This window comes from Mustela putorius, unplaced genomic scaffold (assembly GCF_011764305.1).
Source record: "Mustela putorius furo isolate JIRA1106 unplaced genomic scaffold, ASM1176430v1.1 tig00000430_pilon_pilon_pilon, whole genome shotgun sequence".
NCBI classification, from domain to species: Eukaryota; Metazoa; Chordata; class Mammalia; order Carnivora; family Mustelidae; genus Mustela; species Mustela putorius.
In genome coordinates, this window is record NW_025421377.1 from 7,915,470 (window position 1) to 8,203,827 (window position 288,358).

General features: G+C 38.4%; 3 protein-coding genes and 1 long non-coding RNA gene across 13 annotated transcripts; 2 read left to right on the forward strand and 2 right to left on the reverse strand.

Moving 5' to 3' along the window:
* Window positions 1-281: 281 nt before the first annotated feature.
* NMU (neuromedin U) lies at window positions 282-28,478 on the reverse strand. Of its 2 annotated transcripts, XM_045079934.1 has the most exons (10): window positions 28,177-28,472; window positions 22,702-22,760; window positions 15,263-15,310; window positions 11,373-11,432; window positions 10,486-10,515; window positions 10,345-10,395; window positions 8,537-8,611; window positions 4,949-5,002; window positions 3,781-3,820; window positions 282-427 (listed from the first exon to the last, which is right to left on the reverse strand). In XM_045079934.1, the coding sequence occupies exons 1-9, from the start codon at window positions 28,286-28,288 to the stop codon at window positions 3,785-3,787; spliced, it is 525 nt and encodes a 174-aa protein (XP_044935869.1). In that variant the 5' UTR covers window positions 28,289-28,472; the 3' UTR covers window positions 282-427; window positions 3,781-3,784. The 2 variants fall into 2 exon arrangements, with proteins under 2 accessions (XP_044935869.1, XP_044935870.1); XM_045079935.1 differs by lacking the exon at window positions 8,537-8,611 and having other exon boundaries at window positions 28,177-28,478.
* Window positions 28,479-29,835: 1,357 nt separating this feature from the next.
* LOC101673168 lies at window positions 29,836-167,141 on the reverse strand. 2 transcript variants are annotated; one of them, XR_001176819.2, is made up of 4 exons: window positions 166,717-167,141; window positions 166,275-166,326; window positions 134,515-134,603; window positions 29,836-30,186 (listed from the first exon to the last, which is right to left on the reverse strand). It is a non-coding gene; the product is annotated as an uncharacterized LOC101673168 (long non-coding RNA). The 2 variants fall into 2 exon arrangements; XR_006606712.1 differs by lacking the exon at window positions 29,836-30,186 and having other exon boundaries at window positions 130,033-134,603.
* Window positions 167,142-191,361: 24,220 nt separating this feature from the next.
* Window positions 191,362-207,683, forward strand: EXOC1L (exocyst complex component 1 like). The gene is made up of 3 exons (XM_004775499.3): window positions 191,362-191,482; window positions 200,810-200,940; window positions 207,417-207,683. The coding sequence occupies exons 1-3, from the start codon at window positions 191,362-191,364 to the stop codon at window positions 207,681-207,683; spliced, it is 519 nt and encodes a 172-aa protein (XP_004775556.1).
* Window positions 207,684-228,127: 20,444 nt separating this feature from the next.
* Window positions 228,128-288,081, forward strand: EXOC1 (exocyst complex component 1). Of its 8 annotated transcripts, none has more exons than XM_013047316.2 (21): window positions 228,128-228,268; window positions 231,600-231,733; window positions 237,332-237,462; window positions 240,242-240,401; window positions 243,323-243,343; window positions 244,892-245,079; window positions 247,196-247,423; window positions 247,631-247,763; window positions 248,401-248,510; window positions 249,264-249,317; window positions 256,540-256,689; window positions 263,060-263,165; window positions 264,097-264,120; window positions 268,872-269,035; window positions 269,608-269,715; window positions 270,949-271,025; window positions 271,556-271,784; window positions 278,855-279,038; window positions 281,602-281,801; window positions 285,093-285,287; window positions 286,971-288,081. In XM_013047316.2, the coding sequence occupies exons 2-21, from the start codon at window positions 231,610-231,612 to the stop codon at window positions 287,121-287,123; spliced, it is 2,739 nt and encodes a 912-aa protein (XP_012902770.1). In that variant the 5' UTR covers window positions 228,128-228,268; window positions 231,600-231,609; the 3' UTR covers window positions 287,124-288,081. The 8 variants fall into 8 exon arrangements, with proteins under 8 accessions (XP_012902770.1, XP_012902768.1, XP_012902773.1 ...); XM_013047314.2 differs by lacking the exon at window positions 264,097-264,120 and adding an exon at window positions 267,572-267,616; XM_013047319.2 differs by lacking the exon at window positions 264,097-264,120 and having other exon boundaries at window positions 286,971-288,080.
* The last annotated feature ends 277 nt before the right edge of the window (window positions 288,082-288,358 follow it).

The window sequence follows — 288,358 nt, forward strand, 5'->3', positions numbered from 1 at the left end:
AGAGCTTTATTACATAAAAACTATTTTGGGGCACCTGGGTGGCTCAGTGAGTTAAGCCTCTGCCTTCGGCTCAGGTCATGATCTCAGGGTTCTGGGATCGAGCCCTGCATTGGGCTCTCTGCTCGGCAGGAAGCCTGCTTCCCCCTCTCTCTGCTTGCCTGCTTGTGATCTCTCACTTTCTCTCTGTCAAATAAATAAATAAAACAAAATTTAAAAAAACAGACTTAAAAGAAAAACTTACTTTAGGATGCTTTTAAAATTGTTGACAAGTGAAACATTTATACTCACAACCAACTTTTATTGAGAATGTTTACAACACAGGGATTCTCACACATGGTAAGTTTAGCAAGCATTTTTTCTGAGAAGAAAACAAAATGTCAACATTTTGCATTCCCTGGTACTGCTTCTGCAAAAAATAGTTGGTATCCTGTATAAAAAGAAAAATTAAATTTAAAGTCAATTATAAGTATGTGAAGGTGTATGTATGTAATGTTAGCATATAGACATTTCTATAAATATTCAGGTCTGATAAAATTGACATAAGAGAGATAGCTCAACTATTTTTCAGTTAGTATATTTTTAGCTATCAATCTCTCTGATAGACCACTTATTCTATATGTTTGTATTTTCCAAAATTTTACAGTATTTATATATATGCATATATATTACTATATAAAAGTGGTTTTCTAAAGTTCATTGATGCCAATAAGATTTATGAATAAAATATTTCAAAAGTTTGCAGTTATTCCTCATGTTTTTATTTCCTTTGGTTTTGCAATTAAATCACTCTATTTTATGTCTAACCATTTTCTAGGTAAACATAAGTCCCCAGAACAGAGTAAAACCTCAGACAATCAGATGAGAAAAACAAAGAAAAAATGATTATTGAACTATTTTGCTATTAACAAAATAAAATGAAATCTTAAGTGAGTTAGTCCGTGTAAGCCCTAAATCTTGAAAACAATCCAAATCAAGCTATTTTCCTCAGAAGTTTTCCTAAATTAACCAAATCATGGATTGAATTCTATTTCATATTTGTGAGCACTCTACCACTTGGTTTGGTGTTACAAGCACAGACATTTTTTCCATTTAATATTAAACGTTTTTGTGTGTACTTTGTAAATGTCTCTTCATTTGTAATATTATAAAAGATAGCCTCTTTTCCATTATCCTTTTGTTCTTGGTTCCTTAAAAAAAAGAAAAGAATTAAGAATATATTTGCTCATGTTTCTGATGTGAACTGCTCGTTGCTGAAACAGAAATTAATGCCAAATATAGTCTGAAATTTTAAGTTCCTAATTAGGTTCGAGAGCACACTAAATTTTTTCTTCACATTTTCAGTATATTTGGCTCTTTCTTTTCTTATCTAACTGAATTGGCCAATGTATAAGAACCACATTAAATAAAAGGTGACGGAGTACTCTTGCTTTGCTCCTGACATTAACAGAAATTCTCCAAAGTGTTTTACTATCAAAACTGTTACTGATGGGTGCCTGGGTGGCTCAGCAGGTTAAAGCCTCTGCCTTCAGCTCTGGTCATGATCCTAGGGTCCTGGGATCGAGCCCCGCATCAGACTCTGCTCAGCAGGGAGCCTGCTTCCCCCTTTCTCTGCCTGCCTCTCTACCTACTTGTGATCTCTGTCTGGCATATAAATAAATAAAATCTTTAAAAACAAACAAACAAAAAACCTGTTACTGACTTTGAGACCATTACATAATGTTAATAAAGATTCATCTCTTTCTATAAGATATTCTCTTGGGTGGTTCAGTGGGTTAAAACCACTGCCTTCTGCTCAGGTCATGATCTCAGGGTCCTGGGATCGAGCCCCGAATCGGGCTCTCTGCTTAGCGGGGAGCTTGCTTCCCCCACCCCCACCCCCAGCCTACCTTTCTGCCTACTTGTGATCTCTGTCAAATAAATAAATAAAATCTTAAAAAAAAAAAAGATATTTCTCTTAAAACATCAGACATTGATGTGGAATTCTGAAATTATTAAATAATTTTTCTTCTAATGGTGAAAATGTTTTAATAGACCTCCTAATGTTGAACCATCCTGAGTTGTTGGAACAAACTTCACTTTTATGGAGTTACATAATTTAAAAAATTGTTTAAATACAGCCAAATACTAATAATAATATGAATTACTAATATTTCTTTAACATTTTTACGTTGATATTTATAAATAGGATTGACTTCCAGTTTTCCTTTTTTGATATTATTTTTATAAGGTTTTGATATTAGTATTTTCTGGCTTCGTAAAAAATATTTTGAGATTTTCTTCCATCTCTGAGTTGTAAAAATTCAAAATCTATTGGTCTAGTATTTTGGAGGGGGAAGTTTTTAGATGTTTTCAACTTTTTTTCCATGCCTATTAGTCTGTTCAGAGGTATTCTTTTTTTCTTTCTTCTGACATCAGTTTTGGTAGTACTTACTTTATTAGACAATCCTCCATTTTAGTTAGGTTTTCAAACTGATAGTCATAGAGATTTGTAAAGTACTGTTTTGTGATTTTCATTTATTCTATATCTGTTTCAATTTCCTTACTTTCATTTGTATATTTGTACATTTATGGTTTCTCTTTTTTTTTTCTTGATTAGGTTATTAGGTCTTTTTTTTTTCTTGATTACGTTATTACATTAGGCTAATTATTTTATTTTATTTTATTTTATTTTTTGCAAATAATTAGATTTTGCTTTACCAATTTTTCTTTGTAACTATTTTGTAATTTTTTAATTTCATTTTTCATTTTATAATTTTCTTCTTTTTGCTGTCTTGAGGTTCACCCTGGTTTGTTTTTTGTTTTTTGTTTTTTGTTTTTTTAACTAAAACCTTAATTCACTCATTCTTTCTTGCTTGATAGCATTTAAAGCATTAATTTTTCACTGAATATGCCTTTGGCAGAGTCCCGTAGGTTTTAACATGCAGTGTTTTTATTATCTCTTTGTTTTCTGGATATTGTATAATTTTGGTATTATCTTCATTAGTTAGAAATAATTCATTTTGATATTTGTTTCTATGAAAAAATACGAAGAATTTTAACGTTCTTAAGCTAACTATGTACTTAAGGGTTGAGATAGTGTTATGAAAAAATATATGCAAAAGTATGTTAAGTACAGAATCTACATTAAGACTACATGAAGTTAACAAAATATACTTTTATTTGTGTGGTATAATTTTATCAATCTGAATTTAGGTCTAATGTCAAAATTCACAACCTAGTAAGATATTAGTATTAACATGTTTATTAAATATGTAGGACCACCCATATATCTACTCTATCTCCAGCTCTGATGTGGAAATTCTGTGAGTTCTGAGGTAGAAGTCATGTTCTCCTGTCTTTCCACATTTTCTTAGTTCTCTAGAAGTGGTAAATCACAACTTTTCTAAAGAATCTTTGAATACAGTTCACTTGGAAGACAGAAATGCATTCAGCCTGTAGGTTCTGGCCCATTATTGTGGACACTGATTACTACAATAAGAACACAATCCTTGACATATTACCTGCACAATAAATAATGATAAGGTCAATGCCTACAAAACCCAACAGGACTACTGTGACATAGTCCAAGGAACACACAACATGAGCAAAACAAATCTGGTCCTAAAATACTGACATTTTCCATCATATAAAGCCCCCACTGCCCCTATAACAATAGTATATATATAGAATATTAATGCACCCATGCAATCAAGTAATAGAAATATACTGAGCATGGTTTAACTTATGAATATCTGAAAATGACAGAAATTTTCAAACTGGGTTGAATTGGGAAGTACATACCATTTTAAATGTAACCTTCTGATCTTCTTCCATTGCGTGGCTAGAAAAGAATAAATAAAAAATAAATCAGTGTAACTAAGGAGTGAAGTTAACTTTCATACAAATCAACCTAATGATTTCTATGGGAATTATTATATCTTCTTTTATCTAGTTTTGCTCTCCCTTCCACCCATTCTCCAAACTGTTGTTAAAATTAGTTTCCAAAATGCAAATCTTACTTTATGGCTCTTCCTAGCCCAACACTAAAGTTGAAATTCCTTAGTTAACTATTTCACTGGCTAACTCCTGTTGATTCTTCAAATTCAGCTCTTTTTTTTTAAAAATTTATTTTATTATTTTATTTTATTTTATTTTGTTTTATTTATTTATTTTTTTTTTTCAAATTCAGCTCTTAAAGCCTTCTCTGTACCTCCTCCACTCTCCGGCCTGGGTTAAACACCTTTCTTCCAGAAACCAACTGCCTGGATTGAAGGTGTGCATTTAACATAGTATTTTGTGTTTATCAATTTCCTGTATTAGGCTGTAAACTCTTACAGCATAAGAATGGAATCCTATCTGTATGCTTCTAATTTTTGCAACATTGCCCAGCACCCAGTAGAAATTTTTTAAAAATTGCTAAATGAATGAATAAAAAAATCTCTGATAATGTAGTAAGGATACAAACATTTTAGAAAGTAAAGCTGCTTAGAAAAAAACTCACATTTCTTACACAATTTGGACAAGCAAAATATTAAATACAATTACAAAGCTTTGTTGATTTATAGCCTCTAGTATAGTTGATTCTTTCACTTTTAAAAACTTGTGAAAATAGTCATAACTGTTCTAGTCTCCTGAATCAAATATTCAGTAAATGATTCCTTGGAACTTAAGGAGTAATGCATCTTTCAGACACTCACTCACTGCACATGAAATTTGATAGAAATAAACTGCTTAATATCTGAATGTCACTTGGGGTGTTTACAAACATGAGCAGATTAGAGAAAAGATCAGGGCTACCATAATATTAAAACAATATGGTGGGGGAAGAAGTGAATCTCAGACTAGAGCACCTGATGTCAAATATCTATAAATAAAAACTTAATGTGAAGTGCATAGTCAGGGTATTTTTTTTTTTTTCAATTTAAATGTTGAGTGATTTTTAAAAAAAAAAAATATGGTATTTACATACCCTGAACAAAAACTGTCTTCGAACTTGGCTTGCAATAGGACCTTGGAATTCTTCCTGGAAGAGAAAAGGAGGGCATTACTAACAGTAAAACTAACAGTAAAAATAAGTGCAAATTCTTAGTGAAGCTCCAAGTTATTTTCAACTACCATAATTAAACGAGGAAGGAATCAAGGACTTGAGTATAAAATTCCTATCAATAAATAATCTTTGAATGTATACCCAAGGAACTTTCACTTAGCAATATCACCAGAATGTTTTATTTTAAAATAATTTCCTAGGGGCAGCTGGCTGAGTCAGTCGGTAGAGCATGCAACTCCTGATCTCAGGGTCATGAATTTGAGCCCCATGTTGGATGTAGAGCTCACCTGAAAATTGTTTTAAATAAAATAATAAAATAATTTCCTTATCAATGTAACAGCTTCTAGGAAGTTTTGTCAGTTGTATGTGTATTCATCAATAAGTAGAATGAGAGATGAAAGTTCATAGATAATTAACTATATTTAAAACCTCCTCTCGGCATTTCGTTAAACAAAATAGTTTCCTTAAAATACATATTGTATGTGCTAACACATGATCAGGGAAAAATATAAACTAGAATTGTGTCAGACCTAAAATACACTATGTTTCTATAGGAATTGAAATTGAAATTGAAATTGAAGGACAACTTTGGTAAACGATATTTATTCAAGGAGACTTGAATAAATTAGATTTATTTATTTATTAGTAGATTATTTATTTATTAGTAGATTTTATTAGATTAGATTTTCCCAGTATAATCATATTCACAGAAATGATAAGGAAAAAAAAACAAGTAAGAACACACCAATTTTTCATAATGGGTGTTATTTTGAAGTTGCTTCTTTTCTTAAAGCATTTCATTTTAAACAATGGAAAAGATTTAACGTTTTTTGGTTTCTATAAAATTGGTTCTCATAGCTTCCTATTTCAACAACTACTTCTTATAGCAGTATCAGGATGGCAATCACTATGAAATATGTCATCAAGTCCTTTTGAAATTATTCTATAAGTTTAATCAAATTTTAAATTCTAAGAAATGGCTCTGACATCTATTAAAATTCTGAAATCCCAAATTAATTTGGGGTGCCTGGTTGGCTCAGTCGGAAGAGCATGTGACTTGATCTCAAAGTTATGAGTTCGAGCCCCACATTGGGTGTAGAGATTACGTAAATAAATAAAAAATTTGAAAAAAAAAAAAAACCTTTGAAATCCTTGCTTTACAAGAAATGTATTTTAAATTCTCAATATTTTGTACCTAATTCTCATCCTGACTACAAACTCGCCCAAATTACTTAATATTTTTAAATGCACACATAGAAACTATATATTTATATGCTTGTATAAGAAAAGTTATGTATGGGGGCTCCTGGGTGGCTCAGCGAGTTAAGCCGCTGCCTTTGGCTCAGGTCATGAACTCGGAGTCCTGGGATCGAGCCTCACATCGGGCTCTCTGCTCAGCGGGGAGCCTGCTTCCTCCTCTCTCTCTGCCTGCCTCTCTGCCTGCTTGTGATCTCTCTCAAATAAATAAATAAAATCTTAAAAAAAAAAAAAAAGAAAGAAAAGTTACGTATGTTACATTAAACAGAAAAGAAAAAGACAAGGAAAATGTAACTTAAATAGTGTCAAATTTTAAAACTTTCGAGCCCAAACATACAGGTCTGTTTAGTCTTACTAGAGAAAGAATTTAGGAAGTAGAGATAACTAAGATGTCAGGATGGATGTGAGGATGTCTAGCAAAGAACTAAGTTTAAGAAAAGTATTTGGATGCCCCATATCTGAAAACTCATTTTCCTTAAGAACACAAAACATTTCACTATCAAAAATCTATTTTAAAATTAGGAAACTTAGGCCCAGCAAAGCTAACACTCTACTTTAAATTTTTTTTTTTTTTTTTTTTTTTTATTCATGACTTACATTCTTTTCTTTCATCGGTTCCTATGAAACTTGGCTTGTTGCAAAATACTTTTAGGAGTTATTTGTCCAACAGGTCATACTGCTAAGTCAGAGGTTACATATTCAGCTAGTTTTCTGGAAATACAATTTTGCTCAAGGTGGAACATTCAGACAAAGTACCAAATGGCCACAATACTGAGTGTTTAGATCTGGTAAATAATGACAGCAAAGTGATATAAAAACTAGTCATTTGTTGGTGTGTTTTAAGAAACTGCATCTTTAAATTGAAATCTTAAACTATTCATCAGTCAAGCAAAGTCTTCAGAAAGTAAAAGTTAATTCAAAAAAGCATATATTTCTTCTAGGAAGTTTGTTTGACAACAAATTTGATTTTTTTTTTTTTAAGAGGCTATTACAGTTCCTCTTACCTTTCTTATTCAAGTTGGTAGCAGATATTGTCTTCCCTGACGGAAGCTTAGTTTAAGAATGTGAAGAATTTAGGAAGGAAATAGTGAACATAAAAATAAATTTTGATGAATTTATTTGCCTAGACTGTATGCATTTTTAAAGGTATTTGAAGACCGTTTGTTGGTAGTATTTTAAGAATAAAATGAACATGGTACTTAAATTAAGGGAAAATCTAACAATAAAGTAATAGAAGTATGTGGGGGCGCCTAGCTGGCTAAGTCAGTGGAGAGTGCAACTATTGATTTCAGGGTTGTAAGTTCAAGCCCTATGTTGGGTGTAGAGATCACTTAAAATCATTTAAAGAAATAAAAGAAGAATTCCAAGATTAGACAATAAAGAGAGCATAGTGAAAAAAATATTTGCCTAGACAAGAAGTCAAAAAACTCTGCTGTAATCTCTAATCTCACTTACTAGCATGATCTTGGGAAACACCTTTATTCTGAGTTGTTTCCCTTTTAATAAACTGGGGATAACAATACTTGCATAAGTACTAACAGAATTGCCAAAAGAATAAATGAAGATAACATAAGACCTAAAACTAAAATGCATTATGACAATGTAAGGCATTACTCAAAAGTAATATCTAGAAACTTTCATCAATGAAAGAATTAAAAATTCTTTTAAAATGACAATAAAAACTCCACAATCTCTAGTTAAAACATATTAAAACTCAGTTGTATTCCTCTTAAACACAGATACTAGATTGAGGCTATATTTCTGTTAACTATGAAAATTAAAGATGCCTGCATTTAGTTTCTGATCTATTTCCTTCACAAGCCTTACTCTTCCCAACATTTTAGTATTTGGGTAGAAAGCTTCCCATCCTAGCCAACAGCCAACCTGTACACTGAGGGGTGGCGAAAGGTCCTTCACCTTCCCTCCTGTTCCAACCTAAGTACTAGGCACGCTGTTGTGTCCTTTCCTTGAACCAAGAAAAGTTTCCTCACTGGAAGGGTCATGGCCCTTGGAAGGGCATGTAACCCTAGCTTCCCTCATTGCCCTCAGCTTGAATCCAAGGGGAAGTCCTAAGTGGGGCAGGAACGATTCTCCTCCTCCTGAGTGAAAACACTTCCTCACTCATATCTTCCAATATAAGTGAAAACATTTATATGGGGCTCGTCCTGAGAGAGTGTCTTCTACATCACCACAACTGGGAATTCAGGGCCCCACGGAGAGTGACGAAGCAAGCATGCAGTTTGTGTTACGTACGTCCAGTCTGAACCTCTTCATTCTTCTCTCATGCAGTTGAGGAACAAGCTGCAGTAGCGGATGGACGACAGACGACTGAGAGACACGAACACACACACGTGATGAGCACGAAAGCTTCTCAGCATTGGGCATAAAGACGGTTTCCTATTTGTTTGGTTTTGGTTTTGGTTTTGCTTTTACCCCACTCTACTTGCTCCAGACAAAAAAGAACAAGAAAGATGTTATGTGATGTAGCTCTTTGAGAACACTTCAAAGAATGTGGAGAATAAGCCAAGAGACTGAATGAAATGTGGTAGGGTCTGTGCTAGGATCCTTGTCATCAGGCTGGAGAAATGCTTTCCTTGGGGCCTCAGCTCCGTCATCAGCTGCTGGCAAGTAAATCACCTGCCAGCATCTCTGAGATGCTTCCAGACTTATGCAAAATGGTTTGGACCGATGGAACCAACTCTGTGAGGATCAGTTTTCTTCTATGAAAATGTTTTGTCTGGAAGATTATCGTATACGTACATCTGGGATCTTCCTTCACAAAGGTTATTTTGTATTTAAAACTGAACATATGGAACAAGACAACAGGGGACACAAAAAGTGACAAAGGTGTCATTGATCGTGAAAAATGGGACTAAAATACATTTTCTCAAAATGTAAAGATGTCAAGCAGAAGGAAATGAAAGTATTATTTGAGACATGGGATTCTCCGATACAGTTTCATTTTAAAGACATGGCTTGGATTGAACCTTCTCACAAATATTAAATTCATTTGTCAAATGGATTACTTTAAGCCCTATCTAACAGTGAGTGATTTGTTAACCTATTGATTTCAGGGTTGTAAGTTCAAGCCCTATGATGGGTGTAGAGATCACTTAAAATCATTTAAAGAAATAAAAGAAGAATTCCAAGATTAGACAATAAAGAGAGCATAGTGAAAAAAATATTTGCCTAGACAAGAAGTTGTTAACCAGTTCAAACTACCATTCAACTCCTCATACATAAGAATATTCAATATGACAAACATTTGAAACTGAGTTTATTATATTGCTACCTTTTCAGACGTACACTTATGTTTAAAATTCACTGTGTTCCTCATTCCCTAAATTGGGGCATGGGAGTGAATCACAAGCATAAAAGGAATATTATGGTTGAATAATTACTAAGCATTTAGATTGAAACACCAGGATAGCATTTTAAAAATTCATCTGTATAAAAAGAAAAACTACCACTAAAACCACACAATTTGGGAGTGAACTGAATTCATGTTACTGGTATCTGGCTAATCTTAGTAAATTCTCACATTAAAAGCCTAATTACAAATAAGGAGAGCTGAGGAATAGTACTGGATATTTCTAATTATATTTAATGACGTTCTTGGCAATCATCATTTAAAGTCATTCTTAAAATGATTTTGGTTAAATCTTGTTTTTCCTTGTACTAATTAATTTCTAAAACAATATGTTCTACTTAATCATTTGTGCCCCTTTTTTGCATCTAGAATATAAATTTCATAAAAGGAGGGATTTCTTTTTTAATTTTCTAATTTTATTGCTACATTTATAGTACCTAGACTTGTGCTTGGCACAGAATAGATACCCAGTAAACAACTGTTGAGTGAATGAATAAACTTAACGTACATGTAGTTAGTAAGATATAAAATAAATGAAATGTGTAATGAAGATTGAATTCCATTTGTTTATTCACATATAAACTCGTAAAGGGAAAAACACGAATTTTGATCTAGCTCTATTAGATAAACTGCAAAAACAGATTTAAAAAAATACTAGCAATTACTAATAAGAAGTAATTCTACAACTTACCACAACATTTGAATTACCCAGCTTCCGTGTCTTTGAATAATGAAATAAGAACTGTTGAAAAAAAAAAGTGAGATTTACTATAAATGGTTACCGACTTCTTTTATTATTTTTTAGTGTATATATTTACAGAAATCACCTTACCCTTTTGGTATTATCTTTTTCATCTGTTTCCTATTGAAAAAAGAGAGCAATAAATATCATCTTATATATAACGTATTATAAGATTATAATATATAAAATATATTATTATATTATGCAGTATATTATAATCATATACTATACGTAGTATAAAGTTTATAACATAAAATCATTTTTAATCTTTAAAAATATGTGACACATATGTTATATATAAAATACAAGCCTGAAACTGGTTAAGCATATATTGCTCTTAAATAAATGGGAAAGGGCACCTGGGTGGCTCAGTGAGTTTAAAGCCTCTGCCTTCCGCTCAAGTCATGATCTCAGGGTCCTGGGATCGAGCCCCGCATTTGGGCTCTCTGCTCAGCATGGAGCTTGCTTCCCTTCTTCTCTCTCTCTGCCTGCCTCTCTGCCTACTTGTGATCTCTGTCTGTCAAATAAACAAATAAAATCTTTAAAAATAAATGGGAAATTAATTAAATATTGTTTATATTAGATGACTGTAAACTCCCTTATTATTGTCGCTAAATTCCCCCAGTTCAGAAGCTGAACTATTTCTTTTTTTTTTTTAAAGATTTTATTTATTTATTTGACAGACAGAGATCATAGTAGGCAGAGAGGCAGGCAGAGAGAGAGGGGGAAGCAGGCTCCCCGCTGAGCAGAGAGCCCGATGTGGGGCTCCATCCCAGGACCCTGAGATCATGACCTGAGCTTAACCCACTGAGCCACCCAGGTGCCCTGAACTATTTGTATCTTATCCAAAACCAACTTAGGCTCTTCTAGCTCTTCACGAACTGCTCCCGAAATTGGGCATACTTTCTTCCAGAAGGAATTCCAAGGTATCACTGAACAATTTTTTGCCTATAAATAAAACACTATTTCAACCTTACCTGGGGCTTTGGTAGAGTCCCCATAATTGTGATGCAAAGCTCCTCCAATGCATTGGATGCCTAAAGAAAACAAGAAGATACACAGGCCAGGCTTTTGCTTTCGCATCATTTACTTAGAAGAGCGAGCTGTGGAATGTTAGGAGCGCAAGGATATTGCAAATACCCAGAAGAGAATCCTTCGTGTCCCACTAAAACTCTGTAGGAATCCCTTGGTTTCTCTCATGACAAACACTTGGCTCCTAAAAGCAAAACCTTCCTTGCAACCAGCAGGGGAGAATGTTGTGTGCTGGGCAAAGGCGTGGATGAGGGCTTCCACCGTGGTCCAGATACATAGTTCTCAGCACTTGCTAAGACCCCATGAAATTCTATGACCGAGAGAACCGAGAACAGGGCCAAAAGAGGGATTATTCTTCCCGGCTTGTAGCAGAATCTCAATGTACATGCCAAAGCTGTGAGCCTCGCCGAATTACTCATTATTGGCTCATTTAAAAATCCTACAATGGCTCCCGAACAATGGGAGGGGAGGAAGCCACGCATGGTGCCCCTAATCTAAGTTACCACCCTTCCAGGCTGCTGACTGCACACCCCGGGATCAGGTTTGTCGAAGCATCTGAGCCCAGAAGTAGGGCAGGGCTCCCTGCGGTTAGGTGCCGGCTGGGTGTGGTGAGGAGTAACACAAATGGACAAGCAGGGGCGAAACCTGCTTTGCACAGGATTCAGCACACTAGCACCACGAACAATCGATTACTTAATAAACGCAGAGCAGAAGGACGGAGGAGCTGGAACTGTGCTGGGGGCGCGGGGAGCTGTAGAATTAGTCGTTGAAAACGTGGGCTGCGGAGCTGAGCTGCCTCAAATTCTAGAGCCGTGCAATCCCAGCTTTGTTCCTCAGGGGTGGCCCCCTGGGCTGGTTATCTAAGCTCTCTGAACTTCACGGTCTTCAGCCACCAGTCTGGGATGACAACATCCCTGCGGAGAGTTCTTGGAAGGATTAGGTAGAGGCGGAGCTCTCAGCACGGTGCCAGGTACGTGGCAATTAGCTAGCAGTAAGAGCAGTAAAGAATGTGTGGCCTGTAAAGCTGGATTTACAACAGCAGTTACTCTTCCTTGGGAAGACACGCCATAAAGGATTGTTCCGGGCCAGCGATGGTCTAGCCCTTGCAACAACAGCGCATGGTGACCGCATGGCTTGTAGCGAGGGATCCAGGCGGAGCCCCAATCGGCTTCTGGGAGCATCCTCCCTAGTGCTTCAGAGGTCTGCTTTGCTCTCTTCCATTTGTTTGCCTGCCAGGCACGTTGTGGGGATATTTAGGAATAATATGAAATGGATCCTATTTTCATAGTGCTTCAGCAAATTGCAAAACACTTACATACACCTAATTCGCATTCTGTCCTTAAAACGTGGGCGTGAGAAGGACAGGGAGGTTCTAGGAGACGGTCACATTCTCAGAACCACACTTGGCCAGCAGTTAGTCCTGGGTAACCTGGGGGCTTGGCCCTCTGGCCTGCAGACCTTGCTGTGTGGCCTTGGCATTGGTGGTTAAGCCTACACCTGGGGTGGGGGTGGGGGGTCAGATGAGAGAGAGTAACACTGATACACTCCTTCCCACTTTTTCCCTTTGGGGTTCGGTACATAGGTCACCCCATAAAAATCTGGAAACAAATTCCTGAAACCTCCGTTTATGACCCATGTAGAAATGCTGTAAAATACAAAACAATAAAAAGAAAATATCTAGTGATGTCATGTGTCTCTTAACACACAGAAGAATAAATTCAGTGTCTCCTAAGAACAACGTAGAAGCCAGACGAGGCTTGGCAACAGGACCGAAGTTTGATGGAAAAGGTTTCAAAACATGTTGCATTTTCTCCACCCACTCTTCTCATGAAGCCATGATTCTCTGAGCTACAACTATTCTTTAAGGATTTTTCTCATACTGTTTTTAATATTTTATTTGTGGACTTCAAAGATCCTTTCTTTCCTCTTTGGTAAAAATGTTTTGAATGTGAATGCTTTGTATGAATGTTCAGATAATCACACAAACGGTAAAATTATAGTTAATGTGAAAAGTAATGATGTTTTAAAAAGTTGTATCAGTAGGGTGCCTGCATGGCTCAGTGGGTTAAGCCTCTTCCTTCGGCTTAGGTCATGATCTCGGGGTCCTGGGATCAAGTCCCACATTGGGCTCTCTGCTCAGCAGGGAACCTGCTTCCCCCTCTCTCTCTGCCTGCCTCTCTGCCTACTTGTGATCTCTCTCTGTCAAATAAATAAATAAAATCTTTTATAAAAAAAGTTAAAAAAAAATAAAAAATAAAAGTTGGGGGTGCCTGGGTGGCTCAGTGGGTTAAGCCCTGCCTTCGGCTCAGGTTGTGATCTCAGGGTCCTGGGATCAAGCCCCACGTTGGGCTCTCTGCTCAGCAGGGAGCCTGCTTCCCTCTCTCTCTCTCTCTGCCTCTCTGCCAATTTGTGATCTCTGTCTGTAAAATAAATAAATAAATAAATCTTTAAAAAAATAAATAAATAAAAGTTGTATCAGTCAACGTAAATGATTCCATAGTAAATTTACCAAAGCTCTCCTCAAAAGGTGCAGTCTCCAAATCCAGCAAAAGCTTCGTCTGGCTTCATGGGGTCTAAATGAGTGTTTTAAATTCATCCATTTAGTACTGAAGAAATAAGACGACTCCAAGGGTGTTCCTGACTTTTAAATGCATGCTTCTGCATTATACACTGATTAACATCCATCCTTTGTTATAAGCTGTTAGTGCTTTTCCAGCACCTTGAAATATTATTCATAAATGTCATCTATTGTGATCCTTTTCCATCTAATGCCATGAGCTCCCCTGCAGACTGGGGGATGGGTCAAGGCAGGAGGGGTACAGCACTGCACGAGGCTGCTTCTCCACCTCGGCCATGATGACATTCTGGAAGGATGACGTGACCTTGGCATAGCACGGCACCTTAGCCAGACCACAGAGGGTTTTCACAGTTAGTAGTTCGGCCGCAAGCACGCCACTGATTGGTCTGAAAGAGGCTGAGGCCTCCTCTCCGGCCAGGAAACTAGTGATCCTGAGGAACAAAGGCAGCACACTGAGGCTAACTCTGCTGCACCCACACTAGGGAGCAGAGCAGCGGACAGAAGGCAGTGCACCTCATCGAGATGGTGTGGAGAGGGCACGCTTACTGTCAACGCCTCGTGCTTCCACGTACACGAGCTACACAAACACTCCTCACTTCCCCACCATCTCTGAACTCTTGCCTGCAGAAGAGGCGGGAGTTCGCTGACCGTTGACTGGGAAGAGGGAACTGGGCATGCTCCCTTCAGCCCTTTCCTCCTCGGGAGCCACTCTCTGGCTGGTGTTCTTGTTGGGTCTCTGCCCTGCACCTGGAAACCTGACTGGCCCGGAGGCCTCACATCACCCTCCAAGTCCAGTTTCAAGTCTGGGAGTAGTTTTAGGCAACACACTTGGTATCAGATCTAAGGCCACTTTCATAAAGCGACTTCACTGTTACAGTGACACTTCGACCTCTGTATGTCTGACTCCATGTTTCTCTCTCTGTGGGTTTCACACTCAGTTGAGGGAGAGGATATTGGCCTCCAAATGCAACAACAGATACATTATTTTTAACCTAACGCAGAATTTGAATTTGAAATTAGCATTTTCATTTCCAAAATATGTGCGTATTATCTGTAAATCTATTTCTCTTAGAGAGAAAGGCCCCGGGGTGACCTCACTACATAAACTCACAGAACTGATTCTTACCTGCTGATGATGTAAGGATTTCTAAAGTGTTGACATATTTTAATGAGTCCATAAAGTAATGACAGGTCCAGAGGGAGAAATGGAGTGACACCTACTTACGTTGCTACAAAAACACCTCCAATGGGAATTACCTGAGGCTGAGAATCAAGGGACAGCCAGGCGGAACAGGCATCATCTATCTGTGGAAAAGAAAAATGCCAGTTACAGCTTGGAAATAGAAAGAATGGCCTCCAAATTAAGAAGCACCCTGTTATCCTGTGGTTCTTTATTATGTAAATCCGATCGCATAACATGATAAGGGGCGCCTGGGTGGCTCAGTGGGTTAAAGCCTCTGCCTTCTGCTTGGGTTGTGGTCCCAGGGTCCTGGCTCTCTGCTTCACGGGGAGCCTGCTTCCTCCTCTCTCTCTGCCTGCCTCTCTGCCTACTTGTGATCTCTCTCTCTGTCAAATAAATAAAAAATAAAAAATCTTTTTAAAAATTAATTAACATGACAATAGCATAAGTGCTAAATGATACATAAGACATAGAAAAAACTCTACACAACAGCTACCAGTTCTCTAGCAAGGAGCCAGCATTAGGAAAGGGTTGGAGTTTGGTGGTTTACTACGGAATCAGTAAAGATTTTGCCAGTCTTCACTTTTGTAAGTTTTCCTCCAGTTCGGGCTGTCTTCCGTCTACTTAGACGTAACCGCTGACCAAAGACTTTCCCAGATTTAATACATCTATATGAGCTTTTCCAACCTGAATTCTCAGATGTTCAGCAAGTTTGGAGGACTGGCTAAAGTTTTCCCTACATTCATGACATTTATAAGGTTTCTCTCCAAAACGGATACTCTTGTGTATTCTAAGTTCTGAGCTTTCAGGAAAGACCTTCGCACATTTACTACATTTATAATAGTTCTCCGGAAAGTGAGTCCTCAGACGTATATCAGCATTTGAGCCTTGCTTAAACTTTTCCTCAAACCCACTGTATTGATCTATTCTCTCTGCGTTATAAAGGCTCTGGTAGTTAAAAATTTTTTTAAATTTAAATTCAATTAATTAACATATACTATATTATTTCAGAGGTAGAGCTCAATGATCCATCAGTTGCATACAACGCCCAGTGCTCCTCACTCAAGTGCCCTCCTTAATGTTCCTTAATGTCCATCCTCCAGCTGTCCCATGCCCCACCCACCTCCCCTCCAGCAACCCTCAGTTTGTTTCCTAGGGTTAAGAGTCTCTTATGGTTCGTCTCCCTCTCTGATTCACCTTATTTTATTTTTCCTTCCCTTCCCCTATGGGCTGTGGTAGTTTTTTATGTTTGACTTCTCTGTAAAGCCTCAGTTTGCTACACAAGTGAAGTTCTTCCTCGTGATTGATACTCTGATAGCTGTTGAGCACTGATGGATGGTTAAGCATCACCCCACATTTATTAAGTTTATAGATTTCTGAATTCTTGGCTGTTGAGTAAGTCTTGAGTGTCAGTTAAAGAATGTGGCAAGCCTTTAAACAATGCTAAGCCCTGAGTCATTACCAGAGAATTTATACTGGAGTGAAATTTTACAAATACAAAGAATCTGGAAGCCCTTTGATCAGTGGTGAAACCTCATTCAGTATCATGGAATTAGAGAGAAGCTTTATTAGTGTAAAGGATGTGGTAAAATCTTTAAGGACTTCTCAACCCTTATTCACAACACAAAGTTCAAACTGACGAGAAACCTTGCAAACAGAAAGATTTGTGGCAAGCCTCTCACTGGAACTCACGACTTACCATCATAGATCTCACACAGGAGAGAAACCTTAACATGTAAAGAAAGTGGCAAAGCCTTTAACTGAAATTCAGTCATTACTCAGTGTCCCCAAAGTCACACTAGACTCAAACTCTAGAAATGTAATGAAAGAGGAAAGACCTTTGTTTTTTAAAAAAAAAAATACACCTTAGAAAACACGAGGGAGGGGGCGCCTGGGTGGCTCAGTGGGTTCAAGCCTCTGCCTTTGGCTCAGGTCATGATCTCAGGGTCCTGGGATCAAGCCCCACATCAGGCTCTCTGCTCAGCAGGGAGCCTGCTTCCCCCCTCCCTCAGCCTGCCTCTCTGCCTACTTGTGATCTCTGTCTGTCAAATCGATAAATAAAATCTTTAAAAACAAAACAAGAAAAGAAAAAAAAAAAGAAAAGGAAACACGAGGGAGTGCCTAAAGGAAAATCACTTTACAGATAGAAAAAATTTAGGGAAGTATTTCATGGAACAACAAATGTCAGTAAATGTCACAGTTAAGAGTAGAAGTTAAGTCAATCACTCTTTTCAGACATTACTTTAAGTCAGAATATTTATTATAGGGAATATGAGTTAAATGTATAGATAACATATTTGCTAGTCTGCTTCAAAAGGTAAAGAGGATGGATTTTTGGACAAGCATAATTAATGACAACATGTTTTTTCATACTGATCCTATTTGGCATTTGTAACTAGCAAATTTTTTTTTTAAAGATTTTATTTATTTGACAGAGAGAAATCACAAGTAGATGGAGAGGCAGGCAGAGAGAGAGAGAGAGAGAGAGGGAAGCAGGCTCCCCGCTGAGCAGAGAGCCCGATGCGGGACTCGATCCCAGGACCCTGAGATCATGATCTGAGCTGAAGGCAGCGGCTTAACCCACTGAGCCACCCAGGCGCCCCTGTAACTAGCAAATTTTAATGTATTTCTACTGTCCAATCACTTTATGAAATACCTGTACTTCTAGTGGGTGTATGAAATCACGTGGATGATTGTGCCTGAAGCAAAGATAACATGACAGCCTTCTTCATTCAGTGGGATTTGTGCATTTTCCTTTGAAGATTAACAACAATATAATACACACCATATGATGAAAATCTAAATGGAGATACTGTTAGTGGCTGACTGATAACACTGATGTACGTTACCATGAAATAGAGGTTCGGGGAATCACCTGTGTTTTGTAGTACTAAGGAACATTTTGAATTCTATAAATAAAACGTGATATCAAATCATCTTTATGAAAAAGGAGGTGGCAATATGACAACATACCATTGTATTTTTGTCATGGCTGTAGTTAAAAGTGGGGATTGTTAGCTGCTGTGGTTGAAATAAAGAAATCTTTACAGATTAAAAAAATTAGGTTTAGTGAACTACAGTTGACAGCTGTTTTCAGTCTTTATCCTAAAGAGAAAAATTGTAAGACTTTAAACTGTAGTATAAGAGATTTATATTAATCATTAAAGAACTGTGCTGCGAAGTTTAGCACTAAAGCTGGATGTCTGGAGTAGTTTATGGCATTTATTTCTTTGGTGGCCTTTTAAACTGGGACTGGAAAAAATGGTACTGATTTCTTGTCTGTTTGGGATAATATAACTGGAGTCCTGTTTATGGCATAACGTCTCGGAATTCTTTGTTGATCAGGTTAATTTTGTTTCTATTCTTATACTATACAGAAGAGGGGATAATCATACTCTTCGGCCATAATTCCTCATGCTCCTATTGCTTCCAAGATGAACATGTACTCTAACATATGATTCTCTAATCTAGAGAATAAGGAAGGTATACAATATTATAGAAGACCAAAGTCTTTTTTTTTTTTTTTAAGATTTATTTATTTATTTATTTGACAGAGAGAGATCACAAGCAGGCAGAGAGGCAGGCAGAGAGAGAGAGAGGAGGAAGCAGGCTCCCTGCTTGAGCAGAGAGCCCAATGCGGGGCTCGATCCCAGGACCCTAACATCATGACCTGAATCGAAGGCAGAGGCTTTAACCCACTGAGCCACCCAGGCGCCCCGAAGACCAGTCTTAATGTCTCTTTCCTTTTTATCCTTACAGAGCCTGTCATGTTCCCCATATATCACAAATATTTAGGGAATTTTAAAAAAGATTTGATTGATTGATTGATTTGACAGAGAGAGACACAGTGAGAGGGAACACAAGCAGGGGAAGTGGGAGAGGGGCAGGCTTTCTGCCGAGCAGAGAGCCCGACCTGCACGTGGGGCTCTCTCGCAGGACCCTGCGATCATGACCTGAGCCGAAGGCAGACACTTAACACCTGAGGCACCCAGTAGTCCCGGGAAATTTTTTTTTTTAATTCCTCTCATCCCTTCTGCCCACCCACCTGCCCCGCTTCCATGCCGTGCAAATCCAGAGTCACAACTATAAAGACACACACACATACACACACAGGCTATGGCATATCCAACGTGTCCGGAATAAGTGCTCTATAAATATTCCTTAAGTAGCATTGAACTTGTAGAAAGAAAATAAAGTCAATTGAGAGGGGAAAGGCAAAAAGATACCTTTCTAAAGCCTTGAATTATGACCAGTGCTTTAATATATCACCCTTAAATGTTACTTAGCTTGCGTCAGCAGGGTAGGAGGAACTGATCCTTCTTGCAAGGTTTTTGTGGTACTGAGGTATCTGAAGATACCATGCTCAAAGGCCAAGTTGTCCACCTGCAGACCAGGCTGCCTGCCGAGGTGAGGTGGCCTTGTCCCAGAACAGCGGACCCTTGAACCTAAGGGCTAACTAATCAGTGCATCAGTGTTGTTTGGAGAAAAATATCAGAATAAGAAAAAATGCCAATTAATCAAATTAGGAGATAATTCAGTCTTTGTTCTTTTTTCTTTGAAAGGCACAGCAACACTGCTCACCCACTTTCCGTTTGGATAAGCACTCATTCATTTTACTCGGCTTCAGGCCCTAATGGGTTTAAGAGCCACTAATTGCTTTTGAGAACTCTGTAGAGTCTGTTGATGAATTTGTTTGAAAATGGTTAGGTCTCTGTACAAGGTTTGAAAAGGACGTGTTTCTAGGATCTGGATAGCTCAGTAATTTTTAAAACCTCCAGCGGAAAAGCACATCTTTTAGTGTCTTAATTTCTTTAAATATCTTTTCCTGTAAAAGAATTTATAGTGTTTTACAATTCTAGTTTTTTTCCCAGCTTTATCATCTAAAATTTAACTTCAAAAATTTTCCACAGAAATATGATTTCCAGCTAAAATAAATGTTTCTGAATTATACATAATCTCTGTTATCTAAATTATCCTTCTTGTTTACATACCTCTGGCATGTATTTTGATATATCAAGGCAGAGAACCTTATAACAGACTTTATGAGCTTTTTTGCTATTAGAGATTGTGTAGTAGTTGGCACTTACTACCCATTTTATGGTCATGATCAAGAGGTCCTGAGATCAAGTCCTGAGTGCAAGTCAGGCTCTGCACTCAGTGCGGAGACACAACCAACATCTTTCAAAAGCTCTTACTTTCTAAATGTAGTCCTTGTGAAAGAAATCTTTACTTTTAATGTAATTCAATCCATCATCTTTTTGGCCTCATGATTTATATTTGCAATTTTGTTTTAGAAGTCATTCCCTGCTCCTAGCTCAAGAAGATATTGTCCTAATAAAAAAGATAGATTCTATTAATTTTTATAATTTACCCTTTATATTTAGATCTTTAATCCACTTGGAGCCCCCTTAGTTTTGTTTTTTTTTTTTTAAGATTTTATTTATTTATTTGACAGACAGAGATCACAAGTAGGCAGAGAGGCAGGCAGAGAGCGAGGAGGAAGCAGGATCCCTGCTGAGCAGAGAGCCCGATGTGGGACTCGATCCCAGGACCCTGAGATCATGACCTGAGCCGAAGGCAGCGGCTTAACCCACTGAGCCACCCAGGCGCCCCCCTTAGTTTTTTTAATTGAAGAATAATTGGCATACATTGTATTAATTTCAGGGGCGCAACATAGTGATTTGTTATTTTATACATTACAAAATGGTTGTGGAGTGTTAGTTTTATTTCTCTCCATACAGCGAGCCAGTTTCTGACCTTCACTTGCCAAGCAATCTGTGGTTTTCCCTCTGATTTTTAATGGTACTTTTATTGTAAGTTGTGCATTTCTGCCTTAGTTAGGGTTTTCCTAGAAACAGACCTTGAGGTAGTGATGTGGATATGAGTAGGTTATTAGGGAGATGATCCCAGAAGCACTAGTGGAATAGCGAAGAAGATAAACAGGGAAGAGAAGGAATTCCTTAAAGTATATGTTATCGAGTGCATTACCACCATGCCTAACTGGGATCAGCCTGTCTGGGGAACTCTAGGAGCCAATGCAGAGCACATCTGTTATCCCAACTGAGAGAAGAGGCAGCTGAGGTATTTATCTACCAACTCCTTGGGTCAGTAATTGAGGGGTATTCTTAGTGGTGGGAGCATTTACTCTCAGGCATTTCTAGTCCAACTACACCCCACATGGGGCTTGAACTCACAACCCTGAGATTAAGAGTTGCGTGCTCTACTGACTGAGCCAGCCAGGCACCCCCAAACTTTGACTTAGAATGTTTTTATGTCATTTAATTGTAACAATTTTGTAATTTCCTCTTTAGCCTGGGATTATTTACCAAAATGTTACTTATTTTCCAAACAGATGGGATACTGAAGTTACACTTGTGTTGTTAATTTCTAATTTTATTGCATTATGATTGGAAAACATTTAAAATAGTTCCTTTTTAACTTGCAGAAATTTTCTTTGTGCCCTAACACATGGCATCTTTTTGTTTAATGTTCCAGTTATGCCCAAAAAGAAGGTATATACTATTTAGTGTAGGTTTTAAAAAATATTTAGAATAGGTTAAACTTATTAATTGTATGGTTATATCTTTGTTCTATCTATTGATGTCATTTGTTTTAACATCGGTTTTGAACAGGTGTATTAAAATCTCTAACTACAAATGTTCACTGATCTATTCTCCCCTGAAGCTCTATTAGATATTAAGTAAATTTTGAGTTTTAAAAAATACATATTAATAATGGCTGTATCTTTTACTTGCTGTTCTTTTATCAGCATAAGACACTGAGTATAATTTAAGATCTGCACATACTGAGATATTGAGCATAACTTACTAAAATCATAAAATAAGGTCCCTCTTTGCTAAGATGATTTGTTTATCTGGATTTTATTTTATCGGATGTTAAGACTGATACACCAATTCTTTTGCAATTCATATTTGCTTGGTATGTCTTTTTCCATACTTTTTGCTTGGCCTTTTTTTCTTTTTTAAGTGTGACCTTTTTTTTTTTTAAGATTTTATTTATTTATTTGACAGAGAGAGAGGTCACAAGTCGGCAGAGAGGCAAGCAGAGAGAGGAGGAAGCCAGGTTCCCCGCTGAGCAGAGAGCTTGATGCGGGGCTCGATCCCAGGACCCTGACATCATAACCTGAGCCAAAGGCAGAAGCTTTAACCCACCAAGCCACCCAGGTGCCCTTAAGTGTGACTTTCATAGACAACATACTGTTGGATCTCTAAAAAAATTCCAATCTGCGAATTTCTGTCCTTAGGTGATATTTTTGGCACATTCACATTATTGTAATTATTAGTAGGGCTAATTTCTGCCATCTTACTTTACCATTTACTGTAATTGTTTTGTTTCTATTCATCTTTCCTTCTTTCATTTCAAAAGAATAATAATTCTGAATATTATATCAGAATATTAGTAAAATCATAGTTGTCCCCAAACGCAATTATCTTAGTTCATTTGTTAATTTCAAAGAAGGTAAAGTTTCCACTAATGTATAGGGACAATGCTTTACCTCATTCCACAGCTGTCGTTCTTGTTCAGGCTGTAATCCTTGAGATAATACTGGAGCACCTGAAAATAAAGTTACATTTACATGGTTTTTTAATGGTATTTCTTCTAAAGTTAAACATTTATATATAATTCAGTTTTGGATGCCATTTTTCATTTTCACTGTACATCATTACCCTCCTATTTCAACAAGATATTTCAGCATTTGACTTAGTATAAGGATACATAATTATTAAATAAAACTTAATAGCATTTCAAAGACATTAAGAGTGGATTTCTTTTTTTCTACACATCTATGAACATGCATAGCAGCATTATCCTAAGAGCCCCAGAGTGGAAGCAATCCAAATGTCTGTTATCTGAAAAGAGATAAACAAAACGTGATGAGTGCACATGTGGAATACTACTTGGGCAATAAAAAGGAATGAAGTATTAATATATGCTGCATCAAAGAGGAATAGCAGACATATTATGCTAAATCAAATAAGCCAGATGCAAAAAAACCCAAATATTGTATGATTCTATTACATGGAATGTCCAGAACAGGCACATCCGTATTAACAGAAGGACTGGTAGTTTCCTGGAGCTGGGGGTAGGAATAGAGACTGACTGCACATGGACATAACAGATTTTGGGGGAGTGTCATGGAAAATTGTATTATTGTCATAACTGGACAGTTCTAGAAGTCTACTTAAAACCCACTGAGCTGGGCACCTGAGTGGCTCAGTTGGTTAGGTGTCTGACTCGGTTTCTGCTCAGGTCATGATCAAGGGGTCCTGGGATCAAGCCCCATGTCGGGCTCTGCACTCAGTGTGGAGACTGCTGAGACTGAGCCCCACATCAGGCTCCCTGCTCAGCAGGAAGACTGCTTCTCCCTCTCCCACTCTCCTGCTTGTGTTCCCTCTCTTGCTGTGTTCTCTCTGTCAAATAAATAAAATCTCTAAAAAAAACATTTTTTTAAGTTTAAAAAAAAGAAAGAAATGGAGGATGCCTCTTTATTCAACAGAACTAAGCAGCTCCAAGGAACATTTTGGGTCTAAGCTTCTCTTTAACGAGTCTGAATCCTTCCTAAAGGAGGATATGAACGTTCTCAGGAAAACAGTCTAAAAGGCCATTGGTTTTTTTCCTCACAACTTGGACATGCGGCTTGTCTACAGTTACTAAGACTTGAATACTAAGGAGATGAGAGGAAGAGGGTGGGGGGTGAGAGCAGGAGTCAACTTTAAAGAACCAAACCAGAACCAAGTACTGATGCAAAGGGAAAACGCAAAGATTTCCAGTTCTTTGGATTCAGTCTTTACCGGCATTTCCTTCTGATTTCTCCACTCACTCTACTGCTGTTTGTTTGACAGGGTGTTCCCGTGCAAAGAATACAATTTCATGTTCTGTCCATCTCCCTCTTACCCCCACACTACCTCACCAACAACCCTGGCTCGCCTCCTTCCATGCCTCCAAGGCTGCCCCGGGGCCACACAGAAATTGCCATTTTATCTAACTTAGTCCCAAGCTCTTATGTAATCAAAAAGAGATACTTTGTGGCTTTTACACAACACATGTAAACGCAGTCTCAATGTAAAGTTAGAGGAGCCAACATTTAAAAAATGCTTTCAACTTTAGAAACCCACTAACATTCTAGTACCAAACCCAAACCTTAGGGGGAATTATTTTTCTCCTTTGTGTATCTGTTAACCAAAGGAGGTGTGATTTTCTCCCCCAAGATACCCTAGATATGGGCTTTATATTGTCAAATAAGAGTACTAGATTCTTCCTCCAATATAGTCAGAGACATTGCCCTTATCTTCGAGATGAAAACTGCACCAATTTTGATGAGTTCTGACGTATTTATACTTACTTACTATCTAGTAAAGTGAAACCTTTAGTCTTATGTTGCACAGTCTAACTAATGCAAACAACATGGATAGACAACTTTTGTATCTGTCAATACACCTCTGTAAGAGAAAGAAACCTTGACCTTTTTATTGGGGTATAACTGACATACATTATATTAGTTCACAATATAATGATCCTAAATTTGTATATATTGTGAGATGATCACCACAATAAGTCTAGTTAACATCATACATAATTGATCACATACATAGTTACAGATTTTTTCTTGCGATGAGAACTCTTAAGATTTACTCTCAGCAGCTTTCAAATAGACCATATAGTGCCCATGCTGTACATCACATGCCCGTGGCGGATCTATTTCATAGCTGGAAGTTTGTGCCTTTTGACTCCGTTTACCCATTTCACACACCTGCACCTCCCCACCTCTGTGAACCAGCCATCTATTCTCTGTATTCACATATTTTGCTTGATTTTTAAAAAAGATTTTATTTATTCATTTGACAGAGATCACAAGCAGGCAGAGAGAAGCGGGGGGGGGGGGGAAGCAGGCTCCCTGCTGAGCAGACCCTAATGCGGGCTGGATCCCAGGATCCTGAGATCATGACCTGAGCCAAAGGCAGAGGCTTAACCCACTGAGAGCCACCCAGGTGCCCCTTGCTTGATTTTGTTTTGTTGGGGTTTTGTTAGATTCCACATATAAGTCAGATCATTTAGTATTTGTCTTCCTTCGAAAAACAGATTTGATTATTCTAAAAGTGGTGTTAATTTTTTCTCATTGCTTGAACTTAATGGGGATAGGGTTTGAAAGGGAGAAACTTAAGAATTACTCAATAAGTAGGGGTCTGAGTAGGAAAAAGCAGTTTTGGGGTTTTTTAAAGATTTTATTTATTTGTCAGAGGGAGAGAAGGAGGGAGCACGAGCAGGGGCAGAGGCAGAGGAAGAAGCAGGCTCCCCGCTGAGCAAAGAGCTTGCCGCAAGACTGGATCCCAAGGAGTCTGAGATCACGACCTGAGCCGAAGGCAGACACAACCAACGGAGCCATCCTGGCATCCAGAAAACAAAAACAAAAACAAAAACAAAACACTTCTTAATTTAGTCTTGGGTATTTAGATCACTTGCTGTCACAAACCAAATCAAGGTCTGTTGCAGTTATCCAAAATGTGCCCATCCTGGCATCCAGAAAACAAAAACAAAAACAAAAACAAAACACTTCTTAATTTAGTCTTGGGTATTTAGATCACTTGCTGTCACAAACCAAATCAAGGTCTGTTGCAGTTATCCAAAATGTGCCCTCTTTTAGGAAATTTCCTTCTTTATTTTAATAACGTTCTCTGAAGCATAAACTGTTTCCATCCACCAAATCTGTGGCCGGTTCTTCATCTTGCATTGCTGTTGCAGGCTCTGCTGACTCGTTTTGCCAAGCTGCTCCACTTAACTGACATTGTCTTAGTTTCCTCTGGCTCTGTGACGTTTGTTTCACTGTTCTTTAGATACATGCAGTTGCATCCTGCATTGTGATTAATCTTGGTAGATTATCTCCCAAGTTCGGTTATACATGGTGGGCTTCCCCTCCAGGGCCATTTTTAGGAACTCGGGACTAGGGGAGATCACACTTTATGTCTCCCCTCTCCCCTTTCCCTCACATCTTTAGAGAGATAAGATTAGGTTTTTTAAAATATCAAGAGCAGGTCTAAAGGGGGAAAAGATACAAAATGGTAGTCTAGGGGGTCTCTGTGCAGTGAGAAAGGCATCTTATCCCTTTGCTTGAGAAATACTAGGGATATTGATGAGATGATTGACCAGCCAGCAGAAACAGTCTTTTCTGAAATAAAACCCGAGACTTGTCCTTTTTAGAAAGCAGCTTTCCGCAGTTTATGCTTGATCACCAGTGCCCTGAAAATTCCCCCTCTTCCCAAAAAGCAGTTATCCCGGGCTGATGCAAATATCACGGTAAACATACAACATGTAACATGCATGGCAAGTACACCTGCTTCACAGAAAAAAAAAGACACTTTGAAAACTAAAATTATCAAAAAACTATAATTATCTGTCTCCTTAATAAGATAGATAAAGGCTACCGTCCTAATTCTACTAGTAACAAATTTAAAACAGAAAAATATTAATATTACTTTGCATAAGTTAGGCAGTATTATTGCTGGCTCTCTGATGAAGAAGGTTGAAGTCTAGCTTCTGACTGCTTAGATCCCACAGCCAAATGGCCCCATTTTCCTTGCCCCCTTCTCCAATGCCCCCAGGAAAGGGGGAAAAACCCCCAATGAAAGGACTGCCATAAAAATAAACCCACTGGAAAAGAAGACTTGCTTCAGTCTCTTCTACCTCTAATTGAGGGCTGGCCTGCAGTCTCTGAAAGGTCCGGGGAGCTATGGTTTCAAGTCGCCAGTGCTCGGGACAATGATGAGATGGTCTGCCTACCTTTGCCTCACTGACAAGAGAGCAGAGGGAACCTCAGAGACGCTGCTGTGGAGTTAGAAAATTCGTGATCTTAGCAAGACAGTGGATGGCCCTGGGGGGGACTCTGGGTTCGCGGTGGGAGGGAAAGGATGGACCCCTCAAGGTACCTGGAAAAATAACCTTTAGGGAATAGGGACGTGATCTCGCTGTTGGCAGGTGCTGGGCTCCGCTCTGCCTTGTCTGCAAGCTTCAGACATCCCTCCCTGACCTCGCCTTTGCTTTTCCCACTTCTTTTCTCTAGGTCAAGAACAGGAAGTCCCTGTTTTATCAAGTCACATTTGCCTTCACTGGCTTTAGCTGTAAGCACGGACTGAAAGCCAGGCTTACCCACTTGCCTCTCCAATTCTATGTTAAAAAAAAAAAAGTCTCCAGGGCACCTGGGTTGCTCAGTCCCTTAAGCTGTTGCCTTGGCTCAGATCGTGATCTTAGGGTCTTGGGCTCCCTGCTTCAGAGAGAGTCTGTTTCTCCCTCCTCCTACCCCTCCTCCTGCTTGTACTCTCTGTCAAATAAATAAAATCTTAAAAAAAAAAAAAGTCTCCATTCTTTTTTTCCTGATCTGGTGCGTCAAAACCCAAACAGCACAGAGAACGGCCCTAGAAGGGGGCGCGTCCGGGTTATGTGGATGGAACAGGAGCTCATTCACTAAAGATGGGCCCTCTCCAAGTTGACCTGGCACCAGCAGGTGAAGTATCAAACTCTCGTTTTACTTTAGCCATCAGTCCCTCCAGTAATTGCAGTGAAAGGGAACGCATTTTAATTTTCACTATGTTAATTTATGTCAGTTTTCACCTGCCACGGGCCAGGGACGACCCGAGTGCCAGGGAGCCCCGCAAGTTTCCGCCAACCCTAGGCCACCGGGGGCCTGGGGATTTCGGCCCTGCAGGGACAGCGCTCTGGCCGGGCCACTCGCACCTGCTCCGCTCGCAGCTCTCTCGGACAGCGACGCGCGCGGGTCATCAAAGGCGAGAAGCTGGGGAGCCCCACAGCAGGAGGGGAAGGAGAGAACCAGAAACCAACGGAAGAGCCGAGAAAGGGAGGGAAGAGGGCGCGGCAGGTGGCGGGGGGGGGGGGGGGGTGGGGGAGAGAAGGTTCGAGAAGCGGCCGGCGTGGGGCGGGAGGATGGAGGGAGCCCGGCAGGCGCGCGGGGCCCGCTTACCTAGGCAGGTGCCCACGCAGCAGGCGAGCAGCGGCAGCAGCAGCAGGGGCCGGGACGCGGCGGCCACCTGTCCCGGGGCGGCCGCGGGGCGGCGGCTGGCTGCTCGCGGCATCTGGGCGCTGGAGGGATGCTCGGGGGCTCGGACTCTGCGCTGCCCGGGCCAGCACTCCACGCGGGAGCCTGGCAGTGCCTCTGTGTCTTCGGCGCGCAGCTCGCGGGGCTCCGCGGCCAAGCTGACCTCCCCGCGCGCCGCCAACTTTTAAATCTCGCGGACACGTGGGCTGGGACGGCGCCGGCCCCACGCGCGTCACCTCGCGGCCCACCGCCCCCGGCCTCCGTCGCGTCACGAGCGACCCGCTGGCCGCCCCCGACCCCCCACCCGCAGCGGGATCCGCCCCCGGTCACAGTTCTGACTCAGGGCACCGCGCATTCTCTCTCTGCGAGCCCTCTGGGCTCTGGGGTGAGCGTGGAAATAAAACCGTGCACGTCTGTTAGCTTCTTGGCGAGGGTTGGACTGGGAGCCAAGAAGGATGGCAAACCAGGAGGCCCGAAGAGGCTGGGATCGGGGTTTTTAAGGTTGGTGGTGGCGACGCTCTCTCAGTTCTCACGTCTGGCCGGGACGCCCCTTATTCAGCCCCTGGGAAAAGCCTTCTGTGCCCCCCAACGACTGTGCGCGCCTCCGCCTCTGTAGAAGCACTTCTGTCCTGCTCACTCGTTCCTCCCCAGCCCCCAGCACCAGCGCGGTGCCTATCCGAGCTGCCATAGTGGTGGTGTTGGTGTGCCCCAAATTGCTGCAAGGTCTGAGATCATTTAGGGAAATGCACTTACTTGGTGAAGCAGATCTAGAAGAAAGGATTGCTAAGATTTGACCACACATACATTTCTAATAGGTCTGGAAGGTCTGTGACTGTCCTGTGGATTTCCAAGCCCAAGGTTACTCTTTTTTCTGTGCGTTTCCGTCACTCCCTACCCGTTGCCTTCTGATTTCTAGGGCGATGGCAGCTTGGCTATCCCCTCCATACTTCCCTTTACTTCCTAGGTGGAAATGTCCAGGAAGCAGCCTCTCCCAGAAATACTGGCTGATATTGTTTTAATTTCCTTCTACAGAAGGAGGGAAGACTGATCTCATTTGACCTCCTTTCAAAAGGAACCCAGGAAAAGATGGAAAGGACAATTAACGTTTCTTGGGACATCTTCCTATGCTATTTAATATAACAACTCATGGCATCTCTGGGATATAAAAGTATTATGATTTTCATCTGATGATGCTTGGAGATGTTAAACTGCCCGAGGATATCAGCTTGTGAGGCAAGACCCTCTGTGAAGACGTTCCTTCTCTAAGTTGGGGATTTTAATGCATTAGACGTGCACTGTGCCATCCACTATAGGCAAAGCATGCCCTTAAGGACTACAACATTAAGTAACAGGAAGAACTTCCCTAAAGTAAATTAGAACTTGGTGAAGGACCCCAAATTCATACTCAAATAGCTGTCTTACAAGGCAGGTTGGGATAGTCAGAAATGGAGGCAGGTGTGTAATCCTGACAGGTAATGTGAAAAAAAAAATTCACTACTTTTTTTTTTAAGATTTTATTTATTTTATTATTGACAGACAGAGATCACAATCAGGCAGAGAGGCAGGCAGAGAGAGGAAGGGAAGCAGGCTCTCTGCTCAGCAGAAAGCCCGATGTGGGGCTCGATCCCAGGACCCTAGGATCATGACCCAAGCTGAAGGCAGGGGCTTTAATCCACTGAGCCACCCAGGCGCCCTTCACTACCTTTTTTAAGTTCTCTGAATTCAGGTAGCACATGAACAAGGCTGGATTAGAGTCATGGTTCAGAATCAAGGATGGATGAGAGCAGATTCGAGTCAAGATTGCTCATGCTTTGATTTATTCCCAAAGTAGTAAAAAGGTAGTGCAAAGGCTGCCAGCGGATGGAGATGGCTCTGATTCCCCAGGCTTCCTTGGGTTTCCTGGAAGGGCACAAGAGGATAGCTGGCCTCAGTAGCCTATGGGGAGAGAGATGTCAGTGAGAACAGAGAAGTCTGAAAATAGTGCCCTCAATGTTTTTTTTATACCCCCTGGCAGGACAATGAAAGAAAAAACTTAGGTATTACAAGTATTTTCTGCGTGAACGTGGAGGCTCTGAATGTCCTTGTACATGTCCCTCGGTGCACATGTGCAAGAGTTTTCAGAGGCATATACTTAAAAGTAGAGGTATCGTGGGAGAAAATCTGGTTAAACTCTACTTGAAATTGTTTTCCAGTGTGTTATACCAATTTGTACTCCCCCAGCACTGCATGAAATTTCCTTGCAAAAAGCTTTACCAGTCTGGTGAGTGTGGCATCTCATTATGGATTTAATTTACAGTTTCCAGCATTAATGAGGGTGAGTGTCTTTCCACACATGTATCGGCCATCATTGCTTTCTCTTCAGTGAAATACCCATTTGTTTCTTGTCCCCATTGGGTTGTTAGCATTTTTTGGGTTTTTGTTGTGTTTTGCCTCTTTAAAAAAATTTCTCATTATAGGAATGCTTTCTGGAATTTTTTATTTTTAAGATTTTATTTATTCATTTGACAGAGAGAGAGATCACAAGTAGGCAGAGAGGCAGGCAGAGAGAAAGGGGGAAGCGGCTCCTTGCTGAGCAGAGAACTCAATACAGGGCTCCATCCCAGAACCCTGAGACCATGACCTGAGCCGAAGGCAGAAGCTTTAACCCACTGCACCACCCAGGAGCCCCCGGAAATTTTGTTGGTTAAATGTTTGGCAAATATTTTCTCCTTATTTATGGCTTATCCTCTACCTCTCTCTATATGAGTTATTTTTGAAAAAATGCTTAAGACAAGAAGTGGTCATACCGTTACTTGACTTGAATGATACGAGAAGACAGATGAGAGAATGAAGATAGACACTTTATTTATCCAGGAGCAAAGATTGGGGATTCCACAATTGACTCAATGAAATGAAGCTGGTGCCACAGGACCCCTCTGTCCAAAGAAGTTAGATCCCAGAATCTCTGCAGGGGACACTTAACAATTCAGTTGCAAACGTTCCAATCTCTATCTAGAAGTTCACATTATTTAAACTGAGCTTATACATCAGTTTGTACCATCAAGGGTAGAATGGCATCTAAAGTACTCCCACTTACTCTGTTTAAGTCAGAAAGTTTGATTCTGGGTACCATGCTGATTCCTCTCACCCATTATCTCTTGCATTCTTGATTGCAAATGGGCAACTGAAATTTGCTTTCTGCCCTAAACCTAGAAGAATGAAGGCTCACTTTGATCAAAGTGACTTGCTGGCCTGTGATAGGGATGTCCAGAAGAGTTGTCACGGAGGGCGTTAGGGAAGGACTGAATGTCAGACAATGAAAGAGTCAGCAATAGAGACAAATCCAGTCAAGTAGTAGTTGGCATTAGGAAGTCTAGTAATAGGGAAAGAGACCCAGCTTTAGGAATTGAGAATTGGGGCAAGATCTAGAAGCTTTAGAAGCTCTAGGCAAGATAGTCATGCAATTCTTTTTTTTTTTTTAAAGATTTTATTTATTTATTTGACAGAGAGAAATTACAAGTACACTGAGAGGCAGGCAGAGAGAGAGAGAGAAAGAAGCAGGCTCCCTGCTGAGCAGAGAGCCCGATGCGGGACTTGATCCCAGGACCCTGAGATCATGACCTGAGCTGAAGGCAGCAGCTTAACCCACTGAGCCACCCAGGCGCCCCTAGTCATGCAATTCTTTAAATATTAATTAAGCACCTTCTAGGCTCCCTTGTAGAAGCTTGGGATATAGCAATGACCAAGCCATTTAAAGTCTGTGCCTTTGTGGAGTTGACAGATTTTCAAGGAGATAAAGATAATAATATGACAAAACAAAACAATTTCAGATAGTAGTAAATACTATAAAGAAATTAAAACAAAGTAATACATTAATAGAAGGTGACTGGGAGTTAAGCAAAAGATACTTGAAACAGGTTTATCTCACCTTGCCTCTCTGAGGAGATGCTATGTGATGCCTTAAAGATAAGAAGAAACCAGGGGAAGAATTGTCAAAGAAGAGCCCAGGTGAAGATACCATCAGGTGCAAAGGCCCTGAGGCAGAAACAAGCCAGAAAGGTTAAAGAAGCAGAGTCATTGGCATGGAATAAGTGGGGTGTCAGAAGCTGAGGTCAGAGAAGTAGACAGGGTCAGATCCTGATCATTGAAGCCTCTTGGAGGACATGGGAAGGAGTTTGAATTTTTCTCTAAGTAAAAGAGCTTTCGGAGGATTTTGAATAATGGAGGTGATAAGATTTATATTTGAAAAAGATTACCCTGGCTTCAATGGTGAGCGGGTTCTTGAGGACCCAAGTAGATGTAGGCAGAGTGACCAGGTGGCAGGACACTGCAGAAGTCTATACGAGAGCCATAAAAGGGGATAAAGGACTAATACTTGCTACAACCCGGATGAACCTTGAAAATGTTTTGCTAAGTCAAAGCAGCCAGTCACAAAAGGCCACGTGTTGTATGAGGCAGCTCCACAGAAGCAGAAAACAAACGACTGGTTTCCAGGGGCTGGGGAGAGACAGAAATTGGTGGCTAATAAGTAAGGGGGTTTCCTTTTAGGGTGATGAAAATTTTCTGGAATTGGACAATGGTGGTGGCTGCACAGTGTTGTAAATACGAAAAACCATTGAATTCCATACATGAAGAGGGTACATTTTATGGTATGTGAATTATACCTCAGTTTTCAAAGAAGAAAGAAATCCAGATCAGATACAATGATGGTGACCTGTTGGACTAGATGGTGGCAGTCTTTGCTAAAAATTTAGCACAGGAAAATTTTATCTGTTTTTGGCATGAAATATCCGAAATTTGTTATTTAATTCCTGGGTAATCTTTATTTTAAAAAGATTTTTATTTATTTATTTGATAGAGAGATGTAGAGAGAGCACAAATAGACAGAGGAGCAGGTAGAGGGAGAAGGAGAAGCATGCTCCTCGCTGAGCAGGGAGCCTGATGCGGGGCTCGGTCCCAGGACCCTGGGATCATGACTTGAACCGAAGGCAGACGCTTAACCGACTGAGCCACCCAGGCACCCCTAATTCCTGGATGTTCTTGGCAACTATGAGATCCTCCTCTCCCACTTTTTGAAGACATTCACTTAAGCCATGTTTGCACCAATGCTATGCTATAGTCACTAGCTTTGATTTTTTTTTTTTTCAGGTCAGGAAATACTTCATTTACACCCAGATGGAGAACCTTTGTTTTATGGTCACTTTGATATAACCGTTAACTATGAATATTGTCATTATCTAAAACATGGAAAGTAGATTCTATTTGTGAAATAATAACAACTTGAATATTTTATAGGATGTTCGTTCGTTCACTCATTCGTTCATTCATTCAGTGAGCATTTATTAAATCAGTGTCAGCTATAAGAGTTATAGACTCACAAAATGCTGAAAAGTCTGTCTTGTTTTGTCTTCTCTAAGACCACTTATCTAAGACCACCTATCATCCATCTTCTTTACTTCCTGTTACTTGCTGCCTGTACTCATGTAGGACGAACCTTTGTCTATGAATTTTCCCAGCACAGTCTAGGGAAGGTTAACATGCAGACTGAAAGCAGCACAGGTTTATCTCCAAGTCTTTAGAGATAAATTCCTTTCGAGAAAAGTAATAAGAGAATTTTTTTAAAGGCAAAAGTCAATAACTTTTTGCAGTCACATCAATGCCCACAGGGCTAGATTTTTCACATGATAGATGTTCTGAGGGCAAAGCCATTACAGAAAAGCAGCACTGTTACTGCTAATTTGAAACATGATGATAAAAAAAAATTCAATCAGTTGATGGCAGAATCTCTTCGTTGTTCCTTAAATTGCAATTAAAATATTAATACATACTAATGAAAGATTTATTAGATTTTCTTGACATATTTATGAATCACATCAGGGCAAAGCTGGCAGAAAAACAAACACTTCCAGACATATGAGGTTTTATAAAAACAGAATCTACAATTAAATGATAGCTATAAAAATAAAAGGGCAGATAAAGTAAATTTTATTATTTCTATATAGTAAACTGTAAAACCAGTTTTTAATCACCAGATGGTTTTCAATCTATTTAAAAATGAATTAAAACATTATAATGTTTTCTAAAGATGTCTGGTACTTTATGAAAAAATACATAATTTCCTTACATAGACATGTACAAATAAAAAATCTTATTGCATTTGGTCAAAGGTAATTGAAAGAAAGAGAAGAAAATGGTATAAGTTGATAATTTTGATGTTAAAATAATCAAAAGAGACCTGGAGTAAGTTTCTGAATATAAAAATTAGTGACATTTCAGTTAGTCTCATAAAAGGAGTAATCACTACTCATTTTATCTCTAGTGTCTCAAATACTTTTAGCTCTGATTTTTTAAGTGGACTATGCAGATACATAATGCTGCAAGTTGTATATATATGTATGTCATACTGCTCTAAGTTAAATACTAGTTGATATTATTTTAAGAAATTTCTGAAAAGAATAAAATTAGCCGATGCTGTCTCTTTGTTCATTTGTAATCAGATCCCTTTCTTTCAAAAATGAACCACAGGTTCTTTCTCTATGTTTTCATCCATTAGTATATTTTCAGATATAAGCTCCTTTCAGTCTTACTGAGTTTCAACCCTAATTGAAGAGTTTTTAAACAGCTTAGGGGAAAAAGCAGAAATAGACAAGATAATAGGTTTACTTCTTAGAGAAAATTGAAAAATAAAGTGAAGACAATGATTGCTTTAACGGAGTAGGTTTCCAAGCAGGTCACCCTGGTATTCTCTGTCATCGATATGTTTGATGTCTGTTGGTTCAACTGCCAACAGTTGATCTGTAGCAATTGTCATTGGTCAATCAAAATCAACCTGAACTTCTTTTTCTCACCCTTCTATCTCCTTGTACTTTCATTCTCTTAAAAATATATCAAGGAATTGCCTCCAACTCCTGTCCTATCTACCACATCATAATTCTATACTGGACAAAGCACTGGAGACAGATATAATGCTGCCTAATTGACAATGCCTTCCTTCTCTGATCATTTGATAATAAATAGCACTCTTCTACTTCTCAGCCCTTCCTACCTCCTTTACACAGCTTGACTTTTCCTCCTTAGCACTTACTACCACACGACCACCTGGTAAACCTTACTAGATAACTCTGTCAATATAGTTGCTGTTTTGTTTATGATCTGCCTCCCTTTATGGAAAAGACATCTCCAAGTCGGGATTTTAATCTTTATCAGTTAAAAGACACATATTTTGGGGCATCTGGGTGGCTCAGTTGGTTAAGCATCCAACTTTTGATTTCCGTTCAGGTCTGGATCTCAGGGTCATGAGTTTGAGCTCCATGTGGGGTGTGGAGACTATTTGAAAAAAAAAAAAGCAGACTTATTTTATATTCATTTCCATATTATTCTATTGTCTCTTGTTCTTGTTCTTGGTGTTGTTAAGAGTTCTTGGCACATGGTGGGCACTAAAGTTATATATATATACACACACACACACACACATATATATACAACATACATATGTATGTATATATATATGAATAAGGGAATAATATAATTTGTAAAATTTTTATTTATAATATTATATAATCTTTAAGCATATATCTCACTCTGTAAATGATTATACACCCTTAAATCATAGGGGAATAATGAAGAGATCCTTCACTGTGTAAAGCATTGCTTAGAATCTTCAGGGTTCTGTTTCCTATTTTCTTCTACTCAGTTTGGGAGACTTTAGAACCCAGAATTTTTTTTAAGTCAATAAACATATGGTAGAAAATAAAAATAAATGTAGAAATCTTGTTTGGCACTGGGACGATCTCTCCAGAAGAGCAGGAATTCTTGGAGGCAGTAAGACCTCAGGACTGAGAACCAGAGCAGTAAAGCTGGACTACCTGGCTTTGAGTCATGGCCACACCACCACCAGCTGGAAGACCTGGGATGATAACTGACCTTTGAAAGGTCCAGCTTTGGGTGCCTGGGTGGCTCAGTGGGTTAAGCCGCTGCCTTCGGCTCGGGTCATGATCTCAGGGTCCTGGGATCGAGTCCCGCATCGGGCTCTCTGCTCGGCGGGGAGCCTGCTTCTCTCTCTCTCTCTCTCTCTGCCTGCCTCTCCATCTGCTTGTGGTATCTCTCTGTCAAATAAATAAATAAAATCTTAAAAAAAAAAGAAAGGTCCAGCTTTTATGATTCATAAGAGTGTATAATTTTTTGCCCGCATGACATACCTTCCTTTGGAAGACCAGCACTTCCCTCCTTTGTAAGACTCATACAAGTCAAGGGACAATCCCTGGACTGGCACAGGGGCTATGGCAAAGGCTTTCTTTTTCTCTGGGAGTCTGACATATACAGATCATGGAAGCTACAGGGAGAGGGGCTCTCTTAGAACAATACCAAGTCGTGATGAGAAATGAAGAGAGAAAACAAGAAAGAAGAGATCGAAATTGTTGTATGTGCTGACATTCAGTCATGCCTGAAGAAAGGTTCATCCTTTGGCTTTCAGAATGAGGCAAGTCAAAATTTTCCATCTTTCTTTTAAGTTGGGTGTCTAAAAATTTCAATAGTGACTGGCACAAAATAAGTGCACCATAAGTTTTACTGCATTGGTGATGGTAAGCAAGTGGAGGAGAAAGAGATGCCTTCAAATAGAACGGAGGGTTTTGAAAACTTCTGAGGTTTTTCTCCATTTAAAAAAAAGTTCACCATGAAGGGTGGTTTACCATCCAGACTTCTCACAATAAACACAGGACTCAAGCCCCCATAATGTTTTTAAACTTCCTATTTTGAAATAACTACAGATTCACAAGAAGTTTTTGTTACAAAAAAGTATACGGACAGGTCCTATGTGTTCTTTATTTAGTTTTCCCCAAAGGCAACATCTTGCATAACTATAGGACAATATTAAAATCAGGAAAGTGGGGCGCCTGGGTGGCTCAGTCCTTAAGTGCCTGCCTTTAGTTCAAGTCATGATCCCAGAGTCCTGGGATCGAGCCCTGTGTTGGGCTCCCCGCCCAGCGGGAAGCCTCCTTCTCCCTTTCCCACTCTCATTTTCTCTCTCTGTGTCAAATAAATCTATTTAAGAAAAAAAAAAAAACCTAAATAAATAAATAATAAAATAAAATCAGGAGGGGCACCTGGGTGGCTCAGTGGTTTAAGCCTCTGTCTTCGGCTCAGGTCATGATCTCAGGGTCCTGAGATAGAGCCCAACATCGGGCTCTCTGCTCAGCAGAGAACCTGCTTCCCCACCCCCCACCCCCGCCTGCCTTTCTGCCTACTTGTGATCTCTCTGTCAAATAAATAAATAAGATATTTTTTAAAATAAAATAAAATCAGGAAAGTGACATTAATACAGTCCTTAGGACTTATTCAGATACTCTCTTTTGTGTGTGTGTGTGTAGTTCTATACAATTTTATCAAATGCATTAATTCTTTTTTCTTTTTAAGATTTTATTTATTTATTTGACAGAGAGAGAGACAGTGAGAGAGGGAAGACAAGCAGGGGGAGTGGGAGAGGGAGAAGCAGTCTTCCTGAGGAGTAGGGAGCCTGATGCAGAGCTCAGTCTCAAGACCCTGGGATTATAACCTGAGCAAAAGGCAGACACATAATGACTGAGCCATCCAGGAGCCCCCAGATGCATAAATTCTTATAACCACCACCAGAATCAAGACACAACAATTCCATCACCACAAAGTTCCCCATGCTACCCCTGTATAGTCACACCCAGCCCCCACACCCTCATTCTAAATCCTAGCAACCATCTGTTCTTCCTTTATATTATTATTTTAAACATGTTATATAAGTGGAATCATATTATATGCTACCTTTGGAGAATGGCTTTTTAAAAACTCAATAATTCCCTTCGGATCCTTCCAAGTTGTATCCTTAGTATGTTCCTTGTATTATATTCTGTTTAGCCATTCAACCACTGAAGGGTAGCCAGGTTTTGGTTATTATAAACAAAGCTGCTATGAACATTTATGTACAAGTATTTGTGTTGACATAACTTTTCACTTCTCTGAGATAAATGCCCAAGAATGCAGTTGCTGGGTCATATGGTAAGAGCTTATTTAATTTTTGTAAGAGATTGACAAACTATTTTCTAGAATAGCTGTATCATATTACTTTCCCATCAGCAGTGGGTGATACAATTTCTCTGTATCCTTTCTAGCATTTGTTGTTATCATTATGTTTTATTTTAGCTATGCTGATGGTGTATAATGATATCTTCTTGTGGTTTAAATGTGCACTTCCCTAAGAGATATTGATGTTGGGCATTTTTCATTTGCCATCTGTATGTTCTCGTCAATGAAATGTATGTTCATGTTTCTTGCTCCTTTTTTTTGTTGTTGTTATTGGGTTTTAAGTGTTCTTTATACACTCTAGATACAGGGTCTTATGTTGAATACATGATTCACAAATATTTTCTTTCAGTCTGTAGCTTGCTTTTCATCATCTTCACAAGATCTTTTACAGAGGAAAAGTTACAATTTTTTAAAAAAAATTTATTTTAAGTAAACTCCATGCCATACACGGGGCTCAAACTCACAACCCTTAGATCAAGAGTTGCATGTTCTACTGACTATGCCAGCCAGCTGCCCCACAAAGGTTTTAATTTTGATGAGGTCCAGTTTATCCCATTTTCCCCTTTATGGATCATGCTTTTGGTGTCACATCTGTCACATTCTAGGTTCCGAATGTTTTCACTATGCTTTTTTCCCTAAAAGTTTTATAGTGTTATGTTTTATATTTAAGTCTGTGATTAATTTTAAATTAAATTTTACATAAGGTTTAAGTCAAGGTTTTGTCCAATTGGATGGAGAGATGTCCAATTGCTCCTGCACCATCTTTTGAAAAGGCTTTCATAACCTTTTATTTTTTAATAGATTTTATTTATCTGTTTGAGATAGAGAGAGTCAGAGAGCACATGAGCTTGGGAGTAGGCAGAGGGAAAGGGAGAAGCAGACTGAGAGAGAGCCCAAGAAAGCCCAACCCCGGGCTTAATCCCAGGACTCTGGGATCATGATCTGAGCCAAAAGTAGATGCTTAATGGACTGAGCCTCCCATGCACCCAGCTCTTGTAAACTCTTGAAAACATTAGGTTACTTTCTAATGTGTTTTCATCCTTTTGGTATTTTCAAAGCTATTTAGAAAGTAGGATAGCCACTTTTATTCAAAAGTCACTTCTGGATAATCTTGTTTGTGTTGATTTGATTTTACTGTAGTTTCTGAAAGTCATTTTTGTTGACATATCAATTGTATCTCATTACATTTCAGGAAAAGGAACAGCAGCACTCTCCCCCCTCATCCTCTCTCCTCCTGCCCCACAAAAGCATACTTAGAAAAGGTATGACCTTTTCCAAACCCAGAAAAATTGCTGCTTGTAAAAGTAATACCCGAACCTCAAGGTTCCCATCATTTAACATTGTTTCTTCTTCCTCCGCAAAACCTGGCATTTACATGGAAGTTAATGAGATTGCAGAAACATCAATGCTTCAAGTGCTACATGGAAACTATTTTCAAAAAACCCATGTATGCAGCAAGTCAGCTGACAATAGGAGATCAAAACATATGCTGGGACATGACTTCATTTATAAGAAAACATACTCAGTTGAGAATCTGAAAATGTCAAAAGAAAGACCTGTACATTCATTCCTTCTGCTAACTGGAAAACTACTGGAAAGTGAATATGGGCCTGTGTATAGAAAATTTCAGTATCTTTTCCCCTGAAACCAACACAAAGACCTTTGCAGTCCTCGGGAAAATTTCAGCAGGTTTGCATATACCCTAGAGAAAGAAATCAATCCATCCAAAGACAGGTGACTGTACATAATGCTGCTGCACACATATATATCCTTTTGCTAATTACCTCTTCGATATGACCATGATAGAGTAGTATCAGATAGTACGCTTGGGGCTTTGAAATTCAATATGGTTGCATTCCTAGGATTTATGGCTACAAATCTGACCATTTCTTCAGGAACATATGCCTGTGGAAGGATAATAATAATTATTATTAATATATATAAATGTAATTTATATATATAGTATTATTATAGATACTGTATTATATATATAATTTCACAGAGGAAGAGATAGTTGCATAAAAAGATAAAAAGAAATAAACCAAAAGAGTAATTATGGTTGTTTTTATTTTCTCTCATTTTCATATATTGTACAATGGGGTTAAATTACTTTTTCTAATTAGAAATACACGTACATATTATAAGATCATCAAGCTACATACCCTGAGCACTTTGGTTTTTTGGTTTTGGGGTTTTTAAAAGATTTTATTTATTTGACAGAGAAAGAGAAAGAGAGCTCACGTGCAGGAGGAGTGGCCGGCAGAGGGAGGGAGGAGAAGCAGGCTCCCCTCTGAGCAGAGAGCCCAACCTGTGGGGCTCCATCTCAGGGTCCTGGAATCATGACCCAAGGGGGAAGGCAGACACTTAGCCACTGAGCCACCCAGACACCCTTGCACTGAACACTTTGAATTTTCTTATATATAATTTCCCCAAAAGGTACTAAAAATAGAGTAAGTGAAATGTATGTGCAAAACACACTACCAATAAATCAACTTTGTTGTATTTCTTTTTCTTTTTAAGATATATCTTGAAGTAATTTCTATACCCAATGTGGGGCTTGAACTTACAACCCTGAGATCAAGAGTCTCATACTCCTGCCAGGCACCCCTTGTTATTTTTCTTGAGGCAAAAAAAACAAAAACCAAAACAAAAACAAACCAGACTTGAGAGGCACACCAATTAAAGGCAATGTGTGGAATTTGTTTAATACTAATTTAAACAAATCACATATATATAAATAAACAATTAGGGGATTTGAAACTAGATATTTGGTAGTATTAAGGAATTGTTGTTATACTTCTAATGCACATATAATTTACATGCAACAGAACATACAGATCTTAAGCGCTCAGTATGTCAAGCTTTAACAGTTATATCCCCTTTAATAATTTGGTATCTACCACCCAAAACAAGATGTAGATGTAGAACATTCTCATGACCCCAGAAAGTTCTCTTCTGTTCCTTTCTAGTTAATAGTCACCCACTCTTACCTCAGGGCAACCAATTTCTGGCTCCTAACACCACTGACTAATCTTGCCTATTAAACTTCATATATAACGGGACGCCTGGGTGGCTCAGTTGGTTAAGCAGCTGCCTTCGGCTCAGGTCATGATCCCAGTGTCCTGGGATCGAGTCCCACATCGGGCTCCTTGCTCCGCAGGGAGCCTGCTTCTCCCTCTGACTCTTCCTTCCACTCTGTCTGCCTGTGCTCGCCCTCGCTCGCTCTCTCTCTGACAAATAAATAAATAAAATCTTTAAAAAAAAAAATAAACTTCATATATAAGGAATCATACATGAATATACTCTTCTCCCTCTGGCTTTTTTTTTTTAACAAAACATTAGATTCACCCATTCTGAGTGTACAGTTGAATGACTTTTAGTAAATTTACCCAGATGAGCAATTATATAATCTAGTTTTAGAATATTTTCATCATCTCAGTAAGATCCTTCATGTTCATTTTCGAGTAATGCCCAAACCCACACCCAAGCCAGGCAACTCCTAATTTATTTTCTCTCTTCACACATTTGCCCTTTCTGGAAAATCCGTATAAATTGTGTCCTATAATATGCAGCCCTTTGTATATGGCTACCTTCACTTAGCACACTATCTTTGAATCTCATTAATATTATAGTATAGATCTGTACCTCATTCCCTTTTATTGACTAAATAATATTCCATTGTGTGGATATACTTAATTTTGTTCACCCATTCATTTTTTTCAATCCATTCATTTGTTGATGAGCATTTTGGGTTGTTTCCGTTTTTTGACTAGCATGAAAAATGCTGCTATGAATACTCATTGGTAAGCCTTTGTTTTCACATATGTTTTCATTTATCTTGGGTAGAAAAGTAGAAGATGAATTATTGGCTCATATGCTAAAATTATGTTCAATTTTTTAAGAAACAGTCAAACTGTTTTCCAAAGTAGTTACATAATTTTACATTCGCACCAGCAACTTATGAGTGTTTTAGTTCCTTCATATCCTTGCCAACATTTGTTATTGTCTTTTTGATTACAGCCATTCTAGTGGGCACTTTGATTATCCCAGAAGAATGGAAAACTACTTAAAGACACTGTAACCAAATTGTATTAAATCATTAGCATTATTTTCAATCTCTTCAAGAGAATAAATAACTTGCCCAGATAATAGGTGAATAAATGAGAAAGAAACATTATCTTTGGATATAGACTTCTAATGTATTATTTTTGTTCTCATTTATTAGAAACTAGTTTTTATATTTATTAGTGATACCACAACTGCCAACTATCAGCATTCTCATCTATAATGGTTGCCATTTTTAAAAACCACAGTAAGGACCCTCCAGAAAGGACATCATCTAGATCCAGTCACACAAGATAACTGATCATTTTTATTAGATCAGAGGACAGTCCAGAGAAAATAGTTCATTCTAAGTGTCATCTCTCAGCGTTATTAACATTCTCTTGGGAAGAGAGAAGGGTCCCCTTGCCTGTCAGGAGCTTTAATAGCAGACTTTCATTTCCAGGCACACATAGTACTCATTTAAAACTTACAAAGATATCAAGTGGATAATGTCTCTTTTCTTCCCAAGGCTTGATTGATTATTTAATTCTGTGACTTTCTACTTTGTGAAGATAGGATTTCGGGAGAGTCATTTTAATTCCCTAAGTCTGAAATAGAATTGAAGTGTTGCTTTTTTCATTATTAATTTCAAAATCTTGAAATTCATTTGACTCATTTTTTAAAAATCTTATCTACAAAAAATGACACACTCCAGGCATCCTGGATTATTTAATTTTATCCTGTACAACTCTAGATTTATGATTTGTACTTAAGCTCAGCTGAATTGTAAGTGATTGTGGTAAATGTAAATGGCTCTAGACGGTCCCCAAATCCTGTGTCTCCTTAAATGAAGGATTCTTAAACATCACAAAAGCACCTGAAATTATATACCGGTCATGCGTTATATTAAAAATAACAACATCCACGAAAGGTCTATTTCCAGAAGCTTTTTTTGGTTTATGAATAAGCTTCCTGCAGATTTAAGTATCTAAATTTCCCTTGATTTGGTAATCATGATCTAAAAATTATTTACTATTTTTCCCTCAATCTCTTGGGGGAACTTTTAAGTTCATAGTATTGAATTACTACATGTAAATGACTGTTCTTTTCAAAACTTTCCATACTTTTTTTTTTTTTTTTTAAGTAAAGACCCTCAAAAGCACTTTCTTTTCATGGTACCAAAAGTTCCAGCTGGGACACCTCGGTGGCTCAGTTGGGTAAACTTGTGACTCTTGGTTTCAGCTCGGGTCATGATCTCAGGGTCATGAAATCGAGCCCCACGTCGGGCTGTGTGTGTGGAGCCTGCTTAAGATTCTCTCTCCCTACCCCTCCATTCACATGTACTTTCTCTCTCAAAATAAAATGAAATAAGACATTTTTTAAAAGTCCTAGTTAAGTCTCACATTTTATTTTCATATTTGGACATTTCTCATGGATGTGTCATGCCCAAGGCAAGATTCAGCTACATATAAAGAATAAAGCATGTCTCCACTTACATGATTAAGAGATGCTGTATGTGAAATTGCAAAATAAACCAACAATAGTAATTTTTGTTCCAACTGCTTTTTTGAATATTCATTTTTTATAAGCTCTATTTTGACTGTCTCACTACTTGCAAGTGACAAAAGATTAGCTAGAGGATAAGCAATGGGTTCACTAAAAAATAGACCGACTTTTGTTAGGGAATTATCTAGTGAGATTCACAAGTTTGTAATTTTATAAGATCTCCAGATAGATCCTGTGGAATGCTGAGGGTTCACAGAGTTACTATGAACATTTTATAGATGAGAAAACTGAAGTTCAGGGAAATTAAGTGATTTTCTCAAGTCTGATTCAAACCAGGTCTGTCTAACAACAACAACAAAAAAAACCTGTTTCCTTTCCGCCATATGTGAGGCTTTAAGCACTGACACTGAGCAAACATTCTGGTCATAGGTGATATTTGCCATTTTTAATTCAAGTTTGAGCTATACAATGAAAATAATGGAAGAGTCCACAAACTCATAACTGCAATTTTAAAATCCAAAAAGCCCCAAGCTAGGTTTCATAACTCATTTGGCAGTGAAACCTAACATAAGCTAAATTAATTTGGTAGCAAAACTTGGCCTGAAATGTAAAGACTACTCATAGCCATTTATTTATATCATTTATATCATTTAGTGTGAATTTTCAACATTTTGTAGCATAAATATTTATTTGTTCATTACAAGATTCTTTCCAAGACCAAATGACAGTTGTTTTGTAATATACTGTAAATATATGGTATTACTTTTCAAAAGTCTAAAAAATTTTGAACTGACACACATCTAGCTCCATGGGTTTTAGACAAGGAATTATAGACCTTAACAATGAATAATAATAATAATAATAGCAACAACAACGATAGTAAAGTTCTATAGTTTTATCTAACCTTATGGGTTGTCTTTTTTTTAAGATTTTATTTATTTTTTAAGGAATCTCTACATCCATCATGGAACTCACACTTACAATCCTGAGATCAAAAGTCTCTTGCTCTACTGACTGAGCCAGCCAAGTATCCCTCACCTTATGCTTTTTACAAAATGATTATATATACATATATATGTATGTATATGTATGATTATATATACATACATATTATATATAATTGTTATATATATCAGATTACATATATACAGTTACACATAGCATTTGTCGTCATAATGCAAATATTTTCTATTTAAAAAAATTTTTTAAGATTTCATTTATTTATTTGTCAGAGAGAGAGAGGCACAAGCAGAGGGAGTGGCAGGCAGAGCAGGCAAAGGGAGAAGCAGGCTCCCCGCTGAGCAGGGAGCCTGATGTGGGGCTGGATCCCAGGACCCTGAGACTATGACCTGAGCTGAAGGCAGAGGCTTAACCCACTGAGCCACCCAGGTGTCCCCTTCCTAACTTCTTTAAATAGGTTTGCCCTGTTTACCTATTCAGAAAGAAGGAAAGCATGACTAAACTCTTGACTTCATGATGTCTTTTGGATAAATGTATATCTGACATCAAACTGAGTTTTAACTTCTTAAATAGGAAATTAGTTCAAACAGAAATAGAGAATGCTATTTTGTATATATGGGTGCCTGTGTCTGTGTTTCTTCTTTCTGAGCTTTTCTTAAATCTAGGCCTCTCTGGTGATTTGATTTAAATAGGGATGGCATTAAATTTTTATTTTGTTGTCTTAATACAATCAGACTACTGTAATAAATTAAGGGCCTTAGTGACCAGTATTATGATTCCAGCAGATACTAAGAAAATGACAGGTCATAATTCTCATATAAGTATAAAAAGTGTTTCTTTGTCTCATAGATTATGGATGATCAGTTGTACATATTTAATCAAGGTATTTCTTTACTCTCTAGAAAATTTTAAATTTAAATCAAGTTTTCAAATATTAGCTATTTTCTAGATCAGTAGTTTTTCAATCTCCTTTTTCCGCCTCAGAACACATTGAGGATACAGCATATTCCCTTCTGTAACAGCAACTCATAAAATAAATTATTATTTATATAACCAGCCACCATTCTCGTGCATGGGGTCCAGCAGAACCAGACAGTGTATCACTTTGAGTTTTAACAACCATCCAACACATTTCATATATTTCCTTTTCGATGGTCCAGATGCATACTTCCTACCGCTTGCACTTTGCTGGCCGAGGTTGCAGGCCCAGAGGGAAGGGAATTTAGAATGGACAACGGAAGAAGTAGGGCATAAATATCAGCTGTAGCCTTGAGACCATTTGCAGCAGTAGTCACTGTGGTTTGTTCCATTAACCTTCCTAACTGAATCTTTTTTTTTTTAAGATTTTATTTATTCATTTAACAGACAGAGTCACAAGTAGGCAGAGAGGCAGGCAGAGAGAGAAGGAAGCAGACTCCCTGCTGAGCAGAGAGCCCGATGTGGGGCTCGATCCCAGGACCCTGAGATCATGACCCAAGCTGAAGGCAGAGGCTTAACCCACTGAGCCACCCAGGCCCCCCTAACTGAATCTTTTATAAAGATTGTGGCCAACCACTGTCTTTTATAAAGATCGTGGCCAACCACTATCTGAGGCTTCTGGACTGGACTTAATACAGGGAAACAACTGGATCTTGTGGCACAAGGGGTGGACTGAAATAAACAGCTCTTATGCTTCCTGTGCTTTCTGCCATCGTTTACTCCAGCCATTGCCATGGCAACCAGCTTAGCACAGCTCTGACAACACCCTGCCTAGGCTTTGCTAACGCCCTCCTGCTTTCTGTTCTGGAGACTTTTTGATGCCTCAGGGTGACACGGACTCAGGAGTTTACAATCTAAGTGATCAAAATTTAAAGGAGCCAATATCCTTCTGAAAAGAAAATCACTGATGGGGTGCAGGGTGGATAAATATTCCCACCATGTTTTAGGAAGACAGTTCTGGGAGGTATTTCATAGCTCCTCGGAATGTCCCAGGAACAAGCCATAGACAATTACAGTGATGATCAACACAATAATATATACTTTATTTCCTTCTTTCTATTCTGTTTTCTGGATCATCTCCCAAATAAACTTTCTCATGGGCAGATCCAGGATTAGTCTTGCCTATTCTGTGTTCTGTCAATGGTTCCTAAGACCACACTCAGGCTTGGTGATTTGCAAAAAAGGCTCAACAGAACTCAGAAGAACTGTTAGCCCATGGTTACAGTTATTACAGTGAGAGGCTAGAGAGTAAAATCAGCAAATGAGAAAGGTGCATGGGACAAAGTCCAGGAGAAACCAGACACAAGTTTTCAGGTGTTTCCTCCTAATGGAGCTACATGGGGATGAACTTCATTCTCTATGCAATGATATAGGACAACACAGGTGAAGTGTTGCCAGCTAGAGAAATTCACTCAGGCCTTAGCATCCAGGATTATTACTGGAAATCCAACATGTAGGCATGCAGTGCTCACATGACAAACCGTAACTACTCAGACTGCAGCTCCCCAGAGGTCAAACTGATACAACCTCGTCCAGGGCCTCAAGCATACAAAAACATGCTTAAGAGGCCAGGATATTCTAAAGGCTCAGAGATTATCACCCAGGAGTTAACCCAGGGCCATTCCTATAAAAACAGGCTTTCTTTGAAATGTGCAGAGTGTGAGCAAGCCAGACCTGCTGAGTTAACCCTTACTGCACACATTTTATTTCCCTCACTAGCGCACTAGAGCATAAGGTCCTCAAAGAAAAAAATCATACATCTATTTATGTAGATAGATATTGATATATATGCATATGTATATACTGTTCCCCCAAGTGAGTACAAACTTTGATCAGAGCAAATTAGCATTCCTGAATTCCTGGATCTAGTTTTCTCCCAAGAACATGTTTTAGTCTAAGATTTTAAAAATCATTCTGGGGCTGCTGTGTTAAAATTGTTTGACCTCCATGTTGACTACATGCAATATTATTCACCTCCACCAAAAGCACAAGGGTTCCCACTCTTGTTGATCCCCTACTCCCAAGTCTGAATCAGGGTCAACGGCAAGTTTATTTTATTAGATCACAATGCCAAGGGAGAATTTCATTTTTAATGCAGAGGGATGAAAGTCTAACCTTTCCCGGAATCATATCTTTTTGACTCTTTCTTTTTGGCTCTCTTCTACCCATGAACCACAAACCAGTTAAATTAGAACATCTGGAGGTGGGGACAAGGATCCCATGACTGTAATGTGCAGTTGGGACTGAGAACTACTAATGCAGAGAGTCAAGACTTGGGTGGGGGCTCAGGCAGTCAGGTGCAGAAGAATCCTTTTGACTTACTTAGATGCAAGCAGTTACAGCCTGGTTCTCACTCAAAATTGGGTCAGTAGTATAGGCTTCACCTGGGTGTTTGTTAGAAATGCAGCATCTCAGGCCCAAACAGCTATCTCAGGCCCTACTCAAAATCTACATTTAAAAAAAAAAAAAATTATTTATTTTTTAAATTTGCTTTCAGTGTTCCAGAATTCATTGTGTATGCACCACACCCAGTGTTTCACGCAATACGTGCCCTCCATAATACCCACCACCAGTCTCACCCAACCTCTCACCCCCTGCCCCTCCAGAACCCTCAGATTGTTTTTCAGAGTCCATAGTCTCTCACGGTTTGTCTCCCACTCCAATTTCCCCCAACTTCTCATCTCCATCTCTCCATGTCCTCCATGTTATTTCTTATGCTCCACAAATAAGTGAAACCATATGAAAATTGACTCTCTCTGCTTGACTTATTTCACTCAGCATAATCTCTTCCAGTCCCGTCCATGTTGCTACAAAAGTTGGGTATTCGTATTCATCCTTTCTGTATCCATACTGTATATGGACCACATCTTCCTTATCCATTCATCCATTGAAGGGCATCTTGGTTCTTTCCACAGTTTGGCGATTGTGGCCATTGCTGCTATGAACACTGGGGTACAGATGGCCCTTCTTTTCACTACATCTGTATCTTTGGGGTAAATACCCAGTAGTACAATTGCAGGGTCCACCGGCATTTTTCAAAGAGCTGGAGCAAACAATTCTAAAATTTGTATGGAATCAGAAGAGACCCCAAATTGCTAAGGAAATGTTGAAAAAGAAAAACAAAACTGGGGGCATCATGTTACCTGATTTCAAGCTTTACTACAAAGCTGTGATCACCAAGACAGCATGGTACTGGCACAAAAACAACCACATAGACCAGTGCACCGGAGTAGAGAGCCCAGATATGGACCCTCAACTATGGTCAAATAATCTTTAACAAAGCAGGAAAAAAATATACAGTGGAAAAAAGACAGTCTCTCAATAAATGGTGCTGGGAAAATTGGACAGAATCTACATTTTAACAAGACATTTGGATGACTTATTTGTATATTTTCATAAGCAGTGACCTAGGCAATAGAATTTCTCCTTGTACTCTAGGGCTCCATGTTAGGATTAGTGACCAAATATCTGGCTGTTAATTGTTCCTTGGCATGGCACATTTCTTTCTTATAGATGATTGGTGAGGGATGAAATCAGGTTCTTGTTATTCCATTTCACTCAGTCTATCATCTTTACTTAAGTTATTTGCAATGGGTAAAGAGAGGAATGAAAAGGTGCCAGAATTGATTCCATCAACAACATCAATTTATATAACAGTGGCCTTTCACTATACTCAAGAAGTTTGTTTTCTTACAAAGTAGAGATAATAAGGTTTCAGGGAATTGGCTGAAAAATCTTCTGTGACTTTTAATGAATGGAATTTAGGAAAAGAGAGGTCAGTAATCAATATCCTATGGTCATTACACTTGGGCACTAAGCTATTAAATGGTAGTCTCGTGCCAGACCTAGACCGTCCTAAAGGAGTTTCAGACAAATCTGCTTATCTCAGGTTCTCCCAGCTGACCATTCTTGTCTCTGGACCATTCATCTGGCAGCCGCCTTAAAGTGGGACATGAGGTTTTAAGATAATGGCTCACAAAACTCAGACCTCAATAATGATGATAATGAATCTTTTTTTTAAACACTATGTGCTAAGCACTGTTCTTTTTTTTTTTTTAAGATTTTATTTATTTATTTGACAGACAGAGATCACAAGTAGGCAGAGAGGCAGGCAGAGAGAGAGGAGGAAGCAGGCTTCCTGCAGAGCAGAGAGCCTGAAGCGGGACTCGATCCCAGGACCCTGAGATCAAGACCTGAGCCAAAATCAGAGGCTCAACCCACCAAGCCACCCAGGCACCCTGCTAAGCACTGTTCCAAGAGATGTTTTGTTTTGTTTTAATGGGCTCCATGCCCAGCATAGCCCAATGCAGGGCTTGAACTACACACCCTGAGATCAAGAGTCAGACACTAAACCAACTGAGCCACCCAGGTGGCCCCATAAGAGTTTTAAAAGAATTAACTTATTTAATCCTCACAACTGTTTGAGATACTGTTATTATTCCTTTTATTATTATATTATATTATATTATTATATTTTATTATTTATTATTACAGGTGGGAAAAGTGAGGTACAGAGAGGTTATATGAATGGTAAAGGCAGGATTCAAGCCAAGGTGGTCCGATATCTTCTACATGAAAGAGTAGACCTCACTACATAGAGAATCAATATGGGAAAGGAAAAGAGACCATCTGACTCACTCTCTCTTGTCCATCTGGGGAGCATTCATAAGTTCTACAATGAGATAGGAGAAAAAAATACTCTTTAGAATATATTTTACCTCCCAATGCAATGCCTTTAAAACTTTCATGCGAATACAAATGAGTCAAAGATCTTGTTAAAATGCAGATTTGGACTTGAGATCTAGAGTAGAGTCCAAGATTCTGAATTTCTAACAAGCTCCCAGGTAATACCGATGCTACTAGTCCAGAATACACACTTTGAGTAGCAAGGCCATAGGGTGCATAAATATTTTTTTAATGCGTAAACTCAGGCTCACCTCTTGTTAAATAGATTTTGTAAGAAGCATTTCACTCCAGAGGCCTGTGAGGCTGCTCCTATCTAATTGTTCATAGGATTTAGAAATGCTCTCCAGATGGGCAGAAGGAGAGTCGGATGGTTCCTGAAGCTGTGTGTTGACAATTGGAATCTTTTTTATGCTTGTAATTTAGTATCACTGATATGTTTAGGATGGAGGTATTCCAAAGTATGTTTCTTACCTCACTGATGATAATAGTTGCTAATATTTCCTTAGTTGGTACCTAACCTACTTAATGTTTCAGATTTTATGTAAAATAATATAAACATATCAACCAAATGGGTAGTAAAGAACAGTGATTTAATTTAATTTCACTGTAGACACAAGTAAATTTTATTTTCCCTGTTATAAGGAAAATAAATAATAACAATAACAATATTTTATAACATTATTTTTAAAAAACACTGAAGTTTGGATTTAAAAAGTAGGACTACAGCATGTAGACTAAATACCATTTATTGCCTACATAGCACTAGAAAGCTCACGCTGCAAAGTAATATCCTTTTTAAATTTAAAAGTTAGTGAACATCAAAGGTATTTTTGTAATCTGATGTTTTATTAAAAAAAAAAAAAGAGGGGTGCCTGGTGGCTCAGTTGGTTAAGCATCTGACTCTTGATTTCCACTCAGGTCATGATCTCAGGGTCATGTGACTGAGCCCCTAGCTGGGCTCTGTGCTGCGTGTGGAGCCTGCTTAAGATTCTCTCTTCCCCACCACCCTTCCAACCCCTACCCTGGCTTGTGCACTCTCTCTCTCTAAAAAAGAAAAAAAAAAGTGAACAGGTTTCACACCAGCATATATAATATGATGTCAATAATACACACACAAGGGGCGCCTGGGCGGCTCGGGGGTTGAGCCGCTGCCTTCGGCTCAGGTCGTGATCTCAGGGTCCTGGGATCGAGTCCCACGTCGGGCTCTCTGCTCGGCGGGGAGCCTGCTTCCTTCTCTCTCTCTGCCTGCCTCTCTGACTACTTGTGATCTCTGTCAAATAAATAAATAAAATCTTTAAAAAAAATAATACACACACAAGAAAGGGACAAGGATACTGAGATTATCAATAGTTATATATGGACAGAAAGTTTACGGATTATGGATTTCTATAATGTAATTTGTAGAAACTTTTTTCTACAAGGAACATATAATCAAGGAAAAATATTACATTTAATTTTAAAGAAAATAATGTGATCTAAAATCTTTTTGATTTTAGTAAGTGAAGAAAAATATGTATATTTTGGCCAGTAAGACCGACTTAGTTAACATAGCAAATCAGTACTAGAGGTTTTTTTCCCCAACAATAACTCATTGGTCATCAAACTAAAGGTTTTTAAATTGTTCTTAACAAACTCATAGCACCTCAAAATTATTTTCAAATTCCACAGTTAATTCTGTGCTGCCATATTTTGCTTTTATTATGAAGCTGAAAATTCTCCAACACCTTAAAATTCCCTCAGGAGGGAGGGAATGTAAACACAAACCATTAGCTGATTAACTTCTTTACTCTCCAATAGAGAGGTGTGAACATGAGATAGAAAACACTTATGTCCTAACATAAGTTAGGACAACTGGGTAGCTCAATCAGTTAAGCGTCTGTCTTCAGCTCAGGTCAAGATCTCAGGGTTCTGGGATCAAGCCCTGTGTTGGTCTCCCTGCTCAGCCAGCATTCTGCTTCTCTCTCTGCGTGCCACACCCCCTGTTTTGTGCTCTCTCAGTTTCTCTCAAATAAATGAACAAATAGAATTTTTAAATAAAAAGAGAGAAAATACTTATGATCAATTTTCTTACTTGTGAGAGTAAGGATTTTGAAGTCAATATAAAATAAATACTTGTTACATACTTATGGAAATAAGCATTGGCCCTTTCTCTGTGGGTGAAACATTTATTTTTTTAAATTATAACATTTAGTCCACTTATTTAATGTAATTACTGAATATTTGTGGGGGCGGTGTTTGGGGTGTTTTTGGAATTTACACTCTTTTTTCCCCCAAATCTTTATTTAAATTCTAGTTAGTTAACATATAATGTAATATTGGTTTCAGGAGTAGAATTTATGTGATTCATCACTTGCATAGAACACCCAATGTTTGTCATAACAAGTGCCATCCATAATACCCAAATGGGTCCTAAACATTTAAAATTGATTAAATGAAGATTCCACTTTGTTCCAACTTTTTTTTTTCTTTTTAGAACTGGGAAGAGCCTACATTGATTTGAAAAGGTGGTCATGGGTTCTTGATCTCTTTTCAATATTTGAATATTCCTAGTAAAAACTGCTTAGGTCAAAGTCCATTTGTAGAGACAGAATTCACTCTAGCTAGATTAAGTGGAACAAGACATATTACAGGGTACTTAATGGTTCATGGAATTGTTGGGAGGGCTGAAATAATAGACTTCAGTATCATCCTGGGTCATCTCCTAAGGTACCTCACAAGAACCGGGTTGTCAAGGCAGCTGCTGCCCCTGACACAATCAGGGACCTGCCTGTTGAATTGGGCAGCCTGATCCATGCTTCTGTAGTACAGCAGACACCATCCAGTGGGTACCAGAACACCTTGCCTCACTCCCTACTTATCTCCATTACAATTCAAGTCTCCTGGAAAGTGCATCTGCATGGCAGAATCCAACTCACATCCAAATCCTCAGATGCAAGGAACTCTTAGAAATGTAGTTCATAACTCTGAGCCTCTTCAGGGCAGGAAGATATACCAAAACGATGTCAGAATGGATGGTGAGTTAGCCAACTGGGTTCCATTACAGAATTCATACAGTCACCTGCGATTGGGTTATATGTAGTAATGAGACATCAAAAGTATTTACTTTTGGCTGTAATTGCATCATTTCTGTCTCCTTCATTTTAGATTTCTTTCCTTTGATCCGTTAGGCATTCATTTCAACTTCACTTTCTTTATTTCTAAATTCTTGGGGATCCTTTATTATAATTCTCATGAACCAACAATTATTATTTCTCAGTCAAAGCAGTTTGTTTGATAGGCAAAATCTTTCAAAACATGGAATCTATGTGGAGGAAGGAATATACATAATAAAAGTTTTCCTTGATCTAAATTAAGGAACCATTGGTATAAACACATCCAATAAAATAAATAAATGACCCAACTGATGGTAAATAGTTTTCTCCCATTGTTTTATTTTTTATTTTTTTTTTAAGATTTTATTTATTTATCAGAGAGAGAGAGGGGGAGAGAGCGAGCACAGGCAGACAGAATGGCAGGCAGAGGCAGAGGGAGAAGCAGGATCCCCGCTGAGCAAGGAGCCCGATGCGGGACTCGATCCCAGGACGCTGGGATCATGACCTGAGCCGAAGGCAGCTGCTCAACCAACTGAGCCACCCAGGCGTCCCCTCCCATTGTTTTAAATAAGCCAGGAAATGGCCCATTAGTTCCTTGTGAACATGAAATTTCTTTTTGTTTTTTTAAGAGAGAGAAAGAGTTGTGGGAGAGGGGCAAAGGAAAAGGGAGAGAACCTTAAGCAGGCTCCACACTGAAGCAGAGCCCAGTGTAGGGCTCACTGTGGGGCTCAGTCTCACGATCTGGAGATCATGAGCTGACCCTAAATCAAGAATAAGTTGCTTAATCTACTGAGCCATCCAGGCACCCCATGAACCTGAAACTTCTTAAGATTCAAGTTCATCATGTTAATTGAGAAAGTTGAGTTCCACCTCTTCCGCCTGCCTCAAGGTGGAAGATTTTAGTGAAAAGGACAAAATTACAAGGGATACATACAAGCAAGCAACATGGTCATGCAATGCTTTTCCAAGAAAGTTAAAATTAGTTCAACTTGTAAATATATAAAAACTAAATCACAATACAGTGCACCTCTCTTTTTGAAAACTTCATTTGTTTCTAGAAATTTGAAAGTCAAGTTCTAGTCCAAAATTATCATGGGTACCTAGGGCCTACATTCATAACTCTCAAATTTCATAAATGTTTGGGTAAGAAGCTTAGTATCTTGTCACTCCATAGTCTCCATGGTCTCTCATGATGTCATGCCTGATTCATCTGGGACATTTAGAACTATAACTGAAGCTTCAGGAATAAGGTTCTTCCAGAAGGAAACTCTCTGCAGCCCTCTTCACAATCAAAGCCAAGTGAATCTTCTCTGTGGGCTGGGCCACTTAGTATTTGCTCACCAGAGGTTCTACAGACATCTCTATAGACAAAAGAGCAGAAATCAAACACAGACAGACTTCTCCGGGTCTTGATCCTGAAACTGACTTCCAATTTCATGCTTCTTTTATCTCCTGGATTCCAAGACGTAGAACACTGCTCAGGCGCCTTGGCTGTTGAAAAAGTTATTCTAATTCCTTCAGCACCTCCACTCATGGACAGCTCTCTAAAGACTGTTCTGGGAGGTATGACACTTTTCCAGTGGACAAAAGTTCTTAGAACTGTGTAAGACAAGTAAGGCTATGTAACATTGTACTGTATCTTTCTCCCACCCCTTCTTCAAGTGGGACATGTGCCTACCAGGGACACTGTTCAGTAATGTCTGTACTCACGTGTAGGGGAACTTGGCAAAGCTATGGATTCCACTTAATATGAGCTTTTCTGAGAGCAGAGGGGCACATAGTAATAACAGCAGCATTTATTAATCACCTGCTACCTGCTATGTACCAGGAACTGTCCTAAGAGTTTTACACAAGTAAACTTATTTACGTAACTACTCTTTCAGAGAGCCACATACAATATTGTCATTGAAATAATATCACCATTGTATAGTATAGGAATCTGAAGGAAGTATAACTTAATAATTTTATATGTAAAGTACCTAGAACTATGCCAAGCACACAGTAGGATCAGCAAGGTTAGTTATTTTTATCACACAATTCACAAGTGGCAGGGCTGAGATTCAAACAAAAGCACTCTGCGTGTTTAACTACTTACCTTCTACTGTCCTATCTATGTAAACAGAGCACCAAGAATAGTCTTAAGCCCCACAGATACTCCATAGATATCTGGAAGTAGATTTTATAATCCAAAGATCTGATCATACATAGCGCTCCTTTGTTTCATAACCTTTGCTATCTCACTATCACTTTCAGAAAGAGGCTGACTCCCTCCGCATGACATTGGAGGCCTCTCACCATCTCATCTCACTCAGCTACTCCCCAAATACCCGGTGCTCGAGCCCACTGTTCCCTTCACCATGGCAGCTCTCCCAGCTTGTTCAAATCTCTCCCTCTCCCTTTCTGTTCATGCTATTCCTTTTGAAATGCTCTTTTCCAACTTTCCTACCCAATGTCACCCCACCAATAAAACTTTCTCTGAAACCCCTCCTCCAGTCACAATCCTATCCTGCTGAAATGCTGATTCCTTTCTATTCTCCCACAGGAGGTTTCTCATGCCTCCCTTATAGCACTAGCTACACTGTGTTAAAGTCTCATAGTTTATAGGTCAACCTCACCTAGTGGGTTGGGTGCTCTTTGAGGGAGGACCACAAGCAATAAATGTTTGAAGAGTATGCATAAAACAGTTATTATTATATACTGGACATTATGTCCTTTATATTTCATCAGGTGTGACTTGCAAATATTAATTTGATTGGTCCTATAGCTAGGGAGTTTCTTTTTCTCCATTATATCTCAGGGCCCAGAGACAACAATTCAAGTCAAAGTATTTATATGTAAAGTGCAGGAAGCACTGGTAAAGGATCAGGAAGTGAGAAAGGGAAAGGAAGGAAGCAATAAAGAGTATGTTATCAAGCTACCTATCATTGTGGGCAACTGGAGCTTGGTGCTGCTAGGAATGTGGGGAAACGGTGTAATATACACCTCAAAGTTGTCCATTTTAGAAGGAAGGGTTATGTTGAATATTTGTACATCATGTCCTATCAGTCCTCGTTTGAGGGAGCTCAGCTATTTTAATTCTCCATTCTTTGCTTTTAACCTGCCTCTTTGTATCTGGGCAGAGCCCTCAAAGAGGTAGAGATACCAGCAGCTCGAAAGTAGGTTAGGGCATGCTGAAGTAGCAGAAGGAGGAATCTGGGCAAGACACTGGCAAACTGACAGCATGTGTAACAATGCCACTCTAAAATTCCCCAGGGTTGTGCAGGGGGAGCACGAGATAGAATTTTAGAAGGTTTAAAGTCATTCTCACTTGATAGTAAAGTTTCTTAACTCCTAGAACAGAACACAAATTCCCTGTCTATGAAGCTAGAGAACATAGGTGTTTAGAAGCCTGAAAGTCATATGAGACTGAACCAGTGGATAGATTCTAATATAAATTGGAACAGGTAATATGTTTGCATTATAGATGAGGCTATAGCTTCAAGGAATATGTGAATATCCAATATAAATCAAGAAATTTTTTTAAAAGGTTTTAGTTAAAGAACACGAATTGCAATGGAGAGCACAGCCTTTACTCATAGATATAAGCCAAATAAATATAAAGACATTTAAAGATCAAGTTAGTAAAGGAGTTAGCAGATAGGATCTGGGAGAGTTCACTCCAAAGGAAAAAAAATATTAAGAACTTGAATAGCCATCTGACACAACTGTGCTTGTGGCTTAAATATCTCTTCTGGGTTTTGATAGGGGAGTTTTATGGAGAACAAACTAATATAGGAGCAAAATATAAATGGCTGGAATCTGTAATATAGCTTAGGGAGAATAGTAGTGTTATTCTATTTCTTTCATGTTCCCCAGCAGTATTCTTACAGGTATTTTACTAAGCAAAATGAAAGTTTTAATAACAACTTCTTGCATGGAGCTGTCTGATTTACTCCATTCAGAGCATACCGTGTCTGTGCAGGCCATACAGTGTAGGCAGGTAGAGAGGGTAAAAACTGAGTTGATTGAGAAACTCAGTACATAAAAGGCAGCCAAATTAAAAAACAAAAAGGATTCTAGCCCCCACACAGAAAATGTGTGAAATAAATATCTCATAATAAAGAATGTTGCAGCAAGAGAGAGTAGTCTCCATGAAAATATGAAAATGCGAGCCAGAACAACTAGGGTTGGTAGTATCCTTCTATCTAACTTTGTCCAGGGGAACAAACAGTGACCCCGAGAAAAGCAAATATGTTTACTAAAGGCAGTACCCTACTCTGAGTCAGAAATGACTCGTTTAGCTTTCTGATATATCTGGCCATACTATCAACCTTCCTTTGTTCTGACTCTGTGCTCACAAAGCAACCAACTGATTTGTATCCACACAGGCTTGAAGATATCTTGTAACCAGGAAGAGCTTCCTGGAGGACAGATGTGAACGTTTTGTTGTGAAGAACAGCTCCCAGCATAAAATGATAATTTGGTAAGCATTGTGGTTAGTCTAAGATCACTTGAGTCAGCTAGCTTTTTTGGTAGGCTGGGAAAGTGAAATTCCTGGGTCACAAAGCTAAGAACCAGACTTGGAAGGCTGTTGATTTCACCAAGGTAGGGCTGATCTTAGGAGATCTTGCCTCACAAATTGGAAAGCCGGCCGATCAGCTCCTACCCCAGATGACCTCTGTACCTTCAAACTGGACAATATTACCCACATTAGCAGTAAGTGTGGAAAAGCATATACAAAAGAAAACTTTCTGAAAAGACAGAGGCAAAGGGGGCCAGTATAGTATGAAGAGCCCACACTTTGGAGAGAGGATACCAGGATACTCTGTACCTCTACCTTCACTGTAGAATGATAATAGTTACAGTATCTGTTCCTGCCAGAGCACCAGAATTTATACAGACAAATAAACATTGTCTTTCAAGGTCATCCTAAGAATCTATATATTCTTTCCACACAAAAAAGTTACTATTCAAAATATTTTTTGGTGGGGGAGCACATGGGTGGTTCAGTTGGTTAAGAATCTGACTTTTGATTTCAAGTCTAGTCTTGATCTCAGGGTTTTGAGTTCCAGCCCCGGAACAGGCTTCACATTAGGCATGGAGACTACTTAAAAACAAAAACAAACAAAAACAAAAACAAAAAGAATTTTTGGAACTTTTCTTTGGAAATTTCCCTCAGAATCATTTTTCAGGCCACAAAACAAAATCTGTCTCACTTTCCAGGATTCTGCCTCAGTTTGCAACAATAAATAACCATTCCCTGTCTAGTCACCCACTTTGGCCATTTTACTATGCTATAAATGACAACTCTGTACAGTTTATAACTGCAAAATGAATCTTCCCAACTCATTGCTCCTTTTCCACTGCCCATGAACATGGCTAGATTCTCTGAACTTCATTGCACCTATCTCTAGCTCTATTATTTCTACACTGCCACAAACCCTAGAAAGACTAGCTTGCATTTCTGCTTCTTTATTCCTCCTTAACTACTATCTGCAACCTAACTTTCAATACTTCTACTAGATTCTTTTGTCAAAGTTCACCAATGGCCTTCTAAGAACTAAACCCAACAGCTGCTTCTCACACTTCATTTTGCATCTCTAGAGCATTTGATCCAATGACCAGCCCCACCTTTCTTGGTTTCTCTATCATTTCCTCTGATTCTCCTCCTGTTTCTCTGATTATACCTTAATTTGTTCTGATTCCTTTTCCCTGAATGCATGCTTTCTCAGAGTTCTGTTTTGGGTTCTCTTCTCACTCTATACTCTTTTCCTGGGAATGTTCAGTCATTCCATGGCTTAACATAGTTGCCTCTTGAATCAATCTCTATAGCCCTAATTCCCCTGGGTTTGAGAGTCTACAGCTTGCAGGACATCTAAATGTAGCTGTCCTTAGATATTTCAAATGCCATGTGTCAAAACTTAAACCTATTGTCTCATCTCTCTACCCAGACCTTGGCCAGGATTATTGGCTAGAACATCTACATGTGGCCTCTCTATGTGATGACTCTTCTTCACAGCTTGGTGACTTGGTTCCAAGAGAGAATGTCCAAAGAGGACCAGGTGGAAGCTGTATGCCTTTTATGACCTAGGTTCAAAAGTCAGATAATGTCACCTCTGGTATTCACAGGCCCACCGAATTTCTAAGGGAAGGGAACACAGGGCCTACCTATGGATGGGAGAAACTTTACCATCACATTCTAAGAAGAGCACTGAGTATGAGCGGTCTTGTCACAGCCATCTCAAAAAATGCAATTTGCCATATTACCTTTCTTCTCCCCTATAGTGCTATATAGCTCTCAGAGATATTTACTTGGCAGGGTTTTGAGGAGTTACTCACATAAAATACATTTATGTGGCTCAGGCCATCTTCATCTCTCATCTGGATATTGTTCTGTATGCTTTTGCTTTTTCATTTCTAAGCCACCCTTCTTAACATTCTCAACCCAAAGTTCTTCCTAAAATTAAATCATCATCATAATTATAGCTAACTTTTATTGAACACTTAGTGAATGCCAGACACTATGTTCAACCCCATATAAGCATTAACTCATATAAATTTTAGAGCAATGCTAAAAGCTAGGTCTTATCATTACTTCATTCCACAAATAAGGAAAATAAGACCTTGAAAGTTAAAATAACTTGCCTAAAGGGTCTACACCTAAATCACGAGGAGCTAGGGTTGGTACCAGAAAATCTAACTTCAGGGCATAAAATCTTAGCACCTATACTGGCTTCCCCAATTCCAAATATGTAATTTCTTGGGGCACCTGCCTCACTCATTTGGTGGAATGTGAGACTCTTGGTCTCTGATTTGTGAGTTCAAACCCCACACTGGGTGTAGAGATTACTTAAAAATTAAAAAAAAAAATCTTTTGAAAAGTCTCCTCTAGATCCATATTCCTTTCATTAACATTTTTTTATGTTGGTCTTTCCCCTCCCAGCCTTGTCATTCACCTTAGCTCTTTTTAATCTCTTTACTTTACAATCTGGTCACGCTTGACTTTTTCCTATTCCTCAGATATTCAGCTGAATGCCCTTTGATTTTGCTCATCCTTATACCTCTTCCCAAAAAACTATTATCCTATTTTTATGGCTTTTCAAGACGATAATAAGCCTCACCCCTACTATAAAGACTTCATTCATCCCCCAATGTTAACACTCTGCCTTGCACAAAGCAGGTGCTCAGTGGAAGTTGTTAGGCTGAAGAGTATTATATACATGCCTCTATATAGGAAAAAATTTTTTGCAAATAACCTAAAAAATACACACACACACACACACACACACACACACATATATACATTTATTTATTTATTTATTTATTTATTTATTTATTTATTGGACTTTTACTATCAGAAACTAGAGAATAGCAATACTTGGCACCAGAGCTGGGATCTGGATCTGATTCTTCTGTGGAAGGGCTCAATATCCTCTCCATTGGATCATTCAGATGTTGTGAACATTTCATAGAAGCAAATAAACATAAATACAGTAAGTTAGATGTTTCGATAAATTATAATGTTTTATATCATATAAAGTACAAGGGAATAAAGGGAATGATTATTTTTGCTTTAGTGGGATCGCTTCAGGAGAGCAAAATAAAACAAATTTCAGCAGAGGAAGAAGCAGGAGAGACAGTAGAATAGTGGGAATGTGCACAGGATGTCCAGGTAAATGACAGTGAGAAATACAGGGAAGGATTGATGTAGGCAAGTCTAGAAAATGAGTTCAGGAAAATTTTAAAGCATTTTTTTTAACTGTGTTAAGATGTACAGACTTCATTCAGAGGGCAATGAGAAGCCATCAAGAATTTCAAGTGGATAGATGTCATGGTAAGATCTGCATTTTAGAGAGATTACTCTAATGTAGTGTGGGAGGTTGAATGGGAGAAGAATGAGCCAGGAGATAGGAACCGCTATGATGATTCAGGTAGTGGGTGTGGAAAAGAGATGGATGTGAGAGACAGTCTAACAGAACCTAAAATTCTGCCTTATTAACTGCAGAGATTATGGTGACAAATGCAAGAGAAAAGGAATAGCATGCAGGAGTGCATGCATATTGACCCATCCAGGTACTTGGTTTGTTACTTACTCTTTAAGCATAACACCTTGAGAAACTGCAGGTTATGAATTTTATCTAAATTGCTCATGTTTTACGATTACTCATTATTTTAGAGTAGTTCAGAATTTGTAATGATGGTAATTGGTGGGTAATATTTAACTTGGCCCCATCTTAGAAAAGAAAGGAAGGAAGGAAGGGAAGGAGATACATTTGCTAAGTAGAATAGTTCTATAAATCAGACTATAAGAAAAATTTCTTCTAAAAACAGCAGTTTTGAGCCTTTAAAAACCCACGTAAATACAAATATGACACCGTTCACCGTTCACAAGGAGCCACAATGCTATGATCCACCTGTGTTTCTCATCCAAATATCTCTTCTCTGATTGTCAAAGAGCAACTGGGAATAATCTTAGAGTTATTAAAAAAACTATGGGGCTGGAGGGAAAGAAAAAGAAGGAGCCGCAATAAGCAGTGACAGAGTGAGGAGGTGCCAACTCCTTACTGCAGTCTGCAAAACCTTAAGCTCTTTCTCCCTCACTATCTGGATCTTTAAAATTTGCTTTGTCGTCTATCCAGAAATTCTGTCAATTTGCAGTTCCTTTGGGCTCACAAACATCTGTTAAAAAATCCAAATACTGCAGGGATCGTTAAAGTCAGGTTAGTCATCCTTGGATTACTGTGAAGGGTGGGCATTTGGCTTAGATCCTTTAACAGGGCAGAAGTAGAACACAGTAGGACTGGTGAGGAGATGCATTAGAAAAAGGAGTAAAAGCAAAAAAGGTTGGAACTTTGTACTTTATTGCTCAGATAAGAGAAAGAAACATCCTTCCTTCTTTCTTCACTTCTGCATCCCAATATTGTTCCTAGAACCAAAATTAGGATGAGGCCTGTTAGTATAAATCTGGGCACATTATAACTCAAGTATGCTGCCAGAATCAAGAATTAGGGATTTCGTCTTAAATGTCACTTCTTAGACCCTTTATTTGGGGTCTCAGAAGGAGAAGAATGAGAGAAATGTGTAGAAAAAATATTTGAAGAAATAATAGCTGAAAACTTTCCTAACCTGGAACAGAAAACAGACATCTAGGTTCAGAAAGCAAGGAAATGATGAACACAAAGAGGTCCACATCAAAACACATAATAATTAAAATGCTGAAGATAAGGGGTGCCTGGGAGGCTCCGTTGGGTAAGCAACTGACTCTTGGTTTTGGCTCAGGTCATGAGCTCATGGGTCGTGGAACTGATCCCTACAACAGGTTCTGCACTCAGTGGGGAGTCTGAAGGTTTTTTCCCCTCTGCTCCTCCCCCCATGTACATCCATATATACTCTCTCTCAAATAAATACAACTTTAAAAAAAGTAAAAAAATTAGATGTTGAAAATTAAAGGTAAGGAGAGACTCTTAAAAGCAGTACAAGAGAAACAACTACTTATGTACAGGGAAAATCCATAAGGCTATCAGCTGATTTTTCAGCAGAAACTTTGCAAGCTAGAAGAAAGGGGCACGATATATTCAAAGTGCTGAAAGGAAAAAGTCTACAACCAGGAATACCCTACCCAACAAGGGTATCTCTCCTTCAGAATTGAAGGAGAGATAAAGTTTCCCAGAAAAATAAAAGTTAAAGGAACACATCACCACTAAACTAACCTTATGATATTAAAGGGACATTTTCAAGCAGAAAAGAAAAGGTTATAATTAGAAGAAAACTATGAAAGGAAAAAAATGTTATAAGTAAAAGTGAGCATATGCAGTAAAGGTAGTAGATCACTTATAATGCTAGTGTGAAGGTTAAAAGACAAAAGTGGTAAAATCAATCAGACCTCAGAAAATTAGTCGAGACTCACAGAATAAAAAGATGCAAAATATGACAACATGCATATAAAACATGGAGGCAGTAAAAAAGGAAGTTCATTTAGAAAGTGTCGAAACTTAAGTGACCACCAACTTAATATAGGCTGTTAAATGCTTAGAATGTTATTAACCACAAATCAAATATTAGATGGACCAAAAAAAAAAAAAAAAAAAAGAAGTGGGGGGGACAGAGAGAGAGAGAAAGGAATCCAAGCACAAAACTAAACAAAATCATCAGTCACTAGGAAAGAAAGCAAGAGAAAAAGAAAGGAATAGAGAATAAAATGGCAATAAATATATACCTATCAATAATTACCTTAAATGTAAATGGTCTCCAATGCTCCAGTGAAAAGCTATTGGGTAATGGAATGGTTAAAAAGAACAAGACCCATCTATATGTTGTCTACAACAATTCATTTTAGATCTAAAGGCATATACAGATTAAAAGTAAAGGGACAAAAAAACATTTACTATGTAAATGGAAGTGAAAAAAAGGCTGGAGTAGCAATACTTACATCAGACAAAATAAACTTTAAGACAAAGACTATAATAGGAGATAAAGAGGGCATCACATGATAAAAGGATCAATCCAACAGGAAGATGAAACAGTTATAAATATCTATGCACACAACATAGGAGCACCTAAATATAGAAACCAAATATTAAAAGACATAAAGAGAGAAACTGACAGTAATACAGTAATTGTTGGGGAATTTAACACTCCACTTACATCAATGGACTGATCCCCTAGAGAGATAATGAATAAGGGAACAGTGGTTTTAAATGACACATTGGACCAGATGGACTTAACAGGTATATACAGAATATTTCACCCAAACCCAACAGAATACACATTCATTTCAATGTATATGGCACATTTTCCCAGGATAGTTCATATGCTAGGCCACAAAATAAATCTTGATAAATTTGAGAAGACTGAAATCATATCAAGCATCTTTTCTGACCACAACAGTATGAAAGTAGAAATTAACTACAAAAAAGAAAAAAATGGGAAAAAACACAAACACGTAGAGGCTAAACAACATGCTACTACATACCACTGGGTCAAGAAATCAGAGAATACATGGAAGCTAAAGAAAATGAAAACACAACACTCTAAAAGTTCTAGACACAGCAAAAGCTGTTCTATAATGGAAGTTTTTAGCAATATAGGCCTACCTCAAGAAGCAATAAAAATCACAAATAAACAATCAAACCCTATATTTAAAGAAGCTAGAAAAAGAAGAAAAAACAAAATCCCAAACCAACAGAATGAAGGAAATAAGAAAAATAAGAGCCGAAATAAATGAAATAGAGACTAAAAATATAAAAGAAAAAAATTCAATGAAACAAAGAGCTGCTTCTTTGTAAAGAAAAACAAAGTTGATAAACCTTTAATAAGAATCATCAAGAAAAAATGAGAAGACTCATATAAATAATATTAGAAATGAAAGAAAAGTAAAATGTGACACTACAGAAATGCAAAGGGTTGTATACTACTCCAAAAAATTGCATGCTAGAAAACTGTTGAAAACCTAGAAGAAATGAATAAACTTCTAGAAACATACGATCTTTCAAAACTGAATCAAGAAGAAATAGCAAATCTGAACAGACTGACTACTACTAATAAAGTTGAATGGGTAGTCAAAAACTCCTTAAAACAAAAGTCTAGATCAGATGGATTCACAGATGAATTCTACCAAATATTTAAAGAAGAGTTAATATACAATGTAGCATATATCTAGTTCTAAGCAGTTTCAGATTAGTTATAGTCTAACCAATAAAATAATCACACAGAAATGGCAAATATATGAACTGCCTATTGACCTTAATATCAGGTGGATATTATGGATTTGGTATAAGATACTATGGATTTGGTATAAGATAAATCACGTGTCCCCAACATCATTATCACTAGCATTTAACAAGTCTATCAAGTTTGCCAGGAACTGTTGACTATCTCCTTTAAACATCATTATCACTCTGTGAAGAAGTTTTCTTGCAACCCCTTATCACAGATGCAATAAGCAAGACTTAAGGATTGTAACAGATGCTTGTGAAGGACCATGCTCCATGTTCTAGTATGCTTAATTTCAGAGCATCTTGGATGTATAGTTACATGCATGTGGCAAGGTCCCGTATCAATTCTGGACCTCAGCAACTTTCTGCTTTGCTGTCTCGGGAGTTTCTTTGAAGCTTTGGGAAACTGCTCACCCACACAGCAATCTAGAAGTGGGAAGGGGTTGAGACAAGAACTTGGGGTCTACTCTCAACCAGTGGGGTTAAGAATCAGTAGGTAAATGCACCAGTATCCCCATGCTGTGATGAGACAGTTCTCACACAGGTCTTCAGAAAGTCCCCAGCAAAAGTGAGTCTCCTTTGTCCACAACAGCAACCAAGCCATTAATACACCTTTCATTGACTTTTCTTCCTTCCAAATCTCAATTTTCTTACCTTTGCTTCCTGGGCTCACTTCTGAAGTAAATTATGTTCACCTGAGTGCTTGTTTCAGGCTCTGCTCTCAGGAGAACCCAAAATAAGGCAAGATGATTAAGTAATTTGCCCTAAAACAAACAGCAATTTGTAGGGCCAGGAATGGAAGCCACATAGTCTGTTTCTGATATCTATGGTCTTAGAGTCATTCCCATTATGCATTAATATCATGTCTATAACAGGCACCTGGATGGCTCAGTTGGTTGAGCCACTGCCTTTGGCTCAGATCATGATCCCAGAGTCCCGGGATCGAGTCCTGCATCTGGCTCCCAGTTCTGTGGGAAGTCTGCTTCTCCTTCTGACTTTCTCCCCTCTCATGCTCTCTCTCACTCTCTCTTTCTCAAATAAATAAATAAAATCTTAAAAAAATATTGTGTCTTTAAAACCAAGTAAAGAGAGAAAAAAAGGAAGGTGGATATCAAACACATTCTCCGTTCTCTTAAAAAAAAATCAAATATGGCTTTGCCATTCCACATTAAACATCGTCTCAAAGAACAGCATACTGTGTACTTGGCCCCTGACCTGGGGAAGCTGGGATCTAATGCCCACAAGCCCTGTGTTACAGACACCAGTGAACAACATGAAGAGGCAATTTACTAGGAGCACTGAGTCTATGATAAAAGTGTGATATTTACATCTATATCAGGGTCATAAATAAGAACCCATGCAGACTGGAAGATAATATATAATTGGAGTGGCCAAAGGATTAGAGGAAAATTTTAGACAATATTTCCAAGCCTGTGTTCTGGTTCTGACTCCATTACTAAATATACTGTGTGGTTTGGGACACATTATTGAACTCTTCTGACCTGGTTTCCTCATTTGTTAAATGATTACAGTATTTCTTACCCTGTCTATTGCACAGGGCTGCTGGCAAGCCCAAGTGAGATACTTTCCTGAGACTTCTTTGAATCACATAAAGCAGCTGGCAAATTTAAACTACTATTACTAACAATTTGACATACCAGCATCACCAGTGTGTATGCTTGGTTCTGCATTTGCTGCATGACAAGCACCATGGACAAACTATTCAGAGGATGTGTCATAGGTGCCACGTATGACCTTCTAAGACATTAGTTACAATAGAGTGATTTATTTATTTTTTTTATTTTTTTTAGATTTTTTTTATTTATTTGAGGGAGAATGAGTGAGAGAGAGAGCATGAGAGAGGAGAAGGTCAGAGGGAGAAGCAGACTCCCCAAGGAGCTGGGAGCCTGATGTGGGACTCGATCCTGGAAGTCAGGATCATGACCTGAGCTGAAGGCAGTTGCTCAACCAACTGAGCCACCCAGGCGCCCCTGATTTTGAGCCTCCCAAAGAAATGGCATTTCACTAACAGAAGCTTCCATATTAGTGTAATATGGCATTGAGAATAATGCTATGGAAATGTTTCAGCATACTGCATTATTTTCTTGAATGTATTCCAGGGTCAACATCACTTAGTCAGAGTTAGCAAATTGGTTAAAGACAGGAGTAACTCCTCCAGACCACTGGGTACCAATTAGTGCTAATTTTGGCTGTAGTGAAGAATGGGCTGGAACCAACTTAAAGACATTTAATGGGATAAATGCCATGTCTTGTTTTTAGAGGCAGGGAATTTTAGAAAATGAACATTGCTTATCCTCTCATTGTTTGGGAGAGCCCAATAAATAGCACTATATCTGAACCAACTGAGAAACAGGACAATGCATAAGGCAGCTGGGGACAGAACTATTATTATATTACAGTTGAATTGATAATGAACTAACTGGCTTAAATCTGCAGGCAAGTGGGCCTCTCAGCACAGAACCCCACTGGACTGTGGAGGCCTCACTGGGGACTTTGACTCCTTGTAAAACTTTCAGCACAGGGGAGCAGGCCAGGGCATATCCTTTCTGTGGGCTGGCTTGCTCCCAAAGAAAGAGGACAGAGAAAGGCATGAGCTATGGATGTCCATGTTCTCCTTCCCAAATCACCTATCATATTAAGTCACTCATCTGGAGAGACTGAGTGAGAAGGATGGAGACAGTCCAAAATTCGTTCAGGAATGGGGTTTGTACCAGAGAACAATACATCAGGATTGGGGAAAGAAATTCTCATCTGTGTAAAACACAGAGGCCTGGAGAGAATATATGACCTCTGCAGGATTATACAACAAGTTGATGGCAGTGTCAAGGCTGAACCTCAGAATTATTGTATTTATCTGTACCAAAAAGAAAATGGAGCAAAAACAGAATGAGAGAGACCCTCTAATTTATTAGTTTTGCACCTTAAAAGGCTGAGGGTTGGAGTTGCTTGGTAAACTACAAACTTAATATGAAACGGTTGGTGGCACATGTGTCTCTGGAATAATGTCCTGATCACAGAAACTAACATATCTGTTACTCTCCAAAACCTTCTAGAAGATTGTACTCAATTCCATGAGCTACATTTCATTAGGAAGATTGGTAATACAGAAAATACAGAAGAATGTGATCAGGATAAGATGACACTGAAACAGAACTTCAGTTTGAAAATGCATCACTGAACTCAAAATGGATGAAAGTCCTCAATGTGAGAAAAGAATCCATCAAAATCCTAGAGGAGAACATAGGCAGTAACCTTTTTGACATCAGCCACAGCAACTTCTTTCAAGACATGTCTCCAAAGACATGGGGAACAAGAGTAAAAATGAACTTTTGGGACTTCATCAAGATAGAAAGCTTCTGCACAGTGAAAGAAACATTCAACAAAACTAAGAAGCAACCCACAGAGAAGATATTTGCAAATGACACTTCAGACAAAGGGCTGGTATCCAAGATCTGTAAAGAAATTCTCAAACTCAACACCCGAAAAATAAATAATCCAGTCAAAAAATGGGCAGATGAACAGACACATGTCCAAAGAAGACATACAAATAGCTAACAAACACATGAAAAAAAAATGCTCAACATCACTAGCCACCAGGGAAATTCAAATCAAAACCACAATGAGATACCACCTTATACCAGTTAGACTGGCAAAATTAACAAGGCAGGAAACAACAAATATTGGCAAGGATGTGGAGAAAGGGGAAACTTTTTATACTGTTGGTGGGAATACAAGCTGGTACAAAGTGGCTACTTTGGAAAACAGCATGGAGTTTCCTCAAAAAGTTGAAAATAGAGCTATCCTATGACCCAACAAGTGCATTACTAGATATTTACCCCGAAGATATAGATGTAGTGAAAATAAGGGGCACACATACCCAAATGTTCATAGTGGCAATGTCCACAATAGCCAAGGAAATGAGATGTCCTTCAACAGATGAATGGATGAAGAAGATGCGGCTCATATATACAACAAAGATAGAAAGCTTCTGCACAGTGAAAGAAACATTCAACAAAACTAAGGAGCAACCCACAGAGAAGATATTTGCAAATGACACTACAGACAAACGGCTTGTATCCAAGATCTATAAAGAACTTCTCAAACTCAACACCCAAAAAATAAATAATCCAGTCAAAAAATGGGATATACAATGGAGTATTATTATATTATTTATATTATTATTTTGTATTTAATATATTATTAAATACATAAAATATATATTATATATATATTATTTTATTATATATATTATTTATACAACAGAATATTATTCAGCCTTCAGAAAGGATGAATACCAACCATTTGCATCAATATGGATGGAACTGGAGGGGATTATGTTAAGTGAAATAAGTCAAGCAGAGAAAGACAATTATCATATGGTTTCACTCATAGGTGAAACATAAGGAATAGCACAGAGGACCATAGGGGAAGGGAGGGAAAACTGAATGGGAAGAACTCAGAGAGGGAGACAAATCATAAGAGACTATGGACTCGGGGAACCAAACTGAGGGTTTCAGCACAGAGGTGGGAGGGATGGGCTAACCGGATGATGGACAGTAAGGAGGGCACGGGTTGTGATGAGCACTGGGTGTTGTATGCAACTAATGAATCATTGAACACTGCCCCCAAAACTAAGGAGGGCGCGTGGGTGGTTCAGTTGGTTAAGTGACTCACTCAAGTCCCTCATCAGGCTCCCAGCTCAGCAGGGAGTCTGCTTCTCCCTCTGACCCTCTCCCTCTCATGCTCACTCTCTCCTCCGTTCTCTCTCCCTCAAATAAATAAAATCCTAAAAAAAAAACAAACAAACAAAAAAACCCTAATGATGTACTATATGTTGGCTTACTGAAAATAATTAAAAAAAAAAAAAAAAAAAAGAGGCATCACTGAGAAAAGGGAGTGGATTTGTTTCTTTAGGGCTCCAGAAGAGACACAAAAGAAAGACCAGTGAGGCAAGGTCATACGGAGGCAGTTTGAAGTCAGTGGAGGGAGGAACTTTATAAGACACACACACACACACACACTCTCTCTCTCTCTCTCTCTCTCTCTCTCTCTCTCTTAGCAACGAGTGGGACGCCAACTTGATCATGTCACCCCCCTTGTAAAAACTACTGGATGGCTTCCCAGTGCTCTTAGAATGAAGTCCAAGTTCCTTAGGAGAGTTTCCAAGGCCCTTTGTGACAGGCCCTCCTGTTGGTGCCCAGCCCCAGCTTATCCCTCTTCCCCCCTTACTCAGCTGGCTGGAGTCCCACTGACCTTCTTTCAGTCCTGCTGCACAAGGTCCTCCCCATGTCCCAGCCTTGAACATTCTGGTTCTTCTGCCTGGGTGGTCTTCCTTCTTTTCTATACCAAACTGACCGCCATTCACCCTTCAGGGCTCAGTCCTCCCATCTTCATGGAATCCTTCCTGATCTCCTGGAGGAGGCCACTTTGCCCTCTGTGCTCCCCATCCTAGCATTTATCTTTACTTTTCTTGCTTGATTTTTAAATAAATGTTTGTCTTGTATGCCTGGGTGGTTCAATCAGTTAAGTGTCTGCCTTTGGCTCAGGTCATGATCCCAGGGTCCTGGGATCAAGTCCGACATGGGGCTCAGCGGGGAATCTGGTTCTCCTTCCTCTGTCACTCCCCACTGCTTGTGCTCTTTCTCCCTCAAATAAATAAATAAAACCTTTAAAAAAAAAATGTTTGTCTTCCCTACTCATCCGTGAATTCCATGAGGGCAAGAAGCATATTTTCACCATCAATATTCCAGAGCCCAACACAGTGTCCAGCACAGATTTACTTAACATAGTCTATTGAGAGAGGAGGGAGTAGCAGTGGGAAGGAAGGAGAAAGGAAGAGACTCCCTGGAAATGAGAGGCTCAAGCAGAGGGAAATAGTTGAAGATATTCCTACACTGAGAGAGAAGATGGACCCAGAAAAAGCTATTCAGCAAATATTTACTAGGCACACACGGTGTTCCAGATGCTACATGCAGATGATACAGTACTAAATCAATCCTGACTTGGATGTAAAGGAAACTTTAGATTCTAAGAGCTGGTGATGAAATGAAGCAAATCCATTTAGTACAGTAAGATGGAAAAAAGCCAAGAAAAAATGAAAATGTATGGCATTCTGCACCAGGACTCCATCCTAAATTACAGTCATATCTAATTTCATTAACTACATATGATTGACTTTGAATATTGGAATTACTTATTCCCAGGAAGCCGTAGCTATAATTAACAGAGAACAGAGAGAGATAATTAAGTTAATATCTTGTGGAAAACAACTGTGAGAATGAAAATAAAGAACCATCCCAGGGATTAAAAACTAATCTTTCTTAGTAATCACTGAGTACACATTTCAAACCCAACGGAGTCCTTCCAAAGAGTTCAAATATGTAAGGACATATTTGAACATATTCAAATATGTAAGGACACTTCAAACCCATGGAGTCCTTCCAAAGAGTTCAAATATGTAAGAACAGAGATGAGAAAAATTTAAATTTCCCCTTTCCAGGATGTTGCCAGCAGTGAAACTTTTTATTTAGAACCTATTTCTTTTTATAAGGCCACTTTCATGTTCTTCTGATAAAAGAATGAAGTCAGACTTTCAGCTCCTTCTGTGAGCAGGGGTAGGCAGAGTAGATCAGGAATGTCGAGGGTAGAGCTAGTTCTGGGCTTAGAAAAGAAAAATTGAACACTTTGATGATATTTTTTGGTGCAATTTTCTATTTTATCCTTCACTTGCTGGCCTATTCAGTTGCTTGGGATCCTTGTGGAATTTTATGAAACACATTCCTGCTCTTATTTACCCTGGAACAAGCTACCCAGAGATGGCCTTGTGAGGAGTAGCTTGAAGGAAACCAGTGCCACAATTCATGTCCTCTGCTCTTGGGACAGAAAATGAGCAGCCAGTGCTTTCTCTGTCCACAATGTCTTAACACCGACAGCATATACTCTTGTCCTCTTCTTGTGCATCAGCAAGAGTTTGGTGCCTGGGGATTGTCTTGTTGTAGTTTAAGATAAGGAATACCAGACCAGACTAGTCTTCATAACCACAGTAAGTAAATACATTGAGAGAGACTGAAGATTGAGACTGAGGAGATGATTAATGGAGCAAGATTTTGGAGAAGGGAGGGAAGGGTGGAACACGTGTGTGTTCATTGAACAGTCATTTCCAGACCAAATTCAAGAGGTTCACTAAAAATACTGAGGGATCTCTAACTTGGAAACTATTCAAGTTTATAACTTCTCTCTTGTTTGTGTTTGTTTCTTTTTATCAAAGTAATAAAGTAAAATAATATTCAAGAAAATTTTGCTGTTTGATCTCAGAATACAGCCACCATAACACAAATTTAAACTATACCAGCTTCATTGCATGGACGATGTTTGAGTTCCCACTGATTAGGTCCTAATTCGATTAGTAGATGTAAGAATCACATTTATAATCTTACAAATGCCTATGTAATGAAATAAACCTGGCATAGCACATGATTTATTATTCAGGCATAGCCTATGGGTAAAATGCCTGGACATAATTTGTGCCAAAGCTCAATACTAAAATCCTGTGGAAAAGTGGCTGTCAAATTAATGGTGCAGGTATATGAAGCCAACTTCTGTGGCCGTCAGAAACCCAAGATTCATTGTCTCATTTTACTATTTTCAAACCAATTAAATGACCCAACTCTGAGAAAATGTGACATTTATTAGGCATTTGACAGTGGTTAATTTGATTTTTGTGTCTTTGTCTTTGTGCCTTTTCCCCTAACTTTGTATTATGGAGAATTTCAAACATACACAAGAAAGAAGATAACATAATGCAATTTTATATAACCATCATCCAGCTCCAAAATCTTGTTTCACCTACATCCCTACCCATTCCTCCTGCAAATTATTGTGAAGAAAAATTCCAGTAGCAATTTATTTCATCTGTGTCAAGGTACTATAATTTTAACTCCTATTACCGGTGCTTACCTCCTGGGATTAAATTATTTATCAGTCATCAAAGATATGCAATAAGAACAATAGCAACAACTTTCTCAGTAAATAATTTGTGAATAAAAAGGAATGAATGAAAGGCTAATATTTGTTGGGTGCTTACTGTGTGCCAGGCCCTGGGCTGAGTGCCTTGTGTGCACCAGCTCACTTTACCCTTATAATAACCCTAACCCATAAATGTTTTATCCTCACATTTCAGATGAGAAAAACAAACGTAAGGAGATGAAGGGACTTCCCCTGAGAAAGATACAAATTAAATGAAAATGAAATAAAATTAAATAATATTTTGAATAATTAATAAAAGCAAAGCATGAAGGACACTTGATATTTTACTTGGCTTTAAAATGTAGGCCTTTGAGAATAAAAGTAAATGTGGCAAAACATAAAAATTGGTAAATCTGGGTGAAGATATATGGGGGCTCATTATACTATGATTGCAACTTAGTATTTTTAATTATTTCCAAATAAAAAGTTAAAAATTTGAGGCCATTTTTTTCTTAACTACCAAATTCACGGAAGACCTCAACAGACATTTTGCATAATGGGCAAGATTTTTCTTATATGGGGTCCCTCTGAAATGAGAACTTAAGTCAGACTTAGGTTTATGTCAGTGTTCAGGGGGGTCTTTTTGGGGGGGGCAGAGTGATCTTAGGAAGCAGAAGGGAAGGAATGAGGAGGGTGACATGGAAATAGACAAAGACAACCCAGCAATGCATTACCTATTGATCTCTCAGTCCCGCTGGAACCTGTGGTAGCCAGCCTCCAAGGTGGCCCCCAATGATACCTACCTCTTTGTACTCATCCCTGCGTGTGTCTTCACAGACTCTACCAGGGTTGGTCTGAGTAACCAATAGCAAACACTGGAAGTGATGGCATGTCACTTCTGTGATTAGGTCATATAAAAGACTGGCCCTCCTTCTTTCGGACCACTTGCTCTGGGGGAAGCCACGTGGTGAGGAGCCCCAGGAATAGGTCCATATGACTAAGTGAAGCCTTCTGGCAAAGCCACACGAGTGTGTTGGAAGTGAATCCTTCAGATCCATGCCTCCCATGACTGCAGCCTTGATTGCAGCCTTGTGAAAGACTGAGCCAGCGAAGCTGCTCCCTGATTCCTGACCTACAGAAACTATGAAACAAGAAATGTTTGTTATTTTAAATCAAGTTTAAGGTAGTGTGTCACACAGCAACAGGAAGCTAATACAGGACTCTTTGAGGAATGCCTCAAAAATCTTCCACCAACGATAGGGAGGCTAGGGCATTTATAAGCAAAATCCCAATCCCAGAGTGGATATTGGAGGTGGGATGCTGTCAACATGCCAGAGCTCAGAGCTGAAATCAGAGGGAGGCTACAGTATGTGGGGTGTGGCACCAATAAGCATCCACTGAAGTGTCTTATGATGGCAACATTTTTCACTTTGCCAGAACAAGGTGCGGGTCTCATATAACAGGAAGCTCTCCTTAGGAAATTTTCGTCTTTACTTACTATGTTAGTCTTCCAAATTTTGCAAAGTTCACCTTATAGAAACATTAATGTAGGCAAAACTGGAATTTTTAAAGATTTTTTTCTGATTAAAAAAGTTATCTGTTATTAAAATATTTTTGAAAATATAAAAATACTCAAAGAATAAAACTTAACAAACACCAAAAAAAGATGATTATTATTAAAATGTTGTGCCACTTACTATGCTGTAAAAATGCATATACATCTTTATTGAAAACATATTTGTCATAGTTTTATAGATTGCTTTTATCACTAACAAATATGTTGAGAACGATTTCCAATGTGACGTGATACCACTTTACTAATGAAATCTTAAGTACACAATTCAGTGGAAAAACAACAATATATCTTACCAAGTTTCAATTATGTTTTCCAGTTTGAGGAAGTTACCAGTTGGAGCTTTGAGCAAGTTAGGGTGTGGCATCATTTATTTAGGCAAACATTAAATAAACCCACCCCATGCCTTGATCCCTACTGAGGCACTCCTAAGTGCATACCAAAATGCTTTCTAATTATGTTTTTCAGTCTCTTTTAGGATTTTTCATTAAAAAGAAAAATGGGGGTGCCTGGGTGTCTCAGTGGGTTAAAGTCTCTGCCTTCGGCTCAGGTCATGATCCCAGGGGTCCTGGGATGGAGCCCCGTATTGGGCTCTCTGCTCTGCAGGGAGCCTGCTTCCTCCTCTCTCTCTGCCTGCCTCTCTGCCTACATGTGGTCTCTGTCTGTCAAATAAATAAATAAAATCTTTAAAAAAAAATAAAAAATAAAATATAAATGACCCGAGCCAGTAGGTCAGCTTCCTATCTTCATTTGCTGAGCGAAGAGCCTGGCCTTATACTCATTCCATACTTGTTTCTTGACCAGGTGCTTCCTTAATGGCCACCTCTACGGGGTAGCCACATAGCAGCTCTAAAGCAGTTCTCCCGAATTCAGCACTGGCTTTCACTAGAAACAAATTTGGGGGAATAAAAATGCATTATACTCCATTAATCTAGAAGAGAGGGAAAAATATAGGGTCGCTTAGTTGTTTGATTCGCAAAGGAAATGTATTTGAGCATCAAACATGATTTTAAAGGGTTCGTGTGCCCCTCAATCCAACGGTCTAATCAATTGACATAGATGTGGGAGTTTATTGGTCTACCCAATCTGGGAACCAGGATGGCAAGTGTAAAAGTCATTTGGGTCCATCCAGTCCTGACATCCTTCCTTACTAATATCTTAAGGGAATCAGCATAAGGACTCTCGATAAAAGGATTAGTTAAGAAAATATGAACTCTAAATGGGACAAACCATACACAATTCATATATATGATAGGTAGTTAAATGACAATTTTCAAGCAGCATAGAATGTGGGTCTGATGTTAACTGTCCTGCTAACAGAGGACATACTGCTCTACGCTTCTGTTCTGCTCCAAGTCCAAATCTTCTTTTTCTACTGGGTCAGTTTCTATGCCCCTGACTCCTGTTGTATCCTTCTATATTCTAGATGGGTCCGTATATACCAGGGATAGAACTGTGAATAAGAAACTTTCTCATAGGAGACTTCATTCTCACTTCAGTTATTCAGAATTTCTGTCTCCCTCAAGGTTCATCAGGGTTATTTGGTTTGGTTTTGCAATTTGTGTCTTTCAAAATACTATTGCCCAATACCAATGTATCAGACTCAAGAGCCTCTTAAATAGTTTCTGTAGCATGGTAGGAGTGAATTAGAATCTTCTAAGATTTTAAAAGGAGTAAAGAAAATATTCTAGGTTGGATATCCTTGCAATGCAGTCTCTTATTATTTAAGTGGCTTTTCTTCTAGAGTTTTCCCTTTGTTCCAGTATAAATTCTTCCACTGCAACTGCTTGAGAGGACAGAGGTCAACCTCATAGAGAAAAATTCTGCAGGCTAACTCTGTATGGATTCTACAGGCAAGGGTCTAGTTATGTGAGTTTCAAAACTTCCTTGAATGCTTTTACTTTACACAGTTTGAAAACTTTACCATAGTTCAGCTATTGTGGACATTGCTGCTATAAACATTCAGGTGCACATGCCCCTTCAGATCACTACATTTGTATCTTTAGGGTAAATACCAGCATAATCTTGACAGCAAAATGTAAGATGACATAAAGAGAACTTATATTTAGACCAATTATTATCTAAAGACACAGGAAGAGTCTTAATAAACTGAATCTGTAAACATTATTACATGTGTAATATTTATTATATTATATTACACCAAGCAGAGAGAGTCAATTATCATATGGTTTCACTTATTGTGGAGCATAAGGAATAACACAGAGGACATGGGGAGATGGAGAGGAGAAATGAATTGGGGGAAATTGGAGGGGGAGATGAACCATGAGAGACTGTGGACTCTGAGAAACAAACTGAGGGTTTTGGAGGGGAGGGTGTGTGGGAGGTTGGGTAAGCCTGGTGGTGGGTATTATGGAGGGCATGTATTGCATGGAGCACTGGGTGTGGTGCATAAACAATGAATTCTGGAACACTGAAAAGAAATTTTTAAAAAATTAAAATAAAAAAATAGGCCAAGTAGGTTTTATTATACAATTAAGAAACAGCTTAATAGGAAAATTTCTTAATATAATTTATCATTCTCAGAGAGTCAAATAGGTTAAGTCATGTGACTATATTGTTTATAGCAGCAATGTCCACAATAGCCAAATTATGGAAAGAACCTAGATATCCATCAACAGATGAATGGATAAAGAAGTACACACACACACACACACACACACACACACACACACAATAGAATACTATGCAGCCATCAAAACCCCAAAATCTTGCCATTTGCAATGACATGGATGGAACTAGAGGGTATTATGCCAAGCGAAATAAGTCAATCAGAGAAAGACAATTATCATATTGTCTCTCTGATAGGAGGAATTTGAGAGGCAGGATGGGGTTCATGGGGAGGAGGGAGGGGAAAATGAAACAAGATGGGACCGGGGAGGAAAACAAAAACCATAAGAGACTCTTAATTTCAGGAAACAAACTGAGGGCTGCTGGGAGCAGGAAGGCATAGGGTGGCTGGGTGATGGAAACTGGGAAGGGTATTGCTATGGTGAATGCTGTGAATTATAAACAAAAAAAAAAAAAAAAGGAAAAAAAAAAGGAAAAAAAAAAAAGGAAAACTTTTGTGGATCTCAGATCAGAAAGTAAGAAAAAAGCCCAAGACTTTTTATGATTTCAGTTAACACAGGATAAATCCTGAATATGTATATAGCATAGAAAATGACAGACAATAAAAATGTATTTATTCTTGAACCAAAAAAAAAAAAAAAAAAAAAAAAAGACAGTAAGACCAAATAAAATTCCAAGGCAAATTAACAATTTTTAATTCTATTTAAATTGCTTCAATAATTCTGAAACTAAACGTTTGATTTTCATGAGGTCATCCCCCTTTGGATTTCTACATTGCAAAATGCTGCTAAAAATTCCATCATGTCTGTGAGCTCCTATGAGCTGACCACATGGACTAAGCATATGATTTTTCTAAGAATGATTCAGAGGCTCCTTTGGAAAAAGACATGCTCCCACCAAGCACAAATGAAGATAACATGAATTGTCCACTGTTTCTGCCAAGCCCCCAAATTGTAAGAGAACCGAAGTCACTAAAATTAAAGGTATCTCATTATCAATTAAATTAAGCAAGAGATAAGGAAAGTCGAATCAGAAACACGAATTTTTTTTATTAATTCTACTGTAGCAACAAAATTGCACATGGTTTTCCAGGAGTCAAATAAAATGGAAATCTATGTTTACAGTACTCTAAAATCCACATAAAGCTGAGAATCATATGTTCACAAGAAATGAGCGAACCACCGATTAAAACCTAACATATCCAAAGCAGATAATCTATCTTTGTTAACTTTAAAAAATCCTTCAATGGCAATTGAATAATGGCAAAAACGAATGGTTATTACTTTGGGGGACAGTGGCACTTGAACTAGAACTGGTAGGTCTGAACAGTTTTTGCTCAGGAGAGCAGATGATCTAAATTAATTCCCATATACTTAGTAACCAATAAGCATGAGTCTTGCACCTACACATGATTCTCATTCCTTAACATATGAGATACATTTTTACACATTCCTCTTAAGTTAAGGAACCCAGAATAAGACCATTCATTGGTGAACATCTGCTTAACACTGAACTTCCACTTCCACACAGGAAAGTAAACATCTGAAATAAGTAGGAACCCGAAAATCAATTTGAGGAGCCAGCCCCCAGAAGGTAAGTGTCCCTAATGTCTCTGAAGGAAATGTTTGTGGAGGGAAAAATACAAACTTTTGAAGTGCGAGTATATGTCACTATACAAGAAACAGTTTGGTTAGTCTAATGAAGCTATTATTAATTAAAACATCCTGGCCTTCTTTCATAATTTCAAATTATTAAAAAATATTTTTTCTGATAAAATATAGGTTTGGCCAAAAAGAAATTTTTTAATAATTCTCTTCCACAAGAAACACTGAATTTTTCTGAAACTATATCTGAATTTGTTCAGTGATGTTTTACACTCCCAGTGTCTGTGATGGAGGAACCTTGTTCTTTTTTAAGTTTAAACACATCATCCCAGCTTGTTTCTGTATTCTTAGTTTTTGCCTCTTCATTGGAAAATACTGGTATCATTACAAGAGTAAGAGTTTTAGAATCAGATAGATCTCACTTTGAGTCCTGCAACTTACCTACGGAACCCTGAGCCAAATCCTCAACTTCATGGAGCCCAGTTTTTTTTTTTTTTTTTAATTTGTAAAATGGGGATAATAATTAACTTACAGGGTCATAGTAAGGATCAAAATGAGAAAACATACATGAAACCTTTCATGGCTTCAAATGTCCTCGTGTCTTAGTTATTCAACAAATGGGAGATTTTCCATTTGTATGAGGTAACACAGACAACCTCGATCTAAAAATTAACAGTTGTTTAGATAATGAGGGAACATGTAAATGTTCATTTGAAAATTACTGTTTTAATTACACATATGCAAACTAAAAATTAAATACAGCATATATTAGACTTCTAATAACAGGGTCTGAGAAGACTGTAACTTAATTTTAAGCCTCATTCCTCCAGAGCTTATCGAAAATGGAGTTAGTACAAAAGTTGGAATGTGAGGCCAAGTAAGTTTTGTTTCTGATTCTCTGCCAGAGCCCCATCCAGAAAGACAGAGCATGGCGACAACATACAAAGGCCATAATTTATAATCTTCCTTCATGGGTCACCACCTGACATTCTAGGAAAAGACATTTCTTCTTTTGAAGCATATAGTGAATGATAATCCATAAAAGTTACTGAAAAGTATTTTATAAATATATATGCCTGATGAAAATGACCAGCAATCGGGAAATATTTATTTAGCATGTGTGAGAGACTGTAGGAAAGATGAATGAGGTGTGATCTTTGCTTTGAGGAAACTTCCTTCTGATTTGGAAGACGAGACTTGCTCTTCAAATTGATCTCACTGCATTCTGAAAAGTACAAAGATCTATTTTTTTAAAGATTTTATGTATTGGGGCGCCTGGGTGGCCCGGTGGGTTGAGCCTCTGCCTTCGGCTCAGGTCATGATCTCAGGGTCCTGAGATTGAGCTCCGCATGGGGATCTCTGCTTGGTGGGGAGGCTGCTCCCGTCTCTCTCTCTGCCTGCCTCTCTGCCTACTTGGGATCTCTCTCTCTTTCTCTCTCTGTCAAATAAATAAAAATAATTAAAGAAAAGATTTTATTTATTTATGCATTTGACACAGAGAAAGAGACAGCAAGAGAGGGAATACAAGCAGAGGGGCTAGGAGAGGGAGAAGCGGGCTTCCTGCTGAGCAGGGAGCCCAATGCGGGTCTTGATCCTAGGAATCTGGGCTCATGACCTGAGTTGAAGGCAGACACTTAATGACTGAGCCACCCAGGTACCCTGATCTATTTTTTTTTTAAATAAATTAAATTCGTGTAAGGAGGGTTTGACATTTTTGCATGCCTAATATGTGCAAGGCAATGGGCATATACTATCTCATTAATCTTCACATCAGTGCTATGAAGCAGATCTCATTCTTCTCATTTTGAAGTAAGGAAACTAAAGCATACAAACAAGATGACTTGGATAAGGTCATATACCATGAAGTGTCTCAAGAAGCCAAGACAGGTCAATGACTCTGTGTCCAATGTCTATGCTATTTTCATTACCACTGGGATAGAAAACAGGAAAAAAGAATTTGTGAGATCACTTTGAAAGAAAAAATAATTTGCAAATGTTTGTAGTTCCTTGGATATGAATGGTACCATTGTCAGGACTTTATTAACAAAACCATATAGTGCCTTTACTGAATTTTAATGGGATCTTTTGTAAATGAGACAAAGTAGGAGCATCAGGAAACAGAGATCTGGTTAAATGTGGTGAAAGAATCAGATTAGTTTATGCACCTATTTAAAAAGACTCAATAATGGGAATAAATGTATTACTCTTCTTTTATACAATGTTTTTAATGTTGGCATTTTATATTTTGAAGTCCACATGGTGGGGAGGAAGCATTATGCTAGAAGACATAGATTTGATTTGCAGTTCCCAAATTATTGTGGTATGATCTTGGGAAGCTCCTTAATAATTTTTAATCTTATATGAGTATTATTACCTTCCTACTTCACAGACCCAGCCACTTACCCACCCATCCATCCATTAATTCAATTATTCAATATATATTTATTGAACATTTACTAAGTCACTGGAGACAATTCAGAGTTAAACTACACTCAGCCTCTTCCTTCAAGAAACCCCCAGTCTTGAAAGAGAGACTGATGGGAGTATAAAGGAATGTAGTGAAATGTGGTAGGTCCTGTAAAGAAAACCTATTGGGCCACACTGGACAGAAAAGAGAGGTCCCTTCTACTTGGTAAGAGATGGACTGGAGAGACATCTTACTGGCCCCCTGAGGTAGGACAGGCATCAGGAAAGAGGTGACACTTGAGCTGAGTCTTGATAGAGTTCAAGTGATTTTTCCCAGCGAATCTAGGGTGTAATGTGGGGAAGCGTGTTTCAGCCACAGGGAACCACATAAAGAGATACTCAAAGATATGATATAGTGTGGTAGTCAGCAAACTACATGAAGTTTGACTTAGCTGAAATGTAAGGTGGGGGGATGACACAACTAGAGATGGGACTAGAGAGGATGATGTGCCATGCTGAGAATGTTTATTTTTATTCTGTGGGTATCAGGAAATATATATATATATATATATATTTATTTATTTATTTATTTATTTATTTATTTTTTAATTTATTTATTTATTTATTTATTTGACGGAGAGAGATTACAAGTAGGCAGAGAGGCAGGCAGAGAGAGAGAGGAGGAAGCAGGCTCCCTGCTGAGCAGAGAGCCCGATGCGGGACTCGATCCCAGGACCTTGAGATCATGACCTGAGCCGAAGGCAGCGGCTTAACCCACTGAGCCACCCAGGCGCCTCGGTATTAGGAAATCTTTAGAAGTCTCCAAATGAGAGTGAAATGGTCAGATTTGCATTTGAGAAAGACTATGGCAATAAAGAATTAGTATGAACATATTGTAAGAAAACATATGAAGACCCATTGTAAACTGCAGGTCACTATATAAATCACTATATAAATATTAGACCTTATTCTTAGTTCAGTAAAAGTCATAATTTGCTGTATTATACGCCATGTGTGATTGATGAAACATGACTTCTATGTAACTATGTGTTTATTTAAATAGATAAACCTATGAAACAAAGTATTTTTAGTTAATCAGAAGTGAATTCATAATAAATAACTAAGGAAACTTCCAAAAATTCTACCTTGTTCTAGAACAGTTATCTCAACAAAATATGTTACTGGTGAAGGCCCCTAAAAAGACTAAATCAAAATATTGATGATCTTTGAAAATAACTAATGTTGGTGAGGATATGGAGAAATTGGAACCCTTGGGGTGCTTCAGTGGCTCAGTCAGTTGAGTGTCCGACTCTTGATTTCAGCTCAGGTCATGATATCAGGGTCCTAGGATGGAGTTCCACATCAGGTTCTGCACTCAGCAAGGAGTTTGCTTGGGATTCTCTCTCTCCCTCTAATTCTACCTTCCCCTTGCTTGTCATGCTCTCTCTCTCCCTCTACAATTAATGAATAAATCTAAAAAAAAAAAAAAAAGAAATTGCAACCCTTGAACAATGTTGGTACGAATGTAAAATGGTGCAACCATTATAGTAAACATTATGGTAGTTCCTCAGAAAATTAAAAATCTAGCATTGCTAAAGATCTAGCAATTCTACTTCTGGGTATATATCCAAAAAGTTTGAAAGCAGGATCTTATAGAGACAGTTGTACACCCACATTCATAGGAACATTACTGCAATAGCCAAAAAGTAGAACCAGTCAAAGTGTCCATCAATGGATGAATACATAAATAAAGTGTGGTATATCTGTACAATGAACTAGTATTCATTTCCTTTTTTTAAGGGAAATTTTGATACATGGTACCATATGGATAGACCTTGAGGACATTGCGTTAAATGAAATAAGGCGATCACCAAAAGACAAATAGTGTATGAATTCAGTTATAGGAGGTATATAGAGAAGTCAAATTCATAAAAACAGAAAGTAGAATGGTGTTGCCAGGTGCTATGGGGAGGGAGAAATAGAGAGTTGTTTAATGGGCATAGAGTTTTAGTTTTACAAGATGAAAAAATTCTGGAGATTAGTTATACAACAATGTGAATATATTTACAACTATATACTATATAAGTGTGTGTGTATATATATATGTATACACACACACACTATATATATATACTGGAGAATTGTGAAACTTGCAGGTCCCTGGGCACCATCTTCTTCTACCAGATTCTGATTCAGCAGGTCTGAGGTGAGGCAAAGGAATTTGCCTTATAGCCATACTTTAGATGGCAGGGGTAAATTCTGATGCTTGGAATTCACAAACCATAATCTTAGATAAACTACATCCTAAATGATTAGTAAAAACAACCTATTCCACATGTAGCTTGAATGTCCAGACACAGCTGATAATAAGGCAATTTTAATAGGAAGATTCTATTTAATGTCAAAAGGAAAATCCATATCTTGCAATGTTTATCCTCTAAGCAAGGCCTCCAACAAATTGACCATAAGCAGCAGGTCACACTTGAGGTCTAAGAGGACTATGACTGTGACATGAACTTCAATGGATTCCTAGCAGGCAGCAGTGTTGCTGATCAGCTCTTTTTCTGGAAACTTCTTTACTCTCCCTAAACCCATAGAAGATCATTTTAAGAAATTTAAATTAGTCTGGGGATGTCTATTGGTGTCCTCTGAAATGGCCAAAGGAGATGAAAGAAAGGAGAACTGTCAATGTATTTCAGAGCTAGAAGCTGATGCTTAGAGGGTCTAACCTCTAAATTTACAGATGAGAAGACAAGTGGCAAAAGTAAACAAAAATATAAGCAACTCACTGAAATGACATTAGCGGATTTCCCTGGACCCTACATCAAATAATAGTCTCACACCTTTTAATTCCTTCTATAACTAAAATAAGATTTTTATTTATTTGAGAGACAGAGAGTAAGCAAGTGAGAGGGAAAGCGAGAGGAGGGGCAGTAGGAGAGGAAGAAGCAGACCTCCCACTGAGCAGGGGGCCCAGCGTGGGACTGGATCAGGACCCTGGGAACCTGACCTGACCTGAGCCAAAGGGAGATGCGTAACCAACTAAGCCACCCAGGCACCCAAAGAGATGTAAAATACCATATATTATGGCAATAAGCCTGGTGGTGAACAACAACAAAATGACTGACAAATACACTCACATTTGAAGGAAATTCACTGGTCTTTCTTTATTTAAACTCAATTATTAAGATGTATTATTAGTTTCAGAGGTAGAAGTCAGTGATTCATCAGTCTTATATAATACCCAGTGCTTATTACATCACGTGTCTTCTTTAATGTCCATCACCCAGTAACCCCATCTTCCCACTCACCCTCCCCTCCAGCAACCAGGATTTTGATGGATTCCTGTCTCACATTTAGGTCTTCATCTATTTAAAATCTATTTTTGTGTATGGTGTAAGGAAATGGTCCAGTTTCATTCTTCTGCATGTGGCTGTCCAATTTTACCAATACCATTTGTTGAAGAGACCGTCTTTTTTCCATTGGATATTTTTTCCTGCTTTGCCGAATATTAGTTGACCATAGAGTTGAGGGTCCACTTCTGGGTTCTTTATTCTGTTCCATTGATCTATGTGTCTGTTTTTGTGCCAGTGCCATACCGTCCTAATGATTACAGCTTTTCAGCAGAGCTCGAAGTCTGGGATTATGAAGACACCAGCTTTGGTTTCCTTTTTCAACATTCCTTTGGCTATTCAGGGTCTTTTCTTGCTCCATACAAATTTTAGGATTGTTTGTTCCAGCTCTTTGAAAAAAGTTGGTGGCATTTTGATAAGGATTGCATTGAATGTGCATATTGCTCTAGGTAGCATAGACATTTTAACAATATTTGTTCTTCCAATCCAGGAGCATGGAATGCTTTTCCATTTCTTTGTGTCTTCCTCAATTTCTTTCATGAGTACTTTATAGTTTTCTGAGTACAGATTCTTTGCCTCCTTGGTTAGGTTTATTCCTAGGTATCTTGTGGTTTTGGGTGCAATTGAATAGAATCGATTTCTTAAATTCTTTTTCTTCTATTTCATTGTTGGCATATAGAAATGCAACTGATTTCTGTGCGTTGATTTTTATATCTTGCCATGTTGCTGAATTCCTGTATGAGTTCCAGAAATTCTGGGGTGGAGTCTTTTGGGTTTTTCAGAGTATCACATCATCTATGAAGAGTGAGAGTTCGACTTCTCTGCTGATTCAGGTCCCTTTTATTTCTTTTCGTTGTCTGATTCCTAAGGCTAGGATTTCTAGTACTATGCTGAACAACAGTGGTGAGAGTGGACATCCCTGCCGTGTTCCTGATCTATGGGAAAAGCTCTCAGTTTTTCCCAATTGAGAATGATATTCGCTGTAGGCTTTTTGCATATGGCTTTTATGATATTGAAGTTTGTTCCCTCTATCCCTACACTGTGCAGAGTTTTAATCTAGAAAGGATGCTGTACTTTGTAAAATGCTTTTTCTGCATCTGTTGAGAGGATCATATGGTTCTTGTCATTTCTTTTATTAATGTAGTGTATGATACTGATTGATTTGTGGATGTTGAGCCACACTTGCAGCCAAAAAATAAATCCCACTTGGTCATGGTGAATAATCCTTTTAATGTACTGTTGGATCCTACTGGCTAGTATTTTGGTGAGAATTTTGGCATTCGTGTTCATCAGGGATATTGTTCTATAATTCTCCTTTTTGGTGCAGGTCTTTGTCTAGTTTGGGGATCAAAGTAATGCTGGACTCCTAGAAAGACTTTGGAAAGACTTTCCTTCTATTTCTACTATTTGAAAGAGCTTCAAAAAATTCAGTATTAATTCTTCTTTAAATGTTTGGTAGAATTCCTCTGGGATGCCATTGGGCCTTGGACTGTTGTTTGTTAGGGGATTTTTGATCACTGCTTCAATTTTCGTGCTGGTTATGGGTCTGTTCAGGTTTCCTATTTCTTCCTGTTTCAGAAGCAGACTCCCAGCAGAGCAGGGAGTCTGATGTGGGACTCAATCAAAGGACCCTGGAATCATGACCTGAGCTGAAGACAAGTTTAACCAAATGAGCCTCCCAGGTGTCCCAAGCCTCCATTTTTTTTTTCCTTAAGATTTTATTTATTTATTTATTTGACAGACAGAGACCACAAGTAAGCAGAGAGGCAGGCAGAGAGAGAGAGGAGGAAGCAGGCTCCCAGCTGAGCAGAGAACCCGATGTAGGACTCGATCCCAGACCCTGAGATCATGACCTGAGCCGAAGGCAAAGACTTTTATCCCACTGAGCCACCCAGGAGCCCCATTCTCTTTTTATTTTTCTGAGCCTCCATTTTTTATTGCATCTCATTAACAGCCTTTTTCTTTCAACTTGATTAGATTTTACTTCTTTTATTTCTCCAGAAAGGGATTCTTTAGTGTTCTATACTTTTTCCAAGCCCAGCTAGTATCTTTGTAATTATTATTCTAAATTCTAGTTTCAGCATCTTACTTATATACATAGTGATTAGGTCCCTGTTAGTCAGTACTTCCTCTTGTTCTCTTTTTTGAGATGAGTTTTTCCATCTCGTCATTCTATTTCAGAGAATAGATGAATTAGAGAACAAAGCACTAAAATGGCAACAATGACCCCAGAGAAATAGACACCAAACAAATCAGAAGAGACCTGAAACCAAAAAAAAAAAAAAAAAAAAAAAAAAAGAAGAATAAGAAAGAAAAGAAAAAAAAAGAGAGAGAAAGAGAGAGGGAGAATATAATCAGAAAGGTGAACAGAATACAGCAATACCCTAGATCCTGTGTATTTTGACCTGTTTGTTAGAAACTAGATTGCAAATTTGTAAAGAAAGAAAAACTTATATATGTTTAAAAATAAAATTAAATGCAATGAAAGGATAGAATATAACTGTAAAGATGAAAATTAAAATGACTTAAACACAACAAAAAGAAGAATATGATCAGACAAGTGAAGAAAACAGAGCCATACACTAGATTCTGAGTGTATTTTGATCTGTTTGTTAAAGGAAACAGCATCCCAAAATTATAAAGAAAAAAAAACTTATACATATACACAAAAATAACATCAAATAAAATAAAAGGATAGAATGTAACTGTAAAAATGAAAATTTAAAAAAAAATTTTAAAAAGGAGTGGCTAAAATAAGAAATTGGTTGAAAAAGGAAAGAGAAAAAAATTTAAATTGAGAGTCTAAAGAATCTTCGGGGCGGGGGGAACCATGAATTCTATATACTATTTTCCCCCAGAGCTGGAGTTTTGCAGTTATCTGTGATCGTAAACTTGGTCGTGGCCAGATGTTCTTGCTGATCTTCTGGGGGAGGGGCCTGTTGCTCTGATTCTCAAGTGTCTTTGCCCTAGGCAGAACTGCACTGCCCTTGCCAGGGGGACAGGTTAAGAAAGCTGTTCTGGATTGCTCTATGTAGCTTTTGTTCCCTGAGGGCTTTCTGTTCTGCTTTAGAGGATGAGAATGAAAACAAGGCCTCCCAATTTCTGGCTCTGAAGCTGAATGCTCGGGAGCCCCACTCCTCGGTGAGCCCTATGAGAAAAGCAGTCCACCATTCCTGTGTCCCTAGTCTCTGGCCACACTCCATGCTCACCCAGCCTCTGACCGAGTGTTTTCTGTTTCAGGCACACAACGATCCCATTTGTCATGTCCAAACCCTGCAGACTCCTGTGGCACACACCTACGTCACTCCTCCTGGGGATGGAAGGGGGATTTCACCATTTCTGTTGCTTGCTGGGCTGCTACTCAGAGAGCAGTCACCCAACTGCCCTACACTTTGCAGTATATGGCAGTCCTGAGCTGAGCCCACTTCTGGGCTTGCTGACTGCAGCTGGCTTTCCATTCCGATGCCTGATGCACTCAGGCACCCCCAGTCTCCCGTGAACCCAAAGATCCTGAGATACGTTGTCCCACGTAGGATTCCACCCTGCTTGCCATCTAAGCAGCTTTCAGGCAGGGATGCCCCTCCATAGAGCAGACTTTAAAAGTTCTAATTTTGTGCTCCACTGCTCTATCACTTTCCAGTAGCCCAGTTACAGAGACTTTCTCCACCCCCACCCCATTTGTCTTCCTATATATCGCCTGGTGTTCACTTCTCTGCATCTACTACCTTGCAAAAAGTGGTTGCTTTTCTATCTGTAGGGTTGTAGCTGTTCTTTTCTTAGATCTCTGAGTTCAGAGGTGTTCAGAATGGTTTGACACCTATGTAGCTGAAATCCTGGGACCAGACAATACTGGTTTCCTACTCTTCCACCATCTTGGACTACCCTCTCTTTCTTGATAAAGCATATCATTTGTTATTAGTTGCTCTTAGATTTTTATTTTTTTTTAAAGATTTTATTTATTTATTTGAGCGAGAGCGAGAAAGCACAAGCAGGGGGAGTGGCAGAGGGAACAAGAGAGGGGGAAGCAGGCTCCCCGCTGAGCAGGGAGCCCCACATGGAGCTTGATCCTAGGACCCTGGGATCATGATCTGAGCTGAAGGCAGACACAAACTGACTGAGCCAGGAAGGCACACCTAGTTGCTCCTAGATTTTTATACTGTATCTATCAGTGGCTTTCAATAAATAACTCATTTGTAGCAATAGGTTAATAACAGTAGGACATACAGGAAAAAAGCAGCAGCCATTTTACATAGTCAGTGAGGACCAGAAAATGAAATCTATGCCCTCTATTGCAACTAAATAAGCAGATCACAATGAAAGTGGCATAAGCATCAGCAAAATGAAAAATTAGTTGGTTCCTAGATTCCAAGCTGGGTGCTTCTTCTAAGCCACTTCATGCCCTTTCATGGAACAAGTCAAAACATAAAAAAATGCACTGACACACGCACACATGTATATAACTATTTATCTCTTTCATTCACAATCATTCATTCAATTCATTCAATAAACATTTACTGCATGTCTACCAAGTGCCAGGCCCTAGTGTGAGAAACATAGGAGCCAGCAAGACATACCAGGTGGTTGGCCTGCAAAGCTGATAACCCAGAGGGAGCAAGACAGACAACAGTAAGAAAGCAAACAGATACACGGGATAATATCAGAAATAATAAGCTCTCTGAAAGGTTTGATAAAATCATGTGAGGGACTGGGTGGGAAGAGGTCCTTTTGATGGGAGGGCCTCCCTGAAGAGGCGGTATGTGAGCCTAAGATGGGAACAAAGAAAAAGGGCCTGCCAGCGTAAGGTGTGTGGGAGGAACATCCGGGCAGAGCAAACAGCAAGTACAGTGGTCAGCCAGAAACAAGAATCAACAGGCCAGTGAGCACAGGGAATGGGCCAAGCAAGGTTGGCAAGGGAGGCAGCTGCCAGGTCAGGCTGAGCTCTAGGGATTATTCTGATGTTACATAAACAGTAAGGGTCAGAGCTTGGATCTTAAAGTTCAAGGTCTCTTTGTTCTCCCCCTTACCACTCTGCTTCAGTGAGGAGCATGGGAGGGAAAAGCCACTCACCCACATAAAACACAGGTTGACCAAGCTCTGGAAGGCATGGAAGAGATGACCATGCCCCAGCTCTCACTCTGCCTTCCTGGATATGGCTACTCCCAGTGGTTCTCTTGCTCTGATTTCTATCATTCCCATCTTGTGCAAGTCCTTAAAGTATGGGTCACGGACAAAGAAGTATTCCTCCCCTTGTTTCTCTTTAGCAAATGCTTCTGTCCTTATATGAGATGAGCAACCATTTTTAAAGGAACAATTTACTAAATGTGAAGGGGAAAATAGGTTTCTAACTATAGGTTTCTGAATACAAGACCCATCTATGCTCACTTACCTGGCCTCAGTGGACTGGCACAGATCCTCAGATATCTTATCCAGCTGCTGGAAGAAGGGAAGAAAACTTACTCAGGCCCAGGATCCTGCACTGATATAAAGCAAAGGTCTTCTACTGTTGGAGGTGAAGTGAGAAACTTGCCCCTACCAGAGTTCCCCACAAATACAGAACAAAGTGCCTTGCCATGAAAGGGCAAAAAGTCTAAGAAAGCCTTAGTCTGGAGGCCCAGGCTCACAGCATGTATCCAGTACTGAAAACAGAGCAGGAGAGAGAAAGCCCATGTCCCAGTCAAAACTGTTGCACTAAGTGACAAGCAATAGTAGTACGCCACTTTGTGGGGAGCAGGGAGATAAGAGCGTGAAGAGAAAACTTTGTGGCACAAGGGTGAAGAGCCCACTGAAGGCTGAAGTTGGAGCAAGAAAATCAAGAAAAAATCCTTTTTTCATGTCAGGCTATACACCAAGTACAATTGTCAGTGATCCTCTGATGGAGGAATTTGAAGTCTAGGTTGTCCTTAAGGTAAGCGGAGCAATAACAAACCCAGCAAAACTACTGACTAACCTGAGAGAAGAGAAAACATGTCCATTTCCAGATGTAACTACCTTTTACCTTAGTCTCTGATGTTGTTTTATGCATTTCTGACATTCAATTTAAAAAGTAAGGGATACAGAAAGCAACTAAAACCAAGTCATTGTCAAGAGGTAAAGCAGCCAACAGAGGTAGAAACAGATGTTAATACTAACAATAGAGATTTAAATAATTATGATTAATATATAAAATCCTCTAGTAGAAACAGACAGCTTAAGTGATAGATGGAGAATTTTAGAAAAGAAATGGAATATATATATATATATATATATATATATATATATATATGGCAATCAAACAAAAATTCTAGAAACATGGGGTACCTGGGTGGCTCAGTTGGTTAAACATCCAACTCTTGCTTCAGTTCAGGTCATGATCTCAGAGTTGTGATATTGAGCCCTGTGTCCAGCTCCTTCCTGAGCGTGGACCTTGCTTAAGATGCTCTCTCTCTTTCTTCCTCTACTCTTCTTCTCCTTAATCGCGCACACGCATGCTGTCACTCTGAAGAGAAAAGTAAAGAAGAGAGTAGGGGAGAGGAGAGGGAAGGGAAGGAACGGGAAGGAAAGGGATGGAATTTTGTAAATAAAGAAAAGCACAGCATCAGAGTTGAAGAATTCTCTCAACAGACTTATAGGCAACTGGATGTAACAGAGAAAGGGATCAATGAACTTGAAAATAAATCAACAGAAATTATCCCAACTGAGAGAAGATAGTTGCAAATGCCATATCAGATAAAGGGCTAGTATCTAAAAATCTATAAAGAACTTAGCAAACTCAATACCCAAAGAACATAAAATCCAATCAAGAAATGGGCAGAAGACATGAACAGACATTTCTGCAAAGAAGACATCCAAATGGCCAACAGACACATGAAAAAGTGCTCCACATCACTCCGCATCAGGGAAATACAAATTAAAACTCAGTGAGATACCACCTCACACCAATCAGAATGGCTGAAATTAACCAGTCAGGAAACAACAGGTGTTGGCGAGGATGTGGCAAAAGGGGAACCCTCCTACACTGTTGGTGGAAATGCAAGCTGGTCCAGCCACTCTGGAAAACAGTATGGAGTTTCCTCAAAAAGTTGAAAATACAGCTACTCTACGACCCAGCAGTTGCACTATTGGGTATTTACCCTAAAGATACAAATGTAGTGATTCAAAGGGGCACATGCACCCCAGTGTTTATAGCATCAGTGTCCCACCACAATGGCCAAACTATGGAAAGAGTCTAGATGTCCATCAACAGATGAAGGGATAAAGAAGATGTTGTAGATATATGCCATGGAATACTATGCATCCATCAAAAAAACCCAAAATCTTGTCATTTGCAATGACATGGATGGAACTAGATGGTATCATGCTAAGCAAAATAAGTCAATCAGAGAAAGACAGCTGTATGATCACATTGATATGAGGAAATTGAGAAACAAGACACAGGATCCTATATAGGGGAAGGGAGGGATAAATGAATAAGATGAAACCAGAGAGGGAGACAAACCATAAGAGACTCTTAAATCTCAGGAAACAAACTGAGGGTTGCTGGAGGGGAGGGTAGTGGGAGGGACAGGATGGCTGGGTGATGGACACTGGGGAGGGTATGTGCTATTGGGAGTGCTATGAATTTTCTAAGACTGATGATTTACAGACCTGTACCCCTGAAACAAATAATACATTATATGTTAATTAAAAAAAAAAAACAACAAAGTGGGAAAAAAACAAACAATAACAAAAACAGTAAAAACTCAGTAAAAAACAGTAAAAAACATCTAAGAATTTGGGGGACAATATCAAATGGTTTAATATGGATGTAATTGGAGCACTAGAAGGACAAGAAAGAGGTAACAGTTCAATAGAAATATCTGAAGAGATAATGGTTGAGAATTTTTCTGAAATTAATAACAAGAAACACATATCTAAAAAGTTCAGAAGAATTCCAAGTGAGAAAAATTGGGAAAAAAAATATATCTGATCATATTACATATTACATGTTACATATTACAGTCAAAGTACTGAAAACCAAAGGAAAAAAAATCTTGAACAAAGTATTGGGTCCCCAAAATTGGGTACCCCAATAACGGGTCCATGATTGAAGGAGTGAGACTGATACAAAGTGAAGGTCAAGCAAAGCTTTATTTCGCACCAAGCATGAGGAATCATACAGACTGGTCGGGGCTGCCCCTCCAGAGAGGACGACCCCTCCCTGCTTTCCAGACTAACTTTTATAGAGCAAAGGCCATGTGGTTGGGCTTGGCCACACACAGGTGGCCAATGAGATTGTAACACACACATAGGAACCGCCACAGTGATGCTAGGCTCAAACTGAATTACAATTTACCCTAGTAGACATTTGAACCAGCCTATCACACCTTGGTTAGGATTGGTGCCAAAAAGCTCCCAAAGGGCGGGGCCCCTACTCCTTGGTAGCTAGGAGATAGTACACGCCCCCACTGATTGAATACCTCCACCTGACCTGACCCACCCTTGTACTTGGACTTTGTTACGTGGGACTGGTTTCCAGGACTTGCTTTTAGATAAGTTCCCCTGGGGGGGGGGGGCAAGGTCAACCCAAGTTTTACAACAAAATGGCAGTTCAACCGGGGTGGGGCTGCTCTGGCTGAATAGGCCCTTACAAGAGGAAGGGAAAAAAAGCATTACATACAGAGAACAAAGATATAAAATGACAGCAAACTGTCAGAAACTATGTAAGCCAAAATACAGAAATGTTTTTAAACTACAACCCATAATTCCAGAATTTTATATCCAGTGAAATATATTCCAAAATGAATGTGAGAACTGGGACTTCTGGAATGTTCGATCAAGGAGCTCAACGGACTCTCTAGCAAATCATTCAACTACTGAAAAATAATTTTTATTTATTTAAAGTCTCTAGAAATTGTCCTAAGGGCATACAGCAAATGGAGAAATATTCATTCAAGAAAATCTACTAAATATCAGTAAAAATAGGAGTATTTGAACCATAACCTCCTTCAGTATTCCCCCAGCTGTTCATTACAGAAGCTTTATTTGTGTACAGCCAAGAAAATGGGAGTTCCATCTCCCTGCCAGCTCCCCATCCGGGATTACAGTTTCAGTCCAAGACGGGCAGGGTGCAGATGTTTCTCATCTATTCTAGGAAGCTCTATTCTAGGCAAGTCGTGCTAAGAGGATCCGGTCTCTACCGCTCCACCCAACCCTCTATTCAAAAGGCAGAAGCTCTACCCCAGACACAGAAGGCCAGATGCTCCTGGGGCTCCAATCGCCACCTCTCCAGCTCACTCAAAGGGTGAACGCTCATTGCCTGAAGGGGCAAGTTGAGAAGACCAGGGGCTGCCAACTTCTTCCCCCTCCCACCTCAGTGCATACTCCTAGAGCAGGGGTGTCCTCACATCCAAATTTGGCAGAGTGGTACAGGGGTTCTGCCCTGGAGGAAAGGCAAGCCACAATGACAAGGAGCTTTGCAGCTCAGAGAAAATGGACTTAATTGGAACTGAGAGTGAAGAACTCCATGCCTAAGGGCATTGCTGAAAAACAACACAGATCTTAGTGGAGGGCAATTAAGAAGTGGCCCGGCGCTCCTTCCTAGAGCAAAAGAGCAGAGCAGCCAGAAGTTTAATGGAGAGGATCAAGGGAAGGGACAGTCATCAAGAGGTGTCCTGGGTCAGAATCAACTCGGAGTCGGGAAGGCTGTGCAAATACAGTCGGCTGCCCCCACTCAGAGCCAGCAGGACATGGGAAACACTGAAAGCACTCCCCAAGCTGGACACAGATTCATCAACACAGGAGAGAAGACACACCGGTACAAGGGGCTTAAATCCAACCTCTGACCAAACAGAATGAACGATAAGCTGCTCTAAGGGGCAACTCGTAGGAAAACAGGCTTAAAAATAACATCACAGTCATCCCTGGCAGCCTGTGCATCCCCTGTAACAGCAAATGCAATTAGAAATAAGAGACTTAATTCTCCCTGTTGAAAACGAGGGGAGAGAGATTTTCCATTGCTTCTTTTTTCTCAGGTCATTTACTTAAGAAAACTTGTACGTACTTTCTCCTCTCTTCAAAATGTATATAAATCCCTGAAGACGAAATCAGCCTTTTTGTGCTCTGCGACCCAGTAATGTCTAGAAAGACCTGGGAGTCCTCAAGGGAGAGAACACTCCTGTCTCCTAGCTTCTGCGGGAAGGCAGGAGTCTAAATTCAGGGGGGCCTCTTCCAGGTTGCAAAACTACGTCCTGTCATTAAAAGAAGTTTGTTTTCCCCCTGGATAAAGTCAACACAGGTGGCCACTCCAATTACCAGGTACAACGAATATGTACTACGTGTGCCAAAGAGGCTGCTAGTTCCTCTTACTTGACAAGACACTGCTTATCTGGTAGACATTGTCTTCTTTCCATATTGACATATATAGAACTTAAAATAATCTCTCTTTTACATGAACATTCTCTTGTGAATATCAAAAACTATTCTTAGGCAGTGAATAGAAAATAAGTTATTTGATTTCATAATTAAAATAATCAACCAATTACAAATGATTAATTTATCTTAAAAATTAAGTTAGAGAGGAGAAGGGAGTTGGGGGAAATTGGAAGGGGAGGTGAACCATGAGAGACCATGGGCTCCAAAACAATCTGAGACGATAGTTTGGAAGAGACCAATCTCTAAATGTATTTGCACATAAATTGAGAGTTCTGAAATTATAATTCCAAGATCATGATGTAATTGGGAAGTATTCCATTGAAATTGATATTTCCATTTTAAGCAAATTTAGTCACATGGTCCATTGCTAAAATAATTATATTTGCACTACATATATAGCATGATACAAAGTATCTTAAAATTTAAAATTAAAATAAAAAAAGATTCTGAATAGCTAAAACACTGATTTTAGTTTAGTACACTTAGTTTAGCACATTTCATTTAGTACATTTAGTACAATAAAGAAATGAAGTGACTTGAGCTACGGACTCTTAATTTCAGCTCAGGTCATGATCTTGGGGTCCCGGGATTGAGCCCCATATCATGTTCTGAGTTTAGCACAGAGTCTGCTTCTCCTCCCTCTGCTCCTTTCCCTGCTCATGTGTACTCTCTCTCAGTAAATAAATAAAAAAATAAAAATTTTAAAAAATGAAAAGTAGAAATAACAATTGCAAATCAAATAAAGATATTTAGAGGTTCCAATAAAAAAAATAAAAGACCCTGCTTATCTGGAAAACACGCTCATAATTTGTTGAATCTGCTTGGTTATATGTCAGGCTGATATTTCTTTCGGTCTTTGTCATGTCTTAGTGGATTGCCTGTGATCCACGTGACTTTCTGGTTTAATGCTTATTCAATAACATAATAGTTTTCTCTCTCTACCACATCTATGGTGAGGCTTTCTGGGAGGTTTTCTGGTTGGGAGAAGACTTTGCTTTTAATTTTATTTCCCCAGCACCTCTCAGGAGCTATGAGGGAAGGAAGCTCCAAGCTACTAGCTCCTGACTGAAAAGGTACAACAACAAAATTAAACTCCCTGAACTCGAAGCCACACACCACCCCAATGGTAGAAGTTAAACCACTAAGTGGTTAAGAAGGCTTAAACATAAACTTTGATGAACTTTGTTCTTTTTCAAGATTGTTTTGGTTGTTCTGAGTCCTTGGAATCTCTCAAGGAGATTTTGAAAACGACCCTAAGAAAAGCACCTATATTAGAGGATGATCTTACAACCTCAAACCTAACAGGACATCAGCAAACACCACAGTTTACACAGTAAATTTTTAAAAAATAGTTTTAAAAACTACTTGCACTGTGGTGCCTGGGTGGCTCAGTTGGTTGGGCAGCCGCCTTTGGCTTGGGTCGTGGTCCCTGGGTCCTGGGATCAAGTCCTGCATCAGGCTCCCAGCTCCATGGGGGAGTCTGCTTCTCCCTCTGACCTTCTCCCCTCTCATGCTCTTACTTGCTCTCTCTCTCAAATAAATAAATAAAACCTACTTGCTCCGCTTATGAATGAGAAAACACTTACTCTGCCAGGAAGCTCTCTCTCTCTTCACTTCCTGTCCAAAGCTTTTCCATTCATTAAGATTCAGTTCACATTCTATCTGATCACTCCAGGTCATATTACTGCCCTTCCCTAAACAGCTACTTAGCTACCATTTATATAAAGCAACAGAGTACTTATTTACGTGTGGTTTTACTCTCAAATTGTGGCAACAAAACTCCTCAAGGGTAGAGACAATGTCAATCTTTTTTTTTTTTTTTTTTTTAATTCTTACCGGCTTTAATTTGAAACTTCAGTCTACATTTATTGAATTGAATACTACTCTTTAAAGTTTTTCTCAAACCATGAGATACATTTATACCTTAAATAAATTAAACAACAAATATATTTTCTTAATTAGACAGTTTAGCATTATGTTGGGCACAAGAGTATAAAACTGATATCTTTGTTAAATTTAATTAGGAGGTGAGGGGTTGCAACTCATATCCTGAACATCGTCCCTTGTGCCAGGCAAATGACCTTGGTGCTGTGCATGAATAATTTTATGTAATAAATGTAATAAAATGTAAATCACATGTAAATATTATTATGTATTTTGGATGTGAAAATAAATATATTATTTTTATCAGCTTATAAATGTTGGTTAAACTAATTTAACTATGTAAGAGTCCATTCCTCAGAATCCAAAATTGCTGTCTTGACTCACCCCATCACCATAAAAATCTCAAACTTAAAATATTCAATACATTTTATAATAGTGCTAAGAATATTCTCCAATAATTTATAGTGCTAGTTATTTTTAAATATGCTTATAAAAATTATTATAAGCATCTAAAAATGCTTTCATTTTATGCATTTAAATTATGCCATGGAATAAATAATATTTTACTCCAAAACAATTATTTTATCTTTCTGTGGTGTCTTTCCTTGTATCTGAGAGTTTGTTTTACTCATATTAAGTACACATGACTGTCAAAATATTTTTTCTAAAGATTTTATTTATTTATTTGAAAGACAGAGATCACAAGTAGGCAGAGAGACAGGCAGAGGGAGAGGAAGGGAAGCAGGCTCTTTGCTGAGCAGAGAGCCGGATACGGGACTCGATCCCAGAAGCCTGGGATCATGACCTAAGCCGAAGGCAGAGGCTTTAACCCACTGAGCCACCCAGGCGCCCCTGACTGTCAAAATATTTAACTGTGAATGCCAGAAATATTTTTCAGATCAGGGCAAATAGTTAGTGGAATTTTTTTTACTATTTTTCTAAAAAAAATAGTTACTGGAAAATATTCGCTAAAAATATTCATTGTGAAATGTGGTAGAATGATTTAATGTTGGAACCACAGCTTTAACTCAAATACTGTTGGCTTCAGTAAGTACATGAGTCACTAAGTGGAATAATAAAGGTATAGCACTTATCATTACTGAATTATTAAGATTTTAGGAAGATACAAATTTAAGCAAAGTAGCTTAGAGTATGCCTTATAATATTTGGCACATTGTAACAATAAGTGGAAACTTTTTTTTTTTTTTAACAGATTCAGTGATTTATGAATATCATTTCTTGATGGCAGGAAGTATCTATTCTTTTTTTTTTTTTTAAGATTTCATTTATTCACTTGACAGAGAGAGACACAACGAGAGAGGGAACACAAGCGGGGGGCGGGGGGGGGGAGAGGGAGAAGCAGGCTTCCCGCTGAGCAGGGAGCCTAATGTGGGCCTGGAACCCAGGACCCTGGCATCAGGCCCTGAGCTGAAGACAGACTTAACAACTGAGCCACCCAGGCACCCCAGAAACTTTTTTTTTTTTTTTGACAGAGAGAGAGATCAAAGGTAGGCAGAGAGGCAGGCAGAGAGAGAGGAGGAAGCAGGCTTCCCGAAGAGCAGAGAGCCTGATGCGGGGCTCGATCCCAGGACCCTGAGATCATGACCTGAGCCAAAGGCAGAGGCTTAACCCACTAAGCCACCCAGGTGCCCCCAGAAACTTTTTTTTAAAAGTCACATTACTGTATGACTGTCAACATTTTCCATGGTAAGATTTAATGAATGATGGGGATAAGTTATTTATATGTTAGTCTTTTGTAACATGCTCAAATATCATATATTTTAAATATTGAGTCACGCATCTACCTGTCACCTGGATTGCTGCCTTTATGTTCACATGGTGGTCTCCCTTTGTGAGTGCATCTCCAAGTTTCTCCTTTTTATAAGGACACCAGTCATACTGAATTAGGGGCCAGCCTAATAATCTCATTTTAACTTTTTTTTTTTATTTTAAGTTTTTATAAACATATAATATATTTTTATCCCCTGGGGTACAGGTCTGTGAATCGCCAGGGTTACACACTTCACAGCACTCACCATAGCACATACCCTCCCCAATGTCCATAATCTCATTTTAACTTTAACTCGATTACCACTGTAAAGACTATATCCAAAAGGGTCATATTCTGAGATACTGGGGATTAGGACTTCAGTGTATAAATTTGAGGGGACCACAATTCAACCAACAACACTAAGATTATTGCCATATTGAATTTCATAAATGTCTTTCACACCAAGTGTCCCTTCATGCCAAGTCTATAAAATATTTTCATTAGTAATACCTCTAATTAAAGATAAGTATCTTAATACAGTAAGTAAACAAGTGAGATTTAGCTTATCAATTCAAGGTGATAGTTATTAATCTAGTATAATTACTTTATGGGCACAAGTGGGGATAAATCCTCATACATCCTGTAGCATTGCTGAAAGAGCTGTGGGCTGGAAGTCAGGAAATACAGAGGCAGGTCCTAACTCTGACAGTCACTCACCAAGGGACAATTTACCATAGAGACTGCTACTGCTTCTCTCATGAAGTTTATCTGGTCTCTAAACTCCAGAACATTCTCTGATTCCTATTCTATCTGTATTATTCTTTCTTATCCCCACACACCAATATGAGCAACAGAGAGGTAATGACATAAGTAGACAAGCGTATTTGCAGCATCCGCGCACAGACGGATTTTTAGAAGTGGAAGACTTTTCACCTACTGCCCTCATTTAACAGACAAGGAAATGGAAGGAGGTTAAGTGGCTAGTCCCATGACACATATCCATTATTCTTAGCTTGAATACCTTCAAAGGGGCAGTGATTCTTAAATTGAATCCACAGACCCAGGAGTCCCCATGGATGAACTTTAAAGGTCTATATACCTCTTGAGAGTTTGTGTGCAAAAACTGGTGTGAATATGCATGTTTGTATTTCTTTCTTTCTTTTTTTTTTTTCTGTTGGAAGGAGTCCTTAGCCTTCACCAAATTCTCAAAAGGATCTATTTTGTTCAAATAAATCCTTAACTCCTATGCCTTCGATGCCTGGCATAAGAGACACTTGGTAAACATTAGTTGACTTATGTATATTGAATTCTTAACCAAGGAAAATTAATAACCACTGAAATAGAATAAAACAGAATATAATCATTCTCTGGAAATGATCCTCGCGGTCTCCTGATCTCATAATGCTCTACCTGTTTGGAGTCTTTCATCACCCTGCGGTTCCCAGTCCTAGATGAATTTTGCAATATGTGCTTGTCTACTAAACCAATTAAGAAAGATATTTAAATCACAATTTCATCTCCTTTAGGAAATTATCCATCTTTTTATTTAACTTCACCATTCTATTTAATTAACAAGGGTTTAATGGCAGTTAATAAATGATACATTAATTAATTTAGGAAATTACTTTGTTCTTATTTAAGTAAGTCAAATTTTTAAATGCCTGTAATTTTCATTGGTTCCATCAAGGAAGACATACTGCATTCAATTAAATCTGAGTTACCTTACTTTGCCATTAGTCCAAACACCATAGAAAATCCCCAGTGTATTCAGGACATGTGCTGGAGCAATGATCAAAACAGGACTTTGAAAAAGGCAGGGTAAAGCCTGAGGCACAACACATGTGGTATTACAAGCAGAGAGCAGCAGCACCATAGAATAGGTGCTCAGTAAATATTTGACAAATAAATGAAAGAAAGAAGTAGCTAATGTGCTAGGAGGACAGAAGACCCTCCTGAACAGGGGATCGGCCATCCATCAGTGGATGATGGAGGGTGATGTAACAGTTGAATCTCTATCAGAAAAAGTTATCAGGTTTCATGGGACATTAATGAATGGCACCAAGTTAATGATGATCCATGTGGACATCAAATACAACTATCTGTATATGGTTATTAAATATTTCTTTTTGGTAATTTATTACTCAGAATTTGTACATATGGAAGCAACCCCAAGCTTCCAGGCATGGGGCTTCAAGACAAAAGAAGTGTGATACTCTGCAAGAAGCAGGCCAGGCCGTTTGTACCACAGATGTGTATGATAAGGAATTGCATTTTTCTTAAAAACCTACAAATGTTATTTGCAATAATTTGTACTCTTCAGAAGCATTTATAAGTGATGATTCACTTTGTCAATGAAGATTAAAAGCTCTCTCTTCTTTACAAAATTAGGTCTTACTCATACTTGTTTCCCAATTCCAACAAGGAGTAGCTACTTAAGAAATGACTGGATTTCAAGCAGAGAGAACCAATTATCATATGGTTTCACTTATTTGTGGAGCATAAGGGATAACACGGAGGACACGGGGAGATGGAGAGGAGAAGGAAGTTGAGGAAAATTGGAAGGGGAGATGAACCATGAGAGACTGTGGACTCTGAAAAACAATCTGAGGGTTTTGAAAGGGAGGTGGGTGGGAGGTTGGGGGAACCAGGTGGTGGGTATTAGAGAGGGCACGGATTGCATGGAGCACTGGGTGTGGTGCATAAACAATGAAATCTGTTACACGAAAAGAAATTAAATAATAAAAAAAAGAAATGACTGGATTTATACTTATAAATTTATTTTTATTTATTTATTCACATACTTTACTCTTTATTAAATATATTTATTTACACTTTATTAAACATACCTATTTAATAAAGAGTGTTATTAAATATAATCAAGAAAGATCCTACAAAGTCTTGCTGTTTATTTTATCGAGTTTGCTAGGCTACCCTATATCACAAGGAGTGGATTTCTCATCTTAAAAACTTCCTGAAAGAGTAAATTATCTGTTTAACACCTAGGTACCACCTAAAAATTAAAGAAATTAACACAGGAATTCTAGGTACTCCCTTGGTGAGTGCCAAGACAACAAAGATCTTCCTGTCTTCATAACCCCTGGCACAAAGATTCTTGATATTTTAGAGAAAAAAGAATCAGACTTTCAGTGAGACATCAGATTTAAACCATTTATCTTATCTGAAGCTGACATTTCTTTGTGTTGGGTGTTATTTTCCTAGCAGCTGAGAATGAAGTCTTGGCAGAAACTGTGAATGCTCGAGTAAGTTATTTTTTTTGTTGCAAATTCTATTTTAAATTACTCACATTATGATTCGTTCCTTAGGTGGGAGACGAGGCACTTCTTGAGATGATGTTGTACAAGGATATTTAATAAAAAATGAAATGTCCATTTTAATTTTTTCTTTTTTATGGGATAGTGTAAAATATTTTGTGTAATTAATAAAGACAAATATAATGTGGGAGATATAAATTGCAGAATTGGTGGACTGCAATTCAGAAGCACATTCCAATATTTGTGCAACGTTATTATGCAGAAATATTCTTCCCTTTCAAACCTCTTCCAGCTATTTGCTCTTGGTGTTAGAACAGTACGGAAATTTTTCAGAGTGGAAGAACCTGTCTTAATGACCACAGGAACATATGGATATTTCTTCACAGTTAATCCAAGCAATTGCCAACAACAACAAATCTAAGAAAAAGAATATGGATAATTGAGTATGAAAGAAACCTGAAGTTCTTAAATGCATCATCTTCTATAATGACAAATAAAGATTATTTAACTTACAACTTGAAAAAGGAGTTGTACTACTGAATCACTTAAGGTCACTGGGTAATCTGTGGTCAGGTTCAACTAGTCCCCTAAATGGGGATGTTAACCCCATCTTTGAGGGGCCTCATTGCTGACCTTAGCTATTCACATCTCAAGCCAACACTTCTGTAACTAACCTGTATTAATGTTACTTTCCCTGGTAATTTGCTTATTTCCATTTATTCTACTCTATATGTGTTATATTTGCTTGCTTCATCTGATACAGTCCAACTTCCCAAGGAGTTTTCCATCTCCTTAAAATCAGAAACCATGTCCTCCAGTCTTTTAGTCTTTTTTTTAAAAACTCTCTTTATTGCATCACCCCCATCCCCCGAGACAAATTCGAAAGTTATTTAGAGGATTTAATCATTGACAGTAGCCCCCTGCCAGAGTTTTAACTGAAAAAAAGCATGCTTCCGTTGTGTATTTACACACGTGATGAGTACAAGGAAATGAGAATTTAAATTGTCAGAGATGATGGTTTTCCCATTCCTGAAAGAGAAGAGGTGGCAGAATTCAGAGGCCACTAAGAAAATTCCTGTATTCATATAAAAATTATGACTATAGTGTGCTAGGATAGAGATAAAATGACCAAGAGAGAGATAAATCTACAGAGTTTTGTATATTTTCTACCCACGAGTTAATTTTTGAGCATCTTCTGTGTATCAACATTGTAGATTTGCAGAGGTGGGAAAGTGGGGGGAACCCATAGTGCCCAGTCTCAAAAAGCAACAACAGAATCTATTTGTGGGAGAGATATTGAGGAAATACATCATTTAAAAAATGAGAGGAGACAGCTACAGGATATTATTTAGTAAATGCTGCAGTGGCATAGGCAGAATGACTTAAGTAAGATTATTTAAGTAGGGCACCTGGTTGGCTCAGTGGGTTAAAGCCTCTGCCTTTGGCTCAGGTCATGATCCCAGGGTCCTGGGATGGAGCCCCACATCAGGCTCTCTGTTCAGCAGGGAGCCTGCTTCCTTCTCTCTCTGCTTGCCTCTCTGCCTACTTGTGATCTCTGTCTGTCAAGTAAATAAATAAAAATTAAAAGATTATTGAAGTCAATGAAGTTTGACTTCAGTGTTCTGATACATACTTCCTTTCTGTGAGTGTCCGTGAGGCTCCCCGGCACCTTCCTAAGTTCTCCCTCTGACATTCACCCTCCACAGCCTCAGAGTCAACCCAAGGCCAAATAAATACAGTAATTTGATAAACTAATTTCTACTAAAGTGTCATGGGAAATCTTTTAGGATATTCTCCTAAAAAAAAAAAAAAAGAATTTTAACTTCAGCCCCGTAGAGAGACAGAATAACAATGATGCCTTGCGTTCTCATTGTGCTATTATTCAAACATCAGTGCAAAGTAGTGTGTCAGGCAGTAAGGGGCTATGAAGATGAGTAAGATGTTAACCCCATCTTTGAGGGGCCTCATTGCTGACCTTAGCTATTCACATCTCAAGCAACACTTCTATAACTAACTTGTATTAATATTAATTTCCCTGGTAATTTGCTTGCTTCTATTTATTCTACTCTAAATGTGTTGTATTTGCTCGTTTCACCTATTACAGTCCAACTTCCCAAGGAGCTTTCCATCTCCTTAAAATCAGAAACCATGTCTTCCAGTCCTTCAGTCTTTTTTTAACTCTCTTTACAGCATCTCTCCCATCCCCAAGACAGTACGTTTTAAGCTATAACTTTCTATTAACAGATCGCAAAAGCAATTTATAAGTCTCCTATCAACATCTTTCATTTTTTTTTAAGATTTTTTACTTTTAAGTAATCTTTATACCCAACATGGGGCTTGAACTCATAACCCCAAGATCAAGAACTGTTTGCGCCACTGACCAAGCCAGCCAGGCACCCGTCCTATCAACATCTTTAAATGAAATAGAATAGAACCTAAGAGAACTGAAAATTTCAGAGTGCCTCACCCAAAGTGAAGGTAAGGATCTTTGTAGAACTCTGACCCAGTGAGGGCTGTGTGTCAGTGTGAGTTAGGCTAAGTTATAACATGTAGTTCTTACTAAAGTGTGTTCAGAACACTTGGGAAACACGGTCAGATATCAAACAAATATTTGCCTGAAGTCTTTTAGAAATTTATTTGGATCCCCCTAGCAGTTGTTCCCAGGTTCCTGGGTTATTACCCTTTGGCTTTTGCTGGTGGTTTCCCTTATTGGCTCTAAGTATCACCTGATGGCCTCCCAGTTTTGACTCTGCCTGCTCTTTGGATCATAGGTAGACACCTGCACACCCTCATCCACATCAACTCAGCACACCTGGATGCCTCTTGATGCCCTCCCCCCCCCCGCCCCCGCACTATACCAGATGCAACCTTGCCCCAAGAAAAAGCCCAAAAATGATGTTGGCAAAGCTCCTGGTATACATAAATGCATACACTTGACTCTTTTGGGGGGCAGGGTCTAATATCTTCTTTCTGTGTTAAAGTAACTGACTTTACTATATACAGGGGAAAAGACTCAGGAAATTAAGTTTTTAGAGCTACCTAAGAGTAAAACTCTAATTCATGGAGGAGAACTTAAACTTATGACCTTAAATTAGCAACTTGGTCAAATTTTGAAAATAGAGCAGCAAAAAATCAGCATTTTTGAGGAAGTAAGTCTTGTTAGAGAAGAATTCTAATTACTAGTTATTATCTGAAGTTACAGTTATTATAATAAAAATACTATTTTAAAAGGCCAATTAAAATCAAAATTATACTGCAACTATACTTTTTATTATTCTTGCTTCATACATAAAGATATAAATTGAAAATTAAATTAAGTATTCTTACATTTTTTAAAAAATCCCTAATGCAAATGCTTTGCTTTCAAAATAGCCTAGAAGGGACTTTCCTCTATAATTATTTTGGTCAAAATACAGAAACTAGGTACTGATTGGGGGAAAATCTGTAGCTTTTTACATTGCTGTGGTAATAATCTACATTTTCATATCTTTGTACGGTCATAACATTCCACCCATAGTTTGCCCTGGAGCCATAAATGACTATGTTGGTGCCATCAGTTGCTCTTATGACATTTGGAAAATGATCATTATCTTATTTGCTGCCATTTAGCCAATATAGAGAAAACAACTTATAAATGTTATTTCTTTTACTAGAGGCATCTGTAACTTGATGAAAAACTGCCAAGGATTTCTTTTCCTAGAAAATCTGTATTACGTCCACACAAGCTAGAATGAAGATTCCATGGAAAAACTGAGGGATACCCTGTCTCCCCAGCATAACTACCTGAACGGTCTTACTGCCTTGACATGGAAACCACTGAGCCTTACAGAAAGCTTGGTGAAGAGCTACCAAGGTATCTATGAAGTCAGAAAGGAAGTCCTTGAATTTAAAAAAAAAAAAAAAAAAACCCACTAGCACAATTGAGAATACACTGTTGCTCATTTTCTAGCATCAACACTAGTAAGAGTGGTAAATCAGGAAGAAGTTAGGTAGGTAGGGGACTCAATGACGAATATGAAACCTCTAGTGATTGGTCTGAGGCTGATCCATGGGTGCTTCTGAGGGTTGAACTGGTCCATAAGTCACAGCCCTGCCCTGATTCAGTTCTGCATTCCAGGAGAGCAGATATCAGCATGTGGCACATGGCAAGTATCCACTAAATGGCTTCATCTTATACTCCTATCTTTGCTTTCCTTTTATTACCATTTTCTCATGTCTTTTTTTAAAGGATTTTATTTATTTATTTGACAGACAGAGATCACAAGTAGGCAGAGAGGCAGGCAGAGAGAGAGGAGGAAGGCTCCCTGCTGTGCAGAGAGCTGGATGCAGGGCTCAATCCCAGGACCCTGAGATCATGATCTGAACCAAAGGCAGAGGCTTATCACACTGAGCCACCCAGGACAGGAAGGGTTACAAATAAATACTACATAAAGAGAAGTTAAATGCTGTTAAAGATAAAAGGAAGATTGTAAATAGTGAATGCCATAAAGGACTTCTTAACCAATGTGCTATGGGTTCTCAAAGGATGCAGAAATCGCACACAGAGCAGCTAGGTAAGGTTTCATGGAAGCAGTGATTTTGACATGGTTATAAGCAATACAAAAGAGTGGACCTGGCAGAGCATATTCTGAAAGATGGAGAGAGCCAAATCTTCTAGCTCATTCAATTAATTTTACTCAATTATTTACTGATTCTAAAAGAGAAGCTTAGGATGCAGAATATGATAATATAATCTGTAGTATCAGCATAAACAACAGGGTACCAGAAAGTCTATCCTTTCTTTTGGCCATGGAGACAATACTGAAAGACTCCTGTTGAGAGAAGAAAACAAATTTATCAGAATTTAGAAAGCTACTGTAGGCTATTATTGGAATTTTTAAGCAGCTGTAATTACTATTATTCATCTTATGGTTGTCTTAGTCTATTTAGGCTGCTATGACACAATATCAGAGTGGGTGGCTTATAAACAACACAAATTATTTCTCACAGTTCTGGAGACTGCTAAGTCCAAGATCAAGATGCCAGTAGATTGGGTGTGTGGTAAGGACCCACTACTTTGTTAATATAGGCCATGTTTTTCGCTGTGTGGAACAGGGGAACTCTGATCTTTTGAGCACCTTATAAGGATACCAATTCTATCCATGAGACGCTACACTCATGACCTAATACCTCCCAAAAGCCTCTACACACCATCATTAGGGATTAGGTTTCAACATATGAATTTGGAAGGAGGGGAGAGACACAAACATTCAGTCTATAAAAAGGGTCAAGGTCAAATTGTATTACTTCCCAGTCTAACACTTGGGTTCCAACAGAACCCACTAATCATCTCCTTACATCTCATGCTCACCTCCACCTAACTTTCTGAACCTCACCTGAAAGTGAAGTCCACTTCCAAGACATCCTCTGAGGTTTCAGAAAACCAAGGCTGTCTTGTGAGAAGGATTTTCTAGGCTTCACAGCACTATTCAAGTCCTCTGAGATTTGCCTTCACCTTATGGAGACCCGGCACAGGATTATACCCACCATGACCCTGATGAACTCCAGAGGGTGAAACTTTAAGAACCTTCCCCAGGAACTTCACCAGACACTCTTACATGTAGACCCAAAGAATAAGGCCTTGAGGAAACACTGGAGTCCCTTCACTGCCGGTTTGGCCTTCTTGGTGAATTCTGGTTTCCTGAGACAATTCATTTGCCCCAGTGGCTGCCATACCGTACAAGATCCTTCTCAAGAGAGACATCATGTGCTGCTTACCCATGAGAGTATGGCCATACCTCAAAGTTCCACAGACCGTCAGACAGGTATACCACACAAGGCTAAATCTTTCATTTACATGGAAAGGATGGGAGTTTTATCACCACATTCATCTGTGGCCAGGGCGCTTGACTGATAGATTGTCTCTCAAGATCTCACCACCTCCTCTCAAGATCCCACAAGCACTAGAGCCTTGCTTTTAATGTGCAGTTCACTGGAGCCCTAATTTCCACACCTAGAACATGGCAGTCTTATTTCTTAAGGCAGCATCTTGCTTCCTGGACTTCTACCTGATACACTTTTTATACACCCCTTCTAAATCCCAAAAGCCCTGCTTCCCAGCCTTGTCCTGCCTCTTGAGTAAGAAAATTTTAATTTTTACTCCAGACTGGGTTGGACTAATGCTCTTTTCCAAAATTACTTAGTCATAAAGAGTCATCAGGTGCACTCATTAAAAATACAGAATTCCAAGCTGTCTCCTAGAAGTTCTGGTTCAGGACATCTGGGGTAGGCCCTGACAAGGTATTTTTAACAAGTACCCTAGATGATCCCTAGGAATTTGGGGCCTTTAAGTAAATACTAAATTAGAGTTTTCTGTGCCTTTGTAGACCTGGTAATTTCTGGTCTCTTTTTAGAGGGCTTATCAACATATTTGTCCCAATTAATTTCTCTGGTTCCAGCCTCAGCAAGCCTCAGCCACACCCTTCTTTCTTACATACTCTCAGCATGTCTCACCGCCAGGGTCATCCTGACCATGACACTTCTTTTACCCAGAATGACCTCCTTGGCCTATGATTCTGTTACTTGCCTAAGAACCATCCCTACCAGAGAGCTCCTACCCACACCTCCCAAACCCCTTGGATCAGTTCCCTTGGACAGTATTACAGGCCCAAAGCCCAAAGGAATTTTCCACACTTAATGGACATGGTGACTTTAATCTCTTCACCTTCCTCAGAGGGCACCAGCTCTTTATACCCATTGCCCATTTATGCCCCTTGTTGGCAACTTCTTTTCTGGACAGCCTATGATGTAAGCAGCCTCTTTATAATTCTTAGACTTCAACAAAGAACAAAAATGCTAACTCAAAAAGATATATGCAGATACGCTGGAACAGGAGGATCCTGAGCTCAGCCCACAGGCACAATGAGACACACCCACATTAGTGTAAATAAGCCCAAAGACTGGCAGATCAGACTGTGCACAGCTAAATGTAGAAAAGAGGGAACTCTGATGAGGGTAAGAAGGGCAGAGACATGGCTGGGAACCAAACTGTCTGCAGGAGGGATGCCAAGGATGCCCTTGGCAGGGGAGAGGAGCAGAAATCATACTGGGAACCACAGGCAGGGGATCCACACTGAGAAGAAGAATTCCCGTAATATTTGGCTTTGAAAACCAGAATGACCTAACTTCATGAGTTCTTACAATCTATGTGGCTTAACACCTGGAACTTAAAAAATCCGTGGGCTTGGCTCTGGGACAACCAGAGGGCAATAGGAAAGTGAGTCCCCACTCTTCAACAGATAGCACAACAAGCAGCCCTGCAGAGATACAGCATAGAAGCAGCAGATTGAAAATCACCTCGGTATATGGGAGGGGGATTTGTTTACTATCTCCGAGCATATGTTGGAGGGGCAGGGATCTTTGAGAGATTTTTCCAGAAACAAAGGAGTTGTTGGGCACCATTTCCCTCCCCTGTCCACAGCCTAGACACACAGATTTTTGTGGGAACCACAACAGCCCAAATACTCTCCACCTAGCATACCCTGACCTGTCCTTCTCTTACATTCCCATCGCCTCCAATATACCCTTGGCAAGAGTCCCTCCAAAGTAATGGCTCAAGTCTAGCAGTATGCAAGAGCTCTAACAAGGGCCAGCACCATTACAAAATTATTTCTACCTGGGGGAGAGGGAAGATAATTACCATACCAGTCTGACTGCAGCCCCAGCAGTGGGATGAGGCAGACATCTGGTCTGACTGCAGGCCCCACCCACCAATGAGAACATCTCAGGGGATAACACAGGGAGAGTGATTCAGTTCTACCACAGCTCTGACAAATGCCTGGTCTGACCCAGCTCAAGTCCAGCATGGCCCTAAACTGGCCCACTAACAACACAAGGACAAAACCCTAACCACATCAGGCAAAGACAGCAACTGCAGATGCCTGAGGCAAACATGGCTCAGCCACAATAGTAGGGTGCACAGAACGTATATAGGAGACACCTTTGAAGTACCAGGTTCTGGTGAACAGTGGATATTACACTGCAGGGCACTGAAGGAGTTCACAAGGCCAGTACTTTTAAGAACAGGAGACACAGCTGACATTTCTAAACATAGAAACAGACACACAGAGAGTTAGACAAAAAGAGAAGACAAAGGAATACATCCCAAATAAAATACCAGAATAAAATCACAACAAGAGAGCTAAATGAAATGGAGATAAGTAATATGCCTGATAGAGAATTTAAAGTAATGGTCATAAAGATACTTATTGGACTTGAGAAAAGAGTGGAGGACCTATTTTGAGACCCTCAACAAAGAAGATGTTAAAAAGAACCAGATATGAAGAATTCAATAACTGAAATTAAAAATACACTGGAGGATATGAACAGGGGACTAGAGGAAGTAGAACAGATCAGCAACCTGAGGACAGAGTAATGGAAAGCAACCAAACCAAACAGGAGAAAGTAAAAAGAATAATAAAAAATGGAAATAGATTAAGGGAAATCAATAAAACCACCAACTCTAATAACATATGCATTACAGGGATCCCAGAAGGAGAAAGAAAAGGGGGCAGAAAATGTACCTGAAGAAATAATACCTGAACTTACTGAATCTGGAAAAAGCAACAGAAATCCAGATCGAGGAAGCACAGAGATTCCTCAACAGAATCAACCCAAGGTGGTCCATAGTAACTAAATGGCAAATGGCAGTGATAAAGAGAGAATTTTAAAGGCAACAAGAGAAAATAAAACAGTTACATATAAGAGAAATACAATAAGGCTATCGGTTGATTTTTCAGTAGGAACTTTGCAGGGTGGAAGATAGTGGCATGATATATTCAAAGTGCTGAAAGAAAGAAACCTACAACCAAGAATGCTCTATCCAGCAAGGCTATCAGTCAGAAGAGAAGGAGAGAGAGTGTAACAAATAAAAGTTAAATGAATTCATGAGCATTAAACCAGCCCTACAAGAAATGTTAAAGAGGACTCTCTGAGTGGGAAGGAAAGACATAAACAGCAGTAAAGAAAGTAGGAAGCACAAAAGCAGTAAAATTAAATATATGTATGTATGTATGTATGCATGTGTCAAGGGATTCACAAAATAAAAGGGTATAAATATGATACTGTATACCCAAAATAATGTGGCAGAGAGAGGAATAAAAATTTATTATTTTTAGAATTCCAAACTTAAGTGGCCATCAACTTAATACAGACTGCTATTACGCATCAGATGTTCTATATAAACCTAATGGTAACCACAAACCTTTTGAGATGAGAACAAAAGAAAGGAACAAAGAACTGTAACAATAACCATAAAACAACTAACATTATGCAAAAAAAAAAAAAACATACCTATCAGTAATTACTCTGAATGTAAATGGACTAAGTGCTCCAATCAAAAGACAAAGGGTGATGGAATGGATAAAAAAGCAAGATCTATCTATATAGACCCAAATAAATAAAATCACAAATGAGAGAGGAAAAATAACATTACATTAAAGGATGGATCATACAAACAGAAAAGCAACAAGGAACAGTAGCTTTGAATGATACATTGGACCAAATGGATTTAAAGGATATATTTACAATATTCTATCCTAAAACAGCAGAATATACATTTCTCAAGTGCACATGGAACATTCTCTAGAATATATCACATGTTAGGCCAAAATACATGTCTTAACAAAGTCAAAAAGATCAAAGTGAAACCATGCATCTTTTCTAACCACAATGCTATGAAATTACAAATCAACTACAAGAAAAAATCTGGAAAGACCACAAATACAGGGAAGTTAAATAACATGCTACTACACAATAAATGGGTCAACTAATAAATCAGAGAAGATATCAAAAATTACATGGAGACAAATGAAAATGAAAACACAATGGTCCCAAATCTTTGGGATGCAGCAAAAGCTGTTCTTTTTTTTTTTTTTTAAACATAATAAAATATAGCCATAGTTTATTTTTAGCTTATCAAGTACATCTCATTCAAAAAGGAAAAAAAAAATAACTATGCAGATTAACATCATTAATGTTAAATTCCTTTTTATCTACTTTCTGATTCTGAGTACAAACTGTACTAATCATTTGAGTGTGATAGGGTTATGCCCCTGTATATCCCTTCTTTTGTTTATTTAATTATATTCTGGAGGAAAGGGGAGTTCTTTTTTTTTTTTTTAAAGATTTTATTTATTTATTTGACAGAGAGAGATCACAAGTAGGCAGAGAAGCAGGCAGAGAGAGAGAGGAGGAAGCAGGCTCCCCGCTGAGCAGAGAGCCCGACTCGAGACTCGATCCCAGGATCCTGAGATCATGACCTGAGCTGAAGGCAGTGGACTAACCCACTGAGCCACCCAGGCGCCCCCAGCAAAAGCTGTTCTAAGAGGGAAGTGTATCATAATACAGGCCTACCTCAAGAAGCAAAAAAAAATCTCAAATAAACTACCTAACCTTAACATCTAAGTTAGGGATAAAAGAAAAGGAACAAACAAAATCTCAAACCAGTACGAGGAATTAAATAATAAAATTAGAGCCCAAATAAATGAAATATAAATTAAAAACAAAAACAAAAACAAAAAACCCCAACAGGACAGATCAATGAAACCAGGAGCTGCTTGTTTTAAAATATTAACAAAATTGATAAAACTCTAGTAAGACTTATCAAAAAGAAAAAAGAAAGGACCCAAATAAATAAAATCACAAATGAGAGAGGAAAAATAACAGCCAACACCACAGAAATACAAACAATTTATGAGAAATTATGATGAAAAACTATATGCCAACAAATTGGACAATTCAGAAGAACTGGATAAATTCTTAGAAACTTATAAACTATCAAAACTGAAATAAGAAGAAATGGAAAACTCAACTAGCAAAGAAACTAAATAACCAGGAAAGAAACTAAGGCAATAATTTAAAATCTCTCAACAAACCAAAGTCCAGGACCAGATGGCTTCACAGGCAAATTCTACCAAACATTTAAAGAAAAGTTAATGCCTTTGGGGCGCCTGGTGGCTCAGTGGGTTAAAGCCTCTGCCTTCGGCTCAGGTCATGATCTCAGGGTCCTGGGATGGAGCCCTGCATCAGGCTCTCTGCTCAGCAGGAAGCCTGCTTCCTCCTCTCTCTATGCCTGCCTCTCTGCCTACTTGTGATCTCTGTCTGTCAAATAAATAAATAAAATCTTAAAAAAAAAAAAAAGTTAATGCCCTTTTTCTCAAACTATTCCAAAAAACAGAAGAGGAAGGAGACCCTCCAAATTCATTCTTTGAGGCCAGCATTTACCCTGATACCAAAACCAACTAAAAAATTACCAAAAAAGAGAACTATAGAACAATATCCCTGATGAACATAGATGAAAAATCCCCATCAAGACATTATTAGCAAACCAAATTCAACAATACATTTTAAGAGGCATTCATCACAATCAAGTGGGATTTATTTCTGGGATGCAACTCTGGTTCAAGATTCACAATCGATCAAGTCAATAAGAGAATAGATACAATCCATATGATTATCTCAATAGATGCAGGAAAAGCATCTGATAAAGTGCAACCCATGATAAAAACTCTCAATAAAGTGGGTTTAGAGGGAACATTCCTCAACATAATAAAGGCTTTATATTAAAAACACACAGCTAACGTCATACTCAATGGTGAAAAACTTAAGAGTTTTTCCTCCAGGGTCAGGAAGGAGACAAGATGTCTACTCTCGCCACGTTTATTCAACAGAAATTTAGCCACAGCAATTAGCCAAGAAAAAGAAATAAAAAGCATCCAATTTGGTAAGAAAGAAGCAAAATTTTCACCATTTATGGATGACATGATACTATGTATATAAAACCTTAAAGACCCAACAAAAAACTACTAGAACTGATACATGAATTCAGTAAGGTTGTAGGATAAAAACTCAATATGCAGAAATCCATTGCATTTCTGTACACTAATAATGAAGTAGCAGAAAGAGAAATTAAGAAGACATCCCATTTGTAATCGCACCAAAAAATAATAAAATAACCTAGAAATAAATTTACCAAGGAGGTGAAATCCCTGTAATCTAGAAGCCATAAAACATTAACAAAACAAATTGAAGATGACACAAACAAATAGAAAGATACTCCATACTTATGGGTTGGGAGAATATTGTTAAAATGTCCATAGTGCTCAAAGCAATCTATAGATTTAATGAAACCCTATCAAAATACCAATAGCATTTTTTGTATGGATTAAGGACCTAAATTTTGTGTGGAACCACAAAACCGAATAGCCAAAGCAAACTTGAGGGAAAAAAGTCCAAAACTGAAGGTATTACAATCCCAGATTGCAAAATATACCACAAAGCTATAGTAATGAAAACTGTAGAGTCCTGGCACAAAAACAGACATATAGATCAATAGAACAGAAGAGAGAGCCCAGAAATAAACTCACAAACATATGGTCATTTTCAACAAAGGAGGCAAGAATACGCAATGGGAAAAAGACAGTCTCTTTTACAAATGGTGTTGAGAAAATAGAATAGTTACATGCAAAAGAATGAAACTGGACTCTTTTCTTACACCATAGACAAAAATAAACTCAAAATGGATTAAGGACCTAAATATGAGAGCATAAAAAGCCTAGAAGAGAGCACAAAGAGTAATTTCTCTGACATCAGCCATAGAAACATTTTTCTGGATATATCTCTGCCAACAAGGGAAACAAAAGCAAACAAACTCTTGGGACTATATCAAAATAAAAAGTTTCTTCACAGCAAAGGAAACCACCCACAAAACTAAAAGACAGCCTACTGAATAGGAGAAGATATGTGCAAATGACATATCTGATAAGAGGTTAGCATCCAAAATATATAAAAAGCTGATACAACTCAACAACAAAATCTAATTAAAAAGAGAGAATATTATGTTCAGTGACGTAAGTCAAGAGAAAGACAAATGCCATATGATTTCACTTATATGTGGAATCTCAAAAATAGAACAAATTAACAAACAAACAGAAAGAGGTTCATAAATACTGAAAGCAAGCTGGTATTGTCAGAGGGGACATGGTTGGAGGGTGGACTAAGTAGATAAGGGGAAGAAGTGGGTGCCTGGGTGGCTCACTCAGGTGTCTGCCTTGCTCAGGTCATGATCCCAGGGTTCTGGGATGGTGTCCTGTGTTGTGCCCCTTGTTCAGTGGGGAGTCTGCTTCTCTCTCTCCTTCTGCCCCTCCCCCTGCTTGTGTGCTCTCTCTCTCTCTCACTCTCTCTCTCAAATAAATAAATAAAATCTTTTAAAAAAATACAGGGGAAGAAGTATAAATCTTCAGTTATAAAATAAATGAGTCATAGAGAGGAAAAGTACAGCATAGGGAATATAGTCAATACTACTGCAGTGATGGTGTATGGTGATGGATGTTAACTCCATTTATTGTGATAAGCATTATATAACATATAGAATTATCAAATCACTATGTTGTACACTTGAAACTACATATGTATGATATATTTGTGTCAACTATACTTCAATAATTAAAACTTCTTAAAAATAATATATAAGGGAGACATGGGTGGCACAGTCAGTGAGTGACCAACTCTTGGTTTCAGTTGGGGTCATGAGATCAGGTCCCACCTTGGCTCCAAGTTCAGCCTGGAGTTGGCTTGAGATTCTTTCTCCTTCTCCTTCTGCCCCTCCCTCTCATGCTCTCTCTGTCTCTCTCAAACGAAAAAATAAATCTTTAAAAAACCCACCAGTATATGAATATATGCTCTACCACACTGTCAAGCATTTGCCTATATTCCCAAATAATTTTTCCTAGTTGTCTAATGTATATAACATTGGTCTTTTCAGTTTAACTATATCTAGTAATTATAATAATAATCACTTACCTGTATTTATGCAATCCATTTTGTAAACACATACATTAAATATATTTAAACTTTTCTATAGAATTATTTTCTCCCTGAGAATAGATTTCATACCCTCAATTTGTTTCTTGTTTTTATTTATTCCTCACAGTACTAGAATGCACAGATAGATATACAGTGAGCAATCAGTAATTCATTACAATATTGGTTAATAAGGTAAATGAGGGATTTAAGGTATATCACAACTGAATAATAGTAAGAACTTGTGATCAACCTAAAAAACGAGAATGCTTAGAAATCATCTGTTTTAGGAATTTAATATGTCCACCGTGATATGTCAAAGGAGAAGAAAGTTTTGCATTCCTAGCTCCTTGGGTCATCCTAGACATCCAAGAGGTCCATTTATCAACCTACCTGACAAGTGGGAAAAAAAAAATAGAACAACAACAAAAAACCCCCAAATTTCCCCTCCTGCCTGAAATATCAGATGTAGAGGCTGATGAAAATCTAGAATGTGGTGTGATGTCTTCCATGTTTACATTGGCACAGATCCAATGTGGAAGTGGCTACTTGATTTAGGGTTAGTAAAGCAAAGGAAGGAAGGAAGTTCCTCTGCCCAGAATTCAGCTTCTGAGGACTCCTTTTAGAAATCATGATGGTCTTCTCTGATGTACTTCCTTTTGAACCAAGTGCATTTTGAAAAATACAAAGCTCTATCAGAAAAAGGAAGGGATGAATGTGAGTTAATGAGGAAACAGTCATCCACTAAGCACCTAGTAGTTCCCAAGCTCTGTGCTCAGTTCTTTGTGCATGCTATCTTGATTTGTCTGGACAACACCTTACACACAAGAACACTGAAGCTCTGGGAAGTGAGGCAACTTGCTCCAGGTCACCCAGTAGCAGAGTCAGGCTCCTAACCAAGTGTGGTCTGAGTGGAGAGACAAAGTTCTTTTCCCAATATCTAGTTACCAATGCAGCTCAACAAAAGTCTAGTGAGCACTTGTGTCAGGCACTGTTCCAGCATGGGAGACGTGGCGGAGAACACAAAGTCACTGCCTTTGGAAAGTTATCATCACTCAGGATATTTAAGATCATTTAAATATGTCTAGAATGTCTAGAGAGACACTGAGAAAGGAATGACAATAGTAGCCAAATTCTAAGTCAACAAGAACTCCAGCAAAAGATTTTTGTATTCGTTTTCATAAGGCTCTCTAGAACTAGGGTAATTTTTTTTTTCATTTCACAATCAATGACGGGCAGAGAAGATATGCAGACACTGATGATATCTGAAAGGATCTGACTGATACTCATAAATGTTAATTTCATGATTCATCTGCCACTACTATTAATCCACAACACCAAACTGTATTATATACCAGTAGAGACCAGGGTCCACTTTGGTAATTATTTCTTGTGGCATATTTAATAAAAGAAGTCATCTTCTCCATCCTACACAGACATTCCATGTAGTTGCAATTACAATTCTTATTCTGGCCTTCCTTTGACCCCCAAATTTCCAAAGACTTTGGAGAAGAGTTTAGACTGGCCAAAACTATAAAGAGAATTGAATTTAGCAAGTCATTTCCAAGAATCTCTAAAGTTTGTTTATATAATTAAGGAATGCAGAATCATTCTTGAATATCAAACAGAAAACGTCTGCACCCACAATTTTTTCCCCTTTAAAGATAGAATAAAAAACTACTACAGATTATTGTCTTGAGATCTGGTATCATATTGACCTAAAGATTCAGGTAAACACGAACCTTAAAACAATTCTGGAAAATCTACTTTGACTTTAGCCATACCAAAAAGATTTGCGTTGGAATGAGAAAATTAGCAATTTTGAGTGTGACCTTATATAGCCAACGTTTTGACCAAGGCCAGTGTTACAGAATATATTACCATCTTATTTCTTGTTCATTCCAGTCCCTTCCCAGGTGCCTCCTAAAAACATTGCTAAAAGTGAGCCAAACAGGGATTCAGGGGCAGCTGGAAGTACCTTTATTCACTCATAGTTTTAATTTTTTAATATAGACATGTTCTTGCCATGCAAAAAAAAAAAAAAAAAAATCAGAGGTTTGAATGTTGAGGATCTTACCCTTAATAAAATTTCAATAAAGAGAAATTTTCTTCTCTGCCCCACCATACCAGCTAGTCAAGATTCTGCCAACACCCCATCCTCCCTAGAAACATCCAGAAGTACACATAGACTAGGGACCAAATTCATAACTATAAATGGAAGTTATTGACCTGGATTTGGGTTTTGTAAGATAAGGAGATAACATTTTGCATGAGAAACAGGCAGAAAGGGAAGCACAGGGTTTTCATGTAGGAGATCGACAAAAAGTGGACAAACAGGAGGGAGAGAAGAAACTATCACCAGAAGGAAACATTATTTAGGAAATCATTATTGGGAAGTTGCTATGAATTATTGCAAACGTTCCTTTTTCCATAAAGCATTTAGTGTCACGACCCTATATGATTATTCTAAGAACTTACATGCTGGCAGAGAAAGAAAAGAAAAGAAAAAGGAAAGGAAAAGAAAGAAAAGAAGGAAGGAACCCTTCATCTATCTAATTACTTCCTTCCACTAATTTTTTAAAAATAATCTTTATCTCTGAAATAGTTTAAAGGTCATAAGAAACTGTCAAAGTAGTAGAACTCCCATGTACCCTTCAACCAACTTCCCCCAATAACATGTTTTATGGCCTTGGCACATTGTCAAAAATAGGACATTGATGTTGTACAATGTTATTAACTCAGCTATAGACCTTATTCAGATTTCACGGGTTTTATATACACTTTTTTCTTTTTTTTTCCTTTTCTTTTTCTGGTCTATGAAGTTTTATTTGAGTAACCAATATTTTGATCAAAATTTAGAATGGTTCAGCGGCACCTGGGTGGCTCAGTTGGTTAAGCATCTGCCTTCGGCTCAGGTCATGATCTCAGGGTCCTGGGATAGAGTCCCACATTGGGCTCCTTGCTTAGTGTGGAGCCTGCTTCTCCCTCTCCCTCTGCTACTCCCCCTGCTTGTGCGCACGCTCTCTCTCTCTCCATCAAATAAATCAATAAAAATCTCGGGGAAAAAAAAAGACTTAGAATGGTTCCATCACTATGGAGAAACTTCCCAGTGTGAATCCTTAATTATCACACCTTTCCTCCAGCGCTGGCCTCAGCAACCGCTGGTCTGTCCCTCCAGTAATGTTAACTTCGTCATTTGAAGGCTGGTACACAGTCATACAATACATAACCCTTTGAAATTGGCTTTTTGAGTGTGCCCTTAAGGTCCATCCTTTACACTGATTTTTTAAGTTCCCGTTAAGCAAAATTTAAAGTAACCCAACACCACCGGATGATCAAACAGGATCAGGGAGAAAAAGGCATTCAGAATAATCAATGTTTTGGGTGTTTTGTTTTGTTTTGTTTTGTTTTAGAGAGAAAATGGTTGCAGGTACGATCTGGATAACCTGCAGAGTTGCCAATGGTGTCACTCTTCAGAGGAGATAAAGAAGAAATGACTTTGGAAATGTGAAGCATCTTATTTTGGCCTCCTTTAAAGTATGACATTAGGTTCACTGGGATCATAGACCTTTTGGATTAATGCTCAGTGTTATTTTTTGTGGAGAGCAGACTGAGGTTTTGGAGATAAAATTTGCATTGAGAACCAATTTCAAAGAATCCTGACCTTGACCAAATGCCAATTACTAGAATATTTCTGGGTCTGTATTTAGGAACACTATGAAAACTAACAGATTCTCACAACCATTTCCACCATTAATAAAGTGGCACGTTCACAGAGTTTCTATTCAAATATGTTTATCACTTTTCTCAGAATTTTAAATGCTTGGATTTTAAGCATTGAATGTAAAAATCTGCATGAGGCTAAATTTTATTTAAGCTGAGTCAATTCCTCATAGCAGAAAAAGCATTTGTGCTTATTATACCAGTTTGGGGAATAAAAAATAATTCAGATAAATGGACTTTCTAAAGGGCACTTTTAAACATAAAAACAGTTTCAGAAGTATGATAGGAGGTTATATCCAGGAATTACTGGGTTGGTATTTAAATGAATGTAAATAGTGCCTTGCTAAGCTGCTATAGTAAGATAACATGTGTCCTGATGGGTTTTCCCAGCTGGCACCTTTGCGTTCCACAGGCTCCAGTAACTCATCCTGGCAGTGCATTTGGCCTTGGGCCTGAACCATCTGCTCTGAGGACATACAGTTTCTGAGGTCTTTCTATGGTCTTCTCTTGATGACCTCACTTTGTCTTTCAGACTTCCTACTACAACCTTGGCGTTGCTGCCTGGGATGCCCCGAAGTGGATTCCTGTCTCAAAAGGACCCAGGCTTTATGATGGTACAACACTTGATGATACAGCCTCAGGTGAAACTTTTGCAGATCTTTAAGCTGTCCTAGTAGAGGCCAGCCCTCTCTGTCAGGACCGACAGACCAACTTCCATGTTCAGTTTAAACTTCACCACCTTTTACCTGCACATGCCCAGGTAGCAAGGATGCTGTGCACGATGCTGCTGGGCAACACTTTTCTTAAATCATCAAGCCCAGGAGTTATAAGGAGGCCTTCACGATAGGGCCACTATTTAGGAGGTTAACCCCGCAGTAGGAATGGGCATCTCACTGGGGCTACAGGAGTGGAGGATGTATCCAGAGGGCAGGCTGTTAAGGATAATAGCCATTCTAGAAGGCAGGCAGGCCATGGAGAGGTAGAGCAAACCACATTGGATGGTTGTTCCAGCAGTACAGATGTCTAGGCCAGAAGGAACTGGAAGGGGCAAGATGGTAGAGATCGGGGCAGTAGTCACATGAGGGAAATTTGGAAACCAGTTACCAAGGCAAGAGCAAGGCTTTGAAGAGTGTAGAAGTGCCCATGTTACTGGCACTGAACAAATTTTGAACTGAACACAGGAAAAAGGTAAGAAAGGGATAGGAAAGGGCATTGAAATTGACAGCCTGCTATACTAAGGGCCTTAAGTTTGAGATTTCATTTAATCCCCACAACAACCAAAGTGGGAAACATTATTCCCATTATACAGAAGATAGAAATGAGGTTCAGTGTTTTGTATAATCATACAGGTGACATGTGTAGTAGTCTGGATTTGAACTCAGGACAGTCTGACTCCAAAAATATCGTTGCTATATTCACAATGTCATGTGTCATAATTGTTATTATTTAATGCCAAATCTTTGAGAACATAGTCCCCAGTGCATATCTCCTCTTGTCATTTATTTTTTCCTCTTTAAATTATACGGTGCCATAGAAACTTTGAAAAAAAAAAAAGTGTAAATTCACCTCCAGTGGCTATGGGAGGGGGGAGGAGAGTCAGACCTATCTGGGAACTGGTGTTTGGAGGCAGCCAAGAGGAAACCAGGGTACTGGATGAACAAGCCAGACCTCTGCTTCTGCAGGTCCCCAGGGGACAGAGGTCCAAAAGAAGACACCAAAACTTGGAGTCTGGAGTCAGGGTGTTTGGTGATTCCAGATGGAATACAGAAAATTAAACTCCTCTAATGTACATTTCTCAGCATCCTATAGCATCTACAGACACAAGGGGGACTGAATGTTCCAATATGGGGCCAACTTCCGCCCTAAGAAACTAGGAGGAGAATATGTAAACATACAGATTTGGGGGGGTACAAATATCCACTGCAATTCTCTTGATTTTCTTAAATTTATACCTTATAAAGTATAAAGACATTTTTAAGAAAAAATGAAAATAACAATTTAAATGAATCTCTAATTTTCCCCCTAAATTTTGTCTAATAAGAATATTTTATGTGGTGGGCGCCTGGGTGGCTCAGTGGGTTAAGCCTCTGTCTTCCGTTCAGGTCATGATCTCAGAGCATCAGGCTCTTGGCTCAGCAGGGAGCCTGCATCCCCCTCTCTCTCTGCCTGCCTCTCTGCCTACTTGTGATCTCTCTCTCTCTCTCTGTCAAATAAAGAAAAAAAAAAGAATATTTTACGTATTTATATAATAGAAATATTTTCAAATAAAGAGTAATTGGACATGTGTCACTTTCAGTTTTGATAAATATCAACACTAGAAGGTCAGGGCAACATCAATTTTTAACTTAAGGATGGAAGTTTATTTGGTACTTCAGAGCACCACCTGGTGGATTAACGAACAATCACAACCCAAAACAAAAGTGAATCAAAACGTCTCTGAAACAACGGGTAATGGGACATAACATGCTCATCTTTTTTTTTTCTATTTTGGCTCTCATTCCTTCTTTTCCTTGCCCTCTTTTCATTTCCTGTCCAATCTCTCCTGCTTCTTTTTACCTTCAGTTTGTCCACGGCACCCAGCTGTATTCACTGAGTCTTCAGAGTGGCTAAGAAGCTTGCTTACTTACACCTGATTTAATAAAATCGAAGACATTTCTAAAATTTAAATAGAAAGGCAAGTTTATTTGAAGTTGCAAAACTGGATTTTCTTCCAGACACTGACTCTTTCTGCCCAGGGATGGTTTGTGTTTCCCCAAGGAGGGGTTTTGTTTGATTGATTTAGACAGAAACAATCTTCTAATGAAACCCCTCTTTCATAATTTATGTGCACATAATGAGTAATGACGCATTTACAGTGTTTTAGCCTATTGCTCTGATCCAGCAGCCAATGGCTTCTGAGAAAGAGGTGGGTGTAGAGCAACCTTCTTGAAGGTCTTGGATCTCAAATGACCCATAATATGAATGAGTGGAAAAGACAGGTCAAAGACACTAAGACGTCACAAAGACTGGGGACCTCATGACTTGGCTACAGTATTATAATAATGTATAATAACGTACATTATTCAGATCCAACCAGTTCTTCTAATTTTTAAAAATAAGCCACAAAGCTTGATTTTTATGAGAGTTCTTCATGTGTTGAAATATTAGCAAATTTTCATAAAAATGCCTGTAGGCCAATGTGTAGTGGCCCACAGGCCAACCTCTGATTAAAAGTTGTAGAATGGGGTGCCTGGGTGGCTCAGTCAGTTTAGAGTCTGACCCTTGATTTCAGGTCAGGTCTTGATCTCATGGCCATGAGTTCAAGCCCCACACTGGGCTCTGCACCAGGCATGGAGCCTACTTTAAAAAAAAAAGAAGTCACAGGAATTTGTAAAATAATGCTGCAACAAACATGGGGTGCATATATCTTTTCAAATTAGTGTTTTCATTTTCTTTGATGTGGTACAAACACACACACACACACACACATATATATAAAGAGGAATATTACTTGGTCATAAAAAAGAAAGAAACCTTACCATTTGCAACCACATGGATGGGTCTAGAGAGCACAATGCTAAGTGAAATAAGTCAGTCAGAGAAGACAAATACCATATGATTTCACTCATATATGGAATTCAAGGAATAAAACAAATAAACACAGGAAAAAGACAAAAAAACAAGACTCTTAAATACAGAGCACAAACTGATGGTTTCCAGAAAGGAAGTGGACAAGGGGGAAGGGAGGCATGGGTGAAACAGGTGAAGGGGATTGAGAGTACACTTACTGCGATGAGCACTGAGTAATGTATGGAATTGCTGAATTATTTTGTACACCTGAAACTAATGTAACACTGTCTATTAACTCTGCCTGAATTTTAAAAATAAATGTTAACAAAGGTATGGGAATTTGGACGTCATTCACTGGAAGACAGAATATGAATAAGTAAGTAGTCTGCAGCTAAAATCCACCCCAGGCCCCCTACAAATCACTTCTGCCATGCCTAAGGACTTCTAACCACCTCTCAATCAGCAAGTCTATGTCATTACCCCCTGTTGCTTCATATAGTCAGATTACAGGGTCTTGGAGAATTAGGATGGCCTGGAAGTAGCCTTTCATCCCTGTGACTGTCCCCAAGTCTTGAAATAACCTAGGTTCAGACTTTGGTTCCAACTAGAAACCATTTAGCAGAGCTAGGAGAAACAGCTATGGGACTCGGGGACTTGAAATTTTCATTTCCAAACAAATTCATATGTAAGTTCTAAAATATACTTAAGTTAAAAATACCTTAACTCACATTTTGGCCATCTTCATCTCGACACGCCCTACTGGGGCAACCAGGGGCACTTTATTGCTAATGGATTTAGGAAAGATGCTGACACCATTTTCCTATTTTAAAGAAAGAAATATTAGCTTCCTTCCTCAGATTCTCTGGGAAACAGTGCAGGGTTTCTTGGGTTTTGTTTCAGCATGGATAAAACTCAAAGGACGTAGCAGTGATATTTTAATAATAAATAAATTTATTAATGAAATAAAGTTAATAATAAATTTCATGGCCAAAAGACTTGAAGAATGTCTGTCTGCTCAGGCTTTCATGACAGACGGCCATAGATTGGGTGGCTTAAACAAAAAAAATTTATTTCTTCACAGTGTCAGAGGTTGGAAGTCTAAGACCAAGGTGCCGGCTGACTCAGGTGCTGGTGAGGACTGTTCGTCCTGACTTGTTGACGGCCACCACCTCACCTGCCCTCCCGGGACTTTTCCTCCCTGCATGCATGTGGAGAGAGAGGGAGCCTAAGCAAGCTCTCCGCTGTCACTTTTTGTAGGACACTATTCCTGTTGGATCAGGGCCCCACCCTTATGATTCAGTTTAACTTTCCTTCTATGATTCCCTGTCTTCAAATACAGGCATGCTGGGGGTTAGGGCCAACACAGAAACTTGGGGGAGGGGAGACACAAGGCTTCAGTCCATAACAAAGAAGCTGTACTCTACTTCTTTACCATCTGCATAGTATCTCTTGAAACTAAAATAACTAAAGCATCGCCTTTTTAAAAATTTTAAGTCTTAGTGTTAGATTTATTTTAACCAAATTACTTTAAACCCCTTACCCTGACCTATAATTCTTTGAAGCTCTAATAAGCACACTCAGTGTTTAATTTTTACATTTACTAGTCTTTCGTAATGTCTCACCTTAGTCACTGAAACAATTATTCATTTATTGTTGAATAATTTCCAAGCTTAAACTTTCCACAGAACTCCAAGGCATCACTTACAGTGTGAACAACAGGTACGGTTTTTATCCGCATTTCCTTCAGAACCCTGAGGAGTCATCAGTGGATCACATTGCAATTCTGGATTTCACCTTTGTGCTTTGGGAAATGAGCTACCTGACTAAACAAACCTGGTTTTAAAGAATAACTTGTAGGAGTTTCAGTTATTTATAATTTTTAAAAATAGAATCCCTTTGTTTACTTTTTTGAAATAATACTGAGACATGCCCTCAGGTACTAGGCGTCGGTCAATGACCTTCTTCCTCCCACTTCCCCTCTGAAAGCCTCACAGCCATGTCTGTCCTTCCCTCCGGCTGCAGCTGGCTCAAGAGCTGCTTATTTAAGGCTGTGCTGGCCTGACCAGATTTTTTTTTTTTCTCACAAGAATTCAGAAGAGAGACACAGAAAGCCTCAGGCACTTAAGATATGGATGCTGGATTTGAACAGACTTGTCACCCAAGGGCACCACGGAGGGTGACTCAGATGAGTCATCACCGACAACGAAAGAAGCCAGCCCTCAGAAAGCAAGCAGAATGGACCAGGTGGACAGAAAGCAAGCAGAATGGACCAGGCAAACACAAGAGGCCCCTACAACCTACAAGACTTTCTCCAGGGTTCCCAGTTCTCATTCTTCTGAGCCTCCACTGTAGTTTGGCAGACTTGTAGCAGAATCAGCTCTTTACTGTTTTAAAATGCTTTTGGGCACTTGGGTGGCTCAGTCGGTTAAGCGTCGGACTCTCGGTTTCAGCTCACGTCATGATCTCAGTCAGGGTCATGAGATCGAACCCTATGTCAGGGTCTGTGCTCAGTGAGGAGGAGTCTGTTAGTCACTAACCCTCTGCTCCAACTCCTGTTCACACATACTCTCTCTCTCTAAAATAAATAAAAAGTCTTTAAAATAAAATAAAATATAGTACGTTAATAGAAAATCTGAGTCCAACAGATTAAGAGACAACTGCCACGGCAAAGCTGGTTTGCTGCTCACAGTTCCAAGAGGAGGGGGCCACATGAGGAAATACTGGGCTTGGTCGTGAAGAAGAAAGAAGGGGACGCTATGGGCAAAGCTTCTACTGTGGCTTCCATGAGAAGGAATGGGTGAAGCAGGTAAATAGGTTTAGGATTATCAGAATAATTTCAGTGGGCTGTGGGGCTCGCTAGTTAGGAAGCTGTCCCTAGTTGGCCCTGGGCTCATTAAGGCCAGTGCAAATGCCCCAGAGTGTAAGAGTCTGATAAGGGAGATGGCTGGAGTGTGGACTTTGCATCAGTTGGTTTGTACTGGAAAAACATGCCCCCAGAAAGACTCCTGAGGAAGCTGGGGAGGGAATGAGGGAGGCCAGAGGCCCAGGCAAGGTGACTAAGGCATAGTACTGGGTTATCCAGAACAAGGCATGTCCAGCATATACATGGAGGGCAGATGTTAAAGCATTAAATTTACAGAAACTAGGAACACAGTTAATACACTTGTATCAAAACATGCTCTAAAATAGGTTCAGAAACTGGTCCAAAATTGCAGGGATAATCAGAGGCAACTCCAGGAGAAAATAAGCCAAGTTCCTTGCCACACTGCCTCCATTGTGCTTTGACTACACCTGGGGCTGGCCTGGGGCCTCTGGTCTCTTTGCAGGATAACATGGGGTGTGGGACCCCAGCTCCACAGTAGCAAAAGCAAAACCCCACACAAAGAACTCTTTTAATCCTACGTGGAAGGGAAACTATCACTTTGGGGAGCAAACCCTCAAGCTAAAATAGCACTGTTCCCTTTAAACACTAACAGAATTCACATCTATCCAGAACATCAATGGCTCATTTTTCACACTCCTGATATTTGGAATTGATATGACATATCATGGTATGGTTAGACTTTGCAAAGATACACAGTGGTTTTCCTGTTTCTAAGATGCTATTAAGAATGTGATCTACATATACCACGGCAGGATCAATAGCCCTTACCTCAAGACTGATAGGTGAAGCCACTGCTGAAAATGCCTTTTCACCGTGGTCTTCCCGATGCTGACTTTCGAATATGGTGCATTTAGACACATTATGTGCCTTGTTATCTACCCTCACATTCCCATTGTCTGTGCTACACATTTTGGGACTTTACACACCTTATCAGAGCACTGATTAGACAGTACATTTTTTGTGTCTGGTCTCTCCTTTCAGATTACAAACTTCTTACTGGCAAGAGTATGACAAATGTCCTCTTCTTCTCTTTCTCTGGGCCTTTATCCCCCATATAAATGTCTGGGCTACAGGGCAGGGGGAGGGCATGAGCATGAATGAGCTATCAGAATATTACTGTAACAGAACCAAAAATTAATGAAACTTAAAAATCAATTGACCTGCTTTTAAGCTATATGGCTTTCTGCTAGTGGGTGGGTGAGGCCAGTGTGGTGATGACCAACAGGACAGAGCTGCCATGGGACGTGAGGAGGCCCACCAGGAGAGTGAAGCCTGGTCATCTGAGCCTCCACCAGAGTGCAGCTACGTCTCCGGAGAGTGACCGAAGTGTGACACAGCAAGAAGGCAGGGTGCCTGCTCCAATGAACCCTTCTGAATAATGCTAATAAATAACATGCATATGAGAGCTTCCTAGCTGATGAAACTCAAAGGGCTTTCAAGCATGTTAAACTCTTTGGTCTCCAACAGGGGCCCTGGGTGACCCTTAGATTTTTCCTGACCCAGACGTCAACATGCTCCCTGCTTCTGCCACAATCATATGTAGATCTTCGCTTCTGGTTACCCCAGTCACGACACCTTTCCCTCCCACCGTGGGTGAAATGCAGACAGTAGCAGCTTGTAGACGGCATCTCTTGGCTCCTAGGGGACGCTTCCCCAGGCTGGTTTCGCAGGTGCGACGCTGACTTCCCTGCCCACAGTGCTGGGGCGGCCCTGCCGCTTCTTAGCGGGACTCCTCACCCTCTGCTCTGGGTAGTGTGGTATGGCGGTGAAGCCCATGGGTGCCACCACCAGACGGACCTGAGCATAAATCTGGCTGTATCACTTGTCAGTCCTTTGAAAACTCTACTCCTCCATTACTTCATCTTTTAAAATAGAAATCATAGTAGTACTTACTGCCAAGAGTTATTAGCGTAAGGGTCAAATGGGTTCAGGGGTAAAGCATTTTTCATATTATCTGACCTGCGGAAAGCCCTCGATTAGGCTAGCTACTGTTATGTTAATCATGATTGTGATGATTATGTGGCACCCAAATGTGTAGGAGAGGGGATGGGGGGGGAGACCACACATACACACACACACACACACACCCCTGCTATCTGGCCTGGATCCACCAAGTGCTGCTGTAAACACTCCCCTTTCCTTCACCAGGAAGGTGGCTGCCTTCCCTAAGCCAGGAGAGTAAGGAAGCAGCATGCCTTGTTCCCCAGGCCCCAAACCCCTCTCCTTTCCTTCTTCCCTCAGAAGCACAAAGTACAACATCTTGAACTCCACCTCCATGAGGCCTTTCCATCCGTGAAACTGCACGGAAGCACCTCCGGGGCCAGCCCCCAGCCCCACCCCCTCTGTCCTTGCCCACTTTGCTCCTCAGGGTCACAGGACACCCCACAAGCGGCCTGGCAGGCACTCTAGCACCTAAACGACTGCTAAATATGTGGTCATCTGAATAAAGAAAAACAAAATTAGCTTACGAATGCTGAGACAATCGCATCAGTGAAATTCTGGGGCTCACAAAATCCAAGTCCTCTCAAGTCCCGAATTCTAAAATTCCAGTGAATTTGCTTTTTTCCTTAGAGCTCCACCTACAGCCCGTTACTCCTGTTGAGCAAATGGAGAGCAATTTAATTTGTTTTTCATCTTTTGGCAGGTTTCATGGTCTTAGAGGAAAATAAAAGTGTTTTATTGACTTGATAGTGAATCTGAAAGGCTTTCAGATCTATCCTTAAGTCAATGAATGCTCTAAGGGTATAGATCATCCAAAATGAAATTAATGGCTTAAAAAAATGAAGAAAAGGAATAGCTGTCATGTCGCTGGAATCCTCTGGAAAGCAAACTTTAATGCTAAAGCAACCAGCAAATTTATAGCACAGGGTAACATAGTGCAAACAGCTCTAGAATGGAAGGAATTTGTTGTGTTCGAGGAAGAGAAAAGTGACCCATAGGTCACTGGGTGAGGTCACTGGTGAGATGTCAGAAAATGAGTTATTAGCTCCAATGTGTGTGTATATGTGTGTGTGTGGGGGGGGTCTCTCTCTCTCTCTCTCTCTCTCACACACACACACACACACACACACGTTCATGTCCTTTCCTTTGAAATATCACTGCAATTCCTCTCGGAAGTAGATCTCCCTACCTTTGGAATCTGCCCCATAGTTGTCTTTGGTTGGTGGGATGTCAGTTGTGCTAAGTGCTTAGGTCTGTCCTCTTGTGCCACCACTGCCTGTTGGTGACTGTGCCAGGAAGAGGAAGAGAGGCCCATGGAGCAGAACGGCTGGAAGCAAGGCTGCAGCACGAAGCAGAGACAGCCCATCCATGCGGCCTGGGTCAGCCAGCCGCCAGCCGACGTGAACATGCAGAAGCCAACCAGCCGGATCAACAGAGTGGCCCTGGATGACCAGCAGATCCATTAGAAAAGAGTCGTTTTAAGCTAGATTTTTTTAGGGCGGTTTGTTCTTCAGTATCACCCTAGCAGTATCTAACCAATACTGATGGTGAAGGGCTTTGTTTGCCAGAAAAAGTGTCTGTGCTGCTCCTGGGAGAGGTGTTTAAGGAGTTGCAGTGGCATTTTCTGATTTACAATGAATGAATCCTAAAACTGCTGCAGCCATCCAGGTTAGAGAGGCTTGGACTAAAACAAGAGAATTGAAGGAAAAGAGAAGCGGATGGAATTGAGAAACTTCGTTGTTTGGAGGAGCAGAGAAATGACCAGGTAGTGGGTGGGGCTGGGGAAATGTGACCAGAAGGGAAGAGTCTATTTATCTGTTTGTTGAAGACCCGAAATGACCAGAGCACGTCTGCATGCTGCAGGGAAGGATCCAGGAGAGGCAGGGGCAGATTCCAAAGGTAGGGAGATCGACTTCCGAGAGGAATTGCAGTGATATGTCAAAGGAAAGGACATGAACGTGTGTGTGTGTGTGTGTGTGTGTGTGTGTGTGAGAGAGAGAGAGAGAGAGAGAGAGACACCCCCCCCCCACATATACACACACATTGGGGCTATTAACTCATTTTCTGACATCTCACCAGTGACCTCACCCAGTGACCTATGGGTCACTTTTCTCTTCCTCGAACACAACAAATTCCTTCCATTCTAGAGCTGTGCCAGGGCCAGCTCAGGCAGACACAGCCTTCGCTGGGAGCCTGGCCCTGTCCTAAGCAGGTCACTAAATCCTCCCTTTTAATCTGCATGACTCTGGGAAGTCGATAACCTTAACAGAAGGGTCAGCTGAAGAAGACGGATGTCCCATCATACACCTGGGAGGTGGCAGAGCCGAGACTCACGCCCAGGCAAGTCTGTCTCATGGCCCCTGTACTGAGCCGCAAAGACAAAGTACTGTGGGAGCCCTGTCCCCAAGAAGTGCGAGGGGACAGGAGCCCGGTACCAGAGGACAGACCGGTGTTTTCAATACTCTCGGGGATGCTTCATCCGCAGAGATGGAGTGAAAGGGAAACTCGAGTTACAGAGAGAGGGAAGCTCTCTGCCGGACTGGCGATGATGAAGAGGGGCTTCCTGCTTCATCTTGTGTCTTTATGAAGCAGTACACGGGGCAAGATTATCAAATGAATCTAAGTGAGGAGAAGAGTTTAGGAGAGAGGAAAGGAATTGAAATGGTCACATTAGGGAGGGAGGAAGCTAATATACTGAGGAAATAAAATACATTATGGTGCAGTAGCCAAGAATTTAAAGAGAGGCTGGCTAACACTCTTGAGTGCTTTTTCTCCACATTATTTAGCTGTTCAGGCTCAGGCTTGAGAGAGGGAGGGAGACAGAAGAGCGAGCGGATATCTGAAGGGGTGTGATTCTAGTGAGAATGGAGGTCCTAAGCTGAATATGGAGGGAACCAACAATAAAAGCAGGAACAATAATAGTTAAAGAAAAAAAAATGAGAGAAAGGTCAATGAATTAAAGGGCCACACGCCTGAGGGACTGCTGGTTGCGAGGACTAGAACAGGCAGGCAGGAAGCATGGGAGATGCTGGTCCAGAGGCGGGAACTCGAAGTCAAGATGTGGACCTAGTCCAGTTATGGATACCAGGAATGCCGAAGTGTAGACAGCAGGAGTGGTGGCTGAGGCAGAAAGAACAATCCAGGATCAAAGAAGCCAAGATGCTGGAGGCAAAAACCTCCAGAAAAGATGCCAGGGACTTGTGACAGGAGGACAGTGAGGCAGGCTGGTCAGCCATGAATGAGGAGGGTCTACAGGCTGCAGATACAGCAACACCGAGGGGTGGTGAAGTCTGAAGGCATAAAGTCCGAAGGAGCTGGGTGTTTGAAGGAAGAAGGAAGCGAGATGAACGGGGTGCGAGACGGACACTCACCCCAATCTCCAGGGCCTCTAGTGCTTGCATTATGGATAGTAATAATGACAATGATAAGAGAATATCGATAATAAGCTGCTTCCCGATTGGAGACGACTGCAGGGAGGTAATATCCGTAGCAAGGACCCAGGTTTTAGTTAGGTAAAGCAAGTGATGAGGACATTCTGAGCAGTAGCTGGGGATCTGGAGGGTTTGCTGTGACAGCCCATAAATTCCAAATGGCCTGGGGAAGAGTGTGGGAGGTTGGGGAAGAGGAAGAAATTGGGTCTGATGAGTGGAGGTAGAGAACAGTTACAGAGACCATAGGCAATATGGAAGCATGGGGATGTGGCCTTCTCGGGTATGTGAGGCACAATAGGATTAATCCTGATGAGCCCACAGGGAGGCCTGGTATCCGCATTAGGTTGAACAATATGGGGTTACAGAACCACATTCCTCTCCTGCTGACCGGGGTGGTGATGGCCCATGTTGGAAGCGAGTATGAGGCATTTTTCATGTCCAGAGTTAGGGAGGGGCTAGCAGTACAGGCACAACAGAGTGGAAAAAAAGAATTAGAAAATTAATTCACCATAGTTCTGCTTCTATTGTATAACAAAGAATAATCATTTCCCTCCTTAAATAGGACAGTGATTTAAAATATTCGTTATTAGAAAGTATTGAATTGGCCTCTTTCTTGCTATGAACTGTAAAACTGCAAAATCCCAAGCAAGTTTTGAAGTGAACTTATGGTCTTGACTACACTTGAACACTAATGACTTAGTGAATCTAGACTTAAAACACAGAAATGATTTACTTAGACGGAATAAGTATAAACAAGATCCTTCTTCAGGGTTCTTTCCTGATGTGAACATTGATGAGTATCATCAGAACAGAAAGTATTCAGACTTGAGTCTGGTAAAAAATGCACAGTGACATTGGTGGGCATTCAATTGTTACTTATAACAGATAATTATGTGACACTGTTTTATTTGTAAATATAATATTTCATAATTCTAATGTCCACAAATGAATGGCTAGTTGATGAGATTATAATACAACGATATATCATACAATATACCTGTAAAAAATGAGGTATACCTATGTATGCCAATAAAGTGAGAAAAAGCAAGATCCATTACACAACATACAGAAGGACTGTATGTATATGTACAGAGAGAGAGAAAGAATACACACGGGAAAAGGAGTTACTTATGATAGATAATTTTCTAGGAGTTATTTCTTTAGAGCAGAAATACTGAATGTTCCATTTTTCAGTTTCTTCCATCTTTATCTTTTCTATATGTGCAGTTGTAGCACAAAGGAATGGAGAATAACCAAATAAGGGTCTATCGTGGCCAGCAGAAAATCTCAAAGGTCAATCAAAAGGTACTCATGTTTCTCAGAACATGTTCCTGTTTGTCATTTAAGCTTGTCTGAACATTCACTATTGCACTGACGAGTGTTCTCCCGCAGCTCCTTACATTTCCTGTTTTTCAAGTAAAACTGCATTTGCAGCAGGGTGTCCTGGATCCAAACTAAATTGTCTGCAATCTAGTTTGCAGAACTGGTGGCCTAGAGATCTTTGTGAAAAGCAATCTGCACCGAATTAGTCATCAAAAAGATCATTCTCTGATGGAAGAAAAAGCTATTCTTTTCCAGGTTAGGAGGACACCCAGAAGAGGAAGACAAGGAGAGAAGTGGAATGGAGTGGAATGGGGTAGAGACTGCCCCCTTCATAGCACACGGCTCTGATTTCAAACTGTGATGAAGAGAAGGTCTAACCATGAACCTGAAGGGCATGGAGAGGAAGCCCTTTACATCCCACAACAGACTGAGAGACCACCCTGTAGAACCAGCCCTATGCCCAACAATGCTCCCAGGGCAGCAGAAGGAGCTCGGTGAAGAAGCAAGAGAAAAATGTGCGTGCATAAACTTCTGAACACAAGCAGACACCACCTTGGGGATGCCTGAAATAAGAAGAAAATGTTTCAGGAGGGGATAAAATGGAGGCCAAGGTTTCCCATGATTTGGGCAACAATGTTAATAGGTCTGCATTTGCAACTCAAGCCCCCTGGGAACTCCAGAATATAAATTTCTTATTTCCAGATTTCTGGTGCCATAGAAAACAATGGTCTACAGGACTACATTTGAATTTAGGTCATAACCTCTTTAGCCTATTGCTGAAGAGTGCCAAAATACTTGGTTTCTCTTTTTAAACTTAAATTACTCTGTGCCTAGATCATAAAAATTCATGGAATCTTCAATTTACCTTTGAGCTCTGATCCAATTCTTTATGACACATCTCCACTTGACACTGCAATAGAAACTTTCCTCTTTGAACATTCAATCAAACACTACTCACATAATAGTTCCTCACTTGAAGAGCAGCCCCATGAAATCAGAATCCTTCAAAAATGTGCCTAATTTTAAGTTAAATCACTGAGTATTCCTAAATAAGAACAGCAGGGTTTAAAAAAAAAAAAAAAGGTAGAGACTCCATGGCATTTGCCACATGCCTCCATTCAGGCCCCAGTACTTTTAGCAAAGCTGTCTTTAATTTAAGAATGTGCCGTAGGCTGTATTGGAAAGAACATAAATAATGTAAAGTGGAGCCTGGACAATGGCAAGCTGGCTCAACTTCTCGGAGCGTCCTTCATTAGATCCAGCTGCAAACGCTAGAAGTTATAAAAAATGTATGCAGGACTTCTTTTTAAGCATTAACACACCACTACTTTAAATGTTGGTTCTGACTGAGAAATTCCTCTCTGCAGGTGCTTTTACCCCCATAACCTCAGCAAGCTGCCAGGGCCTCAGGAGACTAAACAAATTGCTAACTTAAAAATTCATTATAGTATCTGTTCCCTTTCCAAGTCATAAAATGTACTCTATAATTTGCTCTTCTGAATCCCCTGAGACCTTGGTCTTCAAGGCCCTGTGTGCTTGTATGACGCCATCCCTTGTCCATTATTAATATACTGGATAGGCTTTTTAAAAACACATCACACCCAAAAGTCCTAAAATGGGAAGTGAAAATGTCACTAGCCAGCACATTAATTTCCCTGAAGTAAGCAATAACAAAAGTGATGACAAAGGTGATACCAACACACGAGGTTCCTGGCAGGGAAGTGTGAACAGGTCAACTCTGTAGCTTGCACATACCAACAGATGGCAGCAGACGGATGATGAGGTCCAGGGGCATGGCGTCACTATCAGGAGTCCATGAAAAAAAGAAGTTCCATTCTGTGCAGCTATGAAAAATAATATAAAATTATCAGGGATATCATGTAAGGGTAGGAAGTTTAAGTAGGCATTATTTTAAAAATATAAAGAGTAGCCATCTGAACAAAGGCCAAGATTTAGCACAGGTAAAGCAGATAGCTGCCTACCTTCTCACATTTCAAAGACTCTCATAAATTCACATAAATCCAAGATGGTTACAACTCAAAAAGGCCAAGTCAAGATGCTTCTAGAATGGACCCATGGGGAAAGACAGGAGACTAGAATCCAGAACCAGGGAAACAGACCCAGTCACAGAGCACAGCGAGATCCCTGAGGAAGTGAGGAAAGAGTGAAAAATAGCACTATGGATATTATTCCAAACTAAGCCATTGGAGTCTAGGTCATGATTGATAACCAGATTTTCTTTCTCTGGAAGCTTGGGTCTGCATTCCGTTCAAAGCACTTCCCTAAAATTTAGTCAGTAGGCAAACACAGTAGATAGACATGGATTAAACAGATGAAAAACTAGAAGGGCCTAACTGAAGAAAAACCCACGGATTATTTAAAGATAATGTTTCTTTCTTTTTTTAAATAGAGCACCCTTTGGAATGCAGTGATAGACGGAAGCAAAGAGAACAATTTGATTAGAGGGGGTACAAGAAAAGTTCAAAAATCCTAAGAGTTTGGCCAGTCATCATGATTCATTATGGATGAGATCAGAAATAAGCAAAATCACTTTAAAGAGTCAGAATGGCTAAGTTAAGAGTATGATCTGGGCGCCTGGGTGGCTCAGATGGTTAAGCATCTGCCTTCGGCTCAGGTCATGATCCCAGCGTCCTGGGATTGAGTCCCGCATTGGGCTCTCTGTTCAGCGGGTGTATGCTTCTCACTCCCCCTTTCCTCCCGCTACTTGTACTCTCTCACTCTCTCTGTCAAAGAAAGAAATAAAAATTAAAAAAAATTTTTTTAAAGAGTATGATCTGACTGTAAGTCAATGTTGGTAATACTGGCATACATGATGAAAGAATGTGTCACTCAGAACCCAGCATCTGTACAATACGACTCGTTAGCTCTAGAGGTACTCTCAGCCACAGGACTTGGATTTATACCAGGTATCCCCTTGGCCTGGATAAAAGATCCCTCAAGACTATTTACATAACATTACTTCAATTTTGTCTTCACTTAGCATCCCTCTGACTATACATTCAGTCTTTCATTCACCCCAATATGGGAAGGATTCATTAAATGATAAAAATGAATATTTTAGTGACTGAAAAGGGATATTCCCCCATTAAATTGATAAATCAACATTCAGATGTACACCATTCTCTTGGTTAACATCAGTCTATCCTCTTCTCTTGTCTTAGGAGGTGCATCATGAGGTACTGGAATAGAAACTTCTAGAACTCCAAGTCAAACATCAGACGTGGACAACAGAAATTTTACAACCTTGTAGGGCAGCTTGGCAGCCAGTTGGTTAGCACCCTCTTAAGTGGCTCCACAACCACATGTTAAAAAAAAAAAAAAGTAAGAATATATGATCCACTTCATATCCTGTGAATTTAGCACTAGTGACTCTCTGAACCAGAAATCAACTATATAAATCAATATCCAATTAAACACATTAGATTGTGTAAGAGTAGACACCATATCTGTTTTGTCTGTTGTGGGCCCTAATGCACTTCCTGACATGTATTAGGAACTCAAGAGTTATTTTTTTTTAATAAATAAAAATTTAAGAAAAGAAGGGAAATAAGGGAGTAGGGAGAAGAATTTAGGTTCTTTCCAGATTAAGCTGCTGAATGAGATGTGATGACTTTTCATAGGACTGTTATGCCAAGTGGTTTCCATCCTTTGGAACAGCTACTCATAAAAATTTCTGGATGCAGAGAGAACTATGAATGTATGTCGGTCATGTGATTGGTCTGCTCATTGTAATACAAGGCTGTGAAGACTCAAGTTGTTAACGCTTTGCTGGGAGAGGTCATTGAGAGGATGTGACCTATGAGCTGGACCACAGCAATCAGACTCCTCACCAGTCCCCTGTGCTCGGAATGTGCATTCTGCTTGCCTTTCCTGCTTCCAGAAGCTCCTCCAAGGGCATCTAGCCTTGAGACAGTGACATGGTGTTGAATATTTGTGACTGCACCCATTTAAGGCCTTTATGTAAACTTTTAAGAACTGGCAGACAGGTATGGAGATCTACTCATCTTGATACCACTCAAGACAGGTCTCGTATGTAAGTTCTCTTGCTCATTAAACCAGCCACCAGCCAATCTGGTGGGACCTACCTCTTTCTTCAGTCTTCCTGCGCTCTGTGTGTATGGGGGCTAGTTTTGGATTACACATGAGAAGCTCCCAAGAATTTTGCAAACAAACATAGTTTAATATAAAGATGAATTGAGATTTAAAAATCATTTCCTATTTATATTTACTCTCTAGCCTGAAGAAAAGAGACACCTGACTGCCCCTGAATGAACAGAAAGAGAGAAAAACAACCCATGAAAAGGTGAGTAAATGACCACCTTTTTGTTGGGCTTGTTACCTGAGGGACCAGAGCGTGATAAACCACAGCAGATAACCCAGGACGTTCACGCCTTTGTCAGGGATTCTGGACAGGCCCTCTGCACAACCGGATGCAGCTCTGTCATCTTCTCTTATGCCGTATTGAAATGTTATGAATTCCCTAACATCAAAGCTGTTTGTATGCGTTTAAAATGTCAGAGTTAAAGGTCCAAACCAAAGACCTAAGGCCTTAGGAAAAGGAGACTAAGACTTTTAAAACCTAGTGAGGACATTATGTGAGTACAATAAGCCAGACACAAAAAGACGAATACTGTATGATTCCACTCAGAGGAGATACCTGGAAGAATCAAATCCACAGAGATGGAAAATAGAATACAGGGGGCCAGGGCTGCGGGAAGGAAGGGCGGGAATGGGGAGTTAGTGTTTAATGGTACTGAGTTTCATCTGGGGATGAAGAAAAAGTTCTGGAGAAGGACAGAGGTGATGGTTGCACAACAGCACGCATGTACTTAATACCACTCAACTATACACTTAAACATCGTTAAAATGATAAATTTTATGCTATGTATATTTTACCACACACACACACACACACACACATTCAGGGAGAAATTACTCACTAGACTCTGAAGGCCCAATTTGAAGGGAGCAAAACCAGCAATCCAGACAGCAACCTCCCCTTCCCACTCGCATGGCCAGTATATTGAAATGTTCTGAGAATTAATCTTCCATTAAGACCCTTGAGTGAACATATTTAGACTGACCCTTGCCACACCACAAGTAAATGATTCTAAGTACACAAGCCTCTACTAATAATAGCCATCATTATCATTTACTGAAGGCCTGTTATGTGCCAGCGCAGATCCCTTTACACGAGCCATTTCTTAAGAAGTTAATGCAAAGACCCTTGTGTTCTGGCCCCAGCTAACATCTCCTGCTCTACTCCTCTAGTGCTCCATGTTCAATCCACACAGAATTATTTGCATTTCCCCAGAATGTATCACATTCTTTTACCCCTGCAGCTTTACACACACACACACACACACACACACACACACACACACACGCCCCTTCTTCTTGTTCTCCATGCAGTTCCCTTCTCTTTACACATGGCCAATTCTGGATCATGCTACATGCTTCAGCCTCAAGACCTTGGCCAATAACGCCCCTGATCACAGCCTGACCCAGTGTTTCTCAAACCTGGCTCCACATTAGAATCACCTGGGGGGCTGAAAAATTACTGGTCCCCAAGATACCATCCCTAGTCTGATTTAACTAGTCTATGGTGTGACCAGGGTATGGGTATTTTGTTTGTTTGTTTGTTTGTTTTTAACTCCAGGGGTTCCTAATGAATAGTCAATGCCAGGAACAACTGACCTAAACCAATTTACTTATTTTCCCCCTTATGCACCTGATGCTTCAACCAGCATCTCCTTTTGTTGTAACCAGTGGTTGGCCTGGTTCTCTCCCTTTTGAACACAAGCTCCTTGAGGGCAAGCTCAAGTTCACCACTGTATCTATAAAAGCTAGACTAGTGCCTGGAACATGGTAAGGGCTCAATAAGCACCGTGATTGCTTTCTTGAATTAATTTGCACCCACTCTGTATGACAAGTATTATTATCCTCAACTTAAAAATTAGCCCACAGAGGTTTTGAGAGGCTAAGTCACCTATCTCAAGTCCACAGGAAGTGAGTGGCAGTGCCAGGATTAGAACTCCGCTCTCTCTGATGGTGAATCTGTATTTACTACACACCACAATGCCCTCACACTTCTTGAATAAGCTGTTCCTATCCAATGAGTTGTTCCTGCTGAACAAGTTAGAAATAAAGGCAAAACTGGAAGTGTGCTGTGAGTAACTGTAAAATACAGGCAAAAAAAATCACTCAATTTGCTAAATTTGTTGGGGACAAGATTTTGCAAAATCTGGCCCTTGGATGCACTGTTCTCAAAGAAACACCTATTTCTCGGTGATTAGAACTTTTTTTTCTAGGACTCCCATCCAACAAAACCTGGAAAGGTTTTGATGTACCAAGTTCCTGCACAAACAACAAATGAAACCAAACCAGTGAAAGAAAACTGAAATTTTAATGCCCACTGAAACTTTCTTAGGCCACGACCCCAGGTACTACCGCTCAATTTGAGGTCCAACCTGCCATGCGTGGGCTCAAAATGCAAAACAAGGACTTCAAGCTTCCAGTGGTTACTCAGTCTCTGTCACAATATTTGTTTTCTCCAAATGGCGAATGCTGCTGGGACCCCTGCACTGCCTGGCTAGACCAAAGCACCCATCATGGTACCAGACGCACCGGCAAGGAATCATAAGCAGTGGCTGTTGACTTCTGAGGCTGGCTTCTGTCCTGAGATGAACTTCCACTGCTCGGGTTCCCTTACCGCTCAGAAGAGCTTGGCTGCCAAGTGCTAGGTGGCGTAGGAGTGCCAACTGCTGACTTCTCCGTGTCCGACACCACTTTTTAGTATGGCAAATTTGAGGTATATAAGATAGCAAGTCAATACTTCTACCCACAGTAAAAGTCAACCAAGAGGTAAGCAGCAGGTGTACAAATCTGTGATTAAGACAGTGAGTCAGGCCGCAAGGCTGGGTTTGTACACGTTTCTGTGCCATATTACAGGATGGGCCACTCCTCAGTCAATTTTGTCACAAATGAATAAAGAGCCCTTTTTTATGATCTTGGAAGTCAGGAAGTTTCACAACTACCTCTCCAAGCTTGTCAGTACCATGTTTGGGAACTTGATGGGAGGCCTTTGCCTTTCCTTGCATGGCTCCCTGGGATTAACAGCAGACCGGAAACCATGGCGGTTAGGAGTAGAAGTGTTGGGATCAGGTACTCTGGGTGTGAGAGCCAGTTCTACTATTATTAGTCTTGGTCTCAAGAACATCTGGTTTAACATCTTTTAGCTTTCTTAATTCAATCTATGAAGGGGGGATGAAATAGTAGCTAAGGGAGTTATTGTGAAAATTAAATGAGATACTGTACGGAAAATACTTAGTACAAATCTGGTTTATTTTTTGAAAGGTGTTCAGTAAACAGCAGAGTTTGATACTGTGAATGACAACAGTGTTGGTTCCTCTAATCTTCTCCTGCTTGGTCTTGGCTCTATTGATGACCTCTTTGGCAGCCAGTTTCCTGGAGTGTCCTAGTGCCTCATGGCCACAGCCACCTCCTCTAGATTTCCAGCTATAATATTCTAGAGTTCTGAGTGGCCAAGCAAGCTGTGTAATCAAAACAGCTCTGGAGTCAGAAGACTGTGAAGACGCTTTGCCTGAAGAGGCAGGTGAAGGCTTGGTGCATGAAATGGAACTTCTAGATTTAATCAATTAATTTATATCTTACCTCAATCCCAAATGCTGGTGAGATATTTATTTACTTATTTATATTTTGGCATTATTGATTTATACTTTATACAAAAATGTCTCACAATATAAAATAGTACACATTCTATTTAGCTAGTAATTTTCAAGTTTGAGTGTGCTTCAGTATTGCCTGGGGCGCTTACTGGAAAGTAGAGTTTTGAGCCCCACCCTCAGAAATTCTGAGTTTGTATATCCTCACATCTATACTCTGAGGAAGACTGTGTGATTATTTGGTGGGATTTTTTTAAGTGCATATAATCAATGGAGAAAACGATACAGAGTCAAAGGGAAGAGAGACTACAGATAGGGAAATAGCTGGCCGGCTATATGATTTCACCCGATCATGTCCCAGACAATCCTGAGCCAGACATGTGCAAATCTTATAAATATCCTGTTACCAAAACACAGAAGAAAAACATGATCAATTGCAAAATTCATATATGCCAATACATGCCTTCTATGCCAACCACGGTGCTAAGCATTCGATAAATACTAACTCACTTAATGGTCCTAGCACCTCCATAAATTGGTGCTTTGTTGTTGCTGTTTACACAGATGGGAAACTGAGGCTCTGAAGGTCAAATAAAGGGCAGTACTGAAACTGGAAGGCTGTTTGCCTGGGTTCATCACCCAGGCTCTTAAGTACTAAGCAGTGTTGTTTGGAGAGACAACATAACAAATAATAGCAAACCAACAGTTCAGAGGAAGCATTTCCCAACTCTGAGATTGGAGCCTTCAAAATGACAAAACAGTTTGACAAAGGAATTCATTTCCAGGTTTGGGGATGTTCAGATCAGTTAAATTTTTTTTTTTTTTTTAACTTTCAGGGTGGAGAAATATGAAGTAGAGCTGACACTTTTTTGTTTGTGTGTGCTGAGTAAGATCATTAAAACAACAAGTACCAAGTACAGTGAACATCATTTCATGAAATGACACTTCAACACACACACAAAAAAAAAGAAAGAAAAAAGAAAGGAGGAAGAGGTGGCTGGGGGGAGGGGAGAAAGAGCACCATCTAAAACAGAGGACCTTGTTATAAAAATTTGAAGAAATTCAGCTTTGTGAGAGAAACATACACCAACTTTATCTTTCTCTTTTGCTGCTAACAGCTGAAGAACAGTACAGAAAACCAGTGGAACCTGAATGAGCACAAGATGTGATCAAATCAGAAAACACAGAAGGTCTGTGGAAAGTGACCAGAGTGGGAGCCCTTAATTTATGATTTTCACACAAGATTCACACGGCGCTTGCACATATGAATGCTTCACTGCTATCTCTGAGACACGCCAAGTGACACTGTAAGGCTCTAATTTCAGTCTTGAATGAAACCAATAACTATTACTTCAAAAAGAACACAATATGCTTGAAGAAAATAAAAGATTAACACCAAGCTAACACATTTGGCGGTATCCGATTTTCCCAAGGCTAACACATTTGGCAGTATTTTTCTACTTTGGTAAAGAATTTGAGTTGCTTATAAATTTTTGCTGAGCCCTTTGTTGGATGCTTTCAGAGCCTGAAGTAAGCAGCCCCACTCTTTGAGAGAATTGTGTTTATAATACCTACTGTTCCTATATTTCCATTAGAATGCAATTATCCTTCTTGGGAAAAAATAAAGGTCACTGGGTTAATGGAGCTCACCTCTCTTTTTTAGTCCATAAATAATAAATCAAATATAATATTTAAAAAGAAAACCACATCCTGCATACCACTATATTTGTGATGCTTTTTTTTCATAGGACATTTGAGTACATGGCACTTACTATGGCCATAATTGTGGCTGTCCATCAAGTTCCCACAGTACCTGTTCAGTAAAGAAGTACACAGCATGCATCTATTAAATTGATATTCATCAATACTAAAATGTTGAAATTTCCCATGATGCTTTCAAATCAGATTACAGTACATTCCACTCTGAATTCGAGAAGCGTATCACAGAATGATTTATCTTAGCAAATATACAGAAAATCTCATGAGCTTTATCTGATAAGCATTGACAAAGGTATCCATTTAAAATATTCTAAATAAATACAGGCTGAAGCACATCTCTCTGCTCCCAGAATGGCTTACCAAGAGGACCTGTGAGGAGACAGTAGACAGTGCTTATGACCACACTAATAATAATAAATATCTCCAGGCAAGATTCTGCTGTCACCAGTTTCCCTAATGAAAAAACGAAGACTTTCTGCCAGCTAAATAGCTGAATAGGGCTCTCAGCCCAAAAGAGCCTAATCAATGCTTTCACTTCAGGCTTCCCAAGGGATCAACTAAGCAACCGCTCCAGTACCTGGCACATCAAGATTTATAAGGCAGAGTAGGAACACATGGCCTCAATAGCTTTGGAAGCCATTTGTTTTGAGTAATAATAAATTTAAAAAAAAGAAACAAAAAACTTAAGGCTACTAATGTTAGATCATTATCACCCTAAAACTAAGGCTATGTGACTCATGAGATTTATCTAAGAAATACATTTTGAATAAAAAAGAAATTATAGTACACACCTGAACCTGCTATGAGAACTGTTAAACACTTGTAAATCACATTCCCCTAAAATAATGAAAGTGAAAAACTGCTTTCCACTTGACACAGGCTTGTGCGACAAAATGCCCTTCAACTGCCAACCAGTAGAATTACACACAGCTCCCATCTCAGCAAGAATTTCAGCAGCATTGAACAGCCCCGTGAACAGGCACTTTAACTTCTAATGATAAACCTAGCACTGAACCAGCCAACTGTTTTCCTAAGCAAAACAGCCCTTAGAGTCACAATTTTTTAAAACGTTCATTTGAAGGATATGTATCTGCCTCCAGAACATAATTATTTTGGATTATAATTAACAACAATAAAAGTCTAGACCGCTGTGTAGTGAGTGTTGGTCTGCCAGGCACAGATCTGATAGTTTCATGAGGATATTCTCATTTAATCCCTGAAAATCCCTCTAGTCTGTGATGGGTGACAGTATGTATCCCACTAAATACACCAAAATATACCACTTTGGCATAAGGATTATTTGGAGCTAGGGACACTTTAAAAAAACAAAAAACAAAAAACAAAAAAACCAGCAGACCCTTAGAAAGCAAGAAAAGCATTCTAACATCCCTTTTTTCTTCCTGAAAATGGGAGATGAGAACTCCCATGTGAACGACACCCTTCCTGTATCAGGAATGAAGAAATAATCTTCAACAGGGACACAAAGCCAAGAAATTCTGTACAAACAGAACTGGTTAAAATAATTCTTATCTTCCCTTAGTCTCCCTCTGTATTTTAGTGACTTTTCCGCCATCGTGTGTCTCTGCCTAACCTTACAGAAAAGTACTTTATAGAAGTTTGCTATTTCTTTGGGTCTTCATGTCATGGTGAGGGATCCTACATCACATAAACCTTACATAAATCTGTATGCTTTTCTCCAGGTAACCTGTTGTATGTCAGTTTAATTTTCTGCCCCCAAAATAAAAAAAAAATCCTAAGAAGATAGAAAATTTTGCCTCCCCTACATCAGTGATGATTTGTTATCTAATTAAGGCTACTGGTCCATCAGCACAAAGTATTCAGATCTAACATTTAAATATAGAGACTTGATTTTTCTTAGTATTCATTCTCAATGTCGATATTTGGGGCTTTGAAATCTATTTAGGCTTCCCAAAAGGATTTTCTTAAAATATTAATCATTCTTATGGATATCATCAAATACTTCCTTACTCATTGCCAGAAATTTTATATCTGTTTTACATAAAATTGAAGTAGACTGGCTGACATTACTTAAGAGGCAGATTTGCTGAAAAATAAAAATAAATGCATCTCTTTTAGAATTACTTTAGCACTGACATTATTCTTAAAATGAGTTCTAGGAACCTGTGGAGTTACAAGTATGTACCATTTTAAGCAAATGATTAAAAAAAATAAATCTTAAACTTACAGAATTAATAAATAAAGATTGGCCTGGACTTTCCTTTTGGATAATCCATCAACTCCAGCAGGATGAATTTGTACCAACTAGAGTCTCAAAACAGAACCCCAGATCGAAGGAGTCTTTAGGCTAGAAAATTTCATGTGCTAAAATAGCAGTATAATTCATGAACATAATAATGTTGTACCCTAGCCACATCCAACAACTTACTACTAAGAAAAAACAAATCTTTTAAAAAAGGGGTGGGTGTTTCATTCTGAGGACAGCAGATTTGGAATGAAGATGCTGACCTAGACCCATGATGCCCAGTGAGGGAGGTGTTATTGTTACTGTATACAAAACTATAACTCTATCTTATGATTATTGGAAAAGATATAGTAATATTGGAACACTGGAAAACATTGGAAAAGATATAGTAATAGAGTCAATGTAGAAATATCTTAGAGAAGGAAGAGTAGCATGACTTTAAAATTAAAATCTCTCTTTGCTTGAGCTGGGACATCTATCTTCTCCTTCCCTTGGACATTGGCACTATTGGTTCTCGGGCCCTGGGTCTTGGACAGGGCCTTATGCCATCAGTTCCTCAATTCTTGGGCCTTTGGATTCCAGATGGCACTTACACCATTGGCTCCCTTGGTTCTCAGGCCTTTGCACTTGGAGTGAGTTACACCACTGGCTTTCCTGGTTCTCCAGCCTGAAAGCAGCAGATTGTGGGATTTCCTGGCCTCCACAATAGCATGAGCCAATTCCTACAATAAATCTCTTATACATCTACATTTATCCTATTAGTCCTGTTTCTCTGGAGAACACTGATGAATACAGACATTATGAGAAACATCAGTACAGATGATCTAATTTTCTTCCCTTTAGTTGAAAAACCAGTGGCTCTATTTGATCCACACACAGTTGAGGCAGCAGAGTGAAATGAACAGGACACTAAAATCAGGATTCTGCTCCCACTTCTGCCACTAACTAGCTTTGTCAACATGAGCAATCTGTTAGCTGACCTCTCAGGCTCCATCTATCACTAACAGACACTAACCCTGGGGAAGATCTCGGAGTCCACAGAGGGTCATAGTTTGGAAGAGTGCCTCCAAAGCACCTCTAGCACTAGAACGTTCAGCCAGGTACAGGTTGGCTAACTCCTTGACCAAGGTTTAGTCTACCAGGAAATTTTTGACCCACCAATGATGATTCATAAATTTAACAGTGGGGATGCCATGCAAAAATACACTTTAATTTTTATTGAAAATTATTAGAACTACATCTTTTCTTTCTCCTTTGCCCTTCTCATTGACTTTATTGCCAGTAAAATACCTTGAGTCCATCTCCCAATTGGTATGCCCATGGCCAGCTCTTTGCTCCAAGATTTGCTCTTTGATCTCCCAACTGTCCTCCAAATTGTGTTCTTTTCCCTACTAACACAGCCTGCATATCATCACACCAGTCACCTAGCTAAATGTTAATCTGATCCATCTCCCTCCTACTTAAAGACCATCAGTGAGCTCTACTGCTTGTAGAACTAAGTCCAGATTCGTTAGTATTGTTTCCAGTATCATATCTGACCTCAAATGACATTTCCAAAATCAATCCCAGCAACTGTTCTTACCTCCCAAGACCTTTACACTTAGGGATTTTTGGATTTAAGAACCCTCAAATCCAATCTGCCCTCAGCTAAAAAAAAAAAAAAAGAACAAACTGCTCTCTTGTCCTATATCCCAACCCTTTTGCATAAAATTTTTTGCAAGCATTAGGATTTCTTTAAAGATTCAAAAGGAGCTCCTTTAATCAGTATCTGTTTGGGCATGCTTTATTTTTTTCATACTACTCAGCCTCCAAAGCAACATGGTTTGTAACTCTCTCATTTAGCTGGTCAACTATTCATACAACAATCACTTGTGAATTTTGTGTGTCCCCTATTTGACAGAATATATATTAGGCTATCTGTTGGCTCTCCCCTAAGGAAATATAAGATTTGTCTAAGCATTTCAATTACTGAAATATTTTGTACTTGTCTTTAATCTTAGAATCATACTTTCAGCTTCAAATATTGAAAAAAAAATTTTTTTTAATTTCTTCTACAAAATGGCAAGTTTGGAGTCACTGATGGCAAACAAAATCTTCTTATCTTCCTCTGTAAAGAATTTTACTTTTTGTTAGGAAGCAATTATCATCCTCTTCTAGTACAGACCTTGAAGGCAGGGATCGTAGCCAACTTGTCCACGACGGTGTAGCATCAGTACCTAGAATGGCCCTTGGCTCAGAAAGTAGGCACTCAATGAATATATATCGAATGGCTTTATGAATAGGCAAAAGGAGGTGCTGCACAACCACAGAAGAGAAGATCTCCATACAAATGAATTCCTTAGATAAACCCTACTATTTCACAAAATACAAACATTTTTTAAGCCACTACTGCTAACTTCAGGATGTAAGGGAAGATTTTTGGCTTTCCAATAGACATAAATTTGGTGTTAATTTGCATTCCTTTTATCAAGGTTTTTCATAAGTACTATATTCATAAACAGTTTTGTAAATCCGCTACTTTCCCCTGTTTGTATGTATTTAGCCAATGGATGGTGATGTGCCCATCTGTAGTTTATAGAAACAATCTCTACTTGGTAGTAATGCATGGTAAACTTTAATGACCATAAGAAATCACCTGCGAGGGGCGCCTGGGTGGCTCAGTGGGTTAAGCCGCTGCCTTCGGCTCGGGTCATGGTCTCAGAGTCCTGGGATCGAGTCCCGCATCGGGCTCTCTGCTCAGCAGGGAGCCTGCTTCCCTCTCTCTCTCTCTGCCTGCCTCTCCATCTACTTGTGATTTCTCTCTGTCAAATAAATAAATAAAAATATCTTTAAAAAAAAAAAAAAAAAAGAAATCACCTGCGAGATTTGATTTTAAAAAAAGATACCCGGGGCGCCTGGGTGGCTCAGTGGGTTAAAGCCTCAGGTCAGGTCAGGATTCCAGGGCCCTGGGATGGAGCCCCGCATTGGGCTCCTTGCTCAGCAGAGAGCCTGCTTCTCTCTCTGCTCTGCCTGCTGCTCTGCCTGCTTGTGTTCTCTCTCTCTCTCTCTCTCTCTGACCAATAAATAAATAAATAAATAAATAAAACCAAAAATCTTTAAAAAAAAATGATACTCAAGATTCCTTTATAGTCTTGGGACGCCTGGGTGGCTCAGTGGGTTAAGCCGCTGCCTTCGGCTCAGGTCATGATTCCAGAGTCCTGGGCTCTCTGCTCAGCAGGGGGCCTGCTTCCCTTCCTCTCTCTCTGCCTGCCTCTCTGCCTACTGTGATTTCCCTCTGTCAAATAAATAAATAAAATCTTTAAAAAAAAAAAAGATTCCTTTATAGTCTAGAAATTCTAATGTGGTAGGTCTGGGGTACAACCTATGTTCTTAAAAGGCTCTCCAGATTATTTTGATGAGGACTACACTGCAAGAAACACTGGATTTGAGGCTAAGAGCAAACATTATTTATTTAGTTTTTTTTTATATGAGTAATGTCTGTGAATGATGGAACAGAATATGTTTTATGAAATATTAGAAAGTCTAAATAATTTCCAATTTTCAGTTAGTAATTTTATACTACCAAGATTTCTTCCTTCCTTGAAGAATACCAGTTATAAATTCTATGTTCTAAATTAGATAGGTATCATTACAAAGAATGTTAGTGAGAAGGAAGATGGCAGTATTATATATAGCAAACATCCCCAGCCCCGAGTGAACAGTGAGAAGGCCTAGCATTTGATGTGTTATGAATTAATTAAGTGATCTTAGAAAATCACTTAATCTCTATCTCTTCGTCATTTATAAAACAGGATTAACTTATACCTACATACTTCATAAAATGCTTTAGGGGAAAATATAATATATGACAGTGATTTTAATTGCTCATGAGAAAGATATTTTATAAATAAAGTATTAGGATTTTGCCCTACTTCAATAATCCTGATGCTGAGAAGCAGAGTTAAAAGCGGGAAAGCTCCCATCAGAATAACTATTCAAACTAAGTAAGCCTGCCATAGTTTCCTGGATGCTGACAGAAGATACGAGACTCTTGAGTCAGAGACAAAGGACATTATTAGTTGCAGCAAAGGGAATCATGGGAGTAGCATTATGGTTGTACCAGTGCCCAAGTCCCACAGGACAACATGAGGGGCCCAATGGAGCCTGTGTATGCAGAGCGGTGGGTCACAAGGGAGAAGTTAAGCTTAAGGAATCTGCTGCTTGTCTGACCAGCAGTAAGCAAGCCTGTAGGTCTGGGAGAAGATCAGGTGTAATAAAGAACTGTAATGTACAATCAATCCAGAGATGTGGCCCAGGTGTAAGAACAGCCAAAGCCTTGGGATTTTGGCACATACAGCAAGACACACAGGAGCACAAGAGGCACATATTTGACTGTATCCAACATACAGGGCAAAATTTTAAATAAGGTTCAAAGTTTATTTAAAGAATTATGATCCTAGTTCCAAGGGAAGAATAAGGAGGAAATTTTGCCATGTTACATTTTTCACTGTCTTTGGAAAGAAAATCACAAGCTTAAAATGTGAAGACTCCTTTCTATTCTATTGTTTATTCTAGTGTTTCTTTCTATTGTTTATGTTAACAGGTAACAACCTGAAAAACCACTACTTGAATCTGAAGACTGGAAAAATGATTAAAACTTGCTGAAGTAATTGCCCCATCACCAAAATATCCTCAAGAGAATGGTTGGTTTCTATGAACTAAGAATAGAACGGTCAACAGGACCACCATGGAATCATGAAAGTGAAGCCAAGAAGAAGTATGGCATGGAAAAGGAAAGAGAAGTTCGTGGAATGGAGAAGTAGTATATGGATGACAAGTGGTATAATAGAAAAAATCTGGTTTTCAAGACACAGTTGCCTTTAAAGTAGCACAGAAAGAGCAGGAGGATCCACATCCTGTCTTCTCCCCTTTACACTGCAAAAGGGTGGATGAGGGCCAGTCATTCTCAGCCAGGTTTTGAAATGCATCATTTGGCTGCCAGATGCCCATTATACTAATTGGATCACCAGTCTCCTCTCTATCTCATTGACACAAGGATTCCGGGGCTACCCATTTCTTTTGCAGCATTAAAATTTAAGAATACCCACCCATACAATAAACTATAAAATATTCACAGGGGCCTGTACTCTACCTTTGTATTATAAAGTAACTCCAGAATGATTCCGCAGTAGCCTGCTTGAGTGATGTGAAGGAATGCCAATACTAAATAGGATTTCTCATGCTAAAACATTTAATTTTATACTTCCGGAGCATATACTTAAAGCATTTGTAAATATTTACAGTTTTATTGAAATCATCATCTTTCTTAAGAATTTCTTTCTTTTTAAGCCTATTCATACAATTGTTCTAAGTCAACAAATACAAAAATTAGAGTATTTTTGTTAGGAATACAAAAAGAAAGATGTAATACCTTTACAATCAGAAATCAAAATGTTGGGGCGCCTGGGTGGCTCAGTGGGTTAAAGCCTCTGCCTTCCGCTCAGGTCATGATCCCAGGGTCGTGGGATCAGGCCCCACATCAGGCTTTCTGCTTGACAGAGAGCTGCTTCCCTTCCTCTCTCTCTGCCTGTCTCTCTGCCTACTTGTGATCTCTATCTATCAAATAAATAAATAAGTAATCTTTTTTTAAAAAATCAAAATGTTTATAAATGTATACATATGGCCATATATGTATATTGTCTATCGCACTCTAAGAAGAATCTATGAATCTCACAAACTAGTTATAGACACATTAATTTTGTTTTATTCTCCATTTAAAAGGGTAAATCTGAATAAATATTAATATCAATCTTCATTGAATCAAGTTGTGCTTAATGAAAGAAACTTTCCATAAAAATTTCTAAATATTCATGATTTATAAAATGAGACTTTCTGTTACTGCGACATCATTTAAATTTTTCCAAGAAATACTCACATGCACAATGGATCTTATACTAAACAGAGTTCTGGGTTGCAGACAACAGAATCCACTCTGATTGGTTCAAGAGAGAAAGGATTTACTACAGGTGTTAGATAGTTTACAGAATCTTTGAAAAGTTTAGTGAAATAGTTTCTAAGACAAACATCCAGGAACAACTTGGTCAAGATGCTGAACAGACCCCAGAACCATACTGTTCCCACCAGTAAGGAAATTGGAGCCACCATATCTTGAACAAAGAATCATGTGGTTTTTGCCAATTCCTACAGCACCAAAATGGATGTCCCATGTCCTACCTTTTCCCCTACATATATTAATTTCATGAAAATTTATCTGTTAGAATCTGTATCATGTATCTTTACCCTAAAAGAAAGGTCAGGGAAGGGGCTGCAAAAGGTAGGTTTTTACTTTGTTTTGTTTTAAAGGTTTTATTTATTTATTAACAGAGAGAGAGAACACAAGTAAGCAGAGCAGCAGGCAGAGCGAGAGAGAGAAGCAGACTCTCGTCTGAGCCAGGAGCCCGATGTGGGGCTCGATCCCAGGACCCAGAATCTTGATCTGAGCTGAAGGCAGCTGCTTAACCAACTGAGCCACTCAGGCACCCCCTTTTGTTTTGGTTTTATATTTCTCATTGAGACGATGGAATTTACATTATAGGGGACTATAAAAATGTAATCAATTTAAAATGTAGTGATATTCAAAAGATTGTGCACCACCTCAAATTGTAAATGTCAACTTCAGATTTTTATGACAAAATTTAAGGTATTTCATAAGGTTTTTCTTATCTAGATCAATAAATAGACTGTTCTAGTGGTCCAGTCATTTTTTATTATTTTGTTATTTTGCTTATAATAATCTTTGTTCTTTATCCTATTTTCAGTTTCAGTCTCCTTTAGATTAGTTTGAAAATTCATCATTACATTACAGAGTTCTAAGCACAAACCCCAAACCACTACATATTTCTTTTGGCCAATACTGAATTTGTAACATGCCTTTTGTATTTGAAGTTTTGTTAACCTCTACATACCATTAAGAGTATAAATAAGAGCATAAGGGTAGCAACCCCATTAAGGGATTGCTAAGACCTAGGTAGAACATTTTTGTGTCCCTTACTCTTGATAGACCGTTTGTCTGCCAAAGTTGGAGCTGTACTTCATTTTGCAAACTATGAAATGACCTATTCCTCTTTAGATATGGTTGAATCTTTAAAAAGAAAGAAAGAAAGAAAGAAAGAAAGAAAGAAAGAAAGAAAGAAAGAAAGAAAGAAAGAAAATAGATAAATAACAGCTTAGAGAAGGGCTAAAAAAATGATTATGAAGCTTTATATTAGCTCAGATCCCGTCAAAGTTTCTGATAACCAAAACCAGAGTAGCTTTTACATGTTCTCCAAAGTTAAGCCATTTTTTATATGGTAGATGTTGGCAGTTATAATCTCTCTTATTTGGGGGGCATCTGGTGACTCATTCTGACTCTTGATTTTGGCTTAAGTCATGATCTCAGGGTTGTGGGATTGAACCCCCATATTGGGCCTCAAGTTCAAAGTGGAGTCTAGGATTCTCTCTCTCTCTCTCTCTCCCCGGCTCCCTCCTCTAAAATAATAAATAAATAAATCTTTAAAAAAGAATCTTCCTTATCTGGGTTCATGAGAAATTGGGATGATCTTCATAGAGCAAAACCTCTCTTATAGAAGGGAAGGAGAAGGAGACATTCATGGTAAGGAGATGGTCTTCACAAACATTCATGAAGTTCCATGTACCTCTGATGAAACTGGTAAGGAACACATCAGCACCTAATTTGCTCAGCAAAGTAATCAGGACAAACCATAAGCCAGAAAAAATTAAATCTAATGGTACTTGGGAGTTTTTCATTGGAAGATATTAACAGTGAGAAATTCAAACCTACCTTTTTCCCCCTTTTCCAAAATATTGGTTTTAAAATATGCATTAATGGGGCGCCTGGGTGGCTCAGTGGGTTAGAGCCTCTGCCTTCAGCTCAAGTCTTGGTCTCAGGGTCCTGGGATCGAGCCCCACATTGGGCTTTCTGCTCAGTGGGGAGCCTGCTTCCCACCCCCCTCTGCCTGCCTCTCTGCCTACTTGTAATCTGTCAAATAAATAAATAAAATCTTCAAAAAATAAAAATAAAATATGCATTAATATTGCATCTGTCTGGGGCGCCCGGGTGGCTCAGTTGGTTAAGCAACTGCCTTCGGCTCAGGTCATGATCCCAGGGTCCTGGGATTGAGCCCCACATCAGGCTCCCTGTTCAGTGGGGAGCCTTCTTCTCCCTTACCCTCTGCTGCTCTGCCTGCTTGTCCTCTCTTGCTCTGTCAAATAAATAAATAAAAATCTTTTTTTTTTAATTGCATCTGTCTTCTATCTTTAAGAAAAAACTATAATATGACTACTAAATCTTTAAAATGTTTACATTTTTAAAAGGTCTAAAAAAAAAGATATGCTCATACCACCTCATACCATATACAAAGGTTAGCTCAAAATGGATCAATGACCTAAATATAAGACCTAAACACTATTAAACCAGAAAACATAGGGGTAAACCTTGGGTGTGGTAATAGATTATTAGATAGAACACCAAAAGCACAAGCAGCAAAAAAATAAATAAATTGGGCTTCATTAAAATTAAAATTCTTTTGTATTAAAGGACATTATCAAGAAAATGAAACAACAACACATAGAATGGGAAAAAATGTTTGCAAATCATATATCTGAGAGGGTTTAATATCCAGAATACATAAAGAATTCCTATAACTCAGTAACAAAAAAGACAAACAAGCTAATTCAAAAATAAATGATTTGAATGGGTATTTCTCCAAAGAAGATATGCAAATGACCAATAAGTACACAAAAAGATGCTTAACATTTTTAGACACTTGGGAAATGCAAACCAAAACCACAATGAGTTAGTATATCATACTTACTAGGATGGCTATAATTTAAAAAAGAAAGGAAAGTAAAACCAGTGTTGGTAAGGATGTGAAGAAAGTGAAAAACTGGGACCCTGGCCATGCTGGTAGGAGTGCAAAAAAGTGCGGCTGCGTGGAAAACAGCTTGGCAATTACTCAAAAAACAACAGAATTATCGTATGACCTAGCAATTCCACTCCTTGGCTAATCCATTCCCCAACTCCGAATTCTGTCAACTGCTGATTTGTTTTCTTTCCCTATGGTTTTGCCTTCCACAATATCATGTAAATAGAATCACAAAATACATTGCTTTCTCTGACTGACGTAGCAAAATGCATTAAAGATCTGCTTGTCTCATGTGAATCAACAACTAATTTTATTTATTTAAATAAAGTTTATTTATTTATTCAGTTTATTTATTTATAAATTCAATATAAATTTATAAATTTATAAATAAATTTATAATTTATCAATATGGTCTCATGGATATTTTTTATAAATTTATAAATTTATAAAAAATTATAATATAAATATATTTATAAATTTATTAAAATTTATAATATAAATATATTTATAAATTTATTTATAAATTCAATATAAATTATTTATAAATTCAGTTTATTTATTGCCTAGTTGTATAGAGGTATCAGTTTATCCACTCACCAGCTGATCCATGATTTCATGAATAAATAACTTTGTATAATAGAGTTTTGATACTATCAGGCTAAAGACAGAAGTCTAAAGACAAAATATTGGACTCTAGTTGGTAAGTATGTATCTCACATAGGTTCAGTTCAGCAATTATAAAACTATTTTCCACACATACTAGAGTTGAATAAATAAGTAAATATATTGTAGATAATGACTGCCAGGTTTGTGAAACAAAGAATATGTGAAACAAAGAAATTACAAACAAGCAAAAGGGAATGCCAGAATAAACCCTTTAGTAACAGGATGAAGTTAAAGATACCAGTGTGAACAAATGTTTATTTTAATATATATATACAGATGAAGATATAGAGATAGATACATGGGTTAGTACACATACAAACATTTGCTAGCTCTACACACTGAAGGGGTCTAGAAACAATGACTCTCTAGTAGCAACAAGAACACCAAGAGGCCAGATTTAGGTTGTTTTTTTTTTTTAAGATTTTATTTATTTATTTGACAGAGAAAGATCACAAGTAGGCATAGAGGCAGGCAGAGAGAGAGAGAGAGGAGGAAGCAGGCTCCCTGCTGAGTAGAGAGCCCGATGCGGGACTCGATCCCAGGACCCTGAGATCATGACCTGAGCCGAAGGCAGCGGCTTAACCCACTCAGCCACCCAGGCGCCCCAGATTTAGGTTTCTAAATACCATTCTCCAATCAGAGGATCCACAATTCTTCAAAAAATACTGATTCTTGGGATAGGACACAAAAAATACAAGATAAGAGCCAGGAGGAGTATCTTATAGCGCCAGAAAGTAAGTGCATAAAAAGAAAATGAGAGAAGAAAAAAGATATGGTTCCTCGAATTGACACAGGAACCAACTCTTAAGAGCTTCTGATGGCCAGAGCTGGGATCATTTAAGCAATACAATAAACAATGAAGTAAATAAAATAAACACCCCTAAGTCAATAAATATCCATGAGACCATATTGATATAAATATACAAATGAATGAACAAATGAAAAGAGGCAATTCTTCCTACAGAAGAACTATAATTACAGGAACAAAGAGGAAAATAGAACATCATCATTAGAGTACTACTGGCTTTCAAATAAACAAAAAAGCCATTTTATCAGCAAAATTAAGCTTATTCAAAAGTTACAGAGAATTATAATGCAGGACAAACAAATTATGGAGAATCAAAGGCAAGATCAGAAAACAGAAGAGAGGGGTTTGCTTTTAAGGAGGAAAGAAAGACGCTGAGAGGCTCTGTTTCAAAGAATTCAGGGTGGTAACAGCTTCTCATTGGAGGAGTGCGGCAGTTTCCCAATGGCTGACCCATTGCTGAATAAGGTGAAATTCTTCCTTCTTCATACTGAGGTATGTAAAGTAAGTTTCCTCCTGTTTAGGGTTGTGAGAACTTCCCCTGCAGGATTTCTGGACTCCATCTTTAATAAGGTTTCCATTATTTGTTTTCACAATACCAAAGTAATAATTGCTTCAGGCAACATCCACTGATGAATGCTAAAATTTGTGAGTGAAACTTTAAAGAGGAACAGGGTATCCACAGTGGCTCATAATATCTCTAATATTTATTAATAACTGTGGTGTTTTCAACATATGTCTTCAATTTCTTAAATACTCCTTCCAGGAGATGATCTCAGATCCCCTAGACTGGACTTATAAACTCTAATGGTCTAGACTTAGTAACTTAGTTCCAAAGAATAGAGTATGGAAAGAGGAAACCTGTTTAACTTCACAGCAGAGAGACCTAGCACACAACCTAAGCCAAGTGATCAAGGTTAAGATCTACAAAGATCTCATTGTACCCCAAATCCACAACCTCAGTCTTACCATGTGGAAAAAAAGGCAAACCCAATCTGATAAACATACTACAAAACATCTAACCAATACTCTTCAAAAGTAATTAAAGCCAAAAGACCTGAGGAGCTGTCACAAATTAAAGGAGACTAAGGAGACATGACAACTAAAGGCAGTGTGGTGTCCTTACCTGAACTGTGGAACAGGAGAGAAAAAAAGTCATTTAGTGGAAATATCAGGGAAACAGTTAGTCTGCAGTTAATTGTGTTTGTTGAACTAATCTCAATCTCTTAGGTTTTTGTTTTTAAGCTTTTATTTATTTATTTGGCAGAGACAGAGACAGTGAGAGAGGGAACATAAGCAGGCGGAGTGGGAGAGGGAGAAGCAGGCTTCCCACGGAGCAGGGAGCCTGATTCGGGGCCTGATCCCAAGACCCTGGGATGGGACGGGGCTCGACCTCGGGACCCTGGGATGGAGGGGCCATTCAGGGCTTGATCCCTGGACCCTGGGATGGAGCCTGATGTGGGGCTCGATCCCAGGACCCCGGGTTCATGACCTGAGCCGAAGGCAGATGCTTAACAAATGAGCCACCCAGGCGCCCCTCTTAGTTTTGATCACTGTAGCATGACTACATAGGAGAAGCTGGGTACAGAGTATATAGGAACTGTCAGTACTATCTTTAAAACTCTTCTATAAATCTAAAACTATCAAAATAAAAAGTTTAATTTTTTTTTTAAATTTCAGGTAAACTCAGGGCTTACACTCAGTAACTCGGAATTAGTGGGTCTCACTTCCAGGTGACTCAAACCAAAAATAAAAACATACCACCAGTAACCCATTATTCCTATTTACCTGTGCAATTTGCATGTGCAAGTTGCCCAAACTGAAATCTCCCCAGCGTCGGGCTGGGGTAACTATCTGAAGGTTGCTCTGTGAAGTGGCCCTATCGCAAAGCACCCAGCTGCAGACCCAAGTACAATACAGACAATCAACCCATTTCTCCTCCTGGCCGCTGCAACACGGATGTAGATCAGCACTGGCGGCTGGATGGGTGGATGGGGCATCCCACTGATGGGTGATGAAGCAAACAGAAGCTGGTAGCCGGTACTTCGTAGAAAAGTGGTTAAAGCACAAGGAATGTAGTTATGTTTGCCTTGGGGCTTTCTTACCCAAGGGGAACCTTGGGTAAGAAGTGCATTTTTACCTAAAATGCACGTGGCATTCAGGTATACATCTACCTTTAGGACAATGTAGAGAGGGTATTCTCTGGTTTACAATTCTTTTATTCCCTGAATTACTCCCATCTGATTCTGTACAAACTACTCAACCCTACCAGTGTCTTGCTGACAACAGCCAGAACAGGGATTTCCAAGGCGTCACTTCTAGAGCTAGTTAAAGAATTAAAAAGGGTCTAGGGGTGAGCAGGGATTTTTTAACTTTGAATATTTCCAACAATCTAATGAGATCACAAATGCCCTGTAATAAAGCTGCCCAGAATATTATTACTCTTATTTGCTTTGGCTGGAATCATGGCAACTCGGCATGAACCAAAGTGCTGATTGACAGTAAGATATATTTTTGATTTGGAAAAGCAGAGAGATAAATTAAGTATTAATAAATAAATTTGTTAGTAGGCTAAAAAAACAAAACAAACAAACAAAAAAAGCCCACAGGGGGTTCATGGGCGGCAATGATGAGGAGCTAGTGGGCTACTTAGTTCATAAGATACACTGCCCCCAGCGCTTGACCCTACAAGCCACCCACCATCAGAATTCTCATCCCCCCAGCACTTCCTCCTACCCTAGAAAACCTTTTCTGGTGATGTCTGCCAGTACATTACAAGTGCTCGGTAATTTAATGCCATCCTGACTGCCTTATGCATATTCAAGGAACTATATACTTCACAGTATGTCTATGATTCATAACGAGTGGAGTAAATATAGAGCCTATTTTTATACCTTCAGGAACATATTTCTCCACTTAAAAGAGGTTCTATGAGAAAGATAAATTTAACTTCCATCATGTTTGTTTATACTACTTTTTCCAAGTTATAAATTCACTGTTAAGGACGATCTGTACCCACACGAGAATTTCAGCTCTTAGTAACAAGAGCTTCCATGGATATGATATTTACTAGGGTTAGATCTTCCCAGGCTAAAATGGATTCAAGCTAATTTGACAAGCAGAGAAAATATTGACTTTTAGAACCGTCTGGTGCCAAAGATGATGAATACTTATAATACAGCACTTTATTTTTTAGGATACTCTGAAATGCTTCATATCTTAAAATGTCTAAAAATCAATACCTCTTTTTACTTTATAGCTGGTTTACAAAACATCCTCTAAAGGCTAAAAAATGACAAATGTAAATCCAATTTACCTAAGTATATTAAAATTTTAATAGAAGCAGAGAAGGTCCACCTAATCTCTTAGAAGCAGAAATCCATATATAACAGATCACTAAAGTTTGTTCAAAGATTAGTAAATTAAAATTACAGAAAACATTTTAATAGGCTTAAATAAATTTATTTATACTCAAAATCAATTATTTCAAATACAGGCCTCAAATGTAATACACAGTAGCACCCTAATGATAAATATTTCTTTAATCAAAGGATAAAATAAATGAAAGAAAAGAACAACTTCATCAAACCAAAACAAAATATAAATTTTCCAATCCTCTTTATTTAATCCCATTTTGTTTGGCATGACCCTAAAACTAAGACAAGGATTAGAAGAGTAAAAATATAAGAAAAATAATTTGGCATTATGCTTTTATAGTGTTAACCTGCATTTGCTTAAAATGATAGAAAAGCATAATGGATAACATTAGAATAATCTATTCACACATTGGAATAATCATATATCGGGGAAAAAATCTATTTCTTCACCTCTCTGAGATTTTCCTTCGTTTCTTTGAGTTGAATGAACAGTGTTTTCAGCTTTTTAAAAATCTTTTCTCAGTAAAACAAAGTGTATTTACATTGAATGCATTCTACCTGGCCCCATACACACAATTTCTTCCAAAAATTTGGGCAGGATCTATAGTCTAGGGAACATGTTATGTTTATGTAATTTTAACTTTACACATAAACATTGTTGAAATAACCTTTAAAAGCAAATTTACTTAAAAGAACTGAAGTACCAAGTATGGAATTCACTGATATTATACATAGACACATTTGATTATAACAAAGATAGTAAAATCATTATAGCAAATTGAGAATTGCTTAGATGATGAAAAGCTACTTGAATTACGGATATGAGTCACCCTCTGAAGGTAGTTGAATCTCATGTCATCTCAGTTAAGTAAGGATCACAGTCACCAAAAAGACTCCATGAACCTATTCAAGAGCATCAATAGTACTTTTGGCCTAGGGAATTCAATTTCAAAATAGTGTTACAAACTAAGGATAATGCTATAAGGTGAAATGCAACTCAGTTCAGTTGAGTTCATTTATCCCAACAGAATATGTTTCTTTAACATTTTATTCCAGGTCTTAGAAATTAACATGAAACAGTATGACTGCCTTGCAACATCTTGATATCAATTTGCTCTTCATGTCCCATACCCAATGATGAGAATCTGAATATAGATCTAAAATACTCCTAGACTTATTCTGATAGCTTGTTTGCTCTTATTAATAGTAGTAGTAATTATAATAGTAATTTATTAAGCACTTAGTATGTTTCAAGACTTATTCCAAGCATTTTGCATGTATTAACTTAGAAAAGCAGTTTACATTTTTAGGCTTCCTATATAAGGAGGAAACTCTCCTGGTTATTTAACATACTATGAATGACATATAGAATTTGCTGACTTAATTCTCCTGGTTTTTATCAGTTATTTTAAAAAAAGGAATTCGTGACAGCAGCACCATAGTCTACCAAAGTCAAGGAAATTTGCTCCACTATGCCTCCTGCCGACATTAAGAACTACAGTGTACAATGTGAAGCAAATTAACACTCCCATCTTGGCTAGCACTGTTCTAATGATCTCATAATATTATTCACATGAGCCCATGAAAAATGAACTTTTAACCAGTTTAACCCTGTAATCTCAAATGAATACCAGAAACCAGAAAAAAATTACCGATATGATTAACATGTAATAATTTAATTGCACCAAATTTTTTTAAAAAACAAAGAAAAGTGAATTATTTTATTTGATGTCAATATATTCCCCCAAATACACATAGGAATTTAGCTCTGAAAGCATAATAAACTGTAATATTCAGAAATAAATTTCACTCTGTGATATCACTCTGTGATATATAAGTAGTAAGCTCAAATTATTTTTAATATTAAATATACTAAAATTTCAAACAGAGCTATGAAACATGTATCATTGTGAAAAGAGCCAGTACATTAATATGAATATAAAGAATGGCGGAAAATATACCAAATTGTTACAACTGACCATCTGTCATCTTGAAGATAGAACTTTCAGTCATTTTTATTTTCTTCTTTATAATCTTACTGTAACTGCCAAATTTCCTATACCCAGCTTGTATTATTTCATTTTATTTCAAATTTTTAAAAATCTACACTTCTTTCTGATTGTCTAAGTAATATACTTACATTTAAAGCGGAAATCTAGCAAAATTCTACTTACCATTATTCACCGCCTCATCAAGTCTGTGTTTAGCTCCCTTTGCATGCACTTCAGCCACAGTTTCTATACCATTAGCTCTGCAATGCTAATGCTAATGAACGTTTAATTGGCTGCCTTCTTTCCTATATCATAAACTACATGAAGACAGGGACCAACTATATCTGATTAATTCTTATAGCCCCATACCTACTACAATGCCTAGCATAGGTAGGCACCCAATAGTTGTTGAAATACGTTGTTTCCTTTAAAAATTATTAACTAGGGGTGCCTGGGTGGCTCAGTGGGTTAGGCCGCTGCCTTCAGCTCGGTCGTGATCTCAGGGTCCTGGGATTGAGTCCCGGATCGGGCTCTCTGCTCAGCAGGGAGCCTGTTTCCTCCTCTCTCTCTCTCTCTCTCTCTCTGCCTGCCTCTCTGCCTACTTGTGATCTCTCTCTGTCAAATAAATAAATAAATAAATCTTTATAAATAAATAAATAAATAAATAAAAATAAAAATTATTAACTATAATAGGATCAACATTCCTGCACAAACAAATTTGTGCACTTACCAATTACTCTCTGGAGTAAATTTCTAAAACTAGAGTTTCAGATACAAAGGTATGCACATTTCAAATTTGAAAATACATTGTCAAATTGCCTTCCATGATCCCTGGAGAAATTTACATTCCCACCAACAATGGATGATAGTGTCCATTTCCCCATATCCTTGAAACACTGAATATTGACACTGTAAAAACAAAATTAAAAACAAAAACAACACAGTTTTCTGAAGGAGATATCATTACTCTCCATCACCTTTATATTAGAAAAAAAAATAAGATATTGCAGATTTTGGCTACTCTTAAAACTAGTTATTAAAGTGCAGATAAAAAAATACTAAGCAAATTATATTTAGAATGATTGCTCATGCGGAACACTAGTTCATTAGTGGAATGATTCTTTATGTTCAAGTAAAACTGCCCACTCTTTTGCTCAACTCTCTTCAATGTACCCAAAGGGGAGACAATAAAAATATGTAGGAAAAAATATATAAGTTAGAGTAAACATGTAAGAAAACAATCTACCATGGAGATAAATTGACTGGAATAGAAGATATACAGGTTCATGTGCAAGTTGGGTTCTGGGAAAGAACTCTAAAGTATGGATTCAAAAAAACAAGGTGAAATGGGTAACTTACTGTGAAGGTGTTACATGTTGCTCTGAAAAATGAAGTTGGAAAATGCTCTCTGTCTTGCTGCTCTAGAACTGCACTTCCAAAAGCCTACTGTTAAGGTCCACAGGAATGCTTACCCCAAACTCAGTGCGTCCAAAATAAAACTCATCTTCCTCCTCTATTCCCCAGAACAACTAATTAATTTTGGATGCAGGCCATGATGCTATATCTAGATTGGCACTGTCCAGAATGTAAATCGAGCTGGTCCAAATTGAGGTGTGCTATAAATGTAAAACACCCATTGGATTTCAAAGACTTAGTATAACAGAATGTAAAATATATCATCAATAATTTGTATATAGATTACCTGTTGAAAGGATCGCATTTTGGAGATACGGGGCTGAAAATACATTATTAAAAATAATTTCACCTACTTCTTTTCTCCCGTTTTAAGTGTGTCTATTAGAAAATGCAAATTTAAGTGGCTCCCATGTGTGGATTGTGTTATATTTCTATTGGGCAGAAAGGATCTAGACCATGAGGTCAAGGGTCAGATGAAGTTAAGTATCAGTTGTTGTGCCCTAAGAATCCTCCACAAAGTAGCAAAAAAATGAGAGGAGAAAGAAAGAACGGGGCCTGGCTTGGATCTCAAAGAACCGATGGAGATTTCTAGGGAGACGGTGTAGAAGCAGAGCAGGAGTATAAAGCAAAGACAACAAAACTATGTTTTGATGCCAGATCATCTAAAATAATTGCTCTCATTTTGTTCTCTCTCTGTTGCTTTTGCCAGAGTCTTCAGCAGGGCCTCTGAATATTCTAACCACATTTAACTACACCACAAGGTAGAACACTGGGCTGAAGGGTTACAGTGGGAAAGCAAGTCTCCCACAGTCAGGAGTGACCGAGAAGAAAACCAAGAGGATGAAACAAGAGGATGAAGGACTTGAAGGACAAAAATCACCTGCCCCACCTACCAGGAATTTCCTCTTCTAGGGCTATCCTTGGAATTCCAGGCTTTGGTGGTGAGTTTTATTTCTATGTTTTATTTGGGTTGTGCATTACAAGGATCACTCTCCCAAGGCCTCCTTTACCCTGTAACAAAACCCCAGACCGGCCCAATCCCAAAGTTTGCCCGAACCTCATCGGCATTCGCCTCACACTTTGGATCATGTGTCTTGGATGCCAAAGTTGTCATCAGAGTCCAGCTTTGTACTTTGTATCTATTTCCTTTCCCCTGAGCAGATGGCACCCGCTCCCAATTATTTCAACTTCCCTCATAGAGTTTCATGGAAATCTTCATATGCCTCATGCCTCAGTATGCTCAACAACTCAGTGACCCAAACTGCAAGACTTCTAAGGTCTTTGTCAACCTTATATTACTATAACAAAAGCAAATCAGTGATTGCCTGGGGGCAGGATAGGAGATATTACAAAAGGGCTGAGGAAATTTGGGGACTAATGGATAGTTTCATTATTTTGACTGTGATGATGGCTTATGGGTATATAATGGATCAACTTACGGAATGTACACTTTCATTATGTCAACTATACTTCTACAAAGATGTTAAAAATACTATCAACATGTTTCCTTCTCATAATCCATTTCTTCAATCAAGAAACCAATGAACAAACATTGATCTATTACCCCCTCTGGCTATCTGCATCCCTGATAAGAATAAAGTATTCCTCAAACAGCATCTCAGGGAAGTCATTCATTCTATCATTTCCTTTACCCAAATAAAGCACTATTTTAGCAGCAAAGCTTCCATAATATATTTCATTATGTTAATCAAAAAAGAAAGTCATCTGATACATGTTTGAAACCAGTGGATTATCTGTCTTTCCAGAGAAAAATACATCCTTAGTGAATAAAGAATAAAACTTTGAAAATTTCACAACCCAGGGTAGCAGAGTAGTTGTGTTAGGCTGGGTTTCACAGAAACAGAGCCTGAGATGATGACTGTTTTGCAAATGATTTGCAGTTCTCAGGTAAAAACTGTAAGTAGGGTAAGCAGGATAAGGAAAAGGGAAAAGCAAGGCATAGATGTGGGTCCAACTGCAGTCCACCCCAGCCTGATCCACAGGAAGCTGCCTAGAACATGGTAAAAGAGCTACCAATGACATGGCCAAAGGGCTCCTCTTTAAGGCAGAAGGGATGGTACCCCAGGATCTGTCATGTTTTAGCCACAGGCCACACCTGGGAGTCTTGGGGTGTAACCTCCTGGGCATTTCTTGGCAGGGCAGCTTCCATCAACAGGGAATTCTACAGAGAAGGTACAGCTGTGAGCTGTTGGCAGCCTGTATTCATAGCCCCTGGAGAATGGGGACTCCTACATACCTGAAAAACTATTTCAGTTTTCCTGGGACTGAATGACAGCAGCTCTAATGACAGCAGCTCTTTCATATGCTTGTCAAAACTAAGTACTAATGGATGAAAGTATTCAGAATGCCATTTCATATTACATAGTGTATGTAATTCACTTAGAATCACACATAGCACACAGTAAATATTGCTCAATAAATGTTATGTTACTGTTGTTGCTGTTAGTGTGTCCTCAGAAATACCTGTACCAGGTATATCATTGTCCAAGTGCTATCCGGATGTCTACAAGTGAAATTTCTATTCAAACATTAGTTAAGGACAATCTAAAGATTCCACATCTAGGTGACTGCCTAGATAAATGTGCACATCATTTTTATCTGACATTTTCTCCAAGTTCAAGATCAAGTAAGTGTATGTAACCTTTTTTGTGTTTGTTATTAAAGAATAGGGATTGGTGTGAAAAAGAGAAAGCTTTTCTTCTAAGATCAGGAAAAAGACAAGGATGTCAACTCTTGCCACTTTTATTCAACACAATATTGAACATCCTAGCTGTAGCAATCAGACAAGAAAAAGAAATAAATGGTAATAAGTTGGTAAGAAATAAGTAAAACTCACTATTTGCAGATGGCATGATGCTATATATCGAAAACCTTAAAAACCCCACCAAAAAACTTATAGAACTGATCATTTCAGTTACAGGACAGAAATTAATATATAAAAATCTGTTGTATTTCTATACACGAATACAGCAGAAAGTAACACAAAAGAAATTAAGAAAACAATCCCATTTATAGTTTCCCCAAAAAAGAACAAAATATCTAGGAATAAACTCAACCAATCCAAGGTAAAAGACTTATACCCCCAAAACTGTAAAATATTGATGAAGAAATTGAAGATGACACAAATGAACGGATTGGGGGAATAAATATTGTTAAAATGCCCACAGTACCCAAAGCAACCTACAAATTTAATGAAACTCTATCAAAATACCAATAGCAGTTTTTACAGAACCAGAGAAAACAATACCAAAATTTGTACGGAACAACAAAAGACCCTGCCTGAATAGCCAAAGCAATCTGAGGAAGAACAAAGCTGAAGGTATCACAATAGCAGATTTCAAAATAAATGACAAAGCTACGCTAATAAAAACAGTATGGTACTGTCACAAAAATAAACACTAGATCAATGGAACACAATAGAGAACCCATAAGTAAATCCACACTTATATGGCCTATTAATCCATGACAAAAGAGGCAAGAATATATAATAGGAAAAAGACAGTCTGTTCAACAAATTGTGTTGGGATAACTGGACAGCTATGTGTAAAAGAATGAAATTGGACCACTTTCTTAAACTATACACAAAAATTAAGTAAAAATGGATTAAAGACATAAATGTGAGACCTGAATCCATAACACTCCTAGAAAAAGGCATAGGCAGTCATTTCTTTGCTAACAGTTGTAGAAACATTTTTCTAGTTGTATCTTCTCAGGCAAGGGAAACAAAAGCAAACACAAACTACTGGGAATACACCAAAATAAAAAGCTTTCACACAGCAAAGGAAACCATCAAAAAAACAAAAAGGCAACCTGTTGAATGGGAGAAGATATTTGCAAATTATATACCTGATAAAGGGTCAATACCAAAAAATACATAAAGAACTCATAAACTCATACACCAAAAAAGAACTCAACACCAAAAAAAAAAAAAAAATCTGATTTTAAAAATGGGCAGAGGAGCTGAATAGACTTTTTTTCCCAAAGAAGATGTACAGATGGTCAAAGACACATGAAAAGACGCTCAACATCATCAGGGAAATGAAAATCAAAACCACACTGAGCTATCACCTCACACCTGCCACAATGGCTAGAAAAAAAGACAAGAAAAAACAAGTGTCAGCAAAGATGTGGAAGAAAAGCAACCCTTGCGCACTGTTGGTGGAAATGCAAACTGGGCAGCCATTGTAGAAAACAGTATGGAAGTTCCTCAAAAACCAAAAACTTAAAAATAGAATTACCAGATGATCCAGCAATCCCACTACTCGGTATTTACCCAAAGGAAAAAACAGAAACACTAATTCCAAATGTTATATGCATCCCTATGTTTTTGCAGCATTATTTACAATAGTTAAGATAATGGAAGCAACCAAAGTGTTCATCCACGGGTGAATGGAGAAAGATGTGGTATATCTATACCATGGAATAACACCCACAAAAAATGAGATTCTGCCATTTGCAACAACATGGATGTAATGCTAAGTGAAATAAGGGAGACAGAAAAGAACAAATACCATATGATTTCACTCGTTTGTGGAATTTAAGAAATAAAACAAACCAAGACCAAAAATAATAATAATAATAATAAGGGAGGATGACTCTTAAATACAGAGGAAAAACTCCTGGCTGCCAGAGGGGAAGTAGGAGGAGGTATGGGTGAAATAGATAAAGGGATTAAGAGTACACGTACCTTGATGAGCATTAACTAATGTGCAGAACAGGTGAATTCGTAGGCTGTGCACCTGAAAGTAATATAACACTGTGTGTTAATTATATTTCATTCTTTTTTTTTTTTTTAAGGGAAGTCCAGCTGAATAAAAGAGCGGGCACTATCTCCACACTGGCTGAGATCTGCTTCTGCCGCGGACCCTCACTAGACGTCTTCTTCACCCAGCTCCCGACGGAAAAACCAAAACCAAAAATAAAACCCCTCTCTCACCTGCTGTGTGACCCCAATCACAAGACCAGAGTCTTCCTCAAGGCTTTCCACAAAGCCACACCCCATACTTGGAGGGACACTTACAATCAATCCCAGGGGCCAGACCTCTGATTCTTGCACTCTCCAGAGGCAAATACAGAAAATCTGGACTCTCCTTTCTCTCCCACCTCCTAGTTTTGGAAACCACACTGACCTCTTAGTCACAGCTGACTCAAGAGGGTGGGAAGGGTCCGTGGCGAGTAGGCACGTTCCTCCGCAGAAAGAAAGCAGCGATTCTCGCGTCAGGGGGTGCCAGCACGTCGAGGAGGCGGCGGGGTTCGCCGCAGTGGCCGCTTCCCCCCGGGTCCCGGCGAAGGAGCCGCGCGCTCCGGCCGAATTTCGGAACCAGCACGCCAAGTGGAGCCCGCATGGCAGAAGCGGCCCTGGCCGGGGCGGGCGGGCGCCTGGGCGGCTGTTACCTTTTCGTCGACCCGGCCAGGTCAGTCCGCAGAGGAGTGTCAGGGTCCCGGCCCCCCGCCCGCCGGGCTTCCCTTTGGCCCCCGCAGGACTGGGACCCGGCCGTAGCCACTCGGGAACCTCGGCGCTCGCCCTCCCCCGGGACGCCGCCGTCTGGAGGGAGGGGGCGGGGCGCCGGGAGGCCCCGCCTCGGCCCCGCCCCTCGGGCTGAGCGACGCTTTAGATTTCCTCCCCCCGGGCTCCTCGGGTTAGGCAGCCCACGGGTGAGCCCGGGATGGGGAGGGAGGTGCTAGCGTGGCCGTGCAGCGGGCATGGAGGTGGGGCAATTTGAACCTTTACTTTTATTTGGGAACTACTAAGGGTACACTGTGGAGGTGGATGTAGTATTTACATTCGTTCTTAAAATAATGTGACTCTAAAGTAAATTTTGCGGGAGTGAGGGAGACCCTCAGGGTGGTGACCAGCAAAGAGGTGCCCTTACGTGCAAAGTTGGAGAAGCGCGGTTGGGTACGCGGGTGTTTCTTTTAAGCGCTAGTGCCTGCCGGGCCAGGGAGCACAGGGTCGGGCTCTAGGACACGCCCTCCTCGTGGAGCCTCGCCCCCGCCCCGCAAGCCCGGGCCCCCAGGGGAGCGCGGACTCGCCCTAAGTCAACCTCGTCTGCGGGGAAGTCTGATTCTGGGCCCTTACGGAAAGCTCTGAAATGGTGGGAGATTTAAAAAAAAAAAAAAAAACCCGTAAAAGAACCTCGTGGAAGTGGGCGGTGCAAGCCAGAGTCTTTACTTGGCTCCGGGATGAATGGTACTGACGGCTCAAAGGGGCCTGGAGGGTCTCTTCCTAGGCTGATTTATAAGTTTCCGCTTATAGTTTTGATGGAGCAACTTTAAAAAATTAACAAAAATTGCTTTCCATTTCATGGGAAACGAAGTTAAATACACTTTGGTTGTTTTTTAAGTACCTGCAATGCCATCTAGGCATGGTCGCATAATGAGCTGGTCCCCCGGGGTGTTCCCGGGGTGGTCTGTTGGAGAGGCCTTAAAACAGAATCATGCCAGAAATGCAGGGAATGGCGATGGCAACGTGCTTGACCGGGAGAAAATACGCATGTAGAAAGAGGTTGCCTTTTTAGGTTCTCTTGGCAGAAAGGAGTAGCAAGTTTAAAGCTTCATGAAGAGTGAAGTTGTCTTTTGGAAGACCCTCCAAAAACGAAGAGCCTTAGGAGAGAAACAGTGAGCTGGAGAAATCTGTTCTCCTCCTGTATCTTCCTCCTGTGTTTCTCCTTTAGGACTCACACAAAGCACTTTGTATGTGGTCACCAAACGTACAGAGGTTTTTTTCCACATCAAGTAGTTCTCGGTGACGCCGGCTGGGAGAACTACAGTTTAACGGGATTTGAGCACTATCTATGTGGACACGGTGTCAGATCCCACAGTTGCAGGGCTCAGTTCCACAACACTGGACCCTACTTCAGATGCCCATTGCAAATAGCAGGTTGCCAACAAAATCTGTCCAATCTGGCTGCAAACTGGAGTTTCCATGAGCTCCTTCCCTTTGGATTTGATTATTTCCTGGAACAGCTCAGGGAACTCAGGGGGAAACTTACATTTACATTTGCTAAAGGATATGATAAAGGATACAGATAAACATTCGGATGAAGAAGTACAGGGGAGAGGTAGGGAAGGGCGCTGACCGCAGCAGATTCTGTGCCAGTTCAGTTGGGGTGCATCATCTTCCCTGAAAGTTGCCCAAATCCTATGCTAATGGCATTTTCATGGAATGTGTGGGCACAGTCGATTATCAACTCCCATTTCCACCCTTTTCCCCTGTCTGGAGAAGTGGAGGGGAGGCCTGAAAATTCTAAGCTTCTAATTATGGCTTGGTGTTCCTTGGGACCCACCCTCATCTAGGAGTTATCTAAGAGTCCACTCGGAGTCACCTCAAAAAAACAAAAGATGCTTCTAGTGCTCTTAACACTTAGGAATGGACAGGTTTTAATGAGCCTCGTGTCAGGAATGGTTTTGCATTGGCCTGAGGATCAACTAACTCTCTCATTAGATTTTAAAGGCTCTTTCTAGTTGGCCTCATTCTCCACTTTCTTCTTTAACCTCGCCTCTTTTTTCCCTCCCTGCTTCTCCATCTCCTGCCACACCTCCTTCCCAATGGCCCTTGTTAAAATACTCTGATTTCCTCTAGGTATAGAAATGCCTCTTTGAACGATCAGCCTGAAATGCTCTTTGGGCCTTTTTTCCCTGGCTGGCTCCTACTGTTCCATCAGTAGGCGATTTTCTCCAGGGAGTTTCCCAGGCTCCGCTCCATAGGCTCTTAGAGCCACACCAACCCTCCACCACACGCCTATCACACAGTATTGTAATTGCCCATTTCTCCCTATTTTACCACCAGACTAAGCTACTAACCTATGCCCAAAAGAAAGCTGTACTTGTGAAGATCCTAAGCTTTCAAGTCCAAGAGCCTAGTTCCAACCCCACTTCCTGCATTCATAAGTTGTATGCATTTCAGTCAGTTTCTAAACCTGTCTGAGTGTCTGTTTCCCATCTGTAAAGAAGGAAAATCACTATAAAGATTACTGAGAATTCATGTGAAGCTTTTGCATATAGCCAGGCAATTCAGTAGATGCTCACTAAATAGTCGTTATAAATCACAGCAGTTCTGTTCCAGAGTATCCTCCCTAGACTGAACTCCTCTCAAAAGAGTGGACACCTCCTCATCACCACCAACTGGAAAGAGGGGAAGAAAAAAACTATGATTTTCCTGATTCCCCCCAAATCCTCATTCGCTATATATACTTACAGAGATTACTTGGTTTTTCATTCCTCAGTTTCTTTATCTGAACATGCATAATTAATATCATCATAGGATAGACATGAAAATATTTTGAGCAGATACAGCATTTTGAAACAACACATTCTTTTCCCTATTTTTTTTTTTTTAATTGAAAGCAATGGTGGTTTTAGAACTTTAAACTAATGAAACCAGTTGGGGGCTAAGAGACCATAAATAATGTAAAACAGCAAACTCCCACTTTCAGCTATGACTCTTAACACTTTCCTTCCTGCATTTTTACCAGAGAAGAAAAGTTGTAAAACAAGTTGTTGGGAACTTCACCACACTTTCTGCCCCCATCTACCAAGATGGTGGTGAGACAAAGAAAACAAATGAGCAGCTTGTATAAAAAGCCTCTATAGTCAGGAAAATCTGTATCTGCACAACATAGCCTTAAATCATTGAGATCTGATTTTTTTTTTTAACAAACTCATCATCCATCTTAGACAAACTATTAGAAGTGAAAAATGCATTAGCATCCTGGAGAAAAAGAGATCAAGCACACACATATCTAATTTTGCTTCTTCTAATTTCTATAAAATGCTAGTAAAAAGGTTGTTTTAAGACACATGAGATAGAGGCGCCTGGGTGGCTCAGTGGGTTAAAGCCTCTCCCTTTGGCTCGGGTCATGATCCCAGGGTCCTGGGATTGAGTCCAGCATCGGGCTCTCTGCTCAGCTGGGAGCCTGCTTCTTCCTCTCTCTCTCTCTCTGTCTGCCTCTCTGCCTACTTGTGATCTCTGTCTGTCAGATAAATAAATAAAATATTTAAAAAAAAAGACATAAGATAGGGATATGTAGGTGGCTCAGTCGATTAAGCATCTGCCTTCAGCTCAGGTCATGTTCCCAGGGTCCTGGGATTGAGTCTGGCATTGTCTCCCTGCTCAGCGGGGAGTCTGCTTCTCCCTCTGCCTACTACTCCCCCCTGTTTGTGCATGCTCTCTTTCACACTTTCTCTGACAAATAAGCAAAATCTTTAAAAGAAGAAGAAGAAAAGAGACACAAGAGATAGAAAGAACAAGAGAGGAAACAGGCAACAAGGTCTAGAAACTAGAGAATAGTGAATGAGTGGTAATTGACTCAGAGAGCTGACCTAGACCGAATTACTATACCTGCAGAGAGAAAGCTCAGAAGCAACAACCTAGTTCCACTACAGAATCCCAGAAAGGTCTAGAATTGGCAGCAGCAGCTACCTCTGAAAGTGGGGGCAAAATTGGACTATGGGAAGACTGAGTAATGTCTGTTTTAGGAGCAGGTAGATCTTCAGATCACTTTCTCCCACTCTGTGCAGCAGATCAAATGTTTCTCTACCAGCTTATCTAAATACTAGAAGTTTACTCTCTAGAGACGGATAGTAGAGTTTCTGAACAAGGTGGCATTAGGCATAGATAAAGACAGAAGTATTGTAACCAAACCAGAAATATTAACAGAAATCTTATATACTGAATATTGTAAACCTCCTGTACCCCTGTCCAATCTCTCTCTCTTTTTTTTTAAATGAGTTCTGGAATGAAATGAACTAGGGCTGTATCTTTCAAGTAGGGAATTAGAAAATACTTCTTTAGGGAACGTGAGTAATCCAAATCAATATATCTAAAGATACCCACAAAACTTCCCTGCCAAATCACCCTTCAGCGAATTCCATAGTCAAAAGCCCAGAGATTCCAATCAGTTCAGGGCTCTCAAATATGAGCAGATAGCCAAGGATTGCCAAATATCTGAAAGAAAACCCTGTAGCATAAAAGTCAGGTGAAAACAAAAGAGAGACAATTTGGAGAAGCAGAGACCACGTAGGTCAAATAGTGACATAATAATTATTATTAATGTGCTCAAGTAGATAAAGTTATTTTACCCATACAAAAAGAACATGACATTATTCCACTTTAAGACTTATGATAAAGTTATAGTAATAGAGACAATGTGGTATTGGCAATAATCATAATAATAATAAGCAGGTATATCAATGGAACAAAATAGAGAACCCAGAAATAGACCTCCATAAATGTAGTCAACAGATATTTGACAGAGAAGCAAAGATAATACAATGGAGCAAAGATAGTCTCTTCGATAAATAGTGCTAGAACAACTGGACACTCACGGGGAAAAAAAAAAACGAATCTAGACACAGACTTTATACCCTTCACAAAAAGTAATTCAAAATGGACCATAAGCCTAAATGTAAAAGACAAACAATGAAACTCCTAGAAGATAACATAGGAGAAAACCCAGGTGACCTTGGGTAAGGAGAGGCCTTTTTAGGTACAACACCAAAGACACAATCCATGAAAGAAATAATTGATAAGCTAGATCTCATTAAAATTAAAAACTTCTGCTCTGTGAAAGACAAGATCAAGACAACAAGAAGACAAGCCCCAGACTGGGAGAAATGGGAGAAAATAATTTGCAAAAGACACATCTCATAAGGAGCTGTTATACAAAATACTTTTTAAAAAAGCCTCTTAAAACTGACAATAAGAAAACAAAAAACTCGGGGTGCCTGGCTGGCTCAGTAAGTTATGTGGCTGCCTTCGGCACAGGTCATGATCCCAGGGTCCTGGGATCAAGCCCTGTGTGGGGCTCCCTGCTCAGTGGGGAGTTGGCCTCTCACCCTTCCTCTCCCTTTGTCCCTCTTCCCTGTTCTTGTGCTATCTCTCTCTCTACCTCTATCTCAAGTAAATAAATAAATAAAATCTTAAAAAAAAAAAACCCTCAATTATAAATAGGCCAAAGACCATAACAGAGACCTCACCAAAGAAGATATATAGATCACGAATAAGCACATGAAAAGATGCTCCACATCATATGTTATCAGGGAAGTGTAAATTAAAGCACTGAGATACTACTGCCCATCTATAAGAATGCCCCAAATCCAGAACACTGACAACAGCAAATGCTGCCAAGAATGTGGAGCAGCAAGAACTCTCATGCATTGCTGGTGGGGATGCTTACTGGTACGGTCACTTTGGAAGACAGTTTGGCAGTTTCTTATGAAACTAAACCTACTCCCACTATATAATCCAGCAATGGTGCTCCTTAGTATTTAACCAAAAGGGTTGAAAACTTATGTCCACCCAAAAACCTGCACATAGTGCCTATAGCAGTTTTATCCATACTCTTAAAACCTGAGAGCAACCAAGATGCCTTTCAGAAGGTGAATCGGTAAATAAACTCTGGTACTTCAGACAATGGACTATTATTCAATGCTAAAAAGAGATGAGCTATCAAGCCGTGAGAAGACATGGAGAAAACTTAAATGCATATAACTAGGTGAAAGAAACCAATCTAAGAAGGGTATATACTGTATGATTCCAATGATATGATATGATATTCTGGAAAAAAAATCAGTGGTTTGGGGTGGGTGGAGGTTGGGGTAGGTGGGGAGAGGAATAAGCAGACCACAGAGGATTTTTAGAACAGTGAAAATACTATGTATGATATTACAATGATGGATACGTGTTATACATTTCTCCAGACCCATAGAATGCGCAGCACCAAGAGTGAATTCAAAGGTAAATTATGGGCTTTCAGTAGTTATGATATGTCAATATAGGAACATCCTTGGTTTTTAAAAAGAAAAGGCACCATTGTGGTGATTGAGGGGTGTTGATAGTGAGAAAAGCTATGCAGGTGGGGGAGCAGGCGCTAAATGTGCAATCTGTACCTCCCTCTCCATTTTGTCACAGACCTAAAACTGCCCGAAAAAATGAAATCTTTGAAAAAAAGTAATCTTTAAAAAGAAAGAATAGGATATTCTTTTTAAAAAAGGGACATTCAGAAAATCAAAAGTTTTTGGAAATTACATGTGTAAGAACAGAAATTAAAACTCAATAGAAGGATTGGGAGATGAAATTTGAAAAACATTCCACAAGTTAAGCCTCTGCCTTAGGCTCAGGTCATGATTGCAGGGTCCTGGGATTGAGCCTCGCATCCGGCTCTCTGCTCAGCGGGGAGCCTGCTTCCCCTTCTCTCTCTGCCTATTTGTGACCGCTCTCTCTGTCAAATAAATAAATGAAATCTTTTAAAAAAAAAAATTCCACAAGGTATGAAGCAAAAATACACAGAGTGCTCATTTCAGCAATATGTATATTCAAAGGGTTTAAATTTAAATATAGGGAAGATCAGCATAGCCCCTCTCAAGCATGACAATACCCAAATTCATAAAGTATTCCAAATAATAATGATAATGTTAATGGCAGCAAGTTCTACTGAGGAGACGGAGAAACCAGAACCCTTGTGCATTCCTGGTAGAAATTTTAAATGGTGGAGGCACTATGGAAAATAGTCTCACAATTCCTCAAAAAAGTAGACCATGGAGCACCTGGGGGACTCAGGTAAGTGTCCGACTCCTGATTTTGGCTCAGGTCATAATCTCAGGGTCATGGAATCAAGCCCTGCATTGGGCTCCATGCTTAGCACAGAATCTGCTTCTCCCTCTCCCTTTGCTCCTCCTTTTGCTCGTGTTCTCTCTCTCTTCACATAAATAAAATCTTTTTTTTAAGGTTTTGTTTATTTATTTGAGGGGGGTGTGAAGGGCAGAGGAGAAGCAGACTCCCCACTGAGCAGGGAGCCCCAAACAGGACTCTATCCTAGGACCCCAGGATCTTGACCTGAACGAAAGTCAGACACTTAAACAAGTGAGCCACCCAGGCACCTGCAAATAAATAAATAAAATCTTAAAAAAAAAAAAAAAAAAGTAGGCACAGAGTTACCATATGCCCAGCAACTCCGCCTTTGGGTATATATCCAAAAAAACTAAAAGCAAGGACTCCAACAGATATTTGCATACCCATGGTCATTACAACTTTATTCACAATAGCCAAAATACAAAAGCACCCCAAATGCCTATCAATGGATAAATGAGAAACAAAAGGTTGTGTGCATGCAGTGGAATATCATTCAGCCTCAAAAAGGAAGGAAATTCTGACACATACTACAGCATGGATGAACCCTGAGGACATGATACTCAGTGAAATAAGCCAGACAAAATGGACAAATATTGTATGATTCCACTTCCATGAGGCACCTAGAGTAGTCAAATTCTTAAAGACGGAAGCAGAATGGAGGTTACCAAGGACTGGGGATAGGTGGTAATAGGAAGTTACTGTTAATGAGCCACAGAGTTTCAGTTTGAGGTGATGAAAAAATTCTGGAGATAGATAGTGAGGACGATTCCACAGCAATACGAATATCTTTAATTCCACTTCCCTGTACACTTAAAATGGTTAAAATGGTAATTTTTAAAATTATTTTTATTAACATATAATGTGTTATTTGTCCCAGGGGTACAGGTCTGTGAATCATCAGGCTTACACATTTCACAGCACTCACCATAGCACATACCGTCCCCAGTGTCCATAACCCCACCCCCCTCTCCTTACCACCCCACCCCCACCCCCGGCAACCCTCAGTTTGTTTTGTGAGCTTAAGAGTCTCTTAAGGTTTGTCTCCCTCCCGATCCCATTTGTTTCATAAAATGGTAAATTTCATGTTATGTATATTTTGCCACAATTTTTAAATCTAGCAATTCAACATATAACTTAGAGCTACAGAGACAAATATTAGAAGTAACAACGCTGAATGTTGAAAGTGTTATCCTCTGATCTTAGGAAAAGGGCAGGGGGGGGATGGGACGCTGGTTTTCAAACAAGATTTGTTAAACTACTTATCTTTTTAAATGATGTGCATGTAAAATTTTGATAACACTGGAAACCAATAACAATCAAAAGAGTTTGAAACAATTTTATTGAAGTCTATTAACTTTATAGGTAAGAAATCATAGGGTGGGTAGGACCATTTGGCCAAGGTGACCTAAAACAATAAGTAGCAGATTAAGAGGTCGAACAAACATGTTCTAAATCAAAGTTCAGCTTCTTACCACGACATATTGCACCCCATAATAGCATCTTCCTGAATGTCCTAAAATAAACTTCTGGGAGTCCTGCCTTAAGCCTTCTTAAATTACTTGTCTTCATGTTTTATTAAATGCCTAATAATACTACAGATTTTTCCATTTTGCCTAGCACTCTTCGTTAAAAATGAACTTTTTTTCTAGTCCAAACACACTTCCGAAGTAACATACTCTTCCCAATTTTCTTCTCTATCTTCATAATTCAAAATGAATGGAATTTTTGAGCAGGCACTTGATGTCACTCCTTGAATCGTTGGAGTCTTGGTTATTGATGATGAAGACACTGTCCTTTATTTCTTGTGTGCAGTATTTTGCATTGAATCTAAAAGCCTAACCATGGTAACCTTTATGGCAATAGAAAGCATTTCCATTTCAATTCAACGCAAGTCACCAATTTAATATTAATTTTACTGTCATTTTTCTCCTTTAGAAATATGATATCATTATAAAGAACAGTTAGACTAAGCAATGATACATAATTTACCATGCTTCAGACTTTAGAATAAAACTCTGTGTAGACACTTCTTCCAATAATACTCCATTAGTTATCAGTTGAACATACACTTTGCATCTATAAAATAATTTTTTAAAGAACTGTAAGGACCTGTCATAAGCATATTCTTCAACACTGACAAAGTGCTTTTCCCCAGAATAATGTGCTTGACAAGTCATCAATCTTAGAACTCTAAATAGAGATTTATTATGCTTTTAAGATAGCACTCCTATCACAATAGTGCAGATTACTATGTATGGATTCCAGTCTATGCGACGGTCTCAACCAGGCTGTGTGCTTCCTAAGGTCAAAGCAGCATGGGACTACATACAGACTAAATGCTTATTAAGCACTGTAATAACTAAGTAATGGATCAGAGTATGGGATCATGGAATGTTAAAGCTGGAATGGGTCCCAGGGATCTATGGGTCTGGCTACCCCTTTTTTACAATTGAAGAAATACTAATAAACACTTGATTGTGCACTTGGGTCAGACATTTCACCCATATTTGCTCACAGCAGCCCCACTAGATGGACAAAGAAACAGAACTAGAGACTTCAAGTCATGTGACCAGGATCACACACCTGGTCAGCGCTCACACTGGGACTCGAACCAAGGTGACAGGAGACCATGGTTTCTGCTTTGATGTGGCACAGAAACAGACATTGACTGATTTACATGCTGATGTCAGGCCTAGACTTCAGATTGGCTGACTGCCCAGTATGGTAACTTATTGTCAGATCCACTAGTGCAAGTATTAAGTTAAAAATGAGTTTTAGTCTGCTGATGTTCTTGACTATAATTCCTTATTTTTGTATAGTGAAATCTGAGAAGACCATACATGTACATTATATCTGCAAAATTGCTTCTCTGAAATGCATATATAACATGGAAAAACATCAGTTCTGATTCTCTTCCATTTCTTAAATAAAGCAACAGAGGCTCAGAGAGATGAAGAAACTAATCCAAGACTATGCCAAAAATGCCACAGCTAACGAAAGAAAGGGAAGTGGAATGAGGTCTCCTGCCCCCTAACAAAGGGCTGCCCCTCCTACACACTCTGGTTCCATGTGTTGACGGAAATCTGTTTCCCATGATCTATAAATCCATATTCCAAATATATCCTTCTGGAACTTCCCATTTCTCCAATGATATTCATTTGTATTTACAAATATTTCCAATCTATGGTTTACTCCTTACCCAATACTCTCTGTATCAGATCTAATTTGTACTCTTCCTCACGTTAGCTCTCTGTCACTTGCCACTTGCCATTTGCTCGGTGGAAAGTTCTGGCTACCTCCCCCACTGCCTCTCCTCCTCACACTGTGGAAGTTCTCCTTCTTGCAAGGGGGAAGACTGGAACTGGCATGGCTGCCATCATGCTCAGAATTGTGGCAGCCATAGCAGCTTCAATACCAAATCCAGTCTTCGCAGATCCAAAGAGAAACTCTGTACTGCAAAGCATGGAAATATGTATTTCCCATCAGCTGTCTGAAGAGGTCAATTAACACAACAAAAATGGGACAAACTTTTTACCAATGAGAGTCAAAAGGCAGGAGGGAGCCAAGAGATAAATTCATTTTCTTTCTTTCCTAGAACAGATTGCCTCGTGTACAATGGTTCCATAAAGCCTATCTGAAGACATCCTACTTGACCAAGTACAAGCTGTGTTTCTTTTTGAAGCTTTGTCCAGTGTGGTAACATTCCACCCTCCCTCTCTGCCTCACGCTCCTTTCCCCCTCACTCTTGTTGCCCTGGGATTGCATTCCCAAGTAAAACATTCTCATGAACACTTTGTCTCGGGTTCTGTTTTCTATCCCACTCATACCATAAAAGCTTATTTTTTGAAGGAATAAAGCTCTTGCAAAGTAAAAATATCCTTTCACAAATTTATCTGGAAATTATTTAGATGAATACTCTTTTCTGAGATCTCCTGAGTCGTGGCGATGGGGAGAGGAGACATATAGGAGGAAGCAGAAGAGGTAGAAGGTGAAGGTAATGACCATTTAGCCTTATGTTTCTCTCCACTTTAAAAGCAGTTAAACATCTCTGCTCTTAGCAGACATGTGGTCTTTACTAATGAACCTAGAGCTTTGAAGATCTTCAAGTGAGGTGAGGAAGTGGATGTGTACATTCCTCTAAAATATCTAGAATATCTAGGCTAATGGAAACTCTTTGGATTGTTGTTCAGTTCGATGGTAAGGACCAGAATATTAGCTACCTGCTCTGAGCTTGGAGGAAGAAAGAAGTTTAATCTATGGGAAGAAAGGCCCAGAGAAGCAGTTGGCAACCCTCAGAACTCAAAAAACACCAGCCTAGCGTATTAATCGTGATTTTTATTTTATTTATTTTATAATGTTTGGACATTGTGGGGGTCTTGCAGACGTGCCTCCTAGGGACAGCTGATTTCCAAGGACTCTTTTTTTTTTTTTTTTTTTTTAAGATTTTATTTTTAAGGAATCCCTACATCCAACATAAGGCTCAAACTCACAACCCTGAGATCAAGGGTCGCATGCCCCACCAACTGAGCAAGCCAGGTGCCCCCAGGTGAGTTGATTTTTAAAGATAGCTAACAACTCATCCCTGAACATGCCCTTATATGCAAACCAACCAACTCATAGCCCACACCCCAATCACTTTCTTTATCATACTCTCACTCACCAAGCCAATACTCCCCCTGCCCTAAATCACTCCAGGGCCAGGTACTTGATAGCTAGAAACCACTTCCCATAGCCCAGAGCCTATAGAAACGATTCAAACCATCTGATCCTAGTAATACACCCTGCCTTGCTTTTCCCGAAGATACCATAGCAAGGCTTTGTATCTACGCTTTCTCCTCCTCCTTCTGCCTCCTGACGCACTCTGGTGCTTCCCATGTTGTCCTGCATGGAATGCTATGTCTCCTTTCTCCAGAGGTCTGTGAATATGAATTTCTTCCTTCATGAAAATCATGTCTATGTCTTTGTGTTTTACCATAGCTGATGAAAAACAATCCCAAGTACATTGGGGTGGGGGGTGTTAAATTTTTATTTATATCTTAAATTTTTTTTCAGTGTTCCAGAACTCATTGTCTATGCACCACACCCAGTGCTCCATGCAATACGTGCCCTCCTTAATACCCACCACCAGGCTCACCCAACCTCCCGCCCCGCCCCTCCAAAACCTCAGATTGTTTTTCAGTCCACAGTCTCTCCTGGTTATCTCCCCCTCCAATTTCCCCCAGCTCCCTTCCGAGTACATTTTTTTGACACCAGCCCAATAGCACTCCTCCTCAGAGACCTGATTTTCGGCTGCATGGGGTCTCTTCTTTAAGTTTCTAAGTTTTAATAATCTCAACCTCCTTCCTTTGCTTCACCAGTCCTAGAGGGTGGTTGTTACTTTCAGCAGCTGCTATATCCAGGACACGGTGCTTCTTTTAACTTTTCAGTTGAAGATTCTTTTTATCTAGTCAACAATTCTTCATATTAAATCTCCTCTGTCAAAATAACTGTTGTTTTCTTTCTCTTGACTAGACCCTGATGAATACACAATTTTATGGTTAGTCCTGGCACTTGGGTTTGCATCAGAGCTTAATAATTAATCAATAGCTCATGAGATATTGCCAAAGTAGGGGTAAGGTGCGTGTGGCATAAACAGCCCGCGAAAATTCTGGGAAATCAAAGAGATTCAGATCAACATATGATGTGTCATTCTCAAGAAAATAATGCTAAATTCCTCATACTTGCCAATTCCTCATCTCAGGCAGCAGTGACGTTCTAAATCTTCACCTTTTATTAAATCAATAGAGGAGATATATCCAAGTCTATTGTCAACAAAAGTCATGATACATTTCTGATCTTATGAAGATCAAGAGGGTGTTAAAATCATGTCTTTGTCACTGGGCCTCTGTAACAAAATACTAAAAACGGAGTGGCTTATCAACAAACATTTATTTTGCACAGTTCTGGAGGCTGGAACTGTGAGCTCAGAGTGCCAGTGTGGTCAGGTTCTGGTGAGAGCTCTCTGCTGAGTTGCAGACTAAAGACTTCTCTTTGTACCCTCACATGAAGAAAGAGAGTAAAGGATCTCTCTAGCCTCCTCTTGGAAAGGCATTATACCCATCACAAGGGCTCTACCCTAATGACCTGAAGAGCCCCCCAGCCACCCCACCTCCAAATACCATCACATTGGGAGTAAAGACCCAACATACGAATTTAGGACATAAGCATTCCATCCACAACAACGTGTATAATAGAGAACAAGACCTTGCTCTGTGACAAACTTCTCAATGACATCCTTATGTTCCTAGCACATGAGAATCACTCAGTTATGCCACCTATTATTGTGATGATGGATAATGAGAAATACAGGTATCCCCTGCTTATCAAAAGTTTGCATTAAGCCACTTTGATTTTTATGAAAGACCTACATTATTGCCTGTTTTTGTTAACTGAGAGAAATCCAAAGAGTATTTCTGTTTTTATGCAAAGGGAGGGGGTGAAAGAAAAGCAGAACGCAACAGTTTTTGCAGAAAACCATTACAGAGCAATGCACATCTCAAGCAGCAAAAGCAGAACCACCAAGCTCCTTCCCCAGGAACCACACTGAGCATCTCACCTTCAAGCTGAGATGGTTCCAAACGGTGCCTGGGAGCATCTGTGCTTTATCTTGATTTATTTTGTGTATCTCCCAGCAAGACGTGTCCTAACGTTTAAGAATGCCAACGAGAGGCTTTTGGGGGGGGCTAAGAATGCTCCAAAATTTTCCCATATAAATTAAAAATTGCCTCATGGCTTCTCACCATTTTGGCTTATGAAAGTTTGCATAGGAATGTTCCACTTTCAGACAGGGGAAAGGTGTGCTCCAGAGCAGAGGCATAGTACCTGGGTTCGAATCCAGCTATACTATTGCATACTGACTTGAAAACTTGGGGAAAACGTGAATTTCTCTGAGCTTCAGTTTCTTTATCTGTCAAATGGGATTTTTTTTTTTATTTTAAAGATTTTATTTATTTGTCAAAGACAGAGGGAGAGTGAGTGAGCACAGGCAGACAGAGAGGCAGGCAGAAGCAGAGGGAGAAGCAGGCTCCCCGCCAAGCAAGGAGCCCAATGTGGGACTCGATCCCAGGACCCCGGAATCATGACCTGAGCCGAAGGCAGCTGCTTAACCAACTGAGCCACCCAGGCGTTCTTGTCAAATGGGATTATTAACACTAATTATTCCACCTACTTTACAAGCTTACTCAATTCACTGAAAAGTCATAGATCATCTATAGGTAAGATCTTATTTAAGGCATTCCATGATATGCAGAGAAGTAAAACATGTTCCCTGCCCTCAAGAAGTTTATAATCCAGTATTTGTCTATCATTCAACAGTTGTGAAATACCTCCTACCAGGCATTGTACTAGGAGCTAAGAATATAGAGATGTCTAAAATATGGTTCTTTCCTTCAAGGGGCTTAAAATCTGATAGAGAGATAAAACACAGATAACTAGAACAAGAGGTAGAGTGGACAATGAAAGGTTGAAAAAAAATCAGCATGGCAGTTAAAGGAATCAAAAGTCTACACCTCGTTGAGAAGGTCAGGAGAGGTTTGGTAGCTCTGGTGCCATTTGAACAGACCATGAACAAAAACCTGAAAGAAGAAAAGATGAAGGAAATGAGTAGAAGAGTGAGGCTGGTTAGCTGTCATAAGATCCTGAAGTGGACTGGAAGTGGTAGAAATCAGAGAGAAGGAATGAATGTAAGTGATACTAGATGAACAATGGTTGGAAATCCACACAGGACAATTATAGTAGTAACTGAGAGTTATGGATGAGGATATAACAGTGAATAAGGTGAGTGCGGTCTCTGTTTTCAAGGAACTTCAGATTGGTTGGGAATATAAAACGATTTTAAATTTCCCCTAACAGGGTTTCTGTTTTAAAACAGAGTTTAGAAATAGAACATGGGAAGTTCAGTATGGCTGACAGATGAAGAAACAATGGCCATTGAAAAGGTGGTTTGGTACATTCGCAGGCACCAAGGGGAGGGGCCATGCATGCCAAACCATAGGGAGATGCACAAAGAAGCCCTGTGTTCTGTCAAGACACAGAGGAAGAGGGGGAACGTGTGGGCAAGAGTCTTTATTATGGTTTGCACAGGGGGAAATGGGTGAGGCAGGGTAAGCAGGTTTGGGATTGGCTAGTTTGATTAATTTCAGTGGCCTCTGGGGTTTAGGAGCTGTCCACAGATGCCTGGTACTTGGCCCTGGGTCAATTACGACGGGTGGGCCTGTGTAAGAGAGTCTGATAAGGAAAGTGATGGGATTATGAACCACCCCGCCCAGGGTCAAGAAGGCACCGGATGTCAAGGCATCACGATCCAAAAAATAAAACACATTGTTCATACAATCTCCTTAAAAGTGGGGAAGTTTATTTAGTTTTGTATCCCTGGCACCCACCACAGTACTTTGTACAGGAAAGACTCCATAATGTTTGTTGAATGATCAGGTTAATATATTCCTTCTTTGACTCTTTCACTTTATTGATGTTGGATGACTCTAACACATCCTCGGGCATCAGCTGGGTGGTCCCTTTGTTCTGGAGCTGGAGGTCTTCTTTAGATTCTTCAGACTCAGGCGGGCACCCTTGGAATGGGTACTGCCATGCGTTGTCCCAATCCCCCTCTAGCGAAGGAGGGCTGTTAGCAAACAGCCTTCAGAGATTGCCCTCAGGAGATTGTGAATAAAAGTTAAATAAATAAATGATCCTTTTGAAAATCAAAGATACTATGAAAACCAAAAATGAAAAGTGAATAATATTTCTTTTGTGGCAAAACTACTTCATATTCTGGTTAGTGTTCTTTCAATTTCAAGGGACAGAAATCCAGCTTGAACTTGCTTAAGAAAAAGAGGGAATTTATTGGTAATATGACTGGAAAACTGTCCTTAGTAATGGCTGCTCTCCACTTTCCTTTGTCTCCATATCTATTTATCTCTGTATATGACCTCATCTTTCTTTTTTTTTAACTGAAAATAGCCTCTCTCTGTTTGGTGACAATGGCCTCAAACAGCTCCAGCTTATCTTATACTTAGAACTCTTGATCCAGTAAGGGGAGAGAAAAACCATCTTTTTTTTTTTCCCCCAGAATCTCTACATAAATTTCAGAGGAAACTATTGAATCCAGTCTGGAGATGGAAACCACACCGGTTCCTTGAACAGGGAACAGGTGCAAAAAAGCAGTTACTAACTTGAGACTAGGATGGGTGAACAAAAAAATACTAAGGACTAAAGGAATCCCCTCCCCATCAAGAATGAGATTCAGGCCTTTTGAAGGGGGCGTGGCTAACACAGGAACCAGAAACTGACTGGTGGTAAAAGAGACTTGCCACGGTGCTGGCCAGGGCCAGTCTCCAGAAGCAGCTTGCCATGGTGGGAGAGTGTGTACAGGCTGCAGCTGATTTGTAGAAGAAATAAACTGCTGCCAGAAGGTATGGGCAGCTGCTGATGGGGAGAGCATGGCCCAAGGGTATACTTAGAATTCCCCTGTGTAGCCACTAGGTTTCCATCCTGAATAACAGTAATAATAGAGAAACAGAACCTGGAAGGGACTTACCTTCCTACTGCTATTGCCTTGCAGGGTCACTTAATTGTCCTCTGCTAATGAAGTTTAACATTCCACTAGCTAGCTGGTGAAAGAGATATGTTTACAGGGGCCATCTATAAGATCACAAAGCAAGGCAAAGAAGGGTAGATTTGGAGCTGAGAGAGGTGAGGCTCTGTCCTACTTGGGTCATATGCCCAGCCCTGCACCAATCACTGTGACAGGGGAAAGAGTATTCTCATTAGCTAAAATGAGGCCAAGGCCATGTGCTCGTGCCTGTGCAGTGGTCAAGCAAATGGCAGGGGAAAGCAGCCCCACTGCTACACATGGAATGGCTTCTCCATGGAAAAGATGGATTCTTCCACCAGAAGAAAAGAGAGTGCAAAGCAAAGAGAAAAAAAAAAGTAGATATCCTTTGTATATTGTATGTTGTAATATTGTATATTGTACCTGTAATGTCCAGCTCCATTTGGAATTGTTGGTATAGCCAAGGGAAAGCCACGGCCTTTCCCTAAGACTGATAACTACATTTTCATTCATTTAAGAGACATTTATTAAGAACCTACTAGGAGAGGAACTCATCTTACTGTCCCAAACTACTGGCATTTTTGTGGACACAGGTTGAGTTGAAAGCTCTAAAAATGAAAAGACAGTTAAAAAACAGGTTGAGACAAGAAAATAAGACCCTTACTTACAGATTAAACTGTCCTAAGGAGTATGTCTACAACTTCATAGCAAAGTTTTAAAATACTATTCATGTTCAAGTTGGAACAAGGCAGTATGGACTAGTGGTTCAGAGCACATATTATACAGTAAGACTGCCTGCGTCCAAATCCAGCTCTGTTAGAATGTGAGATTGGGCAAAGAACTGACCACTTGTGTGAAAGTCTTCTCAAACATAAATCTGGAATAACAATAATACCCACCTCATAGGACTATTGGTGAGATGAAAATAAGCTAACATCTATAAAGTTCTTAGAAGAGAAGCTGGCACCTAGTAAGCATTATACAACTATCATGCACTTATTATGAATTGGCTATTATTAGTTGGATATCAAGTAATGTGTGTTTCTATCAACTAATTTGAAATGGCCTTGTCTCCAAAATATGAAAAAAAACTTGCTTAAAAACATCTAACTGCTACATATATATACATATATACTAGCACCCATTCTATAGAAATAATTTTATTTTTACTACCTTATGGCATTGAGGTATTCTCCTTTTGAACACAAGTCCTATATTCCATGGAACCAAATAAAGGCAAACAAAAATTTGTTCTTGGTGTTATTCTTCAGCATTCAAAGAAAATAGAAAACTTTTCTTTATAACCTTTCTTTAAATGTTTGTAAAATTGTATGAAAAGACGAAATCGTCCCTATAAATAAATTTGTGTATATAAAAGAATATTTTTATAAGAGCATTTTTAGGATTTTTCTTTTTCCCTTTTAGTAGGAAACTGCCTTCTATAAATTCAGTGTTTTAAAATGACACTAGAACATTCCAAGCAAGAAATGTACTCCATCTCTGGCTGAGTCAGAGAAACCCGTTCTTAATGAGGACTCTGGCACTGACTGTGAACCACTGAAGCCTTCCTATTATGACATATTCTGCAATATTAGTGATAAACTGAAGTCTGAAATATCAAATATCTCAGCAAGTCCTCATCAGTGAGTGTTAGAATGTCGGAGAAACTCTAACACCATCAGAATGGTGGTGGGCATCATCAAAAGGAATTCCATTTCTTTTCCTTTCAGGGGTAGGGCTGTAGGCTCTAATAACTATTGCAACAGAGTTGTGGGACTATATGAAGCATCGACAACTGGGAAAAAAGAAATGGAAACCAGAGAAAACACTGGACAAAGTACATCTATTTGGAATTTATCCTAAATCATCAAAATGTGTCCGCGTGTGCACGCGCGTGTGCGCACACACACACACACGCACACACATACTGTCTTAGTCCATTTGGGCCACTATCACAGAATACCATAGATTGGGTGGCTCAAACACAAAACATTTGTTTCTCACAGTTCTGGAAGCTTGGGAAGTCCAAGATCAAGGTACTGGCAGATTTGGTGTCGGGTGAGAGCCTGCTTCCTGGTTCTTCTCCTTGTGTCCTCCTCATGGAAGGAACAAGGGAGTTCTCTCTAGCATCTCTTTTATAAAGATAATCCCATTCATGAGGATTCCACCCTCATGACCTAATGAACTCTCAAAGGCTGTACTTCCTAATTCTATCACATTGGGAATTAGGATTTCAACTTACAATCTGATCTACATTCTAGATCATTGTGCACTCGCGCACACACACATGCACACACAGTATTTCTAGACTACAGTTACTAAGAACCTCTTTGATTAAAGAATATTTCTTGGATTAAGTAAAATATGATCTAATACAGTAATAGAATTTTTATGTGTGTCTTCTTTATGTGTAAAAAAGATTAAATATTTTCATCCTAACATTGTCCTGATTCCTACAAATGAAAGTTTAAGAAATATAACACAGAATAGGCAATTTTCAATCTGCATGTAAAATAACATTAAAAGTATGTTCAGGACTCTCATAATGAAAAAGATTTGGTTACAATAACGTATTATTAATAAGATATTCTTACCAAAGGTAGAAGCAATAAATATGGGACAGAGATGCATTACCCTTCTTGTCAAGCATTAAGTGGGGGGCTACCATGTTTCCACAGAATACTGTCTCCTCCAAGGGAAAATGGAGACAATCATGTACCTACCTCTTAGCTTTATTGGAAGACTAAATTAAACAATGTATATTGCAATGGCCAACACTTAGAGTCTCGAATTGATTAGTGCTGATAAATATTTTCTCTTCTCTCTTGGAGGACGTTCCAAGACTTAGTGATACGAGGGCATATCGTATCACAACCACAGCCTTTTGCTTAAGCAAAAGGCCTCAGAGTGTGGGTCTAGAAAGAAGACACAGTTGGGAACTAGCTTGTATTCACAGTGTTTACCATCACTTCCTCATGCACCTTCATAGCAGACTTGAGAAGAGGAGAACTTTGGTCCACAACCTCTCAGTTAAGCCAACTCTCTAATTCCAGGGAACAATTTCTCTTAACCCTGAGCTCTGTGCAAGCCTGTCCCATAGTTTGTGAATGTGCAAAAGAGAGAATAATGTTATAACTTGTACACATTATAATCCTGTTATTATGCACAGGTAGGACACTTACTCCTGGGTACCTTAAGCAAATAAATTATTCTGTGGTTGCAAGAGAATGTAAAATTTTTACAGACTAGGTTGGGAAGTGATTATAGCAAAATTCCGAAACTGAAAATTGAAAGTAAAATTGTTCCTTGATATCTGGGGGAAAAGTGTGAGAATAAAATAGATCCGGACTGTTTACAGACCTAGAAATTATAGTCCACTCTTCTAGCTGTAGATTGTGTAGAATCCAGACTTCAGTTCCCCAATTAAAACAAAAGTTAATTAATCTGTGAGTCTTAAGGACTCACAAGGAGGCCTTTTCTTCTGAGTAATTTACCCCCTGTATACCAGCTGGGTTAATTTGTATAGACATAAGTTTCATTATTTTACCCAGGATGGTGGACTGGCTGGACCTCTTAATGAAACCGTTGGTATTAAAATTTCCTTCTCTAAGGACATCTGTGTCACTCAGTAGGTTGTGTATCAGACTCTTGATTTCAGTTTGGGTCATGATCTCAGGGTCATGGAATCAGGCCCTCCATCAGGCTCTGTGTTCACCATGGAGTCTGTTTGGGATTCTCTCTCCTTCTCCCTCTGCCCCCTGCCCTCCCCCCAAATCACTCTCCTTCTCTCTAAAATAAAATATATATATATATATATATATATATATATATATATATATATATATATATATTTTAATGTTGCTTCCCTGTAGGAAATACATTTAGGGGATGATGGAGTTTTAAATATAAGGGTTTCCAAAAAACATCATTTTTTCCAATGGTTTCCCCATCATCATCCCCATTCACAATTCTGTAGTATTTAAAAAAAATAGATTTACAGACTAGAATAATTGCTGGCCATGAGGAAAGAATGTTTTTATAGCTCCATTAAATATTTTTTAAAAAAATTTTTTTAAGTACTCTCTACACCCAGCATGGGACTTGAACTCATCACCCCATGGTCAAGAGCCACATGTTCTACCGACTAAGCCAGCCAGGAACCCATTATAGTTCTCTTAAATATCTTAGTGAACATTTTGGGGGGTCTATTTGTTATTTTTCTATAACCTCTTCCGTTGATGTTAGTTTCTAAAGGTTTAGAATATTAGTTTCTAAAGTACTGTATTCCTTTCAATTAACAAAGAAATTAGGATATCTAGAGAGTTTCCTTGTTTCCCTTTTTATGATGAATCGCCATTTGTTATTTTCTTAAGGTGGAATCCTTTGATTCTTTATAACTTAGATAATGTTTTGATGGATTGGTCTCATAGAATGAATTAGAATCTCAAAAAAGACACTTATCAGTACTTTAATTTGACTTTTCCCCTGGACTTTCAAACAAATCAATACAATAAGAATATTCAAACCAACTTGCAAATTGTTCCTGAACACACTTGTTGACAGCAAACATTTCAATTCGGAACTGAAAGGTCACTCTGTCAGTTCCTGAATCTCTACTTTCAACATTACTTAAGACCATACCGCAATACATAGCCACTCTTCACTTACGAACTTTCAGAGAAAATTGAGGTAATTTCCTTCAGAAGTGCAGTTGAGACTCTCACAACTAGTGTGTGCCTTCAAGGTAACAAGAGCAAATAGATATTGATATAGGATAAGTCATTGATAAGACTGATAACTGTGGAGTCCAGCTATGAGGATATATAATTGCAAAATCGGCTGTGCAAAAAAGGAAGAAAGTCATTGTAAGACTGTTTGATTCCCTGATTTATTCTTTTTTATAAATATTTACAGATAAAGTGAGTGAATAAATGAATGCAAGAACATTGAGGCTGTGCTAGACACTGCATATCACATAGCCTGATTGTATGGTCAGCAGAAAAAACACAGTTCCTGACCTCATAAAACTTAAGTCCAGCAGGAGAGAAAAACATTTTTAAAAATCACATAAATAAGTATCTCATTAAATTTCAATGACGATGGTGTTGATGGGCGTTCTGTCATACATCTCCATAAGAGGACTAAAACACCCAGGAAATAACTTTTCAAGTGTAAAAGCTGGAAATAATATTTTCTCTGAAAATCTCTCTCTTGTGATGTGGATCCATTATCTCAGTCCCTTAGTGTAAGTGGAAAGCTGCTGTGTCATATTGCCTCTACCTTCCACGTTTCACATCTAATCAAGTACTATGGTATGTTGATTTTATCATCCCAATATATCTTCTATTCATGCCCCTTCTCCTTTTTTTTTTTCTTTCTTTTTTTTTTTTTTTTTTTTAAGAGAAGGGAGAGAGAGAGTGAGAGGGACAGAGGGAGAACAAGACAAAGAATCTTAAGCAGGCTCCACACATAGTGCAGAGCCTGATGCAGGGCTCAATCTCACGAAACTGAGATCATGATCTAAGCGGAACCAAAGAGTCAGATGCTTAATCAACAGAACCACCCAGGCACCCACCTTCTCCATTTCCATATTTGAAAACATAGCACTAGTTCTCTCGTACTCTACCCAAATTGTTTTACTAGACTCCCGAATAGGAGATATTAGAGTAGGAAAGGACCCTAGAGATCATTCTTCAGAGGGGGAAACTGAGGATCAGAAAGACAAATGTCTCACCCAGGACCCCACAATTTGGCCTAACCACAGCCATGCCATTAATTTTTCTCTAGAGCAGCTAATATGGAAGCCATGGAACACAATTTACTGACTGCTGACGGTCATTCCCAGCCTCTTCTTCCTTGTTAGACAATCCCCTTTCCCGTGGTAGGCACCAAAAATCACATATACTTATTTCTTAGGATGGCCATGTGACCCAGTTTGGGCGATATAAAGGGAAGTCTCTGGCTGCTTTCTGAGAAAGAGTTTGCTTCTGACATAAAAAGAAATCAAGAAGAGTTACCAATCCCTGACCCCCTGTCTTCCTGTCCTTGGAGCTAAAGGACAACAGCCTAAGGACAAAAAGCCAACAGCTGAGGGCTGGAAGAATCAAAGCACTTAGGACCCTCATCTATGAGCGCTGAGCTGATCTTGAAACTGTCTCCTCGCAGACCTTTAATGATGAGAGTTTGAAGTCTTTCCTCTGTACAACTTTATGTCACGTGTTCTGTTACTTGCAGCTGAGCGCATCCTGAATGGTCACTGGTTCATTTCTTTATTTTCGCTTTACCCCTCTAAGCTCTACAGGAGCAAGGAATTGACCTGTCTTTTTCATTGTGTATTCCCTGGCACAAAAGTCAACCCTTGAGAAATATTTGTTGAATGAATGAATGAATGAATGCCCCCAAATCTTCACTGGCTCTCTACTTCTACAGAGTATAGTCCAAAGGGTTAATCTGGCATTCAAGGCCCTTTCTGATCTGGCCCTAGGCTACCTTTCCAGTCTTATCTTTTACTTTTCACACAGGCTACCACTCAGGAAAACAGACTACTTCCCCTCGTCCCAAAGGCCCCTCTGAGCTTTCTGATGAAGGCCTTTGGATCACAGAGTCTGTCTGTGGAATAGGCTCCTTCCCTCTCCCCGCCCCCCACCCCCAACCTGGATACTTTTCACTCACTCTTCAAGCTCCAGATAAGACCTTCTCCTACAGCACTTCCTCTGATACTTTTCAGGTACAAATATCTTCTCCATTCGTTCCCTTTTCTTTTGTGCCACGTATCACTTTCAAACACTCACGCTAATTATTATGGTGCACTCCTCTCTATCAGATCATAAACTCCCTGGGGATAGAAGACTCACCCTCCCAAGAGACAAACAGAAAGCTGTGCCCAGGTAGATACCTACTACATTTTTTCTTTATGAGTAGGAGCATAAACAACATCAAAGGGAGCGCATTTAAACAATCATTCGAGCCCAGGAATTGGTGCTGACTTTCACAGAAGCAAAGGTCTGATGAGTGGCAGGAGGGGAAAGAAGAAAGGCAAGAGACTTGTTGGAAGGGTCGCGAGCGAGCTGTCTCCGGCCAATGACAGCAAAGTTCTTAATGGAAGATGATCCCAATCAATAGAACCAGACAGCTGATTTATATAATGGAATCAAGCCGAAGCGGTGGTCTTCCTCTGCAGAGCGGCGCGAAAGGGAAAAGGCTAGAGACTAGAATAACCAAGGGACTCCACAAGTAGAGCTGCCGGTGTTCAGAATTGTGATCCCCATCAGCAAACCACAGGAGAGCTCCAGAGAGCAGCCTCCTTGAGCCTGGATGCGGAGGAGTGACGGTGGGGCGGGTGTTGCCGCCGCCTTTCTGGCCGCTGCCCCTGGGCACGCAGCGCGGTGAGGGGCCTGACCGCGCGCGCCGACCGCTCTGCGGAGCCCGGGTCTGACTGCCAGTGAGAAGTTCAAGTCGGCGAGGGCTGGGAGGTGCAAAGCCCGGCAGGAAATCTAGGGAGCAAAAGGCGAGCGAGGGTGATCTTGAGCCAAGACATCAGGCCAAGTGGAGGAAATGTCATCATTGGTGAAGGAGGACTTGGAGAAGAAACTGTTTAAGCCACTCTCGCAGCATCTGTACGAGTTTATTGAAATCGAGTTCTCGGTCCAGGACAGGTATTACCTCTGCGTGTCAGGTAAGCTGTTCTTTCTCTTATCACTTCGGAATGTAAATACCTCCCAGAGGCGTGGGTGATGAAAAGGACAGGTTTGCATTTGTTTTCCGCTATAATAACAGCACGTGTATCTTCTGGTGATAGAGCTTAACCCTGCCAAGTTTAGGAATTTGGATGCCACAGGATTTTATTTTCAGTGCTAAAATGGAAGACAGAAAAATGATATCGTAGTAAGAAATATCTTGGTTGATCGTTCAGAATGAAGCCAGGTATGTATTTTCCTGCTTTGATTATTTTGTCTCCAATGTTTTATTTAATTTTACTTGCATGGTATGCAATCTTAACGTGTAAGAGCTCATTTTTAAAAAATTCAACAGAGAGCTTTCTGTATATTTTTAAATACACCGGAGAATTGAGTTACAGGGCTCTATTTCCAACCAGCCTGGACAACTAGGAGGTGCTCCTTTTTCATGCCAGGAAAGAGAAAAAGACCTTAGATTTTCTTTTAAAGGCTTTTTTAGACTTCCTGGGGGCTTATTTTGAAAAGAGAAATGATCCTCTAAAAATTCTTTCTCTTCTAGGAAGTGTGCTCACAGAAACAATACTTGAATGGTAGAAATTAGTTCATGAAGATGGAACTTTAAGGATAAGGATCTGCTCTCTAAATTCTCTGCTCTCTAAACGACTTTACTAAAATACAGATACAGATACAGATTCCCTCATGTTCTTAAAATTCACAAAAACTTTCCATACATGGGAATAGGCTTTGCGCTTAATTATGATTTGCCTAACCTGTCATGTTTGTGAATTGAGCCAGAAATGTTTGTGCCATTATTGAATTTAATATATAGCATTCCCTTTTCCCACTCTATGCCTTTTACTACTTCTCAGGAGCTTAGGAGGAAAGAGCTCAGAAACTCTCAGTATTCATTGTGGATTTTCTTTTTTAAGGCACACCTCAGCATTTTCAGAAAACAACTTATTATAATTTTCTTCCTGATAATTGCCTCAGAAGGACTCTCTAAAGTTGTCAAGTTGGAGTACTATAGGGAGAGTAGAACAGCTTTCAGTAAAGTGCTAAGAATTTTTAAAAATTCTATCATTCTTAATAAGAACACTATTTACTCAATAATAGGCATATTAATATTTATCTAACACTTTATCTAGCATGTGTTGCTATATAAATACAGAGTAAGAGGACTTGGCATATCAACAAGGTAAAAAACTTAATTGGCCAGGAAAAAGAAATAAATCAAATTGTGGAAAAAAGTCAAATGAAATAATTTTAGAAAATATATTGTATCTTAACCACAAAATTACTGTATTTTTAAGTATTTTGACTTAATATATTAAAGAAGATGTTTATTCCAACATTAATATTTAATCATTTTATTCTTATGATGATCCTTTTTATAAAGTTAATTACTTATCATGTAACATTAGTATATAAATATTTTTAAAGAAAACTTATAAAAATAAAATATCTGAACAATACGTATATCTAACTTACCAAATACAATTTAATTCTTCTCTCTAATCATATAAATAACTAAACTTGTCCTATCTGACATGAAAAAAAAGGTCCCTAGAATTAAACTTTCAGAAATGGATAATGTCTTTTTTTCTCTTGTTCTTGAGTTCTAAGGAAGATCCTATAGACTGGGGTTATCTCCTATCTTTTTTTATAAATGACCTGAATCCTTTTAACAAGGTTCAGAAGGTCAAGAGGTCAACATTCATAACGTGTGAAGACAACCTCTTTAGGGTTCAAGTTTCTCATCTGGAAAATGACCAAGTAGCATAGATGATCACTTTCATTAGTAAAATTTAATTATTCTCTTTTGTAAGAAGTAAGGAAGGAAAAAAGAACCAAAAACAACAACAACAAAACAAAACAAGGTCTTCTCAGATGTGAAGAGAAAGCAAGATTGTGATATTTCAGATAAAAGTTAACATCATAAGTCATAATTATTCCCAATTTTTCATAGCTCTTCTCTGTATTGTATCCATTAGTTTGAGAGCACTTTGACTAAATGTAACATCTCTTTATGACCCTTTCAAATACATTTAGGCAGAATGGTAATTGAAAATGAAGTCAGTGTGATGATTGATGGTCTTTAATCTTTGATCACGCTTTACTCAGAAGATTTCTAATGATGTGAATCAAACAGGTCGTATCACAATTATTGAGGCAAGTAACTCCAAATTTTGAATGCTGGCCACTTTCACAGAATAGATGCTCATAGTTATAATTTTCTCTTTATATCCTACAGTCTAGCAGTTCTAAATTTGTAAGAACTGAAGGCAAGACTAACTGAACTCCATCAGGCATTTTTCAAACTAAAGAAGAAATGTTTAGATAAGTTACATTTTCAACTTATCTAATCTGAATCTGTCTTTTGCAGAGGTCTCACAACCAGATGATTGGGATGTACTGTTATCTTTTTTTTTTTTAAGATTTATTTACTTATTTATTTGACAGACAAAGATCACAAGTAGGCAGAGAAGCAGGCAGAGAGAAAGTGGGAAGCAGGCTTGCGGGGCTCGATCCCAGGACCCTAGGATCATGACCCAAGCCCAAGGCAGAGGCTTTAACCCACTGAGCCACCCAGGCACTCCAGGATATACTGTTATCTTGATACTTCACCTGATTGATGTCAAGAATCAGATGCCATAGGGGCGCCTGGGTGGCTCAGTGGGTTAAAGCCTCTGCTTTCAGCTTGGGTCATGATCCCAGAGTCCTGGGATCGAGCCCCGCATCGGGCTCTCTGCTCAGTGGGGAGCTTGCTTCCTCCTCCTCTCTGCCTCTCTACCTACTTGTGATCTTTGTCTGTCAAATAAATAAATAAAATTTTTAAACAAACAAACAAACAAACAAAAAAGAATCAGATGCCACAAACCTAATCTCCTTCTCTGTATTTTGCTAGGATTTACTTTGAGGATTTCCTGGCACCTCCTTCCAACTCAGAGTTTGCAAGGTCATTTCTCCTTGAGTTAAGCTTCCCCTAGCCTAGAGCAACATTATCCCTATCAGCTAAAAGCAGCATGTTCTTACAGAAAACAAAGGAGCCCTATTTTATGCGGGTACTAGAAAGGGATAAGTCACTTGTACAATGATAAGTGCAAATGAATTGAAGAAATTCTGAAGGGCTTGAAATAGTATATGCAGCATTCACCATAACTGAATAGGAAGTTAGCAAGGCATGGTAGAATGGACCCTGGGATGCTCGCAATCAGACAGGTATGGTATAAAACCTGACTCTACTTTGTCCACCTGCCAGCTGTGAAATTTGGGGCAAATAATTAACCTCTCTGGCCTCAGTGTTGGTATCTCTGAAATGGAAATAATGACACCTACATTTACACATAGTTTTCTTCTGTCAAAGCCTAACTAGGAGAAAAACAAACATGATAAATTATGTTCCAAATAAATAAAATAGAAAGTAGGGTTATATTTTTTAAATGTGCAGAAAAATATGTTTTCTGTGAAAACATGCTGAAATATATTTGTATTAATGTATATACTATAAATATTTATAATAAAATTAAAATAGACACTAAACATATGTATTATATTTACTATATAATTAAAATTAATATATATATTTTATAAATATAAATTATATACATATTCAGAAAAAGATTATTTTAAGCATTCTCAATTATTTTTTTTAAGATTTTTTTTTATTTATTTGACAGACAGATCACAAGTAGGCAGAGAGGCAGGCAGAGAGAGACAGGAGGAGGAGGCTCCCTGCTGATCAGAGAACCTGATGCGGGACTCAATCCCAGGATCCTGAGATCATGACCTGAGCCGAAGGCAGAGGCTTTAACCACTGAACCACCCAGGAGCCCCAACATTCTCATGTATTTAGAAAAACATTTTTCATTTATAAATGTTAATTTAAAAATAAATGGCATTGTCTAGAATTATGAAAACTGTGTGTATAAATTATCCATATATATTATATTTTAATGTCAGAACAGAATTTTTGTGAACCAGGGAATCTAACAATTTTGTCAAACCATTTACAATAAGAATGGTAACAATAAGGGTGTTAAATAAGAATACATTAACAAGAAAAAGAAACAAAATATTAGAGACTGGGTGCCTTATAAACAACAAATATTATTTCTCAATTTTGGAAACTGGGAAGTCCAAGATCATGACCCCAGTAGACTCAGTGTCTGGTGAAGACCACTTCCTCAGAGACCATCATCTTCCTGTAACCTTACATGGTAGAAAGGGCAAGGGATTTCTCTGGAGTCTTTTCATAAAGGTACTAATGCCACATCACCTCCCAGTGTCTCCACCTCCTAACACGTCACCATGGGGGTTAGGATTTCAAAAATGAATTTTGAGAGGACAGAAACATTCAATCTATAGTGTTCAGTAAGCCCCAAAATTGATTTTATAAAAATATTTCTAGAAAAAAATACAATTTGAAAATTGCTTTTCAAATGAAATCAATAATAGCATTCTCAATGACCCCAAGACATCATTGATACACTGAAACATTTTCACTGAAACTTCCTATCTTTGATATCTCTTGGTGGGTTTTTTCATACTATTTAATTTCAATGATGAAAACAATTATGTAACACAGGATTGTAAAATAGCAGCCATTTGTTTATTTAAAACATTTCTGTATAGCTTATTTGTGAGCTAATTTTTTTCGCCATTCGGCAAAATTGTATTGGCTCAATTAGTCAACCTTCTTTCCATTTAGTCTTATGAATTACAGTGACTGTTTTATCATGGCAATAGAGACAGTTATTAATGTAATGTAATTAAAAGTGAAAATAAATGGTTGGTGTGAAGTTAAGCTCATAATTCTAAAAATGCTAACTAAACTAGTAATATTGGAGCAGGTTATTTTGAAGTTCCCTTAGTCTATAGATATTACTCACTAAGTCATAGTTATATAATGACACCTCGGATGTTACTGAAACCAACTCTCTAACACGTGGACTATATAAACACATTTCTGTTTTAAGACAATGTGGTAAGTTTCCACTTTGCCACTGCATTAATGTGGATATGGCCATTTAATTTCAGCTGTAAGCAGATCCCAAGCATGGAAATTAGGGATTGGGTCCGCTCCAGCATGAGTAGACTTCTTTGACTCTTGGCTACAGACAATTCTTGGAGCCTCCTTGACTCCAGAGGAGGCTACTTTTGCCAAATTGAAGAGTCTGCACTGTGTCTGTGCTGCATCATTGCCTCAAATGGTTGCCTTTTAAAGTGTGTTTGTTTTCTTAGTTTGGTGTTAGTGAGACAGCAACCATTAATGTGAGACAGTAACTATTAATGTAAGAAAACTTGATAAAACTTGATAACTGGTAGGTCCTCTCTCCTTAATGTCTCTTTCCATCCTTTATAGAACTGCTCAAGAAAATGTTCTAGAATTTAAAGCTCAGCCTATCACTTAAAATCCTTCAGCAACAACCCTTCTCCCAAGACCCCTACACACACACACACACACACACACACACACACACACACACACACAGCTTTTCGGAGAGCATTTCAACTCCTAAGCCTAGCATTCCAGACCCTTGAAGAACTACCTTCTGCTTTCCCTGGTTCTTACCACCTATCCACCTGCATACTTCATGCCAACAATACCAAATATCTAACATGACTCAAAAGAGTCAGGTACTTCATGCTTTTGTACACATGCTGTTCCAGAAGTCCCTCTGCTCCTTTCTTTATTCTGCCAACTCCCACTGCCCTTTACAACTCAGGTGACCCTCTTCAAGAAGCTCTCCCTAACCCCACCAGTTGCCCAATGTCCCTTCTCATTTTCCTCTATTACCCTGTCTGTGCTTCCCTCATTCACAGTACTATGATCACCAGTGTTCTTTCAGAGCTTCCTGAGCTCTGTGAGAGCAAGAATGGTGCCTTATGGAAATTTATTGTTTTCATGCCTGCCACAGGGCCCTATACAAAAGGGGAACTCAAATATTTATCAAATTAATGAAATGAATTGGTAGGCCTACAGGCAATCAGCCAACTATCAGAACATGTAGATGAGGCAGTACAATTTGCCTTAAATTACATTTTCACATACTATTCAGTTATTTCTCCCCACACCCACCCTCTCCCGCACCCTAAGTAGCGAGTGAGACAGTAAGCCAGAAAAAGAACATTGTCCTTTTTCCTAAGGTAGAGCCTTTGCCTGAGCAGACACAGATGCCTCCTGGTGGAAGGAACTGCCTCCAAGATCTTGTCTTCAGTAAATCCACAAGCATCAACTCTGCCTCCACTTCAACATGCCATCCTAAAGGTTTCCTTTCTAATCTTTTCCTCTTCCCAAAGCTAACATCCAGACCAATGGAAATAGACCTTTCATAGAGCTGGAGAAATGTACAGAGAAATGTACAGAGAAACCCACCAGTTTTTGGAGGCTCACAGACTCTGAGCCAGTTTGTTGGTACCTACTTGAAATCTTCATTTCCGGGTCGTCTCAAGGACATACTCTTCAATCACTCCCTTCATCCCCCAGAATACACGATCCTTCCTCTTCCAAACTCTTGGAATATGTGATCTAAATCGTAGCCTTTATTCTCCCCCTGTTTCTTGTTTTAATCCTACCTAATCCAGGAACTGGCACACAGTATGTACTCAGTATCAGTTCATGCATGAAGGAGTCTTCTGCAAATTGTTCTGCTCTCACCATTCCCGAGAAACTGACCTCAGGAAAGAAATCAATGATATTTCCCAAGTCAGATTCGGTGCCAGGTCTGAATTCTGCTTTACCCAACAAAGTGACTTCATGGGATTGTCTCCAATTTTTTAAATCCTCTGTCCTCTTGATTTCCACAGCATCGCATTATTGGGCTTGTCTCTTCCCATGGCACCTTCTCAAACCTCTCTACTGATACCTTTTTCTTCTCTGTTCTGTCTCACCTCTTTCTTCTGCTCTTTTCCCTATAAACTTGGTCTTGGAAATCTGTCCACACAGAAAAATCCCAAGCCCCTATCTCCACCCCTAAACTACAAACTTCATTCTCCTTCTCTTCTGAGATTCCTTATGGACACCTTCTGTGAATGTCAAAAACTAAACTCGTTATTCTGCCCAAGCAGCTCACTATCTGTACTCTCCTGTTTAGGTTTCCATCCAATGTTGTCAATGCCTCATTTGAAATCTTACTTAGATCTGCCACATCTATTACACTGCCCGCATACTGTGCCTAGTTTACAAACAGCCTTTTAGAACAAAACACAGTACTTTACCATTTACTGAAAAACAGTCACTATCCTACCTCACTTGTATACTTTATCTTTAGCCTCTACATGCCATGAGTTTGAGTTTGTAGAACTCTGATCTTGCTTTACAACTTGACTGAATGGAGGTTTAGTCTCTCTGGACATAAAGTAGTTTACTCAGACCGCACTGTACAAAGTGGTATCATGATTTGAATCCATACTGTCTAAAGCCAGAGCCCACTAAGCCTTTCTGTTCTTCTCCAATGTATTGTGTGCTCCACTGCTCCCAGAAAAATACTCCTTTAACAGGGCACCTCTGTACTAGCCCCTGCTCCAAGGAGGAAAGAGACTTATTGAGTAGGTATTACTGCATGAGCTTTCACTGAACACCTGATGAAGAGCCTTCTTAGATTGTCAACCTGTAAAGGACTGAAGTCACTGAGAACTGGCTGCCTTAATTCAGTCTCACTTGCACCTTCCTAGGTTAATTATTCCCTTCACCAGGCCTGATTCTGGAGCCTTCACTGTCCAGACCAGAATCCCATCCTTTCCACCGGAGGGAGGATTCAGAGAGCACAAGTCCTCAGTGGTTTCTATCCCTTTTCAAATCCAGAGGTTTAAAAACATTTTCACAAATTTCTCTCAACCTAGTTCGCCCTCTTGCCTGCCCTATCCTCTCTCCAACCAGTCTATCCAGTCCACCTGCTCTAATTCTATTGGTGAGGTTCAGCTTCTATTGTCATCCTTTTCCTCATGCTGTCCTTCACCTAGAGATGCTTTCAGTATCACCCCTGCCTTCCCAAATAGGACTGATTTAAATCCTTTCTAAAATTCTTTTTCTCCTGTGCTCGCTTCGGCAGCACATATACTAAAATTCTTTTTCTCCCAGAATCCCTTCCTTAACTATCCTGAACCTCTCCCTCCTCGGGACTCCCATTGAACATATTGTCTGCTGCACATTTTTATCTAGCATTATGATTATATTATCATGTATTGCTTTATATCTTCTTAACCAAGAGGATATGCCAAAGTAGCACTTTCCAGAACCAAAAGAAAGTTCCTTAAAGACAAATTCCAACTTCACTCTTAGGGGACAGAACCAGTTTGCAACTCTCGAAGTGACATCATCCATCTTGAAAGAAGCTTTCAGATATTCAATTCCCACCCCGACCTCTTTATAATATACCTATATACCATTATATACCATCATTATGTATTTCGTGTTAGAATAGTCTCTTCAACAAACCCATAGTTTCTAGAAGGCAGGGACCATGTCTCACACTTGTATCCCTTTTGGCATCTGTAATAGCTCTATCAGGTAAATAGCAGATTCTCAGTAAATACTTCTTTATTAATTCATTGATCATTTTCAATCTAGGAGCTCCAACATCAAATGTTGATTCTTCTGATGTGTTCAGATGAGACCAAAGATTTTAAGTCCAGGAAATTATTTCCCTCATTTTGTTCACATCAAATAAGCAATGATTTTTCGCATGCTTTTTAAGGTATAGTACTAAAGCTTTTTGTCTTGATGGCACACTTTGAATGCTAAAATTTGGAGACATTCTAAAGAAGATTTAAAAATCTCAAACAATACCAAACAGGCCAACAGCAGCTGCAATCCAAGCACTTCTACATCAAAAATCTCACAGCGACTTTAAAAGAAAGCATGCAGAGTATTCGTATGGTCACTCTTCGACACTATGTTGCTGTGTGAGCAAACTGTTTGCTTTCCTGAACTCATTTTCCATATTGTCATAAATTAAAATTCCAATTTGTTCTGGTAAATACTTTGGCACTGACTATATGCTAACGCTCTTATTTCCTGCCATGAGTCGAACCCCATTCTCCACCACAAAGCTCATAGCTGAAAGCACATAGCTCAGTGCTCCATCTGACAGACCTTACCACGGCAGTATGTAAGTAAGTTAACATATGGAGCAAATTAGGGGGCGTACTCATGAAGGTTCAGATACATCAGGGTTCATCAGTGGGGTACAGATATAATGAAGCCTCAAACTTGATTCTAGGAAAAGGAGATACATAAATACTGAAAAGTGTAAAAAGTATAACTTGATGAATAATTTATTACCTTCTAAGAGTTTATGTAAACTAAATGTTTTTCTGCCCTCCAGTGACCAAAAATGAAGAAGTAAAAATAATTATGGTGAAACACTACAGAATAGGTTTAGATGAAAAATATGAAGTAACAAAAAAGTGGTCTTTGAACGATCTGCAGATGATTGATGGAAAAGAAGCAGATACCGTAAGTGTTAATGTTTTGCAAGGGAGATGTGGGATCAATATGCTAGAAATCTTTATGTTCAATATCCTACTTTGTATTATTCTTGGCATATACTAAGTGTTAAGATGACATAGTGTTCTTAAGTGCTGTGGGTTTTTCTGCTGGGATAATCCACTGGATTTTTTTGTTGTTGTTGTTCTGTTTTTCTGAGCTGAAGTTTGAATTTTTGTCTTTTAAATTTAAAAGCATCTTTCTCAAGGGGGTCTTAACAGGTTAAACATGATATACCAGTCAATCCTAAAACTTTATATGATGCTTCCACCGTCACCCTCTCCCCACCCCAAGGTCCTCCATTAAATTTTGGGAATTCCTTCCTCATCTTCTTCGAACTGCTGTTCCTTAACCACTTGAACCTCCAGAAAAACCAGTAACTCTTGGAAATCCTACAACCTTAGAGTTGAAAGCGGGGGGGGGGGGGGGAGGTTGTATATGCAAATGTCTCCACATGACCACTTACCACGTGATTTTCTCAGTCTTCTCTTGAACTCATCCACTGATGGGGAACTCCTTATCATGTGAGGAAGTCCATTCAACTTCTGAATCACCATATTTGATTTTTAAATTTCCTGCTATGTTTAACCAAAAATTTACTTCACTCCTAACACCCACCCATCAGTCCTGGTTTTGCCGTTCAGAGCGATTTAGGAAAAATCCAATCCTCCCTTCACATAGCAGGCTTTTCAATATTTGAAGATGATTATAATGTTCCCTCAAGCTTTCACTTTTCTAGGCTAAATGTACCCATTTCATTCTTTAAATAACTTTCATATGAAGATCAAAGAAGGTAATATGGTGGAACAATACAAGTGTTAAGAGGGAGTAGATTTGTTGTGATTTCTTGCTGATGACGTTGCTTCAACACTCTCCCTCCACCGTTTTCTCTCCCCTGGAATGCTCCAGCTTTTCAGAATTAAATACAATCGTTTAGAATGAGTGTGACCAGTTTGTATTTCCTATGATCTAAATTCTTTTTTTCTATTAAACACTTACCTGAAACCGCGGGTCTTTTGTGCCTGAATTACCATTTAACCTGATCTGCCATAGCCTCTACTTACATAGAATAAAATTGAAATTAGGGCTCTTGGTGATCTGGCTCCTTTATTTCTGGTCATTCCCCCTTAAACTATGTAAATCCACAGTGCTTAACTACTGATTCTTGAGGTTTAAAATGCCCAGTCACCTCCATCTCTCACCCCATTCCCAGATTCCCCATTGGATAAAGTCGTACTCATGTTTTCCTTCCCCCAAACCCCCATTGCATTTTGCATGTCAGTTACAGACATAATTCTACAAACTGCAATTGTTGGCTTACTCTGTCTCTCTTCTGGATGGAAACCCCCTAAAAAACTGAGACCGTGACTTTTCATCTTTTATCGTAGTCTTCTGCCTTGTAGATAGTAAGCATTCAATAAGTGTTGGTGGTTTTGTTGGATCAATTTAAGCTTTTTTATTCTTTTTTTATTATTATGTTCAATTAGCCAAGATATATAATTCATTTTTTATGTAGTGTTGAACGATTCATTCGTTGTGATTAACACCCAGTGCTCATCACCACATGTGCCCTCCTTAATGCCCATCACCTGGTGACCCCATCCCCCCACCCGCCCCTTCCTTCCGTAACCCTCAGTTTGCTTCCTGGAGTCCAGAGTCTCTCATGATTTGTCTCCCTCTCTGATTTCTTCCCATTCAGTTTTCTCTCTCTTCCCCTGTGGTCCTCCACACTTTCCCTTATGTTCCACATATGAGTGAAACCATATTATAATTGTCTTCCTCTGCCTGACTTATTTCACTTAGCATAACCCCCTCCAGTTTTATTCATGGCAGTGCATTTGTTCTTAATCCTTGTGAATACCGTATTCTTAGTTTGGTCTATTATTCTCACCTATCAAATCTTTTAACACCTGATTTTTTTTTAATATTCACTGTATTATGATGCAGATTCAATGAACACAACATGTAGGACTTGATTCAAATCAATAATAAAAATGATGAAGCAGGCAGAGCTAAATGCCATTTGGGTAACCTCCAGGTAATTATTAGGTTACTATTACCACCACTTATAACACCTCTCTCCCTGATACCATCTCACATTTAGTGAACTCTTATCAGATGCCAGGAACCACATGAAGCTCTTTTCATATATAATTTCACATAATCATCACAAAACCCTATAGAATTAGATTCTGTTATTGCTTCCAATTTACAGATAAGGAAAACGGAACTCAAAGAGATTAATTGACTTGCTCAAGGTCATAAAGCTATTCAGTGATGGAGTTGGACTTTGCCCAGAAATCTATTAATTTGCCTTCTTTGGACTGCTTAACATCTCTACAAGTTCGTATATTCATTCATTTATTCATTCATTCTTTTAGAATTTGTGGTATACCAAATTGTGCTAGGCTCTGAAGATACAGTGGTAAAATGGACAGACATAAGCACTTAATTCTACCTTACTTACTTATTTACTTAATTATCTAGTCTGAATGACTGAATTTTGCCATTATGATCTTTACTGAAATCAATATATGCTATCTGCCATTATCTTGACATCACCTAGGAATCAATCCTATTTAAAAATTTGGTATGTTTAGCATAACTTCTTGGCCAAAGCATGCTGGATATCATTGCTTTTTTTTTTTTTCCTGTACTTACATAACATTTTTCTGATAATATATTCAACTTAAAGTTTTAGACACTTAGGAAATAATTATTACTGCATATCTATATGATGAAATGTCACGTCATTAAAAATCATGCTTCTGCAAGAATGTCTCAGAACACAGTTGTTCACCACTTAATAAGCCTTTTTTGTTTGTTTGTTTGTTTGTTTTAAAGATTTTATCCATTCACCTGAGAGAGAGAGAATGAGAATACAAGTAGGGGGAGAGGCAGACAGAGAGGGAGAAGCAGACTCCTTGCTGAGCAGAGAGCCTAATGTGGGACTCCATCCCAGTACCTGGAGACCAGGACCTGAGCCGAAGGCAGACGCCCAACCATCTGAGCCAAATTTTAATGAGTTTTTTAAAAGTCAGCCAAATACAAAGTTTTTCTTTGCTATTATCTCATTTTGCATATTTAGAATATTTCACATTATTGAAAACTAATATCTGAAACTTAAATTCAATTACAAAAAATACATACAGGTATACATATTTACACATGTATATGTATAGATGAAAGAAATAAGTATTTTAACAACAATTACCTCTGTGTGATGGGATTTCATATTTTTTTAAAGATTTCATTTATTTATTTGACACAGAGAGATCGCAAGTAGGCAGAGAGGCAGGCGGGGTAGGGGTGGGGTTGGGAAGCAGGCTCCCTACTGAGCAGAGAGCCCAATGTGCGGCTTGATCCCAGGACCCTGAGATCATGACCAGAGCTGAAGACAGAGGCTTAACCCACTGAGCCACCCAGGTGCCCCAGGATTACATATTTTTAAATTATTATTTCTTCTTTACACTTTCATGTACTTGTCAAAATTTCTATACTGCATTGAATTTTATCAGAAATCAATTTCAAGGGCCTCCTGGGTAGCTCAGTTGGTTAAGCATCTGACTCTTGATTTCAGCTCAGGTCATGATCTCAGGATGTGAGATTGAGCCCTGCATCAGGCTCTGCACTGGGTGTGGAGCCTCCTTAAGATTCTCTCTCCCTTTCTTCCTCTCCCCCCTCCACCCCCTACTCATGGTCTCTCTCATGCTCTCTCTTACTGTGCTGTTTAATAAATTAAAAACATTTAACTGCCTTTGGCTCAGGTCATGATCCCGGAGTCTCAGGATCGAGGCCCGCATCAGGCTCCCAGCTCCATGGGGAGTCTGCTTCTCCCTCTGACCTTCTCTTCGCTCATGCTCTCTCTCACTGCCTCTCTCTCTCAATAAATAAATAAAAATCTTTAAAAATAAAAAAAAATTTTTAAAAAGAAATTGATGTCAAGTTCACTGATCTAGTTTCATGACTTAACCATCCCTGTCTCTTTTTTGGGCCATTATTCTCTTCTTATTTTTCTCTCAAGTTCTCAAATATTACTGGTGTCATAATGATTTTCTACAAGCTTGGCCAGTGCCTGAGGTTGTATTCAGCAAGGCTGTCAATGTAGATTCCCTGGAAACAGCCTGCTATGGTCTATTTTTTCCTTACCTTCCTGGCCTTGATTCCATCCCAACTTTGTTGACTCTTCCCTTTCCCATGGAAGATCATCATGAACTAGTCACAAAAGAAAACTTGAGTATTTCTAATTTTATCACCCAAAATTTTAGGACCTAAAATACTAAACTGCCAGGAAAAAAAAAAAAAACAACACCTTATCATATTCAAAGAGCATTTCTTTCAAAGATTTGCTTTCTGTGGATGCAATGAAAATATCCCAGATATTCTGGGAATTTCTATGTCTCCTCTCTTTTGGAATTGAATCCTCAGAAGTCAGCATTGTTATATTTTTCTCAACAACAACGATACGGTTTTAAATAGAACAGTTTTGAGCCAGAGAGTTGTCAACTTTAAAGTGAAATGGAATTGAAATTGAAGTCAATCTATAAAGCATAAATCAAAAGGACTGGGGATTTGGAGAGTGATGTGGTATACCAGGAGGACGGGTGGTGTAACAAAACATTGGGCTGGGTTGATTGAGATCTTGGTTCTTATCCTGACTCTGCCAACAACTACATGTGCGACCTGGGCTCCACCTCTCTGGAAACTATCATCCCAGCCATAAACAGGAGGTCACTGAGTGATCCATGAGATCCCCTTCTAGCTCTAGGGTTCTATGGGAAGAAAGAACAAGAGAAGAAAGAGAAAGAGAGGGAGGGAGGTACTTGTGTTCCGTGTGCATGTCTCCTCGGGCTTCAGGCTAAAGGAGAAAAGTAATCTCTGAGTATCTCAAAGGCATAACAGATTATCTACAGGATAAGGAACAAATGTTCTGGTGAGAAAACTATATAAAGAGCATGATTAGTATGGTGATGGAAGGGGCGTGATTTCCTTTTACTGGGATTTCCTGCAGAAGTGTCTTTCAAGCTGAAATTATGACAGCCAGGAAACTTTTTGCAAGGTGTGGCTCAAGGGAACACTGTGTTTAAAAATCACATCACTTTTGTACAATCTTTTTTGAAAGCATTGGTTTTTTTTTTTAATTTAATGGTAGGAAGCAAAGTAGCATTTATACTAGTATCACAATCTATGGGGGAAGATTAGGGGGGGAAAGAGCTATTATTTATTACACTCTACACATGCAGTTTTTATAATTAATCTCATGTAAATTTCATAGTAACCTTTTCTAAAATGAGGAGAAAACTGAAGGCCAGATCAGGTAAGTACTCTGCCCATGGTTACATCAGAGATTTGAAATCATTATCTAACTTCAAAACTCATGTTCTTTCTCCTGCCTCCTGCAAGAATTTTCTTATTTAGAAGAGAAATTGCAAATGCATAAGCTATTTCTGTATAATGTTTATACACTACATGGTAACAAATTATTAATAGTCTGGTTTGGTCTCTCTCTACCTCCTTGTCATTTAGGGCAACATTTACTCCTCCTGTCTTTTTATAGGACTACTTCTGATCAGTTCAACACACATTTGTTGAGAACTTAGTAGTTGCCACGGATAAGCACTAAGAACACAGAGATAAATAATTCAAAACCTCTGACCTCAAAAAGAGTTAGGGGTTAGACAGTTAATGAATGTGGAAGCATTTTGTAATGGAAAAGCAATGGAAAAGCATTTTATAATTGCAAGGCATTGTTGTTACTGCTCCTAGTAACAGCAATGATTATTTTAACATATAGGACCTAGATGAGGTTCGGTGTCCACTTTTTCTCAGAACACCTCCACTAGATGTATAGCAGCAGCCAGGAGCGATCAATAGAGGCAGTCTTAAGTAATTTGACAGTTTCAGTCAAATGATTTAATGATCCCAGCTATTAACTTCAAAGATAATTCCTTGCTATTAACTTCAAAGTCAGCAAGCTGGTGATCTGTAGCATGGCAAAATGAATCTTGCCATCTTATATTACCTGCTTCTACCACTGGAATAGCACAAGGAGCCGATCTTCTAATAAAGGAAAGGAGAAAAGAAAGGAAAGGAGAGAGACCAAACCAGTCTGTAAGGGGGGTTATTCTCTTCTTCCACGCATACTTATCCTCTCAAACTTACTACTGTGGGAAGACTTGGTAACCACGCATCTTGAGACATGTTTTATTTGAATCATTGAAAAATCACAGAGGCTTCTGAAAATAATCTTCTGTATTATTGTTCTCTTTAGAAGCAATATGTTTAAACCAGATAGCTTTGGAAAGCTCATTTGTAGATTTCAGGAATATGTTTGATACTGACACTTTAGGATCAATAAGCATATGTAAGAGAATATGAGAGAATCCCCAGGAAATCTAGCTACTTTCCTGGCTACAAGCTAAATCATGCCTCTCTTTTTCTTCTAGGACAATCCATTTTTTGATCTGCATTTCAAGAAAGTATACAGCTTGGAAGCATACAGCTGTGCTTCTAAATATGCCTTTGCTCGAACTGTAAATAAGCTGAATCATGCCTATCTTAAGAAGGACTTACAGATTGTGAACTTTGATTCTACTTACATTAATGATGATTCCATTTGGTCCTCCAACAACAAGGATTGCTTGGTTCTTATGAGAATATGCTTTTATGCTTTCAATCTAGTGTGCTTGTCCTTGTGTCCCCTTCCACTCTGAAGATGTATCCCATATTCCTCCATCAGTGTTCTATGAAAATGGTTCCCTAGGTAAATATCAATAGTTGTGATTTTGTTTTTTCCCTTCATCAGTAACTCTTATTTATATAAAAATAAAATGATGCTTTTTTTTAAGATTTTTTTATTTTTTATAAACATATATTTTTATCCCCAGGGGTACAGGTCTGTGAATCACCAGGTTTACACACTTCACAGCACTCACGCTTTTTGAATGCACTTAAATTTGTTTTGATGCAATCACTCAACATTTGGGACTTTTCCTTTTGCGTTTCTTAGTAACTTTGGAAGGAGCTGGATGGTTTTGCCCACCTTTGTATTCTGCTAAAAGGTATCAAGAAGTATCTTGAAAGGCCTGAACAAATGGAAAGACACCCGTGTTCATGGATTGGAAGAATTAATATCATCAAGATGTCCGTACTACCCAAAGCACTCTACAGATTCAATGCAATCTCTATTAAAATTCCAAAAACACTTTTAGCGGAACCGGAGAAGGCGATCCTCAGAATCATATGGAATTGCAAGGGGGTCTTACAGAAGTACAAAGCTGAAGGACTCATATCTCCCAATCTCAAAACTTACAACAAAACTACAGTAATCAAAACAGTGTGGTACTGTCATAAAGATTAGCTGTATACACCAATGGGATAGAATTGAGAGTTCAGAAATAAATCCAAACGTCTGTTGATCAACTGATTCTTTTTTTTTAAAGATTTTATTTATTTATTTGACAGAGAGAAGTCGCAAGTAGGCAGAGAGGCAGGCAGAGAGAGAGAGAGAAGGAGGCAGGCTCCCTGCTGAGCAGAGAGCCCGATGCGGGACTCGATCCTGGGACGCGAGATCATGACCTGAGCTGAAGGCAGCGGCTTAACCCACTGAGCCACCCAGGTGCCCTGATCAACTGATTTTTGACAGGGGTGCCAAATTCATTCAAAGAGGAAAGAATAATCTCTTTACCAAATGGGGCTGGGACAACTGGATATCCCCAAGTAAAGGAATGGTAAATCTTCAGGATCTTGGATTTGGCAACAGAGTCTTATGAAATCCAAATTATGGGCAACAAAAGAAAAGATAAATTAGACTTCATCAAAACTGTTTTTATATCCAAGGACAGTATCAAGAAGATGAAAAACAAACCTACAAAGTGGTGAAAAATATTTTCAAGTCATATACCTAAAAAGACAAACAACCTAATTCAAAAATGACTCAAGTAGACATTTCTCCAAAGAAGATAAACAATATGCTCAAGAAAAGATATTCAACATCTTTAGTCACAGGGAAATACAAGTTAAAGCGACAATGAGATACCACTTCACACCTACTAGGATGGCTTTAAAAGCAAAAACAAAACCAGAAAATAACAAGTTTTATCCAAGATGTGGAGGATTGGAGCCCTTATATGTTGTTGGTGGGAACGTAAAATGGTACCTTCACTGCAGAGAACAGTTTCACATTTCCTCAAAAAGCTAAACATCAAATTGCCAAATGACCCAGCAATTCCACTCCTACACGTATACTCAAAGAATTTGAAAGCAGGAGGCTTGAATAGATGTTTGCACACCAATGTCATATATATATATATATATATATATATATATAGTCAACATATAGTACCAATGTTCTTTGCAGCATTACTCACAACAGCCAAAAGATGGAAACACACCAAGTATCCATAAACAGATGAATGGAGATGTGGTGTATGCATACAGTGGAATATTTTTCTCCTGTAAAAAACAATGATGTTCTGATACATACTAAAATATGGATGAACGTTGAAAATATGCCGAGTAAAATATCAGACACAAAAGAACAAATATTATATGATTCTACTTACATGAAATATCTAGACTAGGAAAATCCAGAAACAGAAAGTAGGTAAGAGGTTATCAGGGGCTGGAAGGATTTGTTGCTGAATGGTTACAGAGTTTCTGTTTGGGATGAAGAAAAAGTTTGAAACATGGTGGTCATGGCTGCACAACATTGTGCATGCACTTAATACTGCTGAATTGTACATTTACAAAATGGTGAAAAAGTTAATTAATGTTATATGTATTTTACCATGATTTAAAAAATAATAATGTAATATGCTAAAGTCACTGAATTGTACACTTTCAATGAGTGAACTGTATGGTATTTAAATTGTACCTCAATAAAGCTGTTTAAAAAAAAGACTACATTTAGTCTACTTGAAGTCTTCTAGAAGAAAACATGAGTGAATTTTTTTATAAATTGAGACTGGGAAAAACTGCTACCAAATCCATAAATAATGAACAAAAAAAGTGATTAATTTAACTATGCAATTATAAGAAGGCTTTGTATGAAAAAAATATTATAGGGCGCCTGGGTAGCTCAGTGGGTTAAAGTCTCTGCCTTCAGCTCAGGTCATGATCTCAGGGTCCTAGGATGGAGCCCCACATGGGGCTCTCTGCTCAGCAGGGAGCCTGCTTCCCCCCTCTCTCTTTGCCTGCCTCTCTGCCTACTTGTGATCTCTGTCTGTCAAATAAATAAATAAAATCTTTAAAAAAATTATAATCAAATAACAAATGACAAAATTTTAAAAAGTGCAAATTATAACAACATACTAATATTTTTCATAAATGGAGTTTTCCTAAATTTGAGGGCTTAAAAAGACCAACAATGCAGGGCTCCTTGGTGGCTCAACTGATTTAGTGTCAGGCTCTTAGTTTGGGCTCAGGTCATGATCTCAGGGTCATGCGATTGAGCTCCACATCTGGCACCATGCTTAGTGCACAGTCTGCTTAAGTTTGTCTCTCCCTCTCCTTCTGCCCCTCCCCCCGTTCTCTCTCTCTAAAATAAATAAATCTTTTTTAAAAATTTGCTTTATTTAGCAATTCACTAAAAAATTAGCAAGCAATAAGAACAGACATTTTATTAAGAAGAACTGCAAATGACACTAAAACATTTGAAAAGATGCTTAGGGGCTCTTGGGTGGCTCAGTGGATTAAGCCTCTGCCTTCGGCTCAGGTCATGGTCTCAGGGTCCTGGGATAGAGCCAAGCATCGGGCTTTCTGCTCAACAGGGGGCCTGCTTCCACCCCCACCCCCGGTCTGCCCTTCTGCCTACTTGTGATCTTTCTGTCTGTCAAATAAATAAATAAAATCTGAAAAAGAAAAGAAAAGATGCTTAACCTTGCCCATAATAAGAAAAATTTATTTTTTAATTTTTGTTAAGATTTTATTTATTTGTCAGAGAGAGAGAGACAGAGAGCCCAAGCAAGGGGAGTGGCAGGTAGAGGGAGAAACAGGCTCCTCACTGAACAAGGAGCCCAATTAAGTACTATCCCAGGATCCTGAGATCATGACCTGAGCTGAGAGCAGATGCTTAACCGACTGAGCCACCCAGGTGTCCCAGTGAGACAAATTTAATTTAAATCTACAATGTGATCCTGTTTCTCACCTACTAGATGGGAAAAAATCCAAAATTTAGCAATATTTCACTGGAAGTGGGAAAACGGGCTCTCTCATTCATTGTTGTTAGAAATGCAATAGGGTACAAATCCTATAGGAGAGGAATTTGACAATATCTTGCAAAACCACATATATATATACATTTACTCTTTGACCCAGCAATTAAATTTTTTTCCTAGGACTCTATCTCAAAATCTCAAAGATATTTTAGCAAATAAACAGAATGACACATGCACAGGCATTTGACATTGTTTACCAGAACAAACTATTTCAAATAGTTCAACGGTCCATCACTGGAGGATGAGTGGAATAAACTGTGGTGAATGCATGCAATCCAGGACCATGCAGTAGTACAAAGTTAGGAAATAGTGAAGGCACCAGGTGTGTCCTGTGTGGAGGCTGTTGGCGTAGAAAGCTGCAGGTGGGCTAACTAGAAGCAGGGTATCTTAGATGACTGGTTAAAGGCACGTATTTGGCTTTCTCCAATAGGTCCTAAGTTAGAAGTGGGAGCCAAAATTAAGGAAGTTGTCAATTATTAATCAAGTCCAGGCCACTTGGACCATACTATTTGACTTTCTAGGCTGATTGTTACAGATAGTACTTTGACTTCCTGGACTGGTTATTGCACCTACTAGGTTGGCTTCCCACGCTGACTGCTGCAGGTTTGGGTCAGAGCTCTATTCCTGTATGTAGTCTGGTCACAGTCAATTGCATATTCAAAAATATCTTGGGCGCCTGGGTGGCTCAGTGGGTTAAGGCCGCTGCCTTCAGCTCAGGTCATGATCTCAAGGTCCTGGGATCGAGTCCCGCATCGGGCTCTCTGCTCAGCGGGGAGCCTGCTTCCTCCTCTCTCTCTGCCTGCTTGTGATCTCTGTCTGTCAAATAAATAAATAAATAAAAATCTTTAAAAAAAAAGCTTAATTATGGTGGTAGTCACATGACTATATATGCTTGTCAAAATCCACTGAATGTAAACCATATTCTGAAGTTTAATTATTCCTAGTAATAATGTTATTTTGACACAATTGTGACAGTAGTGAGTTTTTTAAGATAAAGCATATGTTATCATGTTAATGCCATTGGAAACTGAGACTTCAAGCTTAAGAGAGAGAATACATTCAAAGAAATTAAAATCCTGAAAGAGTAATTTAACTGAAAATATTAACATAAACCTGTCTTTTATAAGCATGCATTTTCTAGATTTGTCCACTGAGACCTTGAAGCAAAGACAGCAATGAGCCATAAGCATCTTAGCTTTCAGGAGTCATCTATAAACACTATTCCTTACTGAAAAGAATGGGGATTACTTAAAGAAACTAGTAATTCTAAGCCTGGGGCAGAAAATGCACAAGATGAACATGGGACATCCTCCTACACCAGGAAGAAAGGAAGCTATCAAAGTTGATTGGGATCAAAGGACAAAGGTGCCAACTTGAAGTAAATCCCACCGACCTAAGAAGGAGAAATCTAAGCATAACAAAGAAAATGACTATAATAGAATGACACACCGCAAATATATAAGTCCATGAATTTCATAATACTAAAAATCTCATGTATCATCATTGGAATATCTGAAGGTTGTTAAATAAAAGAAAGACTCAAGTATGTATCTTGCCTTTTCTGTAGGAGCTGTATTGTGGGGAAGATTTAAAGTAGAATTCCAAATAATAAATGCCATAGGAATGATAGAACTAGAAAGTTGCTGTTTTGCAATCTCTCATGAAATAATGCATTTAGGCAACAATTATCAGTGAATGCGAAAACCATTAGGGGGAAGTTTATGGGGAACTTACAATGAAGGGATCAGACTGGCAACACTTAAACCCAATGAGCCATCTTAATATCACTAGAAGTGGATGAGCTAGCTTGAAGTACTCATGAGGCGATGAAGTATGTACCCAACACCACCAGTGAAGGAGTCTCGCCTAAAAAATGAACATGAATCTAATCCACCTTCTAGGTCTAGCCACAGGAAATATGGAAAATGGAAGAATGAGCTAAACGACACCCAAATACAAAATGTGAAATTCTACAACACCAGGGACTCATTTTCTCTAATGAATCAATTATTTTAAAGCATGGAATGTGAGGAGAAGCAATGTTTATTATTATCTTATTTCTTAATAGAAACTTAAGAAATATGGTGTCCAAATACTACACACACACCTGGTTTGGATCCTGTTTTAAACATATCAAGTATAAAAAGACAGTTTTGAAATAGGGAAATAGTAATTTGTAGAGGATTAGATATTGAGGAATGGATTGTTAATTTTGTTAAGTGTGAACAGAATGTGGTGGGTGTGTTTCATTAAAAATCCTTATACAGGGGGCCCCTGGGTGGCTCAGTGGGTTAAAGCCTCTGCCTTCAGCTCAGGTCATGATGATAAATAAAATCTTAAAAAAAAAAAAAAAAGCCTTATACAGGGTGCTTGGATGTCTCTGTCTGTTAAGCAGCTGCCATCGGCTCAGGTCATAATCCCAGGGTCCTAGGATCAAGTCCTGCATCGGGCTCCCTTCTCAGCAGAGAGCCTGCTCTGCCTACTTGTGCTCTCTATCTCTCTGCCAAATAAATAAATAAATAAAATCTTTAAAAAAAAATCCTTATGCATTAGACAAGATAGTTAGATACTTGGACATTTATTGGTAATATGCCATGAAGCGGGGATTTATTTTCAAATACTCCAGGGAGCAAAAAATGGAAAGCGATAAAAAAAAAAAATAGGATGGGTATAGTCATTATCAAAACTGGATGATGAATCTATGGGAGTTCATTATATTAGTCTCTCAACTTTTGTGTACATTTAAAATTTTCATAATAAAACATTTAAAAATACCTGCACCTATCATCTTGAAACAAAAGTTGGAGCTCATTTTGGAATACCATTGTCCTATAAAAGGAGCCAGAGTTCCTTGAGAAGGGCTCAGCAGGGAAAATACTAGATAAGCCCAGAACATCTTGTGCCAGAAGATGAGGAAGCACTCAAAAAAAAAAAAAAAAAAAAAAAGCCATGGATGAGGAAAAAAGACTCAGGAGACAACTTGAAATAGCTCCCAGTGGCCAGGGCTGGAACAATTTGAGCAAAACTAATAATGGAAGTATTGGAACCCAACCCAAAGAATTAAGTAAATATTAAAAAAGAAGAAGAAGAAGGTAAAGATGAGCACATACTGATAGACATGAATGAGTGAGGGGAGCAAGGACAACTCTTCCTTGCATATAATTCCAAATAATAAAAGCAGAAGGAAACAATGGAACTAGTTAATGTAGAAAAATGAGAGAAATAGAAAATCACCAGTAAAACTCCGCAGAGTAATAATCGTTACAAGCAAGATCAAGAGATGAATGCTTGAATTAGTGAGTGAAAGTGTAAGGAGAAATGGGTTGCTTTCATAGCCTCTGAGTGTTTCCCTTAAAATATTTGTTGACTAAAAATGGGAAAAAATAGTAACTTGACATTGGCAGATACCTGATATACACCCCCTTAACCAGGGGATTCAAGATCAGCATCATCGGCAGTAATGGGATGTATCAATGTCGTATGCCCTCTGACATGATGCAGGAGAAAGGCGCATCACTTCCATAACTTTATTCCAACCATGTGGAAACATCAGAGAAATCCAAATTGAGAGACCTTTTACAAGGTAACACTCTTCAAAAGTGTCAAGGTCCCAAAAGATAAGGAAAGACTGAGTGTATTTTCTAGGGTTGCCATAACCAAGAACCACAAACTAGGAGAAGCAACAGAAATTTATTGTTCCACAGTTCCGGAGGTCAAGATAGAAGTTAGAAGTCAAGGTGTCAGCAAAATGGATTCCTTCTGAGAGCTGCGAGGGAAGGATCGGTTCTGAATCACCTTCTCCTGTCTCCATATCATCTTCCCTCTGTACACATCTGGGTTCACATTTCCTCTCTTTATGAGGACAATAGTCATATAGAATTAAGCCCCATCCTAATGGCCTTGTTTTAACTTCATTACTTCTAAAAAGACCCTATCCCTAAATAAAGTCATATTTTGAGGTGCTGGGATTTAGGGCTCCAACAAATGATTTCACACAAATTCAACCCATATTAACACTCACAAACAGATGGAGGAGGTTAAGGGGATATGATAACTCAACACATTATAGGATCTTAGAATTTATCCTGGAACAGGAAAGGGATATTGGTGGAAAAACTGGAAAAATCTGAATAAGATCTATAATTTAGTTAGTGATACTGTCCTAAGGTTAATTTCTTAGTTCTTATAATTGTGTGATGGTGTGTGAGATAGCAGCATTGGGCGAAGCCAGACAGGAAGTATGGAGCTCCCTGTACTATCTTTGCATTTGCTCAGGAAGGCTAAATTTTTTTTCCAAAATAAAATTTTTAAAGCCCTATATGAGTTGATTTCTATGAAGCAGCTAAAAGATGAACAAGGCCATGATGTACAAACAGCATCAAAATGTGGAAAACTTAGTGGTGTCTCACTCCCTGAAACCACAGTTACTTTGTTATCTAGTTGCTTTGAAAATGGAAATGCCCTCTAGTTGAGTACAATCGTGAGTACATCTTTTAATCAAAGCAGGCAGTTCAAATGATGATATGCTAGAAAAATCTCATATATCCCGTGCCAAGTCTTACGTTGCCCTTTCCAACTAATAAAAACCGATCCATATAGCTCACGTGTTTTCTTCTCAGGTAAAGAGTTCAGACTGTGGTTAACAAAAGTGACCACTTCCTACGTTGGAGTGATGTCTTTATAGAGAGAATAAAGATAGTATCTTATTCACTTTTAGAATATACACAGGAGGCACTCAAGATATATGTATTTATTTTCTTGACATGCAATCCTTATAAAGGAAGTCTGACCCTTTAAGTACTTATTGAAAACCTCATCAAATAAACATAATTTTGTGTTTCTTCTCTCTTCCCTTTGCCTTTTCCGTGTTCTTTTTTCCAACTTGTTTTTAGTTGAATTCCTCTGCAAACCAAAATGTCCTATTTCTCTATACTCTGTTCTTAAATATGTTTTCTTGTACTCCTCTTTATTCTCACCACTGTAAGCAGTTTGAAACTCCCAGAACCTAGTTCCCAAGACCAGCAGGGTCACCCGTACAGGCATTCATGTTGCACACTATACAAGAGCACCACGTCTAAAGGGGAATTTCGGGTCACCCAGATGAGTTCTGCAGCAGTGGGGGGGCAAGTGCTGGGGTTTAGGCCTGTCTGAATTGGGCCAAGGTGGCCTCCAAGCTTCAGATGAGTTCAGGTTTGCTCCACATCTCTCTTCCTCCTTGGACCAATGACACCCCAAGATTTTGCTTCTTATGGTCAAAGACAAGAAAATCTTGAATTTTTTTTAAAGGGCAAGTCCAGTTGTACAAGCAGATTTCAAAGTTCTGCTCATATAATCTCCACTAGCAAACCACTGGTCAAAGCAAGTCACCAGATCAAGTCCAAAGTCAAATGGGGAAGTATACTTCACTCACCACAACGTCACCAGGAATATAAATGTATAATAGGAATCCAGGGGAGTAGTAGAGACCAATACCACAATCTAACAAACTCCTCATATTGCTTCTCTTGCTCACCTTCTTCTCTCAGAAGCCTAAGCCATTCTGGCTTTTTTTCCTCTCCTAGATGGATATAGGAAGGACGAATGGTAGTAGCACAGTATGCATTCTGCCTGCCTAGACTCTGGAAATCTCTCGCAGGGGGAATTATTCAGTTGTACAATAATATACTACCTAATTTTTTTTTTTTGAGAGACAGAGTGTACAAAAGCAGAGATTAAGGTAACATGAAGCTTGCTGGAGAGTCTCTCAATGCAAAGAAGCATCGAGAAACTCTCCAGCAAGCTCCATGCTCATTGTAGAGTCCAACACAGGGCTCGATCCTATGACCCAGAGATCATGACCTGAGCCAAAATCAAGAGTCAGACCCTTAACCAATTGAGCCACCCAGGTGCCCCATACACTATTAATTAAAATTTAATTTTTTGGGACACCTGGGTGGCACAGTTGGTTAGGTGACTGCCTTGAGCTCAGATCATGATCCTGGAGTCCCAGGATCAAGTTCTGCATTGGGCTCCTTGCTCGGCGGGGAGTCAGCTTCTCCCTCTGACCCTTGCACTTCTCATGCCCTCTCTCTCTCTCTCTCTCTCCTCTCTCAGATAAATAAATAAATAAATAGTCTTTATAAAGATATTTAATTTTTTACTTTAAATTAAATAAAGTAAGGTAAACTACATTTACTTTAATTAAGTTCAGATCAAGGCATTGCATGGGTGAGGAAGTGATAGGCTCACAGGGTGGATATGCCCAATGGTCATCAGTTTTCATTCTAAAGTCCTTGAAGGCATGATAAAAGCTGTTCATCTGTGGGTTCCTCGGGGCACATAATACAGTGCCTGTCCCCACCAATGTTCTATAAATATAAAAGTGAAGTTTTATTTGGAAAACCAGATTTATTTTTTATAATACAGAGACCTAAATTGTAAAGGCATTTATTTGATTGATTGCTGTCATACTTCCCACTTGCAAATGATACACATTTTTTTAAATCCTTAAGTAGCAAATAAGTCTATGATCCTGTAAGTCCATTAATGTGTTGCCCCTGAAGGCTGGTTGTAGGAGAAACTTGGAAACTTTCAGTTCTCAAGTAAGTGAAGCCAAGTCCTGACAGAAGAGAACTAATGGACATTTCAGCCACTTGTTTCCACATCCTCTGAGAGTAGCTTATTCATGACATAAAAGCAACCACTTTTCCCTTCTTGAGAAAGTCTAAGCCAGGAAATTATTCATTAACATAATTACTTCCCCGATATTATACGTAGGGTACTTAAAGAGATACAATTTTTAATCTAATGTAATTTTTTTAATCATCTAATTTTCTGTTTAAAAAAAATCTCATTAAAAGAAGACATCAGTAAGAATAGTGATGGTTGGGACACCTGAGTGGCTCAGTCTGCTAAGTGTCTGCTTTCGGCTAAGGTCATAATCCTAGGGTGGTGGGATCAAGCCCCGTGTCAGGCTAGAGAGCTCAGCAGGGAGTCTGTTTCTCCATTTCATTCTCCCTCTGTGCTCTGTCTCAAATAAATAAATAAAATCTTTAAAAAAAGAAGAAGAAAAAGAATGACGATTGCCAGGGACTTGGGGGAGAGGGTGATAGGGAGCTATTGTTTAATGGGCACAGAGTTTCAGTTTTACAAGATGAAAAGTTATGGAAATGGATGGGGTGCTTGTTGCATAACAGTATGAATGTACTTAATACCTCTGAACTGTACACTTAAAATAGTAAAGATGGTAAATTTTATGTTATGTATATTTTTACCACAACGTTTAAATATTGGGAAAGAAAGAAAACACTGAAAATGTTAAGGAAGTGAGTAATCCACTGTGCTTTCAAAAATTTTCCTGCCCTTAAGCAAACATCCAGATAAAATAAAAACCGTAAACTGTCCTGATAATTAACACTGATCAGAATATTAAGTCAAGTAAAAATACTTGCAATTCTCCACCAATGCAGATATTAACAAGCTCCATTTGTTTTACTGTCAAGAAAAGAGAAAATAAATTTTGTAAGCATCCATAGATTTCAGAAACAAGTCTTTGATTTCAACCATGCTGATGGAAATGTAGTCCAGGTGAGCTCACGTTTCATGGATGGTTAGTCCTCATACCAAGTTTTTGTACATTCTTCTTATATAACCATTCTAGGTTGGACAGCCTCCTGGAGGCCACTTTTACTGAATTTCTCATAACCATTGTGCTTTCCTATTTTCATGGTTTGACTATCCTTTCTCTGCTCACTACCAATTTTAAATATTCTGCCTGAAAGACTGAAGATGCTGTGAAAAAGTAGGTAATAAGTTTACTGCAGAAGTACCAGATTTTATATACATTTCTAAGGGAAAATCAGTCTTGGAAACTCATTTCATGCCTCTCTTAGGAAGTCCTTGATCTTCAAGAGACTTCATTAAAGGAAAAAATAAATTATCTATACTCCTTGCCACTAAGTAATGACAGTAACAGCAGTCTTACCTTTGTACAGTGTAAGCGCTACTTACTAGAAAGTTACTTATTGACTGTTGTTTAAACACATTACTTAGTATATGTGAAAATATATTGCCATTGAGTTTAATGCATAAAATGACTAACAATTTAATAATGTCTTGGAATTAAGGAGGGTTATAAGTCTGAAGCAGTTGGAATATTCAACATGAAATCTGACTTTTAGCAAAAATTAATGTGGTCAAACCCGTGTATTCATTTACAGTCATCTTAGTTTCCTTTACCTCTAAGGTGCAGGTGTAGGTTTGCCAGTGGTGTTGTTCCTGAGTTCCCCAAGTGCAGAGAGAAGAAAAATTCTATGTCCTGTGCTTAACCTAAGTATATTAACAAAGTCATGCTGAGAATAATTAACTTCAACTTCAAGCCAAAATGTGTATATTTTTGTCCATGGTGGCCAGTTCCCAGAAGAGATTCAGAATTAGTTGAGAGCTGATCTCTGCACTTCTGAAAGAATCCCTCTGAGTGTGTGCAGGGAACTTAGCACCATGTCTTTTATTGTAATATCACCCCACAATAGGTACATTGAATAAGGCAGCTGCATTAACAAAGCATGAGACACAATGTGATTCTGCAAGCCAAACTTTGCCTTCCTTGAATCTGTATATTTTATTGTATTACTTTCTGTGTTGTTCAAATGTGAATCTGTTACATAGCAAATATTCATTTTTTATATTTACTTAATTAATAGTGGCACAGAGAATTATCACTCTCATTTAATGGCTCCCTGACTTCCTTCACTAAAGCTGCAAAGAAATGAAAAGTATTATCATGAGATATTTACATCTGTTTCTAATAAAGCCTAAAACAAACACCAATTATTATAGTTGTAAGAGTAGACACTGTTCTGTCATCCTGACACTTCCAAAGCCACTTATAAAGAAAGAGTGTGGGAAGTGGAGCACTGCGATTTTCATTGTTCCAAAAAATACTACTTGGTTTTCTTTGTATTCATACTAATGATCTGACATCTCTGAGAAGTTGTTCTTCCTTCCTTAGTCAGAAATGTGAAAAAACAATGCTAAGAGAAAGAAAAGAGAGAAATCCAAATAACTGACATAATCAAAGTCCCCAAAGTTAGGAATAAGGAAAAAATGAAACTATATAAACTTATATGATTTATTTAAACATATAAAGGCCTCTTGGCCTTGTATGCAATTAAAATCAATCAGATGTCAACTAGGGGACAGTTGGACTGCAGTGTTAGTGGGCTATGTGAAAGTCCATTTCTGTGAGCCCTGGGGTTTCTCACTAAAGAAAGTCCACAGAGTCAGTTGTGCTCTCCATGGGTATATCATCGAGCAGAGCCCTGGAGAAGGACACTTCCGCTGTTCCTCCCTCAGGGTTTCAAACAGAGGAAAAGGGCTTCCCCCTCCGCCTCCAAGAGGTGGGAAATGAGGAAAAGAGTTATTCTGAGTGCTCCAAGATCATTAAGAATCCAAAAGCTTCCCACCTCTGCTTTTTTGGAGCAAGGTATCAAGAGAGATTTCTCTGAGGAAGCAATTAACTTCAGTAATCTTGCTAATGCTATCATCATCAATATTCACCCGTATTGGCTGCTTGGAAGAAGCTTCTCCCTCAGAGCTTTTTTTTTTTTTTTTTAAGATTTTATTTATTTATTTGACAGACAAAGATCACAATCAATATTCACCCCTCTTGGCTGCTTGGAAGAAACTTCTCCCTCAGAGCTTTCTCTTTTTTTCCCTTTTTTAAAAATTTTATTTATTTATTTGACAGACAAAGATCACAAGTAGGCAGAAAGGCAGGCAGAGAGAGAGAGAGAGAGAGAGAGAGAGAAGGAAGCAGGCTCCCCAACGAGCAGAAAGCCTGATCCCTCAGAGCTTTCTAACAATGAAAAAGTTATTTCATGCTATCCAAACATGAGATTACCTCCTATGTGATCTATGTTCATACATGTGGCCTTCTGTCTAAGAAAAGGAAGCAGGATCTCAGAGCCTGAGTGACTATTGCTCATTTTTCAAGAACCTCAATCTACCCGATCTAGTCTTCTACATCAACCAGCATGTCATAGCAGCTATCAGGTTTTGACTGCTTACTATGTGTCAAGCACTATCCCAAGTGCTTTACCAGCAATATCTCAGCAAATTGCATGAGAGTCCCAAAAGTTGGGGATTATTATTTTGAACTTCCAGATGAGAAACTTGAGGGTCGGTAAAGTTAGTTAAGTAACTTTCCCTGTGGTCACTGAACCAATAAAGACCTGACTTAAACCTAGTTCTGCATGACCCAGTGTTGATAGTAACGTAAAGAGATATTCATTAAAATACTACTATGTGTTTATTATGTGTCCTGGGGCTAAGTAATTAATCTGTGCCTCCATTTTCTAGTCTTCAAAGTGAGGATCATAAAGATTCTTACCTCACAGTATTGTAGTGAAGATTAAATTAGTTAATACATGTAAAGTGCTTACAATAGTATATAGAACTTAATAAGCGCATTGGTATGAGTTCTCGGAACTGGGAATACAACTGAACAAAATGGACAAAAGTCCTTGCCTCATAAAGCTTCATTCTAGAGAAAGAGCAAGTAGACAAATGCCATATATGACAGGGTGTAATGTCATAGTATTCCAGGATGTAAAAAGAACCATGAAGAGGAAAACAAAGCGAAGACAGAAGATAAAGAATGCTAGGTTGGGACACTATTTTATTTTATTTTATTTTTTCTTAAGTAATCTCTACACCTAGTGTGGGGCTTGAACTCACAGCCCCAAGATTAAGAGTCAGTCATTCTACTGACTGAGCCAGCCAGACACCCCTGGGACACTAATTTAAATAGGGCTATTGTGGAAGCCATCACTGAGGTGACATTTGAGCAAAGACTTGAAAAGGATGCTGTAGTGAGTCATGCAGATATTTAATGGAAAATCACTCGAAGCAGAGGAAAAGGCAAGACCAAGGTCCAGTTTGCCCGGACTTTTTGTGGAACAACAAGGAGGTCTGAGGAACTAGACTAGAGTGATCAAGTGGGATAGTGGAAGATGCAGTCCTGGCAGGTGCACAGAGGATCAGATTGTGTAGAGGCTTGTGGGTCATTGTGTGACCTTCAGTTTTTACTCTGGAGCCACTGGATGATTCTGAACAAAGGGTAACATAATCTGACTCATGTTTTTAAAAGGATCACTCAGGAGACTGTGTTAAGAAGGGACTGTCGGGAGACAAGGATAGAAAAGCAGAGCGCAGGGGGCTGTACGAGGTAGTTTGGACAGCAGTAATTCAGGAGAGACATGATACTGGCAATAATCAAGGAAATAATAGCCATAAAGATAGTGAAAAGTGGTCAGATTCTGGATTTACTTTGAAGGTAGAAGCAATAAGATTTCTTGAAATATTGGATGTGGAATGTGAGAGAGAGAGAAAAGAGAGATACCGGTAGCCCAGATAGAGAAAGCTGAGGGAGAAGCTGTGTTTAGAAGCCTTTCACACATCATTTTCTTTATTTTTTTTGTACATTCTTCAGCAGAGGCATCCTGTAAGTATCCACCTCCAAGTCATGCATCATTTTAAATCCTTCCATCTTCACCTCCTATTCTAAGGATTGGGCAGTGAACAGTTCTGCGCAGGTATCGACCAGCTTCTCTTAAGAGCAACAGAACAGCACCTTGTCTCTCTCACTTCCTGCTCATAGCATGGGATGCTTGCAGAAAACAACCCTCCACACCCATGTGCAACCAGAAGCATGAGAAGCAATCTTGACCAATCACAGGTAGACAAGAAGGAATGGATAAATGCTTTCCTCTTTCTCCTTCATTCCAGTGAAGAATTCTGAAAGACATTCCATAAGGCTTCTCAGAAGGCACCATAAGATCAATCAAAGTAGGCCATAGCTTAGGCCACCTCAATAATGTACCCTTGTATTGGTTTTTCCTCCTCTATTTTATTTCCTCTGTGCCCTCATCCTGTTTCCTGAACTCATATTCTCAAATAAACTACAAGCATATAACCCTTCATCTTGGGCTCGGAATCCTGGGCTCTAAAACTGGCTCTAGACAGGAAACCTTCAGGTGCAGATTTTGGGGGCTGAGCCTATAACATGGATCACAAGACAATAAGGACCCCTGCTGGTGGTAAGCGGTTGGTGGTAAATCCTAAGGGGTGATAGCTGCCGGCATAGAGTAACTTCACAATTACCAAGACTCTCAGCTCAGGTAGATTGGAAGGAGGGACAGACAGAAGATGTAGCATTGGGTTAAGCGGTACATACAGTACTTCAGCATTATGGCAGTAATAGCAATTCTAAGATGGGCTGATGTCTGTTAACTGCTTTGGAGAGCTTAACGAAAGAAAATGACAGGCTGTGTTCAGCCGATCATGGCACACTGTGAAAACCATTAAGTCCTCTAGGACCATGTAGCCACAGAGCAAACTGTGCTAAAAATCAGCTACAACAAATAATCATACGTGTGGCAGAATTATGAAGAGGTCTGAATGCACAGCTTTTGAAACATCACCCATGTCAAAGCCTGGGTCCTAATGGAAAAATAATGGGACCTTGAGGTCCAGCATGGGGACATTTTTGTGGGCATGCCTTATACTCCTAAGCCCTCAGATTTTTTGTTATCCTCTGTGCCAACAATCTCTTTGCTCCTGATAAAGCAGCCTCTCCTTGTCCAGAAATTCTGCAGAGAATATATCTGAGGCAAGGGCTTCCTAATATAATCTTGTTTCCCTCAATATCCACCCCCATTACCTTCATTACCTCAAGCCTGTAACCACAGTCAGATCTCAGTACAGCCTATGGGGGCGATGGCAATTCCTGCTGTAAGGGTAACAGACCAGGATTTCTCAATCTCAGCCCTTATGACATTTGAGCTAGATAATTCCTTGTTGTGGAGGGCTGTCCTGGTATTGTACGTTATTTATAGCATCCCTGGCATCTCACTACTAGATTCTAGTAGAACCCCTCTAATAATGACAATCAAAAATGTCTCCAGACCATACTAAATGTCCCCTAGGCATCAAAATCACGCCTGGTATAGAACTACTGAACTAGACTAACTCATAAGGAATTGCAAGACTGCTACAACATACCAATGTGAACCAGGGGAATATTGGTGAGAGTGACTATTTAGAGTGTTAAACCAGAGGGATTTGGTTATAATGCTGTACAGCGGAGAATTTATATCAGGGGGCCATTTGCCTGTGATTCTGGATTTAATGTTCCACGAAGTCGTCTGGAGTCAGTTCTAATATAAAACCTTGATGTCTCCTTAAAGCTGGATATGATGATGGCCTGTGCTAAATGAGATGTTAGAACAATTCTTTTTTTTTTTATAAGTAATGACTCATTTCATCCCCTAATAAACTTATCAGCCCCATGTTATTAGAACAATTCTGAATGAGTATTTGAGAAAGGAATCAGAAAACAGAGAAAAAGAAATGTTAGAAATAATTTATTGAGGTGCCTGGGTGGCTCAGTCAGTAAGCCTCTAACTTTGGCTCAGATCATGATCACAGGGTCCTGTGATTGAACCCCATGTCGGGCTCCCTGCCCAGCAGTAAGCCTATTTCTCCTTCTCCCTCTGCTCCTCCATTTGTTTGTTCTCTCTCTCTCTCTCTCTCAAATAAGCAAATAAATAAATTAAATTTTAAAAAAAAAGAATGAATTTATCACGTGAGACTAAAGAACCACCACTAGAATGTATTTCTCAGAAGTAAGGATGTTGGAATGAACTTGTGAAACTAAGTGCCCATCGCTTAGATATGTTCTCACAAGGGCTGTAGTGCAAGTTACTTAATGCTCAGGTCATTCGTTTGAGCAGACCTCATGGTGCAAGAGGGATCTATGATAGATTTTTAAAAAAACACACTTCGACATTTCTGGAAAGCCTCCAGTAAGAGAGTTGCAGTACAGGTTCCTCATGTTCTACAAGGTTATGGTCTCTGAGACAGAGAACTAGTCCCAGGAAAAACTAGAGCTATTTGTCATGACCTGCATAGGATCAGAACCATCACCCATCCATAAGCACATGGGTATAGCAGGAATGAATGAAGTATGGAAATGGTATAGAATTGAGCCTGAGCAGATCCAGCAGACACAAGTAAAAACTACATGACTGAGTGAATCCGACTCCTGACACTTACTTCTACAGCAGTGACATCTGTTCATCAACTCACTCCTACGTCCTTTTAGGATGCCCCTATGTCCACCTAACACAGAATAAAAAATTTAAACCTGGTTCACAGATGAATTGGCATATTAAGTTGGTAGGTAGACAGGACTGGACTGCTGTTGCTCTATAGCTCCACGCAGGGAAGGATCTAGAGAACAGAAGTGAAGGGGAATCTTCCCAGCTGGCAGAACGTGAAGGATTATTCTTCGTTATTTGCTTTGGAGAGAGAGACAAGTGGCCTGAAAGAAAAATCTTCACAGATGTCTAAGTTTTTCTCTCTTGCCTGCAGTGACTCTGCCAAAGTCTATGACCACCAGAATTATATTTGTGCTCAACATTATCTCAACCAAGGAAACCATTTCACAGCTAAAAACCAAACCAACTGCACGGTGACAATATACACATCACCATGGAATCCACTGATACTGCAATATCCCTCATCGCTCAGTAGCAGCCAGTCTTATAAAAGTAGTAAAATGTCTTGCTACAAACCCAGTTAACATAGCTGCTGGGAGTCATGGTGTTGTCATAAAAGATGTGCTTAAGGCTCAAAACCAACCAATAAAGAGTATCCTTGGGGGCGCCTGGGTGGCTCAGTGGGTTAAGCCTCTGCCTTCAGCTCAGGTCATGGTCTTGGGGTCCTGGGATCGAGCCCCACATCAGGTTCTCTGCTAAGCAGAGAGCCTGCTTCCCCCTCTCTCTCTGCCTGCCTCTCCGCCTACTTGTGATCTCTGTCTGTTAAATAAATTAAAAAAAAAAAAAGAGTATCCCTGGACACTCAAAGACATGGCTCCAGAAACAAAAGAATTGAAGAAGGATTGGCCCATCTTATCAGTGACTCACTTATAGATTTATGTTTCCTAACTCTCAAATTTAGGTTTTGCTAGATAATAATGATTAGTTCTCCAGGGGTTGGGTGGAGGGATATTTCCACCAGAATACACAGCATGGAATTCAGTGAACTTGAAACTCTTACTATTTCTTGGTCACTTCGGTCTCTACTCTTGCCTTCAGTGGGCAGTTTTGAGACTTATCTCATGAAATTTCTGAGAAGGTCTTAAGGGATCAAGAAAACATTTAAATGTGGTGATAACCAATTCAATAACACATCATTATATTGCCTCTCCCTCTTCCTTCTTTTACTTTCCCTCTCCCTTCTCTTACTCTTGCTCTCCGGGGTCAAAGCCCTAACAAACTTCTGTACACAGGTCTTTGTTTCAGCCTCTTTTTTGGGGAAAGCCAAGAGGGGAGAGGGGAAATAATAATTTAATTTGGACCCATTAGGTTGGGATGTCTAAAAAGACATGCAAGTGGAGATGTTAGGGAGGTGGTCTCTACCCAAATTTGGATTTTAAGGAAGAAGTCCAGACTTTTGAAATGCAATTCACTTTCCAGCTTTGAAGAGAGCGACAAACATACAATTGTTTTAAAAAAAAAAAAAAGCATAATAGGACAAAAGAGCACATGCAATTGTCACCTAAATAGGGTCCACGGTAAGAGTTCTAGGACTGAGCACGAAGGGCCAAATGGGTCCTTTTAAAGATAGGGCTAGATACAGATCCTGCTTTTAAAAGGAAAATCATTTAATGAAATTGAAAATCATTCTAAGTGGTATTAACTAGAGCATATTAATCTCAGCAGCAAATAGGTCCTTATTAATTCTGAATTTTTCCAACAAATTATATATTCAGATTAACACTGAAAGACGCTTTACACAGTTATCTTTCTCTTTCTCAGTGACTCCACACCTGAGAGAATTAGTCCCTTCTTCTTTTACAGTCCCATGGTAGTCTCTTTTGTGTTTACCTCACCAAACTATAATTTATCCATGTGTTTCATTCTGTTTCCCCAATCAGAGCGTGCCCTCTTTTTGAATGGAATCCCTGCCTTTGTATCTCCAGCTCCTGACACAATGCCTGGTATAGAGATGGCACTGTTTGTTCAAATAAACTGAATGCACACATAAACGGATTCCTGCAGAATGCCTGCAAAGGACTGTGTTGAGCAGGACCAAAGAAGTTACACCTTTGAATTCCCAGCACACTTATCTCACCTGCACATCTCTTTGGTCCCTTATTTTGTATCTTCTTTTATATGTATTTGCACCTTCCAACCTATGAACTTGTCAGCATTAGGATTCACGTCTGAATCACCTCTGCACCTTGGTTAAGGTGCCTGGCATAAAACCAGGGTCAGGAATATGGAATATGAATTATCTGCCTGCAACAGCAACCTCGGCATCATCTGTGCTTCTCAAACTTAAATGTGCATAGGGCTCATTTTGTTGAGACGCAGATTCGGATTCAATAGATCTGAAGCGAGCCAGAGAGTCCGCAGTATCTAAAAAAACTTCAGCTGACGCCCAAGCTGCTGGTCTGTGAACCACACTTAGACTGTCAAGGTCACTACATCAATTGTTCTCGACTGTAGCTGCATTTTAGGATCTCCTCGGAAGATACTGAGGGTACTGAAGTCTGAGTCCTCCCCCTCAGAAATTCTGATTTAAGTCATTTAAACTCCCCATGTTGTAAGTAGCAAGGACCTCGGGTTAACAGACCTTTACATATACAAAAAAAGAAAACAGTTAATCGGATAGCTTCCTAAATGAAATTGCGAGAAATACCTGAATAAATAACTCTTCTAAAGAAAGTAATAGCACGCAACACCAAATTCCGGGGAGCCTAGGCTGTCTCCGGGCGACAGAGTCCCCGCCCCTGCCTGTCTTTGACACGCCCCTCCAGCGGGACCGGGACCGCTTTGCCACGCCCATCACTGCCTCTCCTTCCTTTTCTACGGGGCCGACTTCCGGCGTGGGGTTTGTCACGTGTCCGGAAATGGGAAGTGGCGGAACGGCTCAGGTGACGGGTTCAGGCTAGTAGCGGTGGCCGTTGCGGCCCTGTCCGGTCTCTCTCTTGGAGGACCCGCCTTGGCACGGGCCGGGCTCGGTCGGGCGTTGCGGTAAGCCTTGGGCCGTGGCTGCCCGGTAGTTCCGGCGGCGGTGGACAGATTGGCAGACAGGGGGTGCCCGGGTCTGAGGCGGCGCTTCAGTCCCGCTGCTGGCTCCGCGTCCAGGGTCGCGGACCTGTCTCTCCGCGGTCTGGCCTCCCATCCTTTGCCCCTGTGTCTGAGTGAGGCGCAGAGTCCGCTAGGAGCATCCGCCAACTCCTCGTTGTCCTGGGGGCTGGGAAAACAATTCCCACACCTCCCTTCCCTGTTCCACCCATAAGAATCAGGTTTCATTTGTGCAAAATGGCCCTGATCATTCGCTCTTTGGCGCGGACCAGGAGAAAAGGACGTGACAGTGCCTTCTTGCCTTCTTCTTTGTCCAAATCCACATTTTCTTCTAGATCTCTGAAGCGCATTCTCCGGTCTCTGTGCCCAGTTTTCTCTTCTGGATGACAATGCTTCACTTGCTCGGTTGCCTGGATAGCACACAGGGCCCGACCCACGCGGACACTCAGATTGGCAAGCTCTTTGTCGCGCAGTGGAATGGCCCAGCTGATTTTGAGGAAACAGGAACCAGTACAGAGAACAGTAGCTCACTATTTCTGGAACGTGGTCAGGCATGGATTCTTAAACTGGGAAAATAGTTTTATTCCAGGATCTCTAGTGATGGATTCACTGACTTACACAAAAGTACTCTATAAAGACTCGACCCTTAGGATGTAAATGCCACTGGGGCACGATGTTCTTGTCTTCCTGAACATGGCTGTCATATCCACCTCTAACATCAAACAGTGCTTGGCACTTAGTAGGCATCCGTATTTGTTGAATGAAAAAGGGTGGCATAGTGCTTTCCCTTATGCCTAACTCCTTTATGAGGTATAATCAGTCCCCTCTTGCTTTACATGTCCCATGCACTCATTGTTGCTTTTGACTAAAGAGGGACTGTGTGGTGAAGGTTGGCCACTGTCACTCATTTGACCAGTTTTTACTATTCAGTTCAGGTTACCTCAAGAGGCATTTGCTGAGTACCTGCAAAGCAAGAACACGGAACTATGCCGGAGCACCTTCTCCTCTCTCTTTCTTCTTTCAAGAGCATTCTTGAGATCTACAAGCTTATGGTCTCATGAATCCATTGGACAGCAAGTGCTTGATTATTTAGTAAATACAGAAAGTGCCCTAGCAATTGAGAGGAGAGATCAGTTTGGATTAAAGTCATTATTGAATCCATTCACATAAATCATGAAGTGTAATTAGGGTTTGGATGGATGATATTCCCTGCATGGAAAAGCACTAAGCAAAGATGCAAAGACTGCGCTGAGTAGAGGGCTTGGACCGGCAGATCTGTATTTGGGAAACTTGGGAAAATGTTGAGCAGGGGCTTGTTGTGGTGAAAGCTATGTTTTAATATTATTTGTTTATACAGGGTTTGGGGATTGTGGAAACTTGCAGAGAGATAACCAGATACTGAAGTGTTAAATGGATATAGTTGATGGGAGCCTGGGTTAGTGTGGTAGCAATGAAAGGAAGGGTAAACTGTATGTACACGAGGGGAAATCAGCAGAACGGGGCAGTAGATTTCTTGTTGACAAAGGAGAATAAAATATGACAGATTTTGAACTCAAGACATTCGCTTACAGATGTGAGAGTTGGAAAAGGGAAATCAGGGAAACTATTGTTGTCATGTCATTTGGTGCTATCATTTTTGCTTAATTTTGAAATGCCTGCTATGTCTTTGCCAAGTTCCAGGAATATGAAGATGAAGAAGATATAGCCCTTTCCTACAAAGAGCTATTTTTAATGGGAGAAAGAATACAACTAACTAGAAAACAGGGTTTGTGTTATGTTAGCAGAGTAGAGGTGAAATGTTTGAGAAGTATAAAATGATTATTCTTTGTATGCGTGTCACTACCTCACAGAATAGTTGATATTTTAGTGGGATCTTGAAGAATGAGTTGGAACTTCCTGGGGTCGGGGAGCGGGAGTGGGAGAATTCCAGGAAAAGGAAATTGCACGAACCAAGCACAGAGATGGAGAAAAAAAGTGGCCATTATCCAGAGTTAATTTCCTAAGCAAGTTCACATGTATGAAATAGCACACATTTGCATTGGAAAATAGTAATATGTATATACACATAAATATATATATTTAAAAATAAAGTTGAAAAGAGATTTTTAAACATATTTAACCTAAGTTGATATTTGAAAAAAGGCATTGAATTTAGTGAGAAAAAGGAGTGTGTGGAAACCTTTTTCTTTATAATAGCTTTATTGAGATATAATTCATATGCTATAAAATGGACCCTCTCAAGTATATAATTCAGTAGTCTTTATTGTATTTACAAAGTTATATAACCATTACTACTGTCTAATGCAAGGACATTTTCATCACCCCAAAAGAAACCCCATACCCATTACCAGTCGTTCTTACTCCTTAACCCTGGCAACAACAGATCATTTTGTCTTTATGGATTTGTCTGGTCTGGACATTTCATGTAAGCAGAATCATAAAATATGTGGTCTTTTAACTGGCTTCTTTCACTTAGCATAAGGTTTTCAAGTTTCATCAATATTATAGCATATATCAGTACTTCGTTCCCTTTTTATGGCCAAATAATATTCCACTGTGTAGATATACTTCATTTTGTTGTATCAGTTCATTAATTAGGGGATATCTGAGTTGTTTCTACTTTTTTATTGGGAGTAAGGCTGCTAGGAACATTCATGTACAAGTTTTTGTGTGGACATATATTTTCAGTTCGCTTGAGTATATACCTAGGAATGGAATTGGTGGGTCATATGGTAATTTCATATTTAACCTTTTGAGGAACTGCCAGACAGTTTTTCCAAAGTGGCTGCACCATTTTACATTTTACAATCACCAACAATTATGAAAAAGTTCTTTTTCTCCACATCTTTACCAACACTTGTCTTTTTATTTTAGCCATTCTAGGGGGTGTGAAGTGGTAGTTAGCACATTTGGTTTTGGTTTGCATGAGCATCTTTTCATGTGCTTATTGGCCATTTGTATATTTTCTTTAAAGAAATGTCTAATCAGATCCTTTGCTCAGTTTTTAATTATTTTTTATTGTTGAGCTGTAAGAGCTCCTAATATAGGAAATTTTTTTTTATCATATTTGGGTAGTACTCCAAAGATTATAAAATTTGATAATGCTGGTTCTCTAATTTCTTTTCCAATCATAATGACTTTTTATTTTTATGATGTTGGTATGTTGATGTGTGAAATCATCCTAGCCATAAATAATTTTTAAAATCATAAATGGAACAATATGAGATAGAATGATTTGGAGAATGAGCTTAATATCAATACTCTTAATTTTTTTCAGCTGATTAAAAATGACAGCAATTAAGCATGCGTTACAAAGAGACATTTTTACACCAAATGATGAACGCCTGCTGAGTATTGTCAATGTCTGCAAAGCAGGAAAAAAGAAAAAGAACTGCTTTTTGTGTGCCACAGGTGGGTATTTAGTAAGAAAAAGCTCTTGTTTGGCATTCTTTTATTGTTTTATTACCCAGGGGACTTTCCCCCTTGTTTTTAATATTCTCATTGTCTCAGGATGTCTGGATGGCTCAGTCGGTTAAGCATCTGCCTTCAGCTCAGGTCTGATCCGAAGGTTCTGGGATCGAGTCCTGCATTGGGCTCCATGCTCAGCAGGGAGCCTGCTTCTCCCTCTGCCTGTCACTCCCCCTGCTTGTGCTCTCCCTCTGACAAAATAAAATCAAATCTTTAAAAATATATATATTCTCATTGTCTCTATAATTGGAAAAACTGTTGGGCCAACAAATTCATTTTTAAAATTGTCTTTAATTAAATATTGAGTAGATACAACAGAATCTATATCATATATATAAGATGCAAAGACTAATCATACAGGGAACACTCATGTGCTTACCACGCAGTGTAAATAGAATATTACCATTACCTTTGAAGTGTCCTGTGTGCCCTTCCCTAATCCCATTCTCTTCCCTCACTCATTAAGAGGTAACTAGTATCCTGAATTTGGGTTCAATCTTTCCTTGCTTTTCTTTACCATTTTACTATATTTGTTTATAGTCTCAAATAACATATTGTTTAGTTTTGCCTGTCTTTGAAATTTACATGAATTGAATCATAGTGCATGTATCCTTTTCTGACTTTCTCCGCTCAACGTTATGTTCATATTCATGAGTTTAATTTCTGTTTCTTCATATAGCAATAATTCTTTCATTTTCACTCCTATGGAGTGTTCTACCCTGTGAGAGTAGCAGTTTACTTACGCATCCCACTAATGAAGAACATTAGATTTGTTTTCAGGTTTTACTGTTCAGACAGCACTTCTGTGAATGTGTTTGTCCATGTGCCCTCATGTATACAGGCAAGAATTTTCTAGGGTTGATACTAAATGTAAAATTGCTGGGTCATAGGCATGTAAGTGTTCAACATTACTCTAATACCAAACTATTTTCAAAAGTAATTAGACTGGTTTTCAAGTCCACAAGCAGTGTGTGTTTAGAGTTCTTTCTCTACATCCTAGTGAAAAGTTGGTTTTGACACGTGGTTTTGACAGGCTTAATTGATTCCAATCTGGTGGAAATAGTATGTAAAATGGTACTCATTGTGGTTTTAAATTTCATCGCCCTATTAATGATGAAATTTCATGACTTTATTGTCCTTGTCTTAGAAATTTGCCTTAAAGCCTTCTGCTCATTTCTCTATTGTGTTGGTTGTCCTTTTACTGATTTGTACAAGTTCTATATATTTACTAATCCTGTGTTGGTTATATGTATCCCAGTATGTGGCTTGTGTATTAGGTTTTTGATACTTTTTAATGAAATTCCTAATTCTAATGAGATCTTATTAATCAGTCTGGTCCTTTATGGCTTCCACCTTTTTATCTTATTTAGGATATGTGCCCTAGAAGGGCACCTCTTGGTTGGCTGAGCATTTGACTCTTGATCTCAGCTCAGGTCTTGACCTCAGGGTCGTGAGTTCAAGCCCCACATTGGGCTCCATGCTGGGTGTGGAGCCAAATTTAAAAAAAAAAAAAAAAAAGATAAACTTCCCTAGAGTAGCAAAAGTATTCTTCTATACTGTGTTCTTAAAGTTTTATAATTTTGCCATTCACATTCTGATATTTAATTTACCTGTTTCCATGTTTGTAGTGATGAATATGAGTGTGCCCATTTCTTGGTTCTCTCCTGTATCTGGTTTTTATTATGTCTTGTTTTGATTCTTCATTCTTCTACTTAAATTTTAGAATCCACTTGGCAACTGGCAGATTTTCTTTGGATTTTAATTGGAATTGTTTTAAATATGTTTTTAGTTCAAAGAGGACTTGTATTTTCATGATATTGAGTCTTCTTGTCCATGGACATGGTATAGTTCTCCATTTACCTTGGTCGTCTTTAATGCCTTTCAGTAAGTTTTACAGTTTTGGAGTGCCTAGGTGGCTCATTGGGTTAAAGCCTCTGCCTTCAGCTCAGGTCATGATTGAGCCCCAATTAGGGCTCTCTGCTCAGCGGGGAGCCTGCTTCCTCCTCTCTCTCTCTGCCTGCCTATCTGCCTATTTGTGATCTCTGTCTGTCAAATAAGTAAAGAAAATCTTTAGAAACAAAATACTTTAAAAATAAAATAAAATAAAAATTTAAAAATAGGTTTTACAGTTTTAAAGGCTTTCAATAATTTTGCACATTGTTTTATTCCTAGATTTTTTGATACTATCATAAAAAGTTATTAGCACTAATATGTCTTTAAGACTTTAATTACTTTTTAAGATTTGTTTATTTATTTATTTGTTGAGAGAGAGAGAGAGCGTGCACACAACCAGGGGGAGCAGCAGGCAGAGCAGGCAGAGGGAGAAGCAGGCTCCCAGCTGAGCAAGGAGCCCGAGGTGGGACTCAATCCCAGGACCCTGGGATCATGACCTGAGCCAAAGGCAGACACTTAACCCAACTGAGCCACCCAGGCATCCAAGACCTTAATTTCTTAGAGCAGTTTTAGGTTTACAACAAAATTGAGGAAGGAAGTGCACAAATATCCCCTACCCTACATATGTGTAGCCTCCCCCTTTATCAGTACCACTGGCAACAATGACAACAGTTAGCAAGAATGAACTTACACTGACATGTTGTAATCATCCAAAGCCCATAGTTTATCTTAGGGTTTACTGTTGGTGGTGTTCATTGTATGGGTTTGGACAAATGTATGATGAAATATATCTACCATTGTAGTGTCATACAGAGTATTTTCACTGCCCTAAAAATCCCGTGTGTTCTGCCTTTTCATCTCTCCCACAACCCCTACCCTTTCAACCACTGTTCTTACTGTTTGCATGGTTTTGCCTTTTCCAGGATATCATATCGTTGAAATCATACAATATGTAGCCTGCTCTGTGTGGCTTCTTTCACTTAGTAGTATACATTTACATTTCCTGCATGCCTTTTTATGGCTTGATAGCTCATTTCTTTTTAGCATTGAATAATATTCCATGCCTGGGTGTACCACAGTTTATCCACTCACCAATGGAAGGATATCTCAACTGTCAGTTGGACAGTTATGAATAAAGCTGCTATAACCACCCATGTGTGGATTTTTGCATGGACATATATAGTTTTCAGCTCCTTTGGGTAAATACCAAGGACTGCGAATGCTGGATCATATGGTGAGAGTATCTTTAGTTTGGTAAGAAATCACCAAACTTTCTACCAAAATGGCTGTATCATTTTGTAGCCAGCAATGTTTGAGAGTTCTTGTTGCTCCACATTTTTGCCAGTGTTTTGATGTTGTCATGTTCTGGAATTTCGCTGTACTAATAGGTGTATAGGGGCATCTCGTTTTAATTTTCATTGCCTTGATAAAACATGGTGTTGAGTATTTGTTCATATGCTGACTTGTTTTCCATATCCCTTCTTTGGGGAAAAATCTTTTAAGGTCTTTGGCCATTTTTTAATCAGGTTTTTTTGTTTTCTTATTGTTGAGTTTTAAGAGTCCTACGTATAGGGGCATCTGGGTGGTACAGTCCATTAACCGTCCAACTCAGTTTTAGCTCAGGTTGCAATCTTAGGGTTGTGAGATGGAGCCCATGTCAGCTCTGCACTCAGCATTGAGTCTGCTGAAGACTCTCTCTTCCTCTTCCTCTTCCCCTCCCCTACCATGTGTGCAGGTGCTCTCTCTCAAATAAATCTTTAAAAAAAAATAAAAAATAAAGAGTCCTTTGTATATTTTGGATAACATTTCTTCATTAGATGTGTCTTTGGCAAATATTTTCTTACAGTCTCGCTTGTCTTCTAATTCTCTTGATGTTGTCTTTTGCAGAGCAGAAGCTTTTAATTTATTGAACATTAATATATTTAAAAAATCATTTATTAGAATCTGGAAATACAGTTGTTTTTTTATATGGATTTCTGCATTAATCTTGCTAGACTTTCTTATTAATTCTGATTATTTGCCCACAGACAGAGTAGTGATATTGTCTTCCTTCCTTTATAGTCTTTATATTTTTTTAAAAAGATTTTATTTATGTATTTGACAGGGAGAGATCACAAGTAGGCAGAGAGGCAGGCAGAGAGAGGGGGGGACCTGCTGAGCAGAGAGCCCAATGTGGGGCTCAATCCCAGGATCCTGGGATCATGACCTGAGCTGAAGGCAGAAGCTTTAACCCACTAAGCCACCCAGGCGCCCCAGTAGTCTTTATATTTTTTATTTATTTCTGTTGCTTTAGTGTGCTGGTTAGGACCATCAATGCAGTGTTGATCTCAAAAGGAATGGCTTTACCTTTTAGTATAATTGCTATTGGGGTTTTTACAGTATAAAGGAAGCTCCCTTCTGTTCTTGACTTTTTTTTCTTTTGGGGTTTTTATCATTGAAAGGATGTTCAATTTTATCAAATGCTTTTTCAAATCTTTGAGATTATCATATACTTCTTTAATTTATTAGTGTGGTGAGTAATTGTATTTGGTTTTTCAAATGATAAATCGAATTCTTAGAATGACATAACTCAGTCATGATGTACCAGATACCATCAATTATATCATATTTTATGTACCATTTAAAAAGTGCTGTGATATCACATCAGTTATTAAGACATACTCTGATTTCAGAAATATTAAACTGTGGGAAAAAGTGTACATCTCAGAATTGTTGAAATGAAATAATACCTTTTGTATATGCTCTTGGATTAAGTTTGCCAGTGCAGAATTTGTTTGTAGTTATTTGTATATTTGTAGTTGTAAGATTTTTCACCCATGTTCATTAATGACACGGTCCTGCAATTTTCTTTTATACACTGTCTTTGTCCTTACATCCAAAGCAATAAAGTAAGTTGGGAGTGTTCCCTTGTTTTCTGTACAGTGCAATAGTTATGTATGTTTGGAATGTTTCCTTGGAAAACTTGGCAAAAGATACCAGTAAACCTGTGTTGGACTAGGTTTTGGGGAAAGAGATTTTTCTCTTACTAATGCAGTGTCTTTAATACAAAAGATTTTCTGTACTTTCTGTTCTTAAGTCAGTTTTGGTAAGTTACATTTCTTAGAGATTCAACCACTTCATGTAAATTTTTAGATGTACTGGCATTCACTCCTATCCATCCATTTGCTGACAGTAGTTTTTAGAAACAAATTAGAGCAGTTCATTTCCCTGATTAAAGTCCTCTAAGAGCACTCCACAACCTCAGATGAAGACCCTTGGTGATCTGAACTTTCACCTTTTTTTGTAACTTCATTTCCATCCACTTTATTGTGTAAACAATCCATATTGAACCACTTAGCACTGTTCTGAAATGGTGTTAGGCTCTTTCAAGCCCCTTGGCTTCACTTAGGTCAGTCATTCTTTAGGGCTCATACTGTTCTTTCAAAACTGGTCTGAAGCTTTGCTTCTCAAGGAATCTGCCTCTGACCCTTTTGTCTGATTTAGATGTTCCCTTTGATGCTCTGTGCATTCCTCAGTCATGGCATGTATTGGGAAGTACCACTCCTGTTCTAGTACCGTGTACAGGCACCTGACAGCTGTATTTGCAATGAGTGGATGAATGAGTGAAGAATAAGAATATTTCTGATGAAAGTATGTTTTATTCAACAGTGACAACTGAACGCCCTGTGCAGGTGAAGATGGTCAAAGTCAAGAAATCTGATAAAGGAGATTTCTACAAAAGGCAGATTGCTTGGGCCCTTCGAGACCTTGCTGTGGTAGATGCCAAGGATGCTATTAAAGTATGTTTTTCTTAGTGCTTTGACCTGTGTTCAGAAAGTGTCTTTCATTTTCTAATGTAGTACTCTGTCTTCTAAGATGATCTCAGCTTCTTGTTTTATAACCCTCTCCTCTACCAACTCACCAAGAATTAGTCTAAAGTGTATTATTAAACCTTCCATTCTCCCACTCTTCAGTCTCACACTACTAAAATAAATCTGTATGCATGTGGTTTCATTATTTTTGCTTGTTTTTTTTTTTTTGAGCTATAGTTATGTTTGTGCACAACTTAGGTACACTGGAGCAAAATAACTATATATTTTGGTATTTAGGTTAGGTATATTTAATATAAAATCCATATATTAGTACACATTTGTAAAGTGTTGTGAGTAGTTTTTTTTTAAAAGCCTTCATTGTTCTGATAAAACCTAGTTCAACAGCATGTGTAACGCTATAACCAAAGTGAGTCTTCCTTAGTTTGTCTTCATAAATTAATGTAGGATCAGCAGCAGAGGCAACCAGGCTGGCCTTTGAGGCCATGGTTTCAAAGTTGTGGCTCAAGTAAAGGAAGTGATGGTGAGTTACACACCCTTATTTTAAAGAACTTAAAGAGTAAGATACAAGAATGTAAATACCTATACTTTTCCCTGAAGCCACACTCAAACTTTAAGAAAATTGAATAATGTAATAATCGTGTTAAAGGACCATGTTTATTTGTGACAAGTCCACTTTTCACAGAAATACCCTTTTTTCAGAGAGATTAAGTAGCGCTCCTCCGGTGAAATGAGGTGCTCCTTCCTCCTCAGCCTCTCTCACTCTGCCCCTCATCTTCCTTCTGCAGGAATGTTTTGCATCACACCCACTTGTGATGGGCCGGATAGCAAGGCTTACATAAATGTAACTGCAGATGTCCTTTGACTTAACCCTTCAAGTCTCACACATTCACTTCAAAGACACAAAGAAGTAGAAGCTACCTTTGTAGAATAATCCAATAAGATAAAAGTCTCATTTCACCCTTATCCTGGTACAGACCTCTGAGGAACTAAAGGCTGAATGAAATGACAGGCTGTTGAGTTGAGTGTGAAATACTTTTTAAATGAAGCGAAAACAACTTAGGAGAGCTTTGCATGACTACGCAATTCACAATTCAGATTTCTAACAAAGGTGGTGAATGCCTTTCTAGAAGTTTTTTAGGCACACTGGGTTGCAGCTTTATCCCTTAGGGATACCCAAAACACTTGAGTAACTTATTTAATATACTCTGTTACCATGGGAAAAGAGCAAGAGTAGAGACTTTTTTGCTAGGTTTCTATTTAAGAGAAAATACAGTAAGAGCTTTTTAGAAATGTGTCTTTATTAAAGAGGCTTTTTTCTTCAATAGTTTTGCACTTGATAAGCTCACTGACTTGCATAATTCACTAACATTGCTGATGCTTATCTGCATGCTTTCTCATAGCTGATGCCTTCTATTCCTGGCTTTCTTAATGGATATTGTTGTTTTTTTCATTTTATGTAGGCACCTTGGCGTGTGCACCCTATATATGGATATAAAACATAAAATTTTTATACATAGCCTAACATTAGCCATTTCGTGTCACACATTGATCTGTGTGAGTGTTGCCACTGGAGCACTCAGCTTCGTTTATGGCTTCTTTTATGGGAAGTATTCCCAGGGGAATTATCATTTCCCATCAAGTTTTAGATTCGTTGCCAATACTCTTAGATTTTTTAATAAGTAATACAATTACCTTTTTATTGGAAATGCAGATTTTTAATCTTCTGATACATCAGTTCTGCTTATTGAGCTAATTACTAGTTCCATGCTGCCTTTATGTGATTGTTGTACCAGGTCAAGTCCTGATCCCTAAATTATCCCCACTCTTCACAGTGAGTCTGATATCATCTCCTTTACCCTGGAGGCGATTATTTACTCCCCCGCCCCAAATGACACTTTGAATGAATCGGATATACTAGTAGCCTTCCGTAGGACATTAATCTATTTTTAATTCCTCAAATGTGAAGAAGAGCATACATCCGTATGGTTTCGTGTTTTAGATAGCAGTCAAGTGATTCTGCATTCGGGGGGAAATATTAACCTGGTACGAAATCACTGCTGCAAGCTGGCTGAAGAGACAGGGAGCAGACTGCCCTTCTCCCACAGGTTGAGCTTCTTGGTTGTTTGAAAGAACTTCCAGGCTAGCCAGCATTTTTTAATTTTTGAGGCATCTTTGATCTTTCTCTGTTTGCAGAATTGAAGACAGAATCAGTCCCTGCTTTCACCTCTTTTGTTCTTGGGAACCACACCAGGGTGTAGAATGTATTTCTTTCTCATATGTTATAATTAGAAGACATATTCTTTACGAAGGAGTTAGTGTCAGATCACAATTATGAATAATCGTACATTATCATCAAAGAAGAAGTATAGCTCTAAAACCCCAGAGGCAGTTTAAAAAGAAAAAATAGGTCCATGTCAAAACTGGAGACCATTGTCATCTTACAGACCAGGAAGCTGGGCCACAAGGCTTTTACCTAGACATCTTATACTTCCACTCATATACCTAAGGGGCATAGGAAGGAAAATACCGAAACACTGTGTTGTTTTTTTTTATCCAGCTTCTTTTGGGAGGTAAAGTTTTTCCTATAAATTAAATTCTCTGAACTGTTCTCTGTAAGTCACTTAGCTGATGTTTAATGGTGATTTTTTTTTTAAAAGAACGACTTCATTTTATTGGAATATAGACTTTATAATAATGCAAAAGGGATCTGATCCAAAACAATATCTTTTGTATATTTTTATTTCAGGAAAATCCTGAATTTGATTTACATTTTGAAAAAATATATAAGTGGGTTGCCAGCAGCACTGCTGAAAAGAATGCATTTATTTCATGCATTTGGAAATTGAATCAGCGATATCTCCGGAAGAAAATCGATTTTGTCAATGTTAGCTCACAGCTCTTGGAAGGTAAAGTTAAATAAAAATGCTTATGTGAAATCAGTGTATCTATAAGTGAATATGTAATTTGACATTACTCAAAATGATTAGCTTACTGATTTACCTTAAATTGCAAAGGAGTTGAAAGATAATTTTTCTTGTTGCAGAAATGATACTTGCTCATTATAGAAATTGATACATTAAACTAAATAAATAAAAATCACTTATAAACTTAATCTTCAGATAACTGCTGTTGATGTTTTGTTAGATGTTCTTCCAGTCTTTTTTCTATGCATATTTAAAAACTTTTTAAAAATTCACATTCTGTTTTCTAACTTACTTTTTTTTATAATGAGCATTTTTCTTATAATGAACATTTTTCATGTTATTAAATACTTAACCCAACATTATTGTTAGTAGTACCATAGTTTTCCATTATATGAATATATCTTACTATATTTAACTAATCATTTATTTTTAAATTTCCAGCCTTTGCTTATTTTAAATAATTTTGACATGAATATTCTTGTAGTTGTATTTTTGTGCAGAGTGTAAGTGTAGTGGTTAAGAACATAACTCGAGTCACACTGCTTGGTTTCAGATCCTGGCTTTGTCACTTCCCAGTCATGTGACCTTGGATTATTCTATGTTCCAGTTTCCTTTATCTCAGAAATAGTGATAATTAGTAGTATCCACTCCATAGGATTGTTGTAAGGATTAAATTATTTGATATATGGCAGTGATGAGAATAGTGCCAGGTGTATAATAAATACTCAACAAATACTAGCTTATTACTATCTTATTCTCTTATTAGGATAAAATCCTTAGACATGAAGTTAAATAGGATATTTTTGATCAGTATATCTTCAGGGATGTTACTATGAATTATTTTGTATTATAAGATGAAAACTTATTTATTAAAAATTCACAATGAAATGTTATTTCTTTAAAACTTCTTTCATAAAGACCTAAACATTGTAAGAAAATGATTCTGTATGCCTTGTGGATACAATTTGTGTTGTATTCTTTATCTCAAAGAAAGCAGTTGAAATAACAGCTAGTATGCAGAAGAAAAGAGTTGTTGCTCCTCTTTATTAATAAAAAAACCAGATTATTCCAAATAATATATATTAGAAAGAAAACTTAGATTTGTCCTAATTTGTATATTAGCATTTTAAAATAGGAGCTTCGTTCTGTTCAGTTAAAACATCTGAAATAGCCAATATTCAAACATTTTGACCTATAAAAATGGTGTTTCAGATGCTTCAAACTATTTACTCAGCCACTTGCCTCTGTCCTTTCTCTATTCTGTTTTACTTGCTCCTTTCCTGTTTGCCTGTGGATATTTCCCTGAAATACAGTATTCCTTCCCAATACTTAGTAATTAGTAAGCTCGTTATTGGTTTCAGGTTTGATGCTTGAAACTGGCAGAGGCAGTTCCCATCTGTTAGGCCCCGTGCTACTTCCCCAGTGAAGCCCTTGTGTAGCCCTTGGGGTCGCCATCTCACCAACATTAGACCCCAGTGTCTTGTCAATTGTATATATTGAGGGAATGACCTTAAAGAAATTTAGGGTAATTTTTCATGCCTTGAATAGTGGTTTAATTTGTTTTGAACGGCTTTTATTTTATTTATTTACTTTTTTGCCATTTCAGGGTTGAACATTTTATTGAGGGAATGATTGCCATTCTGTCTTTAAATATTGTGTATTTTCAGATGTTATTTATTGCCTACGATGTGTTTTAAACCAATACATTTCATTGAGTCATGGGAAAATACCTGGGTTTTCCCTCATTAAGAAATGTTATCTGGTTTACCTCATTAAGAAATATTACCATAATCAATAAAAAGAGTTGCTGTTTTTTAGAATGAAATGTCTAGCTTAAAAAAAAAGACATTTAATTTTTTAAGGCCTAAAGCAAAAAATGTGGACATTTTCATGTTTATAAAAGTTATAAGTTCAGACCAATTTTAGGTGTACTGTGAAGATCCTTAAGGATCTCACTATTAATATAATTTTCCATAAATCAATAACTGTTGCTTTGGTTTAGAGAAGTCCAGAGAATAGTTTTCTTAATGTCTGTAAATTTGTGTTAATGTTTTAATGGATTTTGAAATCATAGCAGTTGATTCCCATTTAGAAAAAACAATAAATGTGTCTAAGTTTTGGGTGATGTTAGAAAATAAGTAAGAAATTGTCACCATCTGCTTTTAAGAGATAAGTGTGAATGCGAACAGTGGCATCTTTAGTGGTTTTTATTGGTGACAATTGAATGTTTACACTAGTAAGTAGGGTTTCTCAGCAGAAGGCTTTTAAGGTTTTTAAAGGAGGATTTTTGTTAGCAGTCGAAGTAGTGTCGGGTTTTTGTTTGGCTTTTTCTTTTTCATTCTTATAACCAGATTTTAAAAAAGAAATCTTTGACTTGAATCCTTAAAAGCCAGCTTGAACAGATATCTCGTGTGTTGTGTTGTGTTTTGTTTTGTTTTGTTTTGTTTAATTATTTCAATCTCGTCCTTTCTAACAGTGTTTTATGACTAATCTATTATGAGGGAGTGTCTGGGTAAAGTTTTGGGGCCTTGAGTGAAAATAACTAGACTAAATGCATGAGTCAGAGCTGAACTAAAAATAATACTCAGGAAGTGATCTATTTCCCAGATTTCTCCAAGGACTAGTTGGTGCTGTTTCTTAAAAGAAAGGAAAAAATAGGAAGATAAATGTATTTTTAGTTATTGTCAGAAAAAGAATAAGAGAATTAACTTTGGAAATTTAGTTTCTGAGGATCTTTCCATCTTGTACTTGATTTGGACATTGTCTTTTAAACTTTGATTGTACCAGAAGTTCAAATGAAATATGGGTAGTATTTAAAAAATTTTAAACCTGTATACTTTTCTACCCAGCTAATATTCTTTGCTTACTTTCCTCTGCTTTTTTCATACCTTTTTACTCTCCAGAACTGCCTAAAGTTACAGAAGGTGCGTAACACCTTTTCTTTTTATTCTATTCCATATATTTTTTATTACTTGCCATTGTTATGTACTGTTAGTTGCATATTTTATGAAATTGTGCATAGGGACAGGTTTATTACCACAAAATCCATATAGTAATAAAATTAATGATAGGATTCATTATTGACTTTCAAAGGACTGTTTCATGGAAGAGAAAATACTTCTGAAGCAGTTATGGTCATTTAAAATATTTATTTATTTTAAATATCTGCTTGTATAAGGAGCTGTATAGTTTGGGCAGTCCCTGCCCCCTAGTAGCTAATAAACTGTTAGATGTGACAATTTGACATTTCCATAGTGAGTTAAAATGGACTCGTTCAAAGGACAGGGAACTAGGTGATTCCTGTCTAAAGAACTATTCATATACTGTAATCTGTAACTGCCTGTACCAAGAGTTTTATTCCCCTCCTTTTTTATTCTGGGATATTACCTAAATCTGCCTAATAATCATTCTTAAGAGTAAATCACTTTGAGTGATTTACTAACTTTGAGTTAGTTGGTTTTTTCCTAGAACAAATTAACCTATGTCAAGTCATGCAGCGTGTAAATGTTTCATTTGCATATAAAATAATAAATGTTTAAAGTGTCCAAAGATTGTGATTTAAATTGTGTCCCAATAAGTTTATGAAAATCAGTAACTTTATTTAGAGTTTTACTTAGGGGATAAAAAAATTTTTTTTTTCACATTACCTCTCCTAACCTCACACTTTATAAAAATCCCACAAGCTAAGTATATTTTCTCAAAAAATTGAATTGAAAAAAAAAATTGAATTGAAACATTTATCCAGAAACACCTTACATTTGACCTCTTGGTCTTTTGTAAGAAGCATGAAGACCATTTAAATATTTGTAATTTTGAATAGCCATGTTATTGTTGTTCTTGTTTACTCTAGACTTACTGAGAAAACTTTTATACCTGATCTTTAGAAATTTTATCAATGCATATGAAAGTGTTTTAAACAAAGAAATGGGAAATTCAGTTAATATTTTTAATACCCAAAATAAATTGTGAATACATTTTTCATTTCAACTAAAAGTTATTCAGAGAAAAAAGCATAACCAGGACAAAAAAGAACAGAAGAAAAATGTTACCGGGGGAAAAGAAGGAAAGCATATTATTTTTTATGTGCCATAAATTCATAGTCATTGTTTTGTTAGACTAACAACCACCTCAGATAGGAAAAAAAGATTAGGCTATTCCCACATAGTTGGTTTCTGGTTTTGTATTTGTTTTCATAGTTTAAGTATGTTTTGGGGAATTGTTATAAAGCCTATTTTAACACTTAAAAGTGAGTGAATTAGACTGCATGCTTTGTGTTAAAGTAAATGTTATAGTAAAAATTACATTAACATATGCAGTTTTTCATAAAAATAAGTTTTTTTTAATATTCTGAATCATTCTTTCCTATTTTCCAGCCACTAAATGTGACCTGTGCTTATAACTGACTATAAATACCATGTTATTGTCCTTCCTCCTTTTTTACTACTTTATTTTTAATTTTTACCCTCTTTAAGAGTCTGTTCCAAGTGGAGAAAATCAGAGTGTGACAGGAGGTGATGAAGAGGTAGTAGATGTATACCAAGAGTTAAATGCAAGAGAAGAGCAGGATATTGAAATAATGATGGAAGGCTGTGAATGTGCAATCTCTAATGCTGAGGCCTTTGCAGAAAGGTTGTCCAGAGAGCTGCAGGTGCTGGATGGGGTAAGACCTTTTTATAATCTGTAAGTGACTGATATATAGTGGATTGAGAAGACCAGGGATGCGCAGATTTTACTTCCTCAGCACCTAAGCCTTTATACTGTGATTACTGCCGTCTCTCTCCATAAGCACATTACCAGATGCCTTATCTTCCACTGCTCTTGTTCAAAAGACAGAACCATTCCTATTAATCAGGCCAGCGAAGGCAGTTGGCTGAGGTTGGGGATTTGGGGAGGTTCTTGACACAAAGGGATAGGAAAAAAGTAGCCAACCAGAAACTGTCTTGGGGTCGCCTCCCCCAGCCTCTGAAATACTGCAGAATAGTTCAGTGCAGAAGAATAGCATTTTTGTGTTTTGGGGGGGAAAAAAATAGAAAAATTAGTTTGAAATAAGTGAATCGTGTACCCAAATGGAGCAGAATAAGTATAGTGAAAACAAGGAGCCAGGGGAAAAGGATGTTTGGCTCTCCTGCTAAAATGTTTTGGGATAGCTCTTTTTAATTCATATGCTCAGTTTCTGAGTCTGTAAACTAAAGCACATCTTTAGAAAGTAAAAAGCTAAAAGACAGCTAAAAATAACACCACTAATGTTGGTAAAGTCTAAAATAAGAACGTGTTTTTTGTTTTGTTTAGACAAAGTAAGCATTTAAGAAAAACCTCAAATTTGAGAGGCAGGGAGAGGGGTTTTGGTGGGGTAGGGAAGGGAAAAAAATGAAACAAGAGGGGATTGGGAGGGAGACAAACCGTAAGAGACTCTTAATCTCACAAAACAAACTGAGGGTTGCCGGGGAGAGGGGGTCAGGAAAGGGTGGTTGGGTTATGAACACTGGGGAGGGTATGTGCTATGGTGAGTGCTGTGAAGTGTGTAAGCCTGATGATTCACAGACCTGTACCCCTGGGGCAAATAGTACGCTATATGTTAATAAAAATAATTTTTTAAAAAACCCTCAGAGAATGAAGAATATTTTAAACACTTAAAGAATTTTGACATATTATACATGAAAGGTGCAGAATTTATGAGGTTGAACTCAGGCCCCGAGATTACACAAATAGTGCAAGTTTACAAGTTTATAAAACTCACCAGAAGCTAAGCCTAGAAGAAACTTAAAGATGTTACAGTGGAAATTGTCCTGGGCAAGGTCAAGCCCCCGGTCTGCTTCTTGAGAGATCTATTCAGTGGCCCAAAGCCCTGCTGACTCATGCAGTTGGGTTGCACTCACAGTTAAGTTATTATGAATAGCATATAAGATATGTGTGAAATTACAGTATCTATTGTCCTGTGAAATTCTTTTCATTCCTAGACCAAGTTTTTTCCTCATACCCCATTACCTGCCTTCTTAGTGTGGCTTAGTGGTTTATAATTTCTTTTCTAATAAATATTGCATGTATGTTACAAGTTATCCCATTGCTTCCCAGTTTTATTTTGGATTTGACAGCTTCCATATTTCAGGAAATTTAGAATCAATAGTCAGAATCACTTAGAAAACAATGATAAGGGGATGGTGGTTTGTTCCTGCTTTGCCTGGAAAAAAAACGTACAGTAGTTGCAAATGAAAGAGAAAAGAAAGAAGACAATAGAAGGAGCTATCTTATGGATATATAGTCTGTGGCCATATGGTCTTAACGGTCATGGCTCTTCCACATCATGTAAGTACCAATCATACTACAGTTCTACGTTAGCTCAGTGTATCCTTCAAAGACTGATATACCACTGCTACCCTCTTGATTAAAGTATTACACAGGTGATTAGGCTTTTTTTTTTTTAGCATTTTACAACAATGTTAAGTATAGAAGTTTTTATAGCTGGTAGAATTGGAAATATCAGAAATGGGAAATATCGACACTGATGATACATTGTGGGGCAAAACCCTACTTGTACAGCCTGTGGAAGTATGAAATACTGAGGCATGGTCCCTAACTTTGATAAAGAGGCAAGTGTATCTGCTTGAAATACTGTGTAAAAAAGGAACATAAACATAGAGTGATAAACTAAAAGAAATGTATAGATGCATACCAATCTTTGTTACTCAGCTGTCAAAGGGATTTTGCAATATTTCATCTTCTGCTTCTTTTATCCATTTAAATCATGGGAAGAGTTACTTTTGTTTTTCATTTTGTAGGCCAACATCCAATCAATCATGGCCTCTGAAAAGCAAGTGAACATACTGATGAAGTTGTTGGATGAGGCTCTAAAGGAGGTAGATCAGATTGAGTTGAAACTGAGCAGCTACGAGGAAATGCTCCAAAGTGTGAAAGAACAAATGGATCAGATCTCAGAAAGCAACCACCTAATTCATCTGAGTAACACTAATAATGTAAAGCTCCTGTCTGAAATAGAGTTTCTTGTGGTAAGTATGTTGGTAAATTGCTCCCACCAACAAAAAATTTAAAAAGATAATCTAGTATATAAAACCCATTTATAAACATTTTCTAAATTCCTTATGAGAGTAAGATTTAAAATAATTCTAATACCTTATGATAGGATTGAGTAGCATCTTACCTGTAAATTTCCCAAAATTATATGTGTAAATGGTATATTTATATGTAAATTCCAGAACCACATGGACTTGGCCAAAGGTCATATAAAGGCCCTTCAAGAAGGAGATCTCTCCTCTTCTAGAGGCATTGAGGCCTGCACCAATGCTGCTGATGCCCTTTTGCAGTGCATGAATGTAGCTCTTCGTCCAGGTATGTTCATTAGAAATAGTAAAATCTGACCAAGAATCTGAGACTAAACCTGTAACATGGTATAAAGCTTTTAACAGGAAATACATAGTGCAAGTGGTGTAGGGGACTGTAGTATTAGCTCCTCAGACCAGTTTCACATCTTTCCAAACATGTTTCTGTTGGCACTAAGAAGTTTTTCATTTTTCTGTGATTGATCATCAGTGATTCTAGTCAACACCATGATTTTTCTCTAATACTGTCTGCAGAACCTAGCATAGAGTCAATGCTTTGATTAGACCAGAGAGCAGGAGGTTTTGTTAGGCCAGTGGCTCCAAAACTTGAGTTTGCTCATGGAGAGGGTTTGTTAAAACATGTTATTGCCTGGCCCCAGCCCCAGATTCAGTAGGTCTGGGCCAAAGCTCCAGTATCCCAATTTGCAGCAGTTCCCAGACAATGCTGAGGCAGGACCACTCTTGGAGAACCACTGTGCTATATCGTTTTCTTCTCTTTTTACCTTCCTTTTATAAAGCAAACGAATAAACCAATAAAACTTGGGGTTCTTCAAAACAGAAATATAGAGACTGTTATCAATGTATTCATTGAAGAACAGAGAAATCTTTTTATGTCTTAAATCAGTCAAGAAATGTTCTGGTTTCAGGTCATGACATGCTCCAGGCAGTCAAACAGCAGCAGCAGCGTTTCAGTGATTTGCGCGAGCAGTTTGCCCGGAGACTGGCCAGCCACCTCAACAATGTTTTTGTTCAACAGGTAATTTTATTTCATTAATAACACTGCCATGTTTCTATTAGCTTTTCTATATATATTTACACAGAAATTGTAATGTGTTTAATTGAGATCACAGTATATTCTTTCACCTGTTTGTTCAATTTTGAGATTTTTAAACAAGATTTTTTTTTTTAAGTATTTGCTCATAGGTGTATGTTGGGCCTCAACTGTCTTGGGTAGATAGTCTAGTTCCTTTCAACTGAAACTCTCTTGGTTCTAGAAATCAGATAAATAACTCTGCCTACTTGTTAAATATACCACTTATATGTTCTTATTTATGAAAGTAAGTCCAAACTTGGTACATGTTTGCTGCTTAGCCTGTTTTATTTTCCAGTATTTTGACGTGAGAACCAGGATTTGACTCAGGTGTTTTTAATATTTCATTGGCTGTATGTATTTTTATATGGGAGAAAACGGACTACAGCTGAATTGTAAATTCCATTTGATTTACTTTTATATAAACCCTTTGTCTACATTTTTATATGGAAAAGGAGGTTATAATTAAGGTTGTGGCAATAATATTAATAAAAATAATATAAAGAGTACCTTAAAAGGATTTGAATAGAAGGCATTTTAATCTGGCATAATAAATTAGGTTTCTTATGTTTTTCATTTCTTATTAGGGTTATTGGACAAAAAAAGTTGAAATTTTGTTCATCAAGAAATACTGTCTGAAACATTTCACTTTGCAGTATTCTGAAACAATTGTATTTACTATATTTTATTTCTGATTAGTTTACTCAGGCCCTCCTTCAGCTCTATAACAGGTCCTACTTTCTTTCGGTGCCTGTGAGTACATCAAATTTGGCTCAAGCTTCTCTTTTTTTTTTTTTTTCTATAAAGTTTGCTAAACTTAACTGCAGCAGAATCTTTATAGATTATAACTTTACTGACTTAAGCTGCCTGTTAGCCATATTTATAGCAGTTTTTTAATATCCCATAGCAAAAAGTTTATTTTGGCCAGAAAGGCATTTCATCTCCTTCTGCTTGCCTCTCCTCCTGTCATTCTTTCACTCACTTGCTCCTTCATTTATTTAGAAACCTTTTACAAAAAAAAAAAAAAAAAAAAGGAAAGAAAGAAAGAAGAAAGAAACCGTTTACCAGGTGACTGGGATACACACCAGACATTCACTTCGGATAAGTGAGAGGCTGATCCTGTTCTCAAATGACTCACAGTCTAAGGGAAGGAGGTAGATATATTTAGGAAGGGTAAATGTTATCATAGTGGTCACATATGCGAGCATAAAGGAAGACCATCTCGCTAAGGGTATGAGGGAAACATTGGGGAAGATGTAACGTTTCACTTGACCTGAAAAGTATCAAGAAAAAAGTAAATCCAGAAGTCACACAAGAAATACTAATCACATTTTTCTTACATTCGTATTTTAATATTTATTTCTGCCCAATTCCGTAGTTTTTTAAAAATGACAGCGTTGATAGTGATGTTCTCCACATTTGTAGATGGCATTAGAAATGTTGGAATGTTGGAATGCTACTGTAGGTCAGCAGTAGTCCTTTCTGCACCCTTCATTGTTTGTTGTAACATGCAGTTAATTTATGATTTTGCTTCCTTGCCTTATAAACTAATGGCTTTGTTTACTATGAATGCTTCGAGTTCTGAAAATCTAATATGTATTGTAACATGTGAGTGATGCATGTTGAAAAACCAGAATGTTGTAACGACCTAGGATGTGCTGAAGAAAGTGGAGGAGGGTATCTCAAGTACAGAAAATAGATTTTTCTGTGTGTCGAATTCAGTGCATCAAGCCACCTAGCAAAAAGGTTTGGAAACATGGGTATTTCTATTCCTAGTTGTGGAACAAATGAGCTGGGAAAAGTTGATTACCATATTATAGTACATCTCTTTGTCAGTTAGCAGATTTTCTTTATGTGCCTCTTAAATACTCGTTGCCATATGTAAGAATAAGAAATGCCTCCTACACTCCAGATGCTTCTAAGGAGGCATTAAGACTAAAGTACTTAAAGCCCTATAGCAATGCATATATGAAATTGTTAATTGTATGACTATTTATACATAGTTTATGTATATATATGTACAAGTGCTAAAAAGTTTTAATATAAGTGAGTTTACAGAAAATTTAGGTAGTCAAGTATGGCATCATGGATAAGATAAGACTTGAATTAGAGTCTGCAAATGCGGTTTTTGTCAAATGTATCTATATTCAGCATCTATGAGTACTGTACAGAAGATTACAGTGGAAATAATCTGTTGATCACAACCTAACAGTAATTTAAGAGCGATGATTCCCAGTCTTTAAAGTTCATACATCAGTAAAATTAAAAGAAAGAAAATTTGGAGACTTACTAAGTCAACATTTTTTTTTTTTAAGATTTTATTTATTAGAGAGAGAATGAGACACCAAGAGAGGGAACACAAGCAGGTACAGAGGAAGAGGGAGAAGCAGGCTTCTGCCTGAGCAAGGAGCCCGATGCAGGGCTCGACCCCAGGACCCTAAGATCATAGCCTGAGCCGAAGGCAGACCCTTAACAACTGAGCTCCCAGGCTCCCCTAAGTCACCAGTGTTTTATTTTACCAAGTAAAAACTTTTAAAAAGAAATCCTGCCATCTACTTTCACTATCTTTTTATCTTGGCACTGAAAGAAAAAATACAACTTCGAACTTCTAAATTGAATACATTTCCCTTTGTGAGAAACTCTCTACCATCATTTTATTTGTTTCTTAGAGACGTAGGCCAGTAAAAAACATCTTTGCATTTGGTAATCACTGATCTGGTGCACGCTGTTTATGATATAGCTTTCACCTTAGTACTTCCACAGAGCTGTATTTTAATGAAACTTGAAATGCATTTTTTTAAAGATTTTATTTATTTATTTGACAGAGAGAGATCACAAGTAGGCAGAGAGGCAGGCAGAGAGAGAGAAGGGAATCAGGCTTCCCGCCAAGCAGAGAGTCCGATGTGGGACTCAATCCCAGGACCCCGAGATCATGACCTGAGCCAAAGGCAGAGGCTTAACCCACTGAGCCACCCAGGTGCCCTTGAAATGCATTTTTACTTAATACTTACTTCTTACTATATATACACATAGTAGAGTAATATTTTTAACAGTTGCCTAGATTCTTCTGGCTCTTCTAGATCTTCTTACACACTCAGCTTCCATTGAAATTATAAACTCTTACCTATAATTTTTTACATTTACGAGCGATTTGTATATCTAAGAAGATCTTCAACTAGAGACTCAGGTCAGTTATGCTGATCAGCATTCTGATACTGAAAACAGGCAGTCAAATTAAGGCTAATGAAATTGAGAGAGTATTTGCATAAAATGTATGTATTTAAAAAGTTCTTTTGGTTGTTTTTTGAAAGGTTCAGCTTGAAAGGATAACTCTGCTCTGCCTTTTTGTCCCCCTTGGGTTCTACAGAGACCTCATTATTTTGTACATTGTCTTTTGCAATATGATGAGAACTGATTACACACTGAACTAAAAGTACAACCGGAAAAAACTGAGATTGTGGGGGTTTTGCTATATGCTTAAGCTTGGGAATTTTTCTTCCAACATGTATTTATAGAAACATGGTAAAATAAAGTCTGTGAAATATACCACCAATATTCAGTTCATTTCACAAAAGTTGTTTCCTTAATCATGTTTCGCAATTTCCTAAACATAGGTTAATCTGTAGTTAAAAGTTTAGAAAGACTTATGATCATTTAAGATGAGTTTTTGTGATGTTTGTTGAAACTTTCTCAGACTTTTTTTCTTTAAGAAAACAAAAATAAGCGTGCCATAACACAGAAAGAACGAGTTCCCAATTCTTGAGAATTTAGTTACCATTTGTATCATTTCTGTTTGAAAATCAGTTAGAGTGGTTAAGAGTACGATGGTGGAGCCAGATTTCCTGGATTCAAAACCCTGACTCTTTACCTCCTAGCTGGGTGAACTTTAGCAAGTTACATAACCTCTTTGTGCCACAAATTCTAGTACTATATACAGTAACGAAAATTTATAATTTACTAAGTTTGTAGAAAATGCGTCTGTCTTAGATTAATTTGGACAAAACCTACTGTAATATTTTTAATTATGTTAATAATAGAGTTTTGGTATTTTTAAAAAATATTTTATTTATTTATTTGATTGAGAGAGAGAGAGAGAGTGTGTGTGTGTGTGTGTGTGTGTGTGTGTCTGAGTGTGTGTGAGAGAGAGAGAGACCGGATGGGAGAGGGAGAGAGAATCTGAAGCAGACTCCATGCTGAAGACAGAGCTCAACACGGGGCTCAGTCCTACAACTGCAAGATCATGACCCCAGCCAAAACCAAGATCAGACACTTAACCAACTGAGCCACCCAAGTGCCGAGTTTTGTTATTTTTTAAATGAGGAGGAAAGTACTTTACAAGGTTATTGTGAACATTAGAATTTATATACATAGAGAGAACACTTCGAGCATGACAACAGGCATTCAATAAATTGTTATTGTTATTAATTTAGTACTTAAATTGTGTATCATTAAGTTATTTATAATAAAATATTTTAAATTTAAATTCAATTTAATTAACATATAGTATATTATTAGTTTCAGAAGTAGAATTTAGTGATTCATCTAGTTGCATACAACACTCAGTGCTCATTCCTTTAAGTGCCTTCCTTAATGCCCGTCACCCAGTTACCCTACCCCCCACCCTCAGTTTTTCCTATCGTCAACATATAATAAGAAACTTTAAACAATGTCTTAATTTTTTTAATATATAAAGAATAAAGTTGTGTGCACATGAAAGTGCTAGAAGTGACCGTAACTTATATTAGTGATTGAATTAAACAGTTAATGTAATTTTCCTATTTTCTATAGTTATTTTAGAACAGTTTCTCTAAAATGAAATCTTCTGTTAGCACTAATCACACTTACTCTATCTAAATAGTAATGGTTTGAAGGTAATGATGTTCTTCGTATTAGAAGGCAAATTTTCCGTTGATGGTAATCTTAAAATGCTGTTTGCAAAAGAGCTTTGAATAGTAGCATGTGAAAGAGCTTTATAAACTGTAAAATCCTCTATGAACAATAATTAGTTCTTCCATTTTTAGGGGAGGAGAAGGTTTTTAATTGAAGAACTTTCCTGACACTAAATTAAGTAATATAACTTAACATGTAATGGCCTGAGTTGCAAAAGAACATAAACAGTAATCAGCCATGCAAAAGAGAATGTTCACATAGGTCCGTGCTCCCCTATCCAAAATTCTTGGGATGTTTTTAGAATTTTTCAGATTCTAGTAAGTAATATAAGTAATATAGTAATAAAGTAATATAGTACACATTCTAAATATTACATAGCCACTCCAGGAGGCGGCTGGAGTAGGGCCCTGTGATGAAGCACACAATGTTCCTACAGCAAAAAAAGATGAATAGTCATTCCAAATTCTATAAATAGCCTCACATCAGTTCAGGTCAAGTTTTGCCACTAAAATAGATTTGGTACCTAATTTAAATGGAGGTTTGAGAGTTTTTTGTATATTAGAATTGCTAAAAGGGATTGTAGACCTATGTACGTAGTGTACCTCGTATATAACATCTATAATAGCTGTGAACTTGTGTTGCCTCGCCATTTCTGGTTCTTATTTTGAATTGGTCTAGTTTTCTGATAATTTTCTGCTGTCTCTGGTACAGTTTCCTAAGTAGGTACCAGTAATCTTAAGTAATATCAGTAATATTAATCTTTGGGGGTTTTTTATGTAATCTTAATCTTAGACATATATTGATTGGAGCGCCTGGGTGGTTCAGTCAGTTGGGCATCTGCCTTCAGCTCAGGTCATGATCCCAGGGTCCTGGGATTGAGCACCAAGTCTGGCTCCCTGCTCAGCGGGGAGCCTTCTCCTTCTCCTTCTGCCTCTCCCCCTGGCTTGTGCTCTCTCACTCTCTCGCTCAACTAAAATAAAATCTTTTAAAAAAGAAATACATTGATTATTCTACATAGTTTTATATGGAATTTCTAAATGGATCCTTATTTTTCTTTTTTCTCTCCATTTTCAAATTGGGTATATAACCTTACAAGAAGAAAATTCTCCCAACAGGCTGATTTGAAAGCTTTAATGAAAAAGGTACTCAAGTAACAATGGTTTTAGTACTTGGCATGTCTTATTCTCCTGCCTTTCTTGCTCTAAAAGTACTTCTCAATTGCTAGAGAATTCTTCATTGCCTTAAACTAAGAATTTTTTCTGGATACTCTGTAGTTAAATTGCTTAAAAAATCCATAACCACCAAGTTCTTACTTTGTCTATGTAGTAAAGCATATAAATTAGATAGAGGAAAAAAACCTCTTTTAACTTAAAAGAATTTAAATTCAGGGGCACCTGGATGGCTCATTTGGTTTAGCATCTGACTCTTGATTTCAGCTTAGGTCATGATCTAAGGGTCATGAAATCAAGCCCCGCATTGGACTCCTCGCTCAGCACCACGGTCTGCTTGAGATTCTCTCTCCCTCTGCCCTTTACCCCATGCTGAATAAATAAATAAATAAATAAAATCTTTAAAAAATAAAAATAAAAGCGTTTAAATTCAGGATATTGGGGCGCCTATGTGGCTCAGTGGGTTAAAGCCTCTGCCTTCGGCTCAGGTCATGATCCCAGGGTTCTGGGATCGAGCCCCACGTCAGGCTCTCTGCTCCACAGGGAACCTGCTTTCTCCCCTCCCTCTCTCTGCCTGCCTCTCTGCCTACTTGTGATTTCTCTCTCTCTGTCAAATAAATAAAATCTTTAAAAAATAAATAAATAAATTCAGGATATTTATAAGCTAATCTATGTCAGCTAGTATAATACATATATAATTAGGTTTAGGTAACTTTACTAGGAAATGAGTTAATGAGTGCCAAAACTCACTTCCTGTGTCATTTTAACAAAATGCTAACAAGTAAGTTTTAACTAAGCAAATTAGATTGAGTCAGAATGAACATCAAATTAGTCCATCTCTTTCCTTTTCCTTATTCTTGGGAATTTATATTTTCAAGGAGAATATACTCCTTTAATCTTTCAGTTCCTCATCTCTTAGATACTGGCTTTGAGTTCATGACGAATATTGACCAAGTAGCAGAGAGCTAGATTATTTCCAGAGATGGCTGGGAAGATTTTTAGTGTGTGTTTGTTTGTTTGTGTGATTGGTTTTTAGATACCAATAACTAGTAAGCATTTACAGTTTTTGAATCTGGTTAAAATGATTTTGTTAGATATGTTTTTAAAAGAAAATGGAAGCGAGACTCACATGACTGAGGTTCCACTTCTTCCCTCCAGTGTGACCTGAGAGAATCACTTAACCCTTTAAGTTTCCACTTCTTCTAGAAAATAAGGTCATTGAAACAGATAATCTTCCAGGCCTATATTTTTCAAAACAAAAGTTAGGATGCATCATCTAAGACTGACTGATAACTCATAAGTTTATTTACATAAAAACCTTGTCAAGGTTTTAAAATAAAATCTCATGTAGTTATTTAACAAATTCCCAGAAAAACTAAAATGACACTGTTATTAAGTATTATCCAGGAAAGCCCAGGATATCGTCATCTGTAGTGCTTCATAGTTTTAAAAGTTTATATCCTGTGTGTTCTTATCTGTTGTTTTAAATATTGTAAACTCTAATAGTAGAAATACCATAGATGTAGACAGTTTGTTTTGAATGACTTTCCTATTTGATGTCTTTCTCAGTACAGTTGTATCATGAGGTTGATTCGCTTAGTAAATAGTAAAATGATACGGTATGGGAGAGACAGCCTTGATTAAAACATTCATTTTCAGCTTCCTTAGAAGATGAAGTGGTTAGTTGATGTATCCCAGAGTGCCATTCTTGCATGTTTATGATTATTTTATGGTGATGGTATACAGTAGATTTCACGAGATGATGAAAGAAGCCAAGTAAGTACTCAGTTTTTAATCCCTCTATCTTCTTTTGCTCTTCTTCGGCTGCATTTGGTCACCGTTTATTTAGAATTTTCAGTTACAGCATGTGTTTCTTTTACTGTCAGTGTATTTATTTACTTATTTACTCACTCTAGGGTCACGATCAGAGTTCAACTCTTGCTCAGCACTCTGTGGAACTGGCTTTGCCCAACCATCATCCATTTCACAGAGACTTGCTTCGATACGCCAAGCTGATGGAGTGGCTAAAGAATACAGATTATGGAAAATATGAAGGACTGACAAAGGTATGAGTTTGATATCAGTTACTCACTGCGTGTGGAACGTAGTCTTCTAGAAGCAAGATGTCCTGTATTCAGTTCCCCAAGTAACATTTGAAGTACTGTAGTACTTTCTTAGCAAAGCAGAAACTACTTTAATTTCTGAGTGCTCATTAACCAGGCAGGACATTTATTTTATTTACTTGGGTAAGGAAGAGCTTAATTTCGAACTTCATTACTAGTGTAGTAATGGGCCATACTGTGGCCTTAACCATCATTCAGTTTAGTTTAATGCAATATTTACCTCCTGCATTTTTTTATATGCATTATAGAAACTAGAGACTAGATGATGTATAAGTGAGGTGTTTGCCCTCTAAAAATGGATAACCCATTCGATGAAGCAAATACAGAGTACCTCTTTATTAAGCAAGCATTTCACTATTCCAGGCACATGGGCCCTAACAAACAACCCCTACTTCTAAAGAGCCTTACATCTGACAAGAACAATTATACTTAAAACAGTCGGGAAAACATTAAGTGCCAAACTGAAAATGAGTTTAAATGCATGGCAGTTATAGAAAAGAGCAATCCATGTTCTAAAGCCATGGGGGAAATCTTTAGGACAGAAATTGGAATTGAATTGAGGTTTTGTTTTTGTTTTTGTTTTTTTTTAAGATTTTATTTATTCACTTGACAGAGAGAGATCACAAGCAGGCAGAGAAACAGGCAGAGAGAGAGGAGGAAGCAGGCTCCCCACTGAGCAGAGAGCCTGATGCAGGGCTCGATCCCAGGACCCTGGGATCATGACCTGAGCCAAAGGCAGAGGCTTTAATCCACTGAGCCACCCAGGCACCCCTTGTTGAATTGAGTTTTAAATAATGAATGGGATAAACCAGATAAACCAGATAAACCAGAAAAAAGAGAAAGGGCATTCCGGGGATGAGGAGCAAGACATGCAGACAAAGGTGGAAAATACGCCCTTTTGTCAGGACAATGGAGGATGGAGGCCCATGAAGCAGAAATTTCATATTCTGGAGCAGTGAGAAATTATGTTGAAAAAGATGAGCCTTGAGACCTAACAGCATTCCTCATACATGGGAAAAGACTAGATGAGGCAAATTCATTAAGAACCTAATATAATATTCAGATGAAATGAAATCTGAACCAGGAAGATAGTGGTAGGAATAGGGAATAGAAACCAAAAGATAGACTCCAGGGATGGAAGGGACAGGATGATGCCAAACTTTCTAGACTTGGAGACTAGAAGAGCAGTGGCAGCAACATCAGCAGTTGGAGAAGATGAGTCATTCATTCATACACGAATTTACCGAGCACCTGTTGTATTCTAAGTAAGTGCTAGAGATACAGCACGGAAGGAAATAGGCGAATGCTTGAGTTTTCATAGCGCATGTTTTGGTGGAGGAAGACCAACAAAAAAGTCTTATATGGTAGGTTAGAAGGTACTACTGAGTGCTCTGGAGAAAATAAAACAGGGAATGCTGGGACTGGGGGAAGACTATAGCTTGAGATAAGGCATCATGAGAAGATAACATCTGAGCGTAGATTTTTAAAATGAGCAAGGGTGTGGGGTGCCTGGCTGGCTCAGTCAGTAGAACATTCCACTCTTTGATCTCAGGGTTGTAAGTTCCAGCCTCATGTTGGGTGTAGAGATTACTTAAAAATAAAATCTTAAAAAAATAAATAAGCAGAGTTGAGCAGGGGGAGTTTCTTTGGGGAAAGCGTTCCAGGCACAGTACAGCTGTCCTATGGCAAGACCATGCCTGTGTACTGGGGGAGCAGCAAGGCACTATGGTTGGAGCACAGAGGACCAGGAACAGGACCTTAGAAAGAAGGTAGGGGAGGTGAAGTGGGGGTGGGGCGGAGCAGATCTGGAAGGGACTGTGTACCCCCGGTAAGGACTTGGCTTTTACTGTGAAGGAGATAGGGGAAGGGGTTTTGGTGGGTTGTAAGCAGTAGAATGTCATGATCTGATTTAGCTTTAATAAATGGCCATTGTGGCAGGAAGCCATGGGTATAATACTTTTCTGGCATTTCTGCTATGACCTTTAGTATTGAAATTGACCATGTCACTTTGGGAACTGAAGAATTGCTACCTAATTCCAAAATATAAATAGCTGTATTTATATATCAGATGTAAGAGCAGTTTACTTAAAATTCTGAAATACCCTGGAAAACGTGAAATCTTCTAAGTTTTTATGAATTTGGAGTTTAAAACTAAAAAATTTAAGTAAGGCATAAGTTATTTTAATAATTAGTAATAATTCAATTATGTGGACAATATGACCTTAAAAGATGTTCTCGAATTGGAAAAAGGGACGTATTTTGTTTCTTAGAATGAAAACAAAAATATTGAAATTGTTAATATAAAAGCCCTTCCCCTTAACCCATATGCTTGTGGCAAAAAATTTTCTAACAGAATTTAGATAGCAAAATCATCTTATTTTTCGCTAGTTTTGCTAGCCAGAGTTTTTCCCGGTTTTATTTAAAAAATGGTGCTCTCTTTCAGAGTGTTTTATAATGAAGCTTATTCTCTCTCAGGAAACTAATGTTTATACATGAACCCATTTTATCTTCATACTTACTGAAATAATTATTATAACTTCTCCTAGTGTTAGGTTCATACTTCCTGAGAAGGCAGAGAGGATTAGGTAGAAATTTATGAGAACTATGATGATAAGAAAAAAAGCAGGTCGTGCATGCCTATCAGTGTATCAATTTGAACACATTTGGCATAAGGACATTCTTGTATATCAGTCTTTATGTGTTTCAAAGTGCCTTTGCCCACTTAAAGTAAGATCTGATCCCTTTCCTTCTAAACTGAGATCATAAGAAAGGGGACACTAAACCTTGGTAAAAATAAATAATATTTTAAAGTATAATTTTCAAAATGTTTTTCAAAAAGAATATAAGTATTCTGAGGTATTTATGTATATATCTTATCTGGTCAGTTATTTTTAAGATTACTTTTGTTCCTCAGAATTAGTCTTTTAAGTGTTCTGCAACTCTACTGTTATGTTATATTTTGTTTTGTTCTGTTTTGTTTTCATTCAACAGAATTCTGATTTGGAGATATCTTAAGGAAAAATATTTACAGTACTGGAATTCTTTGCCTTTTGAAGTTTTAGGAGGATTAATATTTTGAATAATTAAACATTATTATATCTCCTTAAGAGTTTTGTGCCAACAAGTGCTTTGTCCCTTAGTGAATATTCAAATAAGTAAAATAATCAATAAGCTTTTTGCCTAATTGTGTTCTCAGTGAGTATTATTGCCCTATCTTTATATATAATGCAGTATTCATGAATGTAATTTAAGTAAAGAAAGAAGATGATAGCCAAGCTAGCAATGATTTATGGACTCATTCTCTGCTCACAGTATAGTTTTGATTGACAATATTAATGAGCTTTTTAAATGAAATTGACTTATTTCCCAGGAATGTTACTTGATCCTGTGGCTTGAACTTTTGACAGACTATGTATTTTACCTCATAATCTAATTTGGTTGCTGAAGTCATCAAAAACAGGAATTTGACTAAAAAGGAAGAAGGAAGAGAGGAATGAAAGAAGGAAAGAAAGAAGGAAACAGACGAGTACTTCTTTAGTAAGAAATAATAACAAAATGCTGTTTGCACTGGATTGGGTGTCCGTAGCTCTCCTGCTTTCTGGCAGGAAAGAGAAAAGTCTTCTTCTGTTCAAGGGATAAGAATCACTAGGCACTGCCTAGCTGTGCTTCTAATCTAATCTAAGCAAAGCCCAAAGTTTTAGTATACATAATTAGAGTTTAGGGAAATAGATCAACTGCCCAGATTCCTTCCTCCCCAGGACTACAGCCCCAATCCATGGCTCTGGATTATTCGTGTAGGGCAGTTAAGAATAGAGATGTTCCATCCATGCTTAGGGAGGAAATGAGCTTTCCTCTCCCATTAATTTCCTTCAAGATTACTCAGACGTCTCCTTTCAACCCCCGTTCTGCATTTGTGGAATTTACCCATTTGTGTAAAGAAAAAGTAGAATATAGAGTTCTTGGTAAGACTGCACAGTCAAAACAATGAAAGTTGAAAAGACTGCCTGAGACAACAGTATTTAAACTCTTGATAGTTAAATGTAAGGTGCTTATACAAGGTGCTAAGCTCCTTCTAAGAGACATTCTTCAGAATTTGGTAAATGAATGAACTGATGGTTACACCTCTGTGGCCTCGCCCACCAATGAGTTCTGTTACGTAGCTGGAAAAAGGTTTCTAGTCATTCAAGTTGCATTGGAAAAGGGGGTGATTTTCAATAGTCTGCTCACGTTACTGTTTTCTAGATACCAAAGAAGCTGTTTTCACATGGTTTAAATTGCTTGGGTGGTAATGTGCACTTTAGACAATTTTGGTATTGGAATGCAGTCTGTTATGTTGAATGATTTGAGTAGAAACCACCGATGAAGATTTCACAAATTATGTGAAACTGATTTTCTGTCTGTCAACTCTTCACTGATTTGCAGTGATAATATTTTTTAAAAGATTTTATTTATTTAATTGACAGAGATCACAAGAAGGCAGAGAGGCAGGCAGAGAGAAAGAAGGGGAAGCAGACTCCCTCTGAGTAGTGAGCCCGATGCAGGGCTTGATCCCAAGACCCTGAGATCATGACCTGAGCCAAAGGCAGAGGCTTAACCCACTGAGCCAAAGGCAGAGGCTTAACCCACTGAGCCACCCAGGCACCCCTTGACTAAGTTTTCTTACAGAGACTATGTGGGAAATATATATGGCCTACAAATTGAAAAACCAAGGATCTTTATGTTTCATCCAAATATATTTTATAAAGAAATATCTATGAACTAAGAAAATCAGTGGTAAACTATGAGTCAGGATACAAATATTCATATAATATATACCCTTTGAAAGGTACACTTGATGTTTAAAGCAACATAAACCTGCTCTAAAGCTGCATGTATTGGGGTGCCTAGGTGGTTCAGTCAGTTAAGTGTCTGCCTCTGGCTCAGGTCCTGATCCCAGGGTCTAGGGATTGAGCCCCACAACAGGGAGCTTCTCCTTCTCCCTCTGCCTCCTGCTCCCCCTGCTTTTAAACTCTCTCCCTGTCTGACAAATCTTTAAAAAAAATTTTTTGAAAGTGAATATTAATTTGAACTAATAAGGAAGCAGAAGTTTAGATCCCAGGATAAATTTAAAAGAATAGCGAAGTACAGTGGATTTATTTACATCTCGTCAGACTATATATGGCATTTAACTTAGGACTTGGTAAAATGCATGGTTTCCCACTAGTGAATAATCCTTCCTGAGAGCATAAAATATTTTTATGTGATAATAAGCAGATATGATGAAGAAATGAGTTTGTATGCTAAATTATAGATGAGATGTTTCCATTTGAGCTAGAATAAATCTAATTTGTTTGTAAAAAGTAATTGTGAAAACTGTAAGATGTACTAGTTATAATTAAATTCTTATTGAAAATAACTTATTTTGGAATATCTAAATACCCTAAGCTTATTGAAAGATTATTTTTTAAGTATATTTTTTAAATTTTTTTACTTTTTTAAAAGATTTTATTTATTTGACAGAGAGGGAGATCACAAGTAGGTAGAGAGGAGGGGGAAGCAGGCTCCCTGCTGAGCAGAGAACCCAACACAGGGCTCGATCCTACAACCCTGAGACCATGACCTGAGCCAAAGGCAGAGGCCCAACCCACTGAGCCACCGAGGCGCCCCTTGAAAGAGTATTGAAAATAGCCAATTTGATATGCCTTACTACCCTAAGTTGGGAGGGGACACTGACACTGAATGTGCCCCTTTGTTGCCATTGACGCTGTTGGTGTGATTGTTTTTAATAGCAGCATGGCAATATGGAGGAAGTTACAAAGATTCCCATTTTCTTTGGCCCTGTATTTCCATCCTTAGGAAATGATTCCAAGAAAACAATTCATTAAAGATGAAAAGGTTATTGTAACATTGTCTATCATAGTAAAACATTGAAACCACTTAAGTGGCCTCTGCTAGGGAATTGATTTGCTGAATTGTGGTATATCAACAAAGCATAACACTGTACAGTCATTAAAGTGTGAGGCTGGAAAAACATGATTGCTCAGACCCAAAAATGCTATACAATAGGATTGCAACTCTATTTGAAATCGATGAAAGAAAACACATAAAAGTGAAAATATAAGTGTGATTATATTCGATTTTATATTTTTATAAGTTGCTGTTTTGATGCCTGTTCTTTTTTATTTTTTAAGACAGAAAACAGCCAATTTTTTTATCCTATGAAATACCTCAGGATTTTAGACCAGAAAATTTAAAGCAAGCACGAAGGCTTTGGGGGGACCGAATTGTTATATTTGTTTAATTAATAAGAAGTACCTGTTACTTTTATTTTAAGAATTACATGGATTATTTATCACGACTATATGAGAGAGAAATTAAAGATTTCTTTGAAGTTGCAAAGATCAAGATGACTGGCACAACTAAAGAAAGCAAGAAGTTTGGTAAGCTTAGACACCTCAGTTCATTGTTTTCTTTTCTATTCTATTCTATTAAAAGTGGTTTTATTTATGACAAGTCTAAGACATTTTAGAGCGAGGTGGAAGAAGATACGGTAGAATTGATGAAAAAGTAAGTCTAATGTGTTGGTTTGATTTATAGTTATTTCACAGAACAAATGTTTATATTTGTTAAGTACAGCTTTTACCAGAATTCTCTAGTAAATGAATCTGACAGCAATTGTGTATTCATGCCATAAAGGAAAGCATCTATTCATAAGAAAAGCAGTTGACCAGAGAATGAAGTGCAATCTGGTGGAGAAAGTGTTAGGCTCAGAGACAAGTTGAGAGTTGAGTTTCCGACTTCCTAAAAGGCCTTCTGTAGCAGTTGGTGGCAAGTCATCGATCTCTTAAGTCATTGCTCTTTACAGGGAAATGGAAAGTAATTCCTGGCTTCTTACTTCTCACTGGTTATTTTGAATCAAAAAGAAAGTTTGTGTTTCCTCCCCGGTCAAGGGGCTATAAAAATGTCCTCCAAATTTCTCCTGGGATTATACCTTATTTTTCCAAAGGGATATTTTCCAAGCATGCTATTTTTTGTTGCTTCAAAGTATGTTAAGCGGACAGAAACGTGATTTGAAAAGATAACCAGTGAAAGTCTCAAGTTGCGAGGAAGGTGATTTGCCGAGGCCACATTCTGCTCTTGCATGTGTACCCATCTCTGGAGTTCCTTTTGGATGGAGTTCTGTGCCTACTCAAGTCAAAACCTGGCCTTAAATGGCTACAATGTGTACTCCTCAGTGTGTCTGCCTAGTTTCCCTTTAGACCAATGAGTTTAGCATTTGCTTGTTGAAAGGAGCCTATGCCCTAAGCATCTTCTGGTAATCAGGAAACAGGATTGAAATTGATAGCACATCTTTCCGTTCTTTTCCTTTAGGACAGAGAAGACTGTCTTTAGTGGGTAATTATTTAGTAATTCACTGTTGTTGTTGTTATTGTTGTTGTTTTAATTCAACACTAATATATTGATTATGCTAGTCCAGACTGTTGAAATGTTTTGAATCTGTGTACACGTATGTTACACTTAGGTAAAGATACTGATAGGTATCTTGGGACCATAGGCTTTTGGAAACAGAAATGCTAACTCATCCTAAAGGTTAATTGTTCTGAAACAGCAGTGTGTTTATATCCTTGTTAATGTTTCACTGTGGGTATGTTATGCTTTTTTTTTTAAGTAAGCAACATATTAATTCAGTTACATGTTTAATGTTTTCATTTAGTATATTTGTCACCACTTGTTAGTGAACCATTTTATTTTGAGAGAACTCTTCCAACAGAATATGAAAACTGGAGGTAGAAAGGAAATCTTTCTAAAATTATCTCCTTAGGAGGCTGTTAATCTCAGTATCATAATAGTTTATCAAGCCTAAGATTCATATTGAGATAAATGACATAACAAAAATGTAATTTAAAACAAGTACAACACTATCTTAATGGTATCATTGCATTAACCTGAAAATTAATTTTTTTCTTTTTCTCCCTCTTGGGAAGTTCTTAAATTATCTTATTTAAAATAGTTTTAAATTAGAAGTTTAGAAGGCACTTTTATAGTTTTAAAATAGCATTAAAATCACATTTCTTTCTATGTATAAAATAATAGCAGGAGAGTAATTTGTGATGGTTGATGGCACCAGAAAATCATAGTTTCAGTTATCTTGATAACATCAACTACAAAAGAAGAAAGACTAAATAGTAAACAGAATTCAGAAGACAAGTTAAAACAGATGATTTAAATTCTAAATAAGGTAGAGTGAAATTTTTTTAAAATATCTTTTCATTCAAATTGGGTTTAAATCAACTTTTAATAGTAATATAATTAAAATAGAAACTTGAAATTTTGGAAAGATAACTTGTCCATGAATCAAAATGAAGTAATTATAAATAAAATCTAATTTTGTTTTGTTTTTTTAAAGATTTAATTAATTCAGTTATTTGACAAAGAGATCACAAGTAGGCAGAGAGGCAGGCAGAGAGAGAGGAGGAAGCAGGCTCCCTGCTGAGCAGAGAGCCAGATGTGGGGCTGGATCCCAGGACCCTGAGACCATGACCCAAGCCGAAGGCAGAGCTCTAACCCACTGAGCCACCCAGGCGCCCCTAATTTTGTTTTGTTTTTTACTTGCTCTGAAAATTCTGGGTCATAGATGCTAATACGAATAGAAGGTCAGAAATGTATAGTCAATATTCAGGGGAATACTCTCTTTTTGAACCACTTTGACTCAACTTTAACATCACTTTAGCTCAGGTCATTTAGAATAATGTTGAAATACCAGCAGACATCTTTTCTTTGTAATAAGATCTTTAGTAGATAATTGCCTTTTTTAATTAATAGGTTTACCTTGATAAACTCAGAGACATGGAGTTTTCTCCCCAAGAATAATACTTTGGTGGAGTTTTTCCCCTTGTGTTCTGCAAATATACTTAATGAAATGGCAGGCAAAGAAATTTAGAAATTATTTTTTAAATCACCGATTTTTTCTTTCTATAGCTATAATAACACTACACACACATGCATATTATTTTAGGACCTTAACATATGCATTTATATAATTACTGCCTCCCTTGTATTTAAAATTTTAATAGTTCCAAAATTTTAATAGTGGTATGTCAAAATTGTTTTTCAATGTGTTGTTCCAGTAAACTAAGAATCTTGTTGATTCCAAAAGGAGTCTTGAATACAAGACCAAGTTCAGTGCTGGCTAGAAAATTTATTTAATAAATACTGATTATTATATAATAAGCACTGCTAAGTACTGAGAATGCAACAGTAAGCAAAGACCCTACCTCATGAAGTTTACAGTCTAATGGGGATTATTTAAAGATACTTAAAAGGTTACCTGAACGGGTGCCTAGGTGGCTCAGTAGGTTAGGCATCCAACCCTCCATCTCAACTCAGGTCTTGATCTCAGGTTCATGAGTTCAAGCCCCACGTTGGGCTCCATGCCCAGTGTGGAGACTACTTTTAAAAAATATATATTTATACACCTTTATTGGGTACGAAAAAAAAAAGGTGTATAAAGTTCAGGCTTTGCTCTGAAGCTGGTGAACTTAGTATAGTGACACCTTGAGGCCACTAGGAGGTACTGTTCAGATTGGCCCACTAGTTGATCCAGCGTGATCCCTGCTTACCACTTATATCTCTAGATTTGGTGTTTCATTCTTCTTAAGCTTCACAAAGCTAGGGCTGCAAAGATGTACATATCCTTGGTATGACATGTCAGTAGCTTTTACTTGGGCTTTTGCCTTGAAGTTTGGTAGGGATGGTGACAGTTTGATACATTGTTCTCTGTATTTAAATTATTTCTAGGTTATAGTTATATTCCTTAATTTTCTCTTTCATTCTGTAAGTTCTTTCTTTGCCTTTCACATTAACTTCTAATTTGAGTTGAGAATGTTTCACAAGATGATCTCTACAATTGATCTGATAAATATTATATAGAGAGAAGTTTTAGAATAAAAGAAATGTCAAATGATCCCAAAAGAACTCAGATTCCTGTATTAAACCTTTTCCTTTGGCTTTAAGCCCTCCATCCACCCATCTCCTGATAATTAGTATTTTGATATCTAATTTTCATTCTAGGTGTTCATAAAGCCAGCTACTAAGTAGTTCAGGTTGACATTTTGAAATGATTTTAACACCCCCCCATGTAATTTTTTATCAGATGTGGTCATAACATTATTCAGTACAGTGGAGACTCCTCTCAGGACTTTTCAGGGAGCGAGAATGTTGATGTGCTTAATATCTAAGTCTACAACTTCATTCTAATAAATTAATTTTTACTTGACCATATGATCTCACTCGTATGTGGAATTTAAGAAACAAAACGAACAAGCAGACAAGAAACAGACACTTAACTATAGAGGACAAACTGATGGTCCCCAGAGGGCAGGTAGGTGGGGGGATGGGTGAAATAGGGGCTGGGGATTAAAGAGTACACTTGTGATTAAAATAAAATAAAATAAAATAAAATGACTTTTAAAAATTTTAAAAATACTTTTTTCCCAGAAACCAAAACTTACAAATGTAGTCTTTTAAAGTTTAAGCGCACTAGCTCCATAAACTTAAAAAAAAAAAAAAATCACTTAAAAATGTTGGGAGAGGGGCCGACAAATAAGATATTTTTGCCTCTTTGAGTAACAACAAACATTAGACCAGTAAAGTTTTTTCTCTCAGAATTTGTCAAACAGTAGCTGACCAACTAAACATACGTTGCACCTCTTGTTACTTGATGCTCATGGTTCTTTGCATGTGTCTTTTAAACTAGAGCTTTAACTTCCTCTTGTGCATGGTTTGTGCAAATTGCAGTTTATTAACTTGTCTTTGTCTTTGATGCTTGCAACCTAATCCATCACAGCTACACTGCCTCGAAAAGAAAGTGCTGTCAAACAGGAAACAGAGAGTGAGTATGCTTAGTGTATTAGTAGGTATTCTCAATGCATGTTTGTTTAATGTCTAGAAATTAGTTTTTTGTCTTGAAAAAAGTTACATCCGAAAATATTTGATTGCTCTGAGTTGCCAGGTTCGGTGGAAGAAAACCAGCATGATGGTAGTGGTATGGCTACATTCAAAAAATGTAATTCAAAATATATGGTGGGTAATCAGAAATTATGAAAAGTCTTAACCATTAAACTTCTGTTTTCAGGCTTTGTTTAGAAACTATAAAAATTCTTACAAATATGGTCAGATTTTTGCATAATGAAACTAAGGTGTATCTTTAATTGTCCTTATATCTGCATCTGTCCCTTCTGACCATCAGCAAATAGCATAGGTTAACTGAGAAATATTTTAGAAGAATAAAAAAAATTATTCATTGTTTATATTTAATTCTGATTAAAAATATTACATTTTCTTGTAAAAATGGAAGCCTTTAATTCCTTGATGGATGTAGAATATTGTCCAGCCACATTGTTCTCATTTTTCCTCAAAGATGTCTCATATTATGCATTTCATGATGTATATATTACATATTAGTTGTATTTTAAGTATAACAAGTTTTCAGGTGGTTTTTTCCTCTTCATTTGTTTAGTTTTTAAAGAGCTGTAGATAATCAGTTCACTTACTGTAAAAAACAGTTTCTGGATTCAGGAATGTGTTAAGTTGCATCATACGTAATCTGCTCTTTGTAGGGCAAGAATGATGGCTTATTGGCAGTTTTGTATGGTTCAACCCAATATTTTCATTTAATGTGGAGGCGTGTAATATTAGGATATGGCCGATTTCTTCAGAAAGAGAAAATGTCATTAAAAAATAAAAATAAAAAAGACCTCATAGCTAGTACACCAAGGAGTCATTGGCCTTCATCCATATTTATATCTTTTGAGTAACTCAGGAAGGCAATCTTCATCTACTTTAGCCTAGAAATACTAGGCAACTTTGGTGGCACTGGGTAGGGTATAGATCATGCGATCCTTAAGACCGCTTTTGGTCCTATTCTGTAAATCTGTGTAGTTTTTGCTACTCCTTGCAGTATGCTCAGAAATAGGACACAGATGTTAATGAGAGAGCAGGACACGCTTCCGCACAGCCCATGTGGTCGATTTGTGTGATAACTGATATGAGCGCCGAATACGAAGACAGTAGGCGAGAGCCCTCATTCACACTATGGGTCTTTTATTCATGAAGGTCACAACTTTCAAAGTTTTATTATTTCTTAGGTCTTCATGGAAGTTCTGGGAAATTAACTGGATCTACTTCTAGTCTAAATAAACTCAGCGTTCAGAGTTCAGGGAATCGCAGATCTCAGTCATCTTCTTTGTTGGATATGGGAAACATGTCTGCCTCTGATCTCGATGTTGCCGACAGGACCAAATTTGATAAGGTAAAATAATATAACAAGTATGTCTTAAACATGAACATTTGTTTTCTAATAGCAGTCTGTTATTGCTTTAAGGGTGTTCCAGGATTTGGGCTATGTTGGCTCTCTGAATTAACCATATGTTTCAAATTCTGAATCCGAAAAAAAAAAATACTATTCAAATGGCAACTGAAATGTGTATTATCAATTCATTGACATAACAACTTTATTAAAATTTATTATAAATCATTAAGAGCTTGTATCTTTAAGTTCCTTGAGCCAACTACAAAGTAAAGTGGAAATAACAGCTTTTATGAAGCTAAACTGTTCTCTGCAATGCATTAAGCTTAAAAAGTTTGTCTCTGTGTTCCTCTTTCCAGATTCCAAGTGAATAATTATTTTGAGTTTTTTTTTTTTAGGTGTGTCTGGCCCTGTTAAGCCTTAATACTTCTGCATTGTCCTATCAATCTTGGAATAATTTCTTTTGGGATTCTATTGAGATTATACGTAAAGCATCTGTGATCTCTCCTGAAAAGTGAATTAAATGTAGAAGATGTTTTTATGCGTTTGGTGCAGTTCATTTTTGTTTTCTTCAGATCTTTGAACAGGTACTAAGTGAACTAGAGCCCTTGTGTCTGGCAGAACAGGACTTCATAAGTAAATTTTTCAAACTACAGCAACATCAAAGTATGCCTGGAACTATGGTATGGCTCACATTTATTTGTTGGCTAATATTTATGATCAGTAGTATAATTAGCCTAGTTAATTTATTGTCACAATTTCAACATCAGAACAGAAAAAGAAAAAATTTACAATGCAAGGATTTTTTCAGTATTTTTTGTCATATCACAAAATAATGAAAACAGTGATAGTTGGCTACTCCAGACATTTAGGTCTAAGACAATACTCCAAATTGTCTTAGACCTAAATAGCCTCTAAATTAGTAAGAGGGAATTGGCTGAATTTACTTTGTAAAAAATATTCTTCAAAAGGAAATTTTAGCATTTTAGTAGTCACCAAGAAAAAATACAATTTTCAAAGGAGAAAGATATATGAGTGCATATACCAAGGTCTAACAAAAAAAAGAAGAAAGAAAGAAAGAAACAGGCCCCAAATCTGAACCTTTCCTGTGCCTTTGTTACTAACTAGGTATGAGACCTTAAACCAATTATTTAATCCCCAGTTTTCCTTATCTATACAATGAATAATAACTGTTCAGCATGTCTCTCAGGCATAAATGTAAGAAAATAATATGAGATGCTCTTGCAATATTTTGAAAAACTTAAAAGCACAATACAAATAAAGTGATTTTTAAATTAAGGTCATCTTGGGTGGCTCGCTGGCTCAGTTGATAGAGCATAGGTCTCTTGATCTCCGGGCTGTGAGTTTGAGCCCCATGTTGAGCATAAAGCTTACTTGAAAAAAAGGTCATCTTAATATACAGAACCAATATATAAAAAGCAGTCATAAAATGAATTTTTTCTTATAGATGATGTTGATAGTAAATTTGCTTGTTAGCCTAAGAATTTTTAATAACATTTTTTAAATGCTAAAGTTTTATTTAAACGATTGATGAAATTCTTTAATTTTTAAAATTCTTTCTTAAAAGTTGTTTCTGTTTTTTTGAGCTTCCCTTCCCCTCTGAGCCTCCATCCAGTACCTTCTCTGTCCCTGCTTTCCCCTCATATGCATACACACAGGCACATCTTCTCAGCCCACAGTAATTCTCAGATAAAATCTAAGAACAAAACATTTCCTAACCATTCTTAAACAACATACTAAGTTATATAGTTTTATCAATAGTACTACCTTTAAAAATCATTATTTTTCATAATGTATTCTCTCCTAGGAATTTTAGGACTGAGCAGGCTTTTGCTATATAAACTAGTCAAATTGTTGGTCTTTTATTATGTAAAGTACCCGAATAATTTTTGCAGACTGAAGCAGAGGACCTAGATGGAGGAACATTATCCCGGCAACATAATGCTGGTGTGCCACCGCCTGTCTCATCTGAGTATGTGTTTGTTAATATCTGCTGTTTATCTGGGGAGGGGGACACTTAAAATTGAACCTCAAGGGGTGCTGGTTGGTGAGGAGCCAGATGATTCTGGTGATGTGACAGCCCTCAGAGTACTGACATGTGTGCCCAGTGTCTTCTCAAACGTCTTACTCAGTGAAAATTGGTCCTGTTGTCTGACTCTTCAGCTCTTTTTGGCTCGTAATCACAAAAAAGTGCAATCCATTTAGTGTTTGCTGGTAAGAAGTAGCATTTGAATTGTAGGGTATTTCTCAGAAATTACAAAGCACATTTCAGGATCCAGCTTTACAAATGACATGAAGTTATATTTTGAGTAATAAAACTTAACTTCAAAAAATATTTTTATGTTGGAAACTGCTGTAGAATAATTAGTTCATCCTATCTGGACGTTTTTCGTTGAAATGTGAAATTTTAGTCATTTTGTATATCTGCAGTGGATTAGAGTTAAAGATCAAGATATGAAACCTCTATAATCAATTCCCATATTTTGTTTGTTTCCTGAACAGGAAAGATATGATCCGTCAGATGATGATTAAAATATTTCGCTGCATTGAGCCAGAACTGAACAACCTGATTGCATTAGGAGACAAAATTGATAGCTTTAACTCCCTCTACATGCTTGTCAAAATGAGCCATCACGTGTGGACCGCACAGAATGTGGACCCTGCTTCTTTTCTGAGTACTACGTTGGGAAATGTTTTGGTGACTGTCAAAAGGAACTTTGACAAATGCATTGTAAGTTGTTTTTTTTTTCTTTTTTTAAATAACTTAAAGTTCTAATCATTGCAAAAAAAAAACCAGGTAAATATATTTAAATCAAGAGAGAACTGGGTGTTATATGCAAACAATGAATCATGGAACAGTACTTCAGACACTAATGGTATACTGTATGGTGACTAACACAACACAGTAATTTTTAAAAAAGAGAGAGGGATTTTCAGTTCTCCATTGAGTGTCTACTGTTCACATCCCTCAAAGCCCTGAAGCAGAGTGTTGGCTGCAGTTTATAGGCACAGAGTTGGTGGGATGCTACTATGCCAGCTAGCTGCCCTTCTCCACTGTGTGTGAGTCTTGGCAAATTGTGGTGTAAGTGGCATAGAGGCAGCAGCTGCTTGAGAGAGCCACTAAGTAACCCAAACCTCCTTTCACTGATTGGTGACCATAGGTCACATGAAACAACTGAAACTCTCATTTGGATTTATTGTTATCCTTCTTAAAATATGCTCTGATAAGAAAATTAGTAATTGGATCATTTTAATTGATTCTTTAAATTATTTAATTAGGTTTATTAGCTTGATAGCTTTAATTAATAATCATATTGTTTTATTTTAAGAATACATTGTTCTTTGGGGCACCTGAGTGACAAAGTCAGTTAAGTGTCCAGCTCTTGGTTTTTGCTCAAGTAATGATCCCAGGGACCTGAGATGGAGCTCCACATTGGGCTCTGTGCTCAGTGCAAGCCTGTTTGTCCCTCTCCCTCCCCATTTGCCCTCCCCCACCAAGGTAAATAAATAAACCTTTAAAAAAATGCTTTAACTTGTACCCCTGGGGCTAATAATACATTATATGTTAATAAAAAATTTAAAATAATTTTTTAAATGCCTTTAAAAAAATAGAGAATACATTGTTCTTATAATAACTTCCAGCAATCGTTATGTTCTATTGGAAAGAAAAATCATTAATAATTTTATTTTGTCTAGGTTTTGGTAAACTTTTAGGTAGGAATTGGTCTGGGCCAGGTTCTAAAATAAAAGCTGAATTTTATTAATGTAGTTAGTATGTAAAGGTGGGTGTCTATCATTTGAATATTTCTACTGTGTAACCTCTGAGTCATATCCAGCTCTTGCATATCCATAAAACAATAGGAGATAAAAATATTAAGGGCAGTTAAAATCCACATCACTTTTGTACTTTTGAAAAACAATATTTATTGACTTTTTAAAATATAAAGGCAATCTGTGTTCATTATAGAAACTTAAATGTCACCTCAATAGGCTTGTTAATCCTCTTTTCTTACCACGTGACTTCACTTGACATTTGAAATATTATAGAATTTGACCACTTTAGACCTCTTGCCTCTCCCACCTTCTCCAGCAGTGATGCTAAACCTAGAGGGTCTGACTGCTAGCTGGGGGCAAAGGGCAAAGGAAGAGCTGCCAACGGCTGAGATAATGAGTCCCGTGTGACACAGCAGGAGAACTAAATCATGAGGACTCTACACTTCCAGACTCTGAAGGCTTTGTTGCTTTTATTAGTAAAATATAGCTGTGTGTAACACCTGTCAGTCCAACCGAAGCTAATTGTTAAAAGCATAGGATGGAGTGTCAGGTAAATAGAGATGTGGCTTCAGATGACGTGCTTATTACCACACTGTCTTACACAGAAGTGACACCTTACTAACTCATCGCTCATAACAGTGGTGCTGCTATTGCCGCCAGTGGTAATAATTCCTAATAGTTGATTAAACAATGTTCATGTTATTCTCAAGACCGAATAGTGGAAAAACAAAGTAAGTGAACTTAGACAAGGGTATGAACTCATTATTTTCTTATAAAATTACATGTATTTCTCATAAATTTACAAGTATTTCTAAAGGATCTGTCTTTTCTCACTAAAGGGACGTCTCTCTCTTATTTTAATTCATGTCTTCTCACAGTGTCTGATGGGTAGTATGTACTCAGTAAGTGTTGTATTTTGGTATTTGGGACAAGATTAGACCCTAAGGCGTACCTTGAAAAGGTAATAAATGAGCCTGTTTATATTGAGTCAGAAGCATGAATGTCAGATGACTGCAGAAAGTGGAACAGATAGCATCGGGTTTGGCTCTTTCATCTGGTGGCTAAGCTCAGAGCACCTGCTGTTCTTCAAAGAACAGGATTAAGAAAGCTAGCCCAGCCCAAGCTAAAACTAAAGTTAGAAAGTAAGTGACATGCTAAGTACTACCAAGGTAAGCTCTGCTGTCCCATATATTCTTATCTGCACTCAATTTGCTTTTCAGGATTCTTCACACTATAGTGATGTGGACTTGCCCTCTTAAACCTTTGAGAATGTTATGATTTGGTTACATTGCCGTGGGCAGAGAGCACAGTTAAGTAATTCAGTGATCTGTGCCTCGCACCCAGGTTCTAGTCTTAATCTCTGAATAACCTCTGTGTTGAGCAGTCAGCTGCAAATAACATATGAGTTGAGCTTGAGAGAAATTTTATTTGTGTAAGATTTAGTTCACCGATGGCTTTGTTTTGAGAGATAAAGCGTGCACGTGTGTGCAAGGTGGGGGGAAGGGGCAGAGGGAGAGAGAGAGAATCTTAAGCAGGCTCCACGGCCAGTGCAGAGGCCAGCACAAGGCGATCTCTCAACCCTGAGATCATGACCTGAGCTGAAACCAGGAAATCTGTTGCTTAACTGACTGAGGTACCCATGTACCCCCTGATGGCTCTTTTCTTAAACAAATGTATTATTTCTATTCTACCAGTTACAATGCCAGAACTGACAACTGTCATTTAGAATATTTCCTGTTGATGTTTAAGTATATTCAGGCTATAATTCTATCCTGTGCCTTTAAATGCCACACTGAACAAAAATCTTCATGCAGCTTAATAACTACTGTAGACCAGCATTCATAAATTAGTGCTTCCTGGGTACCAGGCACTGGTCTGAGCACCTTGCACACTTTATGTCACCTAAACTTGACACTGTCCTTCCTCCTACATCAAGTAGACTCTGAGGGGTTATGTTACTTTGCCCAGGTCAACAGTAAAAAGTGCTGGAATTAGTGTGCATACCCAGACCGTCTGGTTCCAGCACCTGCAGTATTACACTACCCTCTCTGCTGCATCCATTTTTTACTTTTCACAGTTATCGATACCAATGAAATGGAACACAGGGATACCTCAGAGAATCTTGAGGCTCAGTGGGCCCAAGCTCCCTCAGTAAAGTGAGAATCATAATGAAGCAAGTTACTGAAATAAAGTGAATTCAGATGAATTTTGTGTTTTCCCAGTACATATAAAAGTTTTGTTTATATGTACATAAGAGTACATAAAAGTTATGTTTATCATACTGCATATTTATCATACTGTCATAATCTGTTAGGGTTCAGTAGCATTTTGCCTAAAAAACAGTGTCCATAACTTAATTTAAAAATACCTTATTGCTAAGAAATGCTAACCATCATCTTAGCTTTCGGCGAGTTCTAAGGTTTTTGCTGATGAAAGTTCTTGACTCCGTGTTTTTGGCCACTGACTGATGAGAGTGGTGGTTGCTGAAGGTTAGGGTGGCTGTGGCAGTTTCTTAAAATAAGACAACAGGGAAGTTTGTCCCATGAATCGACTCTTCTTTTCTGTTTCTCTATAGCACGCAAAGCTGTTCAGTAACATATTACCCACAGCAGACCTTCTTTCAAAATTGGAGACTGTCCTCTCAAACCATGTTGCTTTGTCAGCTAAGTTTATGTAATATTCTAAATCAGTTGCCATTTCAACATTCTTCACAGCATCTTCATCGGGAATAAGTTCTATTTCAAGAAACCACCTTCTTGACTTACCCTTAAGAAGCAACTCCTCATCTATTGAAGTTTTATCATGAGATTGTAGCAATTCAGTCATATCTCAGACTTCACTCGTAATTCTAGTTCTTTCCCCATTTCTACCACATCTGCTGCAGTTATTTCCTCCCCTGAAGTCGTGAACCCCTCAAAGTCCTCCGTAAGGGTTAGAATCCTGTTTACATTATACTTTTGCCCTCTTCCCATGAAGCGCATATGTTCTTAGCGGCATCTAGAATGGTTAATCCTTTCCAGAAGGTTTTCACTTTATTTTTCCCAGATACACCAGAGGAATCACTATTTATAGCAGCTTAGCCTTATAAAATACTTTTCTTAAATAATGAAACCTGGAAGTTGAAATGACTCCTGAATCCACGGGCTACAGAATGGATATTGTGTTAGCAAACACGTAACAGCATTAATCTTATTGTCCATATCCGTCAGAGCTCTTGGGTGACCAGGTGCATTGTCAATAAGCTGTCATATTTTGAAAGGAGTATTTTTTTCTGAGTACTAGCTCTCAACAGTGAGCTTAAAATAGTCAGTAAATCATGTTATAAAAAGATGAGCTGTCATCCAGGTTTTGTTCTATTTATAGAGCACAAACAGAGTAAATTTAGCATAATTCTTAAGGGCCCTAGGATTTTTTGGAATGATAAGTGAACATTGGCTTCAACTTAAAGTCACCAGATGCATTAGCCCATAACAAGTCAGTCTGTCCCCTGCAGCTTTGAAGCAGGCATTGATAATCTCTGGCTATGAAAGTCCCAGGTGGCATCTTCTGTCAATGGAAAGCTGTTTTTCTCCATGAAAATCTGTTGTTTAGTGTGGCCACCTTTATGAATTCCCTTAGCTGAGTCTTCTGGGGAACTTGCTGCAGCTTCTCCATCAGCACGTGCTGCCTCACCCTGCACTTTGTGTTCTGGACATGGCTTCTTTCCGCAGACCTTGTGAACCAACATCTGCTAGCCGCCAGCTTTCCTTCTGCAACATCTTCACCTCTCTCAGCCTTCCCAGAATGAGTCAGGGCCTTGCTCTGGATTAGGCTTTGGTTGAAGGGAATGTTGTGGCCGGTTTGATCTTCTATCGTGACTGCTAAAACTTTCTCCATATCAGCAAGAAGTTTGTTTCTGCTTTCTTACAATTTTTGTGTTCACTGGAGTAGCACTTTTAATTTCCTTCAAGAACTTGCCTGTGCATTTACAACTTGACTTTGGTGCAAGAGGCCTAGCTTTCAGCCTGTCAGCTTGTGACATGTCTTCCTCCCTAAACTTCATCATTTTTAGCTATTGATCTAAAGCGAGAAACATGAGACCCATCCTTTGACTTGAACACTTAATTGGCCTCATGTCGATATTGTGTCTCAGAATAAAACTGTGTCTGGACCTAAGGAGAGGGAAAGAGAAGGGAGAATGGCTGGTTGATGGAGCAGTCAGAATACACACATTTATTGATTAAGGTTGCCAGCTTAAATGGGCACAGTTTGTGGCACCCCAAACAAAAGATCACTGATCACAAAGCACCATAACAAGTATAGCAATAATGAGAAAGTTTGAAATGTTGCCAGTTACCACAGTGTGACATGGAGGCATGAAATGAGCAAATGCTATTGGAAAAATGGTACTGACAGACTTGCCAATATAGGGTTGCCACAGACCTTCAATTTGTGTTAATAAATAAATAAATAATCAGTATCTGTGAAGTACAATAAAATGGGTGTGCTGTAGTAGGAAAGATAGTATTGAGTGGTTGACAGTACTCCCCAGGACTTTCTAATACTAATGCCTGTAGCCTACAAAGAATTACCTCTTTTTTTTTTTTAAGATTTTTATTTACTTATTTGACAGAGATCACAAGTAGGCAGAGAGGTGGGGCGGGGGGGGGGGTGGTGTGGAGCAGGCTCCCTGCAGAGCAGAGAGCCTGATGTAGGGCTTGATCCCAGGACTCTGGGATCATGACCTGAGCTGAAGGCAGAGGCTTTAACCCACTGAGCCACCCAGGTGCCCGCAAATAATTACTTTTCTAACCCACATGTCATATGATTTTCAAGTTACACTACAAAAATCATTTATGAGATTTAGGTAGAAGTAAAAATGTCCTGGAGCACCTGGGTGGCTCAGTGGGTTAAAGCCTCTGCCTTCGGCTCAGGTTGTGATCCCAGGGTCCTGGGATCGAGCCCCACATCAGGCTCTCTGCTCGGTGGGGAGCCTGCTTCCCCCTCTCTCTCTGCCTGTCTCTCTGCCTACTTTTGATCTCTGTCAAATGAATAAATAAAATCTTGAAAAAAAAATAAAGTGTCCTAACAGTATTTGACAGAGTAATTCTTATCTAGATCCTCTGAGAAGGACGCAGAACTGTAACTGAATCCATGGATTTTTTGAAACCAAATGTCTAGGTTTTGTCTGTGTGAGACATCCCTTTCGTACTTTGTTGCCATCATACACAAGCACTTTGCTGAAATAAATAGAGAATAAGTAGGATAAGTAACTGATAGTTACAAAACATACTTATATAGTATAAATCCATTGTGGAAATGCCTGTTCTCCCTCTGTTCTCATATCCAGAAATCAAAGAACTGGTCTGTCCAAACACAGATTTTAGGCCGATGAGAATTGGAAATGACTATGATTCTCAAACTTGGCCACATGACCACCAACTAGAAATAACGGAGAGAAATCCAGTGTGGGCTCTGGTATCTGCTCTACCCCAAAATGAGCAATCGCCTTTTATTTACCTTTCACGAATGATAGAATCGTTTATTGCTTGTTTTCACTTTAACAAAAACTTGAGCTTCACAAAGTTTGTTTCTTGTTTTAAATAATTTGGCTTTTTTCGTTGACTTCCTTTTCTTAAAATATATGTACATTTGGAGCACCTGCCTGGCTCAGTTGGTTAAAGCTTCCAACTCTTGATTTTGTCTCAGGTTGTAACCTCAGGCTTGTGAGATTGAGCCCGGGTTCTTTCTGGGCTGGCCGAGGAGCCTGCTACTCTCTCTCTCTCTCTCTCTCTCTCCCTCTACCCCACCCCACTTTCTCTCTCTCCCTCTTTAAGAACAACAATAAAAAGATATGTGTATGTTCTTTTTAATCTATAAAAATAGTGTTTCTTGGTTACTCCTGTTGTATTAATCTGTAATTAGTAAACATCCAAAATGTTCTAGGTATAAATTATGCCCTTTCTCTGTGATATATACGTTTACTTACAATTATATGTTTCTAAGTTCCTTGTCTATTTCTCTCTCTTGCTTTCTGCCTAACTATAGAGTAACCAAATAAGGCAAATGGAAGAAGTAAAAATTTCAAAGAAGAGTAAAGTAGGAATTCTTCCATTTGTTGCTGAATTTGAAGAATTTGCTGGACTTGCAGAATCGATCTTTAAAAATGCTGAGCGTCGTGGAGATCTAGATAAAGCATACACTAAACTTATCAGAGGAGTATTTGTTAATGGTAAGCCTTTGTGATGTACTGAAGAATTTTTTGGTTGGTCGGTTCATTATGGTCACTCAAGTTGGGAGATAGATATGTTCATTATTTCCATATTCTATAGTCTTATTTAAGTTTTTTGAAAGTAGCTATTTCTTGAATCTGAAAAAATAAGAAGCAGTACATTAAACCCATTCATATTCATCAGGAACCGCTTCTATTTTAGGGTTCATATGGGATTATCACTATGCAAAATTGAAATTCCTTTTTTAATCACAAAAAAAAACAACCCTTTTAAAAATTTTTAAAATGAGATTTTACATTTGCATTTTAGCGAGACTCTTTGGGAGATGATAGGCAGTGATGTCTGTGTAATATTAAACAAATCAATTTACTTCTTTAGGCCTTGGTTTTTTTATCTGTCACATAAGGTAGATTAATGCTAAACTACGGTCTTCCTGTGGCAGATCCTACAATTAGGTTACAGAAACAGTATAATGGGCCATTTAGTTTGTAATAAATGATCTGACTGCATATATTCAGGAACTTTAAAAGCTGAAACAGTTGACAGGAAGTGGAATCATCTTCCCAATCACATACAACATTTTCAGTGGTATTTCTTTTAAATTTAAAAATAGCTTTGGGGCACCTGGGTGGCTCGGTTGGTCAAGCATCCAACTCTTGATCTCAGGGTCATGAGTTCAAACCCCAGGTTGGGCTTCATGCTGGGTATGGAGCCTACTTTAAAAAAAAAATTAGGGCGCCTGGGTGGCTCAGTGGGTTAAGCTGCTGCCTTCGGCTCAGGTCATGATCTCAGGGTCCTGGGATCGAGTCCCGCATCGGGCTCTCTGCTCAGTGGGGAGCCTGCTTCCTCCTCTCTCTCTCTGCCTGCCTCTCTGCCTACTTGTGATCTCCCTCTGTCAAATAAATAAATAAAATCTTTAAAAAAAAAAAAAAATTAAATTCAAAGTAGCTTTGCTTTGTCTGACTGTAAAGTAATATATGCTCATTGTACACCCCCCAAAATGAAAAAAAAAAGATTAAAAAAATCAAGTAAAAAATGAAAATAATTTGTAATTTCATCAGGCAGAGAACATTTAATTTTTATTCTTCTAAACTTTTTAATATTTCTCCTTATTTTTGTGCCTACTGTATATATGTGTATGTGTATTCTTGAATATAAGTTTTTATCATACCTTACACTCTGTTTTGGAATCTGCTACTCTGTTATTCTAATACCTCTCCTTGTCAGTTTTTATTATGACTGTAATCATTTTTAATGAATGTGTAGTACTGTATCATTATTTATCATTATCAAATCTTGTATTATTATCATTATTTATCAAATCTTAAATCATTATCAAATCTTCATTAATAAGCATTTAGCTTGTTTCCAATTTTTTGCATATATTTTTATATTCTTGCCCAATAATTTCCTTGGGTTAAATTACTGGAAATGGAATTACCAGGTCAAAAGGTTTGCGTATATCTCAAGGCCTTTGCCAGATTGTCTCACAGAAAGGTGAGTTTAATGTTCCAGGAGTTTAATGTTCTCATTAATGCTGAATATTAGTAAGTATTTTCAGTCTTTTTATTCTTTGTCAACTTAATAGAGTAAAATTGATTTTGTTCATAGTATCTTTTCTTTTGTCATGCAAGAGCTTTGGAAATTTCCTCTCAGATTTATCCATCTCTCCTTTTATGATTTCTAAGTTTTGGATTATCTATAAAAAAATCATGCAATCACAAAATTATTTTTTGTAAGATTTTATTTATTTGGCACAGAGAGAGCACAGGCAGGGGGAGTTGGAGGCAGAGGGAGAAGCAGTCTCCCTGCTGACAGGGAGCCCAATGCAGGGCTCCATCCCAGGACGCTAGGATCATGACCTGAGCTGAAGGCAAACACTTAAGTAACTGAGCCACTCAGGAGCCCCAACGTTATTTTTTAAATTAGATTTATTTTCCTTAGTACTTTTGATTATATTTGTTTATTTGCTTGTTACATTTTTAAGTACTTGAGCAATTTAGAATTTGTTTGGCTGAAAATGGGAAATAGGAATCCAGGGTTTATTAGTGTATTTGAAAGGACCAGCTGGTTGTCCTACCACATTCTGAATAATTCATCATTTCCCCCACTGATTTGAAAAGGTACCTTTATTATATACTACATTTCCATTTATATGTTTATAATTATTTTATTTTATTTAAAGATTTTATTTATTTATTTGACAGAGAGAGATCACAAGTAGGCAGAGAGGCAGGCAGAGAGAGAGGGGGACGCAGGCTCCCTGCTGAGCAGCACAGAACCCATTGCAGGGCTCGATTCCAGGACCCCAAGACCATGACCTGAGGCGAAGGCAGAGGCTTAACCCACTGAGCCACCCAGGCGCCCCTGTTTATAACTATTTCAGTGTGATTTTTGTATTAGGGCTAGGTGGATATGGAGACCCTTTAGACTATCTTAAGTCCAGAAATGTGCTTACTTCTTAAACTTAAAAATGAAAAAAAAATCATGTAAGTATTTTATAGCTAAATATGGTAATCCTAATGTCAGGATGTTATTATATTTTTTCTTCTTTTATTTTAGTGGAGAAAGTAGCAAATGAAAGCCAGAAGACCCCCAGAGATGTAGTTATGATGGAAAATTTTCACCATATTTTTGCAACACTTTCTCGTTTGAAAATCTCATGTCTAGAAGCTGAAAAAAAAGAAGCCAAACAAAAATACACAGATCACCTTCAGTCTTATGTCATTTACTCTTTAGGACAACCTCTTGAAAAACTAAATGTAAGTATATTTTCATTCATTATTATTTTCCTGATTTTGAACCTCTGTACATAAGTTTACATACGAAAAACACAAGACATTCATCCTAAATTTGCTCATGCATTGATGGGAAGGATAAGGAAGGAGGGACCCAGTTATCAAAGGTTCCAGTGTACTAAGATACTGCTAGATGGTCTGTGTTACTTCTTTTAATTGTTGTAAACAGTGACGTGGGGTAAGGTGGTAGCAACCCATTTTACAAATGAAGAAACTGAAAGTAAATACACTTGCTTGAAGTTACAACAACTGGCAAGTAGCAAAGCTGGGGAATGAACCCCAGGTCAGGCTTTTCCATTATTCCAGACTCTTCTATTTCATACCTCACAAATGGTGGGTCTTTAACCTTAGTTCAGATGAAGATTTCAAAAACTTTATCAAGATGAAAGGAAAAACTTAAAAATTTTTCTTCTTCTTTCTTTCCCTTCCTTTCCTGAACAGAGTTATTCCCCAGAACATAGTTGACTAAAATTAAGAAAGGATGGTTTGGAGGCACCTGGGTAGCTCAGTTCGCTGAGCCTCTGACTTGGTTTTGGCTCAGGTCACGATCTCAGGAGTTGTGAGGTCAAGCACCACATCAGACTCCACACTAACTGCTTGATGATTCTCTCCCTCTGCCCCTCCCTCTAGGGTTAAAGGTCTGTCTCAGACCTAAATCCTGTGTGATACTTAACTGCAACATCAGAGACATTCCCTGTGAAATCAAATTTAAAGCAGAAACATTGCTAGATCCTTTAATATTTAACATTGCTGTAGAAGCTCTAGCCAATGCAATAAGACCTAAAACATAAATAAAATATATTGAAAGAGAGTTAACAGGGCACTTGGTGGCTCATCTGATTCTTGATTTCAATTCAGGTCATGATCTCAGGGTCATGAGCTCAAGTGCTTGCATCGGGTTCTGTACTGAGAGTAAGAACCTACTTAAGATTCTCGCTCCCTCTCCCTCTCTCCCTCCCAACCCTGCCCACATGCACACACATTCTCTCTCTTTAAAGAAAAAGAGAGTCAAGATTATAATTACAGGTATATATGTTGAAATTAGTGAACTATAATAAATAACAGGATTCAAAATAAAAATATAAAAACTTATTTCCTGTATGTCCTAATAACCAATTAAAAGTTTATATGGAAACAAAAATCTAAAAGCACCAGGAATAGACTTGTCAAAACAATTATTAGCAAAAACATAATAATAATAATTTAATGAAGAATAAGCAAAGAGTAATTGCCAAGAAAATTTTAGAGAAAAGTAATGAGAAGGGGGTTTGCCTTTTCAGTATTAAGAGTATATTGTATAGTGATCAAATACAGACTTGCCAATCAATAAAATTGCATTAAAAACAAATATAAAAAATTTAAAAAAAAAAAATAAAAAACAAATATATTTCAGAGACAACCTGAGATGAATATTTGTAACAGTCCAGTAGTCAGTAATATAAACTATAATATACCTTTTTTAAATCAGTAAGACAAACACTAAAATCCCAACATATAAATGGGCAAGGGTTCTGAATATACTAGGAAACATATGAAATCAAGTTAACTTCATTTATAGCCAAAAAATTGTGAAATAAAGAAACAAGTCTTTTTCACTCATCAAAGTGCAATGATTTCTTTAAATTGTGATAATATGGTAGTAGCAGTCTCTTCTGTACTATTGACAGAAATATAAATTGTTTGAACTTGCCTGGGAAGCAATTTATGTACATTAACAATCTTCAGAATATTTAAAATTACACTTCTCAACTGAGGAATTATAGTCATAGAAATTTGTGCCGAAAAGTTACCAATAATGTGGGTAAATAGTTGCGTATGAAAGATACTTATGACAATTGTGTTTAAAATAAATTTCTTTTAATCTGAGTAGATTCTGCCAACTTTTAAAAAAAAGTGAAAAGTGTTAAATATCCAGTACTGGAGGAATGAATGTGTAAGTTGTAGTTCAGTCGTTAGATGGAATATTATGTAGCCATTACAATTTATACTTCAAAAAAAAATAAATGTTGCAAAATATTTTTCAGAATTAAAAAAATAAAATAAAATTTTAAATTAAAATTAAATTTAAAAAATAAGTATTACATGGAAAATATAACATACAATATTATTATCTCCCCTATGTACTCATTAGAAATAGGGGCGCCTGGCTAAGTTGGTAGAGCATATAAGTCTTGATCTCAGGGTTATGAGTTCAAGCCCCACACTGATTCTATAAAATAAAATCAAAAATAGAATCTTGGGGCACCTGCGTGGCTCAGTCGCTAAGTATCTGCCTCTCTTTATTTATTTTGTCAAATAAATAAAATCTTTTAAATAATAAAATATTAAAATAAAAATATAGACTCTCTTAAAAAATCTTTAAAAAAAAACAAAAAGATTAGAAGGAAATCTAAAATGGTAACACTGGTTATCTCTGAGTAGTGAAATAATTGTTACTTTATCCTTCATACTTTTATGTATTTTCTGAGTTTTATACAGTTAATAAAATAAACTGTTTTCTAAGTAGGACTTTTTAATTTAAGTGACAATAAAAGCAGTGCTTAGCCATTATTTCTTTTATTTCACATTTTTGTTTTTATTTATTTTGCCTTTTTTGGGGGGGTAGTTTCACATTTTTATTTCAGTTCCAGTTAACATACAGTATAGTATTAGTTTCAGGTATAATGATGCATTACTTACATACAACACGCAGTGTTCATCACAGCAAGTGCCCTCCCTTAATACCCCTCACCCACCTCCCATCCAGCAACCCTCAGTGTACTTTCATAGTTAAGAGTCTCTTACAGTGGGACACCTGGATGGGTCAGTGGGTTAAGCATGTGCCTTTGGGGGAAAAAAAAAATCTGCCTTCAGCTCAGGTCACTATCCCGGCACCCTGGGATCAAGCCGTACATCGAGTTCCCTGCTTGGCGGGGAGCCTGTTTCTCGCTGTCCCTCTGCTGCCACTGCCCCTGCTTGCATGTACACGCTTTCTCACTCACTCACTCGCTTGCTCTCTGTCAAATAAATAAATAAAATCGTAGGGAAAAAAAAGAGTCTGCTTCTCTTTTTACCCCCTCTGTTCATTTGTTTTTTTTCTTAAATTCCACATGAGTGAAGTCATATGGTGTTTGTCTCTCCAACTTATTTCGCTTAGCGTAATACTCTCGCTTCATCCACTTTGTTGCATGCAAATGGCAAGATTTTGGTTTTTGATGGCTGCATAATATTCCATTGCATATATATTCCACATCTTCTTTTTTCATTTCCTTGAAGCATTTCTTTGAAGGCGTTGAAGCTCGAGTAGCACAAGGTATAAGAGAGGAGGAAGTAAGCTATCAGCTTGCATTTAACAAACAAGAACTTCGTAAAGTCATTAAAGAGTATCCTGGAAAGGAAGTGAAAAAAGGTCTAGATAACCTCTACAAGAAGGTTGATAAACATTTATGTGAAGAGGAAAACTTACTTCAGGTATGCCTCCTTCTGTTAACCATTCTAGATTGTACATCTTAAAATATATTGCTTTTCTCCAAACAAGTCCTCTGGAAAGGCTACGGATTTTCTAATTCTAGTGCAGGAGGAAATTTCCCTAAAGTGCTATAAAGTACAGACCAGATCAATGAGTTTTGAGGAAGAAAGGAATAATATGTATAATGTGTTTATATAGCTATGAGGAAGAAAGGAATAATATGTATAATATGTTTAGCTATTCCTGTTTACTTTATATTTCTACTTTATAGTTTTGAGGCATGAGTTGTTTTTCTTTGTTTGGGGTTGGGGCCAGGGGTTTTTTTTAGGCTTTCTGTTTGTTTTTTGAGATTTGAGGGGAATAACTAAATGGAATAGAGTATATGGTACAGTGGAGTGATTCTGAGCATGGGAGCCAGAGTTAGAAACAGGTTCATAATGTGGCTCCAGATTATGCTGCATGACTTTGGGCAAGTCACTTAACATCTCTGAGCCACAATTTTCTTATTTGGAAAGTAGAAATAATACCTCTCTCATATAGTGGACACTACTACTATTGCCATTTATAGATGAGAAAATCAAAGCTTAGAAAAGTGGAGTAACATGGCCCCACAGCTGATGGGTGGTAGAGGCAAATTTAAACCCCAGATGGGGCCATTTTTCTCTATAAACCACACTGGAAGGCCCAGAGATAAGTGAGAATAATTTTGACTTCAATATCATCAAAGCCTTTTTTAGGGCTGTTGCATTTCTCTTGGCCTCTGAAAGTCAGATAGATGCGGATAAAGTGAGAGGAGTAGCAGGTACAAGAAAAACCATGAGCTGAAAGACGTAAAGCAAAAACTATAATACTGTTCAGTAAGTAGACTTAAGGTGACAGGATGCAGGGTTTATGAGATGAAGCGTTTACAAGGAAAATTCCTGGAAAAACTTATTCCCTCATCTGCTGGATAGTAATGATGGTCATAGCACCCACCCTCACCAGGTAGACTTGAGACTTAAATAGGATAATACGTATATAAAGCACTTTGTACTGTACTGATACAGAATAAGCCTTGATAAATGTCACCTGTTTGTATTAGCTAATATGTCAATGTATATATCAGGTTCTGCCTTGATAGTTATCTACAAAGTAGTTTCCACTGCTGAATCATATATATAATCCGTCTATCTCAATTTTGGTATCCTTCATGGCATCAAGCAATGTTTTGTATCATCCATTTAAGATAAATGTTTAAACTTCCATCTGGAATGAAATGTAAGCATTAACTGTTGCATTTCACTTAATTACTAGTCTTAGTTCCACGAATAATTGTGCATATACACATCTCTATTGGATATTGTAGTAGATATAATAATAGTTAAAATGTAATGAGTGTCAAACTCATTACCATGTCAAACACTGGTAAGCACCTTACATACTTGCACTCATTTAGTCCTCACAAGAAACTTATGAGAAAGGTATTATTGTTACTACCCTGGTTTACAGATGAGGAACTTGAGGCCCAGAGCAGTAATGTCACATACTCCAGGTCACATGTCTTGTAAGTTGAAGGAACAAAGATGCATGTCCTTAACCATTACCCTCTCCTAAAATCATCGAATATATCTTGATATTATTTCTACACACTTGATTATATATTTCCATTCATAATTTAATGACTTTTATTTTCATTTTTGTAATAGGTGGTGTGGCACTCTATGCAAGATGAATTTATACGCCAATACAAGCACTTTGAAGGTTTGATAGCTCGTTGTTATCCTGGATCTGGTGTTACAATGGAATTCACTATTCAGGACATTTTAGATTATTGTTCCAGCATTGCACAGTCCCACTAAAAAAGAAGAGATAAATGAAAGGAGTGTCTACTATTTTGTGTGTGTGTATATATACATATGTATATGTGTGTGTACATACCTACACATGTATATGTGTGTATACATACACACACACACACACACACACACACACACACAAAAGCAAAGATTTAGGTGCTAGGGAGGCCCATTGCTTTAAGTCAACAGATTGAGTAGGAGGAATGCTTATATACAGCTTTCCTTATCTGTGTAACTAATAACAGGAGAGCTACCTGCTGCAGTGGTCACTTGGCCCTATGTAATAACAGAGACATGTGAAAGGATGAACACCAAATTAAGTGGCCCAGAAAGTGACAAAACCATACTTTTGACAAGTTTATTTAATCCATTGGAGAAAAGGTACAACTCCAATAAATGTGTCATTTAAATGTTAAAAAATTTTAAAACCTTCTGAAAGAAGAAAGATAAATGAAAAAAATCACTTTGAGTACACCAGACATTATTCAAAATTATCAAGTAACTATGTTGAGAACCCAGACTTGGAACTTTATGTATTATTAAATGTCAGATAAATGGGTAATACCATACTACAAATATTCAAGAGCAAAAGTACCAATTTATGTAGCAGTTTTATCTGCCCAATAAGTTGTGTACTAACTTAAAACATTTCTCTCATCATAAAATGCCTTTAGCATTTTTCTATGACTGAGCAGAAAGTCTCCTTTTATTGTCTAGTTTCTTGTATTTGACAGTGGTTATCCTGTGTATAAGGCATTAGGAGTTCTTCAGTTTTCACTAATTCACTATTGCCTACAAATCATGTAACTACTAAAATATTGTACAGAATTTTTTTCCCTTCTAACTAATGTGTATATGGATAAGGAATCTTGTGATGATCAGTTATAAATTTAGATTTTGAGAATTATGTGACTTGTGTGGCAATGAATCTGAAATAAAGAAATTTTCAAAAAAATTTTCTTCAGAAAAGTTAAATTTTTCTTAGGTCTGTTATATGCTATTTTTATAAAACCAAATTCTTACAAAATCAATATACAAAAATTAATTACATGTTCATTTACCACAAAACACTTAAAAATATAATAAGAAAAATAGAACCATATATAACAGCATCAAAAATATTTAGTATTTAGGACTAAATCTAATAAAACATTATACTGTATATTGAATTATGCCTTCTCAAAGTTCATTTGTTGAACCCCTAACCACCAAACCCCCCCAATAGCATGACTGTATTA

What these genes read in the sequence shown, in the direction of transcription:
- NMU (XM_045079934.1), bottom strand. Translation starts at nt 28,288, where the DNA reads ATGCCGCGAGCAGCCAGCCGCCGCCCCGCGGCCGCCCCGGGACAGGTG. An exon ending in CTGCGTGGGCACCTGCCTAG is followed by an intron (nt 22,761 to 28,176) that starts GTAAGCGGGCCC and finishes CTTTATTTTCAG; the next exon opens with GTGCTCCAGTATTATCTCAA. An exon ending in TGAAGAGGTTCAGACTGGAC is followed by an intron (nt 5,003 to 8,536) that starts GTACGTAACACA and finishes TTTCTCTTCCAG; the next exon opens with GAAGAATTCCAAGGTCCTAT.
- EXOC1L (XM_004775499.3), top strand. Translation starts at nt 191,362, where the DNA reads ATGTCATCATTGGTGAAGGAGGACTTGGAGAAGAAACTGTTTAAGCCA. An exon ending in GTATTACCTCTGCGTGTCAG is followed by an intron (nt 191,483 to 200,809) that starts GTAAGCTGTTCT and finishes TCTGCCCTCCAG; the next exon opens with TGACCAAAAATGAAGAAGTA. An exon ending in ATGGAAAAGAAGCAGATACC is followed by an intron (nt 200,941 to 207,416) that starts GTAAGTGTTAAT and finishes TTTTTCTTCTAG; the next exon opens with GACAATCCATTTTTTGATCT.
- EXOC1 (XM_013047314.2), top strand. Translation starts at nt 231,610, where the DNA reads ATGACAGCAATTAAGCATGCGTTACAAAGAGACATTTTTACACCAAAT. An exon ending in CTGCTTTTTGTGTGCCACAG is followed by an intron (nt 231,734 to 237,331) that starts GTGGGTATTTAG and finishes TTTATTCAACAG; the next exon opens with TGACAACTGAACGCCCTGTG. An exon ending in AAAGTATGCCTGGAACTATG is followed by an intron (nt 269,716 to 270,948) that starts GTATGGCTCACA and finishes TAATTTTTGCAG; the next exon opens with ACTGAAGCAGAGGACCTAGA.